Here is a 288,358-nt window from a genome sequence, read left to right as displayed (position 1 = left end):
GCATCAGCAATTATAACATTTCCAGACAGTCATAAATACACAAATTAGCCTTTTCTGCATTTTAACGCATAAAAACAACAGCAGCTTTGAAGCCCACTGGCATCAGCACTAAGATTAACTACTGCAACCTGCTATTGCTGGCAGAGCCAGACTGGCCTCTCTGTTTTCCCCCGCCTTCTTGTAATTCTCTGTCTTCCTGGAGCAGAGCTAACTGCTGCATCCATTTGTGTCACCACAGAGCAGTCTTGGCAGATGCATGCCCTTAGTCTGGGATGATTTTTACAAGCATCATTTTCATATTTTCATTGTTTGCCTGGCTGGATATTTATCTGTTCTAGCAGTTAAACATACTGAACACACTGTCAAATAGTTACATATTCCATGCTGAATTGCAGGCCATCAATATACTTCCAAACACCGCCCTGGTCTAACTCTGCCAACTTCTAACTTCAGCGCAAGACCAGGAACGAAGCCGGTGCATAACCTTCTAAACACCAGTTTTTGAAACAAGCATAACAGCAAAATCAGGTAATCTCTCTTGCACTTCGTACTCCTATGCTCTTGTACACAAATAGGGTATGCTGTTGTGACCACCACTCAGTGGTTTGCATCTCAAAGCTACGGAGTTACCGGTGCTCACATGACAGGCCCATCTTTGCATGTGGTTCATATTTTAAAGGCTGAGAGTATTTAGATTTAGCTGGAACAGCTCCCAGGCTCTTGATGGTATGGGAACCAGTGCTGTTTACAGTGCTCTCAATCCCTTTCCCTCATTTCAGCCACGGATCTAGGCTAAGGTTAAAGTTCAGTTGAACAAAGATAGGGGTCCTAGAACCAGAGTTAATTTATTTTCTTCTTGACTCGGAAGCAGCCCTTCCTTGGTGCTCACCCTCCTCCTTGCCTGATGCAGCGAGTCCCCCTTCCTGTTTAGAACTGGTTGAAAAACAAACAAACAGTCATTTGGACTTTTGTGGGAAATCTTGAAAAACAAATAAATAATTTTTTCCTCAAATTTTCCCTGAAGATCCAGGAGAAACACAAATTTACTCAGAAATATTCATTAAAAAAGGCCATTTCCTTTAGAAAAACGTGGCAAAATTTTGCCCAGTTCTACTCCAGTTTCAGCCATCTGTAACCACTGGAGCAAGGCATGCCACTGACAGTCTTAAGAAGCCAGGGTCATGGCAGAAGCTAAGGAGGGAATAGATGCAACTAGATTTCAGGAAAGGATTCCCTTTTCAGATGAATACGAAAATTCAGAATAATGGGTTAAAGGAAGTAATAGAAGGAGGCACCACTGATGTGTTTAAGGAAACACTAAAAACATGTTTTGCACTTATTTGGCTTGGGTTTCAAAGTACTTAACAAACATTAATGTAAGCCTCACAACCTTCCCACCAATGAACACAAATCCATAAAACAGGCCAAACCAGTGGAAGATGGCAGCAGAACTTGTGGAATGAAAAGTTTTCAGCAGAAAAAAAAAAGGGTTAAATCTACACAAAAGAGAAATCTTCTGCTCTGTCCAATCCTTCAGCCATCCCTACCTCTCCTGACCCTGATAATAGTTTGCTGAGACTCACTTGTGAGAAGTAATGAACCAGGTCCAAATGGTGGTGGATGCCTAGCTGGGTTAAAGTGCAGTTGTCATTAGAAAGTTGACAAAGATTGACAAGGCCTTTGTTGTTTCTCATCAGTGATTCCATTTCAAATTGCTTCAGTTAACAAGACAAAAATATGATTTTTCTAACTTCTAGCTTTTCAAACTCCACCAGGGAGTTGATCATCAAACTGTCTTCTTTCTGCCACTTACCTCATTCTCAGTAACAAGATATTATATTCAGAACCAAGCTGGCAATGTTGTTGGTGATGCATTTGGAGGAATAAGGTCCAGGTCACACTTCTGGAAACATACTAGTACTGATATTCCTGCACGAGGGAAAAAATAGAGCTGGTTGGCAAATATTCCTCACCCCCTTGGAAAATGTCAACTTTTTGATGAAAAACTGGAAACCAAAATGTTGTGGCTGAAAACTGAAACCTTTTGAATCTGACATGCCACTACAGTCCTTCATAGCAGTTGTTGTTCATTATAGACTGGGCTTCCTGCTTGAACTACATCTCCCATGATGCACCATGGTCTCCCTTCTTGGTGAGAGGGAAGCAGTGCATCATGGGAGGTGAAGTTCAGATAGATGAGAACGGGGACATGCAGCAAGTGAACTAAAACTGACATAAAAGCAGTGCAGCAACAACCTTTCTTAATCAAAATATTTGGGTTTTAGTCAAAATATTTCAGTTTTGGGGCATGCAGGTTTTTTGGATGGCACCATCTGAAGTGGGAATAGCATAGCCAGAACTGCCCCATCTCCACTCCCAGAACCTAGACACCAGTAGGTAGGAAAACCTCTCCATGCAGAAGCACAAGGCACCCAACATCTGCACGTGGACTGAGGGAAAAGGGAACTACTTCCTAGAGCGGGGACATCATCTGGGAGCCAGACACTGCACCATTAGCCCCTGGCCATTAGAAATCATCTCTTTATCTGTATTTTATTTGAAAGGCCATGAAGATACGACGAACATAAGCCCCATGAGTTCAGTTCCACCACCGCTTTTCAGGGTAAATCTTCATTTTCAAGCCACACTATGACTACCTGTAATGCAAGCAGCTCTTACTTTTCTGCTGGTTCTCTTTTCACAAAAGCATAAACAGCAGCAAGTTGCTCATTTCATCATGTGACAGCTGGTTATACCTAGACAGGTCCTTCCCTCTGTACAGAGTACCTGTCACTGCTTAGATGGAAAGGCTGAAGTCACAGAAACCCTCCCCTTGTCCATCTCCTCTTCTGTATCCCCATCCACACTGGGTTAAGTTTTGCACAGTCCAGCTCCTAGAGGCACTATTCCCATGCACCTGCCCATCCCCCACACAGGCCACCCCTGCCTGCCTTTCGGGCAGAGCTCCTTGAGAGTTAAAGGGTTTGTAAAAATAGTTCTCTCTGTCTGCCCCACTTCTGATTCATGGTCCACTTAGGTAATGTCTCTTTCAGTTACATGGAACAACTGGGCCCCCATTGACCCCAGAGACATTACATCTTCATAAATAAGGGGAGTTATATACAGAAATAAATCAAGACAACATTTAAAACATGTTACAGGGAAACAGTAAAATGCAAGGAGACAAAAAAGCACAATCAAAATTCAAGGATTCAGGCCAAATTCTTCATAAAAATAGCTCTTCCAAAGACAGAGTCTCAAACACACACTGGATTTCTCTACAGCATCTTGGCTGACTCATTTTATGCAGGCTGGGGAGTAACAGTTTCCTTTTCTAGCCACTGACTGACAAACACGGCTAAGACTAAGCAGATATAGCTCAACCCACTTTGATCGATTGGGCTACTCTTCAGGGAAACAATGCATTTCCGAAAATGCTACTGTACATCAAAGTTTCATGGTCAAGAAAACAGTCAGGTTTTTGTTTTTTTTAAAGCACATTGTTCCATAGTCAGTTCAGCACCTGCCAGTGTAACATACACACGCAAGCAATTACAAAACAGACATCTGCTCAGGATGTTGCTCATTGGATTGATATCTTCCCTTTGAGATGTATCTGCAAGTCTTTTTAAAGCTTCCACATGCTAGTGCTGTTCCGTCTGCAAATCTGGGACTAGCCAATGGTTTGTCTGTACAGATCCCTCATGCTGACATGGATTTGGGGGGATTAGACTAGATTCCACACTTGGGGCAGGTGGGCTCATCAGCCTTGGCAGCCAGCTCAGCAAGGAGAAGGAAAAGTCCAATTTCAAACCAAAGGTGTTGGGTTTGTACAGCTGACCTGTAAAGCTTGTTCTACAGCTAAGTTCATGTGAACTGAGGTCCATGTCACGTGTACCCCAGAAGGCTAGGATGTTCCCTACAAGTGACATACAACAGCGCTTCCTGACTGTTATAACTGGGCAAGGGCAGCTAAAGTTAAAGAGCGTAATGCAGGTTTCTCCAACTGAAGACAAAAAGTTGAGGGAGGCTAGGCTACATTGATGGTGGATATATATGGAAGACGACCAGGATGGACACCAAGGACTCGGTACATGGACCAGATATCAGTGGATCTCCGAGAGACCAATCTGTAGAACAGCCTGGAGTATAATCATGAGTTTTGGAAGAAGGCTATAAATGTCGCCAACTCTGAATAAGGAAGTGGCAAGCAAGATAACGACGACTGTAGATTCTGCACTGAATCAACTGTTCTAGCGGGAAAATTCATCTCCTAGGCAGAAGGCTCAAAATAGATTTTATGTTTAAGATTAAGGCTAAGTGGGACATAAGTCCTGCAATGGTCCTTTGCACAGGAGTGAGTTTTACCCACAGAGATTGGAAATCCAAAAATTGGTCAACAAACAATAAATGAGCTGTATAGACCGTGGCCAGAGTTTCAGGGATAGCAAACTAATGTTTCTGCATAAACCAAGCCCTCGTAAGGAACAGGGTCTCATCTAAATTACACCAGTCAGAGAAACATGCCACAGAACTGATGCCAAACCACAGCATTTAGTATTCATTATGAATCTCAAATATAGGCTGACCTAACTCCCATTAAAGTCAATGGTAGCTTCTAGAGATTGGCCCAAGATGCAATGAAAAAAATTGAAACATACAACAGTTGCCAACAACTGGTAGAGATCCAAGTCAAACCCCACCTCTATTGTCCCTGTTATGTTCACGGCATGCACACAGAGAAATATTTCATGTTTTTAATCTTTCCAGAATGTTGGAATATAATGCTACTTCTCAGAAGTCAGAATCTGAACCATCCAAGAACCCAAAATGAGAGAGACACAAAACAGCTGCTCCCTAAAACAGAGAGGCACCACTCACCCTAGGCTGGCTTTCTGCAGACTGACTACTGAGGACAGTTCACATGCTTCCCTACAGAGCCTCCTGCCCTGCAAGCAGGACCAGGAAACCTCTTAGAATTTCAAAGTTACAGCTTGTAACTGTCCAACACAACACGATCCTCACCCACTTATATGTGTCCATTCCCCCTGTGAAGAAAAAGCCGTTTTGAACAAGTGTGATCTGTACATTACCCTTTAAAAAACAAAAAGCCAACAAGCTTGACCTGTGGTGACCATGAAGAGATGGACAGCCTAGAGCCAACGACCCTCTGCACTGAGTACCCTTCCACTCAGCCCAGTAGCTCGGCCTCGTGCATGTATTTTATTTTAAAACTGAGGCAGCTGCACACAAAAGGAGTATGGCCTTCAAGCTCTTGGCAAGTTGCTGGTACGGCCCCTGCTGTAGAAAGACATGAGCACCCCAGCTGCTTTTCCACGTTGGTTGCCCAGGCTATATGTTTAGCCTGTGTGGATGTGTAATGACCCGTGAGACAGCCTGGTCTCTAAGCCATTGCCATTAAGCTGTGGTGGCTGTGGGTTGCGGCTTCGCTGCACTGACGCTAACAGGATGGCTGACACTCTTGCTCGATGGATGTAGGCTTCTTCCAAACCTCAGACTTTGAAACAAGACATTGGCAAGCCCGTTTAGAAAAATGATTTCATGCGTGTACACATTAAGCCAAAGAACACAATACTTGTCCCTTTGGTGTTTATTTTAAAATAAATTATTCCATGTTCCCTTTTCTATCAGAACATTAAACACGACGCTGCGCAGGATTGTGCTCAGAAGGCTACAGACAGCTGTACTGACGAAAAGTCAGAGGCATAATACTGACACATTATGCACCATGGCACATACTCAAGAATGGATTCCCCTGTCTCTTCAATACTAAATACTATGAAGCTCAGTGCTGCTCCCTGGGAAACAAAGATCCTCAATTGCTAGCTGATTTACAGCATTGCTGAGTTTCTCTTAATGTACACGGTTTTCCTACAATTCTGTTGTATTTCTGCTCTCTTCACTGTATGGTTATTTACAATAACATGCCAGCTCTGGGTAGAAAGGGGTATGTCACTCAAGGAGCTTCTTCTAGGAAGCATGACGTGATTTGAAAAATGTGCTTATTCAACACGGATGATGTGCACAGTAGTTATTAATGTTCACAAGAAACTGTGAAACTTCAGCTCCATTGCGGTCACACTGTGATTGGTTCTGCATGCTGAAGAGGCTGTTTTCACCCTCAGATTAAAATCTAGATATTAGCAACACTCCTGCTGAGGTACAGGTAGTTCTCAGAATATCCTTTCCAGTTATAAGAAGAACATACATGGGCATTGGAAAAAGAATTTCTTTTATCTGAGTTGAACTTGGACACAGACTGTGGAAGGAATTTTAAACAAGGCTTTATTTTTTGGTCAGATATTTCATATGGACCATGTCTCAGTCAAAAGGGGTTCAAAAAAAGACAAAGCAGCCCAGCCAGTTTCACAGACGTTTGACCACGAGACAGTTCCACTTTTGGAAAAACTTATTCCGGAGCTTGTCAGCCATGCCCCAAAGCTGCAAAGTATGCCCATATGGGACCAGGGCTGTTGGTTCTACCAAGAGAGAAAATGAATGGAAAAAAAGATAAAGAATACCAGGAAATGGAGCAGCAAGGAGTATCATTAGGCCAATGCTGAAGTTATTGCAAGTGCCAAATTTCTGATTAAATGACTGTGATCTTTATAAAGTCCAAGCTGTGCAAGGAATGCTTAGTATACATGCCTGGGTGGAAATTTACCAGCCCAATGGGTAACATGCAAGGTCAATTTTAATAAAACATTGCTGTTTAAATATGAACACCAAAGTTGCCAGACAGTCACAGACATACAGCATTGGAAACAGAATGTGTGACCTTCAGCTTCAAATAAAAGAATCTCTACTTGGCAAGTTACGATGAAGGAGCAATTCTAAGAGTTCAGCCAATAGAGGGATTTGCTAAGCACCTGAACAAGTCTGATATACATTCCGTCTCTAATAGAGGTCAGCGACACACAGGCAGGCAAGCAAGCAAATCACATGATCTCCCTAGTTAAAGCAGAATTGCACTTGGTTCAAGGACAAAGTATCAGGAGTTCACAGAAATTCAGTCCAACAGTTAGTCCATGACCAATGGCTGTAGATGTGACCAGGGCCAGATTAATTTACCGTGGGCCGGATGCGCCTGCTGCTTCTTTTCATCCGGCCCACAGCAAGTCTCCATGCTGCAGGCCAGACACTGGTCCCTGAGCCTCGGTGCCCCCCCTCAGGGCTGGAGCCATGAGCTTCAGCTCGCCGATGTGCCCCTGCAGCCCTTAGGTGAGGGGTGTTCAGGGAATCTCTGTGCACTGCCCCCACCCCTGGCTCCACAGCTCCCATTGGCCGGGTACTGTTGCCAATGGGAGCTGCAGAGGTGGCACCTGCAGGCATGGGCAGCGTGTACTGCACAGAGTGGCCTGGCCCCTCTGCCAAGGGGCTGGACATGCCAGCCACCTTGGGGAGCAGAGCAGCATGGAGCCAGGGCAGGCAGGGATCCTGCGCCACCAACCAGGAGCTGCCCGAGATAAGTGCCTCTCAGCCAGAGCCTGCACCCCGAACCTCCTGCTGCACCCCAACCCCCTGTCCTATCCCTGGCCCCACCCCAGAGCCCAGCCCACCCCCAGCTGGAGCTGCACCCCCTTCTGCACCCCAATCCTATGCCCCAGCCTTGAGCCCACTCCAATCCCTCAGGGCCCCACAAAATCTAATAGCCCTGAGCCCACAGGAGAGTTAATCTGGCCCTGGATGGGACAACCCCATAACAGCATACATACAGGCACCACAGTTGTCAGCAGGAATCAAAGATGAGAGCTTCAGCACCAAAAGCACAATCCCCTACTGCTTGAACAAAAGGAGCGTCTCCACTCTCCGGCATGCCCAACCAAAAGAGTTCAAAAGCTATGAGTCAGACCCCCAAATCATGAGATTTACAAAAAATAATCTCATTATTTTTAATGTCAGTTGGGTTCCTTTCTATTTACCTTCTGGATTTTTACCCTCCAGGGGACATTTCCAAAGGCTTTCTACATGAAAAAAAGAGGGCGAGAAGTTTATTATTTTTTAAATAAAAGCTGAGATGTTCACATATTCACCTGACTCCAGGAGCTGGGGGTTTAAGAAACATACCAAAAATCAAGAGACTCACAATAAAATTACAAGCATTTCCAACACTGTGTCCATTGGCTATGAGTAGTTACCAGGTTGTTAGAGTCGCTGGGGCTAAACATTAGAGACACATGTGATCACACACACACGCACACACACACACACTAAGCCAGAGAATCATGCACATAGATACCATGAACATACAGCACCAAGAACAGAATGCACAGTATTCCAAGGCCACTGAAGGAATACCCCCACTAGCCTAACAAAGGAACCATCAACGTAAGGAAGTCAACACTAGGTTTGGCCATTTTACAAACAGAGTATTTTTGTTAAACTGTAAAAATACATAAAAGGCAAAAGAAAACCACACAATCTATGAGTTACACTGACAAAAAGGAGATAAAGTACAATGTGCTGGAAAATAAGTGCGTGTGTGCACGCACACACCCACACACGATTATTTGAAAATTCTTAGGCAATCTCTCAACGTCACTCATAGCCTGCATTTTATTTGGCGTTCAACTCACTATGAACCATTTTTTACATCAGTTTTTAAAGCAGAATACCGCATTAAAAAAATCAATGATACAATACGGCCCTATCTATTTTTCATCTGGTAAAAATAAAATGGGGGGAGGGATAGCTCAGTGGGGGGAGGGATAGCTCAGTGGTTTGAGCATTGGTCTGCTAAACCCAGGGTTGTGAGTTCAATCCTTGAGGGGGCCATTTAGGGATCTGGGGCAAAAATTGGGGATTGGTCCTGCTTCAAGCAGGGGGTTGGACTAGATGACCTCCTGAGGTCCCTTCCAACCCTAACCTTCTATGATTCTATGATTCTAATATTGAAAAAAAATGAATCTATGAAATATGTTTACATATACACATATCTCAGTTTGGGCCTAAGCCAACTCCACTGAATTCAGTGGGAGTCTTTCCATTGACTTCAGTGGGCTTTAGATCAGGATCTCATTTCTCTTGTAAATATAACAAAGATGCTAGACACCAAACACGATGGGCACAAAATACCAGAAAAGACCAGAGAGCGATCTGGTCTCTTTGTGCATTTTCACCATTAATATCAAAAGCAGTTTAGGTGCATGTATCAAGTGAAAAAGTGACATCAGAACTACTTATGCAGCAGAATGGGAAGTACAGTAAAGTGTCTAATGCAGGGGTGGCCAACCTGAGCCTGAGAAGGAGCCAGAATTTACCAATGTACACTGCCAAAGAGCCACAGTAATACACCAGCATCCCTCTATCAGCTCCCAGCACCTCCCACCCACAGGCAGCCCTGCCAATCAGCACCTCCCACTTCCTTCTCTGCACCTCCTGATCAGCTGTTTTGTGTTGTACAGGAGGCTGGGAGAGGAAGGAGGGCATGGCAGGCTCAGGGGAGGGGACGGGAAGGGGTGGAGTGGGGGCAGGGCCTATGGCAGAACCAGGGGTTGAGCAGTGAGCACTCCCTGGCACATTAGAAAGTTGGCGCTGGGGCTGGAGCTACAGGAGTTGGTGCCTATACAAGGAGCCGCATATTAACTTCTGAACGGCCGCACGTGGCTCCGGAGCCACAGGTTGGCCACCCCTGTTCTAATGGTTAGGACTTCTGGGTACTTATTGTACATTTGCCAGTCTCTTGCTGTATGGCTTTGGACAAATCATGCCACTCAGTTTTTCCGCTCTATATAATGGCTATAGTGTCGTAATGGAACAACTCACTGGGATTTTGTAAGGATTAGTTTACGTTTGTCACAAGCTTGGTCATCCCCAAACAAAAGCCACAATATAAACAATGGTGTTACACTGGTCTTTAGCAATGGGGTGATACATTTATTCTCACACAACGGCACGATCGCCTTTACTCCAAGCACTGGCCTTCTAGAGAGAAACAAATGTACAGCACTTTGTTTCTCTACTGCACTATCCATGTCACCTTTAATTACAAAAACATATATTGCAAATAAACTGATGTGACCAAGTAAATCTGTATCTGATTTATGGGCAATTTTAAGGGAAATAGACCCTATAAAAATGTATACAAAATGTGTAGTCTTGCACACAGGGTCAGATAGACAGTTTAACAAGGAAATAATTAACGTGAAGTGTGTCTCACGAACTGCCAGGTAGATATTTTGATTGCCCAGATTTTCACTAAATTCAAAGCTGAAAAAGGTTATAGTTTTCCAAACATTCTTTAACTCTATCGAGTGTGTCAGTGCACTGCTGCCGATGACAATATATTTCATCAGGGTTGCCAAAAAACTGTTTAATTTTAAATGATCCCTGTATTGCATTACTTTACATGAGTGGAGTGGAGCCAACTTGCGGGCATGATCAATTTTGTCGGGAAGGGAGTCTATTGCCAATGCTTTTAACCCATCCAAGAAACGAATTTCACACTGTGTTTCTTTAAAATAAATTTTAAAAACCCACAAACAATAAAACAACCCCTATTCTAACCCTCTGGTTGGAGGCCCTTAAATCAGTGTTGCTTTTCCCAGCTTCACCATTCAGCTCAAGCAGATTGAAGCCTTACAGGGAATGTCTGTGTTGCCAAGAGCTATTTCCAGTGGACTTTGATCAAGTGATGCTGTAATCCCTGATGGGAAGCATACTTCATTTATAAGGTATTCTTTGGTGTCATTCCCAAGGAGTATGCAGGCATACGTGTTTTGTGAGCAGAAGAGATCTCTCTCTCTCTCTACTAAGCAACAGGACAGCACTACCATGCTCAACCAAAGTGCACAAGGTTGGCTAGATGTGTGCGCTTTCAACATTACTCATTTATATGGTCTGAACATGCTTGTATGGTCTAATCAGATAGACAGAAGGCCAAGTCTCAGTCCTAGGATTTCTTCAGACATTCCCCTCAATCCAAGAGTGATGATTAACACATCATAAAAGTCTTATTCTCTGCCTTTTCCAGGGATGAGCGCAACAATAAGTCATTCTGGAAAACATTGGGATTCACTTTAGAGTGCGATTTCACTGATCATTGAGATGCTGGTTATCACAAGAAAAAATTATTTCTGAGTTTTATGACATGATTAAGGTCAATTACCTCCTTTTCAACGGAGAAGCATTTGAAGAGTGTAAGGGGCTGTAGAATGATTTAATGCTATTGGGAGAGGATGTAAGTCAAAGTTCACATTTCCAAAGAGAGATTTAAAAAAAAAAAAAATAACAATTACGTTCAAGTTCAGTTTGCATCCCGATACTTCTTCCTCTTAAAAACTCGTTCACTTTTTCCTACAATGCTGCTGTGCAACTTACAGTGATATAGCTAAAAGGAGGACTTGTGGCACCTTAGAGACTAATCAATTTATTTGAGCATAAGCTTTCGTGAGCTACAGCTCACTTCATCGGATCATCCAATGAAGTGAGCTGTAGCTCACGAAAGCTCATGCTCAAATAAAGTTGCTAGTCTCTAAGGTGCCACAAGTACTCCTTTTCTTTTTGCGAATACAGACTAACACAGCTGCTACTCTGAAACCAGTGATATAGCTGGCTCTTTTGAAACCACATCAACTTCACCCTAATTTACTGGTCACTGAGGTCTAACATACTTTCCTGATCAGCTTAATAAATTCCACTAAGATCAGGCTAAGCCTTCAAAGTAATGGGAGTGCATATGAAGAACCAGGTGCGCAGATGGGAAACAATGACAGAATGCTCTTTTTGAAAGCAAGATGTCCTGGCCTCACACCCTGAACCTCTCCTGTTCTGCATTTGTACAATTTTCTAAGTGTAATCAGTTTCTAAAAATACTGTTTATAGCACTTAATCTTTATCACTCCCCTCTTTTTTGAGAGAATTAATCTATATGTATCGATATACAGGCACACACATGCAGCACATTCTCAGTGTAGGTAACTACATGAATTACAACATCAATGCAGAAAAACTTAATAGGATCCTATGTACATCTGTTTTCTAGAAAGTGGGGGGAGGGTTGTTTTTAAAGGAAAGTTTGTTTCAATTTCCCATTTCCTTAGTAAACGATTCTTACTGATTTGAAGGAAAATATTAAATGCACTGCTTCAAGGGTATTTTCAATTAATAGATATTTTCAGTTAATTTCCTTGATTGAGCTGCCTGTCAAAATTATATGGATTGTTCCTTCAATCTACATTTACAAACTGATTCAAGAAGGTTTAAAAGACACCAGATGAAAGTTAAAGGATTCTGATGTAAATCAACAATAAGATTAGTGTTCCGATCCCCTTTTGACAGGCAGGCTATGCCACAGCTGAACGGATTAATGTTTCAATTTCTCTTCTGTTTTGCTTTAATATCGCCATCGCAGTATGAGTGGCAGGTCTTGTGGTTCTGTAAAAGGGCACTCTTAAGGAGATAATGAGATATTTCCAGATCTTAAGGTACCATAACTCCACAACTTGCATTTAGAAAACGAGAAGCTAAGTTTTATACATTGGGAAAGCGTTAAATGTATTTAAATATCTGAAACAGAGGATAAAGCTTGAGGGAGTTTCTCAAAAGTTGTTTATATATGATAGAATAGAAATCTAAACAGAAATCAGCTTGGAGTACGGAAATGTTATTGATTTTGTTATGAATCCTCATTTCAGACCCAGCAAATTATTCTTTTTAGAGTTGTTCTATCATCCTGTTTAAAATGTTCCTGGCTTCCTTTTAGTAGCTGTGCTGAGTTTTTTCTAATTTTTGTATCAGAGTGTTATAGAGGGCTCTGTTGGATTTTGTTTTCAGCAGGCACGTTTCAGTTTTTTAATATCTTCCTATACTTTAAAATCAATTCTCAAGGAAAAACAAGACAACAGTAATAATTCTGAAATAAATTATGTTAATTTGTAGTATTCTTGTTCGGAGGGGGAATATTAATCTTGAAACATGTTGATCTGCTGCACTATGTTTCTTTCATAGCTTTGTTTTAGATATCAGTATATTCTTTAAAGCTGGTTGGAATATTCAATAAAAATGCAATTTTTGTTGTTTTTCTGTCAGATTTTCTATTTTTTCCAATTTATTATAAATCATATTTCTATATGTTACAAAAATCTGCATTAATGAGATAGCTATTGACTAACTTGGAATAAATCCTATTTTAAGAAAAATATAACAAATTATGTTGCAACCAGTTTTTCATGTACTGTACCTGGAAAAACAATTTATTCCACCTAAAAACATTTTATCCTTTTTTAAAATTGTGCTAGATATTTCAGAAAGTATGCTGAAACTCCTGAAGTTTATATTTTGTAAATGTCTTACATTAATTTGTATTGAACTGCACAGCTCAAGATATTGTATGTGGAGATACGCAGTATCTGATTTTTCAGTAGGTAGAAATGATAAGTTAAAAATAATTTTGTGGCCCCTCAGGAAATAACATATCTAATGATTACATGACTCTTTACTGGGGGGGAAAAAAATCTCATATTGAAGGCACATTCTTCTACATGGAGAATTTGAATATTAAGGCTTTGACTCTCCAGCTGACAGCAGACTGGCTGACTGCTGTGGGCACACAGAGCCTGACTCAAGCCTAAGATCCTGATCCTTCACTGAGCTCAGTGCAGGATGGGACTTAGGGGCCTGATCCTGTCCTCCTGGTACCCTGGGGAGCTTTGGGTGCAAAGGAATATAGGAACAAGCGCTTTGGGAATTTGTATTATTTAACAAACCTCTATAAGTTACTCCCCCAGCTGCTTTTTTTTTTTTTTTTTTTTTTTAACAATTGTTGGGACTTTTCTGTGAAATCTTTCCACAAACAGACATTCTATTTTCTTTTAACCTCCTAGAAGATTTTAGGACCCTATTTTCCATCATTGCTTATGTATAACAGCCGCCACAAACCGTGTTATCCAGTTCAGCATGGCACTTAAGCACGTGCATAGGCTTATTGAAGTCCATTCAACTATTCAGGTGCTTCAAATTAGGCACATGCTTAAGTGCTATGCCAGATCAGGGCCTGAGAACACTATTAAGTGTAACGCTGACAGACCCCGGTAGTCGGCATCAAACATAGGAACTCTGGAGCTTAGTGCGTGAGCCTCTACTGCATGAGCTAAAGGCCAACTGGCTCTTAGCTAAGGCTGTAGAGCAGACTCATTAATCTCCAGGTGGTCTCAGTGCCACTAGAGGGGACAGAACACCACATTCAGGAGGTGTGGGGGTTACAGAAGTAAAAACCAAAATCAAGCAAGCTACAATAACCATTTGTGCAAGAGCAAAGGGTAGCCATTTCAAGAAACTTAGGGCCAAATTTGGAGGTGCATGTAGGGAAATCTAAGACTAGAGAGAGTTTAGAGGAGAACCAAAGCCTTGCCTACAGGGGGAATAGCCTCAGTGCAGCTGCACCAAATGCTGCATCGAGCCTGATGCCAAAGTGCAGAGATGGCCATGATGGTCGGCACCGACTGAGCTGATCTTAATTCTTGCTTCAAGTGAGGGCAAACCCTGTTTCATTCATTTAGTGTAAACCCCATCTTCCCTCAACTACCAGGCCTTGCTGGCTCAAGCCTACTTCTGAGCACCAAGGCTTCAGCTGAGGAAGGTTACGCCTTCTTCTATGGTAGGTCGGTTCTAGCATCTTGGACTCACCCTCCTTGGATCTACACAAACCCACTTACAAAGAAGCCTGATTGGTCTTGTCCACACTAGCATTTTTCTTCAAGTCTCCCCCTGTTGCACTACCAGCAGTGCAGCTCAATGAGTCAGAGGAATAGAGGGAGCGCTGATGCAAATAGATGGCTAGTGGCCATTTGTTTTAGCTCCAGTGCTATCTACTGTCTCTAAACCACATTAGTGGTTAAAATGCCAGTAGCCAACAGCAGTGAAATTATTCGTATGACAGCAGCATTAGAAGCACCAAGCGAGAACAGACTGCCATTGTACTGTGCGTACACATCATAAGAGACAGTCCCTGCTGCAAGGAGCTTACAGTGTAAACAGGCAAGAAAAAAAGGTCGGAAAGAAAACTTACCCACAGTCACTGGCAGAGCTAGGAATGGAACCCAGGATTCCTGACGCCTAGGAAAATGCCCAAACCACTGGACCACATTGCCTTTCACTGGTGGAACACAGAACGGGAAGATTTCACTAGGAGGGTGGTGAAACACTGGAATGGGTTACCTAGGGAGGAGGTGGAATCTCCTTCCTTAGAGGTTTTTAAGGCCGGGCTTGAAAAAGCCCTGGCTGGGATGATTTAGTGGGTGTTGGTCCTGCTTTGAGCAGGGGATTGGACTAGATGACCTCCTGAGGTCTCTTCCAACCCTAATATTCTATGATTCTATTCTATGATTCTAAGCGTTATTGTAAACACAGGCACTGGATATAAGGAAGTCAAAGCTACTGTTGGTGTCTAACATCCCCTTATAAAACACCTCTGAACGTGACAGTCAGGCTTTTTAACAAGACACAGCATGGAATGTTAAACGGATACCAGAGAAATTGTGTCTGTGTTTGTACAGCACCAAGGACAATGGGGTCCTGGTCTACGACTAAGGTCTGGTCCCTGTGCCAATCCAGTATCCCTGGGGCCAGTCCCCCTACTCCAATCACGCTTTGATTATTTATTCACAGTGGAACAACTTCAACAGGAGAGACTGAGGGAGCCCACATCCAAATCTCTTATAGCTCAGCTGTTAGAGCGCTCTCCTGAGAGGTGGAAGACCCCTATTCAAATCCCTTCTCCCCCTCAGGCAGAGAGGGGAACTGAACATGGGTCTCCCACATCCCACTGGGCTAAAATTTATAAAGTGGGTACCTCCTCCTCTGGCTGGATTTTGAATGGGACCCAATCCGGTAGGTGTACTCAGAGGCCACCTACTGGGTTGGGCCCTGCACATGACTTAGCAGGCCCAATGCCTATCTTCTCCTGGTTAGTGAATTGCTCTGGGGTTAAGGTAGGAGAGAGGCATCTAGACACCTAAAGTGGAGCAGCCATGTGCATGCCCCAGGGCCTAAAACATAGGCCTGTAGGGAATTTTTACAGCAGAAAATTAGGTGCCAAGTGAGTTTAGGCAGCAGTTAAGGGGAGTTTTGTGGATCACAGTGGTACCGTATACAGGGATTTAGGTGTCTAACTCTGGAGTTTTAGGCACCTACGTTTCTTCATGGCTCATACCCATAGTCCAATCATAGCTGTGCCGTTCAGTGGTCTGGTGAAAATTAGTACCAAGATGTGAAGATTATAAAAGGGTTTTTTTAACGTGGGCGTGCACTGGGTTTTGTAACACAATCTGCTAATGGTCTGCAAATATTCTCTTGATTCTGCATAGGGGCATATAGCTTAGGAAAGTTTGTAGGCTCTGCTGTTTCTTTCCTAATGTTAGTGAAAGCGCTCGGGAAGAAGGCAGGACCTGCAACAAAAGAGAGAGGAGTGTTCTGCAGCCTAGACGAATCCACTACATAACCCCTTCTCCATCCAGCATCAGGAGAGTATTCTTGTTCAAGACAGTACTCCAGTGTGTGCATAAGTGCTCTGAAAAGGGATAGATTTAGGGAGGTGCTTAGGTGCTTTCTTGATTTGGGCCTGGAAGGAGAACAGCCCATGTATTATAATTCATAGGCATGCGGAAGCAGAGTTAAGGTTGCACAGACCCTTATTTTGTCAAGACCTGACTTTTGATTTCTTCATTTTGCAACCTTAACATTCTTGTCACACACAAGTTTTTTTAAATGGTGGAATATAGAATTAAACTGGATGAAACACTAGAGTTTACTGTAGGAGACCGTGCTACTTTGTTGAGATAATGTAACAGTCTTCTTTCTTCCTAATTCCTATGGGCCAGATTCTCCACTTACACAGTTTTCACACCAGGGTAAAGCCAGTGACAACAATGACTTTACATGCATCTGAGAGTAGAATTAGGTCCAATGATTTCAAAAGAAATCTGATGAGATTCAACAAGGACAAGTGCAGAGTCCTGCACTTAGGACAGAAGAATCCCATGCTCTGCTACAGACTAGGGATCGAATGGCTCGGCAGCAGTTCTGCAGGAAAGGACCTACGAGTTACAGTGGACGAGAAGCTGGATATGAGTCAACAGTGTGCCCTTGTTGCCAAGAAGGCTAACGGCATTTTGGGCTGTATAAGTTGGGGCATTGCCAGCAGATCGAGGGACGTGATCGGTCCCCTCTATTCGACATTGGTGAGGCCTCATCTGGAGTAACTGCGTCCAGTTTTGAGCCCCACACTACAAGAAGGATGTGGAAAAATTGGAAAGTGTCCAGCGGAGGGCAACAAAAATGATTAGGGGACTGGAACACATGACTTGTGAGGAGAGGCTGAGGGAACTGGGATTGTTTAGTCTGCGGAAGAGAAGAATGAGGGGGGGGGGGTTGATAGCTGCTTTCAACTACCTGAAAGGGGGTTCCAAAGAGGATGGATCTAGACTGTTCTCAGTGGTAGCAGATGACAGAACAAGGAGTAATGGTCTCAAGTTGCAGTGGGGGAGGTTTAGGTTGGATATTAGGAAAAACTTTTTCACTAGGAGGGTGGTGAAGCACTGGAATGCGTTACCTAGGGAGGTGGTGGAATCTCCTTCCTTTGAGGTTTTTAAGATCAGGCTTGACAAAGCCCTGGCTGGGATGATTTAGTTGGGGATTGGTCCTGCTTTGAGCAGGGAGCTGGACTAGATGACCTCCTGAGGTCCCTTCCAACCCTGATATTCTATAATTCTAGAACATAAAACTGAAGGGCTCCACATTCTATTATCAGTGCTTAAATACCAACCACATAGCACAGAGAGATAGCGCACACCCTAAGCTAGCTTGTCTCTATAGGGTACGTTATACACAATACAGATCGCTCTGTTCTTTGACTTTTCTGATGCCAGGAACAGAATACATTTGTCAGTCATTTGCAACGTACTGATATTTACAAATTTTCAGTGGGATGTTAGAGAGAAATATCTGAAGAAACACATTTAATTCCAGGGATACCACCACCTTTTCAGCCATTAAGCTTTTCCAACACCACCCGTCATGCTAAAAGGAAAAAGATCACCTTGGCAAGTGTGATCCCTGACCAATCACAGGGATGCTTTTTAAGCATCAAAATATACATCTTTGTTTGGGGGCTTGTGTAGAAAAATAATTTTCCCCTTTACAAGCCAGTCCCAGATCCTTACATTAGGTCTGTATTTTATGTGTAATCATGGTAGAGGATGGAGGGTACAGTAGTTTAAATGAGTCAGGGCTTGCAACATAGTCCAAGACTCTACATCTTGGATCACTGTCATGCTGAAACACAGACGAATCACAGGAGATTGTGCTAACAGAATGCCGCAGACTGTTTGCCCTCACACTTAACCACTTTGTGCTTCCTTTCATGCAGCAACCAGCAAGCTTACAACAATGGAGTTTTTGCCTCTGCTCTTACATATTATTTTACTTCAGTTTTTCCTTGCAGGGTTTGGGGTTTTTTTCCCCCTTTTGTAATGAACGTGGTAGTTATGAAAGGTGAGCACTTGAAAACAATACAGACTGGAGCCTTCAGTTCAGCCTCCCAATGGCCGCTTCAGGGAAACGCAGTGATCTACACCTATGCTATGTGAGGCTCACTCTATTACGGCCTTCCAGCTAGAGAGGAAACACAGGCTGCTTGTGCAAGCACAGGAGTGAGAGTTAGGAGATCTGGGTTCTGTGTCCCAGCTGTGCCATGGACTTGCTGTGTAGCCTTGGTTCAATCACTACAGATAGCTAAATAAGTCACCTATCCCGCAGAGCCTAGCCTGAAGGTTCCAGGGCAGTGGTGTCTGTGGCAAGTCCCTGCTAGCGTGACTCCACTGGAACCGTGGTACCACCCAGACACAGGAGGTGCCACCAAGGACCTGAGCCAGCGCCCAGACAAAAGACAGTAATGTAGCTGGCCCTGGCTTCCTGCAGAAGCACCCAAGTCTGAAAACGCTGGCCTTTGTTCTCTCTGGGCCTCCTGCCATGTAAAATGGTGACCGCGTGCTATGTAACCCTTCTGCCAGGGTCTCAGCAGCAATAGGGGACGGGTTCAATATCTAGGGGCTCCTCTTAACAGTACAAGACAGAACCACCCCCACCTAGAAACCTGGGAAAACTAATCACCTCTGGGTTCCTATAAGCGTATGTCTACACTGCAAAAAGAACCCACAGCAGTAAACGTTCTCGTACAGCTGGACCAAAGGCTCTGAAACCCAGCAAGGAGGGGGTAGGTCTCAGAGCCTGCACTCCACCCCAGGTGGGAACATCTACACTGCTATTTTTAGCTCCTTAGCGCAAGCCCTGAAAGTCTGAATCAGTTGACCCAGGCTCCGAGGGTATGTCTACACTGCAACATAAACCTGTGCTTCAGCCCAGACTCAAGCCTAACCCCTCCCCTTGTGTCTACACTGCAATTGTGCTAACCCAGAGTTCAGACCCAGGATCTCAGGACCCTGCAGGTTTGGAGGGTCTGCATTTCAGTTATGCCCTATTGCTTTGCAGTGTAAATGCAGCCCCACTTGACTGAGGTCCCGTGAGTCAGCTGGAAGTATCCCACAATTCCATGGGACAACTTTCTTAGTCCTCTCTATCCCAACAATCTGCAATCCACTCTACTGAAAACAGAATCCCCCACCCCATCCCTTTATGAATGGCAGCAGCTCAGATCAGTGTTAACCCCTTCTTTTCTGATCACCAATCTGCAAACACACTATCAGAGAGCCTCCTAGGTTTGCAACGGAGAGCGAACCAATCAAGCCTTTTGCAACGTGAGCTGCTTCCTGGTAATGTGCTGGCTAGGCAGTAAAGTTTTCCCACAGTACCCTATGGTCTTAAGGCTAGAACGGCCACATTTCGAAAAGAGCGGGTGCTGGGGACTCTGGGATATGGCTACTTTGACTCAGGTCTGCACACTGTAGTTTGGACACCACAGCTCTAGGTTCAAACATGGGTTAGAAAAGTCTTAATGTAGGGTTAAGATACAATGTAGACACTCAAGCCTTCAATGACTTTTCAAAGATAACTGCTAATGGCTCATATCTCCTCAGTCAGCTCCTGGGGCATTCTAGGATGCATTTCATCCGGCCCTGGGGACTTGAAGACATCTAAGTAATTTTAACTTGTTCTTTCCCTATTTTAGCCTCTGATCCTACCTCATTTTCACTGGCATTCACTATGTTAGACGTCCAATCACCAGCAACCAAAACAAAGAAGTTATTAAGCACCTCTGCTATTTGCGCATTTTCTGTTATTGTTTTCCCCCTAAGATGTACCCTAGATGGATGCTAAGAGGCAATACTTTCCCACTCGCAAGCACTGAGTCTGTGCATAACAAAAGAAAACTTTTTACAAGGGAGAGGAAATGCAGCATTAATTTGGGAAAACACCCCAACAATGATTCAAAAGCATGCAAATAGAAAGTAAACACCCACTCCACAGCACTTTAGGCAACAGAGCTTCCACGGTGAAAGTCTGACAGACTAATGTCCCTTTAACTCACCACTGCCTTTTTCCATCTGCTGCATCCCATTCACCACCAGTTATCCGAGGTCAGCCAAGTCCCAGAAACCGGGGGTGCATTCAGGTGGGTTCACATCCTGCTCCTGGAAGGAGTGTCGAGAGATGTCCCTGCTTCTGCTGGTGTCACCTCTGCTTGCTGCCTCTGCCACTACCGTCTAGCATCACGGCCATCTCTGCACCTACTTACCCCTGCCTTTAGCTGCAACGCCATGTACAGAGACTCCACCACTTAGCCCACTTTTTAGTGATTGCAGTAAGCAGCGGGGGACCTCACTGCAGCTACATTCTCTAGATTGCTTTTCACCAGAACATGGTCCAGGTCTAAGTCTTAGCCCCCTAGACTAGCTTATCAGTGGTTTCAGCTATATTGTACACACTGGAAAGGAACAAGGACTCTCAATTGAGAGTGATCAGCTCTCCTTTTAACACTGGAGGAGAAGGATCAAAAAGGACCCTTTAAACAGAGTCCACACCCACCTCATCCTACACCACACCCTATCACTACCCCCTGCTTAACAAATGAGGTAAGTTAGGGTGACCCCCCCCCTCCATTAAGTACAGTTCTGCTGCCCTTTAGTCATACGAAAAGGATAACAATGTTGCATTACTCCTGCATCGGAGGCTTAAGTGAATTTCAACCCAAAACTGATCGCTTTGGCAAAGCAGGTATGTCTGCAAATCACCTAGGGCAAAGTAGGTGTGATTATGCAAATAGAGCCTGCTCCTGAGGACTTTTCCCCCAGTTCATCTCTAGGTGGCAGAGGAGAGCTCATTCCAACCCTGTCTTATGTAGTGTAAGCACTAAGAGTAAAATAACGCTTTTTGTTACAGATGGTATAGTGTCATTTCAATTCCCATGCAGCCTACCTTGCAAACCATGGTAGGGATTCCACCACCGTAAATGACTCACAATGACATGCACAGTCCAAGTTGAAATATGCTACTATTAGCCTTCAGAAACTGCCATTTCATGTGCCAAATTTGCCAGCTCTAGTAAGATCCTGAATGCAACACAATCAATCAGTATGGTTCTACTGCCGGGTGCAGAGCAGGTGTGAAGACACCATGAAAGACGGTTCCAATCAGTTACAGTGGAGAGGGTTTCTGGAGGTGCAGAAATCAGCAATGGAGTGGAGAGGCAAGGGCTACCAGGGAAAGGAGAAGAGAGGTCTCTGCGGTTGGCATGAGTAGCAGTGGATCATGTGGTGTCTACGCAGCCCCATCACCACTTAGGGCCTGGAGAATCAGGGTTGGTCATTCTCCCTTCATATTAGAGTTTGGAAGCACGATTTCATGTTGCGATTGTCTGGTGGACCCAGCAGCTTCCACGCTTGGCCTGTCACACGGACTGCCCTCATATGGTTTGCTGCTTCACAAGTTAGAATTTAACATGCCACCCTACAATACATTGTGGGGTGCCTCATAGCATGCCTTAAAAATACACAACACAGTGCTGACTTTTGAATGTGCTACAAAGGGCGGCAGAGGGCAGCCAGGGCAAGGTACCACCTCCATACAAACACCCATCGCTCAATCCTCCCATTGGACCTCCCTCAGTTTCATGGAGGCCTGGGATCCCTTCCAGGCAGGGCTCAGATGAACCAACTAGTGGAATCTGTGTTTAATCTTTCACTGCCTGGATGGATCTTGTGAGGCCTCCAGAATAACCCCACTGGCCTCTCAGAAGATCTCCCTGGCAAGGGTTGTCAATCACCATCATATCCTTCTGTGGGTGACAGAGCTTCCTCAGGTAGGCCTGATTTAAATTTTCTGAGGCTATAGAGAACCCAAGAGGAACACTTTGAAAGAGGCATCACTGGAAGCAGGATAGGCGTTAGTACTCCATATGGAGATGGGAAATGCTGCAGCAAAGCCTTTAAAATGCATGGAGTGGATCTCTTTAAAATCAAAAGGCCACCGGCCCTCAAAGCTGAGGCTTCAAGGGCAAAGTTTCCATGCAGTTTACTGATTTCAGCATGAACGTCTCCTGAATGAAAACCAGTTTCACTCTCCCATTTACTAACTAGCACCTGAGAGGATTCAGAAATTCAGCCCCAGCATGAAAGAGGGGGTCGAGCCACAAAGTTCTCATCTGAATCCCTAAAGTGCAGGGTGGTTTGGGCCAGAGTAGCAGTTGGAGTAAGCTGCATATTTCAAGGGATCATCGGACAATGGCTTTTCTCAAAAGAGAAGAGAGACACCCAATGGAAAAAAACAAAAGTGCACCCAGAGAATAAGTGAACCACAGGAACAGAAAACAAAAGTTCATGGACAAAGAAGCCATGCACCCAACCTCACCTCCGGTGGCCCAGAGAAATGAAAGCCGCTTGAGAAGAGGTAACTCTGCGTGACCTTCTCTGCTGCTGGAAGCCTTGCAGCAGGGTAAGACTTCTGCAGCCTGCCTTGAGCTGCACCGGAGCCTGGCTGGACACAAGTCAATCCCACAAGGAGCCACTGCAGTTGGGGCAGTACAAGTTTGCTGAATTATCAAGGCAGACCTACATTGTGGCTGCCTTCCCAGGAAGGAGACAGGGGCAAGAGGCCCCAGAACAGGTATAGAAATCCAGGGCCTCCATGTGGATTTGACTGACCTTCACATTCTTGCATGGGCCTGTGAACATTTCTCAAACTCTCTCTCCACATTCCCTTCACTGATCAGAGCACTGTGCACAGGGCTGGCCTGGGGAGGTTGGGAGGGTCAGCAAGAGGATTCTTTGGGTTCACTCAAACATAACTAACTCATTTTCTACAGAAGAGGGCATTATAAAGAAGCAGGGCCCAACTCTATTGTGCTGGGGCCCATGCTGTCAACAATTTAAAAAAGATCCACAGGCCAGCTTTCCACATAAACTGGCCCATGGGGTCTGTGGGGTTGCTAAGCCTCCAGTCACTGGAAAATCATGCTTATGTGCTGGTGAATCTTAGCACTTTTATAGTAGCATTTTGCAAACTTCAGCTAATAATTCACCGCAACCCTCCTCTGAGGCAAGTACTACTATCCCCATTTTACAGATGGAGGAACAACCAACATCTCTCCACTCTGCTTCTTGAGAAATTCCAGAAGGCTAGGATAGCGCTCAGGCATTGACAGAACTAGCACATGCCCACCCAGGTGTAAGGGGATTGTTGCCCCCTTACTAACACTCACAGGGACTGTTTTAGTTGCTAGCTCCCAGTACTAAAAGGGGGAAGTGTCGATGGGAAATCAGGACCCTGAGACTGACAGTCCCCAGGAACAATGGGGAGATGCCAATGCTCCAGGTCAGCCTGAATGACAGGGCAGGCAGGCTAATCAGGGAATCAGGTGGCTCCCGTGCTCCATGTGAGCTGGAATTGCCTGGGTCAGACAGAGTGGGGCCAAGCTAAGGAAAAAACAGGGGCCGAAGCTGAGCTGGGGAGCAGAGCTGTGCCAGGGCCAGGGGGACCAGAAAAGCGGCCCAGAGAGACCAGAACCTTTGCTGGGAGCAGAGCTGCAGCCCCAAAGCCAGAGGCACAGCCCAGAGAGAGCAGACCTGTCCTGGGAGCAGAGCTGCAGCAACCAGAGCCAGAGGGGCCAGAGAAGCAGCCCACGAAGCAGGTCAGTGCTGGGAGCAGAGTCACAGAAGCAGCCTGCAGAGCAGACCCTGTCCTGGGAGGAGAGCTGTAGCAACCAGAGGCAGAGGGGCCAGAGAAGCAGCCAAGGGAGCTGGAGGGAGAGCAGCAGCCATGCTGAGGCAGAGTAAAGCTGGAGCAGTCCGGGGCCAGGTGTCATGAACAGCTGGGAAGAGCGAGGGGGGACCCTGGGCAGTGGGCCCACCACAGGGAGACGCCTCAGCCAGGAGGCTCTGCAGGCCAGACTCGGAGGGAGATTAGTAACCCTGACAGGGCGGGGCAACGCTGGGAAGAAGGGCCCTGCCACCTAGAGCCTGAGAGCGTGTGGCCACCACCAGATCGAGTGTCCAACCCACAGCATCCCTACAGCACAGCCAGGGCCTGAGAAGGAGGCCTGGGACTTACAAGGAACAGACTGTGAACTGCCCTGACATTCCAGAGACACTGTTTGTGATGTTCCCTGCCACAGAGCGGGTTGATGTGTTTCCTTTAACCTTTCCCATTTTTCCTTATTCTTTTTAAAATTAATAGTTGATTAAATAACTTGCATTTGCTTTAAATGGTATGTAATGATCCGTGGGTCACAGAAGTGCCTAGTGCAGAGAGAGTACCCCAGAGTGGGGACACCCTAGCCCCTGTCCTAGGTGACCGCAGCAGGGTTGGGGGTCGAGCCCCCCAGGAATCCTGGGCCCAGCCTTGTTGGGGTTACGAGGACTCTGCCAGACAGGAGAGTGGAAGGGGAGTCCTTGAGGGCAGGGAGGCCTCTGGGTAAAGGAAGTGGGAGCGAGGTCTCAGATCCTTTCTGAGCCCACTTCACTGGGGTATTGCAGAAGCCAGGAAAGTTCCCCACAATAGCGGGACTGTTCCCCCGCTTACACAGGCACTTACTTTGTAGAATAGAAGAGCAGCAAACACAGGCTCCAAGTGGCTGATTCACCTCAGCAGCCAAACAAGCCGCTGCAGAAGGAACTATTTTGAGAACAAGCAGCAGCCACGTGATCAGAAAGTCATTGAGGGTTAGAGTTCAGAACCAGTTACAAATGCCACATAAAAACCAGAATAATCCTCATTGGTCTCCGGGGGTCTAGGTTGTCTACCTTGACCTCCATCTTAGCGCTTTCTCTCTCTCTGTACTTTGTTAACTGAAAATATTAGTTTGTCCGGAGTTTAAACATTCTGTAATCCAGACCCATGTCAGGGACCTGGGGACAGGAAATAGAGAGCAGTCTTCTACCAGCACTTCTGAATGCTCTTCAGAGTAAAGACTGCGTATTTCTCCATGTCCACACAGGGCCCAAAATGTTTTGGGCACCACTATAATACAATAAATAATAAAGAGAATTGTGCTCTCACTCAGGCACTGGACTGGGAATTGGATCAGGTTAGATTTTACACAAGACATTTCAGGGCCCAGTTCAGGAAAGCTCTTACTCACATGCTTAAATCCCGTTGAAATCAATAGGATTTAATTACATGCTTAATTGTTGCACTGAATAGGGATGCTTTCTTGACTAGGTGCCCATATTACTTTGTGCCTGTAATAAGGGGTTAATAGTATCTCCCTACCTCACAGGGGTAATGTTCATTAATGTTTGTGAGGTGCTCGGATACTAGGGGTCATATAAATACCGAGATACGTTCCGATTATTATTGATCTTTGGGACCAGATGCTGCCACTCTTGCTCCCAAGTAGTAAGTTACTCCAAAATACCCTAACCAAAACAATTGGGGTCTATTTGCAAGTCAGGTACTACTCAGTATGAGGAAGGAGGTCAGAACCTGATCCATAGATTGCAACCTCCTTTTCACAAGGACTTCACAGACAAGCATGAAGACAAACTATCCAGCATCCTGTTGGCACTATGAGACACCTCCCCACCGCCACCTGCCTGAAAAAACTCCACCCAACTAAATACCAGAGCAGAAGGGTCGGGGGGGGGGCGGGGGTGGAAAGACTACAGATTAAATAGATGCATCATATTCCAACATACCCTGCAGGTCATGAATTCAGGCTCCGATGGACGGAGGGAGGAACAGAGCTGCTGTTCCTGCAGTAAGAATGCCAGAATACTAGCATCTTGGAGAGTAACAGCAAAACACTTGAGCCAATCACAAATGCTCTGATGGGGCATAGAGGGCATATATAAGCGCTATTAGTCATCCAGAAGAATTTTGTTTTTCTAACCTCTGTTTCTGCCTGTCACTGTTAGGAATAAATTTGTGCTCCTGCCAGTTATTTGACATTACACTTGCTTTGGATGATTGCCTTTCCCAAATATTAATAGTAACTCATTATGGACACAGCATTGGTATTTAGTTAGATCAGACCAGCTTATTTTTAAAAAACAACTATTTCATATAAGAGAACAGATGTTTTTAATTTACACCAAGAACAAAAACAAAGTCCTATTGTTCAGTTACAGGGAATACAAACATTGATGGCTCTTTAGAAATTAACACCAACAGAAACTTTTTTTTAAGCCCCTTGTTACATAGGTCCCTTTGTGCCTAATCCCCTACATTAATGGCACATAATTGTTATGTTTTGTAATACAGATCAACATGAGTGCAGCATTTACAAAGACAATAGAAAATTGCATAAGCATAATGATTTAAGTACATGGTATACAGACAAGGATTTTTTACAAATAATTAAGTAGGGATATAAACTCTAGCAATTAGGAGCATAAATCACTCACTGGCTCATGGGGATCCATAACAGGATGTCTTATATCTTTCTCTGAAGCATCTGAAACTGACCCTTGTCCATTGACCATTGTCACAGAGAGCAGACTGGAGTAGATGGACCACTGCTCTGATGCAGAATAGCCATTAGAATCATAGAATATTAGGGTTGGAGGAGACCTTATGAGGTCATCTAGCCCAATCCCATGTCAAAGCAGGACCGACACCAATTAAATCATCCCAGCCAGGGCTTTGTCAAGCCGGGCCTTAAAAACCTCCAAGGATGGAGATTCCACCACCTCCGTAGGTGACCCATTCCAATGCTTCACCACCCTCCTAGTGAAATAGTGTTTCCTAATATCCAACCTAGACCGCCCCACTTCAACTTGAGACCATTACTGCTTGTTCTGTCATCTGCCACCACTGAGAACAGCCGAGCTCCATCCTCTTTGGAACCCCCCTTCAGGTAGTTGAAGGCTGCTATCATATCTCCCCTCACTCTTTTCTTCTGGAGACTAAATAACCCCAGTTCCATCAGCCTCCCCTCTTACTGTTCCACCATCATTCCAGTTCCACTGTATTTTCTTGTGTCTACATCCACTCTTGAAATGGCACACAGCTATTGCAATCACCTGCCCACAACTGGATTTCATGCCACCTGCCCTCCTTTGTTGTCTGTACAGCGCAAATGTCATGTAGTGGTGGGTGCATTTAGGCCTCTGAGAAGGGAAACCCTTTTGTGCATGTACGAGAGGGAATTTTATCCAGCACAATGGAGTTACCTTGTAGTAGCATAGGAAGTTAAATAATTATTATACTTTTATAGCACCTTTCCTCTGGGGATCTAAAAACTCTTTGAAAACTCCCCTGAGAGGTAGGTGTTATCATCCTCCCCATTTTACAGATGGGGAAACAGAAAATTGAAGTGATTTGCCCAATATCGTACAACCAGAGCTGGGAACAGAACCCAGATCTCCCAATTTCCTGCTTTGTGAGTTAGAGGGGGTGGTGTAGTGGCTAACTCCCATCACTTATTATGCCACCACTTTATAGTAAGACACTATTCTATGCAGGAACAAGTACATTTATTATAGCCAAAATCTTTACCTTGAAAACAGAAAAAGAAACTAGGGTTAGTCACTCTGTTATATCAGCATATGGAATCTTCCTGATGGTGACAAGGATACTTCTAAATTCACTCCATATTGAGAATGTGCAAGGAATACAGAAGCACGTTTTATACCTCAGGGTGGATTACACTATCCCCCAGTAGCACCACAATTGCCAGATATCGTGCTCTCTGCTGCCACCTTAGGGCTACATTTATTTTAACATGGCCTAACAAAAGCTGAGAGAGAGAAAGCATGCAAACAAACATGCAGTATTAGTAATAAAGGGCCCAAAAGCCTACCCCTTGTTACTCCTCTTCTTGCTTCTTCAGTGGCTGCAGATTAATGCTAGGAATGTGCGGCGCATGTTTTGGCCAGCTCGCAAATGCGTGCTGCACAGACACCCAATGGGAACATGGGGAGGGCTATGTGCTAGAACTCATGGGTCATGCCTTGTAACTCAGCAGTATCACTCTACTCATGCCCCACAATTCCCTTCCTGCTCCTGGCTTTTCCAGCATACATAGCAAAGAGTGTGAATTTGGCTTATTAAATCAAATTTCAGAGACCCCTATCTTGTTACTACCAACTAGCCCATCCCAGGATGAGCACTGTTCTACTCCATACTTGTCTCTCCCAGCCTCTATGGTGTTGTAGTATACCAGAGCACCAGGCTGACTTAAAATGATGCTGAGGGACGTAGTGAAAACTACTCAGTGCCCTCATTTTAACCTCTCCTATAGCAGGAGCACAAGGAGGGGCAATTCTCTAGGGCCAAAAAATATTTAGTTAGGCAATCTGTGCGATTCATTGTTACAGAAGGAAAGAAAGTTAAACACTGGTTGAAAGGACTGGACTTTTTTTTAATATTTTTAAATCACTATGAGCAAGCCTGGTTGAGAGAGTTACCGAGTATTTGCAGCTCCCATTAAAGTCAGCGGTCCGTGTTAAGTTTCCAGCTGTATTATACAATGTCAAACTCAGTTCCAGCCCCACATGGAAACCGAGTTCTAGTTACACCATCCCTTTCAACTTAAAGGATTCCAAAGCACTGTACACATGAATCAGCTCATTGACCACTGAAATGCAGCCTTTTCTGTCATTGCTCCCCCATGGATCAATCGCTTTCTCCACCCTGGTTTCCTCACACTTAGATTTACAGCATGACAGGAAGCCTCTCTGAAGCTGCTTATTGCAACGTGAACAATTTGCTCTCCCGTCACACCGACATTTTCATTCAAAGTTAAAAAGCTGCAGGCTCTTATGTCATACTCACTGCTGTGAGTATCTGAGCACATTCATCTCCACCACAATTCCACATACAATTGCTTCGGTGAAGAGGCACTGAGGTGAATCACAGTGCAAGCTGAATTAGCATAGACCCTGCTTAGGCCCAGAGCCTGCAGTGAGCTAGATGTGGGCAGACCCCTCTGCTTGGGTGGAGCTCATTAAATTATTAGGACCTCAGGCACTACTGAAGGGAAAAGGGTCCTGTGGCCAAAGCACAATACTGGGAGACAGGTAGGTCCCCACTCTGCCCAAGGATTCTTGTATCTCTTTATAGAAATCATTGAATGACAGTGTGTGTCAGTTTCTCACCTACATAAAGGGAGTACACCTACCTCACAGGACAGTTGTGTGAATTAATCCATTATTTTGGAAGTGCTTGGAGATGGAAAGGGAAGCAGACATGCAAAATGCCATGTCCTGGATGCAAATGGCCTTGCTTTTCTCCAGCATAAAAAGAAACAATTATAAAACTGACCTCCTTGTTAAAAAAAAAAAAAAAAATCTAGTCAAACAAGTGAGTGAATTTAATGCTCGAGGATGAGGCCCCAGCTGCATTAATGGGGGTTCTGTTCCCCCAAAATGAGGGGGAGACCACCACTATTATTCAGATTTTACACTCTAGTTCAAAAGAAAAAGAACATTAACCTTATTGTACTACCTCAACCCCCCATACCTGCCTATATATATTTTGTCCCCCACACACATACACCTGGGGAAACCACAGGTGAAACTCATTCAGGCCACTGCAAAAGTCCTGGTTTTGACTTATCAGATTGACCCCACATACACACTTCCTGAATTCCCCTCCCCAGGTAGCAATCCCATTTCCACAGGGGGATGCTGTTGTACCCAATAATCCAACTTCTAATAAACCATCCTCTGTCTTCTCTATAACATATTGAGTTTGGCTGATCACTGACCAGATCCACACCTGTCTGACTGCCTTGATTACAGCTGAGCATTTCAGGAGGGAGTGAAAAGTTTTCATCAAAACACCCGGCTGTGATCAAACAAATCAAAGGGCAAGTATGACTGGACTCTCAAAAGCCAAGGGCAGCCGTCACAGAGCTGCTGTTATCTCTGGCATTGCTGGGTCACCAGGATATTTAGCAGTAACATGAAAAACCCCTGGGGAAATGCTACATAACTACTCCAGACCGAATGGCAAAACAATAGGATTTGCAAGAATTGCTTCTAATGGCCTGCTCCGGGTGTCAGTGCCTCCTAGCACACTAACCTTGCAAACACCTAGTTGTGGGGAGTTTCTCTTCTGCTGCCCCAGATAAGGTTAAAGGCTCATCAACAGCTCATACAAGAGGATTCAACACCCCTCCAGCCCCCAGTACAAATGCCTGTTCCCGGAGTCACAGTATGGGTCCAGGAGAGAGAGCACCCCGCATTCTAGAACAGGGCCCAGCAGCAGTCCCCCCCCCTTGCCATTCCTAGGGTGGCTCTGCCTCCAGGTGGAGCATGCCAGAGAGAGGAGGAGCTTTTGCAATCCAGCCCCACTGCCACATTTATCAGGGCCGTGGGAAAGCATGGAGGCTGCAGGCAGATTGCTCTGCAGGTAAAGGGAGTCTGATCCCATACCCCTACCTGCCTGCTCTTTCTGGTCTGTTTGCTCTATTCACCCCTGCACCGGTCTGTATTGCAGAGTCTCGCTGCTCCTTCTGTGGCTCCAGCCCGGGCTAGGGAGGACTCGAGTGGTGCAGGCGGCTCCCCCAGGTTGGTGAAATGAGACAACAAGAGATTGTCAGAAACATTTCCCTTTTCTCTGCGGGGGAGGCCTGGGCCTTGGTGTGCCTGCTCTGCAATCTAGCCCCCGTCGCTTCTCTGTTCCTCTGCCCGCACCCCAGGTTTTATAGAGAGCAGCTGCCCTTCCAGGATCTTTTGGGTGAAACTGGACAAACGCTTCCTGCAGGGAAAGTTCTTCAGTCTGGAGCTCGTGGGTGAGTAGCAAAGTGACAGATCTCAAACCAGGGGTGGACTGGGGAAGTTCTCAAATTGCCTCTAAATTCAGAACCTGTGTGTTAGCTGCTGAGGGACTTTCCCTTTAAATGTTCGCTGGTGACTTATTTTTAAAAACTGGCAGGATGGTGGGACCAGAGTGATGTGACTTACCAGGGGTCTAATAGCTGTGGCCTTGGCCAATATCTGTACAGATGGGTGTAACTGACAGCTCCAGGAACCTTCTCCTTTGTGCCTTACATCTAATGTAACTAAGAAACAGGTGGAAGGATGGTCCAGTGGTATAGGTACTTGTGCAAGGCTTTGGAGACCTAGGTTCAATCCCCTACTCTGGTGCAGAACTTGGGTAAGTCACTCAGTTTCTCATCTACAGCTAGGGACAATACTACTTCCCTACATGACAGGGGTGTGTGAGTTTGACGTGCTCAAACGCTCCAGTAGTGGGGGCTGTAGAAGAACCAGGTATGGCAGCTAGTGTGTCTACTAGAACCAGCATTTCTCAAATGTGGTGCATGTGGCCACCAGGGGCTTTTCTTGCAGCCACACCATCCTGGGCTGTGATGGGGGGGAGTAGTAGCCACTCCCCCTCCCAGGTGCTCCTGGATACACCACCTTGGTGTTGGTTTCTAGGGCCACCAGCAGGGGTTGGGCCCAGCCCCCCTCTGGAGACACCTGGGGCACAACACTAGAGGAGTACTGGTGAGTTCCCTACCTTCCCAGGGGTAGTGGGACTCAGATTTGGGCTTCAGTCCTGGGGTGGTGGCAGGCTCCAGCTCTATCCTCCAGCCACGGGACTTTGGGCTCTACCCCCACTCCCACCCTGCTGCCTCCCTGACCCCCCATCCAGGGCTTAATTTGTCCCCAAACTTGCCAGAGATTAGTAAGTCTGCTGTGAAAAGTGATACTCGTATGTTTGTTAATCACTTTTCACAGCAGACTTACTAGCTCCCAATAAACAAAGTACAATGCTTTGGATGTGTATATGTGCATATTTATTTTTTTCCTAACGTTAATTAAGTATTTTAGGAAATATTGTCAGAGCGGCCACCAGCAAAAACTGTCCTGAATGGCTCCTCAAGGCATCTGAGGTATAGGCTGCTATGTACAGAGAACTAGGTTCTAAGATAATGTAATAGGTGAGTCTTGTGAAAGTACAGGGCTGTCACATTCACCCTAATGGTGTGGTCTTACTGGCTTCTTTAAGGAACATGCTGGCTTGACCAATTTAGACCTACCTTCTGAATGGGGGTGAGGATTGTAACTCCATCTAAATATCACTTGGAAAGTGTGACCTTGATGTACCTGAGTCAGATGAGTTACTTAAGCTTTTTCCACCTATATTATGTTTCTTGTCAATAACTAGATGTGTCCTTTCCTTGTCATTAGACCCCTCTGGTGGCACAGTCCTGCTTGATGAGAAATTGGCTGCTCGCTGTGGCTATGTCCTGTCAGTAGATGTATGGGGCAATCCTATCTTCCGGGCTTCTGTGCTTGGCTGTCATGTGGCAAACAAGGTGAGGCCCAAAGCCTACCTGGGAGGCTTGGTCTCCAAACAGTTGCTGTAGGAAATGCGGACTGATCACATAAGACTGATGCTATATGACTTCTCAATGGGGTATGATGGGAACATGAGAAGTCGTGCTGACTGCGTGGAGGAGGGAAGATTGATGCCTCTGCACACCACCGGGAGGACGGGTCAGTTTGCCTGGCATGGGACTTCCTCTGCTCCAATAAAATGACACTCCAGATTGTTGTTGCTAACTGGCTGCCAGTTCAAACTTGTCTTTGTTGCTGCTGGGGAGTCTTGAAAGTCTCACTGGAAAGCAGTAGACTTGTAGGCATCTGCTGAAAAGGCCACCAGGTGTAGGTCAGTCACAGGCTTGTGTGATTTAGAACCATAGTAACAATGAGGGGATGAGTTACTTGCCATACTTGGGCTACAATACATCACCTGCTTAAATGCTTGGCCTAGAGCTGGGAAGTCACAGAAGCCCTGGGCTCAAGTAAAGTAAAATGTTCTGGTTCAATCCCACGCTGCTATAAAACATGGTGAAATGGTGTGAAGAATAATGGGCCAGCTTTGCATTCTACTAAGGTCTTTGCTTAATTGTACTGTAAGTACTGATTTCTGACGAAAAGACCTTTCCCTAGATGGGAAAGGATTTCTTCCATTGGGATAGCTCTCTCTGTGTACTATCCAAGCGGAGATGAGGCACCAGTAGCATTCATCTTGGTGAAGCCAGTTGAGGTAAATGCCAGGTGGGGGTTACAGGGTTTACCATGACGGGCTACATCCAGATAAATACTACTAGTGACTCATCTCCACTTGGACAGCGCAGTGGGATAGTGATCCTGATGTAAACACCCCACTCTTGTAAGTGAACACAGCCTATGACTGACCCCAATTTTTTAACTGTAACTTGCTATAATACTCTGAGTCTTGTGGCAAGAATATAGTTACTGCTGAAGTCGTTTCTTAAATTACTAGAAGTCGTTTCTTAAATTTCTAGAAAACTTACCTTGTACACTCTGTTTCTTCTAGGCAGATGAATTGTTTTCTCTTACTATAAATGTAAAGGTGTCCTCCTCTCCAGACATGAGGCAAGCTGCAACCTACACCTATCCTATGTACTGTACATACTCTCCATGGGCTCCAAGAGAAATTGTATGTGAAGAAAATTATATGGAGGTAACTTATCCATCAAAAGCTAAAACATCGAGGCTCTCTGCAAATCAATGCAGTCTCTAAGTTAAGACAGGTGTGAGCAGTTTACTCTACCCTAACAATATCCTAGGATAAGGGAAAGCTCTCAACTTGAGCAATAGGGACATCTGCCAATTTCACATATGTACTAAAGACAAAGTGCGTCCGCCAGAATGCTTACTAACAGATTAAAATATGTAAGGTTCTGTATCTTGGGTATTCCTGATCTGTGACCAGTAACACTCAATTCCTGCTAGGAATGCCATATTTTGTGCCACTGCAGTGGGAATCGAAAGCCTCATAAGCATCTCTATTAAATCTCCAGTTATACAGGGCAGGGAGCCTTAATGCAAAAGTGCTGCAACATCTAGTAAAAACCTGTTACCCTTCTTGGTTCATGTTTGGGGGTAGACCCCTTTATTTTACAAGACTGAAATTCTGGTGCATCTCAGGGATTTTATCAGCAAGGAGGCCAGCCTCCTGCTGGATATGTCAGATGGTATGTTACAAGCATCCAACTGCCACAGTAGAACCTTGCACCAGTCCCAAACATGAACCAACCTCGTATACCTCTTTTTATATACTGGTTACATAATTATCTCAGGGGCAAGGCTGCAGTGACATAGTGAGTCTTCTAGGACTTGAGATTGTCCAGCCTCATGCTAAAATGTCTGGTGCCAATGGTGAGCACTGCACTACACTTACGGAGTGGCAGCAGTTTACTACTAGTGAATCCAAACCTTGACTTCCTGTATGGTAAGTGATGGCTAGCATTGCACCCTGTATGTTTAACAGCAAAAGCATCACATGCACTTTGGTTTAACTGGCTGGATCCTGAGTTCCAAACTCATGCAGTCTTCTACAAACCCTCGCTGTACTCTTTAAAACACTATAGAGTTAGCCTTCCCCTTAAGAACACACAGTTCATAGTAATTAACAATTGGCTATGAAGATTGTCACTAACGTCCTGTAAATGTTCCATATGTAACTGAGATGCTAATAACATTCCTCCAAAGCTCCCTGCCTCCTCAGTACATATAAAAGCATGCTGCAGCTCATGTTTGCCCATCTCTGCTCTACTTCCAGGTGTCGGTGAAGAGTGATGTTCCTGCAATTTCAGACGATGACACTGCAATATGGATGTCAGCTCTGCCAGAGGTATGGAGGAGCATGTTTTCTAATGGCTTCTCTTTGCTCTGCATCATCATAAATCAGTGGTTTGGGTGACGATGCTGTCATTCTTGGCATCTGGCTCAATCTGTGTCCGCCTACAAGCTCGACTAGAAATGCATATAAGGCAGAGGTTCTATCAAACATAGATGCAAGTCAGCCTTCCAGGAGAGGAAAACTTTCCTAGATGATAAGGGATACTGATCAAATCACAGCAAGCTCACTAGACTGCGGAGGAGAAAAGTGGATGCAGTAACAAAACCTGGCCACTTATATTCTAAATGTTACTCCTTAAAGTAGTCTGGCATTTGATCTCTAGGCTGCTTCAGCAATAAAAGCACACTAAAGTAGTCCAGTTACCCAAAGCAGTGTTTCCCAGTGACCCGTCTATGGACTGGGCCGGTCCCTGAGATCTCCCTGACACAGTTTAGGAAGGCAGCAAGCTGGTCCCTGGTATCAAAAAGGTTGAATCACAGTGTCCTAAAGCACTAAGGGCTTCTTAATTGTGGGGACTCTTTCAGGGCCACAAACATAAGCTTCCTCCTAAGGTAAAGACCATATGGCTTCTCTAGGAGATGCCTGCAATAGCTGCATGCTGCCTTGCCTTCATGTAAGGCATGTACATTTCTGACCTGGGATAGGCTAGCAGTGTCGTCAAGTCTAAATCAGGGGTCGGCAACCTTTCAGAAGTGGTGTGCTGAGTCTTCATTTATTCACTTTAATTTAAGGTTTTGCGTGCCAGTAATGCATTTTAACGTTTTTTAGAGGGTCTCTCTCTATAAGTCTATATAACTAAACTATTGTTGTATGTAAAGTAAACAGGGTTTTCAAAATGTTTAAGCAGCTTCATTTAAAATTAAATTAAAATGCTGATCTTACGCCACCGGCCCGTTCAGGCCGCTGCCTGCCTGGGGTTCCGTTCACCTAGGTCGGCAGTGGGCTGAGCGGGGCCAGCGGCCGGGACCCCAGACCTGCAGTGGGCTGAGCGGCTCAGCCCGTTGCCGGTCTGGGGCTCTGTCCGCTGGCTCCCACCCACCAGGGTCCCGGCTGCTGGCCCCGCTCAGCCCGCTGCCAGTCCGGGATCCCGGCCCTGCCCACGTAGAGTGGGTACCTACCTTCTCCCTGGTTCTAGCCCATTCTCTTCCTCTCTCTCTCTCTGCACTGAGCTGAGGGTGGGAGTGCACTGAGCACAGCGCTGGGGGTGAAGGAGCAGACTGGGGGTTGGAGTGTAGGGTCTGGCCAGGAGCTAGAATGTGGGAGGGGGCTCAGGGTTGGGGCAGAAAGTTTGGGTGTGGAGTGCTTAGCAGGGCAGCTCCCATTTGGTGCGAGGGGTGCAGGTGGGAATGTGGGGGGGGAGGTGCAGGAGCTCCCATTTGGTGCTCAGGGTGGGGGTGGGAATGTGCGGGGTGTGAGGAGGGTGCAGGAGTCAGGGCAGAGGGCTGGGGGCAGGTGAGGGGGGTGCAGGAGTCAGGGTATGGGGAGGGGGGCTGGGTATGTGTGGGGGGTGCTGGAGTCAGGGCTGGGTCGTGAGAGGGTGCAGGGGTCAGGGTAGAGGGCTGGGAGTGTTTTGGGGGGTGCAGGGGTCAGGGCAGGGGGCTGAGGTGTGTGTGTGTGGGGGGGCGTAGGGGTCAGGGAAGAGGGCTGGGGGTGTGGGCTAGGGTCGTGGGGGTGCTCCCAGCCCCCTGCCCAGAGTGGCTCATGGCACCCCCTTCCCCACGGCCCCTTTCCCACCTCTTCTCTGCCTCCTTTGCAGCTCCGCTTCTCCCCCTCCCTCGCAAGGGTCATCAGCTGATGGCTGCAGGGAGGGAGAGGAGGAGGGGCAGGAACCCAGCACCTGGGGGAAGAGGCGAGGGGTGGGGGGAGGCTTGCCTGCCCTGCAGCAGTTGCCGGCAGGATCAAGCTTCTTCACTCTGCCCCCGCTCGGCCCGCTGCCGGGGCCCCGCTCGGCCCGCTGCCGGGGCCGGTGGCTGAGACCCGGCAGGCAGGCCGCAGCGTGCCATTAAAAATTGGATCGCGTGCTGCCTTTGGCACACGTGCCATAGGTTGCCGACCCCTGGTCTAAATCTTAATGGCAGAATAATTGGGTCACATGTCCACCTATATCTCCTCTCATGCAACCATGTTTCTCTTTCAGGTTCAAAAAGTGGAATACCAGGTATGGCAACTGATCTTTCTTTCTCCTTCAGGGAGAAAGAAAATAATGGTAAGCGACGCAGCCAACCTGGGTTACAGCTTCAATAATACACTGGCTCGAGTGTTCCTGCGTGCTCCATATTCCAGTAATGAATCTGAACTTGCAGTGGTGAGTGGTATGTCTTGTGGTGGGACTGAAAGGCACTGTTTCCAGTTTCTGTCTAGCAACAGTATTTCTTAACTTTCCATAGGTTAATGGTGTGAATATGAACTCAGTCAGTTCCACTTCCATGTACAAGCAGAGGTGGCTGCTTCTCTTGATTGACACAACTGTCTCATGTCCTATCGGTAGGTATCACTTCACAATTTACCAAGCCTACCAAAAAATAGTCACTTGCGCAAGCTAGTAGAAAACTCTTCCTTCAGGCCAAGCTGCAGCTGGCTCTTCAAGAGAAGCAATGTAAAAACAAACCTATCCTAGATGCGTTCCAAAGTACGATTTGCTTAATTCATTTTTTCATTTCTCCCTCATTCCTGTATACACCTTTACACAAAGGCAATAAGCCATCAAAAAAGCTACATCAGACTGTCCTTCAACTGAGTATCAAGACCAGAAAAACCCTATTTCTACCACCGGGCCAGGAGTCCTATTTAGATAATGCATATGCAGAGTTATAACACCCGCAGAAGGTGGGATTTCTTGCATAATATAAGGGGTTATATTTTGTGCCACTGCAGTGGGAATCGAAAGCCTCAAAAGCATTTCTGTTAAATCTCCAGTTATACAGGGCAGGGAGCCTTAATGCAAAAGTGCTGCAACATCTAGTAAAAACATGTTACCCTTCTTGGTTCAGGAAGGGTAACGTTTGGGGGTAGACCCCTTTATTTTGCAAGACTGAAATTCTGGTGCATCTCAGGGATTGCGGGGTGGGGGGGGGCGGGATACAGAGTGGGTTTAAGAGGGAGAGTGGGTTTAAGAGATAGGTAAGTAACACGGCTAAGGGGTATCTTTGTAAGAAGGTAGTAACTCATCTGAAATGATCAGACTACTTTGAATGCCATGCTTCTAGGGAAGGCTATAGAAGTTCTTGGTGGAATGGGCTGGGGGGTAAAGAAGAGGAGGAGGTGGTGGCAGCAGCCATTGTAGAATGAAGCTCAGTCCTGTTTCTTTGGAAACACAAACTCTTGCACTGAAGAATGGTTTGATCTTCTGATTATCTGAATCAACAGATGGCACCAGATTCACTGATACTGCTATAACTTGGACTGTACCAAGAATTATCCCTACACTAGTGCCTCAAGAACCCACCTTCATGTCCAAAAACATTTCAGTGGGAGTCGATAGCCAAAGAATAATGCATCCTGAACAGAATTATATTCTGGAACACAACAAGACACACATTCGAATGACTGTCCCCATTGGAGCAGCTGGGGGCAGATTAAAGGTTAGTGAGAACCTATCATAATTTAACACCCTCTGGAGACTAATAAAGGAGATCAGAGACTTCCAAACAGGGGTCCATCGAGCAGTTGCTGGTGGAGATGTGTTGCATGATGCAAGCTTCTTCAAGATATTAAACTGGATTAAAAGACTATTAAAAATCTACTAAGGGCCCAATAGCTCTCTCAGCTTGAGCAAAGCTGGGGTGCACTGGAGAAAGGTATCAGGAAGCCAGTCCCTCAATCTTGATTGCCTGCCCAAATATAAGTTTATGCTGAAGCTGCCCTCTGCTCCAAGTGCAATGCATATGATGCAGCAAAGAATTTGCCATAGCAGGTCCTCACTCTTCCATTCCCCCAACTGCCTTCCCCATTATGCTGGGCGGTGCAGCTCTTGCACAGGGATGGAGCTGATGTAGAAGGCAACAGAGCCAGCTTTTAACTAGCAGAGGTTCCCCTACACAGGATTAGAAAACAATCCTAAATATTTTTAATACTGCTGTGGATCCACAGAGGTGATATAAAGAGTTGATTCAAAAAGGAATCCTACAAAAAGAAGAAACATGGACTAATTGCTTAGGAGGAGTAGCAAAGAATAGCACAAATATGTAGAGACCAAATTACAAAGACTAAGGTACAAACTGAGTTACGCTAATCAAGGGACATAAAAGGCAAGAAGGAGAGGTTCTTTAAATATGTTAGAGAAAGTGAAAGATGAAGGAAAGTGTAGGTCCTGTAGTTAGCAAGGAAGGATAGCTACTAACTGATGACATCAAGAAGGTTGAGGTGTTTAATGCCTATTTTGATTCAGACTTCACTTAAAAGGTTAACAGTGACCAGATACTCAGCACTATTCATAATAACAAAAAAGGGGGAAAGGGATGCAAGCCAAAATAGGGAAAGAACACGTTAAAGAATATTTAGATAAATTGGATTACTCAAGTCAGCAGGGACTGATGAAATTCATAGTAGGGCATTTAAGGAACTAACTGAAGTAGTCTTGGAACTGTTAGCAATTATCTTCAAGAACTTATCTAGATGCGTGAGGTCCCAGAGGACTGGAGAAAGGAAAACATAGTACTTATCTTCAAAAATGAGACAAAGTTTAGAAAACCTGACCTGTAAGGAAAGTTAAAAACACTGGGCATGTTTAGTCTTGAGAAAAGAAGACAGGGTGGGAGGGGAACCTTGATAACAATCTTCAAATATGCTAAGGGCTGTTGCATAGAGAATGGTGATCAATTGTTCTCCATGTCCACTGAAGGTAAAACCAGAAGTAATGAGCTTAATCTGCAGCAAGGGAGATTTAGGTTAGATATTAGGAAAAACTTACTAACTGTAAGGGTAGTTAAACTCTGGAATAGGCTCCAAGAGAGGTTGTAGAATCCCCAGAATAGCAGGTTTTTAAGAACAGGTTGGACAAACACCAATCGGGGATGGTCTAGGTTACATGGACCTGTGTCAATGCAGAGGGCTGGACTTGATGATTTCTCCAGGTTCCTTCCAGGCCTACATTTCTATGATTGTTTGAGGAATGGGAGAGGAGGTTGGCCCATGAGCCCATTCATTTAAAATTATGGTCCATGCTGAAGTATGGACCCCTGGAGTAATAGTTCTTTCCTTCAGAACACTTTCCTCTCAAGCTTTCTGTTAGCAAAAGATCTGGATCTAAAAATTAATTAAAAAGAATTATCTTGTTAACAGTCTCTTAATGATGTATTCTTGCCCTGAAAGGGCCTAACCAGGAAGCAAGGATGAGTGCAGCATTACAAAGCAAGAGGGAAGCAAGAATGTCTCCTTTGGATAATCTGCCAATTTACTATTCTGTCTCCGTAGTTTAAAAGACCTTGCTAACCCTCCCTCGATGGCCTAAGCAGCTCTTAGAAGTACAGCCTGACACAGCTTCACACCTTAGATGCAAGCTTGACTCTACACATGCCATGCGTACAATCTATGTTTTTAGGCATCTGTCTTGACTTGCACTGGATTCTGAAACGCATCACTAGAATGACAAATTGACTAGTGAGGGGGTTATTATCAAACAAAATGCACATGCAAAGAATGGTTCTAGATGGCTGCAGAAGGGACCTAACAGCCTTTCTACAAGACACTGTCTAAAACTCTTAATGGCTGTTATAAATTTGATATTGATGAAACTGCTAATCACCTGCAGCAACCTAACTTTGCAATGTGTCTGCAGGATACAAACTGTCTTGGTGCAAGGTGTAGCAAGCCGGCTCTACTCTGAAAATGATGGCCTACCCTAGCAAATTACCAGGGTTAAAGGACAAAATGGGAGACATCCCTCCAATCATAATGGAGGGTTGGGTCAGACACTGTGACCTAGAGCACCCAGAATGGGAAGCGGGACCCAGCCCTGTGGGGCAGGAGCCACTACTGTGGGGGTGTCAAACACAGAAAAGTCATGGACAAATGGGAAAATCAGTGACGTTTTTTCCCCCACTGTGACAAACCTGCAGCCGTATCCATGCTCAATACTACTTGGTATGTCTAAAATCTTGTCTCCTAGAGCACTGTAGCCAATGGAGTCCATGGAGTAATCTATAGTATCAACTTATTCTTGGAGCACACTTGGACAGATGTAGATTGGCATATGACTAAGTATACTGTGATCAAGCCCATCACTACACCTTTCATGCCTCGAATACCAACAGTCATCAACAGTAAGTCACTCCTCTGGCTAGATCAATAATAAGGTGGTGCTCTTTTTTTTTTTTTTTTTTTTTTCTTTAATGAGTTATTGGTGTGGCCTCTGCTGTGAAGTTGTATCAACCAAAATACTTCACTTAACTGGGAAGTTTAATTTAGTTAGCTAGCTAGCTCTCAGGTGAAATGAATGTCTAGATCTAAATCTTGATAAAACTAAACAATTCTGTTACACACAGATATTCCCTTATGGTTAAGATCTGCAAATAAGGGGCAAAATGGAGAATAATCACTAGGGATTTGATGTGAGTTGCTGATTTGAACACCAGATTCTGCCACTCTAAGGCCTTGTCTACACTAACGTGATAAGTTGATCTAAATTACTCTATTTAAGCTACGTAAGTTACGTAACTTAAGTCGATGTAGCTTAGATCTGCTTACAGCTGTAACTACACCGCGCTATGTCGACAGGAGAGTGGCTCCCGTCAACATACCTTCTGCCTTTTGTTGAGGTGGAGTACTGAAGTCGACCGGAGAGCACTCTCCCATCGACTTATCGTGTCTTCACCAGACCCATTAAATTGACGCTGCTGCATCAATCACAGCCGCACCGATTTAGCCTGTAGCGAGGACATGCCCTAATTCCACCAGTGTCTTCCATTGAGCAAAGTGTGACTAACCTACTGCAGGGAAAGAATGTCTGTGGGGTGCATCAAATGAGGAGGGATGTCTCATCGTCCCACTCCCAACCTCAAGCCTATACTCATTAGTTTGGGAGTAGAGTGCTTGCCACTCAGTTTTCAAAAGCTCCTCTCTTGTTACATCTGTAGACAAGCTATGACTCAACATCTTCATAGTTACCTGGATAATTTATTTTTAAATCAAAATGGTGCTTTAATATAGTAGCACTACCTTATTATCTGTTTAGTCTAGATTCCCTGCCTGTCGCTGGACTCTTATAATAGATCTCTAGAAAGTAATTACACTCGCATTCCTTCAAGCGTGTTGTATATATTTAATCTTCTATAGCTTGGGGTGAAAATTCCTGTGTAATCAGAGTATCTCAGATCTGACTAAACATTAATAATAGAGCCATTAAGAGCTAACCTCTAGATAATCTCACTTGAGCACCGCAAAATGGGAGGCTTCTAACTGTCCTACAGTAGATAAGCATTTGCAGTAACTATATGCTATCAACCTAACAGATACTCTTCCAGAGAAGAGAATATTTGATGTTGCATTTGGATCTTTTCTTCCTGACGTCTCTCTGGTGACAATCACAATAGGAAATGTGCCACTTTCCCCAAGAGAGGCAGAGCATCATGGGTACAAAGTTTATGAAATTACTTTCCCCAATGGAACAAAGGGATTTAACTTAGAAGTGCCTTTTGATGATCCTACTGTTCTGAAGGAGGTAAGATAAGGTGGCTATGATGATGTGCTCAGTAGGAAACTCTTCTTCCCATCCCACAAATTTAAGATCTTGAAACTTTCAGGACAAAAATTAAAAATCTCAAATATTCATGAACCCCAAATGCCTCACTTTGATTTCAGCCATTTTACATGTACTGTAATTTAACGTAATGCTACATCTACACTATGAGCTAGGGGTGTGATTACCAGCTCATATACGTATGCTTACACTAGCTCAATGAGAGCTAGCACAAGTATAAATAGTAGTGTAGCTGAAGTAGCGCATGGCTTGGCTGTACCGCTTATGTACCCATGAGGTTCAGGTGGGTTTGCACTTGGCATGGTGAAGCCATGCTGCTGCCCATCCTTCTGTGGCTTCACTACTATTTATACCCTCGCTAGCGCAAGTATGTGTATGCTAATTGGGAATCACACCCCTAGGTCGTAGGGTAGACATAACCTACGTTTAAAAACAACACTTTAGAGTCAAAATTCATTGAAACCAACCCTTTCCTGCAAACAGCTCTGGGATTGGTGAATCATCATTTTAACTTCCAGCAAAAACTACCTTGTTGGATAATTCCCAACCAGCTCTGCTATGATGTGGACGATCAGGACACATTATGACTGTCATGTGAACATGTTAGGGCAGCCATTGTTCAAAACATAGATCTGGCACCACTAACCACCGACCATGCAATGTCAACGAAGGTATCACTAGCCTGACCTGAGTTAATATTCTGTTTAGAAAGTCTTGAGCAGCTGCCCTGCCCCGTATAGGACTATGGGCAAAATGCAACTTCAGGTGTGATTTAAATGACCTACAAACTATGGCGGCTTCTGATGCTTCTGTTAACAGGGATAGGACTCATTCATACATTGTTCAGCAGCAGGATCTTATTCAATCAATTAAATAACTGCCTGTCGGGATAGGACTGCCTAACTTAGAAAAACAGAGTGATCAGTTTTTGCAATACTGCAATAAACCTTGTCCAACAAACGTCCAGCCATTCATGAACCTGCTTTTTACGTAATGCAGTTCAAACTGTGACTTGAGCAGATGCTAGACAGATTACAAGAAGACATGGAAGCCTGGAGCTGGGCACGTTTGCAGCACAAGTTTGTAAAATAGCATGAGTTTAGATGGGTGATCTAACCTCCTTGTGTTTGAAAAGGGTGGTTAAGTGCAAACACTTCAACACAATCTTGGACCAGCTCATATAGAGCTGTTATATGAAGCAGTAAGATCAATGACGCTTTCTGTTGTGGGGAACAAATACACAGCAAATACATTTTTGTTTATGCTGGAAGCAAATGCTGCTGAAACCTCACTCTCTCTTCTGACTTTCTTTTCAGTATGTGAATCAAAATGAAACAAAATATACCCTCCGTGTTAACTATACGTTACATGTGGGTCCTGAAATGAAACCATATAATCATCCAGCAGAAGTAGAATGTGTGGTTGCTGATATTGGTAAGCTTCCTCCCATACTGACTGATTGAGACTGGTATAGTATGGGTAGGATTTTCATTGATGCCAATGGAAACTAAATTAGGCCAATGATGAGAGCTTTTTGGAAAAATCCCACTCAATAATTGCTCATTATTGGCAATATGGCTAGCTCGCTGCTTTTCAGATGGCAGCTCGTCTTCATTCTGTCAAGGCTAATTATCTGCCCTGGAGACCCCATAAGCAGTAAAAGCTAGTCATGGGTCAGGCACCATGTTTAAAAGAAGTGGCTAGCCAAATCCAGCGAAGACCTGAAACTAGCCAAACCCAGACAACTTTAGTATCACTGCATCTACTGGTAACACTTTTCAGATATTTACATTAGGACAAGCTGAAATCGCCCAGCTTTTACATTCAGGGTAAAGTTCAATTGGCCCAAACACAGCTCTGTAAACTCTAGAAATGGCAAAATTGCTCAAAGTAGATCAGGTAGTCAACTACTAAGACCTACTACTTGACATTCTCTCCAACTTCTGGGTTTTACAATGCGCCCGGCTACAGAGCCTTCTGACTGTAGTGCCTTTATCTTAGAAAACATGTCTTGAGTTGAAGTGAAAGGAGGCTGAGATAAAATAAAGCCCAATTAGTCTTACCAAAGTTGGAGTTTAGCCGGAAGTCAGTCGGGCAGTTGCTAATCAACTGGGACTTTTGGCCATATCTTGGATGCAATACCTTGAAAGCTAAAATGATACTAGGTATCTAATACAATCTATAGTATCAATACAAACAATTTCTCCATGGTAAGAATTAATGCCGTAACTAAAACTGTGTGTCCAATCTACATCCTGGCTTCTTTCACAGAACTACCAGAAGCAGTTGGTTACTGTGATAAAGAGAACCTGTATCTAGCAGTTCCCGTTTCAGCTCTGTATCAGTACTGGAATCTGTACATTGGTAACGAACTTCTGAATCAGCAAACTGTGCTCTCAAATAGGTATCTCCTGACTACCAATTCTACCCATCTGGTGTTGCAAGTACCTCTGTTTACTATGGGGATTATCTATGAGGTATGTAGACTATATTGTAAGGCTTTGGTATCTAAAAGGTTTCTTATCAGGAAGGAAAGGCATTTCACTCCCAAGCTTGTCTTGTAATGTTACAGTAACCACTTCTAATGCAGAAAATATCAAGGGGAAATGACTTTCCAATAAGTAAAGTAAACACAACCACAACAAGAGATCTGACTCTTGACTTATGATTCCACTGCATTCATTTACCCAGTGCAATGGCTGAAGTGGTCCCCATACATGTGAAGCAAACATAAAATTGTCAGGTGTTAAGGCAGATGTCCTGTCCATATTGGGTCCGGCACCATGTTTAAACATGATTCTTGCTAAAGAATTCCTTCTAACAGGGTGACTAGGCTAAAGTTGCATTTAGCCCATGTAAAACTCTAGATTATAATACACATCTAGGCTACTCTACAATAGCCAATCAAAACGTATGCAGCTGGTACCACGCCTAACTAGTCTGCACTCGTAAACTTGACTTATGACCCAGGTTGGACCAGGCTTAAGTCTTCACACTTGTCTCAAATGTTATATCTTTGCTAGTGTTTAAAGTAGCATCAAACTAAAGAGAGCAGTCTCTCTCTGATCAGTAAACTATCTTCACTGGAGAAATATTGTCACTTTCTTTACAGGAAGTGTCCTTTCAAAGACTCAAAACTAGGTTTGATCTTGCACTCAGGAAAGCAAATACTCTGGAGACCATACAAACATTCTCTGTGAGCTGCAATTTTAATTCTTCAGAATTTATAGGTAAGCTATTTAGGTCTTGATCTACAAAATGGAACTCGATGGCTTTCCTGAATCTAACAGCCTCTCTGACTTTCTTAGTGTGCTACCCTAATGGAACTGTAACAGTATCTGCCCCAATGAAGACAATTCCTTCCATTGATATGGGCAAAACAAAACTGAAAGACAGCACCTGCAAGCCCAAAGAATTTAATGAGGAACAAGCCTTCTTCCAGTTCCATGTCTCCACTTGTGGCACTTTACTAAAGGTAAGCGACTGTGAAGAGTGTTTTTTCACTCTTTGAGTAAACTCAAATTCTAACCAATTCTTGGTTTGCACAGTTTGAAGGTGATCACATTATTTATGAAAATGAAATATCTTATGAGAAAAAGATTCTCCCAGCATGGGGACCACCTAGAATCACAAGAGATCCAGATTATAGGTAGGACTCCTACTCACTGACTCCACTCAGCATAGTGATGGTGCCTGGAAAGTGTCAATAATAATAATTCTCTTATTGTAGATTGACAGTCTTGTGCTTCTACCCAACAAAAGAGAGACTGACGCATACTGTTATGGTTAGCAATCTACCTACAAATGGATCCCCTCCTTTTGGCTATGGTACAATGATGGTGAGATCAAATGTTGCAGGTAATGACTGTTTTTTTTCCTCCAGTTTAAAACATTTGTGTGACTCTAGTGGTGGTAAGCACTTTTATCTCAATGGTTTAATTCCTTCTTGTAAAAGACCATCCTTAACTTTATCTTCTGTAGGACACAGAAGGACCAGACAAGTTCTGAATATAGTCGCAAGGGTATCCAAAGGTAAGTTTCCTTCTTTGAAAACTAGGATAGTATCAAATGAGTCTTAAATTGATTAACAAAATCCCCAAACCCATTCTTTTCAAGATGAATCTTTCATGGAACTTTATGAACCAAATTTGACAATAGTTAAACCTTCCTTGGAGCCCATATTTTTTGAGGTAGAGCTAAAAGATGAGGAACCCAATGTTGAATTACACTTGAATAACTGCTGGATGACTGGATCTTCAGACTTCAAAAGCACGTCACAATGGAACATTACTGTGGATGGGCAAGTAGAAGTAGCTTAAATGACAAAACTGTTCATCAGAAGCATCTTGATCACTTCTAACTGTGGTGTTGCTCTGATCTCTCAAATAGCTGTGGGAACGAAAACAACAAATCTGTTACAGAGTTCTATCCAGTATCTGCTAGTAGAAGAGTGAAACATCCCGCTCACTTTAAAAGATTGGCAGTAAGGATGCTGATACCTCTGCTGGGACAGGTAAGATTAAGAGAAGTTAGAGAATCTAGGCTGTGAAATGATACCCTAACACTTGTGTACTCTAAACTGAGGAAATTTATACTGAGGAATAAACTTAAAAGTGCTATCCTAACTTCCTCTCTTGAAAGAGGCCCAGTTTATGCACCTCAAGGGTAACGCTGAGCTTATGACTTAGCCAGCTGAGGAACTGTTGACAGACCAATAAGCCTGACTGGTGTGCACTTTAGTTTGGCTGGTTCCTCAGAAGCCAAAATTTGCTTTGCACAGCTTTAGTGACTTAAAGGAGTTGGCGGATGTGATTGCAGAACCATTGGCCATTATCTTTGAAAATTCATGGCAATCGGGGGAGGTCCCGGACGACTGGAAAAAGGCTAATGTAGCGCTCATCAAAGAGGAGGAGGAGGATCTGGGGAACTACAGGCCAGTCAGCCTCACCTCCGTCCCTGGAAAAATCATGGAGCAGGTCCTCAAGGAATCAATTCTGAAGCACTTAAAGGAGAAGAAAGTGATCAGGAACAGTCAGCATGGATTCACCAAGGGCAAGTCATGCCTGACTAATCTAATTGCCATCTATGACGAGATAACTGGCTCTGTGGATGAGGGGAAAGCAGTGGACGTGTTGTTCCTTGACTTTGTGTCAAAAGCTTTGCTAGTCTCCCACAGTATTCTTGCCAGTAAGTTAAAGAAGTATGGGCCGGATGAATGGACGATAAGGTGGATAGAAAGCTGGCTAGATTGTCGGGCTCAACGGGTAGTGATCAATGGCTCCATGTCTAGTTGGCCGCCGGTATCAAGTGGAGTGCCCCAAGGGTCGGTCCTGGGGCCGGTTTTGTTCAATATCTTCATAAATGATCTGGAGGATGGCATGGACTGCACCCTCGGCAAGTTTGCAGATGACACTAAACTGGGAGGAGAGGTAGATATGCTGGAGGGTAGGGATAGGTTCAACAAGGACAAGTGCAGAGTCCTGCACTTAGGACGGAAGAATCCCATGCATCGCTACAGACTAGGGACCGAATGGCTAGGCAGCAGTTCTGCAGAAAAGGACCTAGGGGTTACAGTGGACGAGAAGCTGGATATGAGTCAACAGTGTGCCCTTGTTGCCAAGAAGGCTAACGGCATTTTGGGCTGTATAAGTAGGGGCTTTGCCAGCAGATCGAGGGACGTGATCTGTCCCCTCTATTCGACATTGATGAGGCCTCACCTGGAGTACTGTGTCCAGTTATGGGTCCCACACTACAAGAAGGATGAGGAAAAAATTGGAAAATGTCCAGCGGAGAGCAACAAAAATGATTAGGGGACTGGAACACATGACTTACGAGGAGAGGCCAAGGAAACTGGGATTGTTTAGTCTGCGGAAGAGAAGAATGAGGGGGGATTTGATAGCTGCTTTCAACTACCTGAAAGGGGGTTCCAAAGAGGATGGATCTAGACTGTTCTCAGTGGTAGCAGATGACAGAACAAGGAGTAATGGTCTCAAGTTGCAGTGGGGGAGGTTTAGGTTGGATATTAAGAAAAACTTTTTCAGTAGGAGGATGGTGAAGCTCTGGAATGCGTTACCTAGGGAGGTGGTGGAATCTTTGAGGTTTTTAAGGTCAGGCTTGATAAAGCCTTGGCTGGGATGATTTAGTTGGGGATTGGTCCTGCTTTGAGCAGGGGGTTGGACTAGATGACCTCCTGTGGTCCCTTCCAACCCTGATATTCTATGAAAGTGGCACTTGCTGGAGTAAACTAAAGGGGTGGTATGGAAATATAACTCATACAGTTTCTGACTTTTCTTTTTTTTAATAGGATCAGACTCTTGGTGCTTCAACTCAAACATCTGGCACAAAGTCAACCAGGCAAACCAGCATGTGCCATAACTGCCATATGAAATACCACTCAGCTCACTAGCATCTATTCCACCCCCTCCAACAGTCCACTTAAATGCCTGGCTAGTGGGGAGGGCAGAGGAAAAGGTAGATTGGCAGGATGCCTAGAATGCTAACCTGTGCCTCTGGCAAGCCTGGTGAGGGAAGGAAACGGGTGACAGTCAAGGGTTGTTCACCTTGGGATGCCTTGCCAGTAGCTCCTCCCATTCTAATCTGAATGGATTCTAGCACTGCTAGTAACTGCCTCAAGTAACCAGGCCAAAAAACAACCTGGCCATTTCAACCTCTGGTAACATCTCCTGCGCTCAGTGAAAACCAACATGAGACAGTTTTGGCATGAGCTTCTTAATAAGCAGGCAGCCACACCTGGCACTATAGATTCAGTTTCTGTACAGCCTCTGCATGGCTAGTGGGTTAAAACCTCCTGTCTCAACCTCTCTCGTACAAAAAGATCCTTAACACAGAACTACAAATCCAATGCCAGCTCCAACAGACGTTTCCCTTTACAGACATAAGTTTGGTAAGTGGTAGGTGAAAAGCAAACAGATCCCTTACTAACAAGTAGTTCTCTCTTCTCAGGTGCACTTGCACTGCACGGTCACAGTCTGCTCTCCTCCTAAAGTGTCGTCTGGCAACATTTGGACCTGTGGAGGCCGGTGTGACGCTAGCAGGAAGAGGATAGGTATGTTTACACTGGGGGTATTTGGCCATGCTTAAAATACGCTGGCCTAGATTTTTAAAGGTAGCAAGGTGCCTAAATACCTTTTAAAACTCTGATCCTCTATGCTAACTGGCTTCAGTTAGCATCAGTTCAGACCTTGAGCTGATAATGTAAAACACTGGTACTTGACAACTTCAGAATCTCAGTAGATTTAAAGCCAGTCAGAGTACAGTATCTATGGTCCTTTTATTCTGTCAATAACAATCTTGTAAAACTTTCCAGATCAACACTCTGAACCATATTCTGGTCTCCACGGTTATGTATTGGCTGGGCCAGTCTGGATTGTTGATCCTGAACCAACTGAGGAGAAAAACATATAGACCAAACTAGGTGAGAACATTAGGCCTTATTGCCTGTATTCATCTATACAATTTACAACTGGCTTGCAGCCAAACAAACATGGGGCCTCAACACTTTTAACTAAGCTTCAGGCCAAATTTACACAATATCTCCATTTAACTGGAGCAGAAAATGCCACTAAAGAAAATCAAGACATGTACATTTAGACAGACCTCTCATTTTAATGGAAGAGATATCTTAATCCCCCAGACTGAATTGAAAATTTCAACCTACAGTTTCTTCTGTCTCGGTGAAGGACTAGCTTCATACAATCATTCTCTGGAGCAGCCAGACTTCACTGATCAGTTGATCTACATGTGTTTACAATAGGGTTTAGAGACCCTGAATTTAGTCGGAGCTCTGCTGTGCTGGGTTATGTACAAACACGTAGGCCCTGCATCAGATAGTGAGACAGGGCTAGCTTACTATCTGTTCTTGAAGGTGATCAGAACTATAGCTTTCTAGAAGTGAGACCAGACTCTTGGACCAATGACAGCACTGCAAGGCTGATGAACTGCAAATTACTAGTATATCAAGTGTCATGTTTCCTCTACTGGAGAACTCTACAAAAATCAAGCAACAAAATAACATTTTTCCTCTCTTCCAGATGCTGACACGTAACTTGCTGGCCCCTGGACTCCTCCTGTGTGTGATCATGGCTGCTTTATTATTATTTCATAAACTGATTTTCATGAAGGGTAAAGAGCAAACGTGAAACATCAGCTAAAAGTATTGCTTCAATACACACAAGCTATTGTAAATGAGTAATTACACAGAACATGTGCCTAACAGGATCCCCACGTTTATGGTTTGTTCCCTGTAAAATTTAACTGGCTGTGCTCTCCTCTCTCAATACAAACTCTCAGCCTGGATACTGATGCATCTAGTGCTGGCACAGGCTTAATATAAACTAGATACTCAAAGGAAGGGATCTCCCTTTCCTGTACCTGTCAGTGTACAATAACAGCAACTGTGCAAAAGGGAGAATGGATTCCTATCATCACTAAAACACCAACTCATCCACTATCGAGTTCTCTAGAGACTGTGTATGTGAGATTAGACTTGGATATACCTTTAAACTGGCTGTCCAGAAAATAAATCAGATTCAGTACAGGCTACAACTACACCACGCGCTGGGGCTGATATTTCCAGCTCATTTTCACATACTCGCACTAACTCACATCAAGCTAGTGAGAGTGTAAACGGCAATGTAGTCAAGAAGCTGGATGCAGTACATACCCATCAGTTTTAGGCTGTTTTGTACTTGACAGGACTAAGTCATGCCACTCCTGCTTATGCTATTTATACTCACGCTAGCTCACTGTGTATACAAGCTGGGAATCATAGCTCATAGTGTAGATGTAGCATCTGACTAGTTATCCTATAGCCTTTATAGCTGACCACTCTGACTCCCCCTTGAGGGGCTGGGGGGAGGCTATGCATTAGATGTACAGTAATGGGCACATAAGCAATTCCATGAAAGTCTGCTCCTCATGAAGCAATTAACTGGACTTTGAATCATCCTAGTATCTGATCAGACTCCTTCACTCCAGTGAGAATGGGAAGTAGCCCACCTCCATAACTTGCAAAGGGGGAGCAAACTCTGCCTAAAGTCAGGCAAGGACAAGGGTCCTGTAGGGAAAACCCTAATGGTTAAACTTGGGGAGGGAGTTCAGACCAGCTACACAATGCCCGTGCTGTAAGGAGCAATGTGAGAACTCCCTCTGACCTGCCATATTGGAGGGTTTTCCCCATATACTATAGGCATTCTTCAATCTCCAGTAGGAGTGGGAGTCTTGGCCTAATTCTGAGTCAAGTCTCCTTTCCCATAGTCTCACTGTAGTAAAAAGATCTGGGCGGTATTGAGTGAAGTGTTACTTTCCTCTGAAGGTCGGCAGCTCCTGCTGCTGCAAGTAGTAGGCATCCTTCAGCCTCAAGAGACCATGGGTCTGTGCCCCTGAGAGGTAAGGGATTTATTTAGTTGGTTTTATGACAGCCGTGAACGTGGCTGAAGAGACATTCTTGAGAGATACAATCTCTCCCGCATCTGTCACGTTTAAAGGTGATGTTTCAACCCTTTGGGCTCTGCCTTCTGCGAGCTCTTTTCTCCTCTGATAAGCTGGATGGCTTTCTCACAACGCCGGAGACCTTTGTTAAGCTCTTGTTTCTAAAAGCTGCGGTCTTGAGTGTGATCTTCCCTTTGTTCAAATCCATATCCATTTCTTTGAGGTCTTGCTTGCACATATCCTTGAAATGCAATTTTAGGCATCCTTTGGGTCTTTTTCCAGATGCCAATTCGCCATAGAGGATGTCCTTTGGGATGTGCCCATCATTCATTCAGGACAGTGCAGGCATCTCTGTTTGAGGAGTGTTTGGTATGCTGGCCCGTTTGAGCATCTGAGTGTTCGTGACTCTGTCCCTCCAGGAGATTCCAAAGATTCGACGAAGGCAACACATATGAAAGCTGTTGAGCCTTGTTTCCTGATGAGAGTATAAGGTCTATGTCTTGCTCCCATACAACAGTATACTGATAACACATGTATGATACAGATCTTTGTGTGTTCTGTCAGCTTGTTGTTTTGCCATACCCTCTTGTTCAGTCTAGACATTGCTGTAGTGGGTTTTCCCATGCGGATGTTGAGTTCTGAAAGGTTGACTGCGAGAGTGGACCCCAGCACAAGGGTGCTATCCTAATGAAAGAACAGTGTGTGATAAAATCACTCATGTTTAGAAAGAGAAGAATTGCCAAACTATGTCAAACCAGGGTCCACCTAGTATGATCACCAACAATGGCCAGCACTAACTGCATCTGGAGAAGGTACAGGAAATCTCCTAGCAGACAGATGTGGAATAAGCTGCCTTCTGAAAAGATCTCATCCTAATAGGTTAGGCCTTTTCTGACCCTCCCCATTTTTGAGACTCAGGACCAGTATTGCACACATTATTCCAGAGCAGACTCAACTAGTAAGTAATGGTATTATTCGCCATCCTATTCCATATGAATCCTAACATCTGGTTTTGTATTTTTTAATGATAGCTACACACTAAACAGAGGTCTCTAAGGTATCCATAGTCCTGTTAATTTATCACTCTGCAAGGCTTTGGTTAAAAATCTTTCCCTCCAAGGTCCACCAACTCTGAAGTTCTTTGTCACTTTCTGAGTTTAAAAAAGCAGTTGGGAGAGGAAAACATGCACCACTCCCTTCTGGGAAAAGTTAACTGCACATCAAAAACGAGTGTAGTAGGGTACTACAGAGGTCCATGATATTCCTCTTTTCCATGTCTCTGACCAAACAAGAGAATAGAAAAAGATGATTATTCCAGATACTGGAAGAAACAAAACATTTTGTAATGCACTGAAGGGACCAAACACTCTCTAAGTTTATAGGTAGAGAATCATTGGGTGAGAAGATTGTTATTCATTGTTGAGATAATCCCAGCCCTGGGGAACAGACTTAAATAGAGGTCGGCTAGTAAAGTAACCTGGCCAATGTGACACCTGCCTGAGGAAAACAGGCTTTTTTGGGCTTGTAGAAAACCTTGGCGAAGAGGTTGTGGAATATTAATGTCTGAAACGTTCCTACCCAAGAGAGACTGTGCCAATCCAGGCATGTTAGCAGCAACCGCCTGTTGGATTTACTGGTGCAGCACCATGACCATGAAAGGGGAACGCCTAGCCAGGGCTCTAAAAGGGAGCAGCCAGGATCGCTTCAGACATTCTACAATAACTTACAATTTTCAGGCAGACACATCTAAATCTGGTGAAGGTGTAAACCCCACAGTACCATATACCTCTCTATAGTGTATTGTCTAAAGATTACATTGTGTTCATTTTACAAGTTGGGAGAGATTTTGAGTTATATCTGGAAACACTAAAAATAAAATTTTATTGTCCTCTGCTATTTTTATGATTCATAAAAGATGAAGGGTAGCAAATATTTCAAACTCAAGGAGGGTTACAATGTGTATCCCTCTACTTCAGTTTACTGACAGGGAGAAGGGTGGCTTACTAACACCATTTCTACAGGCCCGAATGGCTGAAAATGCCACACAGCAAGGTTTAATAACTTCAGATTGAAAAAGCAGACGGGGTTAGATTGACTGGCAGCCAAAGACATCTGGATATCTTATAGGCTAGAGATGCCTGAAGAATTAAAAAAACAAAAACACACAAATATAAAAATACATTGACCAGGACATCTCTATGTCTTGTTGAGAAAAGGAAATACTGTGGAAAAACTGCTGTGTAAGGTTGTTCCCAATTCAGTGAAACATTCCTACGACGATGATGCAGACAGTATAAAAACTGAATAGCAGCATATATAAAACGAAATGGTTGTGGGAGAATGAGCAGGTCTATCAGAAAGGTCCTTGTGTTTTTGTTTCCCAAAACATACATGATAAGACTCTTCAATTTTTTTTTTCAGTGCTTGTATGTTGTATTTAGAAAGGACAGTGTCATGGTTCGGGGTGAGATGCACCTGTGATCTCTTCGCCTGCTCTCTCTATAGACACTGTTTCCCACTGATAGAGTGTCTTTCCAACTCTACCTGCACTTCTCCCAGAGAGCAACTCTACACTTCACCCTATTTTATACTGGAGCACCAGCCTATGACACCCTGTTCCCACCCTACTCATGATTGCAAAGCAAGTGGTGCCTTGTACTCCTTTGCAGGCCCTCACAAGTGCACCCTTCAGCTGACACATTTTGCTACCTTTACCTCTGAGTGGAACTCTGCAGTTCTACTCATTTTGGACTGGATCCCAAGGTGGCAGCCACCCTGCTTCCAACCGCCTTAACACAAGGCACTTGCAAGACCCTTCCCTGGGGAAGCCTGTGATCACCAGCTGGTTAATGTGACTCAAAACAGCTCCTTCCAAACAGCCACTGCCTATTCACCCACAGGCCCACAACAAGCATTGAAAAAGGTTACAACACAAAAGGTCTGCACTCCTATCTTGCCTAAACTTACCCCTTTTCCCTCAGACCAACTACCTCTCTTGCATTCTCTTTCTTCCACCCCCTCCAGTAGCTGCTGACCATTCACCCCTTTCTTTCTCCAGAGCGTGCTTGATACTTTGGATTTGCAGGCTCTGGTCTTAGCAAAACAGCTGTGCAACTTTTGGCTCATGCCTGGGAAGAGCATCTTCCTTATTTACTGGTCCAGTCGCTGGTTACTTGAAGTTGTTTGCCCAGAGCTGTCTTGTCTGACCACTGTTTTGTTTTCTGCTTGCTCTTCCTAATAACCCTCTTTCATTCAATCCACATAGACATGCACAATAGCAAGCGCCTAAACGGAAGTACATATATTATTTTTATGAATAGTCTATCACCCTCATTTGCCACAGCCTTTTTGTCCCCGTTATGAAATGTGAGTCTGCCATAGGTAGAAAGCATTCCTCCCCAACACATGCTTTTCATGGGGAAATGAACACAACTAATGGCTACAGGGATCTTCATTTGAAAACCAAAACTGAGACTCTTGAAAATTTGGACCCTACTGCCACAGTATGTCTGTTTCTCCACCTGTAAAAAAGGTTTGGTGGCATTGTTAGCCTAACAGGTGTGTCATAAGGCTAAAACGATTGTCTGGGAAGCACTATGGGGTTGTATGAAATTGTGTGTAAGGGGTGTTTCACCCCACATCTGGAAGCGAATTCTGTAATGAAAGTGGTAACTGTAGATAGAACACAAAGCAATTTAAGGGCTAAACACCAGTCCCTTTACTTACCCAAGTAGTGCTGTAGAACTTCCCACTGACTCTCACAAGTCAGTCCAGTGATGTGGCCTTGCATTTGTAAGGAGCTGTGAGATCTTCCATGAAGCAATATACAGTATAAAAAGAACCTTAAAGTGGTCTTATTTACTCAGAATACATTTGAAGTTGATGCCACGCTTGCAATTAAAACCTTTTTTTTTTTTAAACCAGAACTTTATTCCTGTGCACAACACAATGGCATAATAGACCCAGGATTCTTGACTTGAGCTGATGCTTCTAGTCTAATCTGACAGAAAAGATGCACCAGTTTGCACTTACTCTTATAGCTAGTTAGATCATGCTTGGTTTTTTATGTAATAAATTAATTGGTTTTTTTCAATAAACAGGAAAAAAAGCCAAAAAGATAATTGCTATGAACAACTCAAACAATTACAATCCTTGTGGTTTCCTGCAGATGATACAGAAATCAATACAATATATTCATTTAGTATCCACTCAGCCATTACAATAAAATATAAACTTTATCCTATACTCTCCCTCCATAGCCCACTGCCTTTGTGATGGACATATTGGAAATCTATAGGCAGATGTTATACTCCAACCTACTAACATACTGTAAAACAGTTTTAACAATGTTAAAGAAATTATTTCGACTAAACAGCTAATTTCAAGTACTGAAACTTGCTATAATTTGTCTATTTCCTCCACGAAAGACTTATTAAATAAATCTGTGCATGAGTATATATAAACATTTCTTTAACAATCAGACTTTAGTAGTAGTTACTGAACTTCCACCAGCTTTGTATATATTATAAAATATTTCAATACAGAATGACCAGCATCATAGACAACAGGTTTAACATTGTGCTTTTGTTCAACACTGCAATTACAGAGCTGTTCAAAAACTATAGTTTACTTGGCAATTATAGTACATACCTACTTTGATTATTTATCTAAAACTAAGAAAATTTCTTTTCCCCAGAGCAAGATAAAATGTAAACAATCTTGTGTTTTATTCATCAAAGACTAAAATCTCAAGTCAACTAAGTGTTCAAGAAAACATTTTTTATGGAGCTAGTGGGATTTTTAATATGTCCTTCTTTGTTTTTCTTCTTTGTCAAGAATAGTCTGTTTTAGACTCAAGGAAGCATCTTCAAACTCAGGGTTTAATGCTAAAACTTTCTTGAAATCTTTCAAAGCCTCATCATAGTATCCTATGACAAAAAGAGAAGAAAATGTGTATTACTTGTTTCTGCATCTAAGCTATTTGACAAACAAAAACTGAAGAATGATTCCTGATGGTTTTACCAAACAAAACTCTCAACTTGAAAACAATAGGAGCTGAAGGTGTTTAGTACTTCACAGGAGGCTCTCTGTCTTCTCAAGATCAGGCTCTGTATTCTAATTATTCATATTAAAGCACAATGGTTCTGATAATGCCATTTCATTATAAAACATGCAATAGTAATATCACTATGCACATCCGCAGAATCACTGTTAGTAGTTTTGTCTCCTTTCAGCAACATACTTGAGTATTTTAGATTGTTTTCAAAGCCAGGAAACTTACAGAAGCTATAGAACTCATGAAACTATAGAATGATGAAGTGAGCTGTAGCTCACGAAAGCTCATGCTCAAATAAACTGGTTAGTCTCTAAGGTGCCACAAGTACTCCTTTTCTTCTTTCTTTTTACGAATACAGACTAACACGGCTGTTACTCTGAAACCTATAGAATGATGGTGAGACTTACTGGGAGATGACTGAATTTTGCAAATTGCGGAGCATATTGAACAAAACAACAAGGATAATACATAAAAGCGTACTTTGATTTTTTACATTAATGGTAGTTTAATTTAAATATAATACCTTTAATGTCTTTATTGGTTTTTCACACTTAATATTACTCAAGTGTGGTTTTATATCTGATAGTATACCATGGTTGTCTATCAGGAATACATCCATTGAAAGCAATGGATTTCCCCAGTGCAAAAAATGTTGTTTGAGCAGAATCAGGGCCAACAACTCTATCCCCAAAACTTTATCAAGCAGAAATAAACCAAAATGACAAAAACAAATTAGTCTGGAGGTCTTTTTACACAGATTAAGTTACATTATGAAAGGCTAGCACTTATTTGGTGGGTCACTTGGTTTGTTCAGCATCCCAATATCATATAAACAAACCTGCTAAAAAAACAAGTTTCCTGTTTATTTTTAAAGCAATTACTTTGGACAGTGATTTAAGGGGGCTGATTTCCCACTATTTTACAATGGTATAATTCCACCGGCATGAAATTGGAGTAATGCACGTTAAAGTCTGCAGCACATTAATAGTATTACGTTTAGCATGGTAGTGCTTAAGGGCCAACCAAGAATGGGGCACCATAAGCAGTCTGCAAATGCAATATACTAAATTAGAAAATGAACAATGTTTTTTCCATACCTAGCCTGTACAATATTAATCCTCGGTTATAATACGGGACTTCAAAATCAGGTTGGGTTTGTATGGCTGACGTGTAGTCATCCATTGCTTCATAAAAGTCAACCCGCATGTACTTGATTTGTCCCCTGTTGTTGAATGCAGTGGCGAGATCATGGGTGAGGCATTTCCTTGATTTAAAAGAGAGAGCAGGCACTGAATACCTAAAGAGTCAAAAGTCTGGTCTACATCACGTACCTTTATCAGTATAACTATGTCGCTGAGCAGTGTGATAAATCCACACCCCTGAACAATGTAGTTAACCAACTTAACCCCTCATGCAGACAGTGCTATGTTGGTGGGAGAGCTTCCCATGCCAAATAACTACTGCCTCTTGGGGAGGTGGATTAACTACACTGACAGGAGAACTCTCTCCCATCAGCATAGAGCAGGGGTTCTCAAACTGGGGTTGGGACCCCTCAGGGGGTCAGGAGGTTATTACATGGGAGGTCACAAGCTGTCAGCCTCACCCCCAAACCCTGCTTCACCTCCAGCATTTATGATGGGGTTAAATATAAAAAAAGTGTTTTTAATTTATAAGGGAGGGTCACACTCAGAGGCTTGCTGCATGAAAGGGGTCACCAGTACAAAAGTTTGAGGACCACTGGCATAGAAGTTGTGAGTTCAATCCTTGAGGGGGCCATTTAGGGATCTGGGGCAAAAATTGGGGATTGGTCCTGCTTTGAGCAGGGGGTTGGACTAGATGACCTCCTGAGGTCCCTTCCAACCCTGATATTCTATGAACACAAACAAGAGGAAGAACATCTTCATTCAAGCGCTGCAGCTACGACAGTGCAACGTTTTAAGTGTAGACATGCCCACAGATAGCCAGGCCAGAGGGCTGACTATGACATAGGCACCGAATCCATGGGTGCTTCAGGGCTGGAACACCCATGGGGAAAAAATGAATGGGTGCTGAGCACCCACCAGAAGTCAGCTTCCCCTCAGCACTGTCTGCAGCCAGCCCTGCTAACCAACTCCTCCCCCTCCCTCCTAGTGCCTCCCTCACTGTGATCAGCTGTTTCCTGGCAAGCAGGAGGTGTGGGGGGAGGAGCAGGAACAAGGCGGGGGCGGGGGCATGGAGTGGAGTAGGGGGAGGAAAGTGGGGGGTCTGGGGGGTTGAGCTGGGGGTTAAGCACCCCCCAGGCCGGGGGAAGGCAGTGCCTGTAGACTGTGATCATCTAGTCCGGCCTCCTGTGTAACACAGGCCACAGACCTTGCCCCAAACAACCCCTTTCCGGGAAACACCCGCTCTGGATTCCCGCCCCGCCCCGCCCCGCCCCTTGGCCTGCCCGCCTCAGGTCCCTCGCGGCTCGCGCCCTGTTCCGCGCAGAACACGCCTCCCCCGGCCCGCGGGTGCGCACCGCCGCAGCCGGCGGGCTCCTGGCAGCCCCGCATTGGCTCTGCCCTGCTGGGGGAGGGGGAGGGGCGGAGCCGCGCACAGCTAAGGCGGGGACCCGCACAGCTCGGAACGGGCAGGACTGGGGGGGGGGAGGAGCCACGGCGTGGGGGCGCTCCCGGCCCCGCCCAAGGCAGGCGACTCCCACGCCCCGCCCGCCGCAGCCTCGCGGCCCATCCCATTGGCTGCTGGGGGCGTGGCGAGCCAGAGCTTTCCCCCCCCCCCGCTCCGCCCCCTGGTGCGTGCCCCGGTTAAGAGCCTGCCCGCCCGCCTCCCTCCGCAGAAACGCCAGCCCCGCCCCCGGGCTACTCCAGACACACCTGGTGGGGGCGGGGCCGGCCGAGGAGCGTACGCACCGCTCGATGAAGCGGCTGTATAGCTCCTCCGCCGGGCCGAATCGCTGCTCCCGGAAGTGCGCGTGCGCGGCCGACAGCAGGTCCGGGGGCTCGCGAGCCGGCTCCTGCTCCATGACGGCGTTACATCCCCATAGCAACCGCCCAGCTCGCCCCAGGGTTCGGGGGCGGCCGCGCCACAGGTGTCGCTCGCGCTACAGTGGCCGCACTGCGCGTCCGGCTCTTGGGGGCCGGAGACGTGACGTCACGGCACCACCCGTCGTTGCGCTGTCGGGCGCCTGCGCAGCAAAGGAGCTACCTGTAATCCACTGGGCTCCCGAGCCGCGCCTTGCTTGTGGCCTCGTGCGGGCCGGGCGCCTTACGCTTGTCCCCGACCCGCCCACAGTCTGCGCGCCCCCGCCTCCCCGCTCCTTCGCCCCGGGCCCGCTGGGCGCTTCCCGGACTGGGCCTGCCCCGCAGCTGCCGCTCTCTGCCCCCCTCCCCGCTGGGTGCACCCGGGCTCGGGCCTTTCAGCTCTGAAATAGCTGTCCCGCTTGTGGGGGAGGCTGAACGCCTCGCCCCCCCCCCGTCACGGGGTGGGCTCCCCTTGGGGCGTCCCACATCCCCTCCAGGCCGCGGCCGCGCTGGGGACCGCTCTGTCATTCCCAGAGCTCTCCCCGCCCTCCTCATCCCCACCCCAGCCAGGGCAATAGCAGTGCCAACTTTCTGCTCCCCGGGGTGGCCAACCTGAGCCTGAGAAGGAGCCAGAACTTACCACTAGACCTTGCCAGAGAGCCTCAGTAATACGTCAGCAGCCCCCCACCCCTGCTCCCAGTGCCTCGCGCCCACCGGCAGCCTGGCCGATCAGCACTGCCCCCTCCCTCCCTGCAGCTCCCGGTCAGCTGTTTCTTGGCGTGCAGGAGGCTCTGGGGTGGGGAGAGGGAGGAGCGAGGGCACGGCCGGCTCAAGGGAGGGGGCAGGAAGGGGTGGAGTGGGGGCAGGGCCTGTGGCAGAGCCAGGGGTTGAGCAGCGAGCCCCTCCTGGCCCATTGGAAAGTTGGCGCCTGTTGCTCTAGCCCCGGAGTCGGTGCCTATACAAGGAACTGCATATTAACTTCTGAAGAGCTGCATGTGGCTCCAGAGCCGGAGGCTGGCCACCCCTGTTCTACTCGCACAAAACCGAACACCCTTGCCCCACCCCTCCTTTGAGGCCCTGCCTGTTCCCTGCTCCCTCCATCCCCCCTCCCTCGGTTACTCACTCTCCCCCGGCTGACTCAGGGTGTTGGGCTTCAGGAGAGGGTGAGGGCTCCAGCTAGGGGTGTGGGCGCTGGAGTGGGGCCAGAAATGAGGCATTCAGGGTGTGGGAGGGGACTCCGGGCTGAGGCAGTGGGTTGGGATGCGGGAGGGGGTGAGGGCTCCAGCTGGAGATGCAGGTTCTGAGGTGGAGCTGGGGATGAGGGGTTTGGGGTGCAGGAGCGGGTTCTGGGTTTTGGGGGGGACTCAGGGCTGGTGTGCGGGCTTACCTTAGGCGGCTCCCAGTCAGCAGGGCTAAGGTAGGCTCCCTGCATGTCCTGGGTCTGCGTTGTGCCGTAGTTCTCGGCTAATGGGAGTGGGGAGCCAGTGCTAGGGGTGGGGCAGTGTGTGGAGTCCCGTGGCCCCCCACCTAGGAGCCGGACCTGCTGGCCACTTCTGGGGCATAGCATGGTGTCAGGACAGGTAGGGACTAGCCTGCCTTAGCCCTGCAGCACCACCAACTGGACTTTTAATTGGCCCAGTCAGCAGTGCTGACGGGACCCGCCAGGGTCCCTTTTCGACCAGGCATTCGGATCGAAAACCAGACACCTGGCAACCCTATAGGGCAAACTCGTGCACTGTGCTACATCAGATGTGTTTTCCCATAGATTACAAAAAAGGAAAGAGAAATAAGTGAAGTAGGACCCCGTTTATCCAACCCTCCCTTATGTGGCTCACTGTATTAACCAAACAACCAGCCTTCTCGTTGGCTATCCCTCGATGTGAGTAGTCTTCCAGAGTATGCACTGGCACAGCGGATCCTGTATTCAATTTCTTTGTCAATGCTGGCTGTTTGGGAGAGGTGGCTGCCCAGGTGTGGAAAATGGTCCACATTTTCCAGGGGGTCTCTGCCGGTGGTGATTTGTGGAGTATGAAGAGTAGTTTATGCAGGTGAGGGCTGGTAGAGTACCTTGGTTTTCCCAGTGTTGAGAGAGAGACCCAGGCTCTGATAGGCATCTGCAAAAAGATTTAGGGTACTTTGCACGTCAGCCTCTGGGTGTGCGAGAATGACAGAGTCATCTGCATACTGAAGGTCAGTGATGCCAATTCTAGTGATCTTAGATTTTGTTTGGAGACGTCGGAGATTGAGGAGTTGACCATCCATATGATACTTAATCCTGATTCCATCAGGAAGGTGGTCACGGATGAGAATCAGAATCACGGCAAAGTAAATGGAGAAGAGTGTTGAAGCAATGACACAGCTGTGCTTGACACCAATGACACCAATGAGAATGATGAATGGTTCGATCCCTGAGCTGTTGCACAGAATGGTGGCAGTCATCCCATCATGGAGTAGTCTGATGATGGAAATGAATTTCTGTGGAAAGCCAAACCTACACAGCACCTTCCATCATGATTTATAGAGTCAGAGGCCTTGGTTAGATCGATGAATGCCATGAACAGTTCCTGGTGTTGCTCTCTGCACTTTTCCTGAATCTGTTGTGCCACAAAGACCATGTCAGTTGTGCCTTGGGATGGCCTGAAGCCACACTGTTATTCGGGGAGGAGTTCCTTGGCAAGGGGGAGAAGGCAGTTTAGTAGGATCTGGGCAAGGATGTTCCTTGTGATGGAGAGGAGGGCAATACCTCTGTAGTTCCCACACAAAAATTTGTCCCTTTCTTGAATATTGTAACAATGTTGGCGTTCTTAAAGTCAGGTGGAATTTCTTTGCAGGTCCAGATTTTGTCTAGGAGTTGGCAAAGTCTGTGCTGGAGTGTTGTTCCACCAGCTTTAAAAGCCTCAGCTGGGATGCCATCTGGGCCTGCTGCCCTGTGATTTTTTTGTCTGGATGATATCCTCAGAAGATGCGGGATCAACAGGGTGTTCCATTGCTGAGTGTTGTGGAATAGGTTCAATGGTGTCTTCAGAGACCGTGGATTTGGGGTTTAGTAGGCTCTCAAAGTGCTCCTTCCAGCCTTGTTTAATGGCCACATTGTCCTTGAGGAGAGTGGAACCATCCTGGGAATGTATGGAGGTTGGGCCTTTGGAGCTTGGCCCATATATAGCTTTAGTTGCTTGAAAGACGCATCTCATGTCATCCTGGTCTATGAAACCCTGGATCTCAGAGGCCTTCTCTTGCCACAGCTTATTTTTGATGTCTCACAGCCTCCTTTGGACTTCGGCTTTGAGCAGGTGATAAGCCTTATGTTTTCATTGGTTAGAGGAATCATTTTCCAGCTACAGAATGCAGTTCTTTTCTGTTGAATTAATGCTAGGATTTAACGTGGGGAAACCGGTGCGCAGGAGACTTGACAGGAGGAAAACCCTAACCCAGTGGCAAGGAGATCCAAGACAACCAGGGGCAGCCCTCATCCGCCTTCACAGCCACAGGAGTACTAAAAGGTCCTCTATATGTGCCTGATCCACCATTGGGGTCTTGTGAAGTTTGGACAGTGGTTAGTCAGGAGCTTCGCCTCCGACCTGCTCACCAAGGACCTTAACAGAAGTATGAAAGCTCCAGACAATGTAGCTCTGAGGTCTTTAGGCCACGCAAGCCTCTCCACCATGACAAGGGTGTGGTCCACCAGAGAGGAAACAAAAAACAACTAGCACACGCAGGTCCAGAAGAAGGCAAGCTCTCCTGTGGCTGCTAGATGGCGCTGCAGCTTCGCACTTTCCTACCCCCCAGATTATCTGAATGTTTGATTATCCAATTTGGTCTTAGTCCTAGTTAGATTGGATAAATTGGGATCTGCTGTACTAAGTTTTATTCTATAGTAATTGACTAAAATGAATTTAACTAGCCTTCAGCTTCTGCCTGAGGAAGACCATCCTTCACACATACCATTCAATCATTTATGAAATTGATCTGCATTATCCTCCATCATTCCCTTTGAAAAATAACTAAGGAATCATGATTTAAAATCCAAGTGTAATGAATGCAATAAAACATAACGAACAGTAGCTTCAGTAGAAACATAATGAACAGTAGATGGCAATGGTATGCAGATGTTCAACTGGCTATTTAAATAATCCTGTGCTGTGATATGAGCAAAATGCAGCTACGTAATAGGAAATTGAACTCTCTGACGGGATTAGGCCACCACCACCACCACGCTACCATATGCAATGGTCGGAGTGTGGGATAAGAGGTGGGAAGAGGAGTGCTTGAGTGTTAAATGCCAAATCCTTGTGAATTAAAACCAGTGAGCTGTGGTGGCAGGGTAACAGTGGGACATTATTTATATTATTAGTATTACAGTAGTGCCTAGAGCAGTGGTTCTCAAACTTTTTTTTTTGTGGACCACTTGAAAATTACTGAGGGTCTCAGCAGACCACTTAATGATCTTTCCAAATGTTGTTTGTACCGTTAGCTAACAGTTGTAAAGCGCTTTGGATAAAAGCGCTGTATAAAAAAAAACTTAATAATAATTTTTTTGTTCTACAAATAAAAGCACACAACTCATATTTTAATAGCAGTAGTCTTACCTTTCTAATGTGATGGATATGCCCTCTCTCCCCTGCTGCGCAGCCCCCGAGCTGGGACTGGGAAGGAGGGGGGTTTCTCCCTCTCTCCCCCACCACAGCAGTCCCCGAGCTAGGTCTGGGACGGAGGGGGGAGGGGTCTCTTCCTCTCTTCCCTGCCGCGGCAGCCTCCAAGCCCTGGAGCTGGGGAAAGTTGCTTCTTTCTCTGGCCACCGCAGCTCTGCATGTCCCAAATTTCCCCCACCCCCTCTTCTCACCCCACTTCCCCCTCCCAGCTACCCCATACTCCCCCCAAGGCCACCACCTCACCTTACATGTGCGTCTTCTCCAGGGTCCAGGCACCTAATTAAGTGGGTGGCCCTTCATTCTCTCGTGCGCGGCTGCCCAGGTGTGCACCTTAGAGGGAACTACCCACGGACCACCTGAATGGCGCTCGTGGACCACTGACAGTCCACGGACCACAGTTTAAGAACCTCTAGTCTAGAGCAGTGATGCTCAGCCTGAGGCTCATGAGTCACAATTGCCTCTTTAAAGTGTCTCCTCTGGCTCTTTGCAGCCAGTGGCGTATTAGCCACTGGGCCAACGGCCCGTGCCCGGGGGCCCTGGAAAAATGGGCACCCCCATACCCTGACCTTGCTCCCCCTGCCTGCTCGGCGCTCCTACTGGGGAGTGGGGTTGGGGTGTGGGGGCTTGCCCCGCTCTGCTTGACCAGCACTTCTGCCAGGAAGTAGGGGAAACCTCCCCACCGCAACCGCACTGCCCGGCAGGAATGCCAGGCAGGTGGGGGAAGCCCCCGCACCCCGACACCATTTCCCTATCAGGAGTGCCGGGTGGGGGGCGGGAGGGGACTGCAAGCAAAAAGGGTGGGGAGGGGGCCCTCCTAACCCCTAATCCACCTCTGTTTGCAGCACATAATATTAAAACACTATGAGATTTAATTATTGATGAATCTAAGTTATTAACCAATCAGGATGCTTTTACAATTTAATTGTAGTTGATAAAATAATAATACCTGGGCAGTCATTTTGCTGTGAAAATTATATAAAGTAAATATTTCCCCTGTCATACTGTTTAAATCTGAATATATAGTACTATAGGAAATGAAACAATGAATTCACACCACTGTGGCTTTTTTAGGTACTGCTGATCACTAATTTGGCTCCTGAACCACTGAGGTCTGAGTATCACTGGCCTACAGATTACCCCAGAAGACTCACAGTCTAATTTGAGACAAGGCACAAGTAAGTATGACAAAAGGAGGGAAAGGGGGATAGAGTACTAAGCATAGGCACTGCCCCTGTGGGTGCTCCTGGGCAAAAATGGTGGATGCTGAGCACCCACCGGCAGCTCCCCTATCAGTGCCTTCCTCTTCCCCCGGGCCTCCTGCCCGGCAGTGGACCTGCTGATCAGCGCCTCCCTCTGCCCCCCCGCCCCAGCACCTAAACTTCTGCCACAATCAGTTGTTCTGTGGCATGCAGGAGGTGCTGGGGGAAGGAAGGAGCAAGGCCAGGGCACGCTCGGGGGAGGGAAGAGGTGGAGTAGGGGCAGAGCGAGGCAGGAAGAAGCAGGGCAGGGTGGGGCCTTGGAGAAAGGGGTGGAGTGGGGGCCGAGCCAGGGGGAGCACCCCCTGGCACATTAGAAAGTTGCACCTATGGTACTAAGGAAATGAAAATGAGATAATGCAGTTGTTACACACATGGTAACTATTGCACAACATGATGATTCCTGAAGGAACCAAATCTTTTATTTAAAATATATATTTTTTTAGAGTCATGGAGTTTAAGGTCAGAAAGAATCACCAGATTATCTGATCTGACCTCCTGTATATCACAGGCCACCAGCACCACCTAGCACCTACATACTAAACCCAACCACCAAAATTAGATCAAAGCATTATAGCCCAAAGGAGTCTAGATCAGGGGTGGCTAAATTGCAGCTCTTTTAAAGTTAAATTGCTGCCTGCAGAGCTCCCCACGCTTCCCTCCCCATTCTCCACCTACCAGACTTGGGAGCAGGGAAGCTCAGGGCTTCTGTCCTGCTGTGGGGTTTAGGGGTTAGGGTCCTTCTGCCCCTAAAGGAAGGGATCTTGGGGCTTTCAGCCCCATGAGGCGTGCCTGCTGAGGTTTGGGGCATCAGTCCTGCTCCTGCTGAAGCCCCAAGCCCTGGTAAGCACCTCCTGTGGGGCTGAAGCCCTTAGCCCCACTACCACACTGTGGGGCTGACACCCTGGCAGGCGCCTCCCATGGAGCTGAAGCCCCATCACCCTCTTCCCACAGCACTGAAGCCTCAAGCCCCAGCAGGGCAGCTGGCCGGCCCCACAAGCTCTGGGGTTCAAGGCAGCCACACAGCGGAAGTCTGGGATGGATGCCAGCAGAGGTGGCAGGTTTGTATAATTTTTGGTGATGCCCAGAACAGGTCCAAGTCCTGCCCCTCCCCCCACCTACCTGAGGCTCTGGGAGGGAGTTTGGGTGCGGGAGGGGTGCGGGCTCTGGACTGGAGTGCAGGAGGGGGTGTGGGCTCTGGGAGGGAGTTTGGGTGCAGCAGTGGGTTTGGGGTTCAGGCTCTGGGAGAGAGTTTGGGTGCAAGAGGGGTGTGGGCTCTGGGAGGGAGTTTGAATGCTGGCTCTGGGCTGGGGCAGGGGGTTTGGGTGCTGGATGTTGTCTCTGGGCTGGGGCAGGGGTGCAGGAGGGGATGTTTACCTCAGGGGGGCTCCCCAGAAGCGGCTGGCATGTCCCCGCAGCTCCTAGGCAGATGGGCCAGGGTTCCGGGCCAATGGGAGCTGCGGAGCTAGCGCTAGTGGCAGGGGCAGTGCACAGAGCCCCCCTGACCTTCCCTCCCCCAGGAGCTGCAGGGATATGCCGGCTGCTTCCTGGGAGCCACACAGAGCCAGGTAGAGAGCCTGTCAGCCCTGCCAACCCTCCCTCCCTACCAGCACCAGCAGGGGGCCTGGGCTGTGTGCTGCCTCCTGTCCCCCACCCCCAGCACCAGTGGGGGTCCCAAGCCACCCCCTAGCACTCTCACAGGTCACCCCTCCAGAGCACCCGCGGCCCCCCAGCCCAAGTTTTAGTTGAGAGTATATAGTACAAGTCATGAACAGGTCATGGGCCATGAATTTTTGTTTACTGCCCACGACCTGCCCATGACTTTTACTAAAATTACCTGTGACTAAAACATAGCCTTAATCATTACGGTCACATGCTCCAAGTTTAAGAAAATGAGGCCCAAACCAGTTTCTTAGAAAGAAAGGACAGACCAGCACCCAGGCAGGTGTTAAAAGAGTATCGCCTGCTTAAGCAGCCATTTTCTGTCAGAGTGAAGGTGTGAATAAGAAATTTACATACCATCACAGGGATGGTTCAGACCTCATGTCCCTAAGAGTCTACTTGTCACCTGCAGCCCAGCTGGGGGTAATCTTCAAAGAGGGGAGAGTGTCACACCCCAAGGGCCCCCCCCACCTCAGGGGGTCCCCTGAGGGAGGCAGATCAGCATTGTATATTGCTAACGCTGTTGCAAACATCGCAGGGCAATTTGGGAAGGGTCAAAGGTGTGAGTGGAAGATTTTTTTTTGCAGGCTGTGAGAGGGGGAAGGAGAAAGAGAGTAGAGAACGGGTTACCTCAACACTGCAGCTAGCAAGCTCAGTCCGACGATAAGACACTGGCCCCAGTCCAAGGTCACGGTGCTAGAGGAAAAGTCTGAAGCTGCCTTTCTCTCACACCCAGCAACGAAAAAAGAAAAAGTACACTGAACCAGGGCTGCAGAAATGGAAAACACCAGCGAGATGACAAGGCAGGGGAGCAGAGATTTGTGTCCCTCGAGCCGTTGTGTTTTGGGAATGCGGAGAAGACCACAGAAACCCAGTTTGTACTGGCACAAAGAGCACCAGGAACAGAGGTCGCGAAATGGAACACCCCCAAAGGAGCCCAGGACTTAAAATCCTCCTGAGAGCTGGAGCAATTCGGAGATTGGCAGCGGACCCTGGACGATCTGTGCACACAGGACAGAACTCCCAACCACCCCTCCCACCCTCTTCTTCTTACGTTACACCCAGGCTTGGCCAGCCTTGGGTAGTGCATGAGTGAGTATGAAAGTGGGTTATGGCTTGGAACACTAATGCTTTCTTCCTTCCTCTGAGTGACGTGGGGAACCCCTCCTCCCCCAGCACTCTCCGCTATTATTTTATCAATAAAGCTTTAAAACTCAGTTACGTAGTGTGCTCAGTCATCTCCTTCCTAAAGATCCTGCGGCCTCAGCCTGATCACCTGACACCACAGGCAGATTAGTAACAGAAATCTGTCACAAGAGTAGTGTGAGAATGAGAGGCAGTGGCCTCCAAATCACCTCTCTCCCCCTCCATCTCTACTCTGGCAGCTACAATGCTCGAAAGACAAAGAAAGCATCATTGAACGGGGGTGGTTCCTGGCTGGAAGACTTTTCAGCCAGTACAGATTGCTGTAAACAAATGGTGAGACAAAACCTTTTTGCTTTTAAGTTCATTTAGCTTGTTAAATTAGACATTAGCTTGCATTTTACTCCTTTTGTAACCAATCCTGACTTTTATGCATCATTACTTGTAATCACTTAAAATCTATCTTTCTGTAGTTAATAAACGTATCGTATTGTTTTATCTTACCAGTGTGTTTGGATTAAAGTGTATGGGAAACTCCATTTGAGATAACAAGGCTGGAGCATATCATTTTTCATTGATGAAATGATGGTCTTTATGAGCGCCTCCTGCATTGTTCAGTACTGTGCTTGACAGTACAAGATGAACATTTCTGGAGGAAAGTCTGGGAATAGAGAATCTGCTCGTGTTCTTCTGCAGTGTAATTCATGAGTGGCTAGCTAGTAGCACTCAGTGCAGTGTAGTGGGAGCAAGTTACATGCTGGAGGCAGTGTGTTAACTGGCCAGGAGTGGCTGTTCACCAGTAGAGCAGTGTAAAAGGCATCTCAGGTTGGAGAACGGAGGAGACACAGCTATTCAGCAGTCCAGATTGTATGCTGGGTAATATCAGACCCTCCCTGTCCTATGTCCCATCTCCAGCTGTGGCCATCCCTGATACTTTAGAGGAAGATTTAAAAACAAAAAACAAAACCAAAAAACCACCGAATACATGGGAATAGGGGAAATTCCCTTCCTGAACTCTGCAGATCTCTGGCTGAAACCCTGAAATGCTAGTGCAGAAAACACCTTTGAGCAAACATCCAGGGGCACAAATAGTACAACTTCCCCACCATCACTGGCCAAAATTTCCTTTTCCTTCCCACCGTTGATCTGAGTGCTGGCTGGCTGCTGCTCTCCTCAGAGGGGACAGCATTTGAGTGGTGCTACGTGTGTATTTGGGAAGATCTGTAGGATAGCTCATTTTGACAGGCCCTTTAGAGAAACAAACCCCAAAAAAAGGCATTTGTAAGTTTGTCCACTTTGATGCTACTTCTTGTGTCATTTTTGTTGTATCTTCACAGAATGACATGGCCTTATATAACTCTGAATTACACTGTTAAAGAAACAAATTAAATCAGTATCTATAGCTCGAAAACCAAAGAAAAGAGAGCTCATCCAAGTATCAGTGTAGAAAATCAGATTTTTATTTCATGGTATATTTTTCACATATAAAGTTTTTCCATTCAGGAGGAATAAACTACTCAAAAGAACCAAAGATTTAACCTATGGATATTACAAAGGTAATTTTTCACCCAGAAAGACAAACCAAGAGAAAACAAGACTCCTGACAAGCTTTCCTCAAAAATATAATCCTCCTTAAAGTGAATTGAGTGCTTGTGAAAGATACCAGACTGACAAGACTGAACACTGAAGTGCTCTGTCTATTTGAAGAACATGTACAGCTGCAGTGCAAGCTTCACCACTCTCTGCCCGCAGTGTGGCTCAATTCTACAAAGTAGGAAGGATGACAGACTAATTCAATCTCCATATCCCTTCAATCGCCATTCATACTGCCAAACAAGGATGACAATTATGACCAGTGTGATATGAACACATTATCTGCCTACCAGTTGATTGAGGCTGCTAATTTGTATCATATAGTTCACTAAGAGCTGTCAGCTGGTAGCTGGTTTCTGTTATTACTAACCATGGGTGATTCAACCTGGTTACATAAGCGTGAAACAAACAGTTAACAGATCCAAAAGAGAGAGAGCCCAAGAATTCAGATTATAAACCCTAGTTTCTTCACAGATCACCTCTTAGAGGTCCTTTGTCGGTACTGTACTTGTAAATATGTGTTTAGAAAAAAGACTGCAGCATAAATGTTTGGTTCTAACTATAACTAGACTAGAATATTTTCATTGTAGTAAAAAAAAAAGTTATAGGAAAATGTACAAAAGAATGATATCAAGGTTATAAAGGCTGCTCCTTCAATATTGGTCCCATCTGGAAATTCTTTACTCCAAGAGTCCATCTGTGTATTTTGGGAAAACCAATATTTTTTCTACTGAATGTATATTATAAAAATGAAGAATGAAACTCCCATAACTAAGAGCTTGTCTACATGGAGCAGTTAATTAACAGCAAGCTAGGGTGTTACAATGCATTCGTTGTTCTGCACTAACTCCACATGTAGACAAGCTTACTGTACACTAAAAGTGCCTTTGTGCACTTTAGCTTAATACATTTTAAAGCGCATTAAGCTTAAACACCCCATCGTGGCGAGATTTTTGCCTCCGTTGCCCAAAATGCTTTATCAAGCTGTAAATGGGAAAATCTGCAGAAAAACCTCAGAAGGGGGTTAAATTCAGAAAAATTATAAAATTGTTTAATTGGACATAAAATGAGTGGGGGTAGTGTCCGGAACCTTTGACATGCTTAGAACAGTGATTAGATTTAAAAATAAAGCTTTCATTAAATAAAAATTAATAATAGCTTAAATTAGAAAATAAAGTAATGGTGGCCATAGGGTTATGTAATGTAGTGGGAAGTCCCATAGGAAGACATGGGAGCCCACAGAAATGAATAGGGATGATGCAATCAGGGCAAGGTATTACATCACTTCTGATGGGGAATGACTCAGCAAAACCCCATAGGAATACACTGTTGCCCATAGAAACCAATGGGACTTCCAGACAGGAAGTAGCTCGGGTTCCACCAAAGGTCAGCTGAAAAACCCCATAGGGATGCATTGAGCCCATAGAAGTCTATGTAATAGGGAAAGAGCTTTCTGTACATGTGACTAATTAGCATATGCTAATCTCTGGAAACTGGTTGAGCTTGAGGGTCATGTGTTGATTCACATGCCATGTATTAGCATATGCAAATCCCTGAAAGCTGATTAGCTGAATTACGATAATAAATTAATAGCTAACGAGCTGAAATCATATATAAAGGCAGCAGCCAGCAGGCTACAGCTCTGTAGGGGACCAGGACCAGCAAGAGAGCAGAGGTCTACCAAACACCTCTAAGGAAGAAAAGCGCTTACAGGACAGCGGCTGCAGCATCAGCAAAACCCAGCAAAGAAGAGGCTGCTTGAAAGGCAGGTATAGCAGCAACAGCAGCAGCTCACCCAGGAGTCCAGGGTCGCCCCCTGGCAACGGCCATTTCTGCCACCCAGCCAGCAGGAAGCCTCCGCAGCAGCCCAGCAGCAGTGACCAACAGGCTTCTGTCTCTCCTGCCTGAGGGGAGACACTACCTCAGGAGAAGGCAGCAGCTCAGAGCCCGCTACCAGACCACACTCCCGAGGCACCGCACCCTAGCCTCAGACAGAGCAGAAGGACCTTTGTAAGACGATTCAGAAGGATTTTTAAGAAGACTTCTGTACATTTAATTGTCTTTTATTTTAGCATCCTAGAGCGTGTGGGTTTAAAGTGTAAATAAAGCTTGATGCCTCTGCTCAGAGTGAGATCTCCCTACCCATCTAATGATTGTCTAATCAGCACTTGGTGCATGTTTAGTTTTTAAGTATTTAATGTTAATTGATATACTGTTATATGTTTGTTATACGATATAGAGTATTAAGTGTGTGATTATATTGTTATACTATTTGTGATTGTAGTGCTGTCTTTATTTGCCATGCCGCTTTATGTTTATATTGTAACTTTATTAACTTTCTCTCTACTTTTACTGTAACTAATCACTTCTAAACAAATATTATTTTTGTTTTCAAAGAATTTATTGCTTGTTGCCTGTTCTTGATCGGAGGGCTGTATCCGTGTCCTTCAAGGGAAAGTTGGCTAACTGTGGCTTTCCCTGGAAAATCCCTTAGGGCGGGCCACAACCTTTAATACCGGAATAGATAAATTGGAAATAAAGGGTTTCAAATTAAAAGCAGTGTTTCTAAGCAACATCCCGAGCTTATTACAATTGAATCAAAATCTTCCGGCAACACCATGGGCACTCTCAGTGCACAATAAGAATATCCACATGGGGAGTTAATGCAGAGTAGCTACTGTATTTTAAATTTATACCCTAGCTTGCTGCCTACTAACTTCCCTGGTAGACAAGCCCCTAGAGTGTCTCAAAGGAAACCCAGATAGAGATAAGCATGCATTCATTTTGTTTGTTTTTAGTCTTAGAAAACACCCTGTTAACTCATTTTTATAAAAGAAGGTTCACAATTACATCTTTTTCGGGACTCTTGTCATTCTAGTTTCTTTCTAAGAAAGATTTTTCTCTATAATCTTAGTAGCATCTTGTAACAGTGTAGTGCCTGTATTACATTTCATAACACACTTTGAAATCTTGAAGTCTTTTTTATGTTTGTAATGGTACATACACAAGGACACACTCACAATTCTTTTTCTTTTACTATGTCACTGAACTATGGCACAAAGGACAGAAGTTGTAATTGCTTATTTCTTGGGCCTGCACACAGTGCTTGCACACATTGCACATCCAGAATTGATACTCTGTGATAGATCTTCCTGTTGCAACACATGTTGGAAGTTTCCCTTCTCCACTAAAAAACAAGAGAAAAAAAAACACAGAGCTTTAGATGAAACCTGCTTGAGTAGTTTAATAATTTGCAAAACTTTCTTTGGCCATCTGTAACAAATTTAAGCTTTTCTCTACTTAGGTCTGCATCATTTTATTAGGAGGGCATAATTAAATCACGTGTTAGTGTATATTATTAATAGGGCCAGGTATGGTAATCTTCGTGGTATGACACAGTATATACATTAGTCTAGCATCAGCACTTAGAGCCAGCCGCTCCCAATATCAAATGAAAGGAAGAAAACTTCTATCATCATACTAACAAAACCAAAATGTAGTCAGCCTACCCCTCCAGAAGACCATCCAGATCAGATTTTTTGGTATGTTTAGGACAGTGTTTAGTGAATATCTCCAGTGCAAGATCTTCATATTGCTGTCTCTGTTCAGGGCTAAGGGTTTCTAAGGATTCCAGTTTAACAAAGGCTTTTGAACAAGTACCAAATGCTCTATTGGCACACGCACAGAGAGCCAAAAGGGAATAGGTCTCAACTGCAGGGATAATGTCTTCATAATCTCGCAGGTGAAGAGCTAGCAAATGAAAAGAATGAGAAAGTTACAACATGTCCCCTTGAACACAAATACAACTTAATTGTACTAGTAAATTGTCGTCTTAATATCAATTACCTGATTAAATAAAACAAACAAAATAAAGCCAATGAAAATAGTAGAGAGCATAGATAGTCCTCCCTATTTTTAAAGAAGAAACTTTGTATTTAATTGTGAATTGAAAATGAAGTGTTTGAATTAGGCCCTTCAATACGGAGAGAAGGTAGAAGGCACAACTTACCCAACTAACATCTATCAATTCCTCTGCAGCCCCAGGGCTCTGATGTGAGCTTCATGGAAGCATCATTCAATGCACATAAGTGTGTGGTCAATAACAACCCTATGGGATCTGTTATCTAAACTTGTCAGATAGTGACAAGTTAAACTTCAGACATCTCCTGGTAACCAGCCCCTAGATGTTTTGGTAAAATTGGTAGTTATTCTGTAGAACTACCTGATGCTCAAACTGGCAACTAACTTGGCACCTGCTGATGATTGTTCCAACACTGTTAATTATATTTCTCATGTTCTGCATTACATGGATCAGGTAATGGGTGGAACAAACATGACAAATGTAAATGGAATTAATTTGTTTACAGATTTGTGTGGCTTAGACTGATTTCAGTTTTCATGCCATCTGTACTGTAATAAATCCTACCTGTTTTCATTGCCGTGTCTACATAACCTTCATAGAGCTGTCTTTGTGCAAGTATAAAAAAATGATAAGCCTCAGCTCCTCGCCAGGCATTATCTGTGAGGCGATTAGCTGAAGAAAGAACATCTTCCTCTAGCAAACCAGCTAAAGCTGAAGTAGCCTAAAATCAAAGGAATATCACAGGTAAACATTTCTGTTTAAAAAACTCAGCAGGATGAGGGAAAAGAGATTTTTCTAGTAACTATACCTATTTTCTATGTTAACTTAGGAAAATGTATATATATATAGTCCTAAAATGAATTTCACTATTTATACTATATAGTACAAATTTTCAGCCATGCAAAATCATTCGTATCTGCGTAAATTACAGAGTTTCAGTACACGTCTGAAAAGCTGGCCCACAATTTGTGCTTGAAATAATGTTTTAGTGACAGAGTTACAAAACTCAAATTAAATTGCTCCAGTTGCTTCAGGTCACCTGAAGAAGAACTCCGTGTAAGCTCAAAAGCTTCATTCTTTCACCAACAGAAGTTGGTCCAATAAAAGATATTATCTCCCTGACCTTGTCTCTCTAATATCCTAGGACTGACATGGCTACAACACCATAGAAAGCATTTGAGACACTTTACCTCTGAACTCTTTCCTTTAACTTTTCCCCTCTGTGCATTTTTCCCTTGTTCATGGTACTGTTCTACAAGTAAAGCTGACAGTACGTACAGCTTTTTGACTCGTAAAGGTTTAGTCCTTTTCTTTGCCTCTTCATCTGCAATCTTAAAGAAATAAAGAACATGAAAAATTATCTCTCTAAAAATGAAAATGCTATTTCTTTTTTTACAACGATATGCTAAAATTATATTAAAGATCTTTATGTACCATAGGAAGCGATGTCAAAAGTCCATTTTTACTTGAATATTAGAATTTAATTTACAAACAAACCAATATATCTGAACTTCATTCTCAAGATTTTAAGTGCAGAATTTATATATTCTAGGTCTGTGGCTAGCAGGTGTATAAAGCCAGTCCTCAGCTGGTGTAAATCAGTATAGTTTTATTGAAGTCCATGAAACTACACCTATATACACCAGCTGAGAATCTTCCCCAAGATGGCAACCTGAACTCTCTATAATAGTAGACTCCTTTCAGCAACAATTCAGGTATAAAGACCTGACCGTGCAACTATCTTCACGAAGAAGGACCCCTGAAGTCAGTGGTACTCTATGCAGGGGCAGAAACATGTTGTACAATTGGGGCCTAAACAAAAAATGGAACTGTATGAACAGGTTAAGACAAAAATATTGAGTTTAGGAATCCAATAATGTTTCTAAACATGACAAGAATGTGTATTATTCTTCTATTCCTGTGAAGGGGAACAAACTTGAAAGAAAACATTTATTTGGTCAGTCATTCCCGAACTCTCTTTGCTATTATTTCTGAGTGAATAAGAGCTCATTCCCTTTAGTCTAGCTAGTCCTTTAGCTTGATCCTGTATTGAAGTCATCACTGCAGTAGATATGCTTGGCTACAGTTGAAGAGGTACTTCTATTAAACATTCTTATACGAACGTACTTAGAACTTTCTAAAAACATTACATTTTGAATTGAAATTTCTCATATTTGTTCTAAGTCAAGAGGTAAATTTAGAAAGTTTGATAAAAAAATAATATAGCCATTTTTCTATTACCTTGCTGGAAGGAAAAAACAAAACTAAAAATATATCTGCCTTTTATAAAAAATATGTTTTGTAGACTTTTTTTGCATTCATGCAACTAAAAGTGGCTGGATTTTTAAAAGTCAAATTTGACAAATGGATAGCTATCAGTGAGGACTAGGGTTTTTGCCATGAGAGGAGAAACAGTTTTAGAAATAATATATTTGTAAACATTTGTTGTAACAATTATATTTATATAGTGCCTGTCAACAAAAAAATGTCAAAAGCACTTTATAAACTTCAACTTGGTTACAAACTGATTCAGACTATACACAGGGATCATTGCACCCACCTCGGAAGCTTACCAGCACAGAGCAAGAGTTTTTGACAGGAAGTGAAGAAAAGATATCTAACTGGGATTACTTGTTAATATGATAGTTCTGTAGTTACGGTGGCTTCCGTATAATGATAACTATTTCCAGGGAACAAATAGCTAACACTGGAAAATTTGAACACTACACAAAAGCAACTGATGCTCGCTAAATATAATGTTATTTCTGACTGGCCCATATCACATAAAATAAAAAACCATAATACCTTGAACATGAGTTTAGCAGCATCAAAAAAATAGTTGGCTTTACGATAGAGTTCTATGGCATCAAGGATTTTATTCTTTTCCAGTAAATGAGATGCATATCTAGCTAGCAAGGATCCAATCTCTTTCATATTGTGATTTTTAGCCAACTCAACGGCTTTATTCCACTGGAAATAAGAATAGTCAGAATTATTCAATTTCATGTTTTTTCAAATATACACCAAGAGCCCACTTTTCATGTGTAACAGCTAAAACATCATTTTAGAACATTACTACAATAATGTCAAAGGAACGGGTAAATACAATACAACTACAAATATTTATGCCATCGACAACCTTGTGTTCATTTTTGTAGCCATTTGGAATGACTATTTCCTTATAGTCAAAATATCCTATCGTGTTTTACGCAGGGAAACAGAAGTTATGATTTTAATAAGCAAAGTACATAGCAAGCAACATTTTTTTTTATTGTCAGAATTGGCACTGACTGTTGGAAGCCTCTGAAAAAGCCTCAACGTGTAGCCGTCAGAAGCACACTGGTTTTTGTGGATCGCATTTGTAGGCATCTCTCTCCCCCCATGTTTTGTATAGGGAGCCTAGGCACTAACTCAGGCTTTGTGGTTCGCAATGTTGTTCTTGTGATTTTCTGGGCACCTAAAAGTTAGTCATTGTGTCACAATACTGAAGTCCCTTTGTGGATCTGGTTCTCCATGTCTATTCAGTCCCTGGCTTCTCTCCTGAGATAGCTAATGATCCCTGGCTTCTCTCCTGAGATAGCTAATGATCCCTGGCTTCTCTCCTGAGATAGCTAATGATGATCCTAATTGGTAAACGGATAATGCAGCCATGCCGCTGTAGCATAGATACTTACAACAGCGACAGAAAGGGTTCTTCATTGCTAGAGTAAATCCCCCTCTCCATGAGGCAATAGCTAGGCTGATGGAGGAATTCTTCCATCAACCTAGTGCTGTCTACACTCAGGCTTAGGTCAGCTTAACTTACATCCCTGCGCAATGTAGCTAGGTTAACCTAACTTTCTAGTGTAGACCAGCATGTAGTATGATCTGCCTCTCACAAAGGTCTCATACCCTAACAGTTAGTATTGGTTTAAGCACTAAGGCATGAAGTTTTGAAGGACACTGAAGAGCCATCAGATGACCAATATGAAATGAAATCTTACTGGGGACTAAGAGGTAAAAATCCCATTGTTAATCCTTTTTTTCATTCCAAGACCACATTCTGCCAGCTGCCAAATTTCTCACCTGGTTGAGATGTACACAGGTATCTACTGCATCCTTTGGTCGATTACATTTCAGAAAGGCAGTCACAGCTTGTTCACACATGCCCACTCTGACAAACATATGAGCTATGTCCTGCAAAAGACATCACAATCTTGTTACCATTTCTTTCCAAATCTTCGGGACAGTCCTTTAGTAACTGTAATACTATTACAAGCGTCTGAATTTTTATTACTGATGCTGTTTACAGATTATAAAGAGAGAAAACACGCTGCAGTAATCTAAAGAAATATATTCTGCTCTTATACCCTGTTTCTCAGATCTACATTGGTTTTCAATGAAAAGTGGTTCAAGGCAGAACATCATCTTTTAATTACGGGCAGTAGGGATTCTTCCTCTTAGGATTCAGTGCATATATTGGAAAATTTAGCAGAACAGAATAGGGTTGGGAAAGAAGGGGGTTAGGGCTGTGTTTGTCCAAAACAGTGTAATAAGCCTAAAGGACATTCAAGTAACATGATTTGCCTTTACCATCTACTCTGGAATAACATACAAATCAAACTAATTTTTAATTAGCTGTTACTCAGTGGATCACTTCAGTTCATATTGATGGGGACTTTCCCTCTTTCAGGATCAGGAATAACCCCAATCTTCACCTTTCACTAACATTCCCGCTGTTGCTATTGCCAGGGGAGCTGAACCAGTGGTAGCAACCATGAGAAATTTGGGGCAAAAAAAGTCTAGTGCAGACAAGGTCACATGTTGAAAACCAAAATAACCATAATAATTTTCTTATACTTACAGGAAGTAACTTGTTATTTTCTGGAAGTGAGTTAGCCAGATTCTCTAGTCCTTGGTAGTCTTCTAGCATGTAGTAACATTCAGCTAAACGTTCCTGGTTTCTTCCTTGTACATAATATTGTACAGCATTTATCCTAAGGAGGAAAAAAAAAGCCTACTAAGACAAACAAACTTAAATGTTAATATAGTGCCATCTGACTAAACACTAAGAAATAACTTGTTCACTAAGTATAGATTTGTAAATAAAAAATTAATATTTTCACCAGTTGGCTACGTTTTCTGGCATTATATAAACAACGGAAATACAGCTATTATAGAATGCTCAAGAAATTTAGCTTCATTATGTTGCAGCAGTAACAGGATCCAATGGCTAGAGCAGAGGTGGAAAGTCAGAAAACCTGATGTATATTACTCCATCTACAATGAGTGGACAAATCATTTATGCCATTTTCAGAAGTTGACTGTTTGGGTGCCTCAATTTAGTTGCCCATAGTCTGATCTTCATTCCAGCTGAAGTCAATGGGAGATGCAAGTGCTCAATATTTCTGAAAAAGGAGGCCCAATGATCTGTGATAAATGAAGGGGGGGGATAAGCTCCCTTTTATGGACCCCCAGCCAGCCAGTTAGTTATAAACCCCCTGTTAGTAGCTTTTCTCTACTTGCTTTACCTGTAAAGGGTTAAAAAGTCCACAGGTAAAAGGAAGGGAGTGGGCACATGACCAAAAGAGCCAATGGGAAGGCTAGAACTTTTTAAAATTGGGAAAAAACTTCCCTTTGTCTGTCTGTGTTGTTCTCCCGGAGAAGAGACAGGGCTGGAACTATGCTGTAAAAAGCTTTGGGCCAGGTATGAAAATCATCAGATCATACTTAGAAACTACTCATTTGAAACCCCAGATATGTAAGTAAATCAGGAAATGTCTAGGAAGACGCGATTAGGTTTATCTCTTATTTCTTTATGGTTTGTGGACTCCTCTGTGCTAACCACAGGTTCTTTTGTTTTGCTTGTAAACTTTAAGAGAGCTACCTTGATGCTTAATCCTTGTAATTGTTTTTTTTAAATCTAGCAAAAAGCCTAAATTCCAAATGTATTTTCTTTCTTTTTGTTTTTAATAAAATGAACATTTTATTTTTTAAGAACAGGATTGGATTTTTGTGTCCTAAGAGATTTGTTTAATTAGCTGGTGGCAACAGCTAATTTCCTTTGTTTTCTTTCTCAGCTGTTCCCCGGAGGGGGGGCTGAAAGGGCTTGAGGGTACCCCACAGGAACGAACTCCCAAGTGTGCCCTCCTCGGTTCTCAAAGGGGTTTTTTACACTTGAGTGGTGGCAGCATCTACCCATCCAAGGTCAGAAAAAAGCTGTAACCTTGGGAGCTTGACAAAGCCCTGGCTGGGATGACTTAGTTGGGGATTGGTCCTGCTTTGAGCAGGGGGTTGGACTAGATGACCTCCTGAGGTCCCTTCCAACCCTGACATTCTATGATTCTATGAGTTTAATACAAGCGTGGAGTGGCCAGTACTAATTTTTACAATCCTTGCAGGCCCCCACCTTCTGCACTCAAAGTGCCAGAGTGGGGCAACAGCCTTGACATCTAAAGTTGGACACCCAAAAGTGTGGCCTTTAAATTCTCTGGGAGCTGACTCCTTTACAGGGGCAGAGTTAATGTAGTTTTGGTGGCCTTAAGCGTGCAGTTATATACTGTGAGAAGTTTGGGTTTAAGATTAACCTTAGGTCTGAAATTCCTCAGTCTTCTCTCTCTTTTTTGTTGTTTGTTTCACTACAACATACTGTAAGGTTTTTGGCCATTCTGTAACTAATATTTACTTGTAACTTTTAACTGTAGTGTAACAAAATTGTTTGCCTAGGTTGTTTTTTTTTTCCCAAAGTTGAAGAAATTGTTTAGTGATTGGATTCCTGGCAGAGCTGGGATTATTGCTTTTCTGTTCTCCCCACTCTAAACAACAGTTCTCTGTGGAATTTCAAAGCTGCAAGTAGTGGTGGGACACATGCCCTATGAAACTTACTAGCTCTTCAAGGTGATAGGGCTGGATCATGCCAGTTCATTCCACATTCACACACTCTGCACTCCAGCTCCCAAATGTGCCCCCCATACTCTGTGCTAAGCTTTACGAGGAGAGTCTGAATTATGAGACAGCTACCACCACTTCATTATTTCCTGCTATAACACATACCATTTTTGTCTGTCTGCAAAATAGTCTCCAATAGCGTTATAAGCTTGTTCAAGAAGAGTGTCATCTGCATCGCCTGAGCCTGTTTTCAATAGCTGCAATACTCGAAACCAGTCTCCCAGTTTTATCCGTAGACCAATAGCAAGATCTCTATAAATATCAGAACATATTTGATGACGATTAAAAAAAGGAAAATAAAATAGCTGCAGAAATTCTTGACAAAAGTGTTCAGAAATACTACCCCTGCAGGTGAACATAAAGGAAAAATGAAAGACTTATGGCCTGGAGACTGCATAAAACTTAAAGGAAAACTACCCTGATTAGTTATTATGCCTTAGACAGCTCAATAAATAAGAATATATGTTTAAAAAGACTTTTCAATATATTTGAAAGAGAAAATTACTTACTTTGAGCTAGATTGTGATGGTCTTTATGCAGCTTTCACAGTGGTGGGGAAGGGAATAATGGACTGCTCAGAATTCCAGCCCCCTGTGTAGTGGCTGCTACTGAAATGCTCTTCCCCAGAAGTGGTCAGGAAATAAGCAGAATCATGGTCGTCCACCACTGGTTAGTTCCACTGTACAGCCATGAGGAAGGGTATACATTGTATCCCTTAAAGGAGTGTCACATACTGTGCAAACAGCTCTGGGAGGCATTCTGCCTCACTGACACAGAATGCCCTCTACAGGTTAATCATGTATTGTGTAAAAAGTTATTTTCTTTATCAGCTTTAAATGTGTTCCCCTTCAGTTTTATTGGATGTCTCCTTGTTCTTCTAGTATGAGAAAAGCTAATGGAAGCTTCCCACTGACATACTTTATACTATTTGTTATTTTAGATACCTCTTTCATGTCCCTTTTTATCTAAGCTTGAAGTCCCAGTCTATATATAGAAGACTTTCATGACTCCACTCATTTGTCCTCCATCTCTGAACCCCTATTTCAGCTACATCTTCTTGAGATGGGATGACCAGACCTAAACAGTATTCCAGCTCAGAGTGTGCTCCTCGTTTATAATATTTTCAATATTATTTTCTACCTCATTCCTTTAAATCCTAAAAATTTGTTAGTCAAAAACAAAAGCAAACAATAACCCTTAAGCAGAAGTTTTCATTGAGCTGTCCAAATGTCATCCATGGTGTGCTCCATTGTGATTAGTGCTAATTTAAAAACCCAGCAACATGTATGTGTATTTCAAAGAATGTAGGATTTAACTAACTAACAGCAACTAGTTAAACTGGTGTGAAAGTAGAATGAATTATATTTAAATTATAATTCATTAAAGAAATGCTGCTTGAAGGGTTTGTTGAAATATAGTTGTCAGGAAGAGAAACATTAAGGAGTGTGAGACAATGGGTCCTCAAACTAATTAACTTAGAGCGCCTACTGAGCTAGGAGATTGGTAAACATTAGTATGCAAATAAGATAAGATATGTATGTATATTTGTCAGTTTCTCTTCCTTTTGTCTCTTATGTTAAATTGGCTTTGGCTTATCTGTATAAATAAGTTAGCTTGAGCTTTTGCAGGGGGCTCACATATCTGGGTGCATTGGCAAAGCGCTTTGCTAATAAACAGAGTGGTCTGACAAATTCTGTGAGCCTTGAATCTGACTTTGATACTGGCTAACTAAGTTTAAACTGTTTTTTATATTTTGGAATCTTAACTAAAACATCTACAGACTAACATTCAAAAGTCTATGAAGATTTAAATTGGATATGAATTGCTATATAGATCAATTAGAGAAAAGTGGAAGTAACACTGTTTGGAATGTGTTAACATAAATAATAAAGGGATTTGTAATCTACCAGTACAGCAGTTTTCTCTATCTAACCTTGTTCTCTTTTTCAGAACTTGAAAAAGCCCTCACTGCTTAAACATTCCCACTTTTTTTAGTGCAAGCATTTATTTTATCTATATTTTCTTTAGTTGTTGCTGGGGTTACTGCATGCAATTACCTTCTGTCCATATCCAAATACATTCTTTCAGCTTCTTCAAACCGGCTAAAGTAAGCTGCCACTTCAGCTTGCTTCATTGATTCGCTCTGCAGATTGCCTAGGCACTTCACAAATTTAATGCCTTGATAGTCTTTGCAGCGCACAAATGCTTGTTCAGCAGTTTGTAGGTCTAGCTTCTGAAGAGCGGCTTCGGCCAGGAGACGCCTGTATGATAAGCACAGATAGAGTCACAGAGTTTAAGGAAGGAAGGGACCACCAGATCGAATCTGATGGCCTGTATATCACATGCCACCAGCACCACCCAGCACCTGCACATGAAATCCAACAACCAAAATGAGTTCAAAGCATACAACCCACAGGAGACTAGACTTATGTGTCACAGGCAAAGAACAGGAGTTATAGCTAGAAAAGCAGCCGTAGTAGGAAGTCATATGAGGAATCATTTACTTAGTCAAGTTAAAAAAAAGACACCTAAATTAGGGCTAATTCAGCACCCACTTCTAGAACCACTAATCTCAATATGGGTGTATGCCACCTGCATTTAGGATGGAAGAATCCCATGCACTGCGACAGCCTTGGGTGCTGACTGGCTAAGTGGCAGTTCTGCAGAAAAGGACCTGAGGATTACAGTGGACAAGAAGAGGGATATGAATCAACAGTGTGCCCTTGTTGCCAAGAAGGCTAACGGCATATTGGGCTGTATTACTAGGAGGATTGCCAGCAGATTGAGGGAAGTGATTATTCCCCTCTATTCGGCACTGGTGAGGCCACATCTGGAGTACTGCATCCAGTTTTGGGCCCCCCGCTACAGAAAGGATGTGGCCTATGTGAAATGCACTGATGATCTTTGTTCAGATTCATGTTGACATCTCTCCCACACACAAATCACAGCTGACAGCCTTGATGGCAGTCTCAGCCAGGGGTAACGGAAGCTCCCTTAAGTGTGGGTGGGCCACCAGTGCCTGAACCCTGGCCCTGCCCCATGCACCATCCCTTCTCCCTGAAATCCTACACTCTCACACCACCCCTTCGCCCTAAGGCCCTCACCCTTCCGCCGCCTCTTCCCCATAAGACCCTGCCCCCTGCTCACTCCACTCTGCCTCCTCCCCACATCGTTTGCCCTTACAGCCGGAAAAAGTGATGGGGCCATGGCTCCTGGCTGCGCCTGTTCCGGTGCCTGGTCTCATCTTGTAGGCCCAGAAGTAAATGCACCATGGAGAGTAAATTATCCCTCTCCATCCTGATGGGTAGTAGCTGCGGGTTAGCACCGAGGTACAGTGACAGGGCAGCGTGGGGAGGCTGTCACTGCCACTGCCCATGCTGTTCTGTTCTGAAGATAAAGAAAGGATTTCTACCTCCTTGTCAATCTGGCATTTGAATGAGCTCTAAAATGTACTACAAAAACAAAACTAAGTAGGTCTGGCTTAGACCCTCAACATATTGAATGAGTCAGTACAACTAGAGCACTAACTGCATAATGCTCCAAGATTACTTGGCAAAAACAGGACTACTACTGCTCCTGTCACTGGACACCCATAACAGATACATCAAGCATGATCTACATGAGGGGTTCTCAACCTTTTTCTTTCTGAGCCCCCCCCCCCCCCCAACGTGCTATAAAAACTCCATGGCCCACTTGTGCCACAACAACTGTTTTCCTTCATATAAAAGCCAGGACCAGCGTTAGTAGAAAGCAGGGCAAGTGCCTGGGGCCCCAAGCCACAGGGGGCCCTTTGAAACTAACATGCTCAGGCTTCAGCCCCAGGTAGTGGGGCTTGGGGCCCCAGGCTTCAGTCCCATGCAATGGGGCTTTGACTTTCTGCTTTGTGCCGCATAAAGTCTAATGCCAGCCCTGCTTGGCGGAGCCCCAGGGGGCCCCAGACCCCTGGTTGAGAACATCAACCCAATATTTGCTGCATCAAATTAAGGAGGATAGCATCAATTCAATTCTTGTGCTAGTCCCCAGATCTTGGGACAACCAACACAGAAGGGTTATCTGGCAAGTGAAATGGATCTGCTACACACTCGTCTCATTTCTCAAGTTGCAGCAATAAGTGCATTATCCTACCTTTATCTATAATGTATTTGCTCTATATCCAGTATTTCTATTTTCAAATTGTCAATATGTTCTATATAAACTTGTATCCAGATCCTGCATTTATTTGCATATTCAAAATTCCCACTGAAGTCAATGGCAGTTTTTGCCCAAGTAAGATCAGGAGGATTTGCTCATTCTTTATGAGCCTACTATATGAAACTTACTGGGGCATGGAGAGTTATAAAATAAATGGTCCCTTTTCTACTGAAATAAATACCGGGTACTGGCCAAAAATAGCTTAGCTACTTTAGTAAGATAAAAATTTAGCAAAAATTTGGATAATTGTATTTTTTAAGTTTTGGGTATCAATCCTATTTATGAATATACAGACTTTGAAAAAAAACACACACACACACATAAGCCCACGGTAAAGAGTGTTTCGTAAAACTTCATCTTTTACAGCAAGTCTGCTTCAGCCAGTAGTTTAATGGACCCAAATTCTACTTTGAACTGTTAGAAGTAACAGAGAATGATCAAATTTACTTTGGGCTAGCTAGGTCTGCTATGCGGACACAAATCATTTTAATAGTTTCAAAACAAAACCATAAATAACTCCGGAAACAGATAAATGTAGTAAATCTCTGGATCCTTAAAATGGGCTGGCATAATTCCATAGTATCTTATTAGGGAAATTCTAGTCTTAGCTACTGACATTTCATTTTTCCTTTAAATTGTTTACTATGGCAATTACACATTCAACCTCAGACATGGGCTTTCACAGGTTTCTTTCTTTGTTCACTATTATTGCTTTTATACAGCATACTGCATAGGATTTTGAAATTCAGTTTTAACCTTTGGGTCTGTGTTTAATTATAGTGTATAGAAATCTCCTTTCCATCCTTTCCTCACACCATACACTGTGCAAAACCCTGTTCCATGTCAGAGTCATCTCAAAACTTAACCCCGCTACCCTGCTTTCTCTTCTTGCCTCCTTCCAGGCTATTCAAAATCCACACAAGGCCCTTGTCTTCTCATTTGTTTCCCAAAGTGCTATATACGCTTACAGTATTTGATAAAAATGCAATGTTGTTTAAAAACAACTTTAAATATTCAGACCTGTCATAAGGTTTGATTTCCATTGTTCCTACTAGCTATTTTATTTATATTACATTGTAAGCTCCTTGAGGCAATGACTGTGTCTTTATATATGTTTATACAGCACTGAGCACAAAGGGTGTTCTAGTCACTAATGCAATAAAAATATTAGTATAGTGTTGCTCTTTTTATCTATGTCTTTATAGTTATTCATTTTATAGATTAAATGGTCACTGCTTGGTAAGGAGACTTCAAAGGAACTCTTAGATGCTGCACAGGAAATGGTGGTAATTCAGCAGATGGCATTCCTTTTCTACACAGAACTGAAAAAATGCCTCAAGTCTGGTCTACACTACAGACCTATATTGGTATAACTACATTGCTCAGGGGTGTGAAAAATCCAACCCCCTGAGTGATGTAGTTAACCAACCTAACCCCTCGTGTAGACAGCACGATGCCTGCGGGAAAGCTTCACCTGCCAACCCAGCTACTGCCTCTGGGGGAAGTGGATTAACTATGCCAATGGGAGAGCTCTCTCACATTGGCTTAGAGCGTCTTCATTAAAGTGCTGCAGCTGTGCTGATGCAGTGTTTTAAGTGTAGATTTGCCCCGAGTGTGACATTATAGGACACCTTGCTGTAGGCAGCACAGTCTTTCAAATGAGAATGTAAAGAGGAGGTTCTGATCATGTTAAATCAACAAAACAGCCTCTTGTTGTGGATTGGGCAAAATGTCACTGAAGTTGGTGAGCGTAACCACCACCTTAATTTGAGATAGCTGTAAGAAATAGTTAAAACTCGTTCATAGCAGCAGCACCTAAAACAAAGGCATACCTGAGGCTTTGTCTACATTAATTAGCACTTTTGTCAGCAAAACTTTTGTCCGTGTGAAAAAAACACCCCTCTGACTGACATAAGTTTCACTGACAAAAGTGCCGGTGTGGACAGTGCTATGCCGGCGGGAGAGCATCTCCCGCTGGCATAGCTACCGCCGCTTGCTGGGGGTGGTTTAATTATGTTAGCAGGAGAACTCTCTCCTGCCAGTATACAGCAGCTACATAGGAGACCTTACAGCAGTGCCGCTGCAGCCATACAGCTGTGCTGCTGTAAGTTCCGTAGAGTAGACATAGCCTTCGACTGCCCAGGAGTTAGAACAATATGGGTGGAGGGTCTGGCTGAATATTGTTTTCGGTAATAGTGTGTGTATGGGAGGAAGAGTGTGATGCTGGCAGACCAGGTGCCAGCTCATGCCTAGGCCTCAACTAAACACTGACAAATGCATAGCTGGAAACTGGCCTGGCTCATCTTTGTGTCAGCATTGTTAAAACAGATGTTAAACTGATAAGAATGTGTTCAGTATTTAGACTTTATGAAATGCTGGTAGGATGCTGCATGTAGTAATCTCACTTATAACACCTATAATCCATGTTATAAAGTTATATTCAGTGTTTGCACTATAAACCTCTGTAACTGTAACTCACCAAAGAGGAAAGAAGCATTAATTAATATAAAGGCGAGCTTCCTACAGAAGGTGTTAGGTCCTACACATAGGAAGGCCCATTGAAATCGAATAAGCCCCTGTGAAACATCAAAGGACAAAACTTTGTTGACTGCTCCCTCCACAGGGAGAGAAGACGTGCTGAGGGCTCATCCCATCAGCTTGAACTCTGAGGGAAGGGAATAGAAATCCCTAACCAAAAGACACTGGATCTCTATTCTGCTTGGACTTTGAGAGGGCAAGAATTCTAAGCACAAGCAAGAGATCAGCAGCTGCTTAGCCTGGGTTAGCTCCAAAGGACATATAGAGCTTGCTTATGGTAGAAGTTTCTATTATGTTTTGGAACCCAAGACTGCAAGTCATTTGTGTGTGTATGTTCACCTGCTTTAACCTTGTAAATAACTCATTTCTTTTTCTAACTGATAAATCTTTAGTTAATTTATTATAGGATTAGCTGCAAGCCTTGTCTTTCAATTGAGATCTGAGGTACAATTGAGCTGGGGTAAGTGACTGGTCCTTTGGGACTAGAAGTAACCTGAATATTTTTGTGACTTTTTGGTGTAAGCGACCATCTATCACAAAGGCAAGCTTACCTGAGTGGCAAGGTAGATCTGAGTACCCAAGGGGACTGTCTGTGACTCCATGGTAAGACTGTTGTAGTGCCTGAAGAGTTCACACTTGATGCTTGGTTCAAGCATCAAGTCTAGTGAAGTGATGAGATCCCTATAGGTATTTGGGTCATATTGTAATGGCATACAGAGCCTGAGGCTTGCAAATGTCCACAAAACATCACAAGTTAGATTTACAAACTTAATATTTTCAAAGACACCAGTAAAATTTTTGATGTACTGTGTACTGTAAAATGAACAATGCTAGTGCAGCTCAGGATTCATTTTTAGGGTTTTTGTTTTAAGTGTGGGAGAAATGTGTTGGACATCTGCCTTCATTTAAGTTAGACTTGGGCTGTCAAAAAATGAAATTATTTTATTACGGGAACACTTGATATTAGTTATTGCATTAAACGACTACAAGAAAAGAAGCCCCCCAACACTGTCAATCAGTCAGAAGAGACAAGACCAGTTTAGCCTCTACCTGTAAGTTTGTCTTCTTATAAGAGGGAATCCATCAGTCCAGAAACTATTGTAAAGCTGCACCAAATGAAAGTTAAGACACTCCCTTTTCCCTTTATGCCAAGAATGAATCTTGGCGGGAAAGCAAGCAATAAGTGAGCAGCTAAAGTACATTCCCAAAAAGGAGGTACTTTAGCAAGTTTTATACTCTGCAGGATTGCAAACAAACAAACAAAAAAATACAGGGTCTCTGGATATCACCTGTATGCTCTACCCAGGGGGGGTGCGGGGTGGGAATGAAGCAGGGGGTGTGTACAGAGAGGACACAAACAAGCCTCTTGCCTGACTGGGTCTGATTGTGCTTCAAAGCTATCAAAAGAAGAGAAATCCCATTGTTTGGAATGGCAAGATAGTATGTATAAAACAGTGGTCCCCAAATTGTGGGACGTGCCCCCCTAAAGGGGTGTGGAGGAACTTTGGGGAATGTGGGGAGGCCCAGGCCAGCCCTCCCCTCATGGGGGGGGGGGGGGTGCAGAAAGGGAGCGCCACCCAGCCCTTCTCCTGGCCCCAGCCCTGACCACAGCCCCACCTGCAGCTCTGGCCCCAGCCCCAACCGTGGCCCCACTCCCAGCCCTTAGCTCTGACTGCAGCCCCCGGCTCCTGGCCCCCATCGCGGCCACGCTCCCGGCCCTGGCTTCTGACTGCAACCCTGGCCTCGGCTCCCCACTGCGTCTCTGGCCCCAGCCCTGGCTCCCAGTTGTGGCTCTGGCCCCAGCTGCCGATCACGGCTCTGGCCCCGCTCCTGGCCCCAGCTCCTGGGGGTCGTGAACCAGATAACGGGGGGGAAGGGGCACAAATGAAAAAGTTTAGGGACCACTGGGTATAGAAGATGTGCTAGGATGCTTGTCCACCTACTCACTTTCTGCTCTTATGACCTGTGACATAGAAACATGCAGGCCTGTTACCTGTGTGTATTTTGATGGCAGATGGACTGGCAAGACCGTAAGCTTTTCAAACCATTTTGTCTATTCTGGAGGGTGCTAATGCAACTAAAACAGTAGGTAGCTGGAGCAGTTCTCTAATCTGTATCATGATTTTGTTTCACAGCAAGTGCTGTGTAAGCAACTTGACCCGCAATCTCCCTTTCAAAGGCCAGTTCTGCACTACAAACTTTGGTTGATGCAAGTTATGTTGGCACAAAGCCACTCCAGTTCGTATATCATTCGTGCGCACGCATATTTGGTTCCTTGTGTCAGCACTGAACATACTCACCAGTAATGCTTGTGTTGATGCACAGTGCAGTGCATCATGGGTAGGTATTCCAGTGTGCAACTCATCATCATCCGGTGCACTGGCTTTTGGGAAAATTTGGCAATACATGGCAGGACAGAAAAGTCATGCTGGGGCGACTAGGAGCAAGGGGTCACATTCCCCTCATGCAACTTTCTCCATCCCATAATGCCATCCATATCCATATCCATAATTTTCATGCTTTTTTAAAAAAAACCCACAAAACTGCACAGCACTTCTCACTGTCTGCCATCTCTGACAGAAGCATGGAGCTCACACAGTCTACCCTATTGTTGTTGCAAACACAAGATGCATGATCCTCCAAATTTTGGAGCGCCACAAGAAGAACCACAGCATCAGGGAACCTGACGATTTTGTGGATGACAAACTGCTTTGGGACATGGCAAAAACCAATTCAAAGTTGTTGGTGACATTCATGGAGCAGCTGCACATGGTGGAGTGCTGCTTCTGGGACTGAGAAACAACTACTGACTGGTGGAATTGCACTGCAATGCAGATTTGGGATGTTGAGCAGTGGCTGCAGATCTTTTGGATATGAACGGCCATATTCATGGATCTGTGTGCTGAGCTCGCCCCAGCCCTCCAATACAGAAACAACTGAATGAGCTGCACTGACAGTTGAGAAGTGAGTGGTGATTGCACTATGGAAGCCTGAAATGTCAAATTGCTACTGGCCAATGGGAAATAATTTTGGAGTTGGAAAATACACTGGAGGGGCCTTTGTCATGCAAGTGTGCAGGGTCGTTAATCGTCTTCTACTATTATGGACTGTCACTCTCGGTAATGTGTAGGACATAGTGGATGGATTTTCAGCAACAGAGTTTCCAAACTGTGGTGGGGTGATAGACAGCATGCATATCCCTATTTTGGCACCAGTCCGCTCTGCCACAGAGTACAGCAACAGAAAGGGCTACTTTTTTATGGTTATGCAAGCATTTGTGGATCCCTGGGACATTTTATTGATATCAGTACGGGCTGGTCACGGAAGGTGCACGACATTCGTATCTTTAAGAATACAGGACTGTTCAGGCTGCAAGAAGGGGCATTCTCTCCCAACTGGTGGTACCATTGGTGATGTTGAAATGCCAATCGTGATCCTGGGGGATCCAGCCTACCCCTTGTTCCCCTAGCTCATGAAGCTCTACACCACCCACTTTGACACCATCAAAGAAAGATTCAACTACCAGCTCAGCAGGTGCAGAACAACAGTTCAGTGTGCTTTTGGTAGATTGAAAGGGAACTGGCATTGTTTACTCACAAGATTGGATCTCTGTGAGAAAAATATCCCAGTGGTTATAGCTGTCTGTAGTGTCCTGCATAATATCCATGAGGCAAATGTGGAAAAGTTGCCACAGGGGTGGAGAGCGGAGGTGGAGCAGCTGTCTGCTGAGTTTGATCAAACAGACACAAGGGCTATTAGAAGAGCTTAATATGGAGCTATGTGGCTAAGGGAGGCCCACTATGTCTTTTTACAATAAACTAGGAGACTTGATTAAGAAGGAAAAGCAGATGAAAAGACAGGTTTGTAATCAATGGAAGCAGAAGAAGAAAGGATTTTGAAAAGGGATTTTACCAAAGTCTAGGATGTGGATTATCTTCTATGAATTGGGAAGACTCTTCAATCCCGACCTCCTCAATCAATGCTCGACTGTCTCGTAGTGATCGGATCTCAAAGTTAATTATATATTCTTTGTCAGGATGTTCAGGATTCTAAAAGAATGAAGTAAAAGACCAAATTTTAATCAATGCCATTACCACCCCTTAGAAACTGCTATTGTGCAAATCATGTTACATAGACACTAAGTTTTCCTAAAACAGAAATTAAATTACACTTACTTTCAATATTTCATCCAAAAGAACAGATTTAATTTCTAAATCTTCAAAGTTGCAAATATATCCAGAAGTCTGAATGGGTTCCTTAAAATAAATATGGTTAAAAGATAATGAACAACTTTACATAAATCTGATAAAAGTTTCATATTTGTTTGCAGTGTTGTTGTAACTGCATTGGTCCAAGGATATTAGAGAGACAAAGTGAGTGAGATAATATCTTTTACAGGACCAACTTCTGTTTGTGAAAGAGACAAGCTTTCCAACTTGTGCAGAGCTCTTCTTCGGGTCTGGGAATGGTACTCAGGCTGTGTCTGCTCAAGTATTACAGCAGAACAGCTGCAGCACTGCAGTTGTTCTGCTGTAGCACTTCAGTGTAGACTCTTACTACAGCAACAAAACGTGTTCTTCCAACACTGTATTAAATCCACCTCCCTGAGAGGCAGTAACTAGGTTGACGGAAGAATTCCTCCATTGACCTAGTGCTGTCTACACTGTGACTTAGGTTGGCTTAACTAGGTTTCTCAGGGGTACGGATGTTTTGCGTCTGTCAGCGACATAGTGTAGACCCGCCCTAAGAGTCACAGCTAAATACAAGGTGGAACCAACTGTTTAGCATAACAAGTTAACATGTTGTAAGATACTGCTCCAGGTGAAGTTAGCAGTTAACGCCTCTACAGTCATAGGACAAGAAGGGTTAGTGGCCAAAAATCCAGTGTCTTTATTGAGTCCATGATTTTTAGTGTCTAAGGGCTGACCTACACAGAAAACTTACATCGGCAGAGCTACATCTCTCAGGAGTGTGAAAAATCCACACCTCTAAGAGACGTAGCTATGCTGACGTAACCCCCTGGTGTGGACAGTGCTAGGTCAACAGAAGAATCCTCTCTCGGGGAGGTGGAGTTACTACAGTGACGTAAGAACCCTTTCTGTCGCTGTAGTGTCTACACTAGAAATGCTAACGCAGCACTGCTGTAGCGCTCAAGCTGTTCTGCTATAGCATTTCTAGCGTAAAACATAGCCTAACAAGGTTTCCTTTTGAAGGTTTCCTTTGAGGATAAGGACTGAGACGTGGGCGAACACTTTTCAGAAAATCATCACTTCATAACTGACCTCTCAGTCCTCACCCTTAAAGGAAACCTACACAATACCTTCAAAAGATGAGCCTGGCAGCTTAAATTCATAACTTTGCTACACACTAGAAATCATGGACTTGGTAAAGACACTGGATGAATGGCTCTTTACAACATTCTATAACCCACCAACCCTCCTTTGTCCTAGTGACACTCTGAGTATCTTGCCAGACCCGAAGAAGAGCTCTGTGTAAGCTCAAAAGCTTGTCTCTTTCACCAATTGAAGTTGGTCCAATAAAAGATATTACCTCATCCACATTGGCTCTCTCATAGTTTAATATATGTAAACAGACTTCCTTCTTCCCCAAATTAAATTTTAATGACATTTCTTATGAGAAACAGATGCACAATAGAATAACCAGTCTTACATATAGATGTACAGCAATGGTCACCAACCGGTCGATTGTAATCTCCGGTGGCGCAGCGGGGCTGCTGCTAAGTCAGGCTCCCTGCCTGCCCCAGCCCTACACCGCTCCTGGAAGTGGCCAGCACACCCCCGTGTCCCCAGGGGAGAGCGGGTAGACAGGGGTCTCTGTGCGCTGCTCCTGCCTGCGAGCACTGCCCACGCAGCTCCCATTGGCTGGGAATGGGACTGTGGGGGCAGTGCCTGCAGAGAGGGGCAGCACGCAGACTCGGACTCACATGCTTCCCTGCCTTCCTCAGGGGCTGCAGGGGTGTGTTGGCCCCTTCCGGGAGCAGCGTGGGGCCCGGGCAGGCAGGGAGCCTGCCTTAGTCTTGCTGCGCTGCCCGAGGTAAGTGCTGCCTGGCGGGAGGCCGCACCCCAACCCCGAGCTGCCTCCCAAAGCCAGCATCCCAAATCCCCTCCTGCACCTCAAGTCCCTGCCCCAGCCCTAAGTTCCCTCCCAGAGACAGCACCCCATACCCCCTCCTGCACCCCATACCTCCTCCTTCACCCCAAATCCTTGCCCCATCCCTGACCCCCTCCCAGAGCCGGCACCACGAATGCCTCCTGCACCCCAAACCCCCTCCTGCTCCCACCTTGACCCCCCTCCCAGAGCCAGCACCCCATACCCCCTCCTGCACCCCAACACTCTGCCCCAGCCTGGAGCCCCCTCCTGAACCCAAACTCCCTCCCAGAGCTTGCACCCCTCACCCCCTCCTGTACCCCAACCACCTACCCCAGGCTCAGCCTGGAGCCCCCCCCCCCCACACTGCAAACCCCTTGGCGCCAGCCCAGAGCCCGCACCCCCTCCCAAACCCCTGCCCAGCCTGGGGAAAGTGAGTGAGGATGGGGGAGAGCGAGCAATGGAGAGAGGGGGGATGGAGTGAGCAGGGTGGGGCTTTAGGGAAGGGGTGGGGTTGCCCTTAAATTCAAAAAGTGATCTTGGGCATAAAAAGGTTGGAGGCCACTGATGTACAGACAATTAAAATCTATATATTATTTAGGACAAACATGTTTTTCTATATCTAGATTATAACAAAAAAGTCAGATGTGGATTTAACTCTCCATGTTTTATCATTAATTTCCAATAAAATCCTAGCCATGATGATATCTAAAATAAATATCAATAAGCACTATTTTTTGTAATCTCATAAAAGCAGAATATAAGTAAAATCAGATGTTCCTTTTTATTTTTCTAATATATCTGGAGTTTGGTCATTTATTTTTTGTAAGCAGCACTTACACAATAGAGCTAGTTGGCTTTTGAGACTTCCAGATATAGGCCCTGAGATTCAGCAAGGTATTTAAATACCTGCTTAACTTTAAGTTTGTAAGAAGTCCTTCTAGTCACAGAATTCCAAATGTACAATATGGAATACACTGTAAGTGACTCATTTTCTTATGCGGATTGTTTTACCTCAGGATCCAAGTTTCTGAAAACATACATTCTTGTTTTCTCCATCATAGCAAATAAATCTGGATTATCTTTGGCCCATTTCATATCCCAGACATCTTTGCGCTCCAACTTCAGCTGCTCGCCTACGACTTGCTGTCCTGTACTGTCTGTTACCCGTGTATCCAAGTCAAAGAAAGTCAGAACTCCAGAAAGGTCTATGATAGCAAGACGACTAACAGAAAATGGTGGGGGGGAGGTGAAATGAAACAGCTGATTAGTACTATTCAAATCTGTAAATTTACAATAATTCTGCAGGCAGACAGACTAAACTAGATGCTGGAGGCCTGAGTCTGCTCTCTCAGTAATTTTACACCAGTGTAATTCCACTGATTTCAATGCAGCTACACCTGATTTATACCAGTGTGAGAAAAGAGTAAGGCCACAGGGTGGAAAGAATGAAATAAAGACATACACAGTTCCAAATGGCAGACATTCATCTACACATCTAGGGCCTACTCCTGCAAGGCACCGAATGCATTCAAATCCCATTCAATGTGTATGGGGGCACTCAGTACTTTACAGGAGCTCAGCAAATTGTTAAATCTGACCCTACACAGTTGACTTCGTGATTGCCATACCAGTAAGATGCATCATGTATTACACCCAAAACCAAATGTCATACATCTTACAATAAACATTAACTAGCAAATATAATGAAATATTCCATTGCAGTAAAAAAGGTTCACACATCTCTGCATAACTGGAAATCATCAACATTTCTTAAAGTTTTTGACAAACTTTAAGAAATTATATTTTAACTGTATTTTAAACAATTGCAGAGATTAACTGGATTATCCTTCAAGATATTAGCTTGACAATCCTAAAGAATTTCCTGTATAAGAAAAAAGAGGAGGTCCCATGTGTGGTGAAGTTTCACAAGAGAAGATTAAAACAACCAGTTTTGAAAAGCATAGCTTCCGACTATAACTTCTGCATCTTTAACATAAAAAGAGTAAAATGAGAAAATCACCACATATCATCTGTCAATCATGTGCTAATAATTCCTATTAATCGGAATGGGAAGTATGTATGTGCATCAGTGGGAGAGGAGAGCCAATCAGGATACAAGAACACCAATGTTAATGAACAATAACATTGTTAGTGAAATAAAAACATCTGGCACCTAAATAGGACTTTTCATCCATGTATCTTCAAGTGCTTTACAAAGGGGAGTTAGAATTATTATTCCCATTTTGGAGATGGGGAGAAAGTAGTACAGAGAAATTAAGTAATAGCACAAGGTCACATTGGAAGCCAATGAGAAGCAAGTAATAGAAGCCAGGTTTCAAATCCCAATCCAGTGTCCTACCCATTGGACTATACTGCCTCCTAGATTAAATAATATATTTTAAACCCATGAAATAAGTCCCAAATAAACCATCCCAATCAATTAGAATATTATTTTAAAATCAAGTGGCTATGTTAGAACCAGATCTATGACTTACCTGGAGTTGCAATTCAAAGACATTTGATAGGCCCGACAGTTCAGGACATACTTCTGAACTAATCCAACGTTAGGAAGACTGTATCTCTGAATGGTGCCAGATTCACGCCCCTAGAAAAAAGGAGATTTTGCATATTGAGGCAGCCTATATAATTTGCCTAATATTAAACTGTTTAACAAACTTTGCCTAATATTAAACTATTTAACTTTCTTTATAAGCTGTCCTAAGACTAAGATTTGTTGGATGAAGAACAAACCAGAAGGAACACAGAGAGGGAACAGCAACACAACATTAAACAAAAAGACAGTTACCAATTTTCATAACTGGTATTCTTTAAAATGCGTTGCTCAGGTCCATTCTATTCTAGGTGTGTGTGTTCACCACATGCACCAGTGCCAGAAGTTTTCCCCTCAGTGGTATCTGTAGGGAACTGGCTCTGGCGTCCTCTGGAGTGGCGCACATATGCCATGGTATAAGGGGCACTGCCGGCTCCCCTCACCCTCAGTTCGTTCTTGCTGGGAACTCTGACAGTGGGGACGGAGGGCAGGTCATGGAATGGACATGAGCAACACATCTTGAAGAACACCAGTCACGGAAAAGGTAACTGTCTTTTCTTCTTCGAGTGCTTGCTCATGTCCATTCCATTCTAGGTGACTCCCAAGCAGTACCTTGAGAAGCAGGTAGTTCATGGACAGGTAGACTGTAACCCAGCGTCATCTCTGGCCTGCTGGATGATGGCATAATGTGCGGTAAACGTGTACACTGAAGACCACGTTGCAGCCCTGCAGATGTCCTGGATAGAGACATGGTCTAGGAAGGCTGCCAAGGACGCTTGGGCTCTGGTTGAGAGGGTTTTCACAATCGATGGCAGCTGGGCCTGAGTCAGCTCATAGTAGGTACAGATGTAAGAGGTAATCCAGTTTGAGATCCTCTGAGAGCACACAGGAAGGCCTTTCATTCTTTCTGCTGTTGCTATAAAAAGCTGAGTCGATCTGCCGAACGGTTTGGTGTGCTCCAGATAGAAAGCCAGCGCATATCAAACATCCAACACGTGTAGCTGCCTCTCCTCACTAGAGAAGTGTGGCTTGGGATAGAACACTGGGAGGAAAATGTCCTGGTTGACATGGAAGAAGGACACCACCTTGGGCAGAAAGGCCGGATGGGGCAATATTGGTACCTTCTTTTTGTAAAGGACAATATATGGTGGCTCCGACGTGAAGGCCCTCAGTTCGGAGACTCTCCTCGCTGAGGTAATGGCCACCAGAAAAGCCACCTTCCACGAGAGATGAGAAAGGAAGCAGAAGGCCAAATGCTCAAAGGGAGGGCCAGTGAGCCTCGAGAGGACCAGGTTGAGATCCCATTGAGGAATTGGGTCTCCGATTGGTGGGACGAGCCTTTCCAGGCCCTTCAGAAACCTGATCGTCATGTCATGTGAAAACATCGACCGACCTTGAACATGCAGGTGGAACGCCGATATGGCCTCCAAGTGGACCTTGATGGAGAAGAAAGTGAGGCCCTGATTCTTCAACTGGAGCAGGTAATGGGATGGATTGGAGAAACAACTGGGTTGGACAGATACCCCACTCCGCCGCCCAGCAGAAGAACTGCTTCCATTTAGCCAGTTACGTAGCTCTAGTGAGGGCTTCCTACTTTCCAAGAGAATTTGCTGCACCTGACTGGAGCAGGCCCGCTCCTCTGGGTTTAGCCATGCAGCAGACAAGCTGTAAGGTGAAGCGGGGCGAGGTTCGGGTGCAGGAGCTGACCGTGATCCTGGAACAGGAGATCCAGGCAGTGGCCACGGTAAGATCCATGAGCGTGCCGTACCAGTGTTGGTGAGGCCACGCCAGGGCGACCATGATGACACGAGCCTTGTCCCTCTTGATCTTTGACAGAACTCAACCATCCCAGAGTCGGTTACCCCAGGATCGGTGGGAAAGCATACAGCAGATCCCTTGCCCATGACAGGAGAAACACGTCTGAAAGGGTGCTCTCACCTAGACCCTGCAGTGAGCAGAAATGAAGACATTTCTTGTTCTGTTTGGTGGCAAACAGGTCCACTCGGGGAGCTCACCACCTGTGGAAAATCATCCGGGTAACCTTGGGATGGAGCTCCCACTTGTGATGAGATCAAAAGGACCTGCTGAGGTGGTCCACCAGTGTGTTAACACTAGGGAGATACGCTGTCTTCATGTGGATTCTGTGCTGGATACGGAAATCCCACAGACGGATGACTTCCTGACAAAGAGCCAATGATCACGCTCCCCCCTGTCTGTTCACATAGAACATGGAGGCCATGTTGTTTGTCAGGACTCGCACCACTTGACCCGACAACTGGGGAAGGAAGTCCCTGCAAGCTAGGCGGATGGCCTCGAGCTCTTTGAAGTTTATGTGCACCGCACGCTCCTGCAGGGACCAAGTTCCCTGGGTCCACATTGTCTTGACATGTACCCACCATCCGAGGTCTGAGGCATCCGATATCAGCGAGACCTCGGGCCGAGGATTCGCAAATAGCACTCTGACCATCACCCCCTTTCGGTTGGACCACCACTTTAGGGAGATGAGTACACTGCATGGGATCATGACAACCTTGTGCAGGTGATCTCTGGATGTGGAGTAGACCGTTGCCAGCCACACCTGGAGGGGACACATTTTGAGCCTTGGGTGGCGGACCACATATGTGTATGCTGCCTTGTGACCTAGAAGCCTGAGACAGACTCTGGCTGTTGTGATTGGGTGCACGAAGAGGTTGGCAGTTAGCTATGACATTGAGTCAAACCTGTCCTGTGGTAGAAACGCCCTGGAGTCAGTAGTCTAGCACCACACTGATTAATTCTATCCTATGGACTGGGACTAACGTTGACTTTTGCTCATTTATCAACAGTCCCAGAACTCAGCACGAGTCCTGCAGCACTTTGACATGGTGTTGGACTTGAGATCTGGAGCGGCCCTTGACAAGCAAGTCATCAAGGTACAGGTAGATCTGGATACCCCAACATCTGAGGTAAGCGGCCACCACCGACATGAATTTGGTGAACACCCTTGCACTGTTGCAAGGCCAAAGGGAAGCACCGTAAACTGGTAGCTAGCAGTCCCCACCAGGAAACAAAGAAAACGTGTGCACTTGGAATATTGATATATGAAAACAGACGTCCTTCAAATTGAGGGCGGCATACCAGTCTCCCGGATCCAGGGAAAGGATGATGGAGGCCAGGGAGACCATGTGCAACTTCAATTTGTTGAGATATCTTTTGAGGTCCCGCAGGTCCAGAATGGGGTGGAGACCACCTTTGACCTTTGGCATGAGAAAATACCAGGAATAGAACCCTTTTTCCCTTCGATGCGCAGGGACTTCCTCCACAACCCCGACTTGTAAAAGGGCCTGTACCTCCTGTCTGAGCAGCTGCTCGTGAGAAGGGTCCCTAAAGAGGGATGGGGAAGAGGGGTAGGATGGGGAAGAGGGGTGGGAGGGAGGGTAGAAATAAACTGCAGGGTGTACCCTATTGCACAGTGCTGAGGACCCACCGGTCCATAGTTATTGCGGCCCAAGCGGGGAGGAAAAAAGAACCACTTAAGCAACCATTTATACACTATGCAGAAGAAAACCACTGGGTGACACAATGCTTGCCAAGGCAAGGAGCAGTGATTATTATGAGACAGACCTCTTGGAAAGCAATATAATACTTCATTTTCCTTTGCCAATGCTCATGTACTACTTTTGTAAATAGATGATAAAAGATCTAGAGCATCATATGAATAGGTCCTTATGACAAAGGCTGATTGTCAAAAGTGAAAACTATCCTAGCAAGAATGAGCCCATACTCAGAGGTCTTGGATCCAATACAGAGGACACTAAAAAGGTCAAATCGAGACAGATTAATCCACCATGAGACTTTTTCCAGTGTCCAGTGAAACTTCAGTTTTGAAAAGTTTAAAAACAAAAATATAGGACCACATTTTCAGCCAGACTCAACCCAGCCTTCAGTCTTGCACATGCAGTGAAGTATTTGCACATACAAATGAAAAATTACAAGTACAACATGAGATGCTACTTTCTGAAAATGTGTCCATTTATTTTAAAAAAATTTCTAGGTGAAAACTGTCCAAAAACAAAATTTTCAAAAGATGACGTGAGCCTCTGCATTCCAGCATAGTTTATATAGAATATTGTTTTATTTATGTTATACCTTGTGAGGCTGAACAAAATGGTAAATTTGAGCTCAGAGCCTTTTAAAAAAAAAAAAGCCAAAACATCACCATTTTGCCAGTCTGGCAATGTATAAATACATCATAATATTTCATACACAATTCTATTGGAGCGCATAGGCTGATTTGCCTTTGGCAATGAATCAGCATGTTTTTTCAACTCTGTGCATACATGCTTGAAACATAGCTGGTGGGCAAAGTGAGAAGATATCTGTTCTTTACACGGTATAAAACACATGCATGTGAGAAAGTGTGTGTTCAATGTCCCTTCAATTTTACTTACATTGTGTCAATGATGTCAAATTCACTCTACGGTGAGGCCAAAAGACACTTTTCATTTCTGGTTCACAAGCCAGGTTTACAAAGTTGGAGCTAAACTTGCTGTCTTTCCTCATATGCGTAGCCTCAATATAAATCAATGGCACTAGAGTATTCATTGGGTAATGAATTCATAGAGTAATGCAAGGAGGATTTGATCATGGGATAGTAACTCAGTTCAGAAAAAGTTTCAGATGTTTGAATACTTACTCAAATCCTTGTGAAGGTTTCTTCCAACTTTACTTGTGACTGCCCAAGGTCAGCTTATTTAAACTATGCCACTTACCACAATTAGTGTCTTATCAGATGTAGTTATTGCACAGATTGGATCCCTTGTTCCCTGAAAGCATATAAATGCCACCAGAACACCAGTTTTAATCACCTCAGTAAGAATTCATTGTCAAAGAACAGTAGCAGAGCAACAATACAATTAACTGCAAACTAGAAGACCAAAAGCTGGGAATGAATTTGTGTTTTTGCCACTGAGGAAAGGCAAAATGCATCAGAGATACTCCCTAAAAAGGGCTTGGTACAGATCAATAATTTAAACTTATTTGAAACTACCAGGAAGATTTTCAGTTTACCTGGAATTAATTTACTGACTTTATGAAAGACTGTTCTTACTCCAAACATCCCTTAAATAGTATAATAAAAAAAATTATGAGGGAGGTTCTCCCATGTGTAGTCCTATTTGAAGGATTCATACAAAAATCTTGGTAGGAGGCAATACGGCTGGAAGTAGTATTATCTCCCTGTGATACTGACTATTTCCTGCAACATCCTGAATGAACTTTATTGAATTAAGTTTAACATCTTTGAAGTTCACTGTATTGAAAATGCAAACATTTATGTGGTATTGTGAGACTGTATGGAACTTCTTTACAGGAAGACAAGATTAATGCAATCTCTGGAAGGAAACTCTTGACCAAAGATCCTTGAATTGTATAAAGGGTGAACTAAACATTTTATGAGCGTGCTTGTTCTAAGCTGAAGCTGTGATGAACTTTTGACCACTAAGGAATCACACTGGGCGGGGGATGGAAGGACTGCATCCTGACAGAACCGTGTTAGGGTTGAGGTTAATTCTGATAAGCTTATTAGTATGCATGTTGGTTCTTTATTGTTTTTAATATGTTTTCGCTGTAATGTTTTTTACCTTAAGTGTAAAGTAGGCTTGCAGAGGAAGTGCTGTGTGATAGCTTATATCTGTAGTAATTACACTTGTTAACCACCTCTGAAGAGAAAGCAAGCAGGCATCCCTGGGCAACCCGCCTGTGCTGGGAAACACAGTGAAAGCAGGGAACTGTGCAGCCTGGAAATATCCCAGTCAGAAGGGAAAAAGGGAAGAAGGAGGATCCTGGGAACTACAGGCCAGTCAGCCTCACCTCAGTCCCCGGAAAAATCATGGAGCAGGTCCTCAAGGAATCAATCCTGAAGCACTTACACGAGAGGAAAGTGATCAGGAACAGTCAGCATGGATTCACCAAGGGTAGGTCATGCCTGACTAATCTAATAGCCTTCTATGATGAGATTACTGATTCTGTGGATGAAGGGAAAGCAATGGATGTATTGTTTCTTGACTTTAGCAAAGCTTTTGACACGGTCTCCCACAGTATTCTTGTCAGCAAGTTAAAGTAGTATGGGCTGGATGAATGCACTATAAGGTGGGTAGAAAGTTGGCTAGATTGTCGGGCTCAACGGGTAGTGATCAATGGCTCCATGTCTAGTTGGCAGCCGGTGTCAAGTGGAGTGCCCCAGGGGTCAGTCCTGGGGCCGGTTTTGTTCAATATCTTCATAAATGATCTGGAGGATGGTGTGGATTGCACTCTCAGCAAATTTGCGGATGATACTAAACTGGGAGGAGTGGTAGATACGCTGGAGGGCAGGGATAGGATACAGAGGGACCTAGACAAATTGGAGGATTGGGCCAAAAGAAACCTGATGAGGTTCAATAAGGATAAGTGCAGGGTCCTGCACTTAGGACGGAAGAACCCAATGCACAGCTACAGACTAGGGACCGAATGGCTAGGCAGCAGTTCTGCGGAAAAGGACCTAGGGGTTACAGTGGACGAGAAGCTGGATATGAGTCAACAGTGTGCCCTTGTTGCCAAGAAGGCCAATGGCATTTTGGGATGTATAAGTAGGGGCATAGCGAGCAGATCGAGGGACGTGATCGTTCCCCTCTATTCGACATTGGTGAGGCCTCATCTGGAGTACTGTGTCCAGTTTTGGGCCCCACACTACAAGAAGGATGTGGATAAATTGGAGAGAGTCCAGCGAAGGGCAACAAAAATGATTAGGGGTCTGGAACACATGACTTATGAGGAGAGGCTGAGGGAACTGGGATTGTTTAGTCTGCAGAAGAGAAGAATGAGGGGGGATTTGATAGCTGCTTTCAACTACCTGAGAGGTGGTTCCAGAGAGGATGGTTCTAGACTATTCTCAGTGGTAAAAGAGGACAGGACAAGGAGTAATGGTCTCAAGTTGCAGTGGGGGAGGTTTAGGTTGGATATTAGGAAAAACTTTTTCACTAGGAGGGTGGTGAAACACTGGAATGCGTTACCTAGGGAGGTGGTAGAATCTCCTTCCTTGGAAGTTTTTAAGGTCAGGCTTGACAAAGCCTTGGCTGGGATGATTTGATTGGGGATTGGTCCTGCTTTGAGCAGGGGGTTGGACTAGATGACCTCCTGAGGTCCCTTCCAACCCTGATATTCTATGATTCTAAGGGAGAGAGATGTGTGTTTCCACCCAGAAAGGCAATGGCTGGGGAGATGGAAGCCGAGAGTGGGTGCCCTTGCTTGGCCACTGAGGGGACATACAGGTGCAGTTGCACTGAACTATGACACTCTCCCTGGGTTCCCTCCACTGCTACTGAGCAATTGAAGGAAGACCAAGCCAATGGCAGTGAGACTCCCTTCCCCTATGTTTTGGTATGTCTAAACTGGACACACTTCTTACGTTCATCAACGCTGCATAGGTTATAGCCTATGTTTAAATATATGTGGGGTAAGAGGGGAGGCAGGGGATAAGCAGGGCAGCATCCATTTCCACAGAGGAGATCTGAGATTCATAGAGGTGGAAAAGGGCATGTCCTCTAAACTCCATGGCCCCAAGTCCCTCCCACCAAAATCATAATTCCCGGAAGTTCTACAAGGTTTGTTTCTCTGAAATTTTCTTTACACCTTCCCCTTCTCGAGTTTTTCCCCGTAGGAGACAGTGACTTGGTCCTTTTATCCTTTGTTTTGGTCACAGAATGCCTAGTTATGAAACTAGTATAAGCTGTTGCTCTAGCTTAACAGTTAGACTGCTCTATTTTCATGCTACACTGAGGTACAGAAAACACACTTAGTTTTAATAACAAAATGTAATGCATTACTTCAGTAGTTAGTATTTGGTTATTTCACATTACACTGTTTTGTAATATTATTTATGGGGCCCTGAAGGTGCCTTTATTTGTATTTCAGAGTGTCTCATTTACTGTTCATTCAGGATAGTAGTATTGAGCTTCACTACTTATTCCTCTGCCCTGGAAGTAGAGCTTTCCATTCAATGTGCTATGGCAGAAAGGCTCTCAGTGTACCATATTCATTTAATAAATAAAACTATTTTCAGATTCTCAGATTCTGATTCTCCAGTCTACTTTAAATTCTCATTAGTGGCTGAACTGTACGTGATATCTCTATGAAGAGAACACTCTCACTGTTTTACAAAATCCAGTGATTTTGCCCTATGAGAAAATAGCAGCATTTCTGTGTTTTATTTGCAAGTCAATAAATAATATTTCTCTTTTATTTAAAACACAGCTACTTTCAATTTAAAATGTTTTAAAATGTGTATTGCTTTGCTTTAGTAAGAGACAAATCTCAGCTATTTTATTTGTTCATGTCAATTCAAAATTTCATCTGTATTCTATATTTGGTCTACTAAGTAACTTCGCCTGTCTTCCTTTATAACTTCTTTTCCCTGCAGTCTAAGAAGCCACAGGTGAACTGCTCTGGCAGTTGGGGATCAACAGTAGGAAAGTGCAGCTTGCCTACTGTAAATCTACAAGAAAGCAGCTCAGAGGGGATTACCAAGCAGCCACAGGGTTCAGCTGATCTGGGAAGAAACTATCAAGCATCACTCAAACAGTGATGCTTATTATGACCCTGAACTATGGGAAATGTAGTAGTAATAGTACTAATAATAGTTCCCAAATTTACTGAAGATATAAGATGACACAGTCCCTGATTTGAACAGCCTACAACTGTAGTTTTAGACATGATGAAACAAGTAAGGGTAATAAAAGGTGAAGGAGGGAGAACAGGGATGAGGAAGAACACAAGCACTGTACAAAGATCTCAAGGTTATTCAGCGTAAGCATGTGTACATCTGGATAGCGCAGTTAAAAGAGCAGCTGGCAAATTTTTGAATTATTGAGATCTCATGGGCATCGTGTTTGTTTTCTTTCTTTCTAACTCTCTAGGGCAGGGACCATGCCTTTTCTATGTTCTGTAAAATTCATGGTACCGTATTAACATATGATGATAATAAGCAGTAGAAAGAGAGGAACAACACATGTGCAGGAGACAGGAATACAAGGAAGTTCAAACAAAATGGCTACACACGTTTTAAAATGTATTAATCTGAACAGAGTAATGCTCACAATTATTAAGTAAGCAATGACAGTATAATATACTGGTTAAAAGGGTCACTTACTTGAATGGCCTTGCTGTAATCAAGCACTCCATCTGCAGCTCCAGAAGGGATATCATCAATGTGATAAATCCTATACAAAAGAGTAGGGTTTCAAAGGAGAAGAGATCAGTTTGGGTGAAAAACAAGTATCTGCAATCTTGAAAAAAAGTGCATCAATTTGGGGAAAGATTAAAAGTAAGCCAGTTTTTAAGCTCTGGCAGTGTCCCTTTAAAAAAGACAAGGTGGGTGAGGTAATATCTTTTAGTCCCTTTAAGTCAATTCAAAGCAGAGTTATTATTATTGTTCTACATACAGTACCAAAGATTAACATGGAAATGTGGGAATAGAGGATGCTGTAGAGACAATGATAGTATCTATGTGGAAGGAGGATGGAGTGCAGTGAAGAAGAAAAAAAAATCACACCAAGGTTGGGAGGAAGAATAGTGAAGCTATTGCCAATGATGGAGACAGAAGCAGGAAGAAAACATTTTGGAAGAAAGATGAGGAGTGTAGCTTTTGACATGTTGAGTTTGAGATGACGGCAGGCCAGACAGGAGTAAAGGTGAAAGATACAGTCTGAGATGTGAGTTTGTTTACAGTGAGACAGGTTAGGGAAGAGGCAACACTTAACAGTTGATAGTGTGTATGTGTGTGTGTGTGTGGGGGGGGGGGCACAATTTAAAGGTTCGGAGGGTGACATGTAACCGCCTCATGCGTCACCTCTGGATCTAGAACAGAGATTTTCAAAGTGTGGGGCGTGCACACCTGGAGGGGACACAGAGGAACATTCGGGGGGTGGGGCAAACAGCAATGCCAAGCAGCTTGGGCCAGGGGCACCAGGCTGTTGTTAATGAAAGGTAGGGCAAGCCCCGCTACAGTGAGAGGGGAGCAGTTTCCCACTGGGCAGAACCCCTGCTATAGGAGTGGGAGAGCAACCTCTGCCTTGGAAACACGCCCGAGGCGTGGTGGTCTGCAAAGCAGGCAGCAGGAAACGCTGGGACTCCAGCAGCAGGGAAGGAGAAGCAGCCCCATGTAGCAGGGCTGGGGGACGGGAGAAAGACTCAGCCCACATCCAGTCACCCCACTGCTTCCTCCCTCCCCATGCTGCACAGATCCATGGTGAGTGCCGCTGCCAGGGGGAGCCGCTGCTTCCTCGCTGCTGGGCATCCCGAGGTCTTGCCCACTCTCACTGCTCTGTGGAGCAGAGTCTGCAGTGGCCCCTCTGGATGGGTCCCCTCAGAACATTTAGCTGTTGGCAGAAAATTGGGGGGGGGGGGTCACATGACCCTGCCCCATGCATTGCCTCTGGGTCAGGGGTAGAGAGGTAGCTGTGGATGTCATCAACAGGGAAACAGTCATGGGAGTGGATAAGCTTGCCTAGGCATAGTGTGTATAAAGAAGAAAAGAAGCCAAAGACAGCACTCAGAGTGGGAGAGGACAAAGGAGCCACCAAAGAAGACATTGAACAGGAGGTCACAGAGGCAGGAGGAGACTGTGAAAATGCCCTAACCAAAAGTAGTTCTGGATAATGACTATGCATTTGTTTAAAAACTATTCTTATTCATTTACTTAGATAGGTTTATGAGTCAGCAAACCGAAGTCATAAAAATGATGAGAGGAGAGGAGTTGATATTTCCAGGAAGGCTCTCTTAACAATCATGTTGTGCTAAAGCAAAAAAAAAAAAAAATACAAAAACTGAGACAAACCTCTCTCTGCCTTCTTTTCTAGTCCGTGCTACCTGATTAATTTCCATTGCTGTGAGCTTCTTGGCAACACGGTATTGCCAGATATAAAATGCTTCTTTTGAAGCTGCTATCACATGGGTTTTGGTCATTGTAACAAATAATGGTCCTGTAATACAACCCAAACAGTAATACAATTAGAATGGCAAATTAAAACATGGACCAAATTCATCAAATGGAAACAAGTGAAATTTTGCTCAAGTGGACAGAATTGCATCTCTAGTCCTATGGAAAAAATAGCTAAAGAATATATTTCATTCCTTACTGAGTTACTTCACTGTAGCTGTATATACACAGGCAAAAGAAGTGTGTTTTTCAATCATGTGAGCTCAATCAAGTTAGCTTAAATCAACTGAATCTCCCCTACCACTTCTTAATACCTGTGCACACACAGTTTAACACACAAAATCTTGCACTTAGGGACACTCAGGAAAGCTAATCCAAATGAATTTTTGAAGTGGATTAGGTAAACCTCATTAAACCTCTGTGAGGACACACTTATTGTGTGTCTTTAATTCAGTTTAGTTTAGTTTAATTCACTTTGGAAATGTATTAAATTGTATTACAGTCACTTTAATTCTGAAGAAGAGTGTCCACGGAGGAGTTTAATGTGGTTCGACTAACTGAATGGATGAACTATCAAGCTACAGATCAGTAAGGAGATTCTAGGGACATCAAGCAAAGCTCTAATGATGTGTATGCAATAAAATCAATATTCTCGTCTTGATTTAGGATTAACTATTTGTATTATATATTCAACCCTACCTATTTTTATATATATAAGTCAAGAAAACATTTGAAGTGGCAAATAGCATTGCCCAAAGAAGATAAAGCACTATGCAGGATTCCTTGACTGCAACTAGGTGAAAACAATTAGAATTTTGAGCAAAACACATAAACTTGAAAGTGCTGTATGTATGACAGTCTTGTCTTAATTAATTATGAAAGGGCCAAATCCTGAAATCCTCCTTCATTAATGTGGACTTTATGATTTGACCTGAGGAAAACATACATCTTGCCTTACTTTAAAATTTACAACCAACAGGACTTTAAATGGAAATTAAAAGGAACAGCCACAAGGGTGAAATGCTGCAAACTGCATGGAGACTATTTAAAAATACCATAACAGAGGCTAAAACTAAATGTATGCCCCAAATTAAAAACAAACAGACAGTAAGAAGACCAAAAAAGCCACCCTGGATAAGCAGCAGAGTAAAAGAGGTGGTTAGAGGCAAGAAGGCATCCTTTAAAAATTGGAAGTCAAGTCCTAGTGAGGAAAATAGAAAGGAGCATAAACACTGACAAATCAAGTGTAAAAATATAATAAGGCAGGCCAAGAAAGAATTTGAACAGCATCTAGCTAAATACACAACAATTAACAGCAAAATTGTTTTTAAGTAAATCATAAACAGGAAGCCAGCCAGCCAGTCAGAGGGGCCACAGGACAATTGAGTGCCAAAAGGAAAACTCATGGAAGATAAGATCACTGCGAAGAAGACAAATGAATTCTTTGTATCGGTCTTCACTGCAGAGGATATAGGAGAGATCCCCACAGCCAAGCCAAATGAGAAATCAAATTCAAGAAATTCCACATCTCAGGCTAGAAACGAAAGGTTCATTCACACAGGTAACATAGTGAGAACTCAAAATCTGATTCTTTGGCATTACATTATTCCAAATTCTTCTACTGCATAACACTCGTGCATAACTCTGGAGGGAGCTACAAGCCTTTCACAAGCAGAAACAATATTAAAGCAGACAGATGGGTAAAGAATGGCTGAATGAGTTTTCACCTTTCTGAGTCTGAGGGGGATTAGACAAGGTAGCTCCTGGCTGTACAGTATTGTAGAAGTGTAAATGTAGGCTGAGGAAGCCAGCTGCTAATACTTACGGGTATCTGAACAATATTTTTAAAATATACTGTTTAAATATATTTTATGTAACTGTTTATATTTTATGTATTCATTTACATGTCTATTTCTCTACCTACATCTGAAGATCCAGCTTCACCAGATTCCCTCATACTATTCACTGAGCTCTAATCACAGGGGATTGAGTTAATTCTATTCTTCTAATTAGTGCACAGCTATAAATCTCACAACGATCTGAATGCTTTCATCCTTTACAAATAAAATAGTGACCAAATTTTTCTGACTTCTGAGGAAGTAAAAGTATCTTTCATTGCAAATCAGAAGTTTTAAATTTAGAACAACACACTAAATAGTGTCATACACATCATCCCACAAATTCAGATAACTGCATTTGTTGCCCCATTAATTTCAGGACCTGGCTCAAAATTGCCCTCCATGAACTTCCTCCAGTCTCTCTCTCTTCTCTCCCTCAGCATCTTAATCACTGCACCTTCACCTGCTCATCTCATCACTATTCACATGAGGACCTTCTCTTCCAAACATTGTGCAATCTTAAAGCAGCCTTCTGTTATTCCTCCACCTCATCAACTCTTCCTCTCATTTCAAAACACAAGTAAAAACACAGTCTTCTCTTACCTACCCTTCTTCAACAACAAATAATTTCTTCTTCTGCCACTAACTCCCTAATTGTATTACTTAGCTCTGTGAAAAAATCTGGGATACAGTTTATGTGAAACATGCTATATAAAAAACAAACAAACGAAAAGGCAGTTGTTCAGTGCAGTATTGAATATCACTGAGATTGAAATGGGCAGGGATTGAACTGGGCCAGGATATTGCCACGTGGCACACGGGCACGTCTCCTATGCCATCGTGTTCTTCGGAGTCAAACCCTTGAAAATGTGAACTGTTGCAGCAATGCTTGCCCGAGTTTGCACAAAGCCTGAAATAATATCTTTGAGATACTGGAGCTACGCCACTCATCTCAATGGGTGTTAACACTGATGCCAGTGATGATGAGGGGTCTACTTAAATAGAGAAATCACACAATTTTTGAAGGTTGGTCACGGTATAAATAGCAAGTTTCGCAGATCTGTTACACAGGGAATGCAAAGAAGCCTTTTCCAAATTACTTGAACTTTCTTTTATAATTCAGGCCTGACTGGACCCATGGCAGTATACTCAGTTCAGTGGAGTTCCTTCTTTTTTTAATGACTGAGAATTTAAGAATGGGATTTTGTTTTTCCTTTCTTATGTGCAATTGTAAAGAGGTCTGTAAAAGACAGACTGAAGACAGAAACACTGAAACCCAATCTTCAGCTTTTGTCTATCTGGATTTTAAACTGTGACTTAAATTGAAACAGAGAGTCCATACAAAACAACTTCTATATTAAACAGAAGGTTACAGTTGCATGGATAGGCACTCAAAAGTCAGAAAATGCAAACTGAAAGGTTGCAGGAAGAGATGAAGATATACATGCAAATTTAACTTTGGCTCCTTGCGACTCAAGTGCTTAACTGCATAACCTCCATGTCCATCAGTGTAGGTATGTGGTATGGAATTTCTTAGCCCTTTTAAAAAAAAAGACAGAAAAGATGAAAAACACAAAAGGGGGATTCACTCTCGTGGATTCTGAAGCACTGCTGCTTGCAATAACTGTGAATAGTGCATCAAAATTACATAATCAGGAACTAATTGGCTGGACGGATGTTGGAGTTGGCGGATGTGATTGCAGAGCCATTGGCCATTATCTTTGAAAACTCATGGCAAACGGGGGAAGTCCCGGACGACTGGAAAAAGGCTAATGTAGTGCCCATCTTTAAAAAAGGGAAGAAAGAGGATCCTGGGAACTACAGGCCAGTCAGCCTCACCTCAGTCCCTGGAAAAATCATGGAGCAGGTCCTCTAGGAATCCATTCTGAAGCACTTAGAGGAGAGGAAAGTGATCAGGAACAGTCAGCATGGATTCACCAAGGGCAAGTCATGCCTGACTAATCTAATTGCCTTCTATGATGAGATAACTGGCTCTGTGGATGAGGGAAAGCAGTGGACATGTTGTTCCTTGACTTTAGCAAAGCTTTTGACACGGTCTCCCACAGTATTCTTGCCAGCAAGTTAAAGAAGTATGGGCTGGATGAATGGACGATAAGGTGGATAGAAAGTTGGCTAGACTGTCGGGCTCAACGAGTAGTGATCAATGGCTCCATGTCTAATTGGCAGCCGGTATCAAGTGGAGTGCCCCAAGGGTCGGTCCTGGGGCCGGTTTTGTTCAATATCTTCATAAATGATCTGGAGGATGGTGTGGATTGCACCTTCAGCAAGTTTGCAGATGACACTAAACTGGGAGGAGAGGTAGATACGCTGGAGGGCAGGGATAGGATACAGAGGGACCTAGACAAATTAGAGGATTGGACCAAAAGAAATCTGATGAGGTTCAACAAGGACAAGTGCAGAGTTCTGCACTTAGGACGGAAGAATCCCATGCACCGCTACAGACTAGGGACCGAATGGTTAGGCAGCAGTTCTGCAGAAAAGGACCTAGGGGTTACAGTGGACGAGAAGCTGGATATGAGTCAACAGTGTGCCCTTGTTGCCAAGAAGGCCAATGGCTTTCTGGGCTGTATAAGTAGGGGCATTGCCAGCAGATCAAGGGACGTGATCGGTCCCCTCTATTCGACATTGGTGAGGCCTCATCTGGAGTACTGTGTCCAGTTTTGGGCCCCACACTACAAGAAGGATGTGGAAAAATTGGAAAGAGTCCAGCGGAGGGCAACAAAAATGATTAGGGGACTGGAACACATGACTTATGAGGAGAGGCTGAGGGAACTGGGATTGTTTAGTCTGCGGAAGGGAAGAATGAGGGGGGATTTGATAGCTGCTTTCAACTACCTGAAAGGGGGTTCCAAAGAGGATGGATCTAGACTGTTCTCAGTGGCAGCAGATGACAGAACAAGGAGTAATGATCTCAAGTTGCAGTGGGGGAGGTTTAGGTTGGATATTAGGAAAAACTTGTTCACTAGGAGGGTGGTGAAACACTGGAATGCATTACCTAGGGAGGCGGTGGAATCTCCTTCCTTAGAAGTTTTTAAGGTCAGGCTTGACAAAGCCCTGGCTGGGATGATTTAGTTGGGGATTGGTCCTGCTTTGAGCAGGGGGTTGGACAAGATGACCTCCTGAGGTCCCTTCCAACCCTGATATTCTATGATTCTATGACAATATCAGAATATTCTACTTCATTTACTTGGGAGTCAAACACCCTTTAAAGAGGGATGAATTTCATTTTAATTATGATCTATGGACTTGGGCATAAATTTAGGAATACGTTCTCAATCCACAGCTAATCTCTTAGTGCCATCAATGTGAAGTTCACAAAATGGTAGAATAGGACCTTTATGTAGTAACTGAACTTTTAGGTATCAGTATTACATGTTAAGTTATGTTCAGCAGCATTAAGTGAGAAAATAAGCTTGCCTTTAGGACCACAACTATTTCTGGACCTTGCTTTTCTTCCTTTCCCATCTTCTTTTCTCTCTATTCCTCCTCCTTCCCTGTCTTTGTGTTCCTCCTATGGACTTAACTACCACTCCTACCCCTATTTCATCTAACAAAATAGTCAGCTATTAAATATTTAGTTTTGGAATTAATACCTCAAATAAGATTAATGGGGGCAATGTTCATGATTCTTAACGTCATTGTTTCAGACTCTCTGAAGACAACAATGCACTGATTTACAATCACAAAGTTCTTTTCACAACCAGGAGGGCTAGAAGTTAAGTTTTTGTTTAAAAATTAAGCCTAGATTCTGCAGAATCTGAAGATGCGGTTTCCAAAAATACAACAAGCAGACTGGGAATCTGACACCAGAGTCTCAAGAGGTGCACAGGAAAGACCCCTACTCTCCTGAGAATCTTATGAGTAAGGCTGCAAGTCCATCACGGAGGTCACAAATTCCGTGACCTCCGTGACTTCTGCAGCAGCTGGTGCTGGCCCAGGCTGCCTGACCCAGGCAGCCCTTGGGCTAGCAGAAGCAGTTTGGGTAATTGGGAGGGGGCTCAGGGCTAAGGGCAGGAGGCTGGGAGGTGTAGGGAGGCGCTTACCTCGGGATGTGGGGGCTCCCCAGCTCCCAGGCTGCAGCTCCTAGACGGAGGAGGAGCCAGGGGGCTCCGCGTGCTGCCCGCGCCCACAGGCCCTGCAGGGGCAGCTCCCAATGTCTGCAGTTCCCGGCCAACGGGAGCTGCACAGCCGGTGCTTGTGGCAGAAGCAGTGCATGGAGCCCCCTCGCCCCTCCGCCACCTAGGAGCCAGGGACACATGGAGCTGGGTAGGGAGCCCCTGCCAGCTCCGCCAACCCTCAGCACCAGTGGGGGGTCCCAGGCCGAGTGTCATGGCCCGGCCCCACCCCCAGCACCAGCAGGAGTCCTGGACCACGTGCCGCTGCCCGGCCCGCCCCCAGCACCAGTGGGGGTCCCAGGCCATGTGCCGCTGCCTGCTCCCACAGCACCAGCCGGAGTCCCGGGCCAGAGCACCCACAGCCCCCCCCGCCCAAGTTTTAGTTAGGGGTATATAGTGAAAGTCATGGACAGGTTATGGGCCGTGAATTTGTATTGATTTTTACTAAAAATACCTGTGACTAAAACATAGCCTTACTATGAGCAACTCAAACTCATTAACCCCTCCCAGTTTTAGGGCAATCTGTTTCAATATGCTTTCACTATCTAACCAAATTAGCTATGTGCGCTTAAAGAGCAAATCCTTCTTTAACTCTGCACTTAATGAGCTCATAAAAAGTAAAGTGCCACACATGCTCAGTAAGCTATTTTAAAAACTTCATAACATGGTGAAATTACAACCAATGTTCTCGTGAATAAATAAGGCACTTTGCCTTTACTTTACTACTGCCAAATTTCAACTTCCAGCCACTGTGGCTGCAGAGCTGCTAAACAGTTACAATATATATATTTTTAATACAGAGATATATTTTGTACTCTCATATTCAAAAATTACTGAATATTTTTGCTCAAACTTTTTTTGAACAATCATTTTGGGGCAAAGAGCAAGAATGGGAAAACATCTCCTGAAAAATGAAAGTTCCTCAAGATACGAACAACTGAAAACAGGGATTTAGAATGTCACTGCCACATTTCAGTAACAACGATTGAATGCTGAATTGGACAACAGGGCCTTACTAACTGAAAAACTGTGAAGTTTGTCAGTTTATTTTTCTCTTTTATCTGTCCCAAAGCTTCCCTCTGATTGTTAGAGTGCAACTGACAGTCCTTACTGAGGCAAAACACCTCACTGGCTTCACTCGGAGTTTTGCCTAAGTAAAGACTGCAGGATTAATAGCATTTGCCAACCCTTTGGAATATTTTTTTAATGCAACTCAACCAACTAACCAGCAGGGAAAGTTCACATCTGTCAGATGAACCTGGCTTTCTAATGTTTAATTATGTTTAAATATTTAATGTTACAAAGAGGCACATATATTATCCTTAGATGACCCTGCAGATGTAGTTGACATTAAAGTAATGAGAGAAGTTGTTTTTAAAAGTAAAGGTTATTTGGGAAGCTGCAACATGTTTTAGTGAAAGTGGGAGTCAAACTATTTTAACAGATCTGAGCAAGGATTCACGCTTTAGAAATGTGCATTTGTTAATGATAGAAGCATTACTGTAGCTGTAACGGAAAAAGTTTAAGTCATTAAAAATGTCTACTGAAAAACACAGAAATGGTACCAGTTAAAAAAAGATCCCATTGTTAATAGGTTGCATTAATCAGCAAAGTCAGGGTAGGTTCAGCCTTTTTTATGAGCAACAGAAGTGTGTTTATAGAAATGAAGTATTTACAACTACTTTATTAATAACAAATAGTGGTTTAATACCCAGCTCTTAATACATATCACAGTTAACTCCATAGTGACCTTGAATTTCTATTGATTACTCTCCCATTATATTTAAAATCTAAGACAGGTTTCAGAGTAACAGCCGTGTTAGTCTGTATTCGCAAAAAGAAAAGGAGTACTTGTGGCACCTTAGAGACTAACCAATTTATTTGAGCATGAGCTTTCGTGAGCTAGTGAGCTGTAGCTCACGAAAGCTCATGCTCAAATAAATTGGTTAAAATCTAAGAGGAAGGCACAGTGGCTGATATAATAGAATCATAGTAGATACGACACAGAACAGAAGAACACAAAAATGGCCATACTGGGTCAGACCAAAGGTCCATCCAGCCCAGTATCCTGTCTGCTGACAGTGGCCAATGCCAGGTGCCCCAGAGGGAGTGAACCTAACAGGTTATGATCAAGTGATCTCTCTCCTGCCATCCATCTCCACCCTCTGACAAACAGAGGCTAGGGACACCATTCCTTACCCATCCTGGCTAAATTGAAGGATTTGTAAAAACAAGACATTGTTGTCCTATTGAACAGTTTTACAGTTTAAACAGTAGTTTAAATGACCATTATAAGATATTTGGTATAAGAAGTGGGAAAAGCAACAGAACAACATTGTTAGTATTTGCTTACCAATGTCAATATATTTTGGATCGAGGGGTGTACCAATAGAATTGCAAAGAACCAGCACGTACTGTATGGAAATAAGAGCAAATATCAGTGCTACTATGTTTGTTTAGTTCGGAAAGTTAACATACTGTACAAGGTATTCCTTTTGTGAAATGCTGCTCATAACCTGTACATCTCACAGGATCACAATCCTGTTCAGCATGGAGAGCTAAAGTACCAAAGCCATCAAACATAATGCAGTGCAAAAATGAGAATAATGCTACTCTTACCTCCTACCTCTATATGAGACTCAAACTATGAAACGGGGCTTGAAATAATGATTAACCACATACTATCAAAGGATTGCATCTACTAGTCAAAAGATGGCATGAAAGAACAAGAGTCTCCACCAGCAAGGGGTAATATGCTGGTGACAAGGCCAGTCTCCCATTCCAGTGTCTGAGAAGGTGTACTGTGCTGTGATTCCTTATAAGGGTCCTGTCCTGTCAGACATTTCTCAAGCTATGTTTACACTAAGACTAGACACCTCAGGCTTGTGGAGCTCAGGCTGTGGGGCTGTTTCATTGCAATGTAGACTTCTGGGTTTGGACTGGAGCCTGGGCTCTAGGACGCTGCGTGGTGGGAGGGTCCCAGAGCTTGGACTGCAGTCCGAGCCTGGAAGTCTACACTGAAATGAAACAGCCCCCCAACCTGTGCCCTGGGCAGCTGCACTCAGCTAGCATGGGCCAGCCGCACGTCTTCCTTTGCAGTGTAGAAATACAAAAGATGGAGTCACTGAGGGTATCAGCATCAGGTTAACAGGTATATGACAAATTTGCAATCTGACATCTCTGTAGCTGCAAGAAGGCAGAATTCTTGCTTTGGCCTTACCCACCTGACTTCCCAATACCACAGGATTCTAAGCAGCTACAGAAAAACTGACTAGATTCTTGCCGCTTTTACTCTGCTGCTGCTGCTTGGAAAAGCTATGAACATTAATAGATCATCTGGATCGGTCTGCCAAGAGACTGAGGAAGATGTGACTCGTAAACAAAATGGCAGCTTGGACCCCATTATCCAGAGAATGCTACCTATTTGCCATTGGGATGTTTATTTTTCAAACCCTGGAATGGAAACATTTACATCAAATAGTTTTACCATGACTGAATAGGAAAGTGATGGCCTATTAAATGAGACACATGAAAACTGACAGCAACATGTGCTGCAGGAGCTACAGGTTCAAAAGCAGGATTTCTATGCCCGAGATCATCAAGGAGCTGGTATACTTGCTCTCCAAGATATGGAAAAGAATTAGCTCTCCACAGTTCTTTCATTTTGCTGACTGAGTCATGTGACTGCAGAGGCTATGGAAAAAACTGTATCACCTGCCCCTTTAAACTGCTGCACAGATAGCTTGCACATAAGAAGGCAAAAATATATAGCACTTAAAATGCATGTGGTGTACGAAAAGTCTGTTGCTCAGAAAAAGATAAAACATCTGAGCATCGAAAAAGAAAAGATCTTTTCAGCAGGTGATCCACTCTCCTCATTCTCTCAGTAAGTGGAGAGCAGAAGCTAATAACTTATGATTTATTTTTCTCTGGTTTTCTCATAATTGTTCTTTGTTAGTTTAAGCCAGAATTTTAGATTGCAGATTATATACAATGATATTCCTTTACTTCACTATCAAAAATTGAGACTCCACACCTGTTATTTATAATTGATTTTAATCCCTTTTTTTTTTTTTTTTTGGCAAATTATCCCCAAATTTTATCTACTCTCAGTTTCTCCACCATGTCCTTGTTGCTGCACTTCTAAGATTCTATGCTATGAGATCAAAAGAAGGCTGATGGGACAAGAGTAAAGGCAGCATTGGAGATACAGACCTACCAGTAATAAGAGAAGTGGAGAAGAAACTGAAAGATAAGAGACATTTGTAATCCTGAACAGTTAAAAATAAAAGGGTTTTGCTTATTTATTTCCAAGAAAGAAGATCAAATGTCTTCACCCACACCAGTAGAGCTGCAGATTTTAAAAGATGCAGGAAAATCTCTCAGTTAATTGCACTTAAATTTAGTTGGATGTTTCTGGCCATTATCATAGCACCATATTTTCAGCACACACCACAGCACACTATTACTATACAATCAGTTGAATTAGCACTAAAATGATTCTTTTACCGTTGCACCAACTGACACCGTCTCATGCTCCTCCTTTGTAAGCAACATAAATATGATATAGAAAATAACTGAATTAATTCAGAAATGAATGCAGTAACCATTAAATAATGTAAATCTGGTAGTAAAATGTACATTTATCCTACACATTTTTACAGCATCTATCGTCGTAGTATCTAGGTGCTAAAAAGAAAGTGGAATGTGAAATGTAAACGTATAGATAATAGGACCAGTTCATGGTCTAACCTTTAGCAATGTCTACAGACCTTTTATATAGATATGAAAGATCATACCATGATAGAAAGAACAAACAATACAAGCATGATTTATTGTTATAATTCTGTTTTAAAAAGTTAAAAGAAGAAATGGCCCCTACATCCCCACCTCACTCTCATTTTCTCTCTTTATATTCTTTAATTTTCCAGTGTAAACCAGTTTTTGAACTTGAAGTTGGACACTACATTTGGAAATGTACGTTTTATTCCATCTTTCCCCTCCTATTATTTTAATTATATTAGCTCAAATTCTTTTATTGTTTTTATAATTGATAGGGACATATCTTGGACATTTTAGTATGCCCCCTGTAAAGGTCTGATCCAAAGCCCATTGAACACAATAGAAAATCTCACATTAAGTGCCCCAATTCAGCATGGTTTCAGAGTAGCAGCCGTATCCGTATCCGTAAAAAGAAAAGGAGTACTTGTGGCACCTTAGAGACTAACAAATTTATTAGAGCATAAGCTTTCGTGAGCTACAGCTCACATTCAGCAGGTACTTAAATCCATGCATAACTTTAGGCAACTGAGTAGCCCCATTAACTTCAATGGGACTGTACACGTGCTTTCATACCTTGCTGAATAGAGGCCTAAATTAATGGGTTTTCATTTATTTTAAAACAAAAGATGTCTAACATGTAGATTATCAGCTTAAGGTTGACTCAATAGATCAATGACTTTTTTATTATTATTATGAAAGGATTGCTGTCAGATATATCTAGAAAGACAAGTTGGTGAGGTAACATTTTATTGGACCAACTTTTTTTGGTGAGAGAGACAAGCTTTTGAACTTACACAGAACTCTTTTTTCAGGTCTGGGTTTATAATAGTTTTTCATTTTCTGCTTTCCATTGACCAAAACTATCTTTAAAGTCTTGATTTTTTTCTAAATACTGATTTTGTATTTCTTTGAAAATTGTTTTCGGTATTTCTAAAGCAGTAAAAGTTAACATTGCTCTTCTCCTTACACACCCATTAGCTGTTTGTAAGAACAGCGAGGATAGAGTTTGTTAGTTAGCTGCTGCTGCAATTTTTCTCTCGTTAAAGTGTGGTCCCATCCAAATGGTGGCGAGATTTAACTGAAGGTGATAGAATGGTGCAGATTCAGAAACTGAGGTACATTTTCCTACCACATGACTGTAATTTTAAGGTTGGCCACATTTGTGCCTGACAACATCCATTTAAAATCTGAGATTGTTTCAAGTGAGATTTAAAAAAAAAAAAAAAAAAAAAAAGATTTTACCTGAGGTTGGTTTTCATCGGCTTTAGTTGCCAAAATGCAGAAGTCTCCACAAGTGGTTATGGAAATCAGACTCTTGACATATTTCACATACTTTTCATTGTTTTTTGTATCCCAAAAAACCACACAGTATTCGGGACGATCCGGTCGGGTATATGCATAAACCACTGTGTTGGAGCAGTAACCCCACTGACAAGAAAAACAACATTGTTAATTTTGACCAGAAATTATGCAAATTGAGTGACAAGTAGTACATTGTTACTGTAGAAAAAGTGTGGTACATATACACTACCAACATTCTATCAATATTTCCCCCTTCCTCTCAAGTGAAATGCTGTATCAAAAATTGTAAATTTATTGCTGTTCTAAATTGCTGGATTGACAATCCAGGAGACCGAAGCCTTCTGTTAATTAACAAAATGGGTAGGAATTAGCTTTCCCACACTGCCACACCAACCCATCTCAACCCTGAACTGGAGTAGTCCCCCAGGGATGACAGAAGAGTTCATTTTCCACAATCTATTCTCTTTTGAGTTTGTTACAAGTACCAATTGCTGTGTTTATTTTTGTGATGTGAACACTTCCCTTCTGGGAATTGGACTTGGAATCTTAGAAATCATAGAAATGTTGGACTGGAAGGGACCTCAACAGACCATTTAGCCCAGTGCCCTGCACTGAGGCAGGACTAAGAATTATCTGTACCATTACTGACACATGTTCTTAAAAACCTTCAATGACAGAGATTCTACAATTTTCCTAGCACTTTGTTCCAGTGCTTAACTACCCTTATTAGGAAGCTTTTTCGTAATGTCTAACCTAAATCTCTCTTTCTGCAATTTAAGCCCATTACTTTTTGTCCTGTCCTCAGTGGATAAGGAGAACAATTTATCTTCCTCCTTTTTATAACAACATTTTACGTACTTGAAGATTTATGTCCCCCCTCAGTCTTCTCGTCTCCAGATTAAACAAACCCAGTTTTTTCAATCTTTCCTCGTAGGTCATGTTTTCTAGACCTTTAATCATTGTTGTTGCTCTCCTCTGGACTTTCTCTAACGTATCCACATCTTTCCTGAAGTCTGGTACGCAAAACTGAACACAGTACTCCAGTTGAGGCCTTACCAGTAAGGCTATGTTTTAGTCATGGGTATTTTTAGTAAAAGTCACGGACAGTCACGGGCTGTAAACAAAAATTCACAGCCCATGACCTGTCCATGACTTTTACTAAAAATACTAGTGAATAAAACTTGGGGGAGTGGGTGCTGGGAGAGGGTGGCCTGGCTGCTTTCGGGGGGTGGCACACTGCCTGGGACCCCTGCTGGTGCTGGCTCCCTCCCTGGCTCTGCACCTGGGGGGCTCCCCAGAAGCGACGACATCTCCCTCGCTCAGCTGCTGGGTGGAGGCATGGCCAGGTAGCTCTGTGCTCTGCCTCCGCCTGCAGGGACTGCCCCTGCAGCTCCCATTGGCCACAGTTCTCAGCCAATGGGAGCTGTGAAGCCAGCGCTCTGGGCGGAAGCAGCATGCAGAGCTGCCTGGCCATGCCTCCACCTAGCAGCTGAGCAAGAAGGATTTCACCGCTTCCGGGGAGCCCCCCAGGTAAGCACCGCCAGAGCCCACCTCATCCCATCCGGTGCCCCAACCCCATGCCCCTCTCACACTCAAACTCTGCTACTGGCGGGGGTAAGTGGGGGCACATTGGCCTGAGACTGCTTTAGCAGTAGTCGGCATGCCTGGCACAGGGGCTGCCCGAGCTGCCCGAGCCAGGAGCACCGGCCACTGCAAAACTTACGGAGGTCATGGAAAGTCATGGAATCCATGACCTTCCATGACCTCCGTGACAAACTTGCAGCCTTACTTATCAGTCCTGAGTTGAGTGGAAGAATTACTTCTCATGTCTTACTTACAAAACTCCTGCTAATATATCCTGCTAATATATGTTCTTTTGTTTTTTTGCAGCAGTATTACACTGTTGACTCATATTTAATTTGTGATCAACTATAACCCCCAGATCCTTTTTTGCAGTGTTCACTCCTAAGGAATCATTTCCCATTTTATATTTGTGCAATTGATTATTCCTTCCTAGGTGTAGTACTTTGCATTTGTCCTTATTGAATTTCATCCCACTTATTTCAGACCATTTCTACGGTTTGTCAAGATCATTTTGAACTCTAATCATGTCCTCCAGAACACTTGCAATCCCTCCCAGCTTGGTATAGTCCAAAACTGTATAAATGTACTCTCTCTGCATTATCCAAATCATTTATGAAAATATTGAATAGAACCATCCAGACCCAAGCCAGATCCCTTTCAGCTTGACTATGAGCCACTGATAATTACTCTCTGGGAATGGTTTGCCAACCAGCAGTGCACCCACCTTATAGTAGATAAGTCTAGGCTATATTTCCCTAGTTTGCTTATGAGAAGGTCATGAGACACAGTATCAAAAGCCTTACTAAAATCGAGATATACCACAGCTATGCTTTCCCCCTATCCACAATGCTTGTTAACCTGTCAAAGAAGGCTATTAGGTTGGTTTGATATGATTTATTCTTGACAAATCCACGGTCAGTGTTACTTATGACCTTATCTTCTAGGTGCTTACAAACTGATTGCTTAATTATTTGCTCCATTATCTTCCTGGGTACCGAAGTTAAGATGACTAGTCTATAAGGTCATGTCTACGGTACAATCTTAAATCGACCTATATTAGATCAACTTACAGCCACTGCAGAAATTACTGCAGTAGCTGATGTCCACACTACCTTCCTTTTGTCGGTGGTGTGCGTCCTCAACAGGAGCGCTTCCACTGACTGAAGAGGGGTGCTCCATATTCCCAGCCAGGAGCGGGGAAGCAGTTGCCCGGGGCTTCTCGCCTCCAGCAGGTAGATCTGCACCCTGAGTCCAGTTGGCTGCTGTGCTCCGAGTGGGGAGCCAGGACCCTGAAGGGACCCTGGGTGGCAGTGTGGCTTGGAGCAGAGACCTAGCAGCAGCCCAGCTGGGGAGCCAGGAGCCGGCTTTCTTGTCAATTTCACAGCTCAGGCAGAGCCAGAAAATTGATAAGAATGACAGCCAACAGCCAATGTAAAGAACACAGTGTCTACAAAGTCACTGTGTCACCCTGACTTACACCGACATAAGCCCTATGCCTCATGTGGAGGTGGAATTATTATGTTGCTGTAGTTACATCAGCAGGAGCAAGGCAGTAGTGTAGACACAGACATAGTAAGGTCGACAAACTGCCTTACATGGACCTAACTCTGTAGTGTAGACCAAGCCTTAATCACAAATTGTCCTTATTCTGCATTTTATAGCTAGGTGTTGTATTTGCCCTTGTCCGGTCCTCTGGGATCTCTCCCATCTCCCACAAGTTCTCATTTCTTCAGCCAGTTCCTGAACTTGAAAACATCTAACTTTTCTAAGGGCTTGTCTACACTTAAAACGCTACTATAGTGCAGCTGCATGGCTGCAGCTATGCCACTGCAGTGCTTCAGTGAAGATGCTACCTAAACCAACAGGAGAGATTCTCCCGTCGGCATAGGCACTCCACCTCCCTGAGAGGTGGTAGCTAGGTAGACAGGAAAATTCTTCTGTGGACATAGCAATGTCTACACTGGGGGTTAGGTCAGTTTAACTGTGTTGCTCAGGTGTGTGGATTTTTCACACCCCTGAGCAATGTAGTTATATCGACCTAATTTCCTAATGCAGACCAAGCCTACGTAATTCTTAACTTGTTTTTTTTTTTAGCCTCCGATTATACCCCATTTACACTAATGTTCACTATGTTGTCCCATCACTGCTAACCTTTTTGGTGAAAACTGAAACAAAAAAAAGGCATTTAAAACATTTTCTGTTATTGTCTTTCCCCCCAAATTTGAGTAATGGGCCTGCCTGGTCCTTGGTCTTCCTCTTGTTTCTAATGTAGTTGTAAAATGTTTTCTTGTTACTCTTTATGTCCCTAGCTAGTTTAATGTAATTTTGTGCTTTAGCCTTTCTAATTTTGTCCCTATATAGTTGTGTTGCTTTTTTTATATTCAATCTTTGTAATCTGACTTAATTTCCACTTTTTGTATGACTCTTCATTTTCAGGTCATTGAAGATCTCCTAGTTAAAACAGGGTGGTCTCTTACCATACTTCCTATTTTTCCTACGCACTGGGATAGTTTGCTCTTGTGCCTTAATAATGCCTCTTTTAAAAACTGCCAACTCTCCTGAAATCTTTTTTCCTTTAGATTTGCTTCCCAAACACATAGGAAACATAATAAATCAAACAAATATCCCAAACCCTGCAATCTTACAAGACTGGGACAGGCCAAAATAACCAAGTGATTATTAAAGCATTAAAAATAACTCTCCCCACAATAACCACATAATTTCTTACAAAAATAAGAAGACTAACTTCTTCATCCTTCCCAAAAATAAAGAATCAGTAGACGTCTGGGAATATGGAATCAGAGAGAAGACAAAAAGGCAAGGCCAGCAATGAAAAGGCCAACCATTGCAACTTAGGATCAACCAATGATTTTATCTTAGCTAAATGGCCACATACTTTCAATTTGTTTTCATCATTTCTTAGAGATTATCTGAAGCGAAAAGATAGATATACCCCACCAGAGAAGGGAAAGAGTGAGGCATAATGGGAAACCTCTCTCTGATATAAGGAAAAAAAGGAGTTCAGCCTGAGGAAGTTTTGATAGAGGCAGGACCTATAGGAATTGAAGATGTAGGGCCCATCTGAGAAAACAACTTCGCTGGTGTTTTTTCTTCCTTTGTTAAATATTTTTTTCATTATGTGCTAAGAAATAACAACTGTTTGGAAAGTGCACTTGGCTGGTTAGTGCATTCTATGCCAGGAATTCTAAGGATCCTCTTCACACTAGATTTCAAACAGCAACTGTCATATAATTAAATAATACCATCAAGGGAACTTGAATTGTTACATAAATAGTATTGTAAATTTTCAAGTCTATGCAAAATTATTTTACTGTGTGTCACCATATATAGCAATGGTCTCAGTGAGTTAAGGGGTAAATTGTGAAAGTCCAGGAACCACCAAAATTGTAAATACTGCTACTTCTACTGATAACAATGGTGAGATTACCAATGACTGACAGTGCACAACGCATCTGAGTAAAATATTCCAGAAATTTTTTAAAGGAAAATTATGCAAATATCAATCTGATATTTGGTAGATACAATCTCCAGATTAGGTAATCACTACTATCCAAATAACTGACATATCATTCTAAACAGCATCAAAAACTCTGAAACTGTAGCAATAATTCAAGGTTTTAACACTAAAAGAAATAATTAAATCTAGCCATTCTTAGAGAAACTTCCATTCAATTTATGCTAAATAATAGTAGATACAAGACCTCCCACATTCATTACTTTTACTAGTGGCAAGGAATATTAACTGCGTGTCATACAATTCTCAGCCTTGTGGCCACTTGTTATTGTTGTTAATAGTACTTAAAAGGAAAGATATTGGGGACTGGATGCTTTAGTAGACTGATAATGGGATACTAAGCCTTTCAACTCTAGGTCATGGGTTCAAATATGGCCCAAGTCAGTAATGACTTTCAATCACTACCATCTGATGGTTGTTCAGCGGCCAGTGTGAATAGCTACTTCCCATTAGGAAGGTACTGATATAATCAGAAGGGCACACCAAAAGTAATGAAAAGAAGTAATAAAATGTGCTACGTATTAAAGGAAGAAATGTAGCTTTGAACTAGCAATCTTTAACATTGCCACTAAATATATTGTCAATAGACTCCATATGTTTGCTGGATTAATAAAGTAGAAAATAATTCTGAAAGAGTAATTAAATCCAAATGAGCAGCTAAGAATCTATATCTTTATGCAAGGACAACTGTTCCCACAAAGACTCAGTTTTGCAAGGGAAAGAAATGCAGCTTACACACAGAGGTCTTAGACCTCAGATTTAAAAAAATCCCTTTTTCCTTCATCTGACATCTCTAACCCAGGTCTGGAAATACGTACATCCTGGGATGCAACCCGAAAATATTTTTTCAGTGTTTCATACATACCAATGGTAGTTCTAAGAAAAACAAATACATATAAAAAGCCATAGGCATGTGTTCCAGTTGTTACAAATTTCCCACAGAACACACCAGGCAGCACTTCCTCTGAGGCAGGTTAGAATTTCCAGAGCTTCTTCCAGCAAATTTACAATGAACTATCTGGAGTCTTTTCCGAGCAGACACAAATCATTCTCCAGTGGCTTTTTACAACAGAGTGAAACACTGTCTTTAATTATAGTTGCAATATGTTCGTCTGAAAGTTTCATGTTATGCTCTTTCATCCTTTCAGCTTTATTTTACAGTCTATTTAAATGCTAGTTAACAAAAACTTGAATGGTTAACATAAACAAGCAATCTTTTCAATTCATTACTTCAATCATCCCTCTCCACTATTATGTTATCTTTAAAATTGAACAGCAAGGAATATTCTTTGTTTGGATCACAGTTTTTTCAGCATGCTGACAGCATACATTTGCTATATGAGATAACATCAGATAGAACAGGCAAGCAATGCCTTGCTAAATTCTTAACCAGGAGCCCACTTTGTACTGCTGTGTTTGTCATCTTAAAAAGTCATATATAACAACATAGTGTAAAGATTTTATAAGTACTGTTTAACTGTACCTAAACATAAATGTCAGTCTACTTGCCTTTTAATAAGTGTACTACCGGTTTTATAATATGATTTTTTAACTTTACACAGGAAAACAAATGTAATATAATTGTACCGAATAAAGTTATTCATAATGTCAGATTTTCCCCAGAAGGTGAAATGGTTGAAGCAAATCTTTACAAATGAACCAACAGTCACTTACAATAAAACTTATACTATTCTAATGTGCTAGAAGTCTACACAGACTTCAGTGAGAGTGGGTTCTTTCAAGTCTCCCAGATGTATAGGTTTAAGCTATATAGCACATACAGGAATAAAGCTAAGGCCCTTTTCACACTACTACTTTTAAATGTAATTTTGTGACCAGTTACAAATAGGACAGTTCAGTTTCTGTTCGTATAGCAGTATTTCTGCCATCAAAACGACATTTACACTCACTGCCCAATGGTATTTGTATAAGTGCATTCTGGGAAAATCTAGGCAGCTCTCTCATCATGTCTCCAGCACAGGACAGGAAGCCAAAGGAAACAGCCACTGTGATGTTGGCAGACTAGGTACCAGCTCATGCCAAGGCCCCTAGGCCTCACGGAACACTGACAAACGCGTAACTGGAAACCAGTCTGGCTCACCTGTCTGTTAGCCTGGTTAAAATACATGTTAAGTTGATAATAATGTATTTATTGTTTAAACTTGATGAAATGCTTGTAGGATGTTGCATGTACTGATCTCACTTATAACATCTGTAGCCCATGGTATAAAGTTATATTGAGTGTTTGCATTGTAAACCGCTGTAACTGTGCAACTCACCAAACAAGAAAGAAGCATTAATTAGTGTAAAGTGCTGGTCCTGCACACAAAAAGACCCACTGAAACCAAATGAGCCATTGAAAGACATCAAAGGACAAAGACTTTGTTGACTGCCCCTCCCGCCCCGACCCCCCCAACATCCTTGAAGAGCAGACTGGCACCGACATTTTTTCTATCAGTTTGAACACTGGAGGATACGAATAAAAATTCCTGACCAGAAGGAAACAGAAGTGGAATTTGTACAGGGCAAAATTTCTAAGCATAAGAAAGGGATCCCCAATCTGCTTAGATTAGCCCTAAAGGACATATAGAGCTCGCATATTACAGTAGTTTCTGTTACCTTTTTGAAATCTAAAACTATAACTCATTTGTGTTGTAAGTTTACCTGCTTTAACCTTGTAAATAACTCATTTCTTTTTCTTAGTTAATAAATCTTTAGTTAGTTTATTATAGAATTGGCAACAAGCGTTGTCTTTGGTGTGTGATCTGAGGTACAATTGACCTGGAGTAAGTGACTAGTCCTTTGGGACTGGGAGTAACCTGAATATTGTTGTAACCTGAATATTGTTTTGGTGTAAGGGACCATCTATATAATAAAGGCAAGCCTCCCAAGGTAACAAGATAGAGCAGAATACCCAAGGAGACTGTGATTCTACATGAAGGCTGTTGTAGTACTTGGTTGGTTAAATCTACACGCAACTAGTTTGGGGTTTGTGCCCTGTTTCTTAACAGTCTACCCTGAGGTTGGCACTCCCCGCTGTGAGACGCTCTAGACAGCTTGACAGACATAGATCACATGCTGATGATGCTGTTTTAATTACTCTCTGGGATGCTCTACCACAGAGACTTAGTAAGAAGGAGAACCAACCAAACTGGTTACACAAACATGGTTGGAGAGCCCTGTCTGAGCTGTTTAAAAAAAAAAAGTACAGAACTGATTACTGGGTTCCGGCCACAGTTTTTGATAAGGGTGAAATACTCTTAGCTGCAATGATTACTGATGGAGTTTAACTATGTGATGGGACCCAGCCAGGGTCTCCCACGGTCAGCCGCCTGGCTAACAAAATTGCGGTGAAAGTCTAATATTGTGGGATCTGCAATTTCTGCAATATCGCGAATTAAGTAGGGCCTTTGCGATGGGCAGATACAAACCATGTTTTCAATCAACTATCCTGGTGACTGGTTACAAACTTTAGGTTAGGTCTTCACTACAGACTTATATTGGTACAACTACATTACTCAAGGATGTAAAGAATCCACACCCCTGAGCGACATAGCCAGAGACATCCCTAGGGTATGGCAAATCAGGGTGGCGGCCCCGGGCCCCGCACTTTGGAGGGCCCCGCGGTGGCTGCCCTGAATCGCTGTACCCTAAGGATGGCTCTGTGTGCATGTCATGCCGGGGGCACTAAGCCAGCCGCAGGGGGCGCTAGGCCGGCCCAGGGGGTGGGGTTAGGGAGCCGGAGGGGTTAACTTTGCAGTCATATGATGCGCCTACAGAGGAATAAATTCAGATCCATAATTTACCACCAGTGCTGCTTCACCAGTGGTAGCAGTGGTGGAAATAGAAGGGCAGACAAGGCTAGGGTAACTATCAATGAAAGCTAGCCCCATCAGGTAAAGTTTAACTAAACCACAATAGACACACCTGAGCCCTGTCTCAACTGTAACTTCCACCCTTGCTACAACTAGTGGTGCTTTACTGGTGATGAAATTGTTCAGTGTAAATAAAGTCAAATATGCTAAGGGTGGGTTACATTTTTAAAATAAAAACATGGATTGTTCAGAAACTGATGGATAAATTCTTTCCCTCCCCCACCCCTGCCTCCAAAAAAGGAAGTTTCCTGCTCCCCTGCTAGCCCTGACAGAAGCGCTAATCACAAACATTAGCACATTCTCATCTAAGTAGTCATGAAAAATTTAACAAACTCGTTTAGAAACAGATTTGTCGAAGTGTCTTAAAGCGCAGTAATGATTAGAAAAAGAGTGCCTGTGGAAATGACACTGCCATGGTGTGTATTTATTTCCCATTAATACCTTCCTTATTATATTTGGTCAGTTTAGAAATCAAAACATTTTTAGACTGTCAGAACTCCAAGCTTAATCTGGCATGCAAAAATTAAGCTGCATTCTTTTCACTTAGCACAAAATCAGATAATCAAAACTTAGTTATTTTGTTGATGACATATAAGACAGAACAGAAAATAGCTTCCTCTACTAGCTGTGCATTAATGACTGTAATAAAAGGTATGTTTGGTGAGAAACCTGTGTGGTGAATACATACACAAAGGGAGTGGATATATGCAATAACAAGTTACCATTTTTTCAGGTATATTTTCTGATAATAACCATGTTTTAAGATTTTCCAGTAAATCAAGTGCTACATTACTACCTACCTTGTAATCTGGCCGAATGTTTGCAAAATATATAAAAGAATCAACAGCTAACCCAATCTTCAGTCCACCTCCCTCCCAGGACAATGCTGACATCTGCTTGCCAGGAACTTTCAATGTACGCAAATGCTAAAAAAGAGAATATTTAAAATATACCACAGAGTTACCAGCACTACCACATCATTAGAGACAAATGGTTAGACATCTGAGGCTAAATCCCACTCTCAGTTACACCAGCAATACTCTAGAGTTACAGTGATCACAGAATTTGGCTTTTGTACTTTTAAACAGATCAAAACCAGAAATAAATTTAATTTGCATTACCATAAAGTATTATTTTGCCTTCACTGCACTGTTATTTTTGTCAGAGAGAGAAACCCACAAAATTGGCAATATATGACTAACTCATAACTCAAACTCACAAAACTAAATATTAAAACAAGAATGAAAGCACACGTGTCTTCTTTCAGTCCACAAGTATATGTTACTTGAGCCACTTTTTAAATAAATAACTTCCCATTAATAATTCAGTACTGACATTTGACATTTCTCAAGAATTTGGTTTATCCTGACATTGTAATCCTGTTTATCACAGCAGCAGATTGAGATGTTACTTCCAAGCACAATTGCTAGGAAAAAAGATGACAAATTTAGTCATTTGTCTTGATTTTTATAATATCCCCATCATGGGTATACGTACAATCAATTTTGTAAAAAAATTCTAACATACACACACACAATTATACTAACATCAATAATAAATCCTTTCCAACCTTGTTAACTCTTTCCCTTCCCTTACCCCTATCCCATCATAAAAGCCAGAGGGTGAAAAAAAGAAAGTTAAATGTCCAGTTATGTCTTTTAATTGTTACATAGAAATAAATCATACAATTTATAACAGATGGTAAATTAATTCCCATTTTGAAACACTGTTTGAAGTTATAACCAGTAAACCTCTTGACATTCACAAGATGCCACGTCTGATATCCATATGTTTCTACAGATTGACTATGGCCCTAGTCCTGCAGATACGTATGCAGGTAAAAAAAATTACACCCAAGTAGCTCTATTCTGTATATAAAGTTACTCATATCTGTACGTCTACTCCTGTTGGTAAGTTTTTGAATAATCAAGGCTTTAGTATGCTTTGATTTCATGTTATGGCTTCTGTTTATCTTGCCCATATGCTCAGGATTTAGCTGATCGCCATATTTGGGGTCGGGAAGGAATTTTCCTCCAGGGCAGATTGGAAGAGGCCCTGGAGGTTTTTCACCTTCCTCTGTAGCATGGGGCACGGGTCACTTGCTGGAGGATTCTCTGCTCCTTTGAAGTCTTTAAACTACAATTTGAGGACTTCAATAGCACAGATATAGGTGTGAGGTTTTTTGCAGGAGTGGTGGGTGAAATTCTGTGGCCTGCGTTGTGCAGGAGGTCAGACTAGATGATCATAATGGCTCCTTCTGACCTAAATATCTATGAATCTATGTTGAACAGATTGCCAATGCTTCTGAGCCTGATTTTCATGCCTCAGCCTGGCTTACTTTTCGAGGGCATAACTCTGTGCCCAAATTAACAGAAGGTGCAAATTTTACTATTTATATGACTAAGTGTCCGACGGAGGGTATAATACAAGTACTTAGCTATCTAAATCCAAAATATATGGCGGACATAAATTACACTCACAAAAAGAGAAGACATTTCCTGAAAACTTGAGCCATTATCTATGAGTGTTTGAATTAGTCCAACAAAATTTTCCACAGACCTCAAAATTAAAATGTTACTTAAGAATATTTCTGCATTAATCTGGAATGCTTGATTCAGTCACCCACGTAATGAGACTAGCAGGCAGACTAGTTAAACTGTCCCAAAGATTTGGGCACTAAATATTCTAAGTTGTGGAACAATCCTCCTCCAGAAATCAGGATGACACTGGATCTTATCACTTTCAGAACAGAATGAAGACATATCTCTCATTGTTATAAACTTATCACAGCTATCTTCAGAACTGGTCTGGCCTTCCTTCCCTATAAGAACTAGAAATTTCCTCATATGCAAATTACCTCTACTTTACATAATTTTGTTGATGCCCAAATATCACAATGGCTAATATATCTATGTCTAACCTATTAAGAGAGCAGCATCACCAACAAAAAATGTAAAAAAAACCATCACTTAGAAGGAGGAGACTGGGTGGGTGGCCTGGCCTTAGGCTCTAGCTATATAAAAGACTTTTGGGCCAGATTTCTAAAAGTATCAGTTAAGCACCTACATACCTTTAAAAAATCTGTCTCTTTGACAAAACTATGTCCCCAACAGACATATGAGGGTTAAATACAATTTATTACTGCTTCCAGAAGTTTCTGGGCCCGTGGGCTTCATTGATGTCAGGTACCATGTACTGAGTTTTACTGAATTTGGCCCATAAAAATATAGTTACAGCCTAGTATACTAATGCTGTGCAGTAATAAATTCACACTTCTTGAATCATGATGATCAATACTGTTTTATAAGTACACAAAACCCATGCAATTAGTAGACTAATTCCCTACAAAAATAATATTTAGTTTACTTCAATATAATTTTAATATATTCAAACTACAATGCACTTCTGACACACTGATCATAGTTTGGGCAATTACCATACAAACAAAATGTATACCAAGGTTGGTTGTTGCGGTTTTTTAAACAGTGTGCATTTTACATCTAAAGTAGGATATTAAATATATTAAATATTTTTACCTCACCAAATGGAGTGTAGAATTGCACAAGATTTACATCTTTATCCTGAGTGGTTGCTTTTTGGAAGCCTGCCACAGCCAACACACTTCCACAGTGGTTCCATTGGATACTCACTACATTCATACCAGTGTCAATCAAAACAGGGTCTAGTTTTTAGAAATAAAAAAGAAGTGTAAGAAGTGTCAATAAAAATTTTGGACAAAAATGGCTCAGTGTTCAGTATCCCACACCTGAGCAAAAAGGCCATCAGTTCAAGTTTTAGGCACACCTAATTTTAAGTTATTCTAGATGTTATTACTAAAGGGTCACACACTGTTACTTCTGTAGGTCAAGCGCATTGCATACACCAAGCTACTCCTTGCATTTGTCCATTCCCCCCCACAAGCTCCTTGTGTGGCACCTTCCCAGTCTCCTCTATTTTAGGGACTCCCTACCACCCCTATCCTTGTGCCAGGAGCTCTGTGTGCAACTCCATTACTGTGTGCCCCCTCATTGCAGACACCCTGGCATATGTTCCCCCATCCCATCACATGCCAGTTGTGCTGTGTCCCTGCATGTTCTCCTCACTGCATATCATGGTCTCCATTTCCCCCCATGGCAAGGGCACTGTGTGCCTCTTTGTTCCCCCAATACTCCCTTCCTTACCATGGCCAGAGGTCTGTGTGCCCCCCGTAGCAAGGTCTCCTATTTTCTCACTATGCCAGGAGTTCTGTGGGAGCCTCCCATTCCCCCTACCATTTCTTTTCTGTCTGGGGCTGTCAACTGTTTTTTTTGATCTCTAGACAATCACAGAGGTGGTTGAAGTTGCTGGGTCAGCCAAGCAGATGCCAGGGTCTCCATGTGTTCCCCATTTCCCCCTTACAATTTTCACCAAAAATCAGTATGGTTCTGGCTGTTGATGCCTTGAACATTCCCTGGAATTTTGGAATTGATGAGATGCAGCATTCAAAAGCTATGGCATTAGAGACAAACAGAGAAATTTCTTCAAGTTGAGAATAAGACCTCACTTTGCTCGGCTAAAAAGCAAATTGTACTTACTTTGGTCATTCTCATGTCTCATTATCTGGCATCTTCCATTGTCAAAACAGATAGCAAGGCAAGGGCAATCTGGCTCAGTATAGCCTTCTGTACCAGGGTACCAATGTATTCCGGCAATACTGAATGCTCCAGTTATGTTCACCAAACAATTCAGTTTCATTTTCATCTAGAGACGGAATAGTTTAATCATTTAACAGATCTATCACATATTTGACTAAGCTGGCCATAAATGCAATGTATATTTATACCAACATCTTACAAATTACTAGAGCTGGGTGGAAATGGTTCTCATATCCCAGGAAAATTTTCAAGATTTCAAGAAGATTTCCCCATTCTGATTCAGTACAAAACTCAAAATCTTGAAAATCTGAAAAAAAGAATTGGTTCGGTCAACTGATACTTTGATAATTTTAAAATGTTTAATTTAGATTGCAATCTTTTAAAATTATTACTAATTTTTCACTATAACTTAAACTTCAAACAAAGTCATTTTGAACCAAATAAAGGAACTTTTCATTTTGAAAAGGTCAATGGGGACATTTTTACAATTTAAAAAACATCTTCCCCCCAAATTTACTTCTACATTGGAAATTTGTCAAAACCCACCCTGACCCTTTCCTGATGAAAGCTTTGGTTTAGATGAATCAGCATTTTTCAACAGAAAGTTTTCCAACCAGCTCTACAAAAGGCCCCCCATTTGTTTAAAGTTTGCAGATGTTAAGTTTTATAAAATAGAAATGTACTTACAAAGTAATTCAAGAGAGAACTGGAAAAAGCTAAGATTTTTATATATTTGTAATCCACTATGACAGCATGTTTTCAAGTGTCACCCAGGCTCACCCTTCCCCCACACTCTCAACAACATGAACTTTCAGTAATAAAGTACTGTACAAGAAAAAGACTCAAAACATCTGGAATTGTTTAATACCTTTTCTACACTATCAAAAAGCTACACTGATTTTGAAAATGGTTTAGCGCATACTCCACATTATTGCTCCATAAACAAGATAAGAGGCCTTGTTCGAGTAACAGATGCTAAACAATGCTAAGCCAGAACCATGTTTGAGACTAGATCCCAGCTGGATTTGAACACAGTTCTCCAAAATAGTTATCAGAGAGTTTTAAAATTGCATAGTGAGGACACAAAGAATGTTACCGACTTTTAAACACTCAAAAATGGTAATAGGGCTAGAGACTGATAAAGGGGTAGTAGATATTTACCAATCCCTTCTTTCAAAGCTACTGCTTTTTCATCTATTTGCATCTGACCTCTTGTAGTTATCAGTTTTTTTTTAAAAGAAAATTGAAATAAAAGGAATATATATTTTGTCTACAGAAGAATTATTTTAAGCCTTTTGGAACTTTTTTTAAAATGGCCTCTTCTCTTAATTGATACCCCCACTTAATTATGGCAATAGGCTGTCCATCAGGATGGACAATTAGAGGATTTTTCTGTACTGTGTTGTTGCCTAAAATGTAATGGTACACAGTCCAATCGTATCAAAAAATGAAGTCTATGTTTTTGTAAAGTTGGCGCTTTACTACTGTTAAGTATTTTCAAACAGTTATTCCTGTACTCCACATAACTGGAAGATCAAACTAAACAATGGCAAGTAAAATACACACTGACAGAAACATAAACCAATAGTATACACACATTTTCCCTCAAGGACTTGCTGATGAGACGTAATTCTTTTAAGAGCTCTAATTTAATATACTAAAATTCTGTCTCACTGTTAGACAGCCATGGTGGAAAAATGAAGGCCTGTTTGATGCCTAAGATATGTTAGTATTAGTATTAATGATGCATTAGCTTCATTTCATTTACCTAGCATGTACATAAATGTTTTCAAATTTCTCTTTTAAAAATGGATTGCAAGGCAAAGAATGGTTTAATTGATGTTATGTTCATTTAGCTGCTCGGAATGATTGTGTATTTAAATGTTATCAGAATATCTACATTAGAAAACTTGATAATGTAAAAACCTGCATAAAATCAGAAAAAGAAGTCTTCACGTAGGACCTTGCGTTAATCTGAAGATTCAAAACCATCAAATTAATAAAAGATTATAGCTACTACTTGTAAAGTATGTCTGTTTTAACTTGTGATCTACAGTTTTACATTAAAAAATTAGATAGTTGACACATATACTGTACAGTACATAACTCTGAACTTACAATAAAATTCCCTTGGTTGTCATAAATATGAATTTCTCCATTTGCCATTCCAAAGAGTAGAATTTTGCTATCTGAGGACCATGCTACATGGCACAGTTGTGAACCTTTCAAATCTTTCCCCCAAATACGATTACCTATAAAAGAAAATTATAAAACTTAAGAAACATACCAGAGAATTGGAAAGATTACTCAGACACAAGAAACTACATAAACAGATAAAGAAATTCAAAGTTACAGTTTCCACAGTAACTAATTCAGTGATGTATATATTGAGGCAGAAAGTTTTGTAGTCAGTTACTGTGGGAAACATAACCTTGTATTTCTCAAGTTTTGCAAAAGTAAAATCTCAGACATAATGACACACCAAACAGAGAGTTTGGCTGTGGGTTTTTTTTAAAAATAAAGAAAAATAAACAGTGAGCAATATGCATGTCATGCCTTTAATTTCAATTACATGGGATTGTGCATTCACATAACCTACTTTTTGTTTATTTCAGTATATGAATATCCAGATATGATACATGCATATGGAAAACTACTTACAGTACAGGTTTGAATTAGTAAGGAAAATGAAGCGTTTGGCACATGCTATTTTCACACTTTATCAATTCTTTACTTCTCAACCAATTTTTCCAGAACTTAGCAAAACATTCATTTCTCAGTTACTATAACTGTGCAAAATTTGAACTTTTCAAATTAAACATTCAGGTTATCCTTATGCAAAAAAATGGTGTGTAAAAAGTATGAAAAAAACATAATTTTTCCATATTCGAGTAACTTAAGCTGAATGGAATGTTATCAGACTTCAAAAAGAAAAGTCACCACTGGCTTGAGAACAAGGAACAGACATTTTTGCATGAAGGGTAATCTTTTTCTTGGAAAAAGTTACAAGTGCCTGAAAATAAGTTCTTAGAATAAATATGCTTTAAGAACCACAGCTATATCATCACTCTTGCCATACATGGAAAACCAGACATTCACTGCAATTGGAGTATCTTAATTTGGCTTACACAAGTTTTCTAAACAGAATTACTGAGAGTGAAAGCTACCCAAATCTCCAGAACACCACATTAGTTAACAAAACAGATAATCCAGCCAGTGATAAACCCACGATGACAGCCTCCATAACCTACTTCTTAAATTTTCAAACAATCACCTTAGTGCTTTCTTCTATGCTGCCCCTTAGCTTGGGAGGAGCACCACATAGACATGTGCAAAACTAATGCATTATCCTTCTTCAGATCCCTCCTTTAAAGCCTCCTTTGCTCTGACGACCACAAAAAACTTGGAAAGTTAGGCAGCTGGTGTGCTGAGACTATCAAGGTGACCAATATTGTCTCATCTATCTGTAACCATCTGTTGTCTCTTGTCTTATACTTAGCTTATAAACTCATTGGGGCAGGGTCCATATTTTTTGTTCTGTGGTTGTACAGCATGTAGCACATTGGGGTCCTGCTTCACAATTAAGAATCATAGGTGCTATGGTAATACAAATAACAGATAATAATAGTAACAACTTTACCATCCACTGAACCAACAATCACAGCCCCATCTTCGTACACAATACAAATCTTTTGTCCGTCAGCATTCCAGCTCATACTTCGAACAACAGATTTATTTCTATTGTTGATCATCTCCTCATACCAAGCACCTGTAATCAGAGAATGGATTTCAGTTGTACCTTTCACTTTTCAATCCTTTAAGTGAACTGTGGTTATTAGAAGTAACCCAAGATATACTCAGATCCGGCTAATCATTAAATGTCACATTACAAAAAACTGCAAATAGCATGATAATGACTTTCACAAATGATAGTAACTTTGACAAGTGTTACAAACACAAGAAAGAAGAACAAAGAAATACAAAGGAATACAGAGAGGTTATAAATATAATCAGGAAATAAAATTAGATTCTGTTTATCTGAAATACAGATATTCAGCAAAAGGGAGAAACTTGTGAAACAGTAATGAAGAACAAGACCTGAGCTGAGACTTGACAGAAAATTAGGTACAACTTTGCTATGTGATATGGCAACAAAAAAAGACCAACGTAGCATTGGGCTGCACACACAGAAGTGATGTAAAACAGAAAAGAGAGGCTATGGTTCCCTTTCTGTAAAACACTGGTGAGGCAGCTCTTGGAAACTATATAGGCACATATAAGCCACCAATCACTGCAGCGTCCACTGTGTTGAGGCATAGCAGCTCAGTTCCAAAAAGATATTGACACATAGAATGAAATTCAGAGAACAGGTGTTGGAGGGCTTGACTTGTTAAGATGTACAGGTCAGCCAAATGACAACAACAGGAAGTGTAAAGGCATCATTACAAAACAACAAATATTAGAAAGTGCAGACACCAAGGATGGAGAATTAGTAAGGGTGGTCCAAAGAAGTAAAGTGATCAAGTTAAGAAAAGAGAAAATGTAGGATGTCTTTTTAAAATAACTGTGAATAACTAAAAATTTACCTAGAGTCAGAGCTATTAGATCATGGAATAGGTTTTCCAAGGGAAGTAGTGAAAACTCTACTGCTTAAGACATTTAATAGACAATACCTAAACAACACACTATAGGAAACAATTTTCTTTGATAGGGTAATGAACTAAATGACCTAATGAGTATTTTCTGGCACTGATATACATGATTCTGCTATAACAGTACAATTAATTCTAGGCAAAGTAAACCACCTGATTTGACGCATCCAAGATGGAGAACTGAAATGTCTCTCTATTTCTCTAGTAATTTGACAAAGGACTCTGTTCTTTAACAAAGATTTTTTCTCTCTTTCTCTCCCACTGTATATGTGTTCATTGGTTTGTTTTGATACGGTTGCTTGTGATAATTGGTGGACTCCTACAATTGATGTATTTTTAAATTGTGCTGATGCATATGTTTTTAACAGCTCAAATATTAAAACACAGAAGATGAATACTATAAATTATACACTACTTAGTTATGACAATGCAATAAATTCATGGAATAATTCTAGATTCTGTAGAAAAATTTACTCTGTAATCTCTTGCTCTAGGCAAGGTCTCTAAGGCCTAACACCTCCACTAGAGTGTATCTTTTCTGCATTTACTGTTATAGCACAAAGAATTATTCAATATTAATATCTAAGACTAAACCTAAACCATTCTATTGTATATTCTTTGTATAGTTCAACAGGTTTTCTGCAAATATGAAAATGTTTGTTTGGCTATTGAGAAAAGTGAATAATAAGGTTTCAATTCTTTGCTGTTGAACAAAAACACTTGAAAACCGAGATCTTTTCTTAAGGCAGTTCTGGAAAGATGACTTCATTCTTTATACGGGATTACACGATGGAAAATGTGTACAATTAAGCCCAGTTATTAAACGCTTGTAAACTAAGAACTTCAAACATACCTTACACCTACTTTGAGCTTTGTAACCTGCAATTAAAGTCTACAGACACACATTATTCAATCTCAAAATCACCCACTATGGTATATTACCCAATCTCAGACTTGTCCCAGACAATACCTTTATACAACATCCACACAATGATGAGCCCATTTTGATCACTGGTAGTTAGCTTTTGATACTGTTCATTCCAGGTCACCACTTGCACAGAACCTGGAAAATTATATAAAATTCTTTTTATACTAATCAGGAAATGGTCTAAGATAATAAAGATTATTACATCCTTTTTAAATTTTCAATCACACTTTTATGGAATCTCCTGGCTCTGCTGATTTTGATTCTGCTTTTTCAGCCACTCTTTTTTGTGACTGGCAATAAACGTTCTTCTTTCCACAGACCTCTACTGCATTGCCCCCACCTCTTCATCTATTTTACTCCCTTCAGTCACAGTCTCTCCAAATGCAACCTTAGATATTACTTCTATGAGAATAAAGCCCAAATCTGTATTCATTCCTGGTTTCTGTCCTCTTCTCTGTTTCTTACCCTCATCAACTCCTGGGTCATTATAGCTTTCTTCAGGTCAACAGATCTAATAATTGGCATTCTACTAGGGGGAGATTTTCAAAGGTATAAGTGGCAGTTAAGGGCCTAATTGCCATTTGTGCCTTTGAAAATCTCCCTCCTTATTACAAAGGACATCCTGCACACCACTACTCCATCTGACACACAAATCTCACAATTACTCCTACTCTCAGAAATACAGGTGCTTGATTGACCTCAAAATTTTATTTACTTCCCAAATTTCCTAGGTCTATGAAGCAGACTATTATATTTAATCCATATTAGAAATTAACGAGGCCACTTCTCAGTCAAAAATTTGTCATGCCTTCATTTCCTCTTACCTTGACTAACAAAATTCCCTAACTTGCAAATTTCGAATTTAACAAACAGTGGCTGCGTATCTCCTCACCTAGACCCAGGTCACGCTCATCCTCAGAAATATCTGCTGATATCTAAGATCCTGGGACCAAGACAGCTACAACACTGCATATCAACTTCCTGTTTCAGGATCAAAGATATCACCCTTCTAATCTTCCACAGCATACTGGGATTTCCACCTATCTTTCTCAAAATTGCTCTCTTCCATCACATTCAAATATGGCCCTCAAATACCAAACATCTAACAGGCCTCACTTCCAAATATTCACAATGAGCAAAAGTCTATTCTCCAATGTTATCTTAATAAACTAAAACAGCCTCTCTTTCTCTCAAGCGTACCTAATAGACCCCATGACACTTCAAATTCCACCTTCCATGGTCCATGACCCTTTCTAATGGAACAGTTCAAAGAGTACTCTCTTGTGCTTCCAATTTCCTTATGATCATTCTCTTGGCACTGAAATTTTGCCATTCCACCCTTCTTCACCCCTGCCCTACAGCAACTACAAACCCTATTTGTATGATGTACATATATGTAAACTGAAAACTGCCATGCCAGGTGATAGGAGCCCATTTAAATACTTATTTCCTTGGATTAATTAGTAATAGTAGATGGCCAAGCCATTACAGTTATGGTAATTTATGTTGGCAATCTCTATTCCAGTCTTATAATAGGAAAAGACACAACAATAAAATTATTTTATCAATTTTATAAAAGAATATTAACAGCTTGTATTTTTACTCCAACCTTTAGCTTTTTTAGTATTAAACAGAAGATGACAGAGTAGCATAATGTAACTCTTACCACTGTGACCTTCAAGGGTCTGATTCATTGAAAGATTGCTAGGAGCTGCAAGTCCCTTTAATTTAGCTTCATCTAAACAAAAATAAAATAATATTATAAAAACTGTTTGTAATAAATGAAATATATCAACTTGTACATTTGGAATCAGATCTTGCAATCCTAACTCATGTGGTCAATCCCATTGACTTCAATAAAACTACTCTCAGAAGAAAGTATTGCAAGATGTGGACCATTCTCTATCTACATCTCAGTTTGTTAGCTGCATCTGCACTCGCCCCAACTGCTCCCCAAGCTCAGACTCTCATCAGGATCCAGAGGCTTGAAGAGAAACCAAAGCCAACTCCCTTTGTTTATTTTCCATTTGAAAAAGCACAAGAACTTGAAAAAGCCTTATTATTTCCCTTTCCTAAAATTTACTTATCTTAACTTGTAAAATGCACTGAGCCTGCTCCCTAGGCTCCACTGTATAACAGAAGAATGATTAACAATAATCAGAGCAACATAAATTGCATATATGACTTACAAATATATATGCATAACCTTTACTCCTCACGCTACAGTTCATATTTAAATAGCAACATGCTGGCCAGCAGTCAATATTCATTCAGTTTAAAAAGAGTGAGCTACCTGGATTGAGTTCATATCTGAGAGAAATCAACCTAACAGTTTGAGAATTCATTTCAAAATAAATGTCATATTATTAATTATTTGTTAAGCACCAACCATGTGCTCAGAACTGCACTGGTACAGAACATAAATAGACATAGGGTAGGATTTTTAAAAGCAAATCCTAAATGGATTAGGAGCAAAATCTCATTGACAAGGGTTCGGAATTGGTGCTTAACAAATAAATAAAAATTTGACTAACATATTTATTTTAAAATGAACTCTCAAACTGTTTAACAGATTTCTCTGACATTACTTAGGCTGGACAGTAAGGCTGGAACAAATTTTTATAGTGGGGCTGCTGAGAGCCATTGAACCAAATTGTAAATGCTGTCTATAATAGAAACTACCTCAAATCAGGCGGTGTGGTAGCAGCCCCATCACCCTTAGTTCCAGCATAGATGGACCTGGATCCACAAAGAGGCTGAGACATTGCAAGGCTGAGTGTCCCAATGCCTAACTTTTAGGGACCTAGAAAAATCACTGGAACAACAATGGGATCCACAAAGCCTTAGTTAGGTGCCTAGACTCCCTATATAATGAATGGATAGAGACAGGTACCTTAGAATACAATCCACAAAATCCAGCACACTGGGGAGGGAGGGGCACCTAAGTTAGTCAATCAATCAATCAATCATCATCATGTTCCCATTATGCCTCTGGCGTTTAGGGCAGCAATGAAGCTCATCCACTCCTGTCTGTTTTTGGCAAGTCTTCCAGGGGTTCCCCAGCTGTGCCCCAGGTTTTGCAGCTCGGCTTCCACAGCTCTTTACCATGTTGTTTTTGGATGGCCTCGTTTTCGCTTGCCTTCAGGTGTCCATCTTATTGCTATTCTGGTGATGGAATCAGTTGCCATCCGAAGCACATGGCCGATCCATCTCCACCGCCTCCTGGCAATGATGGTGCTCATATCCTCTTGGCTGCACTGTGTCAATAGATCTTGGTTTGACATTGTTCTGGGCTAAAAGATACGGAGGATTTTTCTGAGGCAGGCTGTATGGAATGAAGACAGTTTGGACATCTTACTTTCTCATTCCCCAGCATTCTGCACTATAAAGTAATGCTGAAAGTATGCAGCCCTGATAAATCTTGAGTTTGTTTTTGGTGTTGCATTTTGATGATTTCCAGGCTGTATTTAAGCTCCTAAAGGTGTTCCTGGCTTTATTGATTTTGTTTTGGACGTTCTGGCTTGTTCCACCATCCTGGCTAATGGTGCTGCCCAAGTATGTGAATGTTTCTACACTGGTGGGAACATAATCCTCTATCCGTAATGGTGATAAAATATTAAAGGTCATGATATATGTCTTATTGCAGCTGATTTTCAGTCCAATTTGCTGGCTGAACGCATTGAGTCAAGTTGTTTTTTCTCGTATATGGTGTTGGATATGTGATAGGAGAGCAACATCATCTGCAAAGTCCAGGTCTTCAAGGGATGAGAAGGGTGTCCATTTAATGCCTGTTGGCATGTCTTCTGTTGTACACTGCATTACCCAGTCAACGGCAATGTTGAAGAGGATTGCAGACATGACACACCCCTGACGTACTCCTGTTTTGACTTCAAAACTGAGCACCCTGTGATCAACACTGCGTATAAGGTTGAAATAAAAGCTTTTAATAATGTTGATTATATGGAGAGGGATTCCATATGCTCGCAGAATGTGCCATAGGCTGGTCCTGTGAATGCTATCAAAAGCCTTCTCAAAAATCTATGAAGTTTATGTAGAGTTGCCGTTGCTATTCTAAGCACTGTTCTATTATGTTTCATAGCCTTTCCGAAAAATGGCTTGCTGTTTTCTGAGAACGTTATCAACTGCCTCTGATATATGCTGGACTATGATTTTACACAATACTTTGCTTGGCACAGATAAAAGTGTGATACCATGCTAGTTATTACAATCACTGAGAGTTCCTTTCTTTGGAGTCTTCACTATAACCCCATTGGTCCACTCATCTGCCACTTTTTCCCTTTCCCAGACTGATGTAAACAGAGGGGCCAGGTTAGATGCTGCTAACTCAGGGATGACACATTGAACAATTCTACATTAAAAGTTATCCTTGCCAGGAGCTTTTCCATTTTTTAAGAATTTGATGGCTTGAATGATCCTTTCCTTAGTTGGAGTGTCTCTGTTCATATCAAGATCTTCTTCTGCCTCCGGGATGTTTGCTTCCTCTTTAGGTGGCTCCCTGTTCAGCAATTCTTTTAAATATGCTATCCAGTGCATTTCTTGTTCCATTTCTGTTGTTAGTAGGTGGCCTTGTATGTCCCTGCTGAGAGTGTTTGTTGGTGTCTGCTGTTTACCACTAATAAGCCACGTCATTTTGTAGCTGGTTCCTTGTTCACCACGAGCAGCTGCATCCTCTGCTTGTGTTGCCAGATTATCCATATAATGTCGTTTGTTCACTCTCACAAGGCATTTGACCTCCCGGTGTGCCTTGCTATACTGCTCGTGGTATTTGTCCTTTAACTTCTGGGATTTTGTGTCTAAAACTTTTTTCTTCAGGGCTCGTCTGGTTTCTATTGTATTCCATGTGCCGGGTGTAATCCAATCCTTTCTTCTGAACTGCCTGTAGCCTAGACAGGCTTCACTGCTCTGTTTATAAATTGCTGTTACTATGTCCCACTTCTTGTTGATATCCTCATCTGCATTCCCCTCCTCTGCATCAAGGTCTGCAAGTGCCTGAAACCTGCTCTTTAACTGCAGAACGAAGGCTTTCGATATTTCAGGGGACTTTAACTTGTCAATGTCACATCTATGTCCCTTGTTTGGTAGACCCACGCTTCTCAGTTTTGGCTTGATGGAGGCTATCACAAGGTGGTGGTCGCTGCCAACATCTGCACTTCTTCTCACTTTCACGTTGGTCAGGGAGCATCTCCATTTGCCATTGACCATCATATGGTCAATCTGGTTCTTATCTCTGCCATTTGGAGAACACGATATCAGCTTGTGAATTTCACAATGTTGAAATAGGGTTCCGCCAATGACTAGGTCATTCATATTGCAGAAATCAACAAGCTCTCTCCATTTTCATTCATGGTGCCACACCCACGTCTTCCCATTGCTCTGTCATTGTTTGTGTTGTCCTTACCGACCTTGGCATTCAGGTCTCCCATGATGATAGTTAGGTCGCGGCATGGTACTCTCTCTAACTCCTCCTGCAATGTAAGGTAGAATTTGTCCTTTACTTCTTCATCACTGTCATTTGTTGCAGCGTAGCACTGAACCGGGGGATATTATTGTGTTTCCCTTTCAGTCTGGCTCTCATTAGTCTGCTGCTAATGGACTTCCATTCAGGCAGGGAATGCTCCACTCTCTTCAAAAGGATGTTGTTCGTCATCCTGTCCAGAATACAGCAAAATTTCTCCCGAGGCTGTTAATCTTCCTGATTCCATCCGTCTGCTCTCGCAGATACCCAGGATGCGTATGCTGTAGCATCTCATCTCTGCTGTGACCTGAGCTAGCTTTCCTGTTTCGTACATTGTTCGTACATTCCAAAAACCAAGTTTGGTTTTTGTCTTGGTGTTGAGCACTTCAGCCTTCATGCGAGTGGCTTGCTTTCAGCTTTCACCACTGGCAGTCATGTGGGTCATTGACTCCTGAAGACCATCACGCACAGTAATGGTTGATTTATCCATTGCTTTTTCCATAACATATTTTGTTTTTTATGGGACAGGGTTGTTAGCCTAACCCCCAATCTGGAGAACCAGGGTGTCTGTTTTGTTTGGCCCCTTCCCCACAGACCAATCTGGCATGGTTGAACCTACTAGGAGCAAAAATCCCCCACAGACACAGACTCTGGGGATGGTTGGAGCATGCAAGCTGTCCCGCCATGAGAAGGCACGGACACCAGAGGACAGAAGTTAGTCAATGGGAGATGCCAATGAGACGGGTGAGTTCCAAGCCCCATCCCTCTTTTGGATGTTGGTGCCTCAATCAGAGCTGAAGGAGACACCTATCTCCTCTTGTGATTCGCGACTGGGAAAGCCTCTCCTAGAATCAGATAGTTTAGGTACCTAAGTCACTTCTTGCAAGACAGAGTTAGGCAGGTATTAAAATCCACACAAAACAGCTGGGGGCAGGGGCGAGAGGAGAGCCTTCTTTACAACCGTTAGCCCTAACCACTGGACTATATACAGTGGCTGTCACCCTCTCTGGCCTAATTAATATTTAATTATTCAATTATTTAATTAAAGTGGAACAACTTCAACTGGAGAGAGACCTGCAACAGAATATCCCATACTCCAGTGGCTAGGGCACTCATCTGAGAGGTGGGAGATCCTTGTTCAAATCTCTTCTAATCAGAGAGGTGAATTGAACTGGAGATCTCCTATATCTTAGGGAAATACAGTAACCACTGGGCTAAAGGTTATAAGGGAAGGACTCCTTCTCCCTACTGGCTGCTTCGCAGAGCGAGGGAGCCTCCGAGTATACTTACTGGGTCAGGCCCTACAGGCACTCCTCCATCTATCTTCCCCCAGTTAGTAGATCATACTGGGGCCTAGGTGGGACATAGGGGGCAGACACCAAGAGTGAGGGTGCAGTGCCCATGCTCAGAGGCTGAAACTTGGGGCTTGTCTTCACTACTGGGGTCAGTCTACCTAAGTTACACTACTCCAGCTACATAAATAACGTAGCTGGAGTCGACGTAGCTTAGGTCGACTTATCCCGGTGTCTTCTCTGCACTGCATCAACGGGAGGCATTCTCCGGTCAACTTCCCTTCCCTTACTCTACCGGAGAGAGCTCTGCCGTTGATTTAGCAGGTCTTCACTAGACTCACTAAATTGACCTCTCCTGCATCGACTGCAGAAGAGTTGATCTCCCCGTAGTGAAGCCCAGCCCTTAGGTGCCTAGCGAACTTTTACAAGAGATATTTATGTGCCAAGTGAGGTTATCCCTACAAGGTTAGGCGGTAGCCCAGTGGAGGTTTGGTGGATCACAGTGATGCCTAAAAATGGGCCTTAGGCACCTAATTACCTTTGTGGATCTGAGGCTTAAGCATTTTTGGAAATTCTACCCACAGTCTCTGTTCCAAGGAATTTAGATCTAGATGACAGATACTGATCAGACAAAATGCACGCAGATAGGCATATGACTGAAATAAATTAGATTGCATTTTTTAAAGTATGATTTTAAGCGACAATGACATTAACTAATATGACTGTAAAAACGGCATCCTTTTACTCTATAAATCTGATGTGTGTGTGTGTGTTTTCAGAGTCTTTATGGAAACCCACAATTAGGGCTGTCAATTAATTGCAGTTAACTATTAACTCAAAAAAATTAATCACGATTAATTGTAGTTTTAATTGAACTGTTAAACAATAATAGAAAACCATTTGAAATGTATTAAATATTTGTGGATGATTGTCTATATTTTCAAACATATTGATTTCCATTACAACACAAAATATAAAGTGTACAGTGCTCACTTTATATTTGTATTACAAATATTTGCACCATAAAAATGATACACAAAGGAAACTGTATCTCAATTCACCTCATACAAGTACTGCAGTGCAATCTCTTTATCATGAAACTGCAACTTAAAAATATGGATTTTTTTTGTTACATAACTGCACTCAAAAACAAAACAATGTAAAAATTTAGAGCCAACAAGTCCACTCAGTTCTACTTTTTTTTCCAGCCAATTGCTAAGACAAACAAGTCTGTTTACATTTATGGGAGATAATGCTGCCCACTTCTTATTTACAATCTCACCTGAAAGTGAGAACAGGCGTTCGCATAGCACTTTTGTAGCTGTCGTTGCAAGATATTTATGTGCCAGATATGCTAAACATTCATATATCCCTTCATGCTTCAACCACCATTCCAGAAGACATGCTTCCTGCTGCTGATGCTTCGTCAGGCTTGACAAAGCCCTGGTTGGGATGATTTAGTTGGGGATTGGTCCTGCTTTGAGCAGGGGGTTGGACTAGATGACCTCCTGAGGTCCCTTCCAACCCTGATATTCTATGATTCTATTCTATGATTCTATGAACACTTTCACTGCAGATTTAACAAAACGCAAAGAAGGTACCAATGTGAAATTTCTAAAGGTAGCTACAGTACTCAACCCAAGGTTAAAGAATCTGAAGTGCTTTCCAAAAATCTGAGAGGAATGAGGTGTGAGGCACGCTTTCAGAAGTCTTAAAAGAGCAACACTCTGATGTGGAAACTACAGAACATGAACCACCAAAAAAGAAAATCAAACTTCTGCTGATGGCATCTAACTCAGATGATGAAAATGAATATTCCTACTGGGCAGGGCTGGCTCTAAGATCTTTGCCGCCCAAGCAAAAAAATTTTTGGCCGCCCCTGCTTTTTTTTGTGCCCCCTCCACCCCCGCCTCAACTCCGCCCCTTCCCAAACCCTTCCCCAAATCCCTGGCCCCACCTCCTCCTCCGGGCGTGCCACATTCCCCCCCCACTGCTTCCTGCAGCTCCCCCCCTCGCAACCCCCTGCCCTAGCTCACCTCCACTCCGCCTGCTCCCCTGAACACGCTGCAGCTCCGCTTCTCCCCCCTCCCTCTCAGGCGAGGAAGAGGGAGCGCGTTCAGGGGAGCAGGTGGAGCGGAGGTGAGTGAGGGCAGGGGGGAGCACAGGAAGCAATGGGCGGAAGAGAGGAACCGCTCCCCGCCCCAGCTCATCTCCGCTCCACCACCGCCGCCTCCCCCGAGCGCGCTGCTGCTCAGCTTCTCCTCCCTCCCTCCCAGGCTTGCAATGCAAAACAGCTGTTTCGCGCGCAGCAAGCCTGGGAGGGAGGGGGGAGAAGCAGATCGGCAGCAGCGTGCTCAGGGGAGGAGGCGAAGGCGAGCTGGGGCACATTTCTAGGGGCGGCATGGCCGGTGCCAGAATGCCGCCCTAGAAATGTGCCGCCCCAGGCACCTGCTTGCTTTGCTGGTGCTTAGAGCCAGCCCTGCTCCTGGGTGAATTCTGCGCTACTGCGCACATGCATAATTGATGACCCATGCATATTTTAAAATTTTTGAGCAGAAAAAAGCTTCTGCCGAAATGTTGCTGCAGTTCCACCTTTTGCCCACCAGACTGTGCTGTGGCGCAAGAACAGCAGCAGCTCCCAGACAGCCAGGGGAGAGAAAGAGCCTGCCTTCTTTGCAGCACCTGTCAAGCCAGGTCAGGACACAGGCTATTGGAAGACAGACAGCGTGGGGTGCTGGGGGGGTCAGACAGGGGATCATAAGGGCTAGTGGGGGAGGACAGACTGGAGCAGCAGCTAAATGGGAGCGCAGGCACAGGGCCACAGGGAGAAGGAGGTGCAGGGCCACATAGTGATGGGGGAAGGGTGCAGAGCTACATAGGGACAAGGAAGTGGCTGGGTGGGGACATGGAGACACATGGAGACAGGGGGAGAAGATACAGGGACACATAGAGACAGGGATGTGCTGGGTGGGGGCACAGAGACACATGGGGATGGGGGAGGAGGTATAGAGCCACATGGGGACAGGAGGAAGGGTGCAGGGCCACATGGGGATGAGGGGAGTGGTTGTCTGAGTGGGGCTGGGGGGACTTATGGATGGGGGTTCAAGGACACAAGGGGGTGCAAGGAGACACAGGGACATGGGCAGATGTGCCTGACTGAATGGGAGAGGCTAGGGGTCAGCCAGGGTCTGCATAGCGGAAGCTCCCTAACAATCCCTCCCCACCCCCCCCCAAAAAATCGGTTCCACACTTTTCCCACCCATACCCAACAACCCTCCAAGTTCACACCTAGACTCCTGTAGCCAGACAGCCAGCCCCCCCCCCCCTCAGACCAGCATTGCTGGAAACACACGGGAGCCAAAACACCAGGGCACTCCAGCACAGCCTTTGAAGCTGTGAGAAGCACAGGTGTGCTGCTACAATGTGCCTCTGGGAACGTATACAACAATTGGGCTCACAGCAGGCAGAGGCGCTGTGACAGACATGGCTCTTAGCCCCTACTAAAACAGCATGATGCACACACACCAACATCCTAGGTGGGAAAATATTTACCCTGATAAAAGAAGTGTCCAGTAGTCGAAACTTATTGTTTCTCCCTTGCAAGTGTGAACTACTCTTGCGAGAGCTGGCATCACCCCGACAGACCAGCCCCAATTTAGCATAGAAAGGAGAAAGAGAATAAAGGAGTACAGAGGTATAAGTAGGGGACCTACAGCACCATGATTTTTGAGTGCTTTTCACTATCTATCTGCTGGTCAGATAAGTGACAGCCTCCCAAGGCTTCAGCAGCTAAGAGGGTCCCTAAGCCTTGTCCCTTATTCGTCTTTCCGCAGAATTGAGTGACCGATCCTGGCTTGGCACCGCTGGAATCAAGAGATGCAAGGAGGGTAAGAAGCACCCACACCTGATCTCCTATCTTTAGTGTACACATATTTTGAAATAGAGCTCTATACTGTGTTTTCTTTGGGATTGTAGCTTCAGTTTTGTAACTTGTTTGTGTGTGTAACATCTCTACATTTAAATAAGTAGGCACTAGCAATTTTGTAACCACATGATTAGAATCTAGTTTAATAAATTTTGGTAACCATTTATGCATAAGCCTGACTTGTTTCTCTGGTTTACTGTGAAGCAGCCAACACAATTAAAGAACCTCAGCCGTTTTGGCTATAAAGCCTGGCCATTAGGTAAGAGTACTAAGAGCCTAGCGTTGAGTTGTGCCGCCTCCACGGGGCAAACTCTTGGGGCACCTGTCAGTCAATCCTGACTGCCCACTGCGAAGGAGCTCTGAGCTCTAGCAGTTAAAGTCACGGGTGTGGAGAGGCTCTTAGTGCTGCCATTGGGGCACCTGTCAGTCAGTGTTGACTGCCCTCTGCGAAGGAGCTCTGAGCTCTAGCAGTTAAAGTCACGGGTGGTTAGGACCTTGGGGCATCCGTCAGCCTAGCCCGGGCTGCCCGCCGCGAAGGGACAGTGCGTCCTAGCGGTTAAAGTCACGGATGGTATAAACGGGCATAGCTGGCACCTCACCAAACATCCCTGGCCATCGGCTAACAACTCCTTCCCAGCAATTTACTTCCCTCTCCTTCAGCTCCTCCTGCTTCTGAGGGGTGCGGGAAATACAGTTCTTTATTGTAGTTTAAATGAATTATTACTCAGAGTTCTGTATTAATATGCCTAGTAAGGAATCTATTTGTCAAAAAGCATTTCCTGAATCTTTTTTGTTGTCTGTATTCTTACAGACATACTTGCTGACAGATATTTTGAAATAAATGACTAAAAATAATTGAAACTGGTGTGATTATATTGTGTTATTTTGACAAATAAAATATGCAGAATTTTAAAATACTGTGCACAGAATTTTTAATTTTGTGGCGCAGAATTCCCCCAGGAGTAGAATATGCGTCGTTCCGCACTGCTTTGGATTGTTATCTAGCAGAATCCATCATCAGCATGGACGCATGTTCTCTGGAATGGTGGTTGAAGCATGAAGGGACATATGAATCTTTAGTGCATCTGGCATGTAAATATCTTGCAACGCTAGCTCCAACAATGCCATGTGAATGCCTGTTCTCACTTTCAGGTGACATTGTAAACAAGAAGCAAGCAACATTATCTCCCGCAAATATAAACAAACTTGTTCGTCTGAGCAACTGGCTGAACAAGAAGTAGAACTAAGTGAACTTGTAGGCTCTAAAGTTTTATATTGTTTTATTTTTGAGTGCAGGTATTTTTATTTTTTTACATAATTCTACATTTGTAAGTTCAACTTTCATGATAAAGAGATTGCGCTACAGTAATTGTATTAGGTATTTCTTTTGTTTCTTTTTTACAGTGCAAATATTTGTAATAAAAAATAAATATGAAGTGAGCACTGTATACTTTAAGAACATAAGAATGGCCACAAGGGGTCAGACCAAAGGTCCATCTAGCCCAGTATCCTGTCTTCTGACAGTGGCCAATGCCAGGTGCCCCAGAGGGAATTAACAGAACAGGTAATCATCAAGTGATCCACCCCCTGTTGCCTATTCCCAGCTTCTAGCAAACAGGTTAGGGACACCATCCTTGCCCATCCTGGCTAATAGCCATTGATGGACCTATCCTCCATGAATTTATCTAGTTCTTTTTTGAACCCTGTTATAGTCTTGGCTTTGTATTCTGTGTTGTAATTGAAATCAATATATTTGAAAATGTAGAAAACATGCAAAAATATTTAAATAACTGGTATTCTATTATTAACAGTGGAATTAATCACAATTAATTTTTAATTGCTTGACAGCCCTACCCACGATATATTCAAAGTCACTTTCAAAGAAGAGTACCACTTTAAGTGCTCAGAGACCTGGTGGATTTTGCTCCAAAATTTCATTTACCTGTCTGTGTTTCTAATTTTAAAACTTTCAACAATCCATCTTCTCCACCACATGCTATGAAACCTTGGTCCTTGTTCCAAGATATACATCTTAGCCGAACGTTACCAGGAATTGCAATCTGTAAGAAAGAAATATTTTTCATTTGAATTGATCAATAACAACGTCTTATTTTGAAAATATCCCAACCACAAACACTAAGCAAATACACTTGGGTTACTGTGCATCATAATATAAATTCCTCCAGCAACTTATCAGAATTGTAAGCACATGACTACAATTAAAAGTTGATAGAATACAGTAATGGCCATTCACGTAAAATTATACAAAGATAAACAAACCACGGGAATCAAATATAGAGAAGGGGAAGTCTAACAGTAATAATCAATAAAAATAGGACATTTCTTAAAAACATCTAACGTAGGGGTCCACTTATTTATCTTTCGCACCAACTGCTCTGATTGTGAGGGAAACACTAGGGGAGAAATGGATAAGGACACTGGGGATTTGCTCATCTTGGACTTACAGGGATCTCTCTAGGGTGCCTAAGGAAGGCAATATAGGGGCTCCAGTCTCCACATCTCTTCAGTGCTCAGCGCCATGCACTAGCTCTAACAGATTGCAGGCTTGATGCAGAAATTACGGGTCTCTGCCTCAGGTCAGCCTGGAAGCCAGACTAGGCCAGTGTCATGGCCCTTCTGGCCTTAAAATCGGTCCGAGTCTGCCCAGCAGCTTGGCACCGCTGCTCGACAGGGCTCAGCTGCGGGGGGGGGGGGCTGCCGGGAAGAGGCTCCACACCCCGGGGAGGCGGGCAGGTCAGGATGCATCCGATGAAGTGAGCTGTAGCTCACGAAAGCTTATGCTCAAATAAATTGGTTAGTCTCTAAGGTGCCACAAGTACTCCTTTTCTTTTTGCGAATACAGACTAACAGGGCTGCTACTCTGAAACTCTGCAGCTGGGGGCCCGGAGGGAAGAGACCGGACCGAGGCAGCGCTAGAGCGGATCAGATCCCAGCTCTCCCGGGCCCTTGCGGCTTTTGGGAGGAGGGGGCGGCGGCGCTGGGGAGAGGCCCCTGCCCGCGGGTAGCGGAGAGGGCCCGGCGTCTCCGCAGAGCCGCTCAGAGCGGAGGCGGCTCCCGCTAGGCCTGTGACCCCGGCCGCAGGGCGGGCTCGGTGCTGCCGACGAGGGGCTCTGCCCCCCGGCTGGGACAGGCCGCCGGGACACTCACCTTTTTGCTCAGGTAGATGAACATCCTGCGGAGACCAGGGGCGGGGAAATGGGGGGCAGCGGAGGCCTGGGGGTGCCTGAAAGGGGAGCGTGTTACCGCTGCCTCCCTAGCAACCCGGCTTCCCTGGCAACCACCGCCGGAGCCCGCCCCCGGAAGTAAAAACGTTCACTTCCGGGGCGGCGGCGCGACTTCGCAGTTCTGGCCCTCCCGGCCAGCCTGACCCTCCCCTCCCCACGAGCGTGGTGAGCGGGGACGGGGCTCGTCCAGAGCAGCCGATGGGGGACGCTCCCTTGGGTGCTGCTGGCCCTGATCGCGGCTCCTTCCTGTCGGTCCCCGAGGGCGGTGGGATGGGCGGGGCGCCTCCCTCCCCAGGTCTGTGCTGAGCTGGCTCCGACTCAGGCCCCTGCTGCTCACACACCCATCCGTGTGGCTGGGGTCCGCAGGACCCCGCTGAGGGGGCGGGTCCGAGTCTGGGCTGGGTCCAAGCCCTGCCGTGTTGCAGTGTGGACGCAGGTCAAGCCGCAGATCTGAGTCAGAAGCGCTGTGTAGTGCGGCGTGGGCGGGCGCGCCCGGCTGTGAGAGCGGGATCTGGCCACTCCGAACCTGGGTTCACCGTCCAGCGTGGCGCCTCTAGCACAGCCTTGGATACACTCGTCCACAAGCCTGCGTCCCACAGACCCGTGCTTAAAGACAAACCTTAGGGAGGCCCACGTGGCTCTAGGTGATCACCCCTCTGTTGTTCACATCAGGGCGATAGGAAGATAGCAGTGGCAGTATCGTAGCCAATGAGGTTAATCCGAGGCAAGATTATTGCTAATTGAAACTTTTCCCCAACTCCCATATGCTGCTAAAACTGCACTTTCCATCTCATCCTCACCCAGGCTGTCCCTGGCCCTCATCTCAAGTGGCTGGTGCCCAGGGATCCCTGTATGACAACCAGCTGCCTCAGAAACCGGGCATGTAAACCTGAGGCAATATTGATTGGGAGGACCCGTTTTTGAGGTTCTAGTGAAGCACAGCCCCCCTGAGTCATGCTGTGTCCTCTCACCAGTTGAAGATAGTGGGATTCTCTGGTTTAAGCCTCCTCGCCAACCTCCCCTGACCACACCCTATATTTCCCATGGGTGCTGGTGCTGTATAGGGGTAGGTTAACATTTTTGCACCCACCTGAGACTTAGGGCCAGGTTTCTAGATATCTTTATGAATCCAACCTACAGGACAAGATTTTTAAAGGTATTTAAGCATAGGCGCTGAAGCACCCACAGAAAAAAATTAATGGGTGCTTAGCACCCACCAGCAGCCAGCCCCCCCCAGCACCTCCCATCTATCGGCAGCCCTGCTGATCCGTGCCTCCCACCCATCGCAATCAGCTGTTTTGTGGCCTGCAGGACGCACTGTGGGGAGGAGCAGGGACAGGGCACACTCAGGGGAGGGTGCAGAACTGGATGGGGAGGGAAGAGGCGGGGTGGGGTGCAGAAGTGGAGGGTTGAGCCCACCTGGGGACTGGAGGAATCTGGCACCTGTGTATTTAAGCATCTGAAGATGCAAATAGGTGCCTTGTGGGATTTTCAACAGTGTTTAATTCCATGTGTAGGAATAAGATAAACTAGTATTTATAATTTCTTAGAAGTCCTGTATAAAAAAACTAAAAACAACTGAGAATTTAAAACTTGGACAACAACAGACCACAAATCTCAGTGATGATTGAGCCTGGAGGTATTCTAAACAAAAATAGGTCTCAGCGGTGCATGTAGTGTTTTCTCTCCCTTTGCACTGACTCAATGTGCATTGGAGGCTTCAGGGTGATGTTTGTGGTCATTGTGTGTGTGGGTCATGTGGTATGGATGGTTGTGCTGATTTTTGTCTGTGTGCTGGCAGCAGTGTGTTGATTTGTGTGGGTGTGTCCCGGTATGGTGAGCAGCTGTGTGTTCAGGATTATTGTGTATACTGGGTGGGTGGCTGGTTGGTTGGTTGTGTTGTGTGTCTAGAGTGGTTGTGGTGGGAGATTTGTGCAAGTGATAGTTGGTCCAAATTATCCACCATCTGAGCAGTCTCCCTTATAAAACCAATGAAATTGTAGCACAGAAATTAGTTGCAGAGTAAGAGTTATGGCTGAGTTATCTTTGATATCACAATGCTCTTGGATTCTTGACATGGCAAAAATACATGCCTTACACCCATATGATGTACCACTAGAGTAATTCATAAAGTCAGAATGGCTGAGAACTTAAAAATCAGATAGCAACAGACTGAAAAACTCAGTGATAATTGAGCCTGGTGATATTTTGAACAAAAAGAGCTCTCAGCTGTTCTTGTAGCTTGCTTCACAGCATGACCGTCCTGGAAACTTATTACATAGATAACTGCATTCACACTGGGTGGGGGGGGGAGGGGATTGTACTGCTTTAACTATACTGGTCTGTATTTTTAATAAAAGGTTCAACTTTTAACATAGACTGGACTTAAATCACTTTTGAAAATGGAATGTAGACTGTCAAGTCACTTAGATGTGTTTGCAAATTCCCCCCATTGCCGAACAGTCCTGTTTCAGCAATCAATCATTGGCTAGCACTCACTGTACTGACCCTTAATTGTAGACAAAAATAACACACCAGCTGAGCTTGAGTTGGGTTTAACTCAGTTACAAGTAGTGGTAAATCCTGATTGACTTATCGGTGCAAACCCCCAGATGTCAATCTACACTTTTTTTTTCCTCAATTGTAATGTATATTACTCCCAGGGGAATTCTGTGCCGCTGTATGTGTGCGGAATTCATGTCCCCTACAGATTTGCTTCCCTGCAGAAAAATGGCTCTCTGATGGGGAAGTAAAGGGAAGCCGCAAGAGCAGTCATACGCTGCTCCCGAGCAGTGTGGGTGCATCATTTCAGGCCCCAGGAGCACAGAGATAAATCACTGGGCAGAAGCAGTGCGGTAGGGATGCCCCAGCCAGTGGCTTCCACCCTTTGACAGGCTCAGCTGCTAGTCCCGGCTAGCCTGGGGAGGATGGGACTTCCTCTTCCCCTGCAAGGAGCAGCCAGGGCTTTGTCAGATCTACCCTGAGAAACCTCTCCAGCTGCAGGAAGCTCCGCACCTCTCCACTTCCTGCCTCCATTGCTCCTCAGCTCTGTGTGTCTGGGGGCAGGGGGCACTGTACCGGGAGCTGCTCCTGTCTGCCCAACCCCCTTGCATCTGGACCTGCACCATACCCAGATAGTCCTGCCAAACCTCACCCCCTGCACCCAGAACCCTCCCCGCCAAGCCCCCTACATCCAAACCCATACCTCAACAAGCCTCACCGTCTGCATCCAGAGCCCCCTACACCCAGACTCCCCTCTGAGCCCCACCTCCCTGCATCTGGACCCCATCCCCGTACCCGAATCCTCACCGCAACAAGCCCCACCCCACCTGTACCTACACCACTCCAACAAGCCCCAAGCACCCAGACCCCCCACCCCACTGAGCCACACCAAGCCAGCACCCAGAATGCCCCAACAAGCCCATTCATCCAGATCCCACCACATCAAGCCGCCTGCACCCATATTGCTCCACACAGAACCCTATCATCCCACATGTAGATCTCCCCGCACTAAGCCCCTCCACACTTGGATCCTGCTGGGCTGAGCCTGTCTGCCTACATTTAGAGTGCTTGGCCCTTGTACTATGTCAGGGTAGGGTGCAGCCTCACTGCCATATCCATGTCCTGAGGGTTGCAGGGTGATCTCACACCTCTGTCTATGCTGCCCACAACGCTACTGCAGCCTCCACATTTATTTATTGACAACATTTCAGAATTTTAAAGTAGTGTGCAGAATTCCCTCAGGTGTAGTATATACACCACTTGCTAAATACCAACTCCTTAATCTGAGCTACTTCCAAGTGTAGGCTAGGTCAGGTTTCCCCTCTAATGCTGCTGTCTCTATTACTGTATACCACCAACCAGAGAAAGGGAGAGAATATTCATTGGCAGGACAGCATGGTGGCTCCCAACAACAGTGGGGAGGTCTAGTCTCTGACTGCCCGTGAAGGAATCTGCCATGTTAGGCAATTCTATTCTCAGCTGCTCTCTATGGACCATTACATACAAATGAAAAGCAAATCAGAAGACTCTCTCTGTGATTCACATATCTAGCTTAGATACTTATTATGGTCCCTATATACCATAGGGTCTGAGCACCTTTCACTTAAGATTAAATACACTAACACCACCCATGTAAGGTAAGCAAGTATTACACCCATTGTACACAGGGAACAAAGGCAGACAGTAGGTGACATGCCTAATGACACACAGGAAGCTTGAGATAGAACAAGGAATTGAACCTGGGGTTCTTGAGTCCTAACCTAACACCTTAACAACTGAAGCATCCTTTTTCATGGGTGCAGGTGTATGCTGATTATATCTGCCTGCAATCTGAAAATTTAAAGAGACAGCCATTTTACCAAACCATAGGCCAAATACGGTTTACACCGTGTAAACTTCAGTGAAATTGCATGGGTATATAAATAAGCAGAATTTGGCCCCAGTGTTTACACTAAGGCATTTTCAGATTTCAGGCACATTCTTATGAAAAAAACTAAAGTGAAACTGAATTGTTGAACTGGTCACAAAACTGAAAGAGGCCGTATACTTATAAAGGTTGTTGGGCTTTTGGGACTTTTTTTTTAGTGAAAGGAATACAAAAATTAAAAATCACAAAAAAATAGATTTAACAAAGAGTGAATAATTATATATAATCAATCATTCCATAGCAAGAGGCACCATCTTTATTCAGAATTCTAAGGTTAGGAAAGTTCAGTTACATTCTCTAGTTGAACATGCTGAAATGCTCAATTTTAAATAAAAATAGAGTGTTATTTCTTATATTGTAACATTTTTCTACCACCAAATATATGATGTCCTGAGGTGTTTTCCTCCAATGCAAGCATCTGTATGTTAAAAGGAAATAAATTTAAATTATGCACAGCAATGTATGTGAATACAAGGGCATACTTTAGATTTATAGGATCAGAAGTATGTGTAAATGGAGGCTACACAGGGATGTAAGCAAAGTTAATTAGATGTAAGATAGTCTCACTTCATTGTACACCTGGGCCCAGATCCACAAAAGGTACTTAGACATCTAAACCTCATACTTAGGTGTCCAAGTCCCCGTTTTGGCTCCATTGTGATCCACAAAACTCCTGCCAAACCTGGTAAGCACCTAAATTCACTTAGCACCTACATTTTCAGGGTAAAAGCTCCCTGGGCACTTAAGTTTCTGCCTCTGGGCATGTGCACTGCTGCCTCCCTATAGACATCTGGATACTTATCTCTTGCCTAAGCCCCAGAGTGATTCACAAACCAGAGGAAGATAGGCATGTGTCTGCTTGAGTCTCATGCAGGACCTGATCTGGTAGGCATGCTCAGAGGCCACCTACTGGCTCCCATTCAGAATCTGACCACAAGAAGAGGAAGTAGCCCTACCTACCTTGTAACTTTCAGCACAGTGGTTAATGTACTTGCATGGGATGTGGGAGACCCAGGTTCAATTCCCCAGTTTCTGCCAGATGAAGAGAAAGGATTTGAACAAGGGGAGTAGGGTAAATACGGAATTGGAGTTAACCACATTTAAGCTAAGAAAAATGTGTGTTGTAAAGAAAGGCCCCAACAAGGAAATCTAAGGTAAAGGTTATATGGTGAGAAGGAATGAAGTAGGGAGGCTGTCTGGTTCAAAGAATAAGATAAGGGAAAGTTTCTAAAAAGAAGGCCTCTGACCAATAGGGGTGACTGCAGATGGCTTTAAAGACAAAGAATCAGTCTTAAAAATGAGCCAACATAGGGCTTCCCAACCCATGCATCAGTGTTAAAGTCTAGGTGCAATTAAAAAAAAAAAAAAGTTGAGCACCAAGGAGGTGAGGAAAGGCCTTGGGGAAAAGGAGGTTGTAAATCTTAACTGGATTAAGGCTGAAAATAAGGGTGAACAGTCTAAAAAACTTTTAAAGTTAGTAATTGGCAGAGACATTGCCTGTTTGTTAAAGGGTATAAAAAAAGTAAACTGTTAAAGGGTCATTGCTAATACCTGGCTGACCATGTTGGAGGTGACCAGTATGGGTCTAAGCACCCCTGGGAATAGCCCTTTGTAAGTATCTTGATCAAATGTTTTGATACTGTTTGGATGCAGTAAATTGCTTATTATTTAGGCATGTTTAGAGCAATTGTGAAAGTACCATTTGGCCTTTGGCTTCAGTAAAGGAAGTTATGGTTAACTTGTTTGGTGGTTTCTCATAGTAGTTTAAAATATTAAAATTCCAGCAGGGGAACTCCCACCTCTCAGGAGGTTGCCCTAAGCACAGAGCTCTGGGGTATTCTGCTCTGGGTGCTCCCTCAATCTCCAGATGAAGCTGTTCCAGTATGAACCAACTAAGAGAGATTGAAGTACAGGCACTGGACCCAAGATCTCCCACCTCCCAGGATGCCCTAACACTGGCTTACAGAGTTACATTCTCTCTCCCCCTCTGTCTGGTCTAACAACTATTCAACAATGGATAAATACTTAAATAGTCATTAAGCCATATCAGACCCTGAACAGCAGGTTAATGTTTCAACAGCATTAAAATTGACTATGTTTTTAGATTTATATTTTGCTGCTATAAAAAGTGGGGGGGGGGGAATCTTTAAAAAAAAATCCAGTGTTTCTTGAAGACAGGCATTTTTAAAATTTACAGATTTTGGATGATTTTGTGCTGATATACAATTCATATCTTCTTCCATGACTGTGAATCAAAGACAGTGTCTCACTGACTTTAGATGTTTTTCCAGGCTCATTTTTATTAATGAGTCAGCAACATCAGTTCTTAATATAAATACTGTCTGAAACAGAAAAGCTTCCAACATTAGTGTGCTGATCTTAAATTTTACTTTTGGATATAGTAACTTTTAATAGTCCCATTTAATGGACAGATGCCTGAGGCATTAAATTCTCTACATCGAGTCATTTCATGGTTTTATATGATTTGGTACATTATATATCCAGTACAAGATGGATGTTTTTATTTTTTCCTGTATTTACTTTTAAATAGGGAATAAAAAAGTTACTGGAAAACTGACACACTATACAGCTTATAGTACATACTGAAATACAGCTGATCTCTTTTTAAATTATCCTTATATAGCATGGTTGCTGTGACCATATCCTAGCATCCCTGCATGGGACACCAGTTTTATTACTAAGACCAAGGCATTCCTGGAGGTCTTTGACAAGTGGTCAATACCACCAAAGCAACTGTCATCAGATGTGCAAATTAGAATGACTAAGCACAATAAAAAAACAATTGCTTTCAAGTGACACAAATAGTAGTTCTAGACAAGCTCCTGCTTGTACTGATACACTTGCAACTTCTTGGACACATCTAGTCTGGTTGATTAAGGGCAACATAAGTTAGCGGCTAGAGTTCTATCAAGCTCAATTTACATACTTTCTCAACTGTATTTTTAAAAAAAAAAAAAAATCCTTTCTAGACCAGAGGGATAAAAAGGTTTGAACAACTTACTACTACATCATATCTGGAGATCTCAAAGCACTTTACAAACAGTCTACAACACCTCTGAGGTACCCAGTTTACCTCAGAACCTGGTTCTCTTTACAGAGGTAGAATCTGGTCCTGTGAAGTGCTGAGCTGAGCACTTTATTTCAATGGAAATGGTGCTCATCATCGCTACACAGTCAGGTCTATTTTAAACAGGAAGTTAAAGGTGCAAGCTGTAAGTTTTACTAGTAACCCTGAAAGAAAACAGTTTTTTGCAATAAAGCTTATTCATAAGCTTAGCCATGTTCTTTTGTACAATATTACCAGAGATATAGATCTTGCCTGGTTTCTGAAGGACATACAACAGCTTTACCCCAAATAGATTTAGTGATATTAGCCTTATAATTGAAATACCTAGATTCCCTGGAACCACTGGTTCAAATCCCAGTACTGCATCCTGCTAAAAATAGCTACATTGAGTCCCATGCACTTTCCTAGGTGAGGGAGGGATTTCAGATTAGACCTTACAAAAAAGCAGCTGTGAATTTTGTTGGAGAATTGTGTATGTCCTTGGTAAGTGTTTTCGTTCTGCTCCAGAAACTTGGTTAACAGAAAGCCTGGTTTATCCCTATAAACTAGTTACCATATAAGTCTTAGATTTGTTGCTTTTGCTCTCCTGCCCAGTCTTTTGATTGATCCTCAGAAACACAAACACACACAACCACACCTCACAGGATTTTGAGGATGTTTATCCAAGTAACAGTTTACTATACTCCAGAACTGGACCCTTCACTTTTCTCTCCTCACATTTGTCAAGTGTTTAATAAATCTTTGCATAACAAAAAGAAAAATACTTCCATCAGAAATCCTTTGATACCCCATCACCTTTCCCAAAGGGAAAAGGTGTAAGGTGAATTGAAACAAAGTTGTTCATTAGACAGACTGGGGGATATTTAGTCACAACATCCAGAGGGGCACAGAAGAATAACAAAGAAAAGATAGGTGTCCTGTAACTGCTACTAACTTGGCAGAGTTGTGACAGATGCAAGATGTTGATATGAGGGCTCAGAACTGGACATCTGCTGGCATGCTTGCTCTATCAGTTCTAATATAAGCTTGGAACATGAGTGCCCTCAGTACCACCAGTTTCCCTTTTGGGAGTTGTGTACATTAGTTAGGTCCCACCCAGGCCATTAAAACCAAGAGGACTAGCTGCAATTAAAACATCTATACCCCTGCTTTCCCAAGTATGGCTAAATTAGGAGGAATGGGAGGCAATGAGAGCCAAGATGGAGGCAAAGGCAAAGTTGTGCAATCTTAGATATGACAGGGCATCTCAAACTTTGTATCCTTCTCAGAGAAGGAGGTGGTAGGGGAGGAAGGGTGAAACCATAAATTCAAAGTGCTGTGAGGAATTTTTTTTTTAAGCAGGGGCAGCATATCCCCTTATTCTACATTTCAGCTTACTGGAAAGATCACACATTTTCCTAGATACAGAAGGTTGAGATTTTGGAGAATGTAAGTTCTATTACATGGTCATTTGTTCTTTTGACTAACATCTCCTCTTTCTCCTAGGCCATGTGACATGTTTTTGGTTTAAAAAAAAGTTCCCCCTCCTACAAGTGAGCACATAATACAAAGTTTCCTTAGATCATTACCAAATCAGTAAACAATTTGTTTGGGAATTCTTCTCCATGCCACCCCACACAGTCAAGACTACTAGTCAACGTTTCTTAAAAGATTTATTAAAGTATCATTTATCACAAATAGAGAAAATATACAGATTAGAAGCATGCAGCCATCATCGCCCACATTTAAGTAATTTCTGTGTGCATTTTTCTTGCATTCACAGCATGTTGTAAAACTTCAAATGTTAGTGCCAACTTCACTCTTCCTGAAAATGTTTCAAGGCAACAGATAACAAAAACAATAAGGTAAGATAGTGTGAGAAAAGTGCAAAGTAAAAAATTATATATATATATATATATACACACACACACACACACCACATTCAAACCTCCCTCCCAACCTCTTCCCCCCCCCCAAAAAAATGATTAAAGAAAGGCAAAACACCCATTTTGCTGGTAGATCAGATTGTCTTTATGAACTACTTTACAAAAAAGTACTCTACAAATTAAGGGCCTGACCTGCAGACATGTATGCCTGTGGCTAACTTTACTCATGTGAGTTGTTCAGTTGATGTCACATGAACTACTTCACTCATGTAGTTCTAATGTTTGCAGTACAAGACCATAAAGCAAACAAACACGTTTAAGACCATTAAAGAGAACAAAAACTAAAGCAAACAGGAAAAAAGTTACTGCCAGATGTGTTTTGCTTAGTAGAGTTATATCAAACATCTTTTAACAGAAAGATTTGCTCCTAAAGCCCTGAATATTTAAGCAATTTTGCAAAATTAAAAGGACAAAAACCCAAGAAGTTGGTACAGATGTTAACTAACGTTAAGTACAGTTGCTTCAGGCAGGTATGTAAGGAGGTGGGGGTTCCTTCTCAGGCATCTTCACTGCCATTTCATAGGTTGGCAGGACATACTAGAAAATAAAACGAGTGAGGTTAACTGAGATTGCAGAGGCTTTTAGGAGAGGCCATATCAACTTGATTCTCTACTGCAGACAGATTTTAGAGTGAAACTCACAGCAAATGTAATGCCAGAAGTAGCAAAAGCAGCTTATTCTTCTGCTGAATCTAAATCTCAGCCACTACCTCTATTCCATTTTTATCCTTTTCTAGTAAGCAGTAAAGGAGCTAGCAGGGAAACAATTTCACCTCCCATCCTCCCAAGAAAAAAGGTCAAGAAACTGGAATTTTAAATTAAAAGTTGAAGACATTTGTCAATATAAATTGGCATAAGATTTTCCAATTCTGTGAGAGTGTTTGATAATTATGTTCCATTGTGTTTCTGCTAAAAAAACAAACTATAAACCGTGTAGGCTAGATCCACTTTGGGGAAGGGTTTCCTGGGGGTGTGCGCGCGCGCGCACCAGAAGCGCAAAATAAAAGATAACTAACGTAGCTTGGTGTTGCAGATCTGCATTCTTGGCTTTGAAATACCAATTGATTGTCTGAAACTACTGCATTCTAGACTCTGAAAGTATGTTCACTTTGGTGAACTGAATTCACATCACCCTCTATGCTCATATAAATTTCATGCCACTATCTTCTCCAGTGGTCACTAGCAGCATCCAGTCTTGCAAAGCTAATGGAATGCTGCTACTATGTGTATGGGATAGTGGTTCCTGAACTATAGGAACAGTGTGCCCCAGAGCTCTCATAGGTGGCCCACAGAACAAAAATATTCTGATAACCAAATCACAGGGACTGAGGTTTGGGTCCCGGTATGGGTTCTCTTATTAAATAGTTCATGGAACTAGAAGTCTGGAGAACCACTGGTACTGCTGCTGAGTCATACAGTACCCACTGTAACTAGAGCTATAATATGTTAACTAATTTTATTTGCTGCTCCCAATAATCCTAAATTATTTCTCTACTAGATCTAATGATCACACTTCCACAGGAGCTTCATTCAGATGTTCAGCTACTATGGTGGTGGGATTCATGTACGGACAGAGATAGCACCTTGATATGGAAACTGATGTAACCAGATAGTGTTTCTCCCCTCAACTCCAGCATCCTCAGAATACAGGGAGGAACTGCTCAGTTTTCCATAGTTAGTGCCTATATTACTCCATTTGTTTCTAATGGTGCATACTGGAACTGAGAGAGAACTTCTGGCCAGCACTGAAGAGACAACGATCTGTTATCAGACAGCTAGTGCACCTGGATCGTAGTGCTCTGAAGTCCATCTACTAATGGAAAGAATTAAACCAAATGGAGTCTAGTTGATGGACAGGGGGTAGAAGCCCCACCATCTAGAAACTAATGCTATCCTTGTATGCCCAGGAAAAAGCAGAGGAAGCTCTGCTGTACTATTGACATTTTTCAAAAAGATCAGGTGCTGCAGGCCTTCTGGAAGTCCTGAAACAGCTGCCATTCAACAGTGGTCCTTTGTTTTCCCTGAGCAGTTGAGGCAGAGTCAGAAAAATTCTACAGAAATTTAAATAAAATCTGATGCCTCCAGATTGACATCTTCTGACCTATGATCAGAAAATTAAATGCATGATGCATTGTCCAACAGCCTCACAGAAATGTGAAATTAGGATTCCAAAAGCATCTTTCATCTGAGGAATATTCTCATTTGCAGAGGCCTGTATATTACTCTCCAAGCCAGCACTGCAGCATTCACACAATTTATTGCCTGCCACAACATCAATATAGTCTTGTCAAATTTAAATACTGCACTCAAAAGGTCTTCCATGTGTTACTTTAAATCGGATTCTCTTTAATGCCTCTGTACAAGGCGGTGGATATAAATACATTTATTCACCTTTTACTCCATTCCCCGATTTGACTCATTTCTTTCATGTACCGTCCATGGGGGCTCAGACAGAAGCCAATGCAGCTATAACTCAAACTGGTTCTCTTGAGAGGGTAACATTGTTTAATTTTAGAAGTACATACAGACATCAAATCTATTTTAAAAATAACTGGCAATTTGTTCCTTTGTCTAAGGAAGAGACTTTACCTGTGGAGGAGCTTCAAATGCAGGGTACACGGCTATCTCAGGCAAGTTTCTGTTGCTGATGTATTTATAGCAGTTCCATACACAGTTAATTAGATAAGCCTGAGAGATGAGAGTTATATTTTAATAAATAAAATCAATTTGCTTTAAGAAAAATCAGCTGACAGAAGCAGGTGCAAACTTCTTGAGGTCACTGGAGTTTTTTACCCTCAGCAGTAAATATGGCCCAAGGCATTTAACCAGCTGGCCTTGTACATTAAGTGTCCCCACCCAAATCACTTAATGAACAAAAACTACCAAAATTTCAGTATATGCTCTACATGTAGCTCACACATCTCTAGAAAAAACAAACATCTCCAGCACATCAGAGAACAATTTTAATCCCCTTCACCTGGTTGTAACACACCAACTCAGGGATTGGAGTGCATGGAAGAGCAACACCATAGTAAAAAGGACCTCACAGATAATTCCTTCACTGGGTCCCTGACTAAGCTCCCTCTAAACTGCATGGCCGTGCAGCTGCCTATTAAGTGCCATGCAGGCACTCAGGGCTGTATTGGGGAGAGATGACTCTCCCCAAGCCCCGGACCTGCTGTGGCCAATGGACAGGCACCCCTCCCCTCAAACCTGCTGTGGCCCAGGGGAGAGACACCTCTTCCACCCTCCCAGTCCAGGTGCTGCTGCAGAGAGCTGGAAGGGAGTCTCTCTCCCCACTGTAGCCCTGGGGAGCCCCACTGCACCCCAGGCTCCTCATTCCCCAGAGCCCACAACCCCAGCTGGAACCCTCACCCTGTTCACCCCAACCCCCTGTCCCAGCCCTGAGCTCCTCCTCCCTAGCCCCAGCCTAGAAGCCTTAACCCCTGCACCCCATCCCTCTGTCCCAACCCTGAGCCCTTCTCCCTCCCGCCACACCCACCACTCACTCTCCAAACCCTTTGGCCCCACCCAACCACATGGATTTTGTGATGTGCACTAATACTGAGGTGATCTCAGATCACCTCCATATTGGTGCACATAAAATTCATTCTGCAGATGGGTGGGAAAAATTAGAGGGAACACTGGTCCCTGACCTGTGGGAGAGTATACAAAGCCTGAATATTAACATTTAATAGTTTTGGTGGGTTTATTATGTCTCACCTCCCCCTCACCCCCAAAAGCATGTGATGGAAGGAGGCAGAGATGAGACTGTAGCGAATCCTGGCATCCTAGAGTGCTGGGAGATGAAAGAGCAGAGATTAAGGGTTTGGGGCTGAGAGAGGGATGACTTAAGTGCCCAGACAGGGGGCTAAAAGAAGCAATGCTGTGAGAGGCCAGGGAGAAAAGAGATTATTCTGTCAGGGATTGGAGTCTAGGAAGTAGGTCCCATGGGTGAAGGAGGCAGAGAGAAGGGGCACCAAAAATGTCTTAATAAAAAGGAAGCCACCACTCTCCCTATCCCAGAGCAGCAACACCACTGCAAAATGTAGAGGGATAGATTTGAACCTAGTTTTGTTAGGGACCTGAACTGGGAGTTGCTTTTAGGCTCTCAATACTGTTTAAGAACTTGAGGGGAAGAGGAAAAATCAAAATAAAAAACCCACACACCAGCAGCTTTAACAGCCTGTCTTCTCTTATCTCCAGGAAACCTGATGCCCTTTTAGTACAAGTGTGTGGCTCAATCACCAGTTATACATAACTTTATTTTTTTAACAAATAAAAAAGTTTAACTTTATTTTATTCAGACTTGGATTGTAAGCATCTTGGAGCAGGGACTGTCCTTTTGTTTGGCATTAGTACAGCGCCTGATAGTAATCTATGCTTCAGGCTCCAAAGGGCTACCATAGTAGAAATAGTAACACATTTGAAATTAATGAGTTATATTCTAATAGAAAGAACCTACTCCGAGTTTGCGTTATGTAGTTATTTGTGCACTGTTCAGGTGGCTGAAGGCAAAATGACAGTTTAGTGAAGTTATGGCCCAATAGCCTACCAATGCATACCCTGTTTAAGCTTACTGAGATTTAAATTCATGCACACATGGCAAGTGTTTAGGGTCCTGCTGTTGGTATGTACATCTGTTTTGTTCCGTTCAAAAGAGCTTCACTTGCCACTTGCAAGTTATTCTAATACAGCAGAATCTCAGAGTTACGAACTGACCGGTCAGCCACACACCTCATTTGGAAGTACACAATCAGGCAGCACAGACGAAGAAAAGTAAAGCAAATACAGTACAGCACTATGTTAAATTGTAAACTACTAAAAAATAAAGGGAAAGTTTAAAAAGATTTGCTAAAGTAAGGAAAATTTGTTCTTGTTTCATTTAAATTAAGATGGTTAAAAGCAACGTTTTTCCTGCTGCATAGTAAAGTTTCAAAGCAGTATTAAGCCAATGTTCAGTTGTAAACTTTTGAAAGAACCAGAACATTGTTCAGAGTTATGAACGACCTCCATTCCAAGGTGTTAGTAACTGAGGTTCTACTGTATAGAGTTTCAAAGAAGACTCTAAAAAATATTAAGGAAAAATTTGCATTTGCTATTTCAATTTTTTTCCAGAAGACTTCCAGAAACTAATTTTGTTCATTCTGCTTCCACCCTTTCCACACCACTCAATGATTTTAAGACATGGTTGCACCCTTGTTCCAAAGTAAGGACTGCAACAGAAAGTCATAGCTGGTGACTGGGTTTTATCAGCTAGTGTGAGCACATGCATGCCCTACTGTCCCCTCTACTCTGACTAGCTTGTTCTTGTAGGTAGGCAGGGTCATAAAGCGTACATGTCCATAAATATATAAATTTAGAGATCCACTATCTTCTGCTTACAAAAAGCAGCCATGAAGAGCACATGACTATGAACTGGCAGCTCTAGTTTTAGGTGTACCAGCCACAGAAGTATTCCTTTATAGCATAAAGCCTTAATTCAGTTTCTCTCTTAAACACACTGGGGCATTTAAAAAAACTACATGCATCTCCCCCACTCACATCACCACCCCTTTATATATGGGCACAGGGGTTGGGAGGGAATAGAGAAGGTCCAATCAAATTCAGGAACACACTAGAAAAGAAATTCAGAATGTGATATACAATATTAACTAGCAATTTTCCCCCACTTGTGTAAAGTTTAAAAACAAAGATCATGCATGAAGTGCTTTGTCTAATTATACCACTTCCCTGTGAGCTTTACTGCATACGGATGCAAATTTAAAGACAGCACTTGAAGGTTTATTTCTACCCCCTCCTACACAAAAACCTGCTCTTTCTACAGCCCTATTCCCAATAAGCACAGCAACTAAAGAAGTTTAGGTATCAACTTCACTGTGCCAAATATGAAACTGAAGTCATCCTCCAATTTAAAAACCCTCAAAATATTATGCAAGATGCTTAATCCAAATTATGAATAGTTTGGAACTATGTATTAGTGACACTGCAATACACAAACTTCTGAAAAGTAACATTTGTTATTTAAATAATATAAAATATCTAGTTTACCTTTAAGATGATAAATAAGGCAAAAAACACCAGGACAACGAACAAAATACAGCTGGAGTCAAGTGCAAGGAGGTCATCTTTGTAAGGCAAATCTGGCTAGTTTAAAAGGAGAAAAAAAATCCAGATATCAGTGTCAAAATCTGAGGCTATATTCACACTGATGATTAGCTCAAACAGAGGGGCCCAAATCTCCCCTTCATTATTTATGTGAAAGAGCTAGGAAATGTCTCAAGTTCTCACTCTCTTCCTCCAGGGATAATTTGTCCCACCTCAACCCTGAAGTGAGTCTGCAGGGGAACCACCAGAGAAAGGGTCAGCTGCAGAGAGGTCTTGTGCTTTCAAATCACCACCAAGTCCTTCCCTCAATCCCATGGCAACAATTCACCATGGACCATCTTCAAAAGCAGCTACTGACCCCACAATCCCACTCAGGAAGAGTGCAGAAGGAGAACTTATGCAAGTTTATGCCAACTAGGTCAGAATGATCTTGTGCCAGGCTGGCCTGCAAGTTGAGGGTGGAAAGCAGGTGTCCCCCACCCCTAATCTCCTACAAATAACAGAGGCCAAATTCTTTGGATCCAGAACTCCAGTTCCCATGCCAGACCTGTATTTGAGTGGAACCCATTATATTAAGTTAAGCATACACTTGTATACCTCTAAAAACTGACCTGAGGGAGTTAATGATTTAAGTCATTTGAATCTACGCTACCTACCAAATCTAGCTTGTCATTAGCTTTGTGCTCTATTTAATACCTGAAGGGGACTGAGCCTTTCTTGGACTGGCATGTCAAATGCTTTAGTGTATTTAAAAAAAATAAATAAATAACCACAGACCACACTCCCCCTTATGAAAACCAAGACTGTCACCTGTAAATTAACCTAATTAACCAGACACTTACTAACTCATCCAGATAGTCTTTGATTCTTGGCATGTAAGTAAGAGAACTGATGGCAACCAGGCAACTGAGGACAAAGTTAAAGAGCTGGTAACAGAAGAATGGAATGAGCCAGCCCACTCGGTGCTGGGGGGGTGAAAAAAAAAAAAAGTTTGTTAATCTGAAAGTCACATTAGCCAAGTTTAGAACTGAATGCCATAATATACTTACAGCAATCGCTCCATACACCATCATTGCACTTATTGTGAACAGGAGGAGTGAGATGGCGAAGAGAACACAAGCATTTTCTGAATTAAAAATGGGAAACAAAAGTTAACACACCACTTTACAGTTTTGGTATCTAACAGGCTTATAATTTCAGTATTTCCAATTTGAACACACAAAATCTACCTGTTGACTAGCCACACCCCATAATCAGTTTATCCAACTGTTTTCATTTTGTTTTTGCACTCATAGCTACATGTTATAAATAAGCAACAGCAGTCTGTATTATAGTACCTTCCATACCATTCACCCAAACAATTAATTTGGTTTTATTAAACCAATCCACAACAGTAATTGTTCATATGAAAATAGGACAACTTCCACCATACCTATAGCTTTAAGTTACTTGATCTCATAAATCAGTAGCCATTGAAACCAAATTGCTCTTTAACAGAGCATAATGCCATACTCTGTAGAAGGTACTGCTGTTTAAGTAGCAGAAGAGGCTTAAATTCAAACGAAAGCCACATGGTGGTAGTATTCAGGCTATTAATGGGGGTCTGAATAATGAAGATTCTCCTTTTGTGTCATGTAAATTGAGGACATACAATTGCCATCTGCAAACTACATTATGTTCATCCTTTTATTGGTCACATAAATAATTCCTTATTTTGATCACAGAGACAGAAACTGATTTGACCCAGTTTAAGGAAACTGCAACAGAAAGATTAATAGCCTTATTTTTCTGAAGTGTTGATCTATACTTCCCATAGAAGACAAGACAAGGGGTGCTTACACGACTTCACATGGAAATTCCAGGTGCTCAGCACCTCAGAAAGTAAGCCCATAACAGGTCAGATCAAGAGTTTTGGCTCCCAGATTTATACTCATGATACTACCTCATCCACTACATCGGCCTCACCTCATTCCAATCCAAACACATTGCCATCTTTCCAGCAATTTTTTTTTTTTTTTTTTAATATGAGTGGGGAGGGGGAAGAAAGCTTACAAGTTACGGAACCATCAGGCTATATAACTGACTAACCATGTGGTTTTATAGTCACCCTCATCTTTACTCTTCCATCCCACAATCCCTTCCATCTGTTCTTGAGCCTCACTTTTTGTATCATCTTGAATTCAGGTTATAAACTTTGGGACAAGGACTCTGACTTGCTTGTTTTTGTAAGGCATCTGGTACATTGAAAACCACCACACAACTCTATATACCCAATACTGGATTATATAATGTTACACAGTTAAGCAAATGATGAAGTCAAATACCTACAAAGGTGCAATCATTAAACCATAAGCTTTGCTACTGGCTCAATGATTGCATCTTCAGATTATACACACACAAACCATTTATTTTTCTTTGTCTGTGATTCTAAAACAAATTTTTTAAAGTATCAAACTATTTCTGCTATGAATTCTCTTTTAATAGTTTTCCCTGTGTACCATTTCATTCTTATTAGTTCTTTGATTGTGTCAAGATGACTTTAGTGAATCTGTCCTGCATCTTCTTTAAGTGTTCTTAGCATTCAAAGCTATTCAAGTTTTCTATTTTCAGTACATTTTGTTCTTACATAAGTTATTCAGACTCATGCACAATAGCTATAGCTGGCTTCTGAAAAAAGAGCCATGAAGTCTTTGACGATCCAGATCTTTCTGTAATAAGGTAAATCAAAGTTCAGCAAAAGAGACAGCCAATTTGGTTTCCAATGTAATTTAATCAAATTAAAGTTACTGGTAGGTAAAAAATAATCAAGACAAGGATAGCAAATGTCTAATTGGAGACTACAGGTATCTGCCAACCTACAAAGTGGTAGAGAAAACAGCAGAATCTACCCCACAGATTTGCTTTCAAGTGTCTAATATGTTGAGAGAGATATGAAGTCAAAACACAGTATGTAAGTTTTACTTAAGAGGCTTTCATAACACTGATTTTTTTTTATTTTTTTAAAGCCACAGCAGAGTAACCCCTGACTTATGATAAGCATAGGTACACATTTGGCAGATGAGACTTATCTGAATAATGAATTACACAGTAGCAATGCAAGATGTACTAGGAGAATGCACACTTGCCCTAGTTTCTGCTAAGTAGTAATCTGGGCACTTTGAAGTTAGACACATACCAGCCATTCTCTCTGAACCATAGTAATTACCAATGACTTCATACTGTATGTCAACAGTTGGCACTGAATTAGGGTGGGTCATTTCCACAGTCAGCAAGATTCCCATCAACAAGTTCACCACCTGAGAAAGATATTGCAGTTACTTAAGTTATTTAGAGTTACAATATGGCAGATAAAGATGTAATGTGTGCTTCAGAAATCATTTTTCTGATGAGAACACAACAAACTCTGGCCTAGTCTACACAAGAAAGCCGCACACACTCAACTGAAGGTGTTATTTTAAGCCAGTTTGAACTGGTACAAAAAGCTGGGTTGGACACTCTTGTCTTGGTTTAAAAGTCACCCCTTAACTTCAGCCAGTGCAACTTTGTTTAGAAGAGGCCTTTGACTCCCCACACCCTCCCACTTCAGATGAAATAAGGAGGCGGGGTACAAACTTTGAAACAATGCAAGGAAGAAGAAATCCATCTCATGAGCTGATTAGAAAGAGTAGAGTGAAACCAAGGAAAGAAAAGAAGGTATAAAACATGACACCATAAGATACTTTTTAAAAAGGTGTTTCTACTTAATGCACTTAACTGACAATGTTACAATTAGATATGGCACAAAAGTAGTTTACAGCCACCCTACTATTCATTTAAATTGCAGGGGGTATAGCAGCACAAGTATTTTTCCACCCTAGCTAGTAGCCTTAGTGGAGGGAGGCAAGCTTTGGGGGGGGGAAATTAGATACTATTGGCCCAATCCACCTCCCACGTGACTCAATAGAAAGACTAACTTCAATGGGAACTGGATCAGAACCTATATAAAGGAGGTCAAGAGGGGATAAATAGCAAAAATTTTAAAAAGTGAAATCTTACCCCACAAGATTCAGTAAGATTTGACTAGATATACTTCATATACTCATGGTTGGTTGTATGCCCGAATGCTTGATAACATTTGCTTTCTTTATAGTATTGCTGCAGCCGGCTGAATCTCTCATTTAAAGTCACTATTCTGGTTTAGAGTTACTAGGTCCCAGTGTTTCAAATAAATACTGTTTAACTACAGTAACTCCTCACTTAGCATTGGAGTTATGTTCCTGAAAAATGTGACTTTAAAGGGAATTGTTAAGCAAATCCAATTTCCCCATAAGAATTAATATAAATATGGGGGTTAGGTTCCAGGGATTTTTTTTTTTTTTTGCCAGACAAAAGGCATTATATACATTTTAAACAAGCAATTTAACACTACAATCATTGCCAAGTATGAAGTTTGGTTGAGGTGGTGCAGTCAGAGTGGAAGAGGGTGGATTGTCCAGCACTCCTCTTGCTGAACTTGAAAACACACATCTAGAGATGGTTGTTTTGCTTTCCTTCGTGCCCGCCCCCCCCCCACCTTGGTAAATTTCTTTATAGCAAGTCATTAGATGACCAACTCCCCTAATCACTTTGAAGCTGCGTTCCCTGTCAGGATCACCACCACTCAACCCTCGGCCCCCCCCACACCACCCCTTCCCCCAAGCGCCCACCCTTGAGCTGCCTCTTCTCCCTCCTCTCCCCCTTTACTTTGCACGCTGCATCCTCGCTCCTCCCCAACACAGCAAGCCAGCTGACTGCCACAGGCAGAAGGTGGGGTGCAGGGTGCGAGGGGGAGCCTGCATGGCAAGTCCTTGCTCTGGGCAGGACAGAGGGGGGAGGAGCAATCAGCTGGCTTGCCATGTTTAGGAGGCAGGGGGGAAGGAGTGATGACTCAGCATGCAGGCACCCCCCCTCCTGTCCAGGGCAATCAGCTGGTTTGTGGTGTTCAGGAGGTAGGGGAGGGAGTGGGAGCCTGCGTGCCAAGTCCTTGCTCCTCCCCCCTCCTAAACACTGCAAGCCAGCTGATTGCCATGGGCAGGAGGCAGGGGCAGGAGGGGGAAGGTGTTGATCTGTGGGGTCTGCTGGTGGGTGGGCAGCACTGTGGGGGGGAGGGCACACGTAGGGAGGCTGCCAGCTGTGAAGAAAACAGGCAGCCAAACAATAGTGGAGCATTGCACAACTTTAAATGAGCATGTTCCCTAATTGATCAGCAACATAACAACGAAACCATGTTAATTGGGCTGACTTTAAGTGAGGAGTTACTGTACAAGAAAAAAAAGTCAGTTTAACTGTGATTAGCCTAGAGTAAGATAGGTTTCAGAGTAGCAGCCATGTTAGTCTGTATTCACAAAAAGAAAAAAGGAGTACTTCTGGCGCCTTAGAGACTAAAATTTGAGCATAAGCTTTCGTGAGCTACAGCTCACTTCATCGGACGCATTCAATGGAATGCATCCGATGAAGTGAGCTGTAGCTCACAAAAGCTTATGCTCAAATTTGTTAGTCTCTAAGGTGCCACAAGTACTCCTTTTCTTCTAGAGTAAGATAGTTTGCAAGAGCACCCAACAGTATTAGATGTTAGTAATTAGTTGTTAGAGTATAGTTTCTGATATTCATCTCTAATGTAAACAGGAAAAGTCAGTTTGAAAGAGGTTTCTTGGATGACAAAAATTGACAATTTCCCATTACTCATTCAGAAAGACCTGCCTCCACTGGGATGTATTTTTATAAAGGCGGTCCAGGAAAGCGTGGGTTTGCAGTTTCCAAGTACTTAAACCGGATTTTCCCTTGTTTGCTGGTCAAGCTCTGGGAGTCTGATGCAATGGTAGCAGATTAATGCATAATTACAGAAGTCTTCTGTAACCAGAACAGCTCATTAGGAAACTGAAGTTGCTTGTTAAAATGTTAGACACCACAGTTCATACCAGTTAGATGTGCATTTCCCACATTTTGAAAGTTAAAATGCATTTGCTTAAGTTTTCGGGGCGGGGGGGGGGCGCAGTACACATGCTGGATAGTTTATCCATTTGCATCGTACGAGTCTGCTATTTTGCATCTTTCTGTACCTTTGTTCATCTGGGTCCTCACTGCTCTCATATTTCCCACCTTTTCTACTCTCCCATGATAAGCATCATCTCCTCACTGCTGCCAACACTGTCAGTAGTCTCACTCAAGCTAACCCCTTCATATGGAGAGGCATTTTTAATAAATAATATTTATAATCCGGGTATCTGCACTCTGAATATCTATATACTGGGAAACTAGCTTTTTGGCTTTGAGAACTTCTTAACCCCACCTTCACAAAACTAAAAGGCTCATGTAACCATTGCCACTGTTTAAGATTCAGTTAAAACTTAGGTTAGCAGTATAAAAAAGCTTCACAATAATACATTAAAGCTCAGCTTCCATCATCTGCTATTGTAAGCCAAAGCTTTACAAACACTTCAGTTCTAACACCAAAAGTAAATCAGTGGATTTGCACTCAAAATGCTCATTTCTAGTGCATTAGAATTCAGAAGTCATTACAAAAGCAGGTCAAAATGTGTTTGTAGAGTCATGATTCCAGTATCCAAACACTACTCAACTGGGACAAGCGGTCAGATAAGTCCTAATATTTCAGTGAAAATTACCTTTGGTTTCATTAACTGCATTCTAAGTATTGTAGCTATATTTTATTTTGTCCACCCAAACCGATGCAAGGAGGGTGACAAAGATGGGGAGTATGAAGTCTTACAGATTTTATTTCTGATCAAGACTGACATTTGGATTTTGGACTCTTTGTGACTGATAAAAAGTCACAACCCACCCATCTCTCAAAAATAAAATATTAAAAAAAGTCTGGTGTGGTGATTCTATTTGTACTGCCAATTGAGACACCCAGATTAGATTTCTAGCTACCTAAAAAGTCAGACTGGGGGTGAACTACATCTACTGGGATAAGGGAATGACACAACGCTCAACAGAAGCTTTTCAATTAAGGAACACGAATGTCTCCAAATGAAGAGTCCAGTCTTACCCTCCCCATCTGAAAGAAGGGTAGCTTCTGTTAAGATGGAGTTGTAATAGCTGAGAGTCACTGTATGTTCTGGACTACAAACATGTTCAGCCATGGAGTCCACACACTTTAGGCCTGGTTATTAAACTGAACATTTTTAGGTCAGGTGGGAAGGGAGCCAGAAAACCACTGCAGGCAGCATGCATGTGGAATCTATAGAACTGAAGGACAACCTCATCCAATTTTATTATTGCCCTCCTTGCCCCAGTTTGTGGGTGTTGAGGAAACACTTTGGAATGCACAGGAGCCTCCCGACCCTATTCTTGCTAAGGAGTAAAAGAGGCTCAGTTTTGTGTTCAGAGCTATATTATATTAAGATGAAATCAAATTAATTTCATACCTAACACTTTAAGACATTTTGTTTTTAAAAAGTGGTATTTCACTCTGTACATGTATTCAGAACAACCACCAGTCCCAAAATAAAATAGTCTGCACATATACATAGCTCAAGAAAAAGATGACTTACCTATTTTTTTTTTTTTTTACTCAGAATCCACTGGATAACAGAAGCTATTAAAAATGCAGCAGTTCCCACAAACTGATATGAGGTATCAGTTTCTCCTTCTACTTAAAAGAGGAAGGACAGTATGGTACCTTGACAAATGCCGACTTATTAATGGATACTACGGTCTCACTCTTGGGCCAGTGTTTCCAGTTCCTAAGCAGACAAGTACTTCACTTTCATGGCTCAAAAGACCTAAATTTTAGGTTCCTCCAAGCATCAGATTTACCCCATGATAACCTAAGTAACTAAGTTGAAAAGTGAGGGTTCTTATTTTCCTATGAGGGGGGAAGAGAAAGAAACTTCTACTCCTCTTGCACTCCCCTCCGCTTCTCCTTATTTAAAAAACTAATTTTCCCCTCTTAAAAAAAATTGTTTTCCACTGCATGCATCCAGTGAAGTGAGCTGTAGCTCATGAAAGCTTAGACTAACAAATTTGAGCATAAGGTGCCACAAGTCCTCCTTTTCTTTTTGTAGTTATTTCCATGCATCTCAGACCAAAAAACCCATGTTTGAAATAAAAAAAATATTTTTGTAAATTGTTAAGATTTGCTCATTATTGAATGCAATTGAACCTTCAGAAGCGGAGAAGTTTAACTAAACAACTGGATGTTCACTAGAGGGCTCAGACGAATCCTAAAAACCAGGTAGTAACTGCATAACTCACTGAATCACCACAGCTTGTTGCCAAAAGAAGTTAGCATTGTTTCAGTGGGAGTAGACATTTTTAGTCTGTTTATTGATCCCGCCAACACAATAAATATGTTTCCTGTCTCTGGAAGCTGCATGCCCACCGAGAAAGCCTGTGGGAAGAAGGAGCTTTAAAAGCTACATCTTATGATCATTTGGGGGAAGGGAAGGAAAGCCTTCTAGCTGTCACAAATGGTTATTTATAGGGAACTATAATGATCCTGAAACTCAAATTACCACAAATCTCCCAGGAAAGTCCCTGGGCATTGTTAAATATCTAGGTGGTGGGTAGGAGAATTCAGGCCCAGATCTTCAAAATGTATTTAGGCTTCTAATTTAGACAGATTTCAATGAAAGTTAGGGACCTAAATAGCTTTGAGGATCTGGGCTCCAGTTCCTAGTGAAGAAAATAGTAAATTTTAGAACTAGACTTCCGAGAGCAAATGTTTTGAGTATTTGTTTACCATTCACTTATTCTGCTTTTAGGCATCACCTTTGTTTGACATATATCCATACTAGTTAAGTCCCAAACTACCTAAAACAGTGGTCACCAACCCAGTTGATCGTGATCGACTGGTCGATCCTGGAGACTCTCCTAGTCGATCACTATCTCAGACTCCTAAAAGTCTGGTGGTGCAACAGGGCTGCTGCTAAGGCAAGCTCCCTGCCTGCCCCGGCCCCGCTCTGCTCCCAGAAGCGGCCAGCACATCCCTGCGGCCCTGGGGGGAGGAGGGGCAGTGCACCCCTGCAGAGAGGTGTATTGCACAGAGCCATGTTGTCCCCCTCCCCCCGCCAGGGGCTGCAGGGGCACCCTGGCCCCTTCTGGAAGCAGCATGGAGCCAGGGCAGGCAGGCAGCCTGTCTTAGCCCTGCTGCGCTGCCAACCAGAGGGAGCCTGCACCCCAACTGCTTGAGCCCCCTCCCAGAGCCTGCACCCCATACTCCCTCCTGCACTCAAACTCCCTGCCCCAGCCTGGAGCTCCCCACCACTGCAAACCCCTCAGCCCCAGCCCAGAGCCCACACCCCCTCCTGAACCCCAACCACCTGCCCCAGCCCAGTGAAAGGGATTGAGGGTGGGAGAGAGCAAGCAAGGGAGGGGCAGGGAAGATGCAGTGAGTGGAGCGGGGCCTTGAGGAAGGGTAGATCCTGGGTTACTCTTAAAATTTAAGAAGTGATCTTGTGCATAAAAAGGTTGGTGACCACTGACCTACAGTGACTTCTAGTCTCTAGATAGATTACCAGAATAGAGAGAGTTTTCCTCATTACAGCCATTGAGGAAGTATAAAACCTGAAACAAAGTTTAACACTGGAAGAACAAAGAATGTCAGAAATTAAGAACAGCTTGTATTTCAACTCAACTATTATAATTTGATCTGACAGCACCACCTATAATGAAGATTGCCTGACACTTTTCATTACAAGACCCTCAATTGCCTTTAAAATTTGCCACACCAAACGCTTGGACTTAAGGTTTTCCATGCGAGGTATCTGCCTTCAGCTGAAATTTTTGGGAACTTTCAGATAAAATGGTTCAGCAATTTCCAAGAATAAGATGAAGGAAAATGTAGTGTTTTGCCTATGTTAATAATCATTCTTACAGCGATTGCACAGAGAACTTTTAGCAGCTCCAGGCTTTGGAGCAAGGATGTTGCATTATTGGCATGGATGTGCTTTTTGTAAGCCTCAAGGAAATTTGAGCTGTGATGGGAGTAGAGGGGTAAGAAGCAAGAGCTTGGGGGGGGGAGGAAAGGAGGTGAAGAGGGGGCAGGGGAAGACAAACAGAAGCAGAGAAGGACGTCCTACAGGAATTGAGACAGAAGGAAGGGATTATAACCACTAGAGCAGAGGTTCTCACATGGGGGTGGGTGTGAGAAATTTGACACAAAGAAGGGGGACCATAATCAAACAAGTTTGAGGACCACTGCACTACAGCACACTTCTCTCCACAACCTGGAATGGAACCAAGCAGTCATGGGTCTCTACACTCCTTTGCTGTCAGCAAACAGCTGTGAAGCCCACCAGCAAAACGTTGATTGTCATCCTCAGTGTGTACCAGCCACTAGTGTGGAGGCAATCTACTATTGTGGTCAGTTATTCCATTAGCTAAGGTGCCAGAGGTGATGTGGATCGAAAAGGTCCAAACTCCACTGATGACCCAAGTTGTGGAACCAAACTGCCCCCCTCCCCCATGATAAAAAACTATCCAATTTCCTAGAAATTCTAGGAAATTAGGAAATCTAGAAACAGATACACCAAGAAGCAATTTTGACAGGAACTGCCATTTTAGCCCTTCTGTCTGTATATTTTCTCCCACCCATATTTTCAGTTCCTCATTCTCTCTGCACACTCAACATTTTGTATTAGTACCCCAAGCTTCTTTATAATTTTCCCCTCATACTCTCTCTGACCCGCCCCCACCCACTTCCACTATCTGCTCTTCCCACCTGTCCTGCAATGCCAGCCTCAATGACACAGAGGATGGAGCAACAGTTCTGGGCTACTGTTTTCCATTTCCTCCCCCAGCCCAGAAGCTGGGTGAATGACTCAGACTACACCTCCCAGGAGACTAGTTACTTCATAACCCTACTTAGCTCACTCCACACTAGTTTCTCAAGCCCCAGCCCTAACTTTTAGTAGCGTTTTCAGATCACTGTCTTATTCGTGATACTGCCTCAACTCCCCCAACCCACGTCCAGAGCAGAGGTCCTACCTGTCTGACCAAAAGCACCAGAGACTGTTTTGGAAGGGCAAACAAATGGCAGATTGACTATATTGGCATCTATTCCTCCTTCCCTCCTAGATTTCATCAGTGTTCCCCAGAGATCTGTCGGTGGCCTTTTCATTCTCATTTTCTCTTGAAATCTGCACCTATTTTCAGAGCTTTATCAGTATTACCCTAATATTTAGGAGCACCAGTCATGGACTATCTGTTGAAACAGATGAAAAAAAATCTACATAAAAAAAACAGAAAATAGACTGAGGAATAGAAGAACACAATGAGGCAATATTGATCAGCATGAGAGTCAATGATATCAACACACCAACTGCCAAACCATTGTCAAGTTTTTGTAAGCATCTCAGCAAAGGAAAATAACGCATTAGTTTTGCATTTTTTATTGGAAACCTCTCCCAAGCATGACGCGCAATATGGAGTAACCACAAAGGTGCTTTCTGGAAAATTTAACAAATGGGTGACTGACAATAGCATCACTAGCTGGTTGGAGCAGGGGAAATTTACATTTTGATAGCAAAAGATGACAAAATGCATTTAACTTGTCCAGTATTATAATCTTTTAGCCACTTTAAAAAAAAAAAAAAAAAAACAAACAAACAAACCACAAAACAACTTACTGCTAGCTCCCTATCACCTCCTGATGAAATTTAACCTCTGGCATAACTTTCATAACCCTTCACAATTTAGCTGTCTCTTATGTGTTTGCTCTTTCCCTTGTGTTTCCTTCACTGGTTTCCAATGCTTGCTTCACTCATCACAGTTTGCTCACAGAGTGACCCTACATGTCCTTTTCCTTTCACCCACTTACGCATATTTTCACGCTGGCTTTTTTGGAACTCCCATTCTGATCCTGTCCACCAAAGCATCCACTCCCTCCTCCAGGGCCCTACTCAATCCTTAATTCTTCAACATTTATATGCTTCTAGACATTCATTTTAAAAATCTCATCATGCTCTCAAAGGTTACATCTTAGTCATTCAAGCAACCACACAATCTTATTGTCCTACCCTCCACCTACTCAGACCGCCCCCCGCGGGTCATGTCTAGCAGTTATCATTTAGTAAGACAACGTATCCAGCGTTGCTCGGGACACAGAGAACAGTCCCTGCCCTGGGACACCTACACTAAGACACAAGCCAGAGAGTAGGGTGACCAGATTTTATAGGGACAGTCCTGATTTTTGTCTCTCTCTTATATAGGCTCCTATTACCCCCACCCCGGTGTTTCGCACTTGCTGTCTGGTCACACTCCCAGAGCAGCCCGAGGGGCTCAGGTGAGTGAACAAGTGCGGCGCCACTTTGCCCTCCTCCCGTGAGGTAAAGCGATGCGGGGGGCGGAGGGTCCCCCGCACTCCGCGGGAGCGGCAACCCGGGGCCCTGCACAAGCAGCGAGTCCCCGGGGTCGGGGGGCCTGAACGCGAACAGGGCCCGGCCGGCCCGCAGCGACTCTGGCCCCGCCGGGCGCCGCCCAGCCCGGAGCCTGGCGAGACGCGCAGGAAGAGCTGGGCGGCGACTGGCCGGGGCAGGGGCGAGGACAAAGGCCCCTTCCCGAGGCAGGAGGGGGGCGGAAGAAGGCCGAGGACGGGGGGGAAGGGAGAGAGGATTTCACGCAGTTTCACAAAAGGACTAGCCACAGCATACAGGCCACCAGGCACCGTCCACACACCACAACACGGGCGACCACGTCTCCGCCCCAGGCACGCATACGCTGTGCTGCCTACTCCTCGGGTAGCCTGCCGGCCCAGCAACGGACGAACTCCATACGCATGCGTAGTGCGAGACCCAGGGAGCGCGCCCCCTCTCCACCGCACAAGCGCGCTAAGGCTCAGGGAGCCCCCTTCTTTCCCCGCGGGGTGCGGGGCCTCTTACCATGTACCACGTCCCCAGGATGATGGTACCGGTACGGACATGGCAGCAGCCGCAGCAGCGGGTGCTGTAGAAACGGCCCCGGGCCCGGCTCCCCTTGAACGTCATAGCGGCGGCAACAGCGCCTTTTCCTCACACGGGACGCTCGCTCGCTGTCTCAATCAACGAGGCCCTTCCCCCTCTCCTGTGGAGAAGAGAAGCGCAGCCCCGCTGCCGTCTCACCGCCGCTCTGGCCAATCAACGGCGAACAACGGGGGCGAGGCGGAAGAGGGGCGGGGACGTTACCACGGCCACGGGCGATTGGCAGCCGACTCCGCCAATCGTCGCACAACATCTCTGTAATGTGGATCAGCTGCCTCCGGAAAAGTTCGTCAGCGCTCCTGGAGAGCAGCCAGGAGCGGAGCTCAGAGGGAAGGGGCGGGGCGGGGCTTGCCTGGGAGGGGGCGGGGCCCAACCGGGCAGGAAGGGTATACCTGCATAAGGTGAACTCACCTAGGCAGGGGGAGGGGCTCTGTGGCAGGGGGAGGGGCGAGGGGAGCTGGGATGCAGGTGACTGGTCCTGTTGGTATCCAAGAAGTGGGCGGGCGGAGCCGCCTGGGCGGGGCAGTGACTTTAACTCCAGCCCCGGATCCGACAAAGGGGACGCGTGTACACAGCTGTGCCCCGTTCCGTGCACACAGGTATCCTCTACGTGGGAGCCATGCCACCCTGAGCCTCGGCAGCACCAATCCCCGTCTCCCAAAGAGGCTGAAGGTGGTTCCTTCAAAAAACCCAGCTCCTTATTTTATTAAATAAACAAGTAACTGCTAATGTAAATGTTTATCAGAGTCAATCACATTATTTGATGAAATGTCTAAATATTTAATCTTACAGAAAGATAGTGGAAAGAGCGGGGCTTTGAGTGTGGACTGGACTTTCCTTAAAATGGACACAAACTTTTAGAGTAAAAGCAAAATATGAATACTGTATATCATAGAAAGGAAACCCTTTAAATAAATTACCCCACACAGAAACATTTTCCCTAAGTGACTTGCAAGATAAAATCCTAGCTCCACTGAAGTCAGCAGCAAAACACCCACTGAATTTAATGTGACCAGGATTTTACAATTAGTTTATTAGGAAACTAACTTTTCCACTGAGATAGACTCTTTTGGAAAGAGAGGGGGGAAATTACATTGTTCTGAGTTCAGGTATCTCTTGCTTCAAATTCCCTCATAAAAATCAATTGCTCACATCAAAAAAAGAGACTAATTCTGGAAAACTTGCATTTTTTTTAATGTTTGTCCAAATAAAATGAATCACTTTGAACTTTGTGGCTTTTTTATTATTCTTTTTTTACTGATCTAACACTGTCACCTTTTGAGTCCTTTAATGTGATACTCCAATCCCATATACTTTATGTAGTTAGATTATTATACCTTGCCTTTTACTGGTAAGAAGCAATTTAACTCATCTCCAAACTACTTACAACAGCTGGATCTGAGGGTGAGGGTTAGTAGGCAGGTGAAATATGAAGTGAGCTGTAGCTCACGAAAGCTTATGCTCAAATAAATTTGTTAGTCTCTTAAGGTGCCACAAGTACTCCTTTTCTTTTTAGGTGAAATATGGGAGTTTTAGGTATAGGGAACGTACGACAGAGGGTCATGTAAAGCTTTTATTAACATGAGGTTGGATGCCTACTTTATTAACCATATCGTCAGGATTTTTGGATGTGACACATCACAGAAAAATTCTCTTGCAAGTGTTTTATAATTTCTAAAAATGTTACTCAGACTATTTTTCATAATGCCTTGCCTGTAAAGCTTTAGTTACCATGTGTCAAACTGTATAAGGCTGAGGAGGAACCATAAAATCCTCTAAAAATTATCTGATAATTTTTTTGTACATAAAATGTCAGAAATATAAACTCAGATATCTCATCTACTGCATGGCTAGAAGTGAGCACTGACTCCCCTTGGAAACTGGCAATTGCTCCTCAATGGTAAGATTACTTTTTCTAGGCCTGTGGGGCCACGAGATAACAGACTTTACAGTCATGACATTTTTATTTATAGAACACAGGCACTGGTACAAGGCTGAATCTGGTCTGTCCTGGGTGTCAGACCACGGTAATATAGCTGGCTGTGAGGGTCAGAATTCTGCATTTAGGAGTAGTAGGAAAAGTCATTTCTGTGACAATTTGATTTTTTAACATTTTGATTTTCTCTGGCTTGTGGTTTGGAATGTTGAAAGTAATCCTGGTAGAGATGGATTAGTAGGTTGTGCAGCTCCACACATGGTAGCAATAAGGGAAGATGTAATCAAGACAGGGCTCAGGCAGTTTTACCACTATGTAACCTGACCCTTAACCTACGCTAGCCCTTCCACCGCTCATACTAGTAACACTGACACCTTTGGTGGTGAATTACAGCCAAAGTATACTAGTGTACAAGCAGCCTTGAAATTGTTCATGCATACAGCAGGGCATGCTCGATTAATATTGTAGTCTTGGGGACATATACTCCTCACTATGGCATTTTGTATAACTATTCATTTCCACATTAATAGTACGTAAGTTTAGATGACACAATAGTATGAACATCTGAGCCCTGTCTACATTACAGTGACCACATACTACCACTGGGGAAGCCACACAAGTGGGGAAGTATGGTTACAAGGTTTGCTAATGTGGCCACGGTCCAGCTGACTTCAGTGTGAGTTGTATTAATAAACACGACAGAACTGGGCCATATATAATCTGTTTCTTGTTACTGTCAGACTCTCAGCTGTACAAGTGAATGTCATTTGCCCGCTGCATGTGTTCTTTTATTCTAACAAAAGAAAAACTTCAATACATTTTCCTTAAAAAAACACTGTTGAGAGATTTTTCCATTCTTGAAAAATGGCTTCACAGTATCCCTGTGGAAGCCTGAAAATGAAACATTTTCTCACCGAAAAGCTTTTTCCTCCAGCTCTCTAACACACACTTATTACTGGAGGGTTGCTCAGAAGTTACTCGGCTGTTTCCAGTGATTTTAATATTTTTTATTAGAAAAAAAATAAAACATTTCACTTTGGAAATAAAACAACATTACACAACATTGCAAAGTTTGCAGACAGACACATAGAAAAAGGTTGGTGAAATTCTGAGTCTACCAACCTTATTAACTTCTCTTACATCTTTTATTAAGATATTTTTCTTTGTATTCAGCAATGGAAATTATCTTCTGCTGCTAAATAAAGATTTCAGGTAAAACCCTGGCCACAATGGAATTAATGGGAGCTTTGCCATTGATTTCAATGGGGCTAGAATTTCACCTGTTATTTACATATTTAATTAATCCAGCCTCTAAATCCTAATCCTTACCAGATTTGTTTTCCCAATAAGGTCAAGTATTTTCTTGTTAGTTTTATGCATATGTATTAACAAATTGCTTGTCAGGGAAGACATTGTTTGCTTTATTAGCCTCATTCATAAATTGCCTATATTTTCTCTTAACTGATATGTAAGCATTAAGATATGCAAATTTTAAAGTGTACTATTGAGTGAAAAATATCCTATGTGATGGGGAAAAAAGCCCACAACTATGTGTCTGACTCTGAACTAACCTTATTTTGTTCATCTTCAGGGCATATTGCAAGGCTCATTTATTATCTCTGGTTCTGTGTGAGGAAGGGGCTAGATGGGGCGCTTGTCTGTGGAGGGAGGGATGTTTTATCGTAGTAGGTTAGCTGCTGGTATTACTTTGATTAACTGTATCTTTAATTTGTGTCAAAGGTGCTTAGACCATAGGATAATTGCTCTTTTACAAAACTGGTTAGTCTCTAAGGTGCCACTAGTACTCCTTTTCTTTTTGCGAATACAGACTAACACGACTATAAATACAGTATTTCTGTGCTGTAGTTTCTTTAAGGGATACTAATGCTTTAAATCCTACAGCATGGGTGAAAGCCAACATGTAAGCATTCAGGGTTTTAGATAAGATTACATTTACACAAATACATTGGCAACAGGGACTGTGTGGTTCAAGGTACTGAAGTATGGAGCTTTTTACCTCTAGCTCAGTGGTTCCAGTGTGAGTGTAGCTGGTAATGACTCCAAGCTGTTAACAGCTGACGGTGGCCTATGTGAAATGACTTTTGTGATGTCAGACCAACTGGGAACAAATGTCCATTTTACACCCAACAGTAACTGGAACCCTTTTTAGCAGTTTCATCAGAGGCAGTTTCATCAGAGTTTAATAGGCACAGAGACTGAATAACTATCATCTCACCCATCGAGATGGCCTTGCCAAGATGGATCAGGGTTGAGGCACATTCTCTGGGCAGTACAGGGAAGCATTTATAGTTACTGCTGTGTTGTAGAAGTTCTGTGGATAAAGAGCCACCAGTGGTGTCAATCTTACACCTTTCACAGACTCCTGGCATTTAAGGTAGAACAATTTGCTTTTCTTTACTGGATATTTTCTGTTTTAAATAGCCCTTTGAAGATGAGAAGTATATGCCCTTCACCATAAAAAACATCAGATTTTTTTTAACTTTCATCTGGATACTTGGCTTATAATGTTAGAAATTAAGTAATAAAATGGTAAAAACTGCCAAACTGCAGGTTGGAAAAATATACTCAACAAGATCTCTCTGGCTAAAATACAGTTATAGCAAAAAGATCATGCTTAAAATGTCACTGTGTTAGGTAAAAATCCAACTTCAACAGCTGCAAGGGGTTAAAAAGATTCAAGAGAAGATTTGCAGGTGAGCGGTGCTGTTCTTCGTAGGTCTAACAACTGCTTTCTTATGACTTACATCTGCTTTAGCATGTACTACCCACCTTCTGTACATTATTAACCCGTCAATGAGCACACCTGCTCACGTCACATTTTAAATTGCACATGGAGGCTGGAATAAAGAGTGGATCCTCTATAGAATTTAAATACAATCATGGTCATTTATGGATTTTGACTAATTCTGTAATGTCATACAACATGATAAGTTGATAAGTAATAGGACACTGAAGGTTTTAATGCAAATGGGCTAAAACCTACTCAATAGTTTTCTTTAAGTGATCAAGGGCAGTGGGTTGTTTTTAAACAGCAATTCTGTTTCAACACCAGCTCATGCACAGGTTATCATGGTTCACACACACACACACACACACACACACACACACACACTCTCTCTCTCTCTCTCTCTCTCTCTCTCTCTCTCTCTCTCTCTCTCCTTCTCCCACTCACTGTTCCTGTTCTTCTCTTCTCCCATTTATTGGGATCCTTCTAGATCCTCTCTTTGCTTTGGGCTCAGTGCATCACCACAGAAAGCAGAACTCTTGCAGCTAATCAGCACACGTGCTATTTGGTTTTCACACTGTCAGCTACACAGCCCCATCAAGTCTCTTTCCTCATTTTCTTCCTCTTCCGCCTCTCCTTTTTACCAGGTACATCTGCCATACAAACAGCAGCACTGATTATAAAAAGCTTCCACACCAAAATCATGTTGCTGGACAAAACCCAAACAATTTCCAACGTATGATCCTTCTTGTTGTTCATATGTATTTCTCAATGGACATCTGCTTACCAGGCCTGAGCCAATGCCCACTAAAATAAATGGAAGGACTTTCAGTAACTTCAGTGTGCTTTGGATCGGGTACGTATCTATCACTGTCACCCTGTTTCATTTAAAAAAAATCCTGCAGAGGTCCTGATCCTACTCCTATTGAAATCAATGGGAATTTTGTCATTAACTTCAATAGGAGCAGATGCAGGCCTTGTCAAAGAACAGCTGATTAAACAATGTTATTGTGCTTTTCTATAAAAGTGAACATATACATCTAAAGAAAAAGGCCATTAACATTTTAGTTAAAAAAATTAATGAATAAATAAATAAATGGATAAACACTCCTGGGATTACCAAAAATTCTGAAATCACAGTTCTTTAAAGTGCAAAAATAATCACTTACCATTATGGGGTAAATTGTTAGCAGGGTGCTGGGGTATTTTGAAAGAGGTACAGATAGCATGACTACTCTGTTTCATAGATATCAGCTCCCTTGGACCTTCCTCTGTTCTCATTTCCAAACCTTGCTGAGGCTTTAAGGATAAATATGAAATAATATGCTTAACTAAGCATATAAGTTAAATGAGGTATATGCAAGTATAAAATATGAAAAAAATGCAAATATAATAAGCAATTCAAGTATTTAAAAGAAACATAGGACAAATCTAATTTTAAAAGGATCAGACTTAGCAGCATGTCATCTACCCAGCTACTATGTTTGTTTTAGACAGGAGTCAAGTGTTATAACCTTTTGTCATCGCTATCTTTGCCCTTATTATCCCTAGTGCATGGAAGAGGAGCAAAATGCTTTCAGGGAGAGGTGTAGAGCAGTCCAATTTTTGTCCACAATCCTGCAAGTTGATAACTGGCAACAGTCCACAAAACTCACTGATGAGGCACAGAGATTCTCATGAGCAGCTACATCTGGATCTCGACTTGTACGTTTACATTATTTATATCTATTTCTGTATGAATAACTTGCACAGCAGCCAGCATCAACATTTGGGATTAGCCTGAAAACCAGTTTTTGCCACTTTCTCCCCCACGTGTAACCAACTTCTGTTCCCCATGATCACACCAGTATACACAGGGCAGGCCTAAGGATTCTTGAGTGATTTATGAAGGTAGTTCTTGGAGATACATGCCAAACTTAAGTGACTAAATTGACACCAATGTTTGTGTGTATGAGAGCTCTTTTAGTTCTCCAACCTCAAAGCCTCCTGCTGCAAAAGTGGAGTCTAGCTGCTTGTTCCTTCCAAGTCTAGGAATCATGTCACACTGGTTTATGTTTCCAAAGCTATCTTTGCAGCAACACAGTGGACAGCTGAGGATTCCCCTTGCATAGGGGAAGCCTCAAGTGGTGTTGAGTTATCATAACTGGATCTAGGGGTGTGTAGGATCTCAAACAGGTTAATGCTCAGGGTAGCTAGCCCGCTGCAGTTACATTTGTATTTTTAGCAGGCTAGCTCTATCACAGCTAGCGCGGATATGTCCACTTGGGCTAGAAATTACAGCTTCCAGCTCCAGTGTAGACATCCCTTAAGTCACCTCCTCACCTTGCAACTGCCAATGTAGGGGACATGCTGAGGGGAAAGGGGCATAGCTGTACTCCAGAGATTCCTGGCTGTTACAATGACCCTTTGGGGACCAATACCAGATGACATAAATTGGAGCACTCTAAGGGTTGCTCTAATGTAAGCTGGGGACAATATCAGACACTGCAGCCCAAGCAGTTGAGGGAGCAAAAAAGTCCCAAAGGTTAGGTCTTGCGTACACAATCCCACAGATGGACTCTTATAAGGTGCGTGAAAGGCCAAGAATATTGTACTGCTGTAAATGTTCAGAGTTAATTTACTAAGCCCAGGTGTCTGTTGTTAAAGTCAATTAAAAACTCAATATATTTTGGTTGGTTTTCTCCACATCCCTTTCCTCAGAGTAGCAAGTACTTTTCAGACTGGTGGGCCAACCGGTACTCTCACTTCATAGTTGTGACTTTTAACACCAACCACACCAAGTGTGCTGAGATGACATTTTCCTCACCCTGCAGGGCTCTCTATGGGAACTCTCGCTGTGTAAACTTGTAAATGGTATAAAGCTGTTCCTGTTTAACCTTAATTGGTGCCCAAGGTCTCATCTACACTATGGAAAATTCTGTCAGGTGACCTGGTTACAACACTGCAGCCCAGTGTTGTAACCCAGTTAAAACCCAGCTCAGGACTGCAGTGCAGACAGGGCTGAAGTGTGTTTGAAACATGTCTCAGAAACATGTTACAGCACTGGATTTTCCACGGTTAACACAGCCTGTTCCTATCTACACTGCAATACCGAACTATTTTATAGCCATGTTAGGGGAATACCATGTTGTGACAGGGTCCCCTTGACAGTATACTTGCAACTTTTTGGTGGGGGGGGGGCCCTCAGATCCACACAGCAGAGAAGACTTTCTGCATCCATTTTTAGCAATTAAACTCAAAGGTGTCACTTCAGCTCCACCCAAGTTTTCCTGGGGTTCTACTTTCTTTCTTGTCATTTCAGAGAGACAGGAACAAATTTCCTCTCTGCCTTTTGGCAAGTCCTAAGCAGCACTGAAGACCCAGTATCCTTTTTTAGAGGAGGCTGGGGATAGCTTTCCCTAGGCCCATGTGCTGATGTAATGGATCTGCGGGTCCTTTTTCTATGGAAACTCTCTTTAGAGCCTCTGACTTGTGTTCAAGCAGCCCAAGTGGGATCTAATAGACTGGTCTGAGAGAGCTGCCTGCAAAGAGCTCAGAAAGCTCTTCTCCATCCACTCTCAAAGAGTCCTGCCTCGACTAGTTGATAAACTTGGCAGCCTTTGCCTGGGTTTCTAGTAGGAGAAGGAGTTTAGTCAGCAAGCATTGTGCCTTGGGTTGTCTGCCCAAGTTGTGAACATGTCAGTTTAACTCAATGCTCTCATTTGAATATGTACCTGTGAACAAAATGGGAAGGTGTGAAAATAGGTTACTTGTGTTTGCTGTGGACTTTGATCAGTTAGGGCTCAGACATTCTGGAACGTCAGCCTCAGTAGGAGTGCTTTTCTGCAGCATGGCAAACAGACTGAACACTGATTGCACGTAAAAGCACCGCCACACTGATGATAAACTCACAGAAATCAGCCGACTTCAGATTTATGAGGCTGGATTGCAACTAGCCCCCAAAAGTAAACACATGGCAGTGAGAGGAGGCGGAATTGGCACAAGGAATCTTTTCCTCCCACTGTGCCCTTGGGTCAGTCCTAGCATGACATGGGAATGCAGTGCCTGTGCCCACTGCAGCACTATATACCCCAAAAAGGTCGCGGAGGGGTGATCTCACTGTCCAACCCAGGCTCTCCCTTGATTGCTTTTCATTGAACGTGGCAATGCTCACACATTCACGTACGTCATTCCCTCACCTTCTCTCTCTCTGGTCCTGTGCACATCTCCTCCTCTCCCAGCCAGTTTCCCCACTCCTCTGTGGGAGCATTCCAATCGGAATTGAGGTCAATTACTAAGGGATCATCTGTTAATATAACCACATGAATGAATTACATTCAAATCTATAATATTACTTCCTCGGCCAGTACTAGCAAAACAAACATTACGTAAAACATCTAACATCTCACCGTCTGCACAAGGGAATTTGTGTATTTGTATCGTATTAAAAATGTGTATCAATTGAAGGGATTAAAGGGATGTGTAACAACAAGGGATTAAATTCTTCAGGCCAGAAGCACAATTAAAGGAAGACACAAAAACATGCAGACAGTCTGTAAAAGTCTCTTTCGCCATCCCCTTTGGGAAACAGGCTTTACAAAACCTGATATTAACAGAAATGTTTTCAAGGATTTTTTTTTTTAATTTCATTGAGAACATTTTATTTTTAGGGGATTCCCTGAAGTGTTTGCAGAGACTGCAGCATGATGTTAGTGTAGGGGCTGGCACTGTGATGTGGTCCACATCTTAACAGAGAGATTGTTTCCTGGACTATCTCCTCTTCCATTCACAATGGTATAGATTCCCCATAGCAACTAAAGCAATTGCTCTGAGGGAAGTGTAATATTAGGAAAGGATTTAGGCATTTGTAAATGTCCTCAATGCAATGCATCTTTTCCTTTATGAAAGAAATTTAGTCACTCTCTTGATTTCATCTCCCTTTTCCATCTATTCCAGTGGGCCGCACGCGGCCCATGAGGGTAATCCGCTGGCAGGCCGCCAGACAGTTTGTTTACATTTGCACAGCCTCCCCCAGCTCCCAGTGGCCAAGGTTTGCCATTCCCGGCCAATGGGAGCTGTGGGAAGCAGCTCCCCATGTCTGATGGCCTGCCAGTGGATTATCCTGAGGGGCTGCGTGCGGCCCGTGGGCCACAGGTTGCCCATCACTGTTCTATTCTGTTTCTCATAGCTGTAAACAAAGAGAAGTAGCTGCAGCATCATGAGCCAGATTTTCAATGTTATTCAGGAGCCTAAAGATGCAGATAGGCACCTACTGGGATTTTCAAAGGCACCTACCTCCCAGTGATTTCAATTCACTGTATAAGAGTTAGGTGCCTAATGTGCGAAAGCACCTTTGAAAATTCCCCTTGGCACCTATCTGGAACTTTAGGTGCCTAAAACCTTTGAAAGTCTAGCCAGCTCAGTCACATGCCAGCTCACAGACTCCCAGCAAGCGGTCCACCAACCAGTCTGAGAATCACTGTGCTAGTGACCGAAAACCAGAAAGCAAAACAGACCAGTCTAATTTCTTTGTCCAAGTGAAGGGCAAAAGGCAAACAAGCAGCATAAAATTGTGAAAGTTCTGTTTGATTTTTTGAAAACCCCTTTTCAGTTCTAAAATCCTCAGATCTTAACAGAGATAAGGATTTTTGAAACATAAAAGAAAACTTTTAACCTACCTTGTCTCCTGAAATAACAACAAATTTAAATAAATCCTGAGCTAGCAGAAAAAGCTTCTTCAAACTGAAAAGGCATCAGCATCAAAACACTGCTACCAGCAATAAAAGAAAACTTTTCCAAAAGGTTGCTTTGTCCAACTTAATGCCAATTTAATATAATGATGATAAACTTATTGCTCAACTAATTTTATATTTTAAAACATCCTCTTGACACTCACATGTATTTTCTTAATCAAAAGGAAGGAAACATTTTCTAATACATGTTCTTATAAAAAGTCAATCTGAGTACATATATGTTGGGTAAATGAACACATCTAGAATAGATGAAGGCATGTCCAAATGAATGATCTAGACAGAGATAGTAATAAGCGAACATAAATTGTGAATATGAGGCAGCCATTCTGTATAGCTACACTTAACTTTTCCCTGCCATATTACTTACTGAACTGCAAGTGAACACCAATGTGAGGAAGAAGTTTGGTGGAGTGAAAGAAAGAATGAATATATGATAAGATGCATGTATTATAAACCATCATTTTAATAGTAATATATTAAATAAGGCCCTGATCCTGCAACTACCCACCCACTTGCTTAACTTTAAGCATATGCGTAATCCCAATGGCTCACTTCCCTCCAGGAATGATGTATATGCTTAAAGCTAAACATGTGGTAAGTGTTTGCAGGATCAGAGCCTTAGTGATACAGTTATTACTATTATTTACCTCAAAGTTACTGTCCCTAAAGCTGTTATATCATAAGCTGTTTAAATTCAGCTCACAATAAATTGAATTTCATTATAAAAATTTTCATAATTTGTTGGATTTTACAGGGAAAAAAAAATAATTAAATGTACTTATTCTAAAGCTTTGGCTTAAGACCCTTTCAGTTTTACTGCACATTTAGCTTCCAGCTGCATTAAACCCTCCTGCAATAGTATTATAAACATTACTTGTAACACAACCAGTGTTTTTAGATCTGCAACTGTACCATCTTGGGCCATCTCTCAAAAACTAAACAGGGTAAAGCCTGGCCTAGTCAACAATTCAATGGGAGACTTCCAAGAAAACCAAAGTATTTCTATGGGAAGTCTCTGGTGATTCAGTATGCAGTTGTGATAGGGTTTGGGGGTGCAATCCAGACCAGTGAAAGGTTGTGTCATCACTTGCCCTGCAACCTTGGGTGCCTCAAATGCTTTGCTACTGTAACTCCCTGCCTGGGATGTTCATAACCAGCCTACAAGCATGCAGGTCACACCTTGAGTGTCTATGTATAGCTGCAGCCCTGGTCCAGTAACTCTGACCACAGCAGCCTGCCAGCAACACATCACAGTCACACTCTGGCTTCCACCACCCTTGGTTACAACCAGCAAGGTGATTCCAACACGCTCACGGTCTAAAATTCGCAGAAAACCATGTGCTCTGCAATGTCCAGCCCTCTCGTGGACGGTTCAGAGAAGTGATAAGGCCCATTTGGTCCTCTAAAGACACAAACCCCTCTGCTTGCCACTTTAACTGGAGTTAACATTCACTTTAATTCAAACACAGCTCTGTTGGTTTTGATTATTAGTAAAACAAAACAAAAGAAGACAGGGTATTAAGTGAGTTCACGTATACGAGAGAAAGTTAAAAATGGTTACAAGCAAATAAAAGTGAAAACATGCATCTAAAAGTCTAAAAATTAATCTAGGAAAGTACAATCTTTGCCTCAGCAGGTTTCTCACCTATATTCAGTCTCCAGAGACTTCAACCTCCCTTTGGTTGAAGGACCCATCTTTCTCAGCTTGCAAGAGCTCTGTTTCCTTATGTCTGTCTAGTGATGGATGCCAAAGATGGCTTCTGTCCTTGCTTACATTTCCCAAAGTTCAATGACTTTGTTTCAAGAGGCAGGATGACCTCATGCTGTTCTTCCCTTCCTGTGGGCCTCCCATCCCCCCTGTATGTAAATGGTCCTTCCATTGTTTTGATTCCACCATGCTTAATTTACATAGGAGACAGATAAATAGCTGCCGTCTCTCCTGTCTGGGAAGGAATTTGTTTATCCCTGTTTGGCCACAGACTTTAAAACACAATATCATTAACTATCCACATTTCCTCATAATGTTAATACAGACATTTCACAATGGTATTAATCACCAGTGTGTCATTAGCTTTCAGAAAAGACCTCACTCTACACACTTTTATAATACAGTAACATTGTATACAATCAGTTGATTCAATTGCTTATCACTTGAGGTTCGGCCCCCTTTGTCTTTACAGACCAGCAAACTTTTGGAGTGTATTCTTCTGTAGGTTGCTCCTGAAAGTAAAGCTTATTCAAGTTGTGATGGAGGTGACAGAGTCTGGTGGTGAAGGAAGCTCCATGCTCTTTCCTCCCCGACTTGTGTTTGCTGAAATGCAAATTGTTCTGTTTCCTGCCATCTCCTCCCACTGTCGTCTTGATGGTCCTGTTTACTGCTTATATGTAAATATGGACCTTTGCTATTTCTGCCTGAAGATCAGGCTGGTGAAAGGATCAAATACACATTCCTTTGTCTAAGCAGACCTGTTTACCAGCTCCCACGACAAGGTTGGCTTATACACACTTTAGTCATAAATCTAGTACATATCTTAATACCCACCATGTGCATACATCATGCAAGAATATTTATGATCAGTGAGTTACTGGTTTTCAAAAGATACCTCACAAGGCTTATTTCATTCAGAGATTGTTACAATTCTGCGCAGTGTGTGAATACCGGGGGCCTTAGCATAGGCACAGTTTGACTGCTATATTTGGGGAGGCAAAGCGTGCGCGCACACATGCATGCACACACACATGTGCACACTGAAGCCAGTTCCCTTGGCTCACTGATTCTCTCCCCCCGCCTAGAGTTACACCGGGGCTGCCAGAGCTGGCGGGGACGGGACAGCCTAATGGAGGAGCCCCAGCTGCTGCAGCGATGTCGCTGCTCTGGTGCTGCTGCGGCTGCCTCCCTGCTGGGGCTGCTGCTTCCGCCAAGGGGACGCCACATGCCAGGCTCCTGCTGACCCCTGCCCATTCCCGTATCCCCTTCTCTTCCCCACCCCTCCCCCTACCTCTCCCCACTGTCCTCGACCTCACCCGAACCCCCAGCCCCTTCTCTTCCCCCTTCCCTATCCCAGAATCTTCCCCCCCTCGCACTGCATTTATCCCAGCCCCACCCCGGCCCCTTTGCCCTGCCCCCCCTGAGGGCACTCACCATTGTACAGGAGAAAGGCGGGCACTAGGACCCAGGAGGTGGCGTTGAGCTGCCAAGACAGTGACCCAGAGCGCAGGAGAACAGTTGCTCCATCGCACCCATCTGCTCCTTGCCAGCCAAAACATGCGGGGGGTTGGGAGGGAGGAGGAGCAGCATGGGAGAAAAAGCCCCACTCCCAGGAAGACCGAGCAGAGCAAGCCTTGCAGGGCCGCTCGGCGCTTGCAGAAATGGGGAGAGAGTGTCACGTGACCCTGCTTGACACCCCCATACCCTTCGCCTCTGTTTGGGGGGGCAATGCCTCCCTGTATCTGCCCAAATTACACCCATGGTGCTTAGTGTCACATTAGTATGCTTCCCTCTGGGTCAGTAATGAACCAATTCCCTGTGGCACTGGGGGTACTGTGCTGCTAAACGTGCTGTCTTCTGGATATTATGTAAAACCAAGATCTTGATGGTCCCTTGTGGTCATTAAAAAATCCCTTGACCACTTTCACAACAGCAGGTCCATTAACTATGATTAGGACCCTGCCAAATTCATGGTCCATTGTGGTCAATTTCACAGTCATAGGATTTTAAAATATTAAATTTCATGATTTCAGCTATTTAAATCTGAAACTTCACAGTGTTATAACTGTAGGGGTCCTGACCAAAAAAGGTGTCGGGGGGGAGGGATGCAAGGTTATTGTGGGGGGCTTTGCGGTACTGCTACCCTTACTTATGTGCTGCTGCTGGTGGCGGTACTGCCTTCAGAGCTGGGCAGCTGGAGAGCAGCGGCTGCTGGCCGGGAGCCCAGCTCTGAAGGCAGAGCAGCCGCCAGCAGTAGCGCATAAGTACGGATGGCAGGGTACGGTATTGCCACCCTTACTTCTACGCTGCTGCCTGCAGAGCTGGGCCCTCAGTCAGCAGCCGCCACTCTCCAGCTGCCCTGCTCTGAAGACAGTGCAGAGGTAAGGGTGGCAATACTCCAACACCCCTAAAATAACTTGCAACCCCCTGAAACTCCCTTTTGGGTCTGGACCTCCAATTTGAGAAACTCTAGTCTCCCCCCATAAAATCTGTATAGTATAGGGTAAAAGCACAAAGAAGACCAGAATTCATGGGGGTAGACCAGATTTCATGTTCCATGACACGTTTTTCATGGCCGTGAATTTGGTAGGGACCTAACTATGATGTTCTGACTTGTTCCAGTTTGGTTAATTACTTGCTACCTATCCACATTCTCCTGCAGTTTCAGTTGGACATAGCAGGATTCTTTACTTTCTGCCCTAAACTGTTCTGCAGTGCAGTGTTGCTCTTTGACACTGCACTGTTGTTGTGCAGTGCAGTGTCAAAGAGCTAGAACATGCCACTTGGAGAGCTTTTCAGTGCTGGCTGAAGTGTTTTCTGTACACACTCTGTAATTTGTTACGTGCTTTAAGATCCTTCAGGATTACTATATGAATAAGGTATTACAGTAGACCCTCACAGTTATGAAAACCTCAGAAACGGAGGTTGTACATAACTCTGAACAAAACATTATAGTTGTTCTTTCAAAAGTTTACAACTGAACACTGATTTAATGCAACTTTGAAACTTTAATATGCAAATGAAAATTGATGCTTTCAACCATCTTAATTTAAACGAAACAAGCACAGAAAGTTTCCTTAGCTTGTCAAATCTTTTCTTTAAAGAAAATGTTCATTTTTTTTTAGTAGTTTATATTTAACACAGTACTGTAGTGTATTTGCATTTTTGTTTTGTTATTTCTGCTGCTGCCTGATTGCATACATTTGGTTCCAAACAAGGTGTGTGGTTCACCAGTCAGTTCATAACTCTGGAGTTCAAAACTCTTAAGTTCTATTGTCTAAATATTATCAGAAGTTACTGACTCTTGTGAGCAGGAAGCTGTTCCAAACTCAAGCAACAAAAGCTCCTTACTTTCCTGTTATTTTACCACGGCAAGAGGGCAGTTAGCTATGCTTCAGGCTGGCAGGCAAAAGAAGTAATAAGAGATGGAGGGGGAGGGCAGGTCTATACTATGGGGTTAAGTTGACCTAAGTTACGCAACTCCAGCTACGTAAATAATGTAGCTGGAGTCAACGTACCTTAGGTTGATTTACTGCAGTGTCTGCACCTCGCTGGGTCGATGGGAGAAACCCTCCTGTCAACTTACATTATGCTTCTCGTTTCGGTGAGTACCAGAGTAGACGGGAGAGCGATCGGCAGTCGATTTAGCGGGTCTTCATTAGACCCGCTAAATCGACCCCTGGTGGATCGATCACCGTGTGTTGATCCCCCGGTAAGTGGAGACAAGCCCGGAGAAGAAGTACTAAACGGGCAAGGGAACAGAAGCAGTGGGATCTGGTGGATAGGTGGGGTGGGAGGAGCCAAAGAGGATGCAGCTTGTCTAGCCCAATGGCTGGGAAGAGCGGCTGTAGTGCTGAATGGGTGGGATGTAAGGATGTAGCTGGATGAAGCGGCAAGATAGAGCTACAGCACACTGGGTGCCACCCTTTGACGAGAGAGAAACTGATTCTGATGCGTCACTATAGTGTCTCAGGAAACCATTTAAAAGTTTTACACTCTACAGGCTTCAGCCAGCTGCTTTGAACCCTATGTAATCAGGGTCTCTTCTCCTCAAGGTGACCAACTTGTTCCTGTGAGATCTTGATTTGCTGAAACACAATCCTCAGTACAGCTGGAGCAACTGCTCAGCCAATCCATTGCAGTCAATCTTTATGTGGCTGCTGCAGTAATATCCGGGAAGGGCAGGGGGCTGTATTACAGAGAGTGTAGAATGCTTCCTGCTAGGACAACAACACCAAAGTACCGAAGAACATTGACTTGGGGAGCTACTAGGATCCATTTAGCACAGGCAGGAAATTCCCATCTAAGGTTTACTTATAAGTAAGGCTCCATGTTTGTCACAAAGGTCACGGATTCCATGACTCTCCGTGACTTCTGCAGTGGCCGGTGCACCTGGCTTGGGGGCCACCTGAGCAGCTCGGGCAGCCCCTGGGCCAGGTGGACCAGCCACTGCTGGGGCAGTCTTGGGTCCCCCCGCCCCCACCAGCAGGAGTTTGGGTGTGGGGGGGCTCAGGGCTGGGATGCGAGGCTTACCTGTGGGGGGGTCCCCCGGAAGGGCGACGGCAATTCCCCTCCCTCAGCTCCTAGCTCCACGTGCTGCCTCTGCCCACAGGCACCGCCCCCGCAGCTCCCATTGGTCATGGTTCCCAGCCAATGGGAGCTTCAGAACCAGGGCTTGGGGTGGAGTGGAGGCAGCACGTGGAGCTAGAAGCTGGGGTCGCCGCTTCCCAGGAGCCATGTAGGGAGCCTGCCCCAGCCCTGCCAACTTCCCCGCTGCCCCGGGCCGTCCTCCTGAGCTACCCCCAACCCCCTCTCAAGTTTTAGTCAGGAATATTTAGTAAAAGTCATGGACAGGTCACAGGCCATGAATTTTTGTTTACTGTCCGTGACCAGTCCATGACTTTTACTAAAAATACCCATGACTAAAACATAGCCTTACTTATAAGTGTTATAGATGAAAAGGTTTCACTAAAAATGTTTGAACTAGTGTCAACCAGATAGAAGGTGTCCTCACTCTGCATGTTCCTTTGGAATAATTTGCTACATATGAAAGTCATAGGTGAATCCAAGACTGGAGACTTTTCTTTGTCTGAATGGATTCTGGTTATTCTCTTGACATGAAAAAATTGAAATGCATTTTGACTTCAGTGCAGAATGGAGAAAGCAAGTCATGAGACATAGGGGTAGCCTACAGGTCCCCAAGAAAATCTGCCTTTAGCAGACATGATGGTTTTAATGGGACAAGGCCAAGTCACCAGTTAAAAAGACAAACTGCATGAAAATGAAAAATGCTGTATTTACTTAGTAGAATGTTTTACATTCTCCAGAGTCATCCTGCCAGATGCGCTGTTACACTGATTGCAGTTTGGATGCAAGTCTCAACCCTACCCACCCTCTGTGCAATAGGTCATTATTTTTATCATGGATAAACTGGAGCAGAGAGGGTGACTTGTCCATGAGCCAGTGACAGAGCTAATAATAGAGCCCCAGGGTCATGACGCCTAGTCCCTTGCTCACCATGAAGTCCTGCCAAAAAATTGCTAGGGAAATTAAAAGAAATTGATTGACTGGACATCCTGTGGTCTTCAAGTTATAAGTAACATTTTTAGTCCTCATATCTGAAACAGTTAACAGGCCTTGTTTAAAGAGCTAAGTCACATGCCAGCACAAACCCTAATGCCAGGCATTATCTCAGCTAAATCGAAGGAATACATGTTAGTGACATTCCCCTTCATTCTGCTATCTGATCAATGCTTCACTATGCAAATCAAAAATAGTAATAAATAATAATAATAATTACAAAAAAGCTGCTGTATGCAGAAAACCTTCCATTTCCTCTTTCAATTAAATGTACAGTGAATAGCAACAGCTGCGGAGTTCACAGCTATATATTCAAGCTGTCAGTTAAACGTGATGCTATTCCATGGAAGCAGAAAAGCTCTGTTTCCCTGTCCAACTGGGAATCAAACACAAAATGCTCAAACAGTAGCATATGTCAAATAAAATACAAGGAAGTACCAATGGAAGAGCCACCTATGCTGCCATCCTCCTTACTCAGGTGTAGCCAGGACTATGCTCAGAAGTTATAATGCCAGTGTCTGGCATATCTAAACAGCTCCATCAAGATAAACAGAGTGCAATGAGCTGGGAACTCTTGTTTTTCTTTAATAAGATATGTTATTTATAAAATCCAGTGACAGGCAAGCTGTGGTGTCTGTTCCAGAATCTTAATTAGTGCTGGGCAGAAATGGAAAGATGGCAGCAGATTAATATCTGCTTCCTCTATTCAGGCAGTCATTCCAGGTTCCTTTTTAGTTAGGATGACCATAGAAGTTAGAGACGAAAGAGGTCATGCAGGATAGAGTACCCCACCAGCAGAAGTATAATTAGATACTTCACTGGATCTTAGCCAAAAGGTGCAGAGAAGAAGCTACCAGATACCCATACCACTTGTGCCAGCCTCACCTTCCAAGATCTATATAGGTCTTTCCCACAGATTCTAAAATTCAAACACTATCCAGTAGAAAACCTTGGTTGAAATCCTGCCTTCAATTAAATCAATGGGAGTTTTCCTACTGACTTCAATGGGTCCAGGATTTCTCCCCTTATGTTTTAAGGGATACTAACAGGATCCCAAATTTAGGTTCTGGTTTTTAAAATAAGTTTCTTGACAGAAGTTAATACATTTTTAATTATTTTTTATAAATATATCAATGAAGCCATTTTCCCCCAAACATTCCAGCATCGTGCTAGTGCGTGGGAACCAAGATGTCACATCAACTACAAGCTGTCCACTTTAGTTTCACCATCTAAGTTGAATGAAGCGAGAAAAGTAAACAAAATACATAAAGTACATTGATCACAATGATCCCTTCTGGCCTTAGAATCTATGAAATAATAAAAAGCAAATCTAACTTTAACTTGTTTTTAACATTAATAACCTATGTTGACTAATAACACATTTTTAAAATACAGAGAAATCATATCCACAGTGTTCCTTTAACACTGTGGTTTAAACAAACAAAGCTCAAAATTCATGCTGAAATTCTATTATTAAAACAAATCTTTAAAAGAGATACTGTCAAGTCAAATTTACTCCCAAATTTAGATTTCGCAAAACCCAAGTTTTTATGAATTAAAATGTTTCTGTGAATTTAAAAAAAAAAAATCCCAACCGAAACTTAAAAACAAAGAGATGAACAATTCCCTGAAATGTCTGCAACCCAAATACTGCAGCACTATGCTAGAGCATAAGAACCTGGAAAAGAAACTGATTAGAAATGTATTGTAACTAAAGTAAAAATGAACAGTCTTGTTCAAGATGATAGACGTGCACAAAGTAAACAACCAGGATAAATGCTAAAAAGAAAATCTGATTTGTAAACTTCATTCAGTTCTAATAAACTAAAGTGTTATTTATAAAAGAAGCAAGAAGGAACTTTTCAATTACAATTAACGATATTATTAACCATCAGCCAGATTTTTGGAGGTGTAAAGCACTTGCACTCTGATTCATTTCAGCTCGAGTTGGGGGTCCTCAGCACTTTGGAAAATCAGGCCCCCATCTGAATTTTACCCTGAGTGCGCACTGAATTCTGCTCGCCTTCCTCAAGCAAGCAGTCCCACTGGCCAATAGATACTTGGTAGATAGTCTCTTATTTCTTTATGCTCAAACGACAAAGGCAAAAAGCAACCTGCACTCATCTCTCCACAGACAATAAACAAACAAATAAATCAATCAATCAGAAAACTGAACATACGTTGCCCAAGCCATGCATCATCCACTGTGAGGAAGGGTAAGCTGGCATTCCAATTATATTTGGAGGGGCTGTCCTGAGATGATTTACTCTTCAGATTACCTGAATAGAAACAAGTATGCCTTTTAATAAAAAACAAAAACAATCACTTAGGTATATTCACATTGTTAAGGCCAATTAATACTTTCCTGATCAGCACAGCTGCAGCATTATGGAATTTAAGCTGCAAAATTAATTTATGTTGCTCATAACACTGAACTTATTTTAAAAGGCTGGACAAGAACAGTACATGATTAAATTACTATCAGAATATCCCTCTGAACAGTGATTGAACATGTATTGTTCAAAGTCGTAATCTGTTCGGCTGGCAAATGACTTTCAGAGACATCAAATTGAAGTTTTAGTTCCTACAAAACAAAGACCTTATCCGTTATACACCTGGTAAAAAGCCAGATCCAACTCCCTATTCAAGTTAACAGTAAGATTCCTACTGACTTGAAAGAGAGCTGAATCAGGTCCACAGTTATCCCTTTTTACATAAAAAGAAAAGGAGTACTTGTGGCACCTTAGAGACTAACCAATTTATTTGAGCATAAGCTTTCGTGAGCTACAGCTCACTTCATCGGATACAGACTAACACGGCTGTTACTCTGAACCCTTTTTACATGTAATGAAAAGTAGGGCAGAGAGAAAAAGCTCATAGAAAGAAGGAAGCCAAAGCTTTCCTTGATGATTATTTGTAAATAATTGAAAGTGCAGAGTTCACTCATACAAGTGCTGAGTAACTCCTTACAGCACATCAATCTTTTAAGATACTTGTATTATGGATTAGCTCTTCTCATAATATTTTTTCTTGTTTATTCTTCTTCATGTCCAAGATTATGGTTTTTGTGGCCTTTTTTTCAATCTTCCCCTAAATATTTGTTCTGTTTGTGCAGTTCTGTCCTGTAGCAGCTTGCCTTTTTGATGCTGTCACTAATGCAGATGAGAGCAATGATTTTTGTCTGTCTCGTGTTGTCTGTTATGAGATGTTATGAGACCACTGTTTAATGCAAGACTGGAAAATATATGATTGAATATGTTATACATTGTATCATCTGCAATGTCTTGCTATGGAGCAGAATTACATTATTTCGGCTTGCACAGCTCAACATACATGATGCATGTATGTATGCTTTCACTTAACATATCCTAAATGTTTAGGACCAGATTCTGCATTCCTTGTACATCCAAAACTCCTGTTGAAGTCAATGGGAGATTCTGGTGTGCAAGACCAAGTCTTTTCAAAATATTCTAATAAGAATTCAGGAACCTAAACCCCACATCTACCTTTTCGCTCATCAGTATTACACATTGATAAGTCAGTGTTATGCTGTCTACTGTGACACTGCTTCAACCCAGCACCACACAGGGCCTACATAGCCAAAAGAAGAAGCATAGACAATTGTAGGTGAGATTAGAGAATGCACAGATGAAGCTGAAGTGGAATGGGAGAGACCAAAAAAGACTGCCTCTCTCCTCACAGTTGCAATCAGCAGAGGCTCTCAAGCTGGAATTCCCTAAATTTAAAAAAGGAGCATGCTACTGGCAAGGTCTCCATAAGGGCCCCCCAAATTCGGCTCCCTTGGTCTGAAATAGCCTGAATTTTCTAGCCTTTAGAACACATTGCAAAGCCCAACTTTTTATGGGGGATTATGGGGAGAGAGTTTGCTGGCAGGACAATATTTGAGGAGGGTAGGGTGCTTTCTCGTTATCTGATCTAAAGTGTAGTTACTTACTGCTCCAATGGTGGAATTTGCTAATTTCTATGTTTAGATGTGCTTTTTAAAATAACTGGTAAGGACGCATCTCAAGTTTTAAAGTCATACCAGGATGACACAAAAGTTAGGACTGTGTTCAGGGAAATACACTGAAGTCAGTCACTAAAAGGTTGGAGCATCGGATTTCAAATGTGAACAAGGTGTGAGAGAAAACACTACGATATGGCTAATGGTAGGGAGAATTTTTAAGGGTCTGAATAACTGGGGATATGGGTGATGGAAAACTCACGAGGAAGTGAATCAAAAGTGTCCACAGAAAGACCACTCACTTAACTCCATGGACAGCTCTGGTAAAGTCCCAAAGGTCACAGGATAAGCTTTTGCTTCTGCAACGTCCCATGTTCCTGGATTAAAAAACAAACCCAAACAGGGCATTCAAAATTGGTGCATGTGGCTTCAAACAGACACATTCAGAATGTTTCAGTCTCTCCTCCCCAACCCTGTGGCCAATGCTGCTGCTGCTGGGAGGACAATCAAGTCTGAAAAAGTTAGCCTCTTAGGATATGTCTACACTGCAACCTGACCTGTGACTGCAGCACAGGTAGACATACCCATATTAGCTTTATCTGTGCTAGCCTAGCTAAAAATAGCAGTGTAGACATGACAGCATGGGCTTCAGCGTGGGCTGTGCAAGCACGCTGGGGATTCTAGGTATATATGGACTAGCCCACACTGAAGCCAGTGCCACCACGTCTATGCTGCTATTTTTAGCCACGCTAGCATGGGTAAAGCTAGTGTGGGTATGTCTACCTATGCTGCAGTCCAACCTCAGACTGCAGTATAAAAATACCATTAATCTGGAGGAAGTTTACATCTTCTTCTGATCCTCTCAAAGTGCACCAACTTAGACTCATCATGGACTTGCTCCGATTTGCACTCTCACCCACTTACACATACATTTGCACGCAACCCTCCTTACATATCAGCTGGGAATTTGGCCCACTGAATCTAAGGGAGTATGAAATGGTGTTAATACACACACACATCCCTCCTGATGGGGCCAAAGAAAAGAGTGTAGCAAGGAAAGCAACTGACACTGTAAGAAAGTGAAAATTAAAGTAGGGTAACAACTTTGTGGCTCCTGAGTGTGTAGGTTACATCAACATTCCTTTCATATCAGTCCATCTTTTAAGCTTAATGGAGTCTTAGTGTACAGGAGTCTTAAGTTACACCATCTTACATCTCTGGCCTGCTGGGTTACTGGAGACAAGTCACCTTACTGACTTGTGTATAATTCAATTCAATAGGATGGACCTTAATGAAAATCATATACGGATTTGAATTAAGTAGTAAAAATAACCATAAAAAGAGGCATTACCTAGAGCAAATCTATTTTGTTTTATTTTTCAACTTTCTTATCACACACTGTCAAAACTAGGAAGAGAAAGGGAAGATACTAAAGGTCAAACTTTTAGCCTTGCCTTACTATTATTTGTATCACAGTAGTGCCTGCAAGCCACAACCAATATAACATGGTGCGACACAGTCCCTGCCCTGAAGCCAGACCAACAGTTAGAGACAAAACAGATGTACAGAGAGGAGAAGTGACTTGCCTAATGTCACACAGCAGGTCAGTGGCAGAGCGGGGAATAGAAACCAGCTCTCCTGAGTTTCAGTCCAGTGCCCTACTTGCTAAATCATGCTGCCTCTTGACTGGGCTTTGACCTTTCTGGGTTCAGTTTAGCACCTTTGGTTTAGGACAGGTAGGAGTCTCAGGGTATGTCTTCATTACCCGCTGGATCGGTGGGCAGCTATCGATCCAGCGGGGATTGATTTATCGCGTCTAGTGTAAACCCCTGAGCGCTCTCCTGTCAACTCCTGTACTCCAGCACTGCAAGAGGCGCAGGCAGAGTCGTCGGGGGAGCGTCAAGAGTTGACTCACCGCGATGAAGACACCACGGTAAGTCGATCTAAGTCCGTCTCCTTCAGCTACATTATTCTTGCAGCTGAAGTTGCGTAACTTAGATCGATCCCCCCCCCCAGTGTAGACCAGGGCTAACTCTCTGATTTGCAGGTGCAGCTATGGACTTTGTACTCTGAGTTATACTGTGAGCACAAAACTGCACCACCAACGCATCTGAAATTTGCATCTACTAAAATGGAAGGCAACATCTAGAAATCTGTCCCCAAGCTTTGACACAAACAGATTCCCGCCACAGAGTTTTTTTGCTCCCCAGCTGTTTTTGGTTCTTTGCCTTAATGCCAGAAAAAAAGTCTAGTGTGAACACTGTTCAATGAACAGGCTGGAGGAAAATGCCATAAAGGTAGGTTAATAGAACTGGCTGAATGTTCCCTTGCCCAAAGTCTGCACTCCTGCAGTGGGCTGGTTTACTGGGGACACTCACCTACATTGGAAAAAACATCCTCTTCAGACCGTGTGGGCTCAGATTCTTCTCCTGTGGCTTCTGAGTTCCTTACAGCGGAACCATCGTCTGTCTTTGTCCCTGACTCACAGAGAGCTCCCTGTGCACTACTGCTGTTGTCCTCCGTCCCACTCACAGTGTGTGGCCAAACAGTTCCTTTCCCATCCCCATCACAGACTGCTTCAACCACCAAGGTACCGGGTGACATTCTGCTAGGGTTTTCTTGAAAACAAACATTTAAAATGGATTTTTTTTAAATAGGGTTGGGACCTTGTACAGGATAAACAAAAATGTAAGGCCTGATCCAAAGTCAATGGAAAGACGCCCTTTGACTTCACTAAGGACCTGATTCAAAGCCCACTGAATATATTTACACACACAATAGCAAAAAGACAGAGCCCCATGGTCTGGGGCTGGCAGAAGCTGAGAGCACTTGGAAGGTGCACATTCAGCCCATGTGGGAAAGGACGGCATCACACAGCTCATCAGTGACCCCTTCAGGGGTTTAAGAAACAACGTCAGAGGAGTCTTGTCCATTCTTCCTTGGCTGGAAAGATAACTCAAGGTCATAAAGGTACAGATGGGGGCACAGAGTGTTAAAGGAAGAGAAAGAAAGGGAACTTCAGGTTTCCTTCCTGCATATGGAGCACCATTCGTGGGAAAAGAAAAATAAACACAATTTGTTGAACGTTGGTATTTTCAAGATTGCCAGAGAAACGAGCACTCGGAAGGACATTTATTAAGATAATAATGATGGTGATGATTTCATAGCGCCTTTCAGCCAAAGGATTTCCAAAGCAATTCACAGACTTAACTTAAGGGTAAACAAAGCACCTCCCTAGTTTTTTGTGTGGGGAGAAGGGGACACAAATGATCCTAACCCCACCTCCATACAGCTTATGCTGCTACTGCTGCCTCCCTGCTATGAAACAGCAAACAGCACTCAGCAGGATTAGGGCTTATTTCATAGCTTCATATATTTTAATGCCAAAAAGGGACTATTATGATCATCTAATCTAACCGCCTGCATAACTAAAGCTGCTGAATTTCTCCCAGTGATTTCCAATACCCCAGTAACATGGTTCAATTAGGACTGGTCCCTGCTTAGCACTCTGGCCCCAACTCAGCAAAGCACTTAAGCACATGCTTAACTTTAAGCATGCAAGTCGCAGTGATGTAAACAGAGCTACTCACGTGAGTACAGTTAAGCATGTGGCCTACATGCTTTGCTGGACTGCAGCCAGAGTGCTCAGCACCTCCCAAGATGGAGCCTCTGGAGCATACCTTCTGTAAGGACATCCAGTCTTGATTTAAAGACTCCAAGCGATGGAGATGGTGGTCCCAAAAATATCTAAATATTTGTACAGATCACAGTTCATCATTTTCCTCCTGATCTTCACTTTTAGAGAACTACCCAAAGACACTTTAAGGTGGTGCCCCTTTGTAAACAATTCTCTCCTTCGCCACGAATGCCCATGTTTGTGTCACTTTGGGTCACAATTCTAACTTCGCATCCCAGCCTCTAAGATGTTCTGCTGTATTTATCTTTGAGGATTTCTTTGCTGTGTTAATAGATTTACTGAAGAGAATTAAATTGCTTGGAGTTTTTTAAATGCATAAATTTCATGACCTGCTTTCACATACCAGAGTTATCAGAACATAATTAGCATAAGTACATAGGTCCTTCCTAAATAAGTCAATGGAAAGCACTGTGAGATCACCAGAGGAAAGGTGATGTGAGTGCAAAGTATTATATAATTAGCATTGGTAATGTTGTGTCTCCCTTTTTATAGCTGCAAAAGAAATGACAGCTTACTATAAATAGCTCTTAATTTCAGAAACCTTTTTGAAGTAGGCAATTATGTAGGTTCTATAAATCAACTGTTACATACAATTTTTTGGTAAAGTTATACAAATGCAACAGGTCTGCATGATGACCTAACTGCTGCAGATCTCTTATTCACCTCATCAGTAAATCTCATTTGTTTTCAAAGTCCTGAGAATATCTTTGTGGGCTTTCATGAAAGCGTGGGGTAAAAACTGAAGCTCTTTTCCTTCGCAAATGGCCTGTTATGGAAAATGTTTACTGTGGAATAGCAAATTGTCAGGCAGTTGAGGGGGTAAATAGGCTCTAGGGGAGAAAAAGAATTGAGAGTTCCAGACAGAACATATATTGTATGTGTACGTAAATACATATTGGAGGGTTACCTTTTTGTTTCAGCCGTTCTTTCCTTAAGTGTCTTTTTTCTCGGCTACTGATCTTGGTCTGCCAAACACCTGCAACACAGAACAAAGTTCGCCATCTCCATGCCACTAGTTGCTATGAGTGAATGAGAAATTTCCTGTATGACCCGTATTTGTTTACAAGGCAAAGAGAAGGAAATACTCTCACGTACATGCTATCCAGTGATGATTATAAAATCGATGTTGCAACCATCTTGGTAATGGCCAAACATACAAAACACAATCACTGCGGTTAGTATCATGTACAATCCTAGGTAATTGTAAGCCATTAGAGTCTGCCCATCCCTGTGGCACCTTGGACTTCCAGAAACTCAGGCTACAATATATAACTACTCTGCAAGGCAATACTGTCTGTTATATGGGCTGACTGATGTATCGCCACATAATTTACCGCCCTTTATGTAAGTCAAACCACATGACACTCCTTTCCTCAGGGAAGATGTCAGATCAGAAAGCCAAGTGCCCTGTATGCTTGATAATTGCTTTGGATGACAACGTCAATGAAAACATTAACTAACAAAAAGGGCACTATCCTATTGCTGTCTCAGTTGTCAATTAATCTGACTCATAGCATGGAGCCATCATCCAGAAGCTCCTAGGCTCAGCTCTGTGGAATAAAACTATTTACCTAATATTTGTATATAACACTAATTCTTACTTAGTTTTCTAACCTAGTCCCTGACTAGATCATTAGATCTACTCGGGGACATGGCTCCCTCACGGGGTTGACTGTTCACATGCAATCACCCTTGTACATATTGGGCCAAATTCTGTCCTGACTTATACCCTTTGCAATCCCTGTTAAGTGAATGGGCCTGGCACAAGCTGTCAGTCAAGGCAGAATCTGAGCCTTTGATTTTGCTGAGCCTCCCACTTCTTCCAGGATGTCTCTGCACAGGATGAAATAGCTCATTATCTGCACAGTCTGACTAAAACAACAAAAGTCTGTTTGAATGAAGTCCTTGAAATTTCCTATTTTTCTTCTACGCTCCAAGGAACCACTGTTTGATATTAACACAATATCAATGTGGCAATGCGAAGGACTCCAACCCAGTGATGGCCACAGTAATCACATTATAATCTTTTAAACCCAGAAAAGCTCAGGATTTGTAATTTTCAAAATGATCTGGGGAAAAGAATACAAGGTATTTTCCAGTGAAATTGTAGCTAGCAGACCCTTGCTGGCCTCTGCTGAATCTTCGGGGAGCTCTCACAGCTCCTGTATGCCTTCTGTGCAGATTGGTTTGTACCCACAGGTTTCTACTATACTTTTATCACTCTGGCCATACTGTGAGGGAGGTCATCTGGCCATCTGGGAGGCAGTGACCATGAGTTGGTTGAGTTCAGGATCCTGACGCAGGGAAGAAAGGTAAGCAGCAGGATACGGACCCTGGACTTCAGGAAAGCAGACTTCAACTCCCTCAGGGAACAGATGGCCAGGATCCCCTGGGGGACTAACATGAAGGGGAAGGGAGTCCAGGAGAGCTGGCTGTATTTCAAGGAATCCCTGTTGAGGTTACAGGGACAAACCATCCCGATGAGTCGAAAGAATAGTAAACATGGCAAGCGACCAGCTTGGCTTAATGGTGAAATCCTAGCGGATCTTAAACATAAAAAAGAAGCTTACAAGAAGTGGAAGGTTGGACATATGACCAGGGAAGAGTATAAAAATATTGCTCGGGCATGTAGGAAAGATATCAGGAGGGCCAAATCGCACCTGGAGCTGCAGCTAGCAAGAGATGTCAAGAGTAACAAGAAGGGTTTCTTCAGGTATGTTGGCAACAAGAAGAAAGCCAAGGAAAGTGTGGGCCCCTTACTGAATGAGGGAGGCAACCTAGTGACAGAGGATGTGGAAAAAGCTAATGTACTCAATGCTTTTTTTGCCTCTGTTTTCACTAACAAGGTCAGCTCCCAGACTGCTGCGCTGGGCATCACAGAATGGGGAAGAGATGGCCAGCCCTCTGTGGAGATAGAGGTGGTTAGGGACTATTTAGAAAAGCTGGACGTGCACAAGTCCATGGGGCCGGACGAGTTACATCCGAGAGTGCTGAAGGAATTGGCGGCTGTGATTGCAGAGCCCTTGGCCATTATCTTTGAAAACTCGTGGCGAACGGGGGAAGTCCCGGATGACTGGAAAAAGGCTAATGTAGTGCCAATCTTTAAAAAAGGGAAGAAGGAGGATCCTGGGAACTACAGGCCAGTCAGCCTCACCTCAGTCCCTGGAAAAATCATGGAGCAGGTCCTCAAAGAATCAATCCTGAAGCACTTACATGAGAGGAAAGTGATCAGGAACAGTCAGCATGGATTCACCAAGGGAAGGTCATGCCTGACTAATCTAATCGCCTTTTATGATGAGATTACTGGTTCTGTGGATGAAGGGAAAGCAGTGGATGTATTGTTTCTTGACTTTAGCAAAGCTTTTGACACGGTCTCCCACAGTATTCTTGTCAGCAAGTTAAAGAAGTATGGGCTGGATGAATGCACTATAAGGTGGGTAGAAAGCTGGCTAGATTGTCGGGCTCAACGGGTAGTGATCAATGGCTCCATGTCTAGTTGGCAGCCGGTGTCAAGTGGAGTGCCCCAGGGGTCGGTCCTGGGGCCGGTTTTGTTCAATATCTTCATAAATGATCTGGAGGATGGTGTGGATTGCACTCTCAGCAAATTTGCAGATGATACTAAACTGGGAGGAGTGGTAGATACGCTGGAGGGGAGGGATAGGATACAGAAGGACCTAGACAAATTGGAGGATTGGGCCAAAAGAAATCTGATGAGGTTCAATAAGGATAAGTGCAGGGTCCTGCACTTAGGATGGAAGAATCCAATGCACCGCTACAGACTAGGGACCGAATGGCTAGGCAGCAGTTCTGCGGAAAAGGACCTAGGGGTGACAGTGGACGAGAAGCTGGATATGAGTCAACAGTGTGCCCTTGTTGCCAAGAAGGCCAATGGCATTTTGGGATGTATAAGTAGAGGCATAGCGAGCAGATCGAGGGATGTGATCGTTCCCCTCTATTCGACACTGGTGAGGCCTCATCTGGAGTACTGTGTCCAGTTTTGGGCCCCACACTACAAGAAGGATGTGGATAAATTGGAGAGAGTCCAGCGAAGGGCAACAAAAATGATTAGGGGTCTAGAGCACATGACTTATGAAGAGAGGCTGAGGGAGCTGGGATTGTTTAGTCTGCAGAAGAGAAGAATGAGGGGGGATTTGATAGCTGCTTTCAACTACCTGAAAGGGGGTTCCAAAGAGGATGGCTCTAGACTGTTCTCAATGGTAGCAGATGACAGAACGAGGAGTAATGGTCTCAAGTTGCAATGGGGGAGGTTTAGATTGGATATTAGGAAAAACTTTTTCACTAAGAGGGTGGTGAAACACTGGAATGCGTTACCTAGGGAGGTGGTAGAATCTCCTTCCTTAGAGGTTTTTAAGGTCAGGCTTGACAAAGCCCTGGCTGGGATGACTTAACTGGGAATTGGTCCTGCTTCGAGCAGGGGGTTGGACTAGATGACCTTCTGGGGTCCCTTCCAACCCTGATATTCTATGATTCTATGATGCTGCTCTGAGGGCCTCAAGCACAAGCCCAGCAAGAAGCAATGTGGGAGAGAAAAGCCATATTGTGTCACTGCTGTAGAGGCCACAGGGAAATGCAAACATGGCAAGATCCAAAGGCAGGACCCTGTTATTCCCCTGGAACTGTGCCTCTGGCAAGAATAAGCATACCCCCTCACTGGCTGTTTTGCCATGCCGCCAGCCCCGCTTCCAAGAACAGGCCACTGAGGGTATGTCTACACTGCAATGAAAAACCCTGTGCCACCTGATTTGGGCTCAGGGGGCTCAGACTGTGGGGATATTCCACTGTAGTGTAGACTTCCAGGCTCGGGCTGGAGCCCGGGCCCTAGGACCCTGTGAGGTGGGAGGGTCCCAGAACTTGGGCTGCAGCCCAAGCCCAGACGTCTACACTGCAATGAAACAGCTCCACAGCCTGAGCCCCACGAGCCTGAGTCAATTGGCATACACAGGCCAACCGTGGGTGTCCACTTGCAGTGTAGACATACCCTTAGGGAAGCTGTGGCCCGTTAGAGATGTGGTTAGCGGAACTGCAATCCCCTTCTCCTTGGTCACCGGTGGGAAGGGAGGGGTTAGTCCAAAGACATCTGTCAAACTTGCAATTCTTTCGTAATGTTGTTATTTTAAATGCCAACTACCAAACAGCACCTGTTCTGTCCATTCCTATGAATATGTTTAATCACCACAATTCTCACTTCTTTCTGGCAATACGAACCGGCTAATCCGCACATTTATTACCTTCTTCTTCTGGCAATTTGTCTTCTTCAGCAGAGACGTGGTCTTTTGATGCCCCCTTTTCTGTGCACTGGGTCTTCTTCTTTTTCTTAGACTACAAAAAAAAAATACACACACACACACACACATATATATATATATACACACATTTCTCAGCTCGAGGCTTATTAGAGAGAAGAGAGGATGAGACTGAGTGAGGACTAAGGGCCTCGTCCTGCAGTGAGCTCACACAGAGTTCTGTTGAAGTCAGTGGGACTCCACATGGGTGCAAGGGTTTGGCCAGGTACAGCTTATTGTGGGATCGAGGGAATGACCCCATGACAAACTCCAGAGTGTTGAATATTATACCCTCTGTACTACAAAATGACATTTAGCTGCAAAGTTAGAAACTGCGCATTCAAATTCAGACACCTGCTGCATATTGATATTTAGCCCTTTTTGTCTTCAAAGCACTTTATAAACAGTAATTATTCCTCAGAACAATGAGATAGGAAATACACACTATCTACCCTATTTACAGGAAATACACACTATTTACACTGGGAAAACTAAGGCAGAGAAGACCAGGCCACACAGATGCTTAGAGTTTGGCACTACAATAAGTGGTTTGATTTTCAAAGGTACCAAGCACCCATAGTTTCCACGGACTATAGTGGGTGTTGCAGGTGCTCAGAATCTCTGAAAAGTAGGCCACTTTCATGTAGGAACCTAAATATGAATTTGTGTGACTAACTTTAGGCCGCAAAGTTTAAACATTTTAGTTTCACTTAGCAACCCTGGACTTTTCCAAGCTAGAATACCCACCTCCTCAAACATGCTTCCTATCTTGCCAGGGCCCTGCTCTCATTGAGAAATATGGGAAGGGCAGATTGTCATGGCCCCCAACATCTGTTCACAACCCCAAGGATGAGAAAGCCAGGCTAAGTGATTTGTCCAGAAATCTCCAGTGTCAGAGCTAGGATTTGAATTCAGGAATTCCTAGCTCCCAGTTCTGTGGTCAGACCACTGAACTATGTCCTTCTTCTTACACTATAACAGAGTAAAAAAATGCATTCACTGTGGTAACATGAGTGAAACAAAGGCAGCAATCTGATTAGCTAAATAAGATTCCCATGCATGCAATAATGGGTTAACCACCAAGTAGGATGAAATCTCTAATTCATAACTCACACAAATCCATACAATCATGATAAAAAAAGAGCAGAGGAACAATATGCTTGAAATATTCATTTGAATCAACTGCAAATGAATAAAGAAACATGAGCTTGTGTTTATTGAGCTGTGCCATCTGTTACAGTGAGAAGCTTTTCAAGCAGTTTCAGCTCAGATTGAAGACACTTTCAACAACTAGGGAGACAAACTGACAGTTTAAAATAAGAATGAAAATAAAGAACTGTCTATTCTGCTTCCAGTTGGCTTTTAAACTTTATTAATCTGGAAGGAGAACACTTTTCTGTTTTATGAACTATGGGTTTGTCTCCTTAGTTGTTCAGAGCAGCTTCAAGCCAAGCCTTTACTCACTACACAGTAACCTCAAGTGTGCATCCTACCCTGTTGTGTGTTGTTGTTTATAATGCATATTGGGAAGATGTCCAAGGTGACTTTCTTTAAGACCGTTTTGAAGTGAAGTCAGGACTACTACATTGGGAGGGTTAATTACATGTTTTTCCAAGTTAAACGTATTGCTGAAAAATTCATGTAAAAATACGCATTCCATAGTGATCCCTGGAGATTGGGAACATTCTTTGGCTTAACATACATGGGAAATGTGCTATTACATTCAAACAAACTATATTAAAAGAAGGTAAAATCAAACACTCTAAAGTTAGAAATTGCCAGAATTAAGGTTTAATTCAAGCCCCATTGTGTGTACATACTGATACAGTCTTCATCTACATGATCACATACTACTTATTCCATGGGACTCCTGCCTCATTCAAGTCACCCAAATACTGAGCTGAATACAAAGTTATTAATTTCTTAATGGGCTTTTCTATGGTGCTCATGTGAGCTCTTCACAAACATTAATGAATTTATGAGATTTAAGTCATTATTATCCCCAGTTTAGCTTGGAACTGAGGCACAGAGGCTAAAATTGTCAGCAGTTTCCACTAATTTTGGGTGAGCAACTTGAAACACATACATGGATTTTTCAGAATACTTAGTATTTTATAGCACTTTATAATTTCAAAGAACAGCTCCCATTGACCTTAATTGCAGCTGTTAGTGCTCAGCATGTCTGCAAATCAGACACCGGGGGGCGCGGGGGGGGCCTTGAATGGGTCGGGGGTTCTGAGGGGGGTGGGAAGTGGGAAAGGGTGGATGGGGGCGGGCGCCAGGCTGTTTGGGGAGACACAGTCTTCCCTACCCAGCCCTCCATACAGTTGTGCAACCCTGATGTGGCCCTCGGGCCAAAAAGTTTGCCCACTCTTGCTTTAGAGCAAGGACTTGAAATTTGGAAGGGGATTCACTTGAGTAAAAAGGAGTTGCCTTTTGCTATTCCTATGAAAATCTGCCCAAATTTTGCCAAGTTATAAACCTCTGAAAATCTCAGTTTGTGCATGCTTACAGACTTGTTAGAGTTAGGCAACTAAGTTTACCAAATATTTGGTCCGAACTGAGCATGTTCCACTTCCCAGTCACCGTTTTATCTGCGACCAGGAAGGGTCAAGCAACCTTAACTATAGGCAGTGCCCACGGTCCTGTCTATAATAATAATATGACTGTACCACAGATTTGCTCAGTTCAGGCCTGATCCAAAGCCTAGTGAAATCAATGTAAAGTCTTGTATTTGGATCAGGGTTTTTAGTTATCATAATTATTGACAACAGTTTTGGAAGGGACATTAAAACTTGTGCTTCTGGGCTTAAACTACTCTCTAAGTATAACACACTTGTGTGGGGAGGCAGATTATCCCATCACTGCCTGAGGAGGTCACACACCTTCCTCTGAAGCATCTGGTGATGGCCACTCCTGGACATGGAATACTGGACTAGATGGACCTTGGATCTGATCCAGTCTGGCAACTTCTGTGTTCCTAACGGCAATTCTTTAAGTCTTTCAGATAACAGGAACGTGTTATCCTTACAAAAACCATAATAGAAAATAAGAACATTCTTAAAACAAATATCATTTTAGAAATACTGTGTAAATTCTGGAACTAATAGTGGTACCTTCAGTAGCTTTTTTTCTCTCATGCTGACAGAGGTTAGAAGCTGACAATTCACTGGAACCTAGAACATGGATATTCAAAAATGTTATATTATGGGGAAAATACATTCCTATAAGCACAATGTTGTAATACACCTCTATGGGATTCAGTCATATGTGATCAGGCTGAAAGAATACACATAAATTAACAATAATCCCAAGCTAGGTCTAGACTAGAGTTTGTGGCCTTGCTGCAACTTAAATTAATTGATTGCCAATTGATTTGAATGAGTTAAAAACCTGTATTAAAGATAGTCTAGAAAGTCTACAAACATTTGTCCCAAGACAGAAACATTTGTGGTTTACCCGAGAGTATGTCTAGACCAGGATAAAAAGTGTCAGTCAACACATTTTAACACAGACAGGGTGATTTTATTGTGTATTTTAATGTGTATTAGCTGGTTGAGGTGGACTCTACATTCTGTCTAGACATACTCCTAGGGTAAACCACAAGTGTTTGTGGAACATCTAGATCAGCATATGTTGGCTAACTCAAACTCACTGGCAATAAATTAATTTGACTTACAAGAAGACTAAAAACTCTAACCAGACATAACTTGAGATAGCAAGCCCCACAGCTCTTTGGGAAGGACAATGCACACTGCCCTTCCTTAGGGTTCTGTCACAGAAGGGAACCTGTAATTTCTACTTGGGGCACTGCAGAACCCCCACCAATGGAGGCTGCAAAAGGAATGCACTGTATTGGCATCTCCCGTAGCTGCTCTGACCATACCACCTTCCCCTCCCAGTACTACCCAGGTTTAGGGATGTGCTGGCTCCCTGCAATCCCTCTGGTAAGGGGGAAATTGCTACCATTTTCTACAATCTGCTCCCACCCACACACACACAAATACCCTTCCCAGGCTGACTTTCTCTCCTTAGGGGCCTTGAGCACAATTTAATCATATATACACTGGAAAACTAAATGATGCTGTTCTAATTATAATTCAGAATCCGATTTAATTCTCCTTATTCAGAATCCCCTGCCCCTCGACCTAAGAAAGGGAAGGGAGATATTGCTGTATCATAATTCTGGGGTTACCAAAAGAGTCATCTGGAATCCAACAGGACTCTGATTGCACTGCACACACGGTTTCAGAATAAGAATGCATTATTCAATACACAAAATCAATCAGGGTTTGCATTACCTGGGCAGGACAAATGAAATGGGAACATGTTTACTTTTTGAATCGCTCAGTAACTCAATACAATTTCTTTAGATGGGTCATACAAGACCTATTAATGTTACATTAGATTTAATACAGGATCTAGCTGCAGAAATGTCCTAGCTGTTACACTATAATAAACAGAACTTGCAAGACTGAAAACATCAAACAACTGCAACCAATACAAAACAAAAACCCCACCAATAAAAATTAGCATGCTGTGCCAAAAACCCCAGGCAGTAAATAAACAGGGTTGAAAACCTGCTGTGAAAAGGCCTCATTAGGCAGTCTTCCTTTGATCTGAAGGGACACAACCCACAACCTCAGGACTGCAAAGATACAGAGCCCCCTGCCCCCATAATGTACGTTGTTATAATGCCGCAGACCAGTGTACTGTGCAGCTCTCTTCACTGAGCAACAATTTGTTGTATAATCTCGAGGAGGGTTTTGAAACATAATCAGGATTTGAAGCCTTTTCCTCTGAGAACTGGACTGGTGCTCACTTTTTAGACTCCTTTGTGGCTTTTGTGCAATTAGTGATTCAACTTTATTATGTAGCCCCAGCGAGAGGTGCAGAGGACATTTTTACAAGACATGCCATATAACGTGTTTCTGAATATTCACCCTTCCACCAGGACCAGGACCTCTAAACACGCTCCCATGCACACTCATGTAGCTTATAGTTCTATGTATGGTGGGGAGAGCGCATGTGTGCCGGGTTGCTGCTGACCAGAATGCAATACTGGAATACAAACACACTGATGCTGCTTTTCTGGGTCGTCCCCCCCGCAACATTCTGTTCCATCTTTAAGAATATCAAATATAGTTTAAAAATATACCAGATAATCCAGCAGATACCATCTTCTACAAGGGAGGCTTTTTAAATAGAAAGAAAAGGAGGACTTGTGGCACCTTAGAGACTAACAAATTTATTTGAGCATAAGCTTTCGTGAGCTACAGCTCACTTCATCGGATGCATGAAGTGAGCTGTAGCTCACAAAAGCTTATGCTCAAATAAATTTGTTAGTCTCTAAGGTGCCACAAGTCCTCCTTTTCTTTTTGTGGATACAGACTAACATGGCTGCTACTCTGAAACCTTTTTAAATAGAAAATACAATGAATGTAGGTGGGAACATTAAAAGAGCACCTCTAGAACTGGGTCTGTTTCATGAGTAGCTGGTATCTATTTGTGACTAGACACCTAAACTGGATTTTTCAGCTATCATCTAAGATATCAGACATCTGATGGCTTAGAGTTGGTCTCCACCAAACACAGGATTGCCAAACAGGAACCATCCAATATGCCACCTAGTCTGGCATCCTCATCAAGGTTAATTTAGTATGTTAGCTCCTCAGGGCATGAACCATAGGCCCGGATTCCCAGCTGTGCCCAGTATCCACTGTGCACAACCGGGGGGGAAAGGGGAAGAGTAAGGAGATGGTTGCAGCTCCATCTTTCTGGACTAATTCTATGCCAAGCCTAGCCCCAGTGTAGTTCAGGACTGCTGTAAACTATGCTGGCTGGCTATGACTTCAGTGGGATGTTACACCAGACAAGGACTGTGACCCCACAACAGTATTCTGGTCATGTCCTGTCCCATCCCTGATACACTATGCTGGAATCTGCATGGTGAGGTGACATAGAAACTGGCTATGCCAGCTGTTTCGCTAGTTGGGGACTGCACTATGGTGGGGAGAGCCATGAGTTTTCCACCCCCTTTGCCCACCAGGGGTCAGATCAAACTAAAAAAACTGGCCCCATATTTTCTTCTGGGTCTTGTACACTGAGCACACCATCAGCACTTAACAAATAATTATTAATACCGTCAGTGATGGCCAATGCATGTGTTTTAAAGGAAAACACACTTCCCCTATATAATACACCTAAGTATGCTATGTTATCCACAGAGGAAATAATTGCCTAACCCCAGCACGTGACGAATCTGTGCTCTGAAACAAAAGGACGGAGTGCCCTTATCTTTATGATCTACTCCTGGGGGTAAAAAAATTGTAAGTATATCAGAAGCAGAAAGCATGCTAAACAACCAGTGGGGCCACTGGATGTTCGAGATGCTAAAGGAGCACTCAAAGAGGATAAGGCCATTGCAGAGAACCTAAATGAATTCTTTGCATTGGTCTTTACAGCTGAGGATGTGATGGAGATTCCCCAACCTGAGCCATTCTTTTTAGGTGACAAATCTGAGGAACTGTCCCAGATTGAGGTGTCATTAAAGGAGGTTTTAGAACAAACTGATAAATTAAACAGTAATAAGTCCGCTGGGCCAGATGGTATTCTCCCAAAAGTTCTGAAGGAACTCAAATGTGAAATTGTAGAACTACTAACCGTGGTATGTAACCTATCATTTAAATCAGCTTCTGTACCAGACGACTGGAGGATAGCTAATGTGATGCCAATTTTTTAAAAGGGACTCCAGAGGCAATCCTGGCAATTACAGGCCGGTAAGCCTAATTTCAGCAGTGGGCAAATTGGTTGAAATTATAGTAAAGAACAGAATTATCAGACACATAAACACAATTTGTTGGGGACGAGTCAACATGTTTTTTGTAAAGGGAAATTATGCTCATCAATCTACTAGAATTCCTTGAGGGCATCAACAAGCATGTGGACCAAGGGGGATCCAGTGGATATAATGTACTTAGATTTTCAGAAAGCCTTTGAGAAGGTCCCTCAACAAAGGCTCTAGCAAAGTAAGCTATCATGGGATAAGAGGGAAGGTCCTCTCATGGATCAGTAACTGGTTAAAAGATAGGAAACAAAGGGTAGGAATAAATGGTCAGTTTTCAGAATGGAGAGAAGTAAATAGTGGCGTCCCCCAGGGTCTGTATTGGGACCAGTACTGTTCAACATATTCATAAATGATCTGGAAAAAGGGGTAAACAGAGAGGTGGCAAAATTTGCAGATGGTACAAAACTACTCAAGATAGTGAAGTCCAAAGCAGATTGCAAAGAGTTACAAAGGGACTTCACAAAACTGGGTGACTGGGCAACAAAATGGCAAATTAAATGCAATGTTGATAAATGCAAAGTAATGCACATTGGAAAACATAATTCCAACTATACATATAAAATGATGGGGTCTAAATTAGCTGTTACCACTCAAGAAAGAGATCTTGGAGTCACTGTAGATAGATCTCTGAAAACATCCACTCAATGTGCAGCAGCTGTCAAAAAAGCTAACAGAATGTTAGGAATCATTAAGAAAGGGATAGATAATAAGACAGAAAATATCATATTGCCTCTTCATAAATCCATGGTACATCCACCTCTTGAATGCTGTGTGCAGATGTAGTCGCCCCATGTCAAAAAAAGATCTATTGGAATTGGAAAAGGTTCAGAAAAGGGCAACAAACATGATAAGGAGTATGGAACAGCTTCCATGTGAGAGAGATTTCAAAAATTAGGGCTGTTCAGCTTGGAAATGAGATGACTAAGGGGGGATCCGACAGAGATCTATAAAATCATGACTGGTGTGGAGAAAGTAAATAAGGACGTGTTATTTACTCCTTCTCATAACATAAGAACATGGGGTCACCAAATGAAGTTAATAGACAGCAGGTTTAAAACAAACAAAAGGAAGTATTTTTTTCACACAACACACAGTCAACCTGTGGGACTCTTTGCCAGAGGATATTGTAAAGGCCAAGACTATAACAGGGTTCAAAAAAGAACTAGATTAGTTCCTTGAGGATAGGTCCATCAATGGCTATTAGCCAGGGATGGTGTTCTGAGCCTCTGTTTGCCAGAAGCTGGGAATGGGTGATAGGGGTGGATCACTTGATGGTTACATGTTCTGTTCATTCCCTCTGAAGCACATGGCACTGGCCACTGTCAGAAGACAGGATACTGGGCTAGATGGATCTTTGGTCTGACACAGTATGGCCATTCTTATGTTTATGTTCTTATAAATTCTGTGTCACTGCACACGTGCAGAATTCATGTGCCATGCAGAATTTTTTTTTTTCAGCAGAAAATACATTTAGCCAAGAGATGCTGCAGTTACACCTTTCACCCACCAGAGGCTGATGTGGCACCAGAACAGAGAGCAGCTCCTCTTGGGTGAGATGGGACCCCACACCCCTCCCACACCCAAACTTCCTCCCAGAGCTGCACCCCACACCCTCTCCCACACCCAAACCCACTCCCAGAGCCTGCTCCCCACACCCCAACTCCCTCTCAGAGCCCACACCCCCTCCCGCACCCAACCCCCTTCCCCAGCCTGGTGAAAGTGAGTGAGGGTGGGGGAGAGCAAGTGACAGAGGGAGGGGCCTCAGAGAAGGGGTGGGACAGGGGTGTGTTCTCAGGGAAGGGGCGGGGCAGGGGGCGGGGCAAGGGTCTTTGGGTTTGCACAATTAGACAGTTGGCAACCCTACCAGGCGGAGCATGTGGAAGCCCTGGCCGTCCCGGAACAGCGCGCCCAGCAATACAGCCGGCAGCTGGCTGGGCACCAGCCAACGCAGGCACGGCATCGCCCAAATGTCAGGCGGACCATGTCTGCACAGGCGCGGCTTGTGTGTGGTGGTGGGGCCATTGGCTGTTCTGTCCTGGGGCCCGGAATTGCTGTCGCCGGGCCTGTTTCCATGCATCTGGAGTAGAAGTGGGTCATCCCTACTTCTGGTACTGCTAAACCACCAGCTTATAAAGATACTTCTGAAAAGCAAATATTTGCTTTACGGAATGCACCAGATTGCACATATTTTAAAAAATCCCCCAAGGGCAAGGATAACACTAGACTTCCCAACAAAAGCGCCTCTTTGAACTGACCGTTTTGAAGATTGATCCAGAGAATTTTAAATTAAAAAAACCAACCACAGCCTAGTTCAGCCCTGATGATTCTTGGCACTTCTTGTTGCTATTTCCTGAAAGACTCTTTATTAGGGAAAGGGAGAGGCTGTGGGGAAAGAGACTGATCTCTCCATCACCACTCATGGTAAGTTATAAATTGTGACAACAACAAAGTCACAGTGCAACTTGTAATGTGTATCCACAATGTGACCAGGCTTAATTTTTGTTCATATAATTATGCTGATGGCTTTAAGAAACATGAATGAGCATTCTCTAATCTGTATGGAATTACATTTGTACAAAATCTGTATAATGTACTGTAGTGAGGGGGTGTAGCCTCCCTCTGAAATTGACAGGGAGGAACCACCACCTGCCCCCTGGTGGGCAGAACCAGGAAGGCCATGCCCACCCTGCTGGAAGCAGAGGGCAAGACAGGAACAGGAAGTATAAAAGGTGGGTCCTGCGGCTCAGTTGTGCTGGAGCTGCTGAGGGAGACAGACACTTCTCCCCCGGTGCCGTAGCAGGACGCTGAGAGGACCTCTGCTGCCCTGAGGACTTGCCTGAGCTTCCAGAGCATCCCACCACTCCAGACTACAAGGAGCTGCTGGGACTACCATTGGCGGTATATCCCAGGGAGATGGAGGATGACCCATGGATGCACGTACACCCTGAGGGGTGGGGAGGAAGTAGCCCAGGGACAGCTGACTGTAGTCTGGCTGTGTTGCTGCCTGAAGACAACTCAGCATGTTGCACCTGGATTCCCTGCTGACACAGTCGTGGAATGCTCTGCCACTGTTAGGGCCCTGGGATGGGGACCTGGTCCCCCTTCCACCTCAGCTCTGAGGTTGCAGCCTCCCCACCCTAAGCCAGGGGGCCTGTGTTAGCCTATCGTCCATCAGAACTAGGACACTAGACTATTCACTGCTCTGCCCTGCCTGAGGGCTGGAACCTTAGACTGTTTGGTGCCCCGCCCTGATTGAAGGCTTGGCTCCCAGATTATTGACTGCTCGACCCTGTCTGAGGGCCAGAGCCCTAAACCATTTGGGGCTCCCCCTTGTTGGAAGGCTTGAGCCCCAGAGAGTCATTACTGCCCAGCCCTGCTCAGAGGGCCTGGGCACCAAAGACCACTAATTTCCCCTTTTCAGAGTAGCAGCCGTCTTAGTCTGTATTCGCAAAAAGAAAAGGAGTACTTGTGGCACCTTAGAGACTAACAAATTTATTTGAGCATAAGCTTTCGTGAGCTACAGCTCACTTCATCGGATGCATTCAGTGGAAAACACAATGGGGAGATTTATATACACAGAGAACATGAAACAATGGGTGTTACCATACACACTGTAAGGAGAGTGATCACTTAAGATGAGCTAATACCAGCAGGAGAGCGGGGGGAGAGGAGGGGAAATATTTTTGTAGTGATAATCAAGGTGGGCCATTTCCAGCAGTTGACAAGAACATCTGAGGAACAGTGAGGGGTGACGGTGGGGGGAAAATAAACATGGGGAAATATTTTTACTTTGTGTAATGACCCATCCACTCCCAGTCTCTATTCAAGCCTAAGTTAATTGTATCCAGTTTGCAAATTAATTCCAATTCAGCAGTCTCTCGTTGGAGTCTGTTTTTGAAGTTTTTTGTGTTGAAGAATTGTTACTTTTAGGTCTCTAATCGAGTGACCAGAGAGACTGAAGTGTTCTCCGACTGGTTTTTGAATGTTATAATTCTTGACGTCTGATTTGGGTCCATTTATTCTTTTACGTAGAGACTGTCCAATTTGAGCAATGTACATGGCACAGGGGCATTGCTGGCACATGATGGCATATATCACATTGGTGGATGTGCAGGTGAACGAGCCTCTGATAGCGTGGCTGATGTTATTAGGCCCTGTGATTGTGTCCCCTGAATAGATATGTGGACATAGTTGGCAATGGGCTTTGTTGCAAGGATAGGTTCCTGGGTTAGTGGTTCTGTTGTGTGGTGTGTGGTTGCTGGTGAGTATTTGCTTCAGGTTGGGTGGCTGTCTGTAAGCAAGGACTGGCCTGTCTCCCAAGATCTGTGAGAGTGATAAGTCGTCCTTCAGGATAGATTGTAAATCCCTGATGATGCGTTGGAGAGGTTTTAGTTGGGGGATGAAGGTGATGGCTAGTGGCGTTCTGTTATTTTCTTTGTTGGGCCTGTCCTGTAGTAGGTGACTTCTGGGTACTCTTCTGGCTCTGTCTATATGTTTCTTCACTTCAGCAGGTGGGTATTGTAGTTGTAAGAACGCTTGATAGAGATCTTGTAGGTGTTTGTCTCTGTCTAAGGGGTTGGAGCAAATGCGGTTGTATCGTAGAGCTTGGCTGTAGACAATGGATCGTGTGGTGTGATCTGGGTGAAAGCTGGAGGCATGTAGGTAGGAATAGCGGTCAGTAGGTTTCCGGTATAGGGTGGTGTTTATGTGACCATCGCTTATTAGCACCACAGTGCCCAGGAAGTGGATCTCTTGTGTGGACTGGTCCAGGCTGAGGTTGATGGTGGGATGGAAATTGTTGAAATCATGGTGGAATTCCTTCCAACACACCTCTGAACAACACAGTAATCCACAGAGACCTTCCTACCAACACTACAAAAAGAAGGATTCTGGGTGGACTCCTCCTGAAGGTCGAAACAACAGACTGGACTTCTACATAAAGTGCTTTCGCCGATGTGCACGGGCTGAAATTGTGGAAAAGCAGCATCGCTTGCCCCATAACCTCAGCCGCGCAGAACACAATGCCATCCACAGCCTCAGAAACAACTCTGACATCATAATCAAAAAGGCTGACAAAGGAGGTGCTGTCGTCATCATGAATAGGTCGGAATATGAACAAGAGGCTGCTAGGCAGCTCTCCAACACCACTTTCTACAAGCCATTACCCTCTGATCCCACTGAGGGTTACCAAAAGAAACTACAGCATTTGCTCATGAAACTCCCTGAAAAAGCACAAGAACAAATCCACACAGACACACCCCTGAAACCCCGACCTGGGGTATTCTATCTGCTACCCAAGATCCATAAACCTGGAAATCCTGGATGCCCCGTCATCTCAGGCATTGGCACCCTGACAGCAGGATTGTCTGGCTATGTAGACTCCCTCCTCAGGCCCTACGCTACCAGCACTCCCAGCTATCTTCGAGACACCACTGACTTCCTGAGGAAACTACAATCCATCGGTGATCTTCCTGATAACACCATCCTGGCCACTATGGATGCAGAAGCCCTCTACACCAACATTCCACACAAAGATGGACTACAAGCCATCCGGAACAGTATCCCCGATAATGTCACGGCAAACCTGGTGGCTGAACTTTGTGACTTTGTCCTCACCCATAACTATTTCACATTTGGGGACAATGTATACCTTCAAATCAGCGGCACTGCTATGGGTACCCGCATGGCCCCACAGTATGCCAACATTTTTATGGCTGACTTAGAACAACGCTTCCTCAGCTCTCGTCCCCTAATACCCCTACTCTACTTGCGCTACATTGATGACATCTTCTTACAACTACACTACCCACCTGCTGAAGTGAAGAAACAGATTGACAGAGCCAGAACTCCTTTTCTAATTTCCCCTTGTTCCTGACTGCCTTTCGCAGAACTTAACAGTGAGGGGGCATGGCCTCCCTTTGAGATTGACAGGAAGGGATCGCCACGCGCTCTTACATGTACACACTTCAGATGTGCTGAAGGAGAAATTCTGATTTGGTTCTTTTCTTGATGCACAATATTTCTCTTGAAGCTGGTGCTCATGTCACCATATTACTCTGCAGTATGAAAAACAAACAGATGGCCAGAGGGACTGACATTGTTAGAATCATAATGTGACTGCTCTTGAGCATGTTCACATTGGTTAGAGAGCACAACCACAGGAGCATCACAGCATTGCCACTGATGCTAGAATGGATGAGGCCATGTAGCTGTCTTCAGGGTATGTCTACCCAGCAATAAAAGACCAGTGGCATGGCAGCGTCTGGCCCAGGTCAGCTGACTCAGGCTGTGGGGCTATAAAATTACAGTGAAGATGTTCGGGCTTGGCGGGTCTCAGAGTCAAGGACTCCAGCCCAAGCCCAAATGTCTACACTGCAATTTTATAGCCCCGCAACTCAGCTGACCCAGGCTCTGAGACTTGGTGCAGCAGGTTTTTTTTAATCACAGTGTAGATGTACCCTTAGCAGCCAGGACAGGATTTTAGGGGAGGAGTGGGAAGTGCACTGGTGGCACTCAGGGTTGCGGCTGGGAGCAGAATGCCAGCAGGGAACAACGGAGGTCAGCAGGGGGCATTGTTGCACTCTCTCTCTCTCTGTGGAGTGCAGTGACAGTCTGAGGCACATGGCATGCACAGCAAGCATTCACTAGCTGAGTTCCCAGTGTATTAATATGGAAGCAGTTAACTGAACCTCTAACTAGCAGGGCACCAGCTAACTGGGCAAATGTAACAACGCAGACGCCCTGGACAGGGGACCATGGCCTGGCATGCACACATTCCAAAACTGGAAAAGATAATTAACCACCTTGGGGTTTTTTTAAATTAAAAATCTCAACTTTATCAGCAGAATTACACACTCCAGGATATGCAGATGTTTGGCTGCTGTGATATATCAACACACCTGAGTGCTGGAGGCATTTTGTCTTTGGCCTCATATCTCAGCATGCACCAAAGATGGGGTACTATCATGTAATATCTGAACACTCTGGCTTATGCTATTTCTTACATCTTGATGTTTCATTATTAATTGTGAAATTCTTTGCTTTTTACAATCTCTGGCACTGTTTTAATATAGTTCTTGATATGCTAATTTCAGTATATTAAAGGTCTTCTACAACTTCAGCATTAACTACTGAATTCTAAATGATTATCATCATTCAGTTTATATAGGCTTGGAAGGATTAGATTTTTATCGGTAAACCTCAATTTCACTGTATACACACAAACCAACAAAAAAATACTTCCAACAATAATAATCTAAATTTACAGATAGACAAAGTGAAAAAGATGCTGCTTGAGAATTTATCAGAGTTTTATTTAAGGCTCTTTACTTTGCACATTTTGACAGATGCTTTTGACTACGTGTGTTTTAATGGTTATAAAGATTTAACTTAACGTTTTGAATCTCAAAATCTACTGTACTTAAGTAATTAATGTCTAACCATGTCACCCGTTGTCTGACCCCCCCCATAACTTCCTGCCCCTATGAAAATTTAAAATAAATAAAAATCAGAAAAAAATACTTAACACCCATAATTTTGCACAATTTTGAACATTTAAATTGATAAAAATTAAAAAATGATTGAAAATAAACATCAAAATTATAAAATCAAATTCTGCCACGCCTAGTTAATATGTGTTTCTCTAGGTACACACTGCACTTTACATACATATTAGAAGATAAGGTCCCTGCTTCAAGGATGTTACATTCCAGATTATACAGGTAAACCAGTGAAAAATGACAAACGACAGTGTGGAGTGGGGAAAAGAAGAAAAGGAATGGAGGCAAGCAAACAAAAAGAAAGCGCAGATTACAGTTTTGGTATAAGCACTATTTTTCATTTAATCAAGCATGAAAGGTTTCTTTTCTTCTTAGGTTATTTTTCCTGTTCTCCCTTTCTTCCCCAGCCCCATCCCCTTTAGGTCCATAATTTGCCACATGTACACTCAGATCAATTTCAATGGGGCTCCCCACAGAGTAAGGTGCTAGTCAACATGAGTACAGTTGGTAGAATCTGACATTTAAGGAGCCAGTGTGAAAGCAAGAACCAATTGCACCAAAAAAAGAGATTAATGATGGAAACCTTAACTTAGTAACAGCATGTGAGCAAATGTATCATTTTAATTTATCTTTCCCCCCCTGTTATTCAGACCTATGAAGTGCCTGCTCAAAAACATGCTTGCCCCTGGGAATAATGTATATCTCCAGTACCACCCCCCTCCAGCTCCAATAGTCAGTGTTTCTGCCCAAATTGTATTTTCAGATTATTTACAACCAGATCAAATTTTTCAGCACTGATGATAATAAAACAATGATACTACTTTGTATAAAGAAGGCCTACACTCACAGTAACATCACCAGCAGAGTGCATGCTGGGATGACTCATAGAAGCATAAAATCCGCCAGTTTTGAGCTACACTCTGCTGATCTGAAAAACAGTTACAAATGTTGAAGTAACATATTTGCTGAAATTTCTCCTCATTCTGTTTACATAGGCAATTACTTTAGGATTACTTCAGTGATATGATCATTACAAATGCCCACATATCTATTAGTTCATTATATCCGGCCAACGTGCTGTTTTCATTTGCAAAAGAAAAAAAAATGCTTGAAAAATGAACTAACGAGTTAAAATATAATACAGCCAAGATTCAGCCTGAAGGTAACTTTTATGGCCAAGTAATAAATCCCTGGAAACAAGAGTTATGATGAAAATATTGACACATTTATATCTATCGGCAAGAGCAAAAGATACCACAGAAGTACCATACTAAAAGACAAATTCAGAAAATATGCTTTTTTTCCCCTCCTATCTCCCTGAATGAAACAGCTAACAAATAATACTAATAGACCAGACTGTTCAAATTATGTTGTATCTATTCATTTGTTTTATATACAATGTGCTGTCATAACAGTTTACATTTTGTTAACATACTAGTGTCTTTACCCAGCTGTTTTCTGTAAGTCCTGAGGGTTTCTGCTTTACACAGTGCCTAATGGAGCAAGCTGCAGTGTCACAACAAACTGTGACAATGCTGCATCAAAACTCCATCCCATTGTATCAAAACCCGACCACGATGATCAGTATGGCTGCAAAACCTCAACACATTGCAACCAAGATCATGTGGCCATGCTATAGAATGAAGTTTTGATGCAACATGAATAGAAACTTTTAGTGCTTAGGTCCGCCATCCTACTACCATTGAAGTCAACAGAACTTTTACTACATACTTCAATGCAAACAGGACTGAGCCCTTATTTAGCAATAATAATAGGTATATGAACAGTAAGAAAAGCAGGACAATACCAGAAACCATGGGAAAGGTGGTAACCCTGTCTTGTCCCATAAATTGTTTGGGGGATATAGTTAGTGTACAAGATAAAGGCTCAGGCCCTGATCCTCTAAAGTATGTAGGTGCTTAACTCCTATTGATTTCCATGGGAGATAGGCACCTAAATACCTTTGAGGACTGCGTCTCAGTCCTGCTCATAATACCTAATTAAGCAGTTCCACTAACTCTTATGTTTGTGAATAGAGGTTATCCTATGAATTAGGGTGCAGAGTCTAGCTCTTACATTGGACTATGTATCTTTATCGGGAAGAGAGTAGGACAGTTCTTTCTAAACACACACTTTGAGGGGTGGGATCTGACAGCTGGCCTGCCAGTGAGAGTGATACCCTATGCTGGAAGGTGGGATTGGATGTGGTGAAAGGATAGGATGGGATGGGCCCCAGGCCTGTAAATGTAATGGGGGAAAGAGAAGGATCCCACACTCCTGTGCAGGGAATTATGCTAAGAGGGAACCTTGTGCTTGAGATGGATAGGGCCCCCTGTGCAGGGGACGGGGTTGGGAGATCAAACGACTGTATGAGCCCCCAGTAGAGTGGATGGGAGATTCACTACTGGGATCCCCTTGTGGAGACGAGTGGGATGTGGGGGATGCTGTGTTGGGGGTAGTGTGGGAGGGGGCTGGGTCCCCTGGAGAGGGGAGTGGGAGAGAGGAATCCTGTGCTGAGAGTAGGCTGGGCCACCTGCAGTGGGGACTAGGATGGAGGGACCCTGTGTTAGGGGTTGGGTTGGTAGGAACGGGCAGACCCCCTGTGCAAGGGTTAGGGATGGGGGAAGGATAGGGGAAGGGCTGGTCCTTACCTTTGCCTCGTGGCTCTGCCTCGCCCTTTGCTCCTGCTGCCCAGCTATCCCGTTCTGGGTCCGCGGGGCCCGCGCTGGCAGCCGTCCGGCCTCGTAGCTGGCAGACCCAGCGCCACCCTCCTCGCCCGCCGCGCTGCGCTGGGGGCCCGGCCGCGCCCGGCCCCAGTGCCGGAGCATCCCCAACAGGACAAGCAGCGCCACAGCCCCTCCCAGCAGCAGCATGGGCCAGAGAGAAGCGAGCACCTGCGCCTGCAGCAGGGCCAGCCGCTCCGAGAGCTGCGGTCCCGGAGCCACCAGGTCGCCGGCTCCCAGGGCCAGCCGCAGCGCCGGCTCCAGCATGGCTGCACCGGGCGGGCCCCTCTGGACCCCGCTGGCTGGGTTCTAGAGCTGCCCCCTTCCCCTGCAGAGATCGGGTCCCGGCGGGGTCTAAAGCGGCTCAGCGCCGATCGCTACAACGCGGCTCCTCGGGCTCCAAAACTGCTCCCCCTGCCGCGGAGGCTCTAAACCTCGGGGCTTTCCGGCTGGGTTCTAGAGCGGCTCCCTGCGCCCTCTAGAACGCAGCGGGTCCTAGAAGCGGGAGTGGCGTCTGCCTTCTAGATCGCACTGCGCCGGGTTCTAGCACTGCTTCCCCCAGCCCGGGGCTGAGGGGCGCCACTAGGATGCGAGTCGGCCGATTTCCAGCACCGCACATGGAACTGGAGCAGCGGAAACCCTCGCTGTCCGTCCCGTTCCCCCCCCCCCCCCGCGCTTAGAACGCACTGGGCCGGGTTCCAGAACCCCTGCGAGCTCCAGCGGGGTTCTAGGGCGGCATGTGCCGCTGTAAATGCAGCCCAGATCGCAGGACCCAGCTGCCCGCTCTCCCCCTGCCCTAGAGCGCACTGCGTGGAAAGTTGGTGGCGGAGCCCCAGGAGCGACAATAAACAGATTCAGCCTAATCGCGATGGGGAAGGGCTCTGAGCCAGGCTGGCGGGGAACTGATCGGGGTGGGGGGGTTACGTATCTGATTACAAGAGTCTGATGGCAGACGCTTTACGGTGGCCATGACAGACCAGAAATGTTTTTGCAGCGAGTTTAGGTTAGACATGCTGGTTTATGTGGCTGCAAATGGGTCCAACGCGGAGAGGGATGTTCTGCAGGGCAAACCCTGTCTACTGTGTTAGGGCTGTAGGTAGAAGCCCACATGGTGAGAAAGAAAGATATAATGGGGTAATTGTGACTAATGTGTTTCAAAATGTGGATTCATGTACAGGTAGAGCACTGATTAAATGACCCCACTGAAAGTCAAAATGGCAGGTTTATAGGCTCCTCACTGTGGGATAGGAATCAAAGAAAGAATCAAGTGATCAACTCAGTCCCTGATAGGTTTCAGAGTAGCAGCCGTGTTAGTCTGTATTCTTTAAAGTGCTTTAAAGTGGTGTAAAAGCTGAATGTTTACAATGTCAGACTAAAAAGAAAAAAGAAAAGGAGTACTTGTGGCACCTTAGAGACTAACCAATTTATTTGAGCATAAGCTTTCGTGAGCTACAGCTCACTTCATCGGATGCACTGATGTAATTTAATTCAAATCAGTGGAGTTACATGCAGCAGGGATGAATTTGATCTGAAATGTGTATTCTAGAATTAAATGCACCATGATGTGTTTTTAAAAAATAATTATACAGTTTTGTCTAGAACAGTAGTTCTCAAATTTTTCGTTAGTGCAGACCACATCATCATATAGAATGTCTCTTGCACATACCTCCCCTCCTAAACACAGCTGAATAGAGACCACTTTTGCTATAATTCACAACTGAATAACATCTCTGTGGCAGTTACAACAATTGCATATCCATGTAAAATGTGTATTGCGTTCCTCTCCAGGGCAGATAATTTAACAACCTATTCCAGCTAATAGGTAATGGCATTACTCCTTTAGCTCAAGCAGTGCAGGTCTCTGTGCTGGTGATGAAGGTCTTAGGTTTGAACCCATGGTGGGTTGTTACATTTAGAAAGAGAAGTAATGTCCGGAAAGTATCTTATATATTTTTAGCTGCTTTTAATGTGACTTTCCAGGTGGAGATAAATTGAATTAGCGTCATGGGACCAGCTACCTCTTCATGATCCACTGCCCGTAGCTTGAGACACTCTAGTCTGAGGGCTGGTCTACACTAGAAAATTAGATCAACTCAGCTACATCACTCAGGGGTGTGCAAAATCCACACCCCTGAGCGTCATAGTTAAGTCGACCTAAGTCCCAGTGTAGACAGTCCTCACTCGATGAAAGAATTCTTCCTTCGATGTAGCTGCCACTTCTCGAGAAGGTGGATTTACTACGGCGGCCGATGGGAGAACCCCTTCGGTCCTGTAGTGTCTACAATGAAGTGCTGCAGGGGTGGAGCTTAGCCTTAGAAGCAAGGAAGAAGCTATGTGCTACTGCCACTGCAGCCTTCCTGATCATGTCAGAGGACAATAGCCAAGACAAGGAATTATTTGTGTGATTCTTACTAAATCACTTCCCGCCTCAAAACACTGAATCGCACTGATCCTAGGTTTAAGTCCACTGATGTCTATAGCAGGGGTTCTCAACCTTTTTCTTTCACAGTCCTGTCCTCCGCCTCCCCCCCCCCCGCCCCCCAACATGATATAGAAACACCACAGCCCACCTGTGCCACAACTGGTTTTCTGCATATAAAAGCTAGGGCTGGCGTTAGGGAGTAGCAAACAGGGCAATTGCCTGGGTCCCCACACCACAGGGCCCCCACAAAGCCAAGTTGCTCAGGCTTTGGCTTCAGCCCCAGGTGGCGGGGATCTGAGCCTTGGGCTTCAGCCCCATGTGGTGGGGCTTCGGTTTTCAGCCCTGTGCCCCAGCAAGTCTAACACTGGCCCAGCTTGGCGGATCCCCTGAAACCTGCCCATGGCCCCCCAGGGGGCCCCAGACCCCTGGTTGAGAACCACTGGTCTATGGAAGGCAAACAAATTTTCCCACTTGATTCATATTGCTCTGTTTCATTCCACATTGTCCCCCTTATTTTGTGTTGCTTCTAACATAGGTGTTCTCTCAGTTAACAAAGCACTTACATCCAAGCTTCTTGGAGCCTTTACAAAGCTTAGAGGTGGAATTAATATTCGCCTCAGAGATAAAGACCTATTTTCAAATATTCTTCTAACAGAATAATAGAATAATATGCTAACAGAAAAATACCAATATGGCCACTGAAGAGTACCTTCTCCAGGCCTCTCCCACACCATCCTTGCTGTGTTATGGCCTGGGGAGAAGGAAGCAACAAGTCCCACTGCCAAGCAGAAACATGCTGCACTCCCCATGACAGGAACAAGTGGGCAGTAAATGCAGAGAAACACTCACAGGGAATTCCTCCACCAGTCACAGGCAGCTTGAGAGGTTTGTCTCCATCAGACTTCTGCAGCATGGATCAGAGGCTTTAGCCACACAAAACAGGCTGAAATAATGTATGTTACATCACATCCCTATAACACAACTCAGTATGGTAGCCGTGTGAGCCAGCCTCATCAGACAGCAATGAAAAGACTTGCACCAGTAGTGCCCCCTCCTAAAGTCTTTATTCACAGGTGTTAGGGGGGCCTAAATTGTAGCTGATGCAAAGCTGAATAAAAGGTTTTTACATAAAGGGAAAAACAAAAAGCCCTACTTGTATCAAAAGCCAATCCAGCCTTTCAACTAGTCAGAAACAAAGCCCCATCCTCTGAAGCGCCCCATGCTGGGTTATTTTTAATATGAATCAACACAAAGGTTCCCAGAAAACCTAATATATCCAACTAGTTGAGAAATGCAAACCAAGGATCCTGTCCTGCCAAGAATTACGCATTGCATAACTTTGCACAGTGCTAATTCTTCCATTGGTTCCAGTGGTACTACTCACAGTAAGTGAAGTTAAGCATGTGCATCACTCTTTGCAAGATTAGGGCCCAAATGGCCCTGGCAAAACTCTTTTTGATTCCAGTGGAGTTGCTCTATGGATGAAGGGCAGCCTAAAAAGAAAAGAAATGTCTTTCCTTAGCTGGACTGTTCTGAATGGGACAGAATCTTTCTAGAAACAAGCAAGGGAGGAAATGAACAATATTGTAAGCTCTTTGTGGCAGCAACCATGGCTCCGTATGTGTTTACAGTAACTGGCGCAATGTGTTTGTGTGGATCCTCACTGAGGCTTATGGCACTACTGCAAAATAAATATTAAATAAAGATAATTTATATAAAGAGTGGTATGAAAAGACAAGGTTGTAATAAAGGTCTGACAAACAGGAATGCTGTAGGAGAATGATCTTTATTTCCTGGCGCCCGTCTGTGCTTGGCTGGGATCAATATCCACTAACTCCTGCCATTGCCTGGTTCTATACCAACCTGTGCCAAAGACTTCCTGAGGGAACATAGGTAGTTCGGTTAAAGACCTAAATCCATGAGAAGGCACCTAAATAAAAACAACCTGATTGTCAGAGGCGTTGTGCTCCCATTGAAGTCAATCGTTAAAGTTAGGTGCCTAACTTTTGGGCGCTTATGTTCATTTTAATTTCTCTAGTTGTAAAATGGAGATATATTTCTTCTTTTCTCCTTCCCCATGAATGACATACAGTCCATGCCTTAAATTATAAATATAATTTGTTTCTGCCCTTCCAGGCATGGCTGCTTTTGTTAGTAATACACAGACTGAAAAGATCATTTTAGGGACCACTATTGCCGATTCTTTGTGGTCCGAGAAGTTGCTGTTCTGCTGCATTCTCTCTTGATTTTTTTTCAACAAAGGCAGCCTGTGAGCCTGCTCACCACAGAGAGCCCTCGTGCTCTGATTCTGAGGAATTAAGCTCTCATCAGTTTATAACTTTACTAAAGTAGGCCCCAGTCCACCAAAGCACTTAATCACATGTTACATTTTAAGCATGTGAATAATCTGATTGACAAAGATAAGCACATGTTTACGTGCATAGCTGGATTGGGGCTGTACCTGCTAGTTATTTAACAGTGGAGGTTTCAGTTTCAGGAACTGGTCTATTAAATACATACAAATTATCATTGATGTCATATGTGAAATCTGAAATCTTTTGACAAATTTGGGGAAAATGCTCTTTTGAATTATGACATAACTTTCCAACTCCTAAGAGTCTAGGAGGAGCTTATTGCTGGTCAAGTTTGTAGATGAAATTCAAGAATCCATAGGTAGTACCTCAGGCTTGTTGCAAATCTAATATCATTATCTTTCCCGTAAAATATGGGGCAAGCTTCCACACCTAATAATCAGAAAGTGTTTGAACATGACTGTGTATATATTCAGAATTAGTTACTAGAGCTTTTTGAATTTTTTTTTGCTAAGTTGTTTTTAAGGCAACTTCAGTGAAATTGAAATGTTTCCTAGAACAATTTGATTTTTGACAACATTTTTTTTTAATGAAAATATTCAAAATGCAACAAAAATTAAAACTGTGTTTTGTTTCAAATTGAAATGTTAATGTTTTGGTAAAATAAGGGGAAAATTGCAATTGTTTCAAACAGAAATTTTCATTTTGTGTTGGCTTTTGAAAATCAAAAATTTCAGCACAAAATGTGAAGCAAAATGGTTTTGTTCAACATTTTTGCAATAATAAAATTGAACTTTTTGACCAGCTCTACTAACTGTTGACTCAATGAGGCACCTATTGAAGCCAATGGAATTTTACAGTATTAAGATACTGAGTATTTGTACCCCTGATATAGCTTGCTAGACAGAGGGTAGTCAACAGTAACTAATTAAGGAACAGGAAAAAACCATGGCAGAGATGTAATCAGGAAGCTTTCACACTGACACAGCAGACAAACCTGTTTGTAATTACTTAGCACTTTTAAATCTCCTTCTCTGGGTTGATAAACTAGGATATATCTTAGAGATACCGGAGCTGAATCAAGAAAGGCAGGTTTGATTAACAACATAGCTGCTCTGAAAGCCTTTGGTAAGGTGAGAAAAGGCACACGAACAAATATTTCTGAGAATGTTTAGAACAGACTGTACTATTAAAGTTGCAGGGCCTGATTCTCCACTCATACTGGTGTGAATCAGGAATACATGGAAACTGATTAACTTAACACCACACTGGTGTCAAACAGGTGTAAGTGAAAGGAGAATTAAAACTTTCTCTAAACCACTTAGCCAATTTTCTTCCATCTTTCCTAGAATATTCTCCTCTGGCCAGAGACTAAGCACAAGAATCTTCAGCTCCAGGGGAATGGCACTGGATGGCAAAACTACCATTGAGAGAACTACCATTGGAAGCAGGACTGAGCTCCAAATGAGCCCTCATCCATGAGGGAAGATACAAAATAGGGCTTAAAATGGAATATGGGTGATTTAGGGCCTGACCCAAAGCTCACTGAAATCAATGGGAGTGAAAATAAGGGAGCAAACTGATGGGCTGATGAAAAGTCCACAGATTTGTTTAACTACACTGGTCAGAATGTGGGATCCTTAATACTCTCCCTACCCATGTACTCATGAAAGAGCCTAATGTAACCCACATGCCTAATAGCGAGATATCTGTTTAAGACACCTATTGGCAGGGCCAGATTAACCTTTTGTGGGCCCAGCACCAAACGTATTTGTGGGCCCCCATGGGGGCAATGGAGCATGGCATGGGGAGGTCGGTCCTCAGAGTGAGGGGCAATCCAGGGGCAGTGGGCCATGGCATGGCAGGGGCAGCCCTGCTCCACCCAGCCCAGCACGAGGGCACTGTTTACAAACTGGCAGTTGCCAGACATACGCTGGCCCGACCGGTCCTGTGCTGCCAGCGTGCCCCTTCCCCTCGGACCGGGTCTGTGCCACGCCACACAGCCCCCCCTGCTCAACACCCCCCGATTCCCTATGCCCAGTGCCCCAGTCCTGCCATGCCCAGTGCCCGCCCCCACAGATCCCCCCCACAAATGCACAGCGCTCTGCACACCACCACACCTACCCAGCACCCCCCTGCCCATAGCCCCACCACAACTGCCCAGTACCCCCCAACTACACAGCGCCCCATACAGACCCCCCCACTAGTGCCCCAACACACGCAGATCTCCCCCATCCCCACTGCTCTGCCCCACCACCCCTACCTACACAGCACCCCACACAGACCCCTCACTGCCTAGCACCCAAAAACACACAAATCTCCCCCACTGTCCTGTGACACCTTCCACTCACAGCCCAGCACCCCCCCCCACATACCACCAAAGACCCACTCCCCCACGCCCTGCCCCTGGCCTCACTCACTGGCCCTGGTAAGCCAGCACAGAGCAGTGATGCCCCCTCCCAGCACAGTGCTAGGGGCAGGACAGCTGAAGCTCAGGAGCACAGAGTGGCCGCAGCCCCGTCCCCCGGAGCCCCACCCAGCCCTGCCCGCCTGGCACGGGTGGTGCCCGTGGTGGAGAGGAGGCTTTTTTTTTTGCAGGGGTGGGGGGAGCCGCTGATTTCCCCAGCCCACCACTTCTGCAGAGCGGCAGGGAGAGGTGGGCCTCGCCCCCAGGAGCCTGAAGTGGACGGTCACAGGCTCGGAGGCTCGGAGCGGCAGTGGCTGAGGCCTCCTCTCCAGCCCCATCACGGGCAGGCAGCCGCCGAGAGGAGTGAGCAGGTGGCGGGGGGGAGGGACCAGGGGCAGGGAGGAGCCAGCAGGCAGGAGCCAGTGGGTGGGGCCAAGGGGTGGAGAGAAGCCTTGGGTGGGCTGGCTGGCGGTGGAGGGGGAGGGCCCGGAGGGTGGAGAGGAGCCAGCAGCTTGGGGTGCAGCACTGGATGAGCAGGCCAGGCCCGGGCCCCTTTTGAGTGTGGGCCTGGTGCCACCTGCGCCATTGTAAACCCAGTACTGCCTATTGAACTATGTCTAGATCATTGCTGCTCGGCAGATGCACAATTAGCACTCCACATCAGGAGGTTTCTGGAATTGGCTGTGGTCATTTTAGGTTTTCTGTAGCTGGACTCAGACTCCGTGAGAGCAAGCAGCCGGCTACTTTACAAAAGGCCAGGTTCCCTGTGTGAGCTGGGAGAAGCTGAGCCCAGGAGCAGAAAAGCAAGCTGTTTTCCAGAACTCTGAAGCATTTTGCAGCAGGTTAATGATATTGTTAACCCTCCCACAGGGAAGCCCTTGGCCGTGTTAATTATAAAAGGGAAAAATAATTTCTTTTATTTTAATTGTCTACTTTGAATGTTGTTTGATTTTAGCCAAACCATTTTAGTTAGATTGTCCCTGTCAGTACCCGGCCTGGGTCGGGGAAACTAATGATCCAACCAGTGGACTAAATTTGGTGATGAGTCCTGGCCACGTGCCAGCTGAGGCATGTTGCCCATATGCTAAGAAGAAGTATGATTAACCAACTTTTCTTTAAATGTGATAATGGGGAAAGAGTTATTTATGTTGCTATTCTCAGTTTTGTGTTTTAAAAAAAATCTATATACTTAACTGGGTGGTTAGTTAATCAATTAGCTGACTGGCTACCAGTGATTTCAGCAGAGGAAGAGGCAGAGTCTACATGGATTCCAACTGAAGATTCCTACAAGCAAGTGGAGGGAAGACGTTGCTTTTGGCTCAGCAGACTGTACAGTTTTGGTGATCAAGGATTCTAAAAGTCTTGTCTCCACTATGCAGTTTTGTCGACAAAGTCGTCTTTCGTCGACCAAAAAGTGGAGGTATACACACTGCAATGCTCCTCCCACCAATTTAACTCCCTTGCGATGCCGACATAATAAGATCACCTCGATGAGAGGCAAAGAGCTTTTTGTGATGAAGTTAGAGCAACGCACTGTCAGTGTAGAAACTGTGCTTGCTTATGTCGCCCCAAGTGGCCTCCGGGTGGTGTCCCACAATGCCCATCATGACTGCTCTGGGCAGCAGTTTCAACTCTATGTGTCACAGATATGTGTCCCTCCCCCTTTAAAGCTCTGGGACATTTTGAAATTCCACTTCCTGTTTGTTTGGCATTGAGAGTTCACATAGCATCTTCCCAGCTGACCATGGCAGCTTTCTGCAGCAAATGTGCTCCCGCCTGGAGTACACTGAAGTTGTTGGGTCTGCTGGGTCTGTGGGGAGAGCAGGCTGTGCAGTTGCAGCTCCGATCCAGGAGCAATGTAGGAACTTTGATACCTACGAGCAGATTGTTTGTGGTATGGAGGAGAAGGGGGACAAAAGAGACACGCAGCAGTGCTGTGCTAAGATCAAAGAGCTGAGGCAGGTGTACCAGAAGGCAAGGGAGGCCAACCATTGCCCTGGTTACAGCACCGAAGACATGCCACTTCTACAAAAAGCTGCATATCATTCCTGGCAGCAACTCCAAATCCACTGCCCTTAGCCTTCAGGGGACTGGAGGCAGCAGCCCGTGGAGTCAACTGCGAGGACAAGAAAGTGGAGTTGGAGGAGAATGTGCCACAGGTGACAGTGTCATCCAGTGGTGTAGAGAGCCAGGATCTCTTTTTGACTCTGGAGGGCTCTAGCCACTCCCTGTACTCTGGCTCTAGTGCATAAGAAGCAGGAGAGTGGAGCTTTGATACTGCACAGTGACATGAAGTAGAGGTGTCCTTTATTTTGTTATACATGGTACAAGTGGAAGCTACACAGTGGGGGCCCTGTGGAAAAGTTTGTGAATGCACACTCAGATCTCCCGGGAATCCTCTATAGAGATCTCTAGGAAACTTTCCTGGAGTTACTCTGCAATCCTGTGCTAAAAGTTCCTTGGCAGAGATGCTTTGTTTCTTCTCCTGCTGTAGGAAACTTTGCCATGCTAATTAGCAATTACTTCTGCAGGAACCAAAGCAACACACAGGTGAGCAGCATATGGACCCGGTGTGAAGCTGCACGCATGCAGGAGATGCACGCTTGCATCCTCGGTTACCCTCAGGAGTGAGATACCAGCTTCAATCACCCCACCTGTGGGAAATGGTGCCACTATTCAGAATTTCCCTAGGCGCTTGTAGTGATCCCCTTCTGAAACCACCCAGACCCTTTCTCCCATCTTTTCCCTTTGCCCCCAGGCTGAACTCACCATGTTAAGGGCTGTCTCCATGCTGTGTGCTCGCCAAGGGAAAGTGAGAAAAAGGTGTATGTAACTTTTATGATTCAAGGCTGTGAGTGCACTCACAATACTGACTCTGTGTATTGTTTCCTTTGCTTTTGCAGATGTGCCCTTGAAGTTCAGCTTCTACACACTGGCGGAAAGCCTCTGTCAGATAAGGAGGGGAATGAGAAGGAGTAAGGAGGACATGTTTAGAGAAATGCTGCAATCATCTGATGCTGCAGATAGCGAGCACAGAGCGTGTAAAGAGACAAAAAACAAAAAACTCAGACTAGATAGTCAGGAGAGGGACGTGTATCGTAATGATAGCTGGACTTACACACTGCTGTGAGAGCCTCATTTGAGAGAGTGCTCCTCAGTGTCATGTCCCTTATAAGAAATGGAAATCTGTGTATTGCTGTTTAATAAAAATTTAGTCTTAGAAATACAATGAAACTTTATTTGTGTCCTACACATGGTGGTTGCTGCAGAAATTCATACATAGTGGCAATCAGAACTACAACTAATGCTCAGGCAGCAATCATGACAAGAGTCATTCAAGGCATCAGGTAAACAATGCCTGGCTGAGTGCATTACAGAAAGACACATTACTGGGGCTCATTATCATGATGCTGTTTCAAAGCCTCCCTGATGCAAATAGCCCCCCCGTTGAGCCCCTCTAATAACCCTGTTATCTGACTGCTCAAAATCAGTTGCCAGGTGATTCACCTCAATGCGCCATTCCTAGGGAAACGTTTCCCCCTTGGCTTCACAAATGTTATGCAGAGCACAACAGACTTCTATGACCATGGGAATATTCTCCTCATATGCTCCTCATTCTCCAAAAAGGCAGTGCCAGTGACTCTTTAATCTGCCAAATGCACATTCAGTGGTTATTCTGCACCTGGTGAGCCTGTTATTAAAGTGCTCCTTGCTGCTGTCAAGGTTTCTGGTGTAAGGCTTCATGAGCCACGGGAGTAAGGTGTAGGCGGGGTCTCCCAGGCTACCTATGGGCATTTCCACATCTCCCAGTGGAATCTTCTGGTTTGGAAAGAAAGCCTCTGCATACAGCTTCTTATACAGGCCAGTGTTCCTGAAGATGCGTGTCATGCACATTCCCTGACCACCCCACTTTAACGTCAGTGAAATGCCCCCGGTGATCCACCAGCGCCTGCAATGCCATAGAGAAGTAGCCCTTTCTATTGATGTACTCTGTCGCAAAATGGTCCAGGCCAAAATTGGGAGACACATGGCATCTATTGGCCCGCGACAGTTAGGGAATCCAGCTGCTGCAAAGCCATCCACTATTTTCCACACATTGCCCAGGGTCATGGTCCTTCATAGCAGGAGGCAATTAATGGCCTTGAGCACTTGCATCACCACGACCCCCACAGTGGACATCCCAATTCCAAACTGATTTGTGACTGACTGGTAGCTGTCTGGAGTTGCCAGCTCCACACAGCGATCACCACTCGCTTTTTCCATCATGAGGGCAGCTCTCATGTTGGTGTCTTTGAACTGCAGTGCAGTGGCGAGCTCCTCCCACACCTTCCAGGAAGGTGGCTTTGTGCATCTGAAAGTTCTGCAGCCACTGCTCGTCATCCCATACCTGCATCACAGTGCGATCCCACCACTCAGTACTTGTTTCCTGAGCCCAATAGTGACGGTCCACCATGTGCAGTTGCTCCATAAATGCCCACAGCAATCTTGAATTGTTTCTTTCCATAGCACCCAGGAGGGCAGGCACCATAGATTCATTTTCAGATTCGCAGCTCTTGGAAGACTGCAGAATCAGCCACATTGTGTTCATAACTCTCATCACAAGCCTGGAGAGCAGTGCAGGATCCATGCTTTCAGACAGAGACGGCAGGCGCATAGTTTACAGTGGCAGTTGAAAAACAGCATGAAACATAGTTGGAAGCCAATGGAATGATGGGATGGGAAAAAACTGCATCATGTATCTAGAGCCTAAGACTTAGGTGAACTCAACCTAAGCTTTTGGGGAACTCTGAGTTTCTTCTCACTGTGTTTTTGTGGGGACTGACCGGTTTAGATTTAACTTGTTTTCTTTATTTATGTTTATCTATAACTGTGAAGATAATGTATGTGGCTTATAAAGTAGCTATTTTATTATTAAGTTATTATTATTTCTTTATCATAAGATTTTTATAAAGTTGGTACTTAAATCTTTTACACCTGATTGTGGGGAGGTTGACCCTGTGCAATCCTTGCTGAAAATCCTCAGTGACTGAATTCTGAGTGTCCAGGTGCTTTTCTATGGCAGTTGGGGGGAGGGGGGTTAGGCATTGGAGAAGGACAGCGAAGTAAACTCTACCTCACCAAAAGGTTACACTTGCTCCCCTTGAATCATTCAGTTTTGTGATGAATCTATGGCTGTTCATTTTTAGCTTGCACACTGCTGTGTTGCAAATCTGAATATTGCTGCTAAAGCAAAGGTATTATTCAAATATTACACTGAGACATTATACACACATAGGAAGGAAACGTTTCACATGGATACAGAGCAGGATACTTTTGTGCTCATTCGCTTGTTGCATATCATTATAAAGGATGTCATCTCATCACGAGTTAATAGTTCTGTCCCCGATGGCAGTATTGGCGAATGGAAAAACATGTTCTCACCCTATACTTTTTGGATAATCTCCAAATGCCAAATAAGCATTTTTATCCTTTAGAGCTAAACAACAAATTCAGACTTGGTCTAAAAGAATGGAAATCGGTTTAAGGCAATGAATTTGCATCCACTTACATCGCGTCTATATGTCCCCCCTGGAGTTATTAGAAAATCAGTTCAGATTACTTGTAGATAAAATTCCCAAGTCTTAATGCAGTTTTTAGGCAAGATGAGGCGGGAAAGTCAATTCCTTTCTTTGTGACAATAAAGTGAGGCAAGATGTACGGTCCAGGTAAAATCTTCGTTGCATAAGTAAAATTATCATTATCGGGGAGCAGAACCGAGCTGAAGCCACTCCTGGTCGCTGCCTCTGTGCAGCATAGCAACTGCCTGTGAGAGAGGCTGGCTGGGGAGGGGCAGTGGCCCGCTCCCTGCCCAGGCTCAGCTGCCGGAGACAGGGGCCAAGTCCGAGCATGCAGGGGCTGGGGGCTCCGGCTCACTAAGCTCCTGTCTCTGGCAGCCGGGACTGGAGGGGGGTGGTCCGCCACCCCTCCCCAGCCAGGCTCTCTCACAGGCAGCTGCTGTGCTGAACAGAGCAGTGTCCCAGCGGCCGGCCGGTGTGAGAAGAGGCTATGGTCCTGCCCCTTCTGCTCCCTGCCCTGGCCAGCTACTGAGGGGCACTTGACCCCGCATTCCCCCCATGAATCACCTCTGGCTGGCCTTGGCTATATGATGGGTAATCTTATCATCAGTTGTTGCATTCTGTGACGGCATACTCACCAGGCAGCAAACTTCTCCAGAGCCTTGCAAGGAGTGTTGTTGGTCTTAACAATTGGGTGGCCATGCACAGGCTGTTCAGTTTTCTTTAGCCCAATTGTGAAACAAAAATGACTGATTGACTGCATGAGTGAAGTGATCAGTTATCAAGTGAATGTCATCAACTGAGTGAGCAACAGTGCACTGTCATCAGCAAATAAAAGCTCCTTAATGAGTAGAATTGTGTGAGCATGGAAGCACTGCAGATTGAACAACTTCTCATGAGTATGGCGGAGCTGGATAAATGTCAATGTCAATCCATGAGTATAGCCAAAAAAAGAATGGAAAAGAGTGTGGGAGCCAGCGGCCAGCCATGTTTGGTGCCACTGGTGACCAAAAAGGGGTCCAATATCTCACCATTTTCCACCACTCTGGCCATCATCCCACCATAAAAAGACCAAACGACATAAACAAACTTTGCAGAGCATCCAAAGATGAACAAAAGTTCCCAGAGTCTCTCATGATTTACAGAGTCAAAAGCTTTCGCTAAGCTGATGAACACATAAAGACCACAGTTTTGCTCCCAACACTTTTACTGAAGTTGACAGGCTGCTGAAATCATAGTGTCCCTTCCAGACCAAACTCCACACTGAGATTTAAGTAGGATGGTTTCCACAAGAAAGGGTTCTGGATGAATAGGTCCATGTGAAATTGGGTAGTTGCCAAGGGACTGATCCAAAGTCAGTTAAATGGAGAGGACCCCCCCACCCCCGCTCCCGCCCCCCAAGTTCCATGGACTCTGGTTAAGACCTCAAGTAAGTTCTTACTCAAGATGAGTAAAGGAATGTGAATCTGTCTCTGTGTTAGCAGTCCAGCACTTTGCTAGTGCATGAGAAACTGAACCTGGCTAGAAATTGCTGTATTAGAAAATGAAAACTGACTAGTCTGGCTTCAGAATCTGAGCTGAGAAATACAAAAACCCAAATCAATGGTGAGTAGAGTAAAAGGGATTTTTAAAACAGTTTCATTCTAATAATGTGTGTGTTGATGTAACTTTAAAGCTATCATCTTTCACTTGAAAGCCCCTAAAACTAAATAGGGCCTGGATCCACATGTCCCTCTAGCTGGGCTCATCCTCCCTGCCTTCCTTATCCCACCCCAGAAAGGAATTGTTTTCCAAATGACCTTCCATGCACAGTGTTGATTGGTTTTTTCCCTGCTACTCAGAATGCACGGGTACACAGACAAATTCTTGAGCTGAAGAAGTATGTTGTTCATTTGCTTCTTCAGTGAGCGATCAGTCCACTGAAACAGGGACGAGCGTAAGGTTAAATGCAAGCGCATGTACACACATATTCAGATGCTCGCCTTAAATACTTTGTTACAAAACTATTCATTATATATTGGTGTGATAAATGAAAGGGGGCAGGGAGAAGCTCCCTTTTATGGACCCAGCCAGCCAGTTAGCTATAAAATCCCTCTTAGTAGCTATTCTCTACTTGCTTTACCTGTAAAGTTAAAAAGTCTCCCTGCAATGCATAGGTAAAAGGAAGGGAGTGGGCACATGACTAAAGGAGCCAATGGGAAGGCTAGAATTTTTTAAAATTGGGAAAAAACTTCCCCTTTGTCTTTTTGTTGTTGTTCTCGGGGAGAAGCAGAGACAGGGCTGTAACTATGCTGTAAGAAGCTTGGGGCCAGGTATGAAAGATCATCTGAATCATACCTAGAAACTGCTCACTTGAAACCCCCAGATATGTAAGTAGATCAGGAAATGTCTAGGAAGATGCGCTTAGGTTTATTTCTTTTTATTTCTTTACGGCTTGTGGACTCCTGTGTGCTAACCCTAAATGCTTTTGTTTTGCTTGTTACCTTTAAGCTGGACCTCAAGAACATTAGTCTTGATGCTTAATCCTTGTAAGTGGTTTTTTCTTAAAGCTAGCAATAGGCTGAGTTTGCAGATGTATTTTCTTTCTTTTTGTTTTTAATAAAATTTACCTTTTTTAAGAATAGGATTGGATTTTTGTGTCCTAAGAGGTTTGTGCACATATTGTTTAATTAGCTGGTGGCAACAGCTGATTTCCTTTGTTTTCTTTCTCAGCTCTTCCCTAGATGGGGGTAAAAGGGCTTGAGCGTACCCCACAGGAAGGACTTCCCAAGTGCGCCTTCCTGGGTTGTCAAGGGGCTTTTCGCACTTGGGTGGTGGCAGCATCTACCCATCCAAGGTCAGAGAGAAGCTGTAACCTTGGGAGTTTAATACAAGCCTGGAGTGGCCAGTATTAATTTTTAGAATCCTTGAGCACCCCCACCTTCTGCACTCAAAGTGCCAGATTGGGGAATCAGCCTTGACAATTGTATAAACACTTTCCTGATTAGTTTGCTAATCAGTAGTTTACTAGATTGGACTGCTGACCAAGTTGTTTACCTGATCAGGTTGCTGGCTCAGCTTTTCACCTGGCGGTTCTCCCTCTCTGACAGACAAGCAGGCATCTTTTCACATGTTCCAACACCTAAAACATACATTCTACACATCACATCCTACACACAGGTGAAATTTTTCCCTCTCCCCACCCCGTATCCTTGATTATCCTACCAAGTCAGGCAGCCAACTGATAGCAACTATCAGCTCCTTCTATCCTGTCTGCAGGCTCATTCCAGCCCTGTCCAGGCTCTGTCCAGGCTTCATTTGACAGAGTGAACCTTTATCCCATAGATCTTGCCTTATTCTGTCCCATCAAGTTAAAGGTAGTATCGAAAAGACTGTGGTCAGCTTTAGCTGATTTGAGGATTCCATAGTTTTCCTGCAGAAGCTAATGCTTTCGCTTTTCATTTTATGTCATTGGCACAGTATGAAGTCTCTGCTTTCAGCACCTCTCAGATGTGTTATTCCAGACTCTCTGCACTGGGTATACACGGTTCACACTGTTTAGTTTTTGCTTTGCAACCATAACAGCTAGAGACTTCAGAGAGGAAAACAGCTGAGAAGGAGAGCAAGATAATAGCTTCAGAGAAGTGCCTGTCAGCATATGGATGCACATCAGTTGTTTCTGCGCCCTGGTTTTGTATAAGACAGGCCAAAGATAAATGTAATGCCAAAAGTTGGAAATGCAACAGTAGCTAGCCCAAATAGCTGCCCTTGCTCCATATATACACTCTCATTGACACCAATAGTAGTTACACAGTGACAGAGGGAAGTGTTTGACAGGCAGTTTCTTCCCAGTGGCTTGTGTGGTGCAGTGAAGGAGTAAGTCTCTTGTCATAGGTGGAGGGTATAACAGGCCAGGGGAGACTTAGCCTCCCCTTATGCAGCCATCGCTGCCGGATGCGAGGTTGCAGATTTTGACGGTTTGCCCAGGCTGGGCTCCTGCCGGAGGAAGGTTTTGCTTATTATCATGTGCCAGGCAGGTTCTGGGGTGGCTGAGGAGGTGGTATCTTCTATTCAGCTTCCTGGGTTCATCAGTAATATCCCTGGACTCCAGAGAGATGACTGATGAACCCAGGAAACTGAGTAGCAGATACTGCCTCCTCAGCTGCCCCAGAACCTGCCTGGCGTGTACAAAAAGCTCAGGTTCTTCAGGAAGAGCTTTTGCTTTTCCCGCTGGGCAGCTCGGGATCTCGGGATGGGAGGCATGGCATGTTTTCCATTCAGCGGCTGGGCTACTCCAGCCATGGCGGGGTGGGGCTCAGAGCTCTGGCTGGCCCAGGGCTCCTCTGGCTGCAGGGGGAAGGGTCTTTGGCAGAAAGTGTAGGGTCCGGGGGGCTAGCCTCCCTGAAGGGGGGGTCCACCCAACACCCATGTCTCCTGGTGCAGCACCCATGGACCTTTTCAAAGCCTTATTCATAGCTCTTTGTGGTTTTCCAGGAAGGGGTCCCATGGCACTTGTTGTAGGAGTAAATATTTACCTCAGGGTCCTTGGCTAAAGTTTCTCCTTTCCCACTAGTGTGTGTGGCACTGGCTGGTTGACAGCATTCACCTCTGAGGGTCACTGTGGTAACAGTTTGTGAAGTACTCTAGGATCTTTGAGGACAAAAGGCATTATATGAAAATACATTCTGTAACACACCATGGAACAGTGCCCCTTTCAGTGGCTGGTTACTGGATTCTTTCTTGTAAGTTGTGTCCTTTTGACAGGGTAATCCGCTGATAAACATCTTAAACACACAGGGGGGACTCCCCAAAGGCCTAAGGCTATGGCTACACTAGAGAGCTTTCATTGGTGCAGTTGCACCAATGCAGCTATGCTGCTGTAAGCTCTCTAATGCAGCTGCTCTAAGCCAACAGCTTAATTAGTCTCCCATTGGCTTCATTACTCCACCCCCGTGAGCGGCGGTAGCTGTGTTGACGGGAGAAGCTCTCCCACCATCATAGCACTGTCCACACTAGCGCTTAAGTCGGCATAAGTTATATTGCTCAGGGGGTGGCTAATTTGCACCCCTTACTGATATAACTTATGCCAATTTAAGCTGCAGTGCACAGGGTGCTGGAACAATTTTTATACTGGGGGTGCTGCTGATGGAAACCATGCAGCTGGTGTTTGTTATTACAACAGCAACTCGGCACCCCTACCTCCAGCACCACTAGTAGTGTAGCCATAGCCTAAGTGAGTTAGAGCATAAGTCCCATTTCCATCAGGGAGACACAAAGAAAGGGAGCAGTTCTGTATAGTGACTTGTACAGTGGGGCCCTGATCTCAGATGGTGCCCCAAGCTCTACTGTAATGTAAATGATTAGCATAATAGACCAGGGGTGGCCAAACTTAGTGACCCTCCGAGCTGCAGACGATAATCTTCAGAAGTCTGAGAACCCGGTGCTCCTGCCAGTGATTGGGGCTTCTGCCCTATGGTGGCGTGGGGTGGGTCTCGGGGCTTCTGCCCTGCAGGAGGCACCTGCCAGGGCTCAGGGCTTCTACCCCACTCCTGTTGAAGCCCCAAGCACCAGCATGCGCCTTCCACGGGGCTGAAGCCACAAGACTCCCCTCCCTGCTGGGCAGAAGCCCCTAGCCCCACCACCCCACTATGGAGTTGAAACCCCGAGCTCCCCCCACCCTGTCTGGTAGGTGGAGAATGGAATGGGGAAATGAGGGGCTCCGTGAGCCGCACTTTAACTATAAAATAGACACATGTGGCTCGCAACCCACGGTTTGACCAACCCTTTAATAGACTATCCGAGATGAGATGGCAACTGTGCCTGTTAAGCTACTAAGAAGCAGAGTTAAAAGGGGCAGTGACCCCAAATTCCAGGGTATCCAGTGGTCCACTATCCTTGCGCAAAGCTAGGCTACAGTTAACTATAAAACTATGAATGGTAGTGAAGCTCTTGGCAAATCAGTGGTGGGTATTTAGTTGGCAATGGCATGCTAACCTGGTTTGCATTGCATGGTTTCATCCTCACAGTCATGCAGAACTTCCATTACAAACAAAAACATACTACCTGAGTAGCAGATTTAGTTTGTTTTAATGTTTGCTTGTTAGATTTACAAATGGTTTTCCATTCTTGTTCATTATTAAAACAAAGTCTATGGTAGTAACTTTCACAGCACCCAGGTGAAGCTGGTGACGGGTGGCAGTATTGTACAGATGGAGAAACTGTAGTTGAAATGACTAAAGTACTTGAATGACTTGCCCAAAAGAGGTGATTGTTCTCTCTCTGTATCCCAGTGAGCAATTGGCCTCTCTGCATGACTGCCAAGAAGGCAGAGCATTTGCTATTAAATCAAATGAACTTCTTGACAAGTATATATTTGACAGAGCTGGCTAACAGCTCCTGTCAATATCTGTGTCTGCTGTTAGGAATGCAGGTTTATAGATTTTCTACAACTGTTTTAACACTAATTCTACTGTACAGTAGGTTCTGAATCTCTTGTTTCAGTACAAGGAACTAGTGTTAATTACAGATCTTCATCATACCTTTCTTAATTGATTCCTCTAACAAACATGTTTGCCACTTGGTTTCCTACATGATTCACTTATTTCATTTGGTAGGTGACCCATCTCTGTTGACCTCCAAGCCTTTGAAAAGGAAGGATCTTGATCATGCTACTCAAATCTTCTCCCTAACTAGAAAATTTGATGGAAGAAAATGGCCACACAATCACAATAGTCAAGGCAAAAACGTGACCTCCAGCCTCTTTCTGGTATGTACCTGCATGGGTCTTGTAAAATTGGAAGGAAACCAGAAGTACACAATTGCAGTCTTGCAAAAATCCTGCAGACTAAAAAACATAACCCTTGAAAGGCAAGGGAAGATGTCCTTTCTCCCCTTATACGTTACCTAGGAAGATCAGTCACAGAAAACTGCTTCAAATGAAAGAAGCAAGCAGTAGACAAGGTGGCTGCTACTGCTGCTGCTTTTGCTAGGATACTGCAACCACCTGAGTGATGGGGAAAAACAATAGCAGACATTATGGCAACCTAATGTTAATCCCAAAGGCTAAAGCTGAAAAAGCTGGAGAGGGAAATGCAAATATTGAATCGCAAAATTACTACAGTAGCAAAAGCTATGCAGGTTGTCAGCAACAGAAGATGACCAAACACTTGATCACATTTTGCTTCATAGCTTGAGAACCATAAAAATGCTGGAACATAAAATGAAAAGCCTTGAGAGCTGAGCAAAGGTCGGCATAAAAATATGCATAATAAGCTTTTCTGAGGGCCAGGAGGCCTCCAATCTTGTGGAATAACTCAGGGAAAGGTGCGGGAAATGGCTGTTAAACACCTTCAGTACTAATGCCTACCACCCCTTCCTCTGATTGAAAGGGTGCACGGAACTGCAGGGGGCAATGAGGGGGTAGGGTGGCTAGCAGTTCTTAATTTGTAATGAAAGAGGTGCTGCAGCTCAAGTAAGTGTTTTATTTTTATAACTGATGTGGTAAGCCCAGAGGTTCTGGGGCTATGAAGTGCCAAGCCTAGGGGTGCAGGGCTCAGTCCTGGCAAGCCCCGGCACAAATTAAGCACTGGGCGCTAGGCAACGGCAGCCACAAACCCCTGACAGCATAATGATTGGCAGGGGAGATCAGGAACTGGCAACAGAATTTATTTTCTTGGAAAGCTTACAGGCCCAAAGGGGCTAAGTAAATCCATCTACATATGCATGGTCACATGACTTTCTTATAAACAGTTTTCATTTTAGACAGCAAAAATTGGCTTGGTCTTGTAGCAAAAGCCAGAAATGTACTGGTGTTCTTCTTTACTATTCTTATTCAGAGTGTTGTGCACCACCTGTCCCTGATCACATTTGTTCATTAACTGAGAGTTCAACTGTTGGTCTTCTGTATCCTTTGGCTTGAAATTCAACTTCTTGTTTCAGAGGCCCTGTGACTTTTAATCTCCAGATCACCAGCACATACAGTATTCCAAGATAATGGTTTCATAGGGGTGAATCTTAAATATATCAGCAAAGACTCTTCAGATCAAAGATAGGTGACAGTCCTTGCTTTATTCTGAACTGGCATCCTAAACAGGGTGTGCACAGAGTGAACAATGATATACAATGTGTTGGTACTGAGAGCAACTGGAGGCATACAATTGATGTATCATAGGCAAGCAATCACTACTTTCAAGAAGGCTGAGCTGATTGTGACAAAGAGGCATGTAAAAGTACCCACTGCCAACAGAAAGAGAGTGCAAAATATGCCTGAGATTTTAAAGTCAGAAGGGACAATTAGATCATCTAGTCTAACCTGCATGTCACCGGTCATTAAACTGTCCCTATGCTGGGCCCAATAGCTTGTTCTTGGCTAAAGCGTATCTTCCAAAAAAGCATCCCATCTTGATTTGAAAACATTAAGAGCTGGGGAGTCCACCACTTCCCTTGGTAGTTTGTTCCAATAGTTAATCACCCTCACTGTTTAAAAAAAAAAAAAAAAAGATGACTTATTTCCAGTTTGAATTTGGCTTCAGCTTCCAGCAGTTGGTCCTTATTATAACTTTTTCCACTAGATGGGAGAGAATCCTTTAGTACCTGGTATTTTCCCCCCATGAAGTTACTCAAACACTGTAAATGAGTCACTTTCAGTCTTCTTTATAGAAGCTAAACAGACTGAGCTCTTTAAATTTCTCACTGTAAGGCATTTTCTTAGCCCTCTAATTACTTTGTGGATCTTTTCTGCCCTTCTCATGCAATCATCCTTGTACATGTTGGGCCAAATTCTGTCTTGATTTATACTCTGGGGGAATCCCACTGAACACTGTAGGACTGGTTTAAGTTGTCAGTCAAGGCAGAATTTGACCCTCTTTTTCTTCTGAACCATCCATCTCCTCCAGACTGTCTGAATTATGTGTGGAATAGATCAGCATCTGCTTAGTCTGTCTGAAAAGGGAAGTCTGTTCAAATGAAGCCCTTGTGATTTCTTTGCTCACATGCCCTAAGGAACCACTATTTGTTACTAACACATGTGGCAATGCAAAGGACTCCAAACCAATGATGGCAATGGCATCTCCCGCTCTCACAGCGACACATTAGGATCTCTTAAACCCACAGAAGCTATAACTTGGTAATTTTCAGAAGATTTCTTTACACATGATAGAACACGGTAACCAGAGCCTACTGCCTGGAGTATGACCTTTTGAAATTCATAGCCACACTATCCTTACACAACACGGACAGCTGCTCAAAACTGTAGTGTTTTTTTGCAGCACCAGTACTAGACTATTACATCTAAATATCATTCTTTTTTCCAGATTTGCTTCCAACTAGTATGAAACTTGGAGGGAATTATATTCCTATTGACATCCAGTTGACATTGGATAGAGAAGGCATTGCCATTGAGAAGAGCCTAGTATACCCTGGAGTGACCTTGGACACAGAACTGAGGTTTGGGCTGCAAGTCACAAAGACGGGAACCAAAACAAAGAAGAGATTGAATCTCCTATGATCTATTGCCCATGCCAAATGGAGTTCATGTGTTAGGACACTGAAAACAATATACTGCTCGACAGCTTGTCCAATGATTAAATATATCTTACCTGTCTGGTCACATACTGCTCACAGTAATCATGCTAAGATCAACATCGTGCAATCGTCTGCAGTTCACATGGCAACTGGAGCTGTAAGATCCACCCCAACAGCAATTTGTAAACAAGAGTCTGATGTTCAACCTCTTGAGAATTACAGAAAAGGTCAGCTAATTCAATATGGAAATCATCTTCATTCCTTACCTGAAAGTCATCACTGTTCAGGTCTGTTCAGAAATTGGAAAAGCAAATCAAAGCTGAAGTGATCATTTTGTTTAGAAAGGTGTGTAAGGGCATACTGAAGAAATGGAAGCACTTGATGATGTTTGGAGGTTGGAATGCATAAAGAAACTTATGCCCAGTAATTCCTCCACAGGAACATATTTGATTTAGTAAATGTATCTCCCTTTTGGAACCTTGCTCAAAGGAACACACACTTGGCCACAGTAAGGAAAACTGTAGAGAAGAACATCCAACTCTATCAGTCACTAGGCAAACAGATTCATATGTACACTGACGGTTCGTCAGAAAAATCCTTTAAGAATGATAGCTGTGGTATCTCTCCATTAGGTCCAATAGCCTAATGGAGAGAGAGTACAAGAAAGAACACTAGTTCAGTGTATATGAGCTTGAACTATATGGCTGAACGGAAAGCTATTCTCACTGTACTGCAAGAAATAAACAGAACTCAAATAGAGGTGGATGTTGTGATGTTTGTTGACTCGCAGGTGGTGATCCTTGGTTCCTTTAGGAGAACTCTATCAACAATGCAATTCATAAGGAGGCTCAGAGGGTCAGAAAGCAAGGCAGCAAATTGACTTTTCAATGAATTCCATCACATGTTGGTATGTATGGGAGTGAGGAAGCTGGCCAAAATTGGAAGATCGGAAACTCAGGTTGAAATGGCAACAGTTGAGGATGTTGACACCCTACCTAAAAATGAGCTGAAATACATGGTCAAAAGAGGAAGAACCTCAGATATCAAAGCATTTCAGAAAATAACATCCACTGTCATCAGATTGCAGACTGGCACACTGCAGGAATGAAAATCAGTAGAGCTGGGACCAGATTATATCATCTCTGCAAGATGTATCAGGAGCAGGCTTGAACATCCCCACACTTTTGAATGTAATATAAGTAAAGTGAAGCTCTTCAGATTGGACATCATGGATCAAGCCCTCACAAAGGACCCTGTACAAATTGCCAAATTCATTCTCAGACTTCATGGCTTGATACGATCGCAGGACAAGACGACAACAACACATCAAGAAAAGGAGTACTTGTGGCACCTTAGAGACTAAAGAGCCACAAGTACTCCTTTTCTTTTTGCGGATACAGACTAACACGGCTGCTACTCTGAAACAGCACATCAGTAATGACTGGAGGAGGGAATTTCCTGGAATATAATGACTTCCTAGAGAAACTGAAAGGCCAAAGCAAAGCTGAATGACCTCTGCTCCTCCAGCTGGTCACTAACTTTCAATAACTGTCTTGCCCATCAGTCACTATTGCTCCTAGAACTCATGGAATTGCACAACTGTAAAGCAAAAATAAAACTTTATAGTGGGTCGGTCTATAAAACTCTTGCTCCCATTGGTGACTGACTTCATTGACTTCACTGGGGCTACTGATGTGAATAATTGCTTAGGAATGGGAGAAAGGAGTTCACACCCTGGCCTTTCATGTTGAAAGCTCAACAATGGAACTAAGCATTGTCATGCATAAGGCATTCTGTTCAGAGAACTGTTCTTTTCCCAGTGGCTATGTAGCAATATTAATATATAGTAAATCAGGATTGGCCTTTAAATATTCCATTTTGTTTATGGTAGTAGGTAGTGCAATTTATGGACCTTATTACATTTTAAAGCTGAGCCTAGGCTAGGCACTTGGTGCATGAATAACTTTGTGAGCAAAAATCCAATCAAGAAATGACAGGTAGCTACTACAGGGCAGGAGAATGCTGTTGATTGTGGATATGTTGCCATTGATTGAGAATTGTGGTGGCTTCAGAGGAAACAGAACAAAAATGTGAATTTAAATACACTATAAGAACAGTTGAAATTAAGTCAGCATTGACAGTGTAATCTCAAGGTCGTCTCCAGAAAGAATCCATTTCCCATCAGAGCATATTCCTGATGAAGATCTCATGGTCAAAAAATCATTGATGATTTTATTTCCTGTTTTCAGCTCTCTTGTTTCATTTGTAGCCCTGTCACTGATTTAGGGCCTGATTCAAAGGCCATCAAAGTTGTGACATTTTTAGCTTCAGAGAGAACATCTTGACCACTTTTTCTATAGCCAGAAGAAGGGAAATACAACACTATCTTGTATGGAGAGGGGCAGCAGGGAAAGCAGCCTCCTTGGACAATGGTTCATAGTGGAAGGTCCAGCCCAGATGAAGGGAAGAAATAAAGTAATGGAAGAAAGTAACCATCGTTTATTTTAAAGGGACACTGTCAATGTATACATCACACTTCTTTCTGAAAATATTGTTACTTACTGTTACAAGTAATTCCTAACCTATCTTTAACTGAAAGATCAGAGACAAAAATACCTGGCACTTTTTCAGCCTGTTAACTTTGTGCAGTCAGTTTTGTTGTCTCCTCAGTATTTTTACTCCTTCCTCAGAGCAAGGCTAGCTTTGTGGTTAAAACTCTGCCAGAGACTTCCCATATGATTCTGGGCAAATCATTTAATCTCTGAAGAGAAGTTTATTTTCCATACCTTTTTGTCTGCCTTGTCTATTTAGACTGTAAGATCTGCAGTGCATGGGCTGTGTCTGACTATGTGTATGTAAGATACCTAGTACACTGGGACTCTGATAGTGCTTGGGACCTCTAAGTGCTACTGGAATACAAACAATAAATATTAATAATGTTTGCTTATGGGGATCTTTCATGCAGCAATCATGAGAGAGAGAGAGAGAGCACTTCAAAACAGTCTCATGCAAATATAAAGCCACAAGACTTGGTCAGGACTGTTAGGGGCAGATGAGAGAAAGGACAGTCTAATGGTTAGGGTGGTAGCCTCTGATATAGGAGACCTGGATTCAATTTCTTTCTCCATCAGAGTTCCTGTGTGACCATGAGCAAGTCACTAGCTTGCAATTTATAGCTTAGCTGATGTGCAATGGAAAGTTACTGGCCAAAATGGGGTCCAGGGTCACATGAGCATGGAAAGTTACTGGTAAAAGATGGAGTCTTTGATCACATGTCTCGCTGAGTCATGAGGCATTCCTTGAGTACATGCTCCTTGAGGAATTTTTGGGAGGGTCCCTGGAATAGTTGATTGTCCTTAATGGGCCATCAAGCAGGCTGGCTAGCATTAATGGAGATCTGTCTGGAGGAGGTGGTGTCACCCAGGAACACAACACATGTTTGAGATACAAATAAATAGCAAATATTCTTAACTTCAGATGCAAAGATGATACATGCCTATAAACAGGATTATCATATTTAACAGACTATAACGTTTCCATTGATATCTTCCATGACACACTTGGTACAAGATTTATTGCAACTTTGTAACAGTGGTGACTGTATCAGTATAACTAGTTATCTTCCTTTTTGTACAGCATCACATCCTCCCTCCCCCCCTTTTTTTTTGGTAGCTCATCTACATGCCATTGTCCTTCCACTCTGCATACCCTCTTGAGTCAGATTCAGTGTGACTTTTATTTGCTGAAGTAAATAGGCTCTGAGCACACTGTACCAATTTTGTAGTGATAACCTGAAACACCCTACTTGTTAAAATTGTGTCTCCAAACTGAAAGGCAGGCTGAGATAACTTCCTTGTCTTACTGCTCTCTGGGTGCTGCTAAATCATCCCTGACTTGCCTCTGGGGCTCAATAATTCTGAAGAGTCAATATTTTTCCTTTGGAATGGACCACATGGTAGTTTCAACAGCTTTCCCAAGGGAATTTACCCCATAACCTGTTTAAACTGTACTAACTGAACATTATGGTAGTGGTGCTATGGGGTAGTGCTATGGTTAACAGTGCAAAATCACTTCCATTAAAATCCCTCTTTCAGGGCCTGATTTCAAATCCCAGTGAAGTCTGGGAGTCTTTTCACTGAGGTCGGTGGGCTTTGGATCAGGCCCTTACTCAACATAGTTTTCAGAAGTTTTGTGGTTCTGATACCATTATAAACTGCACAAACTATTGCATAATCCAGTGGCCAGTGTGTTACATGTCCCTTGCTGTGCCCAGCCATGGAGGATTTGAGTCTGTTACAGCCCCTCACTACAGAACCTGTCTCTTTAATTCAAACTGTGGACACTCATGCTCTTAGCTTTGAAAGTGCCTGTTCCAATGGAAAAGGAGGACTTGTGGCACCTTAGAGACTAACCAATTTATTTGAGCATAAGCTTACGTGAGCTACAGCTCACAAGACACTACTGTTATGCTAGCACAAACTCACTCTTGGGAGGCACTTGGATACTGTGCTGATGGGCATGAATATAAGAACCTAAACAGGAAATACTCGGCTAAACGGCATTTTCTCCTGAGACCTAATTTTACAAAGTTAAAAGTGTCGATAGTAGTCTGATCATTCTGTTTATAGTTGTTTTCCATCTAGGACCCAGCCCACACTGAAGGCCTGATCCTGCTAGGTGATAAGCATCCTTTGTTCCCAGCACTTAGCACCTCTTGAAAACACTCAGCATCTCACAAGATCAGGCCCTGAGAGCAAACTGTGCTAGCTATGCTTGTGTTTAAACTTAGCTGCTGCTAGTAGGGGTCTTGTACACTTTCTCTAAACAGTATGGACTGGAATTGTTTTAGCCTGAGTACCATGTTAAGTCAATACTACAAAGCCTGCAATAGATGTGTAGTCTGTACCATGATCTTTAAACAAAACCCTTTCCAACTGCACAGGTAGAACTGCAGTATGGACAGGACCAAAGATTATAGCTTTGCTATTGTACTATTATAGTAAGGTGGATCCTGAGTTAGGGTGGACAAAACTAACCTTGTCCAAGGGACCATACTTGTCCTTATGTAAGGAAAAAATTCACATGAGGTGGGGAATTCCATGAGTTTCTTCCACATTCCATCAGAGGTCAGAGTTGCCCTCTACATGGAATGGGTAAGGGAGTTGGCTCCCTAATCCATTGGGTGTCCCAAGATTCATGGTTGATTTTAGGGCTTTCTTGGAGTCCCAGTGCTTCCACACAGCTGCGCTGGGAAGGAGTTGTGCTACTCTTTGTTGCTTCCTCTGTGGCTGTGAAGTAGCAACCTCAGCCTGGACCCACTCAGTCTAGAGTAGGAAATTCCATGCCATGAAGAATGGCTTCTTCCTTCCGTCTGAATTTACATGGAGCCCAGATGCTATAGGGTTTCTGCAGAAACCCTTACAACTGGATGAGGGGAAGGGGAATGTGTCTTGGGACTGACATTACCCCTCATGCACCTGTGTCTCACTAGTGCTGCTGGGTTTGGATTGCTTGTGCTCATGGAAGTGGAGGGCAGAATGGAATAGAATGATATGGGGTCGAAGCTTTTTCACCTCCTGCCTTTGAGGATGTGATCCCACATTTTTCTTGGGTAAAATTCCACTTGGTATAATGATCCTCAGCAAGAAGCACAGGATTGGGCCCTAGGAGGTTTGTTCTGACATAGAATGCTTTAAAATTATAGACGTAACTCTTCTGGGGATGTTTGAGCCCCATAGGAAAGCAGAGCCATTCACCCCCAAGCTTCAATCTAAGACAGGGAGCAGATTTCAGCACCTGCACTGCCAGACTGGTTTTGCTGAGCAGTTACAATATGTAGACTCATTCACAATTCCAACAGCAGATGGCATAGTCTGAAAACTGAAATCAGATGTCTGAGCGTATTTCTACTGGAGGGCTCCTGAGAGCATCGCACTGAGTCTGTCTGTTCATGTGGTCACTTGGCAATACAAAAAAACTGGCTTTTTAAATTATGTGTCTTCTCTTTGCTGAAATATACCTTTTAGAGGAGAAACGTAGCAGAGTATTTAAGAGAAGCAACACTGCAGGTGGGGGTGTTTAGAGCACTGAATACTGAGGACGTTCCGAAAGTAATTAAAAGTTGTTTGACTGTTGTGCCTCAGAAAACAATGTTTTAACTATTCCAGTATATTGCAGACATGCCATAGAGTAAACGCAGACACAGTGGAGCTGTACGGAAACGAAGGGGGAAGAAAATCCAGAATCAATTCAGTGCACAACAAAGTTCAATTGTAGTTTTGCTGCCCTGTGAGCCCATCCTTCCCTGCTAATACCGCATAGCCAGCATTCTGCATCTTGCAGGATTTAGCCTGAAGCACACTTCCTCTTTTGCTGAATAAAAATTGGATTCTCCAATATGGAAGGAAACCATACGCTCAAGAAGACTAACAGTGCTAGAAGCTTACCATTCTAGTTGCAGGGCACAGATAACATGCTCTTTTATTGCACTTTCTTATTTTAGCGCTCTAGGTATTTACACTAATAAAACAGAGGTAGCAGGAGTTATGGTATAGAGCTAATTTGGTTTTAAAATCAGGGATTCCCAGGTGAGGTATGGTGCATGTAAAAGGACGCTAGCCATTTGAAATGTTAAGCAATGGGCTGAGGTCATTGTCTAGTGGTTACAGCAGGAAACCAAGAGTCAAGACTCATTCCGCCACTGAATCACTTCCCACCCTAGAAGCTCCACCATGTGCCCACGTAATGGCCAGGTCTGGCCCTAACTAAATGAAAAATCTTACTGAGTTCATGCCCATGCTGCTCCCTATATGAGAGCTTTAAAGTGGTGTAAAAGCTGAATGTTTACAATGTCAGACTAAAAAGAAAAAAGAAAAGGAGTACTTGTGGCACCTTAGAGACTAACCAGTTTATTTGAGCATGAGCTTTCGTGAGCTACAGCTCACTTCATCGGATGCATAGCATATCGTGGAAACTGCAGAAGACATTATATACACACAGAGACCATGAAACAAAACTTCCTCCCACCCCACTGTCCTGCTGGTAACAGCTTATCTAAAGTGATCATCAAGGAGGGCCATTTCCAGCACAAATCCAGGTTTTCTCACCCTTCCCCCCCCCCCAGACACACCTGTGGGGGGGGGGAAGGGTGAGAAAACCTGGATTTGTGTTGGAAATGGCCCTCCTTGATGATCACTTTAGATAAGCTGTTACCAGCAGGACAGTGGGGTGGGAGGAAGTTTTGTTTCATGGTCTCTGTGTGTGTATATAATGTCTTCTGCAGTTTCCACGATATGCTAAGCATCCGATGAAGTGAGCTGTAGCTCACGAAAGCTCATGCTCAAATAAACTGGTTAGTCTCTAAGGTGCCACAAGTACTCCTTTTCTTTTTTCTTTTTACGAATACAGACTAACACGGCTGTTACTCTGAAAAATGTCAGACTAGAAAGTAATGTGAATAACTTGCACTCTCTTGTACGGGTTTTACTTTGACAAGCTCTGTTGAGTCTGTAGCCCTATTATTATTCAAGTTGTAATACTACCGAGAGGTCCTACCTGAAACTGGGACCCCCGTTGTGCTAGGTGCTGTACAAACACATTGTAACTAAGAGACATTCCCTGCTCTGAAGAGCTCATGATCTAAATAGAAAAGACAGACACAGAGAAGGTAGGTCATTTTCTCAAAGCAGTTCAGTGACAGAGCCAGGAATAGAACCCATGTCTCCTGATTGCCTGTCCAGTGCCTATCCAACCACATTGCTCTTCAGGCACTATACATGCACTTCTGCTGCTGTGTCATGCGTTCACTACTGCAGCTGATGTTAATACTCTTTCCACTACCCCTTTGTCATTGCAGTTCCTGGAACCCCTGCATTTGCGACTGCTGTTGACGCTGTTTTGTCCAGCATCGCTTGTCCAGTAGCCAGCAGCTCCAGAAGTACAGTGGTGCCTTTGCCAACCTGAGACCCACTGTAATACTCCTCTGTCCCATTCTTATCTCTCATCCTGTCCCATTGTTCAGCAAACAACAAAAATACTCCTACTGCTGAGATAACAAGGATTAAAGGTTTGATGGGTGTTTACACAGAGGCTGTGAGCATTCCATTATTTATAGTACTTTCAGTAGTTTCTTTCCCAATTCTCTATCCAAAAGGACAGACAACCATTACAATTCAGGATCAGGAAATAAGAGTTATGGTGATAAAACTGTAGAATATAATTAGCTAACACTTAACTATGTTAAGTATCAGAGGGGCAGCTGTGTTAGTCTGTATCCACAAAAACAACTAGGAGTCCTGTGGTACCTTAAAGACTAACAGATTTATTTGGGCATAAGCTTTCGTGGATAAACAACCACTTCTTCAGATGCATGGAGTGAAAATTACAGATACAAGCATAAATATACTGGCACATGAAGAGAAGGGAGTTACCTTACAAGTCAAGAACCAGTGATGACAAGGCCAACTTAACTATGTTGGATTCCTCCTTCTAAAAATATCTGCATCATACAGAATATCTCACAGAAGTGTTCTCTGGGAGAAATCCTACCGCCTGTGTTATGCAATACATACAACCAGATGAATCAAACTGATTCCTCCTGGCCTTAAAGTCTCTGATCAGTGGATTATTAAGACCACTTCTCTCCTCCCCCTCAAAAAATTAAAATAAAGTAAAATTAAAAAATCCAACTACTTCTGTCCAGTTTACAGCATCAAAGCCTGCCAGATAGATACATCCTTCTACTAATCAATCTGCAATGGATGCTATATGTTGGATGCTGTGGGCCACTATTCAGCAAAGCACTTAAACATAGCTTTAAAGTTAAGCACAAGCTTAAGTGTTTTGCTACAGAGGTCTGTTCCTTTTTTGGGTTTGTTTTTTTTTAAATAGTGGTAGAAAAACTACTTTTTCTTTCAGATTTTGTAATGTGTCTTGAGTTTTCATAACTAGATGTATTTTATTAATAGGAAAATGAGGTGTAAATTGTGTTTCATCCAGGACCACTCTTTTATGCCATTAGTGCAAGAAATAATGCCAATCTTCTGAATGGCAGAAGCATGGGTTGCAAAATTTTTGTCCTAACTTTCTGGATTGAACCATGAGACTACAAATAGTCACAGTGATTTATGAGAAAGTAGATTCATGCTAGCACAAGTAAATAATTCTGGTAAGTTATTGCCAAATATGTGTGTTCCATCTTTTTGACAAGTTTTCAGAAATAAAGGAGTGAATAAAAAGTGGTTGTTTTACTTGGTATATATGTCATGATATATGCATTAAAGGTATCGCTGTGGCAAGATAATAAATGTAAATACAAGCAATATTACTTTATTTTTTGCAAAAAATATTTACCATGTAGAACATACTTCTGTATTTAAAGAATTTAATATATGGTAAAATTTTAGGAGTTATTTTCAATATAAACTAACACTCAACAAAGGTAGTTAAAAAGCTTTTCTTGCATAATTCACATGGTTTCTCAATTCTCTAACAATCTCCTTTATATAAGACAACAACCCTTAGTCATAGACCTCAGGCATAGATAGCTGCATGTTCATTTGTGCTCAGGAAACTCTGTGCTTACCTGACCATGGTCATAAGATGATACACATCCAATTGTATCACAGTTTGTGAGTTATACATGCATCACATACACCTGATCACCATAGACAGCAAAATTGCATAACATCTTTGTAAGTCTTATTTGAATAAAATACTGAGTTAAATAATTATATAAAGCTCAGTCCTGCCCTCTCTTATGTACTATGTGTCATTGCACACCTTGAAGAATCAACAGCTGTGAGAGCTCAGTAGCTATTTTCCCAAGATACATTGGAGGGCATGATAGTCTTCTGTAGTAAATAATTACCAGGAGTAAGGTGTCTTTAAGACACTAGAATTCAGATGCTTTAAATAGGGCTCTGTATTCCCTTGTACCAAATGGCCAATTCTAGTTTTTTATTTTCTTTTTCTTAGAACCAAGTTTGGGATCATGTTGATGTTGCCCCCATAATGGAACTAGTATAAAATCAAATATTGTAATCTCTTGTATGGCAGTAATCTAACATTTCTATACATGTATTAATGCAATTCTCTCTTTGCCTTTCCAAAGGTGTCCACTTCGCTAAAAACCACCTCCCTATCTGCATTAAGTGGCACGTTTGTTAGACCCAGTGGTGAAGCCAAAAACTGACTGTGTCATGGACACTGAATTGTCCTCTGCATACCAGAAAGTGGTCCGTCCAGGTCAGAGGTGAGGCAAATTGGTATGGCAGCGTAGAGCAGCTCACACTACTCTATTGCTGCCTGAGTCCACCTGTTTTGTGGCAAAGCAGGAGACTTCCAACTCCAGGGATGTCGGTCTGTCACCTTTCATCAGCATTAAATTCACACCGGAATGACTAGGCTGGTTACTAAGATCAGATAGAAAAGATTGGATGGGAGAAAAGGTTTGGATAAAATAAGAGCCAGATGAAACCTTTGACGAGCCCTCAAACCAAATCTTTAAGGACAAAGAGGGTGACCGAGATTCCTTCCCCTCCCCGCACCCCAAATTTTACATGCCCATTAACCTGGAGGTGCCACTCAGTACTGAACAGGAAAGTAACTATAGAAAAGGGTCATTCATCTATTTTAGTACATATACATGGCCCTTATTACTGTAGTAACTGAACTAGTCACAATCTGTTATGTATTTATCCTCACAACACCCCTGTGAGATAGGGAACTGTTGTTATCCCCATTTTCCAGATGGAGAAGTGTGGCTACAGACAAGCTAAGTGACTTGCCTAAGGTATCACAGGAAATCTGGGGTGGAGCAGGGAACTTGAACAGAGCCACATGTATCAGCTACATTGCTCTGCAATTAGAAATAGAAATGTCTGATGCAGAAGGTACCATGAAACTTAAATCAAGGAGTGTTTAATTGACACTGTATATTTGCCGCTGTTCTCTATATTTGGTGATTGTCAGAGTGGTGGTGTTGGCTAGTACTGTGGGGTTATCTAGCAGGGCTAATCTTATAACATCCAGTAGAGCACAGAATGTAGGACTTGCCATACCAGATCAGATTACTGGTCTTCATAAATAGGTGAGTGGCAGATACCACTAATTTAGTCAATTTAATGTACCCGCTACACCAGTGGTGGGCAACCTGCGGCCCATCACAGTAATCTGATTGTGGGCCATGAGATATTTTGCTGATGTTGACCGTCTGCAGCCATGGCCCCCCGCAGCTCCCAGTGGCTGCGGTTTGCTGTTCCTGGCCAATGGGAGGTGCGGGAAGGGCAGCCACCATGTCCCTGCAGCCAGCGCCACTTCCCACAGCTCCCATTGGCCAGGAACAGTGAACTGCAGCCACTGGGAGCTGTGGAGGGTGGTGCCTGTGGACAGTTAACGTCAGCAAAACGTTTTGCGGTCCACAATCAGATTACCCTGATGGGCCGCATGCAGCCCGCAGGGCACAGGTTGCCCACCACTGCTCTACACCTCTCCCATTGTTGGATCATATTAAAGAAGTTCTGTATTAAAATCACAAATGAGTTTGATTCCCCATAGTTTAAATTCCAGGGTATTACTAATTAAGAGGTCTCTTGGTTTTTGGTACTGTTTCTCTCCCTCTGTGTGTGAAACTTGCAAGCTGCTAATTGTGTTAGTACATTCTAAGACAGAGTCTGTTCTCAAAGCAATTCACAGAGAGAGAGAGACCCAAAGCAATACTCTAACAACAGAAACAGCACCCAGAGACTCCCCGCCCTTTTGTTGTATTAACAATTGTGATTAAAATAGAGATAAAGGAATGTATGTGAATGAATGGTGGGTTTTGAATAATCAGGGAAGTGCCAGCCTAGGAATTTGACATCAATTGGCCGAAGAAGACGCCAGGTGGAGACAACCAGAGAACCCCACCGGAGGGCAAACTGGGATCCACCCGACGAATTCAAAGGATGAAGAAAGCTGATGAGCACCTGACAGCCGTCCTGGAGCAGTCATGACTAACAATATGACAAAGCAAATTCCACGGACTGGCATAGGAAGAAATTCCTATAAAAATGGATACTAAGGACTGAGAATTTTGAGTCTCCAGTTCTGCCACTACCCTTCAGGAGCATCGGATGCGCATCTGACACGGACTCGGCTCCACTCTTGTGTACAGGTTACCTGGCCAGTACTCTGTCACGAGCAACTTCTAGGCTGATAACTATAAACCCCTACGCAGAACTAGTATGAATGAATGAATGAATGAATATATATATAAGTAAGGAATAAGTAACGATACGACAGTGTGAGTTTTATATTTCTTTATTATATTTATAATAAATGTGGCATTTTGCCTTGTCCCTTTAATAAGATCCTGCTGGTTTTCATTTTATTGGTATAACACCATCCCATCATTTGAAAGCTTATTATGCCTATTTTAAGATGAGGTATAATGTGGAGGTGTCAAGTGGTGACATTTTCATAGAAACGGGGATAAACAATTACCACGTTATCAATACGATAAAATGACCACTTTGAAATATTTGCATTTGTTTGTTAGTTTAATAATTATGAATTATTTCAGGACATAAAATTGGATTTTTTTGTGGTGACCTCAAAGCACCATCACAACAATCTGAAAGGGAAAAACAAAATCTAATCATAAATTTGTACAGGTATCATTGAAATGTAATAGTGCTAGTGACAGGTCTAGTAAATATCAAAGATCATGATGATGAAAATGTCTAGAATATATGGGTTACCACAGTCTTCATTGTCTTGGCATGTACACAGTTCTGTGTAGGGAAGATTGCTCTGAATACAGGCACAGTGGATTCTGCAACGACCTTTCCTGGTACAGGCACAGATAAGGTCCTGTAGAAGCACAGAGGCCATTGGGCCTTTAAGAATACAGGAAGTAGTTCATCATCCACATTGCAATGGTGATCCAATATCTGGTTTATCTATGTGCAAAGACATCCAAATCTGTGTGTGCCAAATACTCTTTCAGCATACTTTTCAAAACTGTCTTCATATGGTGGGAGTTTGGCCAGTGACTTGTCCTTTTTGATGGCTAGATTGAGATGCAAGCAATTCAGTCTTTGTGGGTTTCCTTTCTTGCTCTGGATTGATAGCTGCTGTGGCTGTCCCTTCCTTGCCAGACTTAAATTTGGTCTTCTGGGCCATGTCAGCAAATGTTTTGATGCCAGATTTCTTGACCGGGCTGAAGAAGCTACATGTCCCATAAGAATCGAGTGCATCTCCCACAAATCTCTCCATATGTTCTCCACCAACATCTGTTATTTTTCTGAAAGACTCTTATACATCTGATGTTACATGCAATCCAGGAGATATGTTAATACACACCTCTGGAGGTGATTCAGGCTCAAATGGTTTTGTCATATTGTTGATGACAAGGTTGGTAAGAACTCTAACATGCTCTTCATCCCTCTTCAGTGCAGCCAAGGACTTGTTTGTGGACTTTGCCTTCACTACTCCTTGTTAGGCCACTTCTTTCTCTCACGGCTTGTGCATATTCATAATGTGAAGCTGTGTATTGCCATCTGTGATATTATCTGATTAAAATATGACCATGTAGATCATTGCTGCTATTACTGTTATATAATTGCAACAAATCTTGTGCAAAGTGTGTCAAGTAAGGTATCAATTGAAAAGTTATGATTTGCTGAATATGATTATGCTAGTTATAAGCATGTATCATTTTTGAATTTGACATTATGAGTATTGGCTCTATACCTGGATTTCAAATGTTTGCTCCTGAGTAGCACCCACAAGGTATTTAGCCTGCACATCTTGAAGGGACTATTCAAGTTAAATGACCATCAAAGAACACTTAGCTCACAATGGACCATAGGAGACGCCTATCTACACTTAATGGACTTCCCTGTGAATGTTCCATCTGGAGAACAGGTAATGGCTTCTGCTGTACCTAAGTGAAATCATGCATGGACCTGTGACTTGCCCATGTGACCCCAAACACCATCTTGCTACCTGTAATGTTCCACAGTGAGAACAATGGGACTTCCCTTCAATTGGCAGAAGCTATAAAAGGCCCTGGAAACATCTCCATGCAGCATCCAGCCACCTCCTGGAACACTCACAGAAGGTATTAAGTTCACTGCTCCTTTAAAGAGACAATGTGTTGCAGCTCATTAATTTAACTAGGAGTTTGACAAACAGTCTTATTTCAGTCACAGCCCTGAGTTGGTTTACAGAAAAAATAGAATAAGTTTATTAAACACAATTTCATAGGTCCAGGGGTGAAAGCAACTTAAAGGACTTACCGGTACGCCAGAGTCCTGAGTGGGGGCGTGGCCTCAACCGGAAGAGGTGCTTTAAAGGGCCTGGGGCTCCAGCCGCCGCAGAGCTCGGGGCATTGTAAATCTCTGCTGGAGCCCGGCTGCTGGAGCTTGGCGGGGATTTAAAGGGCCCAGTGCTCCTGCCACTGCGGGGAGCTGTGGGCCCTTTAAAGTGCTGCCCAAGCCCCGCTGCCGGAGCTCCGGAGGTGATTTAAAGGGCCCGGGGCTCCCTGCAGTGGCAGGAGCACCAGGCCCTTTAAATCACTGCTGGGGAAGCAGTTTGGTCCGGCACGGTGTACTGGCTCTTGCTAATACGCTTTACCGTACCATACCGGCTTACTTTCACCTCTGCATAGGCCTAAGTGATACCAAGTATAATGAATGAAGATAGCAAGGGTTACAAGCAAACAAAAGTAAAAATATGCTTCTAAGACTAAAACTTTATTTCAGCAAGTTACAATCTTTGCCTCAGCAGTTTCTTACCTAAACTCAGTTCCCAAAGACTTCATTGCCCTTGGTTGAAGGATCCAACTGTCCGGCTGCCTAGAATGGGTCATGGCCGTGAGTGCCAACCTCAGGGCAGACTGTCAAGAAGCAGGGTAGAAACCCCAAACTGGTTGTGTGTTCTATAATTTCGCCAACCCAGTAACAAGTGAGAACTCCTAAAGCATTATAATAGTCTTACCATGGAGTCACAGACAGTCCCCTTGGGCATTCCAGTCTATCTTGCCACCCAGGCAAGCTGGATTTAGTGATAGATGGTTGCTATACACCAAAGATCTCAAAATATTCAGGTTGGTCCCAATCCCAAGAGACTAGTCACTTATCCCATGTCAATTTGTACCTTAGCTCTCACATCAAAGACAATGCTTGTAGCCAATCCTACAGTAAACTATCTAAGGATTTATTAACTAAGAAGAGAAGTGAGAGAGTTATTACAAGGTTAAAGCAGACAAACATATACACAAATAAATTGGTTTCAAAAGGTGACAGACTTGTAGTAATTTGTTAGCTCTAATGGCTTTTAGGGCTAACCCAAGTTGACCCCAGGGATCTCTGCTTCTGTTTTGTAGCTTTGCCCTTGAGAGAGTCCAAACAACAAAAGATGAAATTTTTTTCCTATCAGATATTTTTATTTCCTCCTTCTAGAATTCAAGCTGATGGAGACAAGCCCTTTTGCAGATATCCTCTTTGTGGGTGTGAAGGAGCAATTAACAAAGTCTTTGTATTGCAATGTCCCACAATGGCCCATTTAGTTTTGATAGGCCTTCTTGATGGGCAGGAGACAATCCTCCTGACTGGATTCATAGTTTCAAAGCAAGCTTTCTTTTTCAAAGCAAAAACTTAAATATTACCTTATAGCATGTGATAAAGATACTATAAGTGGTATTAACGCAAGCAACAATTTACAAGCATTCCATAAAGTCTAAACACATTGTGATAAGTCCAATACCCATGTTAGCGATACTAACACAGGTGAAACAGACTGGTTTCTAGTAATGAATTTCCCAGTGCTCAGCTGAGACCTAAAGCCTTGGCAAGAGCTGGCACCAGGTCTGCCAGTGTCACACCAACATTGTGTGATTTCAAGAGCTTCAGCCCCTTGAATTCCCAAGTGATGATTAACTATGGGGTTCCCTTCCCTTTCTTTTTATTCCCCAGCAAACCTATGAAATGTATTCTTGAAAAGTAAGCCCATAGAAAGCTTCTCTCTCCTACTGGGGTAGAGATGCTATGTTGTCTTCCCCAAGTTCACTGACCATCCTTCAAGAGGTAGGAGGCTTCCTGCTCTTCTTTCCTTGCGTTGACTTCCCATCTCACTGATGATTCATATATAAATGGGGCTGCCATTGTTTTGATTCTATAATGCTTAATTTATATTGGAGACAGGTCCCAGATATTAAAGCATAGTATGAGTGATTATCCATAATTCCTCAGATAGTGTTAATTATCCATAATTCCTCAGATAGCGCTTGTGGATCACCATGGGCATTTCACAGACATTAACGCAGGCTGGTCCGGAAAGGTGCATGACGCACGCATCTTTCGGAACACTGGCCTGTTCAGGAAGCTGCAAGCATGGACTTTCTTCCCAGACCAGAAGATCATCGTAGGGGAAGTCGAAATGCCCATTGTGATCCTGGGAGTCCCTGCCTACCCCTTAATGCTGTGGCTTATGAAGCCAGACATGGGGCAACTTGAAAGCAGCAAGGAGCAGTTCAACAACAGGCTGAGCAAGTGCAGAATGACTGTTGAGTGTGCTTTTGGCTGTTTAAAGGCCTGCTGGCATTGCCTCTATGGGAAGCTGGACCCATCTGATGACAATATTCCTATGCTTATAGCCACGTGCTGTATGCTCCATAATATTTGTGAAGGGAAGGGTGAAAGCTTCACTCAGGGCTGGATAGCAGAGGCTCAGTGCCTGGAGGCTGAGTTTGAACAGCCAGAGACCAGGGCTATTAGAGGGGCGCAGTGTGGGGCCATAAGGATCACGGATGCCTTGAGGCAGCAATTTGAAGCTGAAAGCCACTAATATTTGTTGCTATGCTCGGGAGTGCAGTGCTTGTAATGCTAGGAGGTGATTGTGATTGGTGCAGACAATGCACTATGAAGGTTTAACATAATTGTCTGTTGCTTTGCAGGGCTCTGTTGGCTTTCAATTAATAGAATAAAGATTGCTTTCAAGCCAACACAATTCTTTTATTAAAAAACAACAACCGGAGGAGGGAGTTAAACAAAAATAAAACATCATCAATGAGGAGGATGGGGGAAGGGAAGGTCCCAGGAGGAGGTGGGGTCCCGGGACGGCTAAAGATTTGTGTATGTCCAGGGATCATATCCAATCTTCTCCCTTGGAGTAAAATGCAGCAGGTACTGTACTTCAGCAGGGCCAAAGTGCAGAGGGGTGGGTGTTGAGTGCAGTGGGTGGTGGGAGTCTGCAGGGCTGGACTGTGATGGGGGAGGAATGGAATGCAGGGGGTACAGACTGGAGCCAGGAGGTTGATAAGAGGGTGTGTGTGTCTGGGGGGAGCATGGGAAAAGAGTTTTGCGACAGGGGCTGCAGGGGAGGGCGAGCACAGAGCTGCTCGCTTTGCAGAGCTAGTATTGCCTGGAGCGTGTCTGCTTGGTGCTCCATAACCTTTAAGAGCCGCTCTGTGGCTTCATTCTGGCGTGCCACGTTCTCCTTTCAGTCCCTCTTCTCGCTGTCCCACCACTCCTTCAGTTCCTGTTTCTCAGCCTCAGAGTGCATCATAACATCACGCAGAAAGTCCTCCTTAGTTCTTCTTGGCCGCTTTCTAATTCTGCGCAGCTGTTCAGCCGCCGATAACAAAGAGGGAGGCTGGGCTCCGAAGGTCATCTCTGTGAAGTTTAAATGCAACATTTTACAGAAGCAGTATTATTTGCAGCACACAGAACACTGATTCAGGGATTTAAAACACAGCCAGTACTCACACGCCTGTCACTAACTGGCTGACTCCAGGCAAGCACACATAAGCCACGAGACCCCCAAAATGGTGAGTAGTCACAGGGGCAGGGTAAATCACTGTTCCCAGACCCTGCTGTACACTGGGCACGTGGCTCTTAGGCACTTGGGGAAAGCCAGCACTGTAGGGGGGGTCTGATAATCATTCCTGTCCCCAAACTTTCCACAGGATGTGATCATTATGGAAGATCTCGCTGCTGAGGGTCAGCAGGGAATCAAAGTAGGGTCTTCTCCAAGACTGCGGCTTCTGCCCTGGCCCCTATGAGGCTCGCCTTTGTGTAGCAAGGGTGCGTCTCCCCCCCTGCGATGGCACATTGGCATGGGAAAGTTACCGTTAATGGGGCAAGAAACAAAGCAGCTCTGCCAAAGAACCTGCAGCAGCGGATTGCCCAGTATTTCCATGAGAGTTTCCTGGAGATCTCTGAGGGAGATTCCTGTGAAGTGAGGGAGTCAATCAACAGCTTGTTCCGCCGCTGAGACAAGGCGTATGGTGGGAGACAAGCCTGCTTTCTGCAACCTTCCTGCCCCCAACAACTCACTTCAGTGATTCCCAAAATCAAAGCCTTTCCTGTTTGCGCTTCACCAACATCCAACAGCTGTAACTGGCCAGTCTCCTCCAGGGTAGAAAAGAGCTCCTGGCTGCACGTGTCTCTGACCTCCGAGTCGTCCTCTGCCTCTGGGTCCCCCTTCCCCTCCCCCTCCTCATCCAAGATTTCCTCCTCCTGGCTTGGTCCACTCTCGACTGGCACATGAGCCACTGAGGTATCCACAGCGGCCTCTGCAGTGGAGGTAGGGTCACCGCCGAGTATCATGTCCATCTCTTCACTCCTTCACTTTGACCCTGCAATGTGTCCCAGTCATGGCCCCTTTCTGTCATGCATCGTGAAATCTGTCCATAGGTATCATAATTCCTATGGCTGGAGCGCAGCTGGGACTGGACAGTCTCCTCTCCTCAAATGCTCGGCATTGCTCCAAGCAGGGGATCGCCTGGTGCGTGGAGCAGGCATGGTCACCTGGAAAGATGCTCTGAGACCACTGCATGCATCACAGAGCAAACAGGAAGGGGACTTTCAAAATTCTAAAGGCATTTACGGGGTGGGGATGACAGTTGGTCATCTGAGGGCAGGACGGTAGAGTTCAAACCAATGACCAGAGAGGTGAGAACAGGCATTGTGGGTGTCAAGGCTGATACCCCACTCTGGCATTTCGAGTGCAGAAGGTGGGGGCCCACAAGGATGCTAAATATTAATACTGGCCACTCCAGGCTTGTATTAAACTCCCAAGGTTACAGCTTCTCTCTGACCTTGGATGGGTAGATGCTGCCACTACCCTAGTACAGAACCCCCTTGAAAACCCAGGAAGGTGCACTTGGGGTACTTCCTTTGGGGTACCCTCAAGCCCTTTCATCCCCCCTCTGGGGAAGAGCTGAGAAGAAAAAAAAAAAAGAAATCAGCTGTCGCCACCAGCTAAGTAAACAACATATGCACAAACCTCTTAGGACACAAAAATCCAATCCTGTTCTTAAAAAAGGTAAATTTTAAGAATTTAAAAAAAAAGAAAGAAAATATATCTGGGAACTTAGGCATTTGCTAGATTTTAAAAAACAACAACTACAAGGATTAAGCATCAAGAATAGCTTTCTTGAGGTCCAGCTTAAAGGTTACAAGCAGAACAAAAAGACCTGGAGTTCGCAAGGAGGAATCCACAAGCCATAAAGAAATAAAAGAGATAAACCTAATCACATCTTCCTAGACATTTCCAGATCTACTTACATACCTGGGGTTTTAAATGAGTAGTTTCTAGGTATGATGCTGATGGGTTTTCATACCTGGCCCAAACTTCTTACAACGTAACTGATCTGTCCCTTCTCTCCTGGAGAACCACAACAGACAGACAAAGGGGAAGTTTTTTTCTCAATTTTAAAAAGTTCTAGCCTTCCCATTGGCTCTTTTGGTCAGGTGCAGACTCCCTTCCTTTTACCTATGCATAGCAGTGAGACTTTTAACCCTTTACAGGTAAAGCAAGTAGAGAATAGCTACTAAGAGGGATTTTATAGCTAATTGGCTAGCTGGGTGTACATAAAAGGGAGCTACCCCTCCTCCCTTCATTTATCACATTGGGACACTTCCCGGAGGCCAATCGCTGTGCTATAATCGACCAGAGTGTCTACACTGACACCGCGGCTCTGTAGCCCCGGCGCAGAAAGCTCTACACCTCTCTTTGGAGTGGCTTTTTTACAGCACTGCAACTGCGCAGTTTGTGCTCACGAAGCGGCGTGGCCGTGTGTGCACCTCGGGAATCACAGCGCAGAAAACTGCTTTACTGCGCAGAAACTTGCCAGTGTAGACAGGGCGTGAGACACATATCTTAAATAATTGCCCTGTTGTCGCCTCCTCCTTCAGGAGTCTGGTGAATTGCGAAAAAGGATCGAGAAGAAGTTGGCCTGTGGATTTGTTGGCAGCCCTCCAGTTTAGAAGCTAAATTGTTAGGCTTCCCCAGAGGTCAAATGTACTTAGTGGGAGAGCTGCAATGACGGAGCAGGGAGGACACGAACAGGCAGCATGCTTGTGTAACGATCTCTTTGCTGGTGACATTCTGCCGAGGGAAGAAGTGGTCACAGCTGTGGTCACAGAAGAAACTGTTACTGTGAAAACAGCAGGCGACAGAGTTCCAAAGTGTATGCAGTGCTATGGGTGGAGGCAAGACGCTTGCAGCCAGCTTGACCCCTGTGTAGAGAGCGCGATGAGAGGTTACCTTAGCAGTGACCGGTGCCCCATAGAAGGGAGAACTATTTGCGCCACTGGGGCTCTTGTGCCAGCAATCTCTGTCCACTCCCATTGACATGATGGAGACTGACGCAGTCTTGCTCAAATCAAAGGTAATCCAAGGAGTGACCGATGTGTCCACCCTGGGGAGCACTTTCATAAGGTGACACTGCACATGAGCTTGGTTGACCACATAGTGGTAACAGGTTAAATTTCTCAGAAGGCTTTACAGACACAGGCATCAATGTGAGGTGCAGAAGGCTGTTTGGGTAGTAGAAGCTAAACTAAACCCTGTCTATGGCAAAACAGCCTTATACATTAATTGCCGTACAAGTAGAAAAGACATTAAAGGTCTTTCTGGTTCTCCTTCTATAGAGATAATGAAGTGAAGAAATGAAAATCATAAGAAGAAACAACTAAAATATTAATTTGAATTATTTAATTTACTAATGTTTCTGTTTTACTAACTTTAGGGCCTTATGCATATGAGTGATCTCACTCCAGTCAATAGGGTTATTAATGCGAGCACAGCTCACACCTCCCTGGTGTTGTTGGTGGGAGAAAAGCACAGTTAAATAGAATTTGTTTAATTAAAAAAAAACCCACCCCTGACCTCATTGAAATGGGAGCCAAGGTACCACGTGCTCTTGTAACCCACACACATCCTGGGTGTGGTGTTCTGTCCCATCTAGTAGAGCTAAGCTTATAACATCCAGAGCACAGAATGTAGGATTTGCCATACCAGATCAGATCATTGGTCTGCATAAATAGGTGGGTGGCAGACACCACTGATTTGGTCAACTTAATGTACCCTCTACACCAGTGGTGAGCAACCGGCGGCCCATCAGGGTAATCTGATTGCAGGCCGCGAGACATTCTGGCGCTGGTGCGGCCCTCTGCAGCTCGCCGTTCCCGGCGGGGGGGCTGAGCAGCTGAGCAGCCTCTCCCAGCTCTGGGCACTGAAGGTTTTGATTGCTCTCTTCCCCAACTCTTCTCTAGTTTGTTCTCAGCACCGCTTAGGCGTTTCTATTTTCAGGTAAAGTGTGAGGGGTTTTGCGTTCATTCCCAGCTGAGCACTCACCTTGTGTGATCCTAGTGGTCAAGCTGGCTGCAGACACTGAAGTATCACACATTTTTATTTCTATAGAAAGGCTGATGGAAATATGAAATATTCCAGATTCCCATAGATGGCCACATTGTTCCCATGGCAACAGTAATAGTGAATGAACCACATACTTAGGAGTAATCTCTATGGCAGGGACAGAGACACAGTCAGTCACAGTGATCTCCTGATGGCGTGGCTTTGTAATGACTTTTACCCTTGCTAAATGTCTTGCACTCCATTATTTTGTTCAGCTCACTGTAGGCGGGGATGGGGGGGCGGGAATCTTCTGTGCCCACTGTGGGAGGCAGAGCTGCTGTTAATGCTAATTCAACTGTGGTATCAAATCAGGCAGCTTGGCCGGATCTTTGCTCCACTGCATTGATGTTTACTCTACACAGTGTGCTCCAATTCGAGTGCAGCGAGCAGGGAACGTGTAGAAAGCTAACATGCTCATGGCCCATGAATGCTGCGGAAGAGCGCAGTTAACCCTTTGTATACTGTCCTGATCCAGGATATGAGTGTGCAGTGTGTGTGTGGAGGGGGAATTCTTGTAACGCGCAATGTTACTAATGTTTCTGCGTCTGTCAGAGCTATACTGGAAGGCTCAGCACATGGCTACATGTCTTGAGACTACGGGAAGCTTTGGAGAAATCCAAATGAGGATGGTAATGGTGTTTGGCAAACATGAACCCATAGCCATAACTAGGCATTTTAGTGCCTGGAGCGAGCAAGCATATTTACGTCCTCTAGAGGAGACATGGGGTGGCCGCATGGGGTTACGTCTCCTCCCCCCTCAGATTTCTGCCTTCCATTTAGCACAGTTGGAAAACCATCGCCTCCTGCCAGGAGCTGGAAGATCGGAAGCTGGTGGAGCAGCCTGGCCTGCTCGGGCCCCTGGCTCTCCGTGCTGTGGGGTCAGGTCTGTGGCTGGCTGCCCGGCACCCCTCCTGGCCCTGTTTCCCAAGCCAGCCTATATCTGCACAGCTGAGCACTCAGCAGAGCCAGGAATGCAGGGCAGTGGCGAGTGAGTGCCTCAGGAAGCATCGCATGGCAGCCGGGCTCCACAGTTTGTGTACACCCCACAGTTTGAAAATCTCTGTGCTAAATGGAAGGCAGAAATTGGGAGGAGGTGTTATCTGGGGTTCTTTCAACCCAAAGCTCTTGGTAACTTTTACTCTGTGGGAGGTGGTGTCAGGAAATAAATCAGGGGAGACACGGCCGTCCGACCGATAGATGGCTGGCACAAACAGGACAATACAAGAGTGCTTTCACTTAAAGCTAAACTTTACTTAGTCTCAAGCACTTATACACATGTCCGCAACAGGTTAGTAAAACACCCCCAACCCTTGATAATTACCAAAGCTGAGTGTGGCTCTCGAGTGGCACAGCGGCAGCCTGTCTGCTGGTGGGGAACACAAGGGAGAGGGAGAGTCCAGTCCTGAAGAGTCCCACTACCTCAAACTTTTCCCCCTTATTTATACATTTAGTAATAGAATGACATGTCCCTTAAAGCAAACTTGTTAAGTAAGCAGTTTCAATGGTCAAGCGAGAGGTTCCTTCTGATTATCAATCAACCAGGTGTGGGTTTTTCCAGAGTTTGCAGCCTTGAGGCCCCAGTAGACATTCCTGGGGCACATCCTGCTCTTCTAAGATGCATGTATCAAGCTGCCCTCTCTGTGGCACCCAAAACCCCCCCTCCCCTCCTGCCTTGGTTAAACTGAGACTGCTGAATGGCCAATTTACAGCCTGCTGACTTGGCTGCTTTTAGCAATAAGCCATAGTGGTTTCAGGCACTTTACTGGTTTACCAAAGTCTCCCCGTACAGAGGGGAGAACGTGACCTGCATGCCCTCCCAAGTCACCCCTCACCCCCACAGCTTTGTGCCCTGGGTGGTTGCCCTGCTCGCCCTGCCCTGGTTATGGCCCTGCATGAACCAACACCCAAATTCATTGTACCCCCACTGATTCTTTGCCAGGTCTTTGAGTGCTCCCCCTACACTAGGATGTTCTCTGGGCACCTCCAACCATCCATTAGCATCCCTCTCCTTTTCAGGGGTTGAAGTCAGAGGGGACATCAACTCCCCACCAGCACTGCTGTAAAGCACACACCACCCCGTGGTGAAGTGTCCTGGCCACTGGTTCGCATTTGCCCCCAGGGGGTTAGACCTGTTTCCCCCATCTCGTAAGGAGAGGCCCTCAGGATGCCCACTATGTTACCTTTTTTGGATCTGGAGCCTAAATCAGTGATTTCCTGCACTGAGCATGTGCCACAAGGGGGCACCAGCTTCATCTTGGGTGCCTCCACCCATCCTGCATGGGCTACCTTGGAGTTCAGCCAACTCCATACAGAGATCATCCAGGAACAAATCAGCACCTATATCAGAAAGGATCATTCCATCCCCTCTATAAAGCTCAGCCACGCTCTGGCCTGTTGGTGTCCTGTTACCCAATGTGGACCATCCTGGTCAGGATTCAGATGCATTGACAGAGCACTTTGAGGAAACTTGTACTGTGGCTCCTTGTGCTATACCTTCACTGTAAATCAGTTAGACTGCAGTGGCCAAGGTTGTGACTACAGCATCTTTTAGCATTAGGTTCATACACATTCTTCTTTGAAAACACAGTGGGATCTCAACTACACAAACATTGGGTATCCAGGTTGGAACTACTGATAAAATTGGGACAATGCTTGTAAAGCATATAAATCAACTCTAATAGCCCTCAATATCTTCACCTCTCCACTGTAAATGGATTGAATGAACATGTGTTTTTTCTTCATGATCATTTTATTTTAATTAGAAACAACAGATCATCCTCCGGGAAAACTAGACTGAAGGCTCCTTTGTGGATGTGTAAGGCTCTGCTGATGCCATTTTTTTTTCCTGGTGGCCTTTTCAAATTGATGATGCACATTTGCATATACTTCTTAAAAGGCATTTATCCCCCTGGAAACCATGAAAACTTTTTAGCAGACTTATCCCAACTACAGATATTTTGTAGAATTTCAAGCAAAATGCCCAGTGGCTTTGTGAACCTTATTGTTATTATTGACAATAATATCAGTGGCTCAGCCCTCCGGCCAAGTCACACAATCAAAAAGGGATGAACCCCTTCCTGGGCAACAAAAGTCCAACAAAGCTATCTGCCCTCTCTAGGGTCTTCAGCCCCATCTCAGAGCCCTTCAAATCTCACCCTTTGCTTGGGCTTCTAAACAAGACTTATCCCCTGCTTGGATAGGCCACTTTGCTAGTGGCTGGTGGGGAACCCAGGTCCACCCAGGGACTCTGTAAACAGCAGCCATGTTTGCTGCTGCTGTTCCCCAGGCCTTTTCCCATGTAGCCCCTTTCTCTTCATTCTGATCTCAGGGCTGAGGTTCTCAAATCTTCTTCCTTCTCACTGAATGCCAGTGTCACCAAACACCATCCTTTGGTTCTCTCTTGAGCTCCTATGAGCAGAGCAGAGCACCCTTCTTCACACCTGTACTCCCCACCAGGAACTAACTTGCTCAAGCACGGCAGCTCCTTTTATCTGAACCTGCTGGGCTCTGATTGGCTGCCTCTATGCATCCTCTCTAGATAGGCCTGAAGGACCACCTTCACTGCTCCTTTCCTGGGGTGGGGTGTGGTAAGACCGTGGACCCTCCCGCAGTGGGCCTTGAAGGACCAGGTACACCAGAGGACAAACTGCGGCCCGCAGGCCACATCCGGCCCACGGTACCCTCCTGCCTGGCCCCTGAGCTCCTGGCCTGCGAGGCTAGCCCCCGGCCCCTCCCGTGCTGTTCCTCCACCCCCACAGCCTCAGCTCACTGCGCTGCAAGCGCAATACTCTGGGCAGCGGGGCTGCAAGCTCCTGGGGCAGTGCAGCTGCAGAGCCCGGCCTGACCCGGTGCTCTGTGCTGCACGGTAAGGGGGCATGGGGTCTGGATAGAGGGCAGGGGAATTCGAGGGGGTGGTCAAGGAGCGGGGGTGTGGATAGGGGTCGGGGTAGTCAGAGGGTGGGGAACAGGGGAGTTGAATGGGGGCAGGGGTCGTAAGGGGCAGTCAGGAAGGGGAGGGGGGGTTGGAAGGGGCGGCGGGGGGCAGTCAGGGGCAGGGGTTCCTGGGGCGGTCAGGGGACAGGGAGAAGGGGTGGTTGGATGGGGCAGGGGTCCTGGGGGGCAGTCAGGAATGAGAGGAGGGGTTGGATGGGGCAGTGGGGGATAGTCAGGGGTGGGAGGTCCGGGGGCGGTCAGGGAACAGGGAGCAGGGGGTGGTGGATGGGGCAGGAGTCCTGGGGGGCCGTCAGGGGACAGGGAATGGGGGGGCGTTGGATGGGTAAGAGTCCCAGGGGGGCCGTCAGGGAGCGAGAAGCGGGGGGGGGGGTCGGATAGGGGTTGGGGGCCAGGCCATACCTGGCTGTTTGGGGAGGCACAGCCTCCCCTAACCGGCCCTCCATACAATTTTGGAAACCCAATGTGGCCCTCAGGCCAAAAAGTTTGCCCACCCCTGAGGTACACCCTATCATAGGCATCTTCTGTGTTTCCTATTTGTGACACCCATTTAGCTCTTTGTTTACCCAAATGCCCAGAGAGGCTTTAGCTCCCGATCACTGCACTTAAACCATTACATCCAGAACATCCTTAGTTTAAAAATCCGGGACAGCACCAGTCAAAAAAAGAAACAAAGACATTGGAACAATTCAACCCTTTAAAAACAACAATAACAACAACTCATGGCTGTTTATCTGAAAGCAGCCTTCTAGGTCTCAGAGTAACAGCCGTGTTAGTCTGTATTCACAAAAAGAAAAGGAGTACTTGTGGCACCTTAGAGACTAACCAATTTATTTGAGCATAAGCTTTCATGAGCTACAGCTCACTTCATCGGATGCATACTGTGGAAACACATCGGATGAAGTGAGCTGTAGCTCATGAAAGCTTATGCTCAAATAAATTGGTTAGTCTCTAAGGTGCCACAAGTACTCCTTTTCCTTCTAGGTCTCTCACTCTTCCTGTAGGCTGAAGCTTTGTGTGAGAGTTTCCTTTAATCCTACTCTGTGTCACTCCCTGACAAAGTAGGAACCTCCAGGTTCTTTAATGAATTATGTTAAAAATACTTTTTATGCTAATGTAGTTTCTTAAAGAAGATTAAATGATTCTGGAATTTTTGGAAAACCACGGGTGTTTTCTTTAATTAAGGGAAAACCGACAATATTAACAGAGAGTAGTTTTGTACGCTTCACTTTGCCTAGCAGATCTTCCTGGATACCCAGCAAACGACAACTTTACTCAGCCTGGGCAATACATGCAAGGTCCCAGTGTGCCAGCTTTTCTAAGGTGGTAAATGGATCTGCCCTTTTGTCCCACCCTGGCTTCTTTTTGAAAAAATGCAGATGCTTAGGAAATTGCCTCCAGATGCTTAACTGTAACAGTTTCACTGGGATAATAAACTTGAATTTGAGGTAGGTGACCTTGTTTCAGCAAAGGACTGCAAAAGTGGCTTCTTGAATGCAGCACTAGTCTTGTTTGTGAGGAGATGGAGGACCCTCATGCTTAAGAATAAATCAGAGCCTGCTAACTTACTAGAGTATGTTGGGGAGGGTGGTCTTGTGGTTAAGGCCCAGGACAGGAAGTTAGCACATCTGTGTTTGATTCCCCTCTCTACCACAGACTTCCTGTGTGATGAAAGCAAAGTCATTTAAGCTTTCCTTATCTGGAAAATGGAGTAATGCTATTTATCCACCTCACAGGGATTTTGTGGTCCTTAATTCACTAATGGCTGTAAAATATTAGGAAATCCTTGGAGACACATTTGCTATAGGGAAGGTCGGGTTTCCAGCGCAGGACATTAGACCAAATTATGCATTGGGGATGCCAGATTTATGTACCATTACCCCTCAAATCTCATGTTTCTTATTCCCTTCCTGTCCAGTGCAGCATGCACTAGTCCAGTGACGTATCTCTTGTTTATTGATTTGATCTGCCCCCAAATTTTCAGTGTGCTGAAATATTTGCATTGCAGATGCACAACTGCACTGTCATTTAGTGAATGTTAGTGGTTTAGACAGCCTAATAGGGAATATTAGGCACTTATGGTACCCAAAAAGACAAGAGAGTTGGTTTCTATTTGACAGGAGGCAGCTGAGGCCTTTAAATATGGTGGTGATGGGTTTGGATTCCCTATTTCCCCAACACAGCAAACCTTGAAAGCAGACACCTGCTACACTGTACCCCTGCAACCAACAGTGATGAAGTCCATTAACTTGATTCTGCTAACAATCAGCAGTGAAAGTTATACTGACATTTTAAATCTTCATGCTGTCTAGCCACTAGAGCTTTCACTATTGGTGTGCATGGGATAGTAATTTTCCTAGTGCAGACAAGACCGAAGGGAATGTGCTGTCCCTTTGCAATGTCCATTATTGAAGGAAACAATTCTCCTTCTGGAATATTTCAAAGCTGGCAAAAACATTCTTTCCTTTTTGCTTTTTGGGCTTGTGAGAGCCATGAATGTATAAATACCGATCTACTCAAAACCAGCTTGGAATATCTGACATGTGTGGGTTTTTCATGTTAGGCAGTGTGCCTTTTCACAGTACAACAGCGTGTTTTCAACAGTCTGGAATTCGGTTCAGAGCAACAGAACTCAAACATGATGATGGGGCTTGAAATATAGCAGGTAGGTGGTAAGAAGATTTTAAAAAATCAGTCATTGATTTTAATGGATGCAATAAATGACAGGTATATAAAAGGAACTTTTGGATAATATGTAAAATACATGTTCATTCTAATCCAGCATGGGACGAATGATTTTGTGAGGAAGATACTGGATTAGCAATCAGGAAACGTGCATTCAAAAACTTCTTCCACAGAATTACAGGGCCTTGTTTTCACAGGTGCAGGGTAACTTTAACTTTAGCTAGAGTTTAGTTATAGAGTTTAAGGTCAGAAGAGACCACTGGATCATCTAATCTGATTTTCTATATATCACAGGCCATTTAGTGTCATCCAGTCAGGGCCATCCTTAGGCATATGCAGCAGGGCACCTGAGAATTTGGGACACCCCTGGGTCAAAGGCTATGTCTACACTACTGCGATAATGACAGGTTTCAGAGTAACAGCCATGTTAGTCTGTATTCGCAAAAAGAAAAGGAGTACTTGTGGCACCTTAGAGACTAACCAATTTATTTGAGCATAAGCTTTCGTGAGCTACAGCTTACTTCATCGGATGCATCCGATGAAGTGAGCTGTAGCTCACGAAAGCTTATGCTCAAATAAATTGGTTAGTCTCTAAGGTGCCACAAGTACTCCTTTTCTTCTTACTGCGGTAAGTCGACCTACGCTACACAACTCCAGTTACGTGAATAATGTAGCTGGAGTCGACGTACTTTAGGTCAAGTTACCGCGGGGTCTACACCGCAGGGGGTCGACGGGAGAAAATCTCCCATCCACTTACCATACTCTTCTCGTCAGGGGTAGAGTACAGGGGTCAACTGGAGAGCGACCTGCGGTTGATTTGGTGGGTCTTTACTAGACCTGCTAAATCGCCCGCTGGTGGATCGATCTCAGGGCCTTATGTGGATAACATTCCTATGTCTCAGTTCCTCATCTGCAAAGGCAGATGATAATACAATAGTACAATCCATCTTACTAGGGTGTTGAGAAGCTACAGTAGAACCTCAGAGTTCTGAACACCGGAGTTATGAACTGACAGGTCAACCACACACCTCACTTGGAACTGGTAGTACACAATCAGGCCGCAGCAGAGTCAAAAAACGAAAAAGCAAATACACTACAGTACTGTGTTAAACATAAACTATTAAAAAAAAATAAAGGGAAAGTTTTAAAAAAAAGATTTGACAAGGTAAGGAAACAGTTTCTGTGCTTGTTTCATTTGAATCAAGATGGTTAAAAGCAGCAGTTTTCTCCTCCATAGTAAAGTCTCAAAGCTGTATTAAGTCAATGTTCATTTGTAAACATTTGAAAGCAAAACCATAACATTTTGTTCAGAGTTACGAACAGCCTCCATTCCTGAGGTGTTCGTAACTCTGGGGTTCTATTATAAATCCATTTATGTCTGTGAAATGCTCAGACACTGTTGATGAGAACCATGGAATAAAAAATAAACCCTGTTCCCATTAAAGCTAATGGCAACACTCCCACTGCCTTTGATGGGAATGGCTCCAGGCCCTCTAATTTTTTCACTAATATTAGCCTGTGGGTGAATTTTCCAGTTGTACAGGGGGGGTGAAATGTGTACCACTCCACTCCTTTCTGCACACACAGTGCCTCACCAGGGAGGAACCTGGTGTAACGAGTCAGGGCATGTCAACATCTCTCCATGGGGATTGACAGTATCCTCTCAACTTGTAAATAACAAAGCGAGTCTAACCTGTTTTTCCGACAAACATTTTATTCTCATTAAAATCTGGGTGCCACTGAATGGATTTCAGCCCAATACACATACGCAAATGTAATCTACAGAATGGTTAGCTCGGCATTCTGATGATTTTAATCAGAGCTGTCCTCTGTTAGGAACTGGTGCTGCACAGTCACGGGCATTTTTCACAGTTGTACAAACAGTTGCAGGGCAAGCTGCTCCTGCACTGTTTCTACAGATTTTGTTCAGTACACACTGAATGGTGACACAAAAGCATGAGTACCAACCTCAGGGCAGACTGTTAAGAACCAGGGCACAAACCCCAAATTAGTTGCGAATTCTAAATTTAGATTTCATCAACCAATTGCACGAAGTGCAAACTCCTCAGGTGCATTAATAGCCTTAACACAGAGACACAGAGAGTCCCCGGGGGTACTCAGGTCTGTCTTGCCACCCAGGTGAGTGTATCTCTGTGATAGATGGCCTCTTACACCAGGAATCACAGCAGTATTCAGGTTACTTCTAATCCCAAAGGACCAGTCACTTACCCCCGGTCAATTGCACTTAAGGTCTCAGCCCAAAGACAACCCGTGCAGCCAATCCTATAGCAAACTGTACAACGAGTTATAAAATAGGAAAAAGAAAGTAAAGAGTTATTTACAAGGTTAAAACAAGCAAACATAGGCACACGAATGAGTTACAGGCCTAGGTTTCAAAAGGTAATATAGGCTTCTACAATCCACAAGCTCTATTTGTCCTATAGGGCTAAACCAGGCTAAACAGCTGGAGATCTCTTGCTTATGCCTAGAAACAGATTGTCCCCCCCAGAGTCCAAGCAGCATAGTGATCCTTAGTTCCTTTGGTTTGGGGTTTTTATCTCCCTCCAGCCATGTGTTCTGAGCTGCTAACTCAGATGATGGAAGGAGTCCATTAGAACAACAATAAGGGTATGTCTACACTGTCGTTGAAAACCTATGGCTGGCCTATGCCAGGTAACTTGGGCTCACAGAGCTCTGGCTAAGGGGCTGTTTAATTGCGGTGTAGATATTTGGGCTTGGGTTGAGGCCAGGCTTTAGGACCCTGCGAGGTGAGAGAGTCCCAGAGCTCAGGCTGCAACCTGAGCCCGAACATCTACACCACAATTAACAACCCCTTAGCCTGAGCTTGGGAGCCAAGTCAGCTGGCATGGGTGAGCTGTGGGTGTCTAACTGCACTCTAGACATACCCTCAGAGTCTTTAGTCCTTGTGTTCGTGATTCCTCAGTCCAGATGCAGGGAGTTTCCAGTTGTAAGATCCCCCCATAGCCTATCGATGGGTCTCCTCTTTCGGAAGGGGCATAACCATTTCTGTAGAAGGGCAGCTCTTCATACTAATTAATGTCCCTTTCCTGTATGGCGACTCATACAGTCACAGAGATTCACAATACAATTGCTCAAATATTACATGACAGTATGAACATAAGAACGGCCATACTGGGTCAAACCAAAGGTCCGTCTGGCCCAGTATCCTGTCTTCTGACAGTGGCCAATGCCAGGTGCCCCAGAGGGAATGAATAGAACAGGTGATCATCAAGTGATCCATCCCCTCTCGCCCATTCCCAGCTTCTGGCAAACAGAGGTTAGGGACACCATCCCTGCCTATCCTGGCTAATAGCCATTGATGGACCTATCCTCCATGAATTTATCTAGTTCTTTTTTTGAACCCTGTTATAGTCTTGGCCTTTACAACATCCTCTGGCAAGGAGTTCCACATGTTGACTGTGCGTTGTGCGAAAAAAATATTTCCTTTTGTTTGTTTTAAACCTGCTGCCTCTTAATTTCATTTGGTGACCCCTAGTTCTTGTGTTATGAGAAGGAGTAAATAACACTTTCTTATTTACTTTCGACACACCAGTCATGATTTTACAGACTTCTATCATATCCCCCCTTAGTCGTCTCTTTTCCAAGCAGAAAAGTCCCAGTCTTATTAATCTCTCCTCATATGGAAGCTGTTCCATATCCCTAATAATTTTTGTTGTCCTTTTCTGAATCTTTTCCAATTCTAATATATCTTTTTTGAGATTGGGCAACCACACCTGTATGCAGTATTCAAGATTTGAGTGTACCATGGATTTATATAAAGGCAATATGATATTTTCTGTCTTATTATCTATCTCTTTCTTAATGATTCCCAACATTCTGTTAGCTTTTTTGACTGCTGCTACACATTGAGTGGATGCTTTCAGAGAACTATCCATATTGACTCCAAGATCTCTTACTTGAGTGGTAACTGCTGATTTAGACCCCATCATTTTACATGTACTATTGGGATTACGTTTTCCAGTGTGCCTTACTCTGCATTTATCAACATTGAATTTCATCTGCCATTTTGTTGCCCAGTCACCCAGTTTTGTGAGATCCTTTTGAAGCTCTTCACCGTCTGCTTGGGACTTAACTATTTTGAGTAGTTCTGTATCATCTGCAAATTTTGCCACCTCTCTGTTTACCCCTTTTTCCAGATCATTTATGAATATGTTGAACAGTACTGGTCCCAGTACAGACCGTGGTGGACATCACTATTTACTTCTCTCCATTCTGAAAACTGACCATTTATTCCTACCCTTTGTTTCCTATCTTTTAACCAGTTAAATATCTGGAATACAGATATGACAAGTAAGGTTAGTGCATGGAGCAACTCACAAACATTCAATAGAGTCTAAACACTAACCACTTTCTTATCATTCTAATACCTATTTTATGAGTGTTAACCTGCAAGTGAGCCAGACAGCTTCCAGTTACGTATCTGTCAGTATCTGGCTGAGACATTGGTGCCTGGCCTGCCACTGTCACACAAACATCTGGGATGAAAGCCCAATCCTGAAACCTTTCGGTGAGCAGTCCTACTGCTCTAGTCCCACTGATGTCAATGGAAGTTTTGCCTGAATAAGGACTGCAGGTTATGGTCCCCAAGTGATTATTTGTGCTGTTTATTTTCTCCATGCAAACTCTAAGTGGACAGTAGTATCACAGCACTGACAGATCTACATTATGGTTTCTTTAACTGATTGCTTGTGTCTAGGTGACCATGGTAGGTTATGGCTGGTCAGGGATTATAGGTTAAAGTCAAGTATGATCCCCAGTGAAAGGAGAAAGCTCCTATATTTATCTGTATATGAAGTTGGTGAGTCATTTCATGCAATATGCTTTGTGTTAAAACGTAAGTGCTGATGTTCATCCACTAAAAACAGGACGGGATAATTCAGGGGAGTAATAAAATGGGATATGGAGTCTTGCCTCTGGGCTGTTTCTGGAGCCCATCCACAACCAGCAATGCCACATCTAACCTTTTCAGAGCTTTATGTGAAATGAACTGGTGAACGTAGTTCCGCTTCCAGTGCAGAGGTGTCCACATAGCCAACCAGCAGCACAGCTGACACCATTCTTGCTGATCTTAGCCAGATTAAGACCGTCCCTGGTAGAAATGATCCCTCTTGGTCAGGGTTGAGGCATATTTTCAGGGCACATGCTTGTACAGCTGTTACCTGTACTTGACTGTGGTGTTCTTGTGCTATTTTTTCTCTCTAGGTTCTTATACCACACCCAGCACTGTGGTATCTGAGCGCCTACATGACCAGCACCTGCCACTTGTGGAGCTGCTGCTGCTTTTCAGATAAAGAGACAACCATGGATTGTCAATCCAGCGTTCTCTTATGAGCACTAAATTCTCTTGGTTCTCTCTGTGCTTTTAAAAAAATTAAAACCAATAGTACAAGGGAGGCTCTGATTTAAGTAGTCACAAGCAAGAACATAAACGTGAAAAACTGCATTAATAATCCTCTGGTCATTACTTGTGCCATGTGAACTAACAAAGCCGTTCCATGGGTGACATGTGGATTTTTCTGTCAACATAGATATAGCTGTCGCAGTGACTCGGAGGCAGTAAGGTGTGTTAACTCGTGGGAAACCTGATTTGGATAGTTCCCAGGCATATGAGTGAAACTAGGCCATGCTGACTGTCTATCTGTTCGATGGTTTTGTGATGTATCTAGTGGTCTAAATCGGCTAGATAATAAAGGCCAAAATGTGATATTTTATGCACAGTTGAGAAAATGTTTAGAAAAATGGCCCAGTTGTGAATCAATGGTTTGTTGTGCTTTTTGTAATTCCTGCACCAAGGCAAAGACTCTAAAACAACCAACTATAAAATGATTTCTAAGAGCCTCACTATGTGTAGGTTCAATGGCAACTGGTGTTCTATTAATACTTTTTGTAAATAGATTCTAGATGGGCCCAGTCAGCAGAGTTCAGATCTGGAGCTGGGGATGTTTAGAGCCATAATTTTGATTTGAAACCATCTTTAAACATGATGGTCTAGATCTTCAGCTGGTACAAATCACAGAGCTATGTTGACTGCAATGCTGCGATGCCAATTTACATCCTCTGAGAATCTGGCCCAGTTAGTGTATATTGCAGCATGTCTGCTCCTGTGCACAGCGGTAATGGGTACATATCAGACTACAACTCATTGCTGCAAATTGGGTGACCGAGAGAATCATCATTTATTAACAGGAGGCTGAATTGTTTCTCTCTTTCTACTTTTTTTTTTTGGTACTGCTTCCTCCTAAAGCTACTTACAGGCGTGCTTTGCGATCCTTGGGTGCACCATGTGACATAATTACACCCACACAGTCACCCTCCCTAAAACCATTCACAGTTAGACTTGCTGCTGCATGTTGCTCTTCTTGCTGAAGCAGAACAAATTAAACAGAAAGAAATGAAACAACTCAGGTTTCTTTTCTAGAGGGGTTTCAACCTCTACAGTAGCTAAAACCAGACCAATCTGGGGTTTTTTTTTTACTGTTCAAGGTATAGCATATGTAGATTTTGGACTCTGAAGACACAGGTACGCTGTGTATGCTGTAGAGAGATGGAAAGCTCACATACAGGTCACTCATTCGTGAGCTACACTCTGTTAACCTTTCAAACTGGTTATGTTAGAAACCAGGCAATATTGACTTTCTGTCAGGTCAGGAGCCACAGGTACAATGAGATCACTAGGTTCCTGAGCCAGGTTAGAACAGTTCCTCCTCGCAGAAAGGGAGTATTCAAAAGACATGGCTACCGAGCCATCACATCAGTTACAGGGCCTGTAAATGGATCAGCATTTGAGGGTTGTCCTAAGGGAAATAAAGAAATATCATTTGCTAACATGTCAGTGTCACTGTGGATTTTATATTTGTTTCCTATAAAATTCTGGCCCACATGTATCAGTATTGCGTTACTAGATACAAAGGCATCGGTCTCTTGTAACTCCAGCTACAGAGGTGAAAACATTTCTGACATACAGAAGGGTAGATTCCTCCATCTTAGCCTCTAGAACAGGTGAGGCCCCTTGTAGAAATATTCACCGGCAATCATTTTCAAAAACCACATGGCACATGTATACAGTTGATATTTACTTCTTGTTTTTTGTATGTGCGGGGCAGGGAATGAAGGGGGGTGGAGGAGGGTATTTGGAGGCCAGGGCCTTGCCTTGAGCTGAACAGTACAGAGAACTCAACACGGAAACTAGAGCCAAAAAATTCTGAGAATGGCATTAGCCAATTTCTAATTGCTTAACATTTTGCATCCTGCACTAGTTATCTCACATGGTTACAGCAACAGTGAAGACTATAGAGTGGTGTAAGCTACCTCTTATAAACCACATTGCGGCACTTTCCTAATGGACGGAAGTGTATGAACTCTAAGCAGCAGGGCTTGGAAGATGGGATTTGACTTTGTCACCCTGTTTCTGCCATAAATGAGACTTTCCACAACTCTTGGAAGGAAGGGCAGGAGGGCCAGGAATTTGCCCCTCAGAAATGAAGATGTCTTTTCATCTAATATTATCCTGTCTAAACTTTTATTAGTATTAGTATTATTAGTATTAGAGGAGTACCTAGCTACCCCAGCTAAGGTTGTCCAAACACAGAGTAAGAGACAGTGTCTGCTCTGAGGAGTTTATAATCTAAATAGACTAGATAGGCAAAGAGGGGGAGAGGAAACAGAGGCAGAGGTTCCGTGACTTGCCTATGATCAGTGGCCAAGCCAAGAATTGAGCCTCGTTCTCCTGAATCCCAGTCCAGTCTTCTCTAGGAGAGATGTTTGCACATCTAAGGTGCTGTGGGCCTGACTAGAAACAAACATGCTGAATTTGGCTGACGTTTTGAAAATCACCTTTATAAATGTTTACATTGATGACTTAATTAAACCAACATTTTAAACCCAGACCTAAATATTTTTCCAAGGCTTACTGAAGTACCGTACACTATAGTTATGTATGAGCAGCATGCAATTTAACTTGCTGAAAGAAGAATCTAATTATATCATTTAAAATGTGCTTGGCAGTCCCTACGGCTCAACGCCACCTCTTTCATTTCTACAAGGGAACAAGAGGAGCAGAGCTTTAGCAGAGCTCATGTCCACACCTTGACCAGCCCTCTTACCCCGGTGCCCAAAGTGCGGGACTGCATTGTCAGAACGTAAAGCTGCGTGAAGCCTTAGTTAGGCTTTTACTTTCTACTGCAGTGCTTTGGTGTTAAAAGTATCATACAACCAGAACATAATGATAATCCTCTGCATTCAGGGGCAGAGCCAAAGACCACTGATGTCAATAGGAAATATCCCATTGACCTCAATGAATTTTGGATCAGAGGCTTAAATAGTGCTTTTCAACTGAAGATTTCCAACTATTTTTTTAAAATGGGTAACGTGCTTGCTGTGGGAACAGAAGTGGGGAAACCAAGGCCTTGTCCACATGAGAAACCTGTGCTGATTTAACTAAATGAGCGTAGAAACCGATTTAGTTACACTGTTGTTGCCCTGTGTGTGGACACTGGTATTTCAATTTGAGAATGCCAGATATAATTAAGGAATCAATTTAAGCTAAGTCATTGTAAGTCACTCTTTATCCAAAATAAAACCGTGCACACAACAGGGGTGCCCTGAATTAACTAAGTCAGGTTCAAAACCAATTTAAAGCAGTTTAACTGTCTTGTGTAGGCAAGGCCCTAGGTGCAGAGAAGAAGTGACTTGGCCAATG

At 43.7% G+C, this 288,358-nt stretch overlaps 4 protein-coding genes, 1 long non-coding RNA gene and 1 pseudogene across 14 annotated transcripts; 2 read left to right on the top strand and 4 right to left on the bottom strand.

The window, feature by feature from the left end:
- Positions 1–56,102: 56,102 nt before the first annotated feature.
- On the bottom strand, positions 56,103–68,457 carry TTC32 (tetratricopeptide repeat domain 32). Of its 3 annotated transcripts, none has more exons than XM_074947550.1 (4): positions 60,879–60,975; positions 60,128–60,402; positions 58,337–58,503; positions 56,103–57,111 (listed from the first exon to the last, which is right to left on the bottom strand). In XM_074947550.1, exons 2-4 carry the CDS (start codon positions 60,238–60,240, stop codon positions 56,984–56,986), a joined length of 408 nt encoding a protein of 135 aa, XP_074803651.1. In that variant the 5' UTR covers positions 60,241–60,402; positions 60,879–60,975; the 3' UTR covers positions 56,103–56,983. The 3 variants fall into 3 exon arrangements, with proteins under 3 accessions (XP_074803651.1, XP_074803650.1, XP_074803649.1); XM_074947549.1 differs by lacking the exon at positions 60,879–60,975 and adding an exon at positions 68,436–68,457 and having other exon boundaries at positions 56,113–57,111; positions 60,092–60,402; XM_074947548.1 differs by having other exon boundaries at positions 56,113–57,111; positions 60,092–60,402.
- Positions 60,003–68,868, top strand: LOC141984467 (uncharacterized). Of its 3 annotated transcripts, none has more exons than XR_012638741.1 (4): positions 60,003–60,424; positions 65,959–66,062; positions 67,098–67,204; positions 68,393–68,865. It is a non-coding gene; the product is annotated as an uncharacterized LOC141984467 (long non-coding RNA). The 3 variants fall into 3 exon arrangements; XR_012638740.1 differs by having other exon boundaries at positions 60,003–60,306; positions 68,393–68,860; XR_012638742.1 differs by lacking the exon at positions 60,003–60,424 and adding an exon at positions 61,909–62,286 and having other exon boundaries at positions 68,393–68,868.
- Positions 68,869–70,401: 1,533 nt separating this feature from the next.
- WDR35 (WD repeat domain 35) lies at positions 70,402–153,110 on the bottom strand. Of its 4 annotated transcripts, none has more exons than XM_074947544.1 (28): positions 152,800–153,107; positions 151,574–151,691; positions 140,605–140,676; positions 138,981–139,073; positions 136,999–137,127; positions 135,477–135,610; positions 133,299–133,464; positions 132,261–132,406; positions 129,525–129,650; positions 119,671–119,856; positions 118,156–118,188; positions 116,000–116,060; positions 107,571–107,715; positions 105,885–105,954; positions 101,473–101,526; positions 96,666–96,775; positions 95,182–95,392; positions 92,235–92,315; positions 91,972–92,108; positions 83,388–83,591; positions 81,436–81,582; positions 79,247–79,379; positions 78,469–78,579; positions 77,209–77,373; positions 75,594–75,734; positions 74,968–75,124; positions 74,051–74,291; positions 70,402–73,728 (listed from the first exon to the last, which is right to left on the bottom strand). In XM_074947544.1, exons 1-28 carry the CDS (start codon positions 152,821–152,823, stop codon positions 73,578–73,580), a joined length of 3,546 nt encoding a protein of 1,181 aa, XP_074803645.1. In that variant the 5' UTR covers positions 152,824–153,107; the 3' UTR covers positions 70,402–73,577. The 4 variants fall into 4 exon arrangements, with proteins under 4 accessions (XP_074803645.1, XP_074803648.1, XP_074803646.1 ...); XM_074947547.1 differs by lacking the exon at positions 152,800–153,107 and adding an exon at positions 152,097–152,221; XM_074947545.1 differs by lacking the exon at positions 118,156–118,188.
- A 450-nt stretch (positions 153,111–153,560) lies between these two features.
- On the top strand, positions 153,561–153,638 carry LOC141985608 (U4 spliceosomal RNA; annotated as a pseudogene).
- Positions 153,639–162,098: 8,460 nt separating this feature from the next.
- Positions 162,099–181,528, bottom strand: LAPTM4A (lysosomal protein transmembrane 4 alpha). 3 transcript variants are annotated; one of them, XM_074947542.1, is made up of 8 exons: positions 181,286–181,528; positions 171,601–171,721; positions 169,475–169,551; positions 169,268–169,390; positions 168,369–168,464; positions 164,907–165,005; positions 162,765–162,855; positions 162,099–162,197 (listed from the first exon to the last, which is right to left on the bottom strand). In XM_074947542.1, exons 1-7 carry the CDS (start codon positions 181,388–181,390, stop codon positions 162,781–162,783), a joined length of 696 nt encoding a protein of 231 aa, XP_074803643.1. In that variant the 5' UTR covers positions 181,391–181,528; the 3' UTR covers positions 162,099–162,197; positions 162,765–162,780. The 3 variants fall into 3 exon arrangements, with proteins under 3 accessions (XP_074803643.1, XP_074803642.1, XP_074803644.1); XM_074947541.1 differs by lacking the exon at positions 162,099–162,197 and having other exon boundaries at positions 162,318–162,855; XM_074947543.1 differs by lacking the exons at positions 162,099–162,197; positions 181,286–181,528 and adding an exon at positions 181,083–181,179 and having other exon boundaries at positions 162,318–162,855.
- A 4,909-nt stretch (positions 181,529–186,437) lies between these two features.
- LOC141984284 (uncharacterized) lies at positions 186,438–229,365 on the bottom strand. The gene is made up of 10 exons (XM_074947221.1): positions 229,027–229,365; positions 215,146–215,205; positions 211,976–212,066; positions 207,634–207,702; positions 205,408–205,647; positions 203,332–203,406; positions 201,246–201,344; positions 190,224–190,330; positions 187,215–187,344; positions 186,438–186,698 (listed from the first exon to the last, which is right to left on the bottom strand). The coding sequence occupies exons 1-10, from the start codon at positions 229,363–229,365 to the stop codon at positions 186,643–186,645; spliced, it is 1,266 nt and encodes a 421-aa protein (XP_074803322.1). The 3' UTR covers positions 186,438–186,642.
- Between the last annotated feature and the right edge of the window lie 58,993 nt (positions 229,366–288,358).

Source organism: Natator depressus, chromosome 3, assembly GCF_965152275.1.
Source record: "Natator depressus isolate rNatDep1 chromosome 3, rNatDep2.hap1, whole genome shotgun sequence".
Classification (NCBI taxonomy): Eukaryota; Metazoa; Chordata; order Testudines; family Cheloniidae; genus Natator; species Natator depressus.
Note: the sequence above shows the minus strand (reverse complement) of the source record. Positions and strands in the feature narration are given on the sequence as shown.

Excerpts from the sequence above, each read along its gene's own strand:
- LAPTM4A (XM_074947542.1), bottom strand. The coding sequence starts at position 181,390 with ATGACGTTCAAGGGGAGCCGGGCCCGGGGCCGTTTCTACAGCACCCGC. Across the intron at positions 165,006-168,368 it reads CCTTATTTATCATCTTAAAG|GCTTATCTAATTAACTGTGT; the intron begins GTAAACTAGATA and ends CTCATCTCTCAG. Across the intron at positions 162,856-164,906 it reads CATTTGAAGCTCCTCCACAG|TATGTCCTGCCAACCTATGA; the intron begins GTAAAGTCTCTT and ends TTTATTTTCTAG.
- LOC141984284 (XM_074947221.1), bottom strand. The coding sequence starts at position 229,365 with ATGCTGGAGCCGGCGCTGCGGCTGGCCCTGGGAGCCGGCGACCTGGTG. Across the intron at positions 212,067-215,145 it reads GAGAAAAAAAGCTACTGAAG|TCTAAGAAAAAGAAGAAGAC; the intron begins GTACCACTATTA and ends TTTTTTTTGTAG. Across the intron at positions 207,703-211,975 it reads CAAATTGCCAGAAGAAGAAG|GTGTTTGGCAGACCAAGATC; the intron begins GTAATAAATGTG and ends TCTGTGTTGCAG.
- TTC32 (XM_074947549.1), bottom strand. The coding sequence starts at position 60,240 with ATGGAGCAGGAGCCGGCTCGCGAGCCCCCGGACCTGCTGTCGGCCGCG. Across the intron at positions 58,504-60,091 it reads GCCGGCCCCGCCCCCACCAG|GAAATGCCTCACCCATGATC; the intron begins GTGTGTCTGGAG and ends TTTTAAATCAAG. Across the intron at positions 57,112-58,336 it reads ATTAATATTGTACAGGCTAG|GATACTATGATGAGGCTTTG; the intron begins GTATGGAAAAAA and ends TTTTTGTCATAG.
- WDR35 (XM_074947544.1), bottom strand. The coding sequence starts at position 152,823 with ATGTTCATCTACCTGAGCAAAAAG. Across the intron at positions 105,955-107,570 it reads AGAAAAGAAGGCAGAGAGAG|GATTTATCACATTGATGATA; the intron begins GTTTGTCTCAGT and ends TCTTTTGTATAG. Across the intron at positions 83,592-91,971 it reads AATCCACATCCTAGACTTTG|GCGTCTCCTGGCCGAAGCCG; the intron begins GTAAAATCCCTT and ends CTTATCATACAG.